Consider the following 243,793-nt stretch of genomic DNA (forward strand, 5'->3'; position numbering starts at 1 on the left):
TCCAGATATCTCTCTTGGTCACCCTGCAGCTTCCTGGTCCCTGGCTCAACCCTGTCTTTGGCCATCACTCCTCCTGTCCGCAAATCAGCCTTAAACAAATAAAGCTCTACTTTTGAAGGATATTGCAGGAAAAATCTACCAAGTTGCTTTATGAGGAAAATGCCAGCAAATAATGATTTAGATAAATTTCTTAAAACGGGATTGTCGACAATTTTGCACTCAAAAATGTTAGGGAAAGAAGGGGAATAGGGGCCAAGGGGAAGATCTCTAGGAAAGGATTTTCACTGACCAACCCCTCCAGGACCTCTGCGATTAAACGAACACCCAACTCAAGCTGTCATGCGGACCTCCTCCCCCAACACTCCTGGGTTCCTCCGAGTACCTTCAGGACATGGTGTGCTACTGCAGAAAGCACATAGCGATGGCTTCATAAAATCACAGACTTTGAAAGTGACTAGGGAATGTAGAGACCATCCATCCAAATCTTTCATGTTATTGGTAAGGAAACAGGTCTAGAGAGGTAAAGAGACTCACCCAAGGCCACAGAAGTAACTGGAAAAGATCATAGATGTGAGTTTCATCTTGACCGTAGGGGCTAGAAGCTCTGCCGAGCCACCTACACACTACCAAACTCAATTCATTGCAATTGCACTTTAGCTCAACTAGAGCTCCCAGCTGCAACTTGGTAGCACCTGGGAGAAACAGAGATAAGCTGGCAGAGATTACCACCCTCTCCCCTGCCGCCACCTGCTAAGGTCAGCCAAACTCTCAGAATAGAGCCCAGAAGATTGCACCTGTTTTTCCTTGTTTTTTTAGACATCCACTGTTTGACCTAATATTTTCTGAAATGGCTGTATTTTACCTCTGTCCTTTCTCATTCTCTACGGCGAAGTCACTGAGGCTGTCAACTGGATCACAGCACCTTTCTGTGAACACTTAGCACACGGTATGGAGGAATGAAGAAGTGCTTGTGACTCTGAGCCACCCTAGCAAATGGGCAGTGCCCTAACTCAGGAGTCCAGAAATGAGTGAAATTTGAAGACCTTAGAAAGTGGCCCAAGGGGAAGGACAAACATAATTGGGAGGAAATGAGCCAGCTGAGAACAATTGGAGAGAATGGGGAGTGCTGTATTCTCTATTGAAATATCAGGGCCTATGAGGACTCCAATAAATGTCTCCAAGTTGTATTGGTGGTAATGAGAAGCTATTTCTCACTCCACTAAGAATGAAGATAGAGATGCGAAAAGAAATGGGAACTGAGATGAAGAGGGAGAGAGGACTGAATGGAGCCATATGTCTGTGTCTGTTAGAGTGGTTTTAAAGTTGGCTGCTACAGTGATTTGGAAACTATTGCCCTGGTTTCAGGAGTGAAGGAGGTCAAGCTCCAGGGCATGCTGTTCTCACTCAGACTCAGAGCCAGCCCTGCCTCAGTAGCTCAGCACCCAAGGCCTTCTGCAATCTGTCAGGTGAATTTGTCCTGCTGCTCCACGCTATGCACTTACTCTCTCTCTCTCTCTCAATCTCTCCCTCTGTCTCAATCTCTCTCTCTCTCTCTCAACCTCTATTTCTCTCTCTCTCTCTCTCTCTCTCTCTGTCCCTCTCTTGCCCCTCACCCCCCAACACACACACACACACACACACACACACACACACACATTCCTTGGAAGCTATTGCATAAAAATAAGAGAATAAATTCTATTTTTCTGAATTGTATTTTTAAAGACACAGGAAAAAATATAAGATTTGGGTACTTTTATACCCAACAAGTGATTGTATAAAGAGTCAAAATAAAAATGAAATTACTTTCAAGAAGAAAGATCTGATGGAATAAATGAATTAGAAGGGAATTGCCCAAGGAAATCCTAGTTAGAAAGATCCCCCAAATCCAGGAGCTGAAATAATTAGCCAAGATATGAGCTGAGGTAGCTCCATTGGGATATTCAGTTCACAGTCACGAGAAACTACACAGGGGTCGAGAGCTCAGTCTCACCACCCAGGTTGGCATATTCTTGGAGAAATGGAAAAAGTGGTGAGGAAACAAGGATAGAAAATCTCAGATTTAGAAACAGAGTGTTGAGGCGGCAGTTGACATTTTCACTTTGATGACTAACTTGAGCCGCATGTCATGAGCAGGGTGGGCTGTCAACACATCTATCTGTAGGTTTGTTTTTAATTTTTTCTTCAATTGTTGCATCAAAGGCTTATCAGAAAGTAGTATTTGATTAATATGTGCCATTTCAGTAAAGATGCATATTTTCCTGGAAAAAACAGGACCCCAGTTGGTCTCAGGCACCGTACTGAATTGAGCCTACTTCGGAGCTCACATATGGCAGGAAGGGCACCGGCACCATGCCCCACATGCAAGCTGGTCACTCGCCACAGCTGGAAGGACAGTGCACCAGACAGCGGTGTTTTCTGGAACACTTTTCTTCCTTCACTCTGCTCAGCTAAATTAGCCTCACCCTTCCAACTCGAAGAAAGTCCCACCTTTCCCAGAAGCGTTTCCACTCTGGCACACATCGAACCTTCTTTCTGTAAACCTCTATACACGTATGAAACTCAGAATGTCCTGGTAATGCTTAGCTGTGAGGAATCTCATCTTCCCCTCAGTAAGCCAGTTCTCTCAAAAGGCAGCGACCAGTCATACCGATTCTTATACCCCTTGAGTATCTCCCATGGAACATGGCCTGGTGCTGAACCTGTGAATTTGCAGTGAACACACACAACACACAAGACTCACCACATCACATACACACCACACACCCCATATATACACACAATACACACACACCACAGACATCGTATATACACACAATACACACACCACATACACAACACACATCACACCAAATATACACAACACACAAGACATATCACACCACATACACACCACACAAGGACAAGACACATCACACACACCATATACACACCACACCAACAACCACAAAAGACACATCATACTACATACACACCGCACATACCATATATATACAAAATACACACACATCATATATATATGAAATACACACACATACCACACAAGAACAAGACACATCACACACACCATATATACACACACACACTATATACAAACCACACAAGACATATCAAACCACATACAATACACACCATATATACACACAATACACACACACCATATACACACCACACAAAACACATTACACTGCATACGCACCACACACACCATATATACACACACCACACAGAAGACATACACACCACACAAGACGTATCACATTACACACACACCACACACACCATATGTACATACAACACATACACACCACACAAGACACATCACACCACACATACACCACACAGACCATATAAACCCACAACACATACACACCACAAAAGACACACCACACCGCATACACACCACACGCCATATATACACACAACACATACAACACATACACATCACACAAGACACACCACACCACACACACACCACATACACCATATATACACACAATACATACATACTACTCAAGACATATCATACCACATACACACCACACACAGCATATATATACACAATACACACACAATGCATACACACAACACAAGACACATCATACCACACACACAATACATACAATACACCACACATACATACACATAACATGCACAACACACCACCTACAAACCCACACAACACATACACATGCTACACAAAACATACATGTCCACACACACCACCCACACACATATACTCACCACACACACAAACACAGCAGTGCCCCACCCACAGTGGCTGCGATGGTTCCTGCATTTCTCTTTAGTCTCTCGCAGCCCTGCAGCCGGTCCTGAGCGTTACCCAGCTGGGGGATCACAGACCTGATGCGTCCGCCTCCAGCCCAGCCCTACCAGCCCCAGGCGAACTCCTCAGGCCCAGATCCTGCTCCAGGAGCCCAGCCCCAGGAGGGCCGTGTAACCCCCAAGGCCCCACTGATGCGGCGCTGAGCCCCACGGCCCTCCCGACAGCCCTGCCCACTTGGCCAGGTGCAGGTGCCCACCCTCCGTGGACCCTGGGGTTGGCATGGAGGGCCCCACCCAGGCAAACTCGTTCCCCACAAGTCCCGTCCCAAGCCTGGTGGGGCCCAGTTCCTTCCCGGCCGGGGGCGCCAGCTCCCGCCTTGCCCTGCAGCTCAGCATCCCAAGGGCGGCATGGCTCAGACGCCCCGGTCCGATGGGCTGGGCTCATCTTAGAGAAGTTGCCCAGCAAGCCCCACCCCATGCGGCCGGGAAATCAGGCACTGCGGGGGGCGCCTCGTGGCTGGTGGATGCCGTGGACGTGAAGGCGACGAGGCATGGGTGACGGGTTCCCTGGTGTCGGGAAGCCACGCCCCGTGGCTGTGCCGCGCCCTTGCAGCCAAGCTTCCCAGCCTTGGGGGTGCGGGTCTGCCTGCGATTGCCTCTGCCCACTTGGATCCTTCTTGAAGGCCAAACTCACCAGCACTGGAAGCATCCTGAGCACGATGGAGTAGTGGATGAGCCCAGTCAGGAAGCTTAGGACTCTCGGTGCAGCTTGGCTGGCGCTCCTCTGCTCAGCCTGCCCTCACTCTGGGCAGAGAGGTCCCCAAAGCTGCGGCCTGCTGCGCACGGCCTATTTGACAGCTCTTCTTGTGCCCTGGAGAGTCACCCCATGCCCAGCATTTCCGGCCATCAGAGAGAGGGCCTGCCCCTCAGGGCAGTGTGCACCAGCCCAAAATCCCCATCCCAGTGCTGCCCACCCCACGCCCCCCTAGTGCAGACCTCCTGAGCTGAATCCCTACCTGAATCAGGCCCCAGCCCCTCAGCTTTCTCAGATGGTTCTACTCGTCCAGTCTCTGGCGGGCCCTGCCTTTCCTCAGTGGCTGTGCTTCTGGGCCCCACCTCAGCTGCACGGACCCAGGAGAGCAATATGGCTAGAGGCTCTGGCTCTGGACTCAGAGGTACAAATCCTGGATCTACTAAATAATTCTCACTGTGTTGATTTGGGCAAACCATATAAACTCTAGATATCAGTATCCTGCAAAATAGAAGTATTAATAGTACCAACTGCGTTAAGTTATTGCATAAATTAAACCATCAAATTCACATAGAGCATCCAGCCCTGGTAACTAGTATTGTTATCACCAGCTACATCTTGACTTGGGGCGTACTAATGTCTGTTTTTATCCCTTTGTCTCCCTTTCTTCAACTGCCTCTATGTCCCCATGGCCGGGCCTCCCTGTTAATGTCCCCATGCCCTGGATCTTTCAAGAAACCCACCCCCACGGTATAAATGACCCGCTCAGGACCTGACCCTCTCACATCCTGTCCTGTGCTGTTTTCTTCTTACCTGATAAGTGGACCTCCAATGAGGACGTTTGTGGCTGACAACATAATGTTCTGACCTGCAGTATTTTCAGCTAAAGAAGTACCCGAATGAGCCATAACATCGTCACCCTGGCTGCATGTTGGCCCCATCTGGAAACTCTTAAAAGCATGGATGACTGGGTTGTAGCTACAGTTTGCAAGTTCGTTGGTATGGACAGCAGCCAAGGTGTCAGTAATTTTAAAAATTCCTCAGGAGCTTCTAATACGCAACCGAAGTTGAGAACCTATACCTTAGCTCAGAGGATGGATCACCTGGAAAAGAATTTTGAGCACAGTGGCAGCTGGGCAGGGTGATATCCCAACCAGGCCACGAGTGTGCTGGGGAAAGGTTTGGTATCGGGAGACCTGGCTTTGAATCTGTTTCTGTTAATTATGAACGAGTTACTTCAGCTATCCAAGCCTCAATGTTCTCATCTAAAAATGGGGTAGTAACACACACTTCTTTAGAGTTTGGGGAGATTGCATTGAGCTGATGCACATGAAGTGCCGTGCATGGTGCGTGGGCCTGAGTAGTCTCTGGAATATAGTAATTTTTTTACTTTTTCCCTTTTCCCACAAGCCACATGATTGCAGCAATCCCATCTCTATGAAGGTTGCAAGAGCCAGTCTACAAGATTTGAGGTCAAGTGTGCTAATCCGTGGGGAAATAGACTTCACCCTTGTTTCTTGCCATTTGGCTCTCACTGCCTGCAGGACCACACTGTGACTTTACTGCTCATGGCCATGCTCTCCCTCCCCATCTGATACTTCTTGCACTAGCTTGTATTCATTTAAAGATGGTCCCCTGTCCACTCATCTACTATTGCACATCAATCATGCTTTTCCTTCCTACAGTCCAAACTTTCCCTCCCATGATTTATGGCACACTTTCTGACAAGTGCACTGTCAATCAATTGTCAAAACTCACAAATACAGACAGTCTGTGTCTTTGTTTATGCTGCTATAACAAAACACTGAAGACTGAGTCATCTATAAATAACAGAAATTTATTTCTCACAGTTTTGGAGGCTGCAAAATCCAAGATCTAGGCACCAGAAGGTCCAGCGTTTTCTGCTTCCAAGAAAGCACCCTGAATGTAGTCTCCTGACAGGGCAGAAAAGCAGAAGAGAGTGAACCCATTCCCTCAAGCTGCCCCCACTGGCTTTTTTTTTTTTTCTGGAGACAGAGTCTCGCTCTGTCATGCAGGCTGGAGTGCAGTGGCATGATCTCAGCTCACTGCAACCTCCGCCTCCCAGGTTCAAGCGATTCTCCTGCCTCAGCCTCCCAAGTAGCTGGGACTACAGGTGCGCACCCACCACGCCCCGCCAATTTTTTGTATGTTAGTGGAGACAGGGTTTCACTGTGTTTCCCGGGGTAGTCTCAAACTCCTGAGCTCAGGCAATCCGCCCACCTCAGCCTCCCAAAGTGCTAGGATTACAGGTGGGAGCCACTGCACCCAGCCCCCTCAAGCCCTTTTATAAGGTCCCTAATCCCATCATGAGGGCTCTGCCTTCATGACTTAATTATTATCTAAAGGCTCCACCTCTTAATATTATCATCTTGATGATAAAATTTCAACATACGAATTTGGAGGACACATTCTGGGAGAGAGGATTTGCGTGGTTCACGGGCAATGTCTACCAAGTGTCCTTTCTCTTGCCTTTCCCTGACTTTGCTTGTTATTTAGAAGAGAAACTATGCACGATTCATCAGGAGCACCCTCACCTAACCAATTCCCTGCTGTAAGTTGGGAGGCTGGCTTCCCCTTCTGGGCATGGGGATCACCTGCTGACCTCCAGAATTCCTGTCCCACTGTCACCTCCAGTCTCTCCTGTCTCTGACTTCTCTCTCCTGCTTTGAAACTTCCATCAAACCTCACGCAAGCTCGGTTACCCACCATCCTCAAAACACTTTTTCTCATCCTCTCTGCTTTCTTCCCTTTGCTTTCAAACACCTTAAGGGCACAGTCTTTCTGCTCCCGCCCTCCTCCTTCTCACTTCCTAGCCACTTCTCTACCCTTAGATTCAGGTATTTGTACCCACAAATGAAACTGTTTTCAAAAAATTCACTAAAAACTTTCTAGCTGCCAAACCTGATGCATAATCCTGCATTTTGGCATTTGAGCTATTGCTCATGCAGATGGGCAGAAACTTCACAGTCGTTTTCTGTTGCATGGAGTAAGCCCTTATGGTAGGAAGAGCCAGAAAGAGGCCACTGAAACTGCCCCCTCCCAGCCAAGATAATAAATCAGAATCAATACTCTGGTTGATGGTCCCCAGCCTATCCCTATTTAACTCACTTGCATGGCCCCTGCAAAACCCAGAAAGAGTAAGGTAAGAATGGCATGTGTCTCAGTCTGTTCATGCTGCTATAACAAAATGCCTGAGACTGGATAATTTCTTTTCTAAAAACAGAAATTTATTTCTCACAGTTCTGGAGGCTGGAAATTCAAGATCACGGCACCAGCAGGGTTGAGGTCTGGTGAGGACTTGGTCTCTACTTGTTGCTGCATCCTCTGGAGGGGATAAACTCTGTGTCCTCACATGGCAGAAAAATGGATGGGCAGAAGGGGCCTAACTGGTTCCCTCCAGCCCTTTTATAAGGTTGTTAATCCCATTCATGAGTGCTCTGCCCTCATGACTTAATCTCCTCCTAAAGGCCCCATGGCTTAAAACCATTGCTTTGGGGATTGAGCTTCAAGTTGAATTTTGGAGGGAACACAAACATTAAAACCATAGCAGCACACTACCATGAACTTAACCAACAGCCCTCATCATTGTTGCTGGGCCAGATATAGCATATTTACTTGAACAAATTGCACAGCCTCTGGCAGTTGGTACAGAGCTATGGTCTGGATGAATATGTTCTTTTCAATCCTCATCACTAAAGGAGACCAAAGGTCATTGACATTCATGGTAATGAGAGAAGTGCACATTCATTCTCTTGCCCCAGGTCTGGGTGAGCTCTCCTGGCCCATCCCAAAATACTTCACAGGGACCTGGATCACCCAACAATCCACATAGCTTCACAAGGTCCACTACATTGGCGAGATCATACTTACTGTACCTGGTGCACAGGAGTGGTAAAAGCTGTAAGTGCAATGATAAGAAACATGCATTCCATAGTGTGAGAGATAAACCTCAAAAAAAACTCAGGGTCCTCCCACATCTATGATGCTTTCAGGGGTCCAATAGCCTGGAGAAAGGTCAAAGGTAAGTCATTGCCTCCCATACCACTAAGAAAGAGGACTAGAACTTGATTTAGATTTTGGAGGAAACATATACTGCACTTGAGCATTCAATTTCAGTCTCTATATTAGGTGCTCCCAGAAGGCGGCCAACCCACAAGGGTTCTGTAGAAGGTCCAGGCTCCAGGACCAGCTTCCAAAGCAAACCATGATCTGACAAATCCAAATGAGCTAGAGGTTTCCAAGGCAGATTAGGAGACCACATGGAATCTCTAGCAAGCCCCAGGAGGAAAATCACAGCAGAGACCCCAGGCATCTGGAATAAGGCCATGCAGAGGACTTCAAAAAGCAGCCCCTGTGCATCACTGGGCCCTACTAAGGAGTGAGCACCTATCCACACAAACAACTGGAGCTGCCCATCATGAGCTAGGTGTTGTTGGTATTTGTTGCATAGCAACAGCCATGTTTCAGTTATCTATTAGTATGTAACAAACTCCCCCAGAAGTAAGTGGCTTAAAACAATTTTACTGCCTCACAATTTTGTTGGTCAGAGTAGTGATTGTCTTATATGAAGGCTCAGGGTTCCCAAAAATACAAAAGTGGAAGCTGCTAAGCCTACTGTAGACCTTAATGACCCATGTCGCAAATCTACTCCCTGCTCTCAATGTACCTAACAGTTTTGTTCCATTATAGAATCAGGCTCAGTCTTGAGGTCCAAGTGTGAGCCATTCCTCAGATCCAGAACCCACTGCCTTCATCTCAATCATCATCAACTCAATCAGGGCTGGAAGCAGCCCTCCAGAAGCAGTTCCTCCTGATCAAAAGATCTGTGAACTCCAAAGACAAAGTATCCACCCCAGATGCACCCAAAATACGGTGTCAAGGCAATGAGGGGAGAACCACAACAGACATTTCCAATCCAAAAGAAAGAAAATGGAAGACACAAAGCAGTCACTCTACGTCTATACCCATTATGAAACCCAGCTGGGCACATGGTCCTCAACAAAAGCCTAGTTGCAGAGATGTGAGGATGGGCCTTTGGGACTTCAGGGCACACACATGTGGGTCTTCCTGTCTCACATTAATGCCTACTGGAGAGCATGTGCCTTAGAGGAGACAACAAGGTAGACAGAGTAGTTTATTCAGGAAATGTCAGCTTCTGTCCTCAGCTGCCTAGTACATGGACAGTGGCCCATGAGTGGAGCAGCCATGGTGGCAGTACAGGAGGAACACTGCTCACTGACCAAACCACATAGCCTCCACTCACTATGGCCTACCCAGTTACCCAGTGAACCAGCAGTAGAGCATTGGAGCAGACAAGCGAGCTACTGGTAATTAACCTGCTGCTAGGTTAACTACCTTGCATATCTCCCACCCTGGAGGGAGCAGCAATTCATTCCTACGGAATTGACTATAGATATTGATTTGCTTTCCCTGCATGCTGTGCTGCTGCCAGCACCATTATTTGAAGACTTAAAGTGCCTTTTTATCACTATGGATCCTGCCATATGGGATAGCATGATCCCTTATCACCTCAGACTAAGGGACCCGGCTTATAGTGAAGGAGGTGTGATAAGGATCACATAATGCATCACTCTTAAGCAAATGTCTGGACCCATTGCTCTACTTCCATTTATTTTCTGTACTACTGTAGTTTTTTCCTAAATAAAAATCTGATACTTGCCATCCCAGACTAAAACCCTCTGATCATTCCCCAAAGTCTGCAGGTTATAGCCTGAGCCCCTCAGTACACTGTATAAGGCCTTTTACAATCTGGCACCAAACCCTTTCTCCACCCACATCTCCTGATGTTCCCCACATTTTTCACAAAAAGCTGCACTAAACTTGCCCTGTTTCCTGACAGTACATACCCCCTAAGGCCATGTCACTTGCATTTGCTACTCCTTTTTCTGGAATATTCTTGCTTTAACTCTCCCCCTATAACATTCCCCAGCCCCTTTAAGATCTGTATTAGCAATCTATAGCTGTGTAACAAATTGTCACAAATGTAACAGCTTGAAGGTGCATCCATTTATAATATTCCAGCACCTGTGGGAGGGATCCACCTATGGCTCAGGTGCATCTTCTGTTCCAGGGTCCTTCACTAGCTGCAATCAAGGTATTGGTTAGGGCTGCAGCCTCATCTCAAGGCTCAACCAGGGAAAGATCTGCTACCAAGCTTCTGTGGTTGTTGGCAGAATTCAGTTCCTTGCAGGCTATTGGAGGAGGACCTAATTTTTTTGCCAGCTGTCCAGCTAGAAGCCACCCTCAGCTCCTGGACACATGGGCCTCTCCATAGGGCAACTCACAACATGGCATCTTACCTCATAAAAGCCAGCAACAGAGAGTCTGCTTGCAAGACACAAATCACACTCTGATGTGACATAATCACAGAAATGCCATCCGATCACCTTTGCCATGTACTATTCACTAGAAACGAGTCACAGGTCCTGCCTACATTCAAGGGGAGGGGACACAGGGGCATGGACACCAAGAGCTAGGGGGCGTTGAGACCCTCTTAGTGTCCCCAACCATAGGACCTGATTGTACCATCGCTGGGGTCTCCCTGAGCCACTCTGTCCTGCATCTTTACAGCACATGCCTCAGATGGAGTCTTATGTATGCACTCTCATGGCATTCCTGGTAAAAATCCCTCAGCAGGCATCCTGCTCACTATAGATATCCTGCACAGTGGCTTTCATGTTGGGGCAGGGAGGACACTGGTACAACCACCCTCTTCCAGGTATGCCTTCACTTTCCAGAGCAGGAGGGGATGGGAGGTTTACAAAGGTGGATTTCTATAAATTTACTCCTTTATAGCTTTCTGCTCCTCCTAAGAAAAATGCTCATACATTAGACAATCCAACCAAAAAATTATTCTGTTTGAAAGTGAAATCAAGGTTTAGGTTTTATCAGTACATGGTATCACTTAAGGTAACTTACATGCCAAAACAATTTTAGCCACTCTTTCCACTAAAATTTTTAGCCAAGGGAAAATAGATGTCATGAATTTCTGTGCACAATACTTCAAATCCCCATGAACTCCCTGTAGAATAAGCATTATTGCCTCTATTTTGCAGATGAGGAAATGGAAGCTCAGTTTGAGTAATCTGTTTTTAATAGAATCAGAACTCAACATTTGAGTCCCAGATGCCTCCATCATTATACCTGCCTTGTACTCAGTGCCTGGTGGAAGCTCAAGGTCAGGGGGTGCATGGCCCCACCCTGCCTCCCCACCAATGCATACTCACCTGCAGCTGTTAACTGCAACACACTCCCATGGCCCCTCCAGCCACCATTGGAGTATTGTTGCCAGCAAACTGGGAACATCTCAGCCCCTCCAGCACAGCAGGTACTTTACCTTGAAGGGCCAGAAAACAAAGCCATGAGCCTGAGTTAGATTGTGCAGCTCAGGAGTGCTGAGCAAAGCCTTGGCCCCCTGAAACCATCCAGAAACAAAGCAAGTCAACTAAAGCCAACTTATACCAGTTAAGCCCTCAAGGGCATCAAAGAATATAAAAGCAAAAAGCCCCATCCAAAAGACAGCAACTTCAAAGATTAGAGAAACATCATCCCACAGAGATGAGAAACAACCAGTACAAGAATTCTGGAAACTCTAAAAGCCAGAGTGCCTGTTTACCTCCAAACAACCACACTAGCTCCCTTGCAATGATTTTTAACCAGATTGAAATGGCTGAAATGACAGACATAGAATTCAGAATCTAAATGACAAGGAAGCTCAACAAGATACAGGAGAAGGTTGAAATCCAATATAAGGAAACCAGTAAAACAATCCAAGAGTTGAAAGACGACATAGCCATTTTAAGGAAGAACAAAACTGAACTTCTGGAAATGAAAAATTAACTATAAGAATTTCATAATGCCATTGGAAGCATTAACAACAGAATAGACCAAGCTGAGGAAATAATACCAGAGCTCAAAGACTACTCTTTCGAATTGAGATAGGTAGACAAAAATATAGAAAAAATCATTTTTTAAAATGAACAAAACCTCAAAGAAATATGGAATTATGTAAAGAGGCCAAACTTATAACTCATTCACATACCTGAAAGAGATGGAGAGAGAGCAAGCAACCTGGAAAACATATTTGAGGATATTATCCACAAAAATTTCCCCAACCTTATTAAGAGAAGTCAACATGTAAATTCAGAAAATTCAGAGAACCCTTTCAAGATACTATACAAGATGCCCATCCCCAAGACACATAGTCATCATATTCTCCACAGTCAATGTGAAAGAAAAAATCTTAAAGGCAGCTAGAAAAAAAGGGGCATGTCACATACAAAGGGAACCACATCACACTAACAGAACTTTCAGCAGAAACCCTAGAAGACAGAAGAGATTGGGGGACTATGTTTAGAATTCCTAAAGAAAAGAAACTGCAACCAATAATTCCATATTCAGCCAAATTAGGCTTCACAAGAGAAGGAGAAATAAGATCCCTTTCAGACAAGCAATGCTAAGGGAATTTGTTACCACCAGACCTACCTTCTAAAAGGTCCTTAAGGGAGTGCTAAACATGGACATGAAAGACCAATACCTGCCACCACAGAAACACACTTAAGTACAGAACCCCCTGACACTAAAGCAACTATACAATCAAGTCTATATAACAACCAACTAACAACATGATGACGGAATCAAATCCTCACATATCAATATTGACCTTGAACGTAATCAGGTTAAATGCCACTTAAAGGCACAGAGTGACAAGTTGGATAGAAAGCAAAACCTAACTGTATGCTGTCTTAAAGAGACCCATCTCACATGAAATGACATCCATAGACTCAAAGTAAAGGGATAGAGAAATATCTATGAAGCAAATGGAAAGCAAAAAAGAGCAGAGGTTGCTATTCTTATTTCAAACAAAACAGACTTTAAACCAACAACAATCGAAAGGGGCAAAGAAGGGCATTACACCATGATAAAGGGTTCAATTCAACAAGAAGACTTAACTATCCTAAATATATATGCACCCAACATTGGAGCACCCAGATTCAGAGAGACCTGTGAAGAGACTTAGATAACCACACAATAATAGTGGGAGACTTCAGCACCCCACTGACAATGTTAGACAGATCATTGAGGCAGAAAACCAATGAAGACATTCAGGACTTAAACTCAACACTTGACCATTTGGATCTAACATATATCTACAGAATAGTCCACCCCACAACAACGGAATATACATTCTTCTCATCTACACACAGCACCTACTTTAAAATCAACCACATGCTCAGCCATAAAGCAATTCTCAACAAACTCAACAAAAATGAAATCACACCAACCCCATTCTTGGACCACAGTGCATTAAAAATATAAATCAATACCATAAAGAATTCTCAAAACCATATAATTACATAGAAATTAAACAACCTTATCCTGAATGACCTTTGGGTATAGAATGAAATTAAGGCAGAAATCAAAAACTTATTTGAAAATAATGAAAACAAAGATATAACATACAAAAATCTCTGGGACACACTAAAGCAGTATTAAGAGGAAAGATTATAACACTAAGTTTCTACATCAAGAAGTTAGAAAGATTTCAAACTGACAACCTAACATCATGCCTAGAGAAACTAGAAAACAAGAGAAAACCAACTCCAAAGCTAGGAGAAGAAAAGAAATGACCAAAACCAGAGCTGCCCTGAGCAAAACTGAAACAAAAAAAATCGACACTAAATATCAGTGAAGCCAAAATCTTGTTATTTGAAAAAATAAACAAGATTAATAGACTGCTAGCTGGATTAATAAACAGAAAAAAATGAGCTCCTAATAAACATAATCAGAAATGACCAAGGTGACATTACCACCAACCCCACAGAAATACAAAAAACCCTCAGAGACTATTATGAACAACTTTATGATTAGAAACTAGAAAACCTAGAAGAAATGGATAAATACCTGAAAACATACAACCTCACAAGATTGAACCAAAAAGAAATTAACACCCTGAACAGATCAATAACAAGTTCTGAAACTGAATCCATGACAAAACACCTACCAACCAGAAAAAGCCCTGGACCAGATGGTTCACAACCGAATTTTACCAGACATTCAAAGAAGAGCTGGTATCAATCCTACTGAAGTTATTCCAAAAAATTAAGAAGAAGGGACTCCTCCCCAACTCATTCTATGAGGCCAACATTATTCTGATACCAAAGCTTGGCAGAGACACAATAGAAAAAGAAAACTTCAGGCCAATATCCCTGATAAACATAGATGCAAAAATCCTCAATAATATACTAGCAAACCAAATCCAGCAGCACAAGAAAAAGCTAATCCACCAGGATCAAGTAGGCTTTATTCCTGGAGTGCAATGTTGTCTCAATATATGCAAACCAACCAATGTGATTCATCACAAAAACAGAACTAAAAACAAAAACCGCATGATCATCTCAATAGATGGAGAAAAAGCTTTCAATAAAATTCAACATCCCTTTATATTAAAATCCCTCAACAAATTCGGAACCAAAAGAACATACATCACAATAATAAGAGCCATCTATAACAAACCAACAGCCAACATCACACTGAACAGCAAAAGCTAGAAGCATTCCCCTTGAGAAACACAGCAAGACAACAATGCACACTCTCACCACTCCTACTCAACATAGTATTGGAAGTCCTGTCCAGGGCAATAAGGCAAGATAAATAAGTAAAAGGCATCCAAATAGGAAGAGATGAAATCAAACTATCTCCCTTTGCAGATGATATTATTTTATACCTACAAAACCCCACAGTCTCTGCCCAAAGCCTCCTAGGAAACCAGTAAAACAATCCAAGAGTTGAAAGATGATATCGCCATTTTAAGAAAGAACCAAACTGAACTTCTGATAAACAACTTCAGTAAAGTTTCAGGATACAAAATCAATATACAAAAATCAGTAGCATTTCTATACATCAATAAAGTCCAAGCTGAGAGCCAAAACAAGAAGGCAATCTCATTTATAATAGTCACAAACAGAATAAAATACGTAGGAATACAGCTAAACAGGGAGATGAAAGATCTCTACAATGAGAATTATAAAACATTACTGAAAGAAAAAATGGAAAAACATTTCATGCTCATGGATAGGAAGAATCAATATTGTTAAAATGGTTCTACTGCCCAAAGCAATTTACAGATTCAGTGCTATTCCTATCAAACTGCTAACCTTATTTTTCAAAGGATTAGAAAAAGCTATCCTAAAATTCATATAGAACCATAAAAGAGCCCAAGTAGCCAAAGGTATCCTAAGCAAAAAGAGCAAAGTTGGTGGCATCACATTATCCAACTTCAAACTATACTATAAGGCTATAGTAACCAAAACAGCATGGTACTGGTACAAAAACAGACCCATAGACCAATGGAACAGGTTAGAGAGCCCAGAAATAAAGCCACACACCTTCAACCATCTGATTGTCAACAAGGTTGACAATAACAAGCAATGGAGAAAGGACTTTACTCAATAAATGGTGCTGGGATAATCGGCTAGCCAAACGCAGAAGAATGAAACATAACCCCTTCTTTTCACCATATAAAAGACTTAAATGTAAGACCTAAAACTATTAAAAACCCTAGAAGAAAACCTAGGAAACACCAATCTGGACATAAGAACTGGCAAAGATTCCATGAGAAGTCTCCAAAAGCAACTGCAACAAAAACAAAAATTGACAAGTGGGACTTAATTAAACTGAAGAGCTTCTCACAGAAAAAAAAAAAATTATTAAGAGAGTAAACAACTTATCATATGGAAGAAAATATTCACAAACTATGCATCCAACAAAGAATCTTTAAAGACTTAAATCAACAAGCAAAAAACAAGCAACCCCATTAGAAAATGCATAAAAGACATGAACAGACACTTCTCAAAAGAAGACATACACGCAGCCAAGAAGTATATGAAAAAATGTTCAGCATCACTAATTATTAGAGAAATGCAAATCAGAACCATAATGAGATACCATCTTGTATCAGTCAGATTGCCTATTATTAAAAAGTCAAAAAATAACAGGTATTGGTAAGATTGTGGAGAAAGAGAATATTTATACACTGCTGGTGGGAATGTAAATTAGTTCAGTCACTGTGGAAAGTAGTTTGGTGATTTCTCAAAGAACTTAAAACAGAACTACCATTTGACCTGGCAATCTCACTACTGGGAATATACCCAAAGGAATATAAATCATTCTACCAAAAAGACATATGCACCCATATGTTTGTCACAGCACTATTCACAATAGCAAGACATGGAATCAACCTAGGTGCCCATTAACAGTGAAATGGATAAAGCAAATGTGGCACATATACACCATGGAATACTGTGCACTGTAAAGAAGAGATCACATTCTTTGCAGCAACATGGATGCACCTGGAGGCCATTATCCTAAGGGAATTAATGTAGGAACAGAAAACCAAATACTGCATGTTCTCACTTATAAGTGGGAGCTGAACGCTGAGTTCACATGGACACAAATATGGGGACTACTTGAGTAGGGAGGGAGGGAGGAGGAGGGTGAGGGTCAAAAAACTACCTATTGAGTATTATGCTCACTACCTGGATGAGGAAATCATTTATACTCCAAACCCCAGCAACACACAATTTACCCAGGTAACAAACATGCACATGTACCCCCTGAATCTAAAGTAAAATTTGGAGAAAGAAAAACAATCAGAAGGTGGCTGCTGGACAAGGAGGGGAGCTCCCAGGCAGCTCTGATTCCACATCCAGGCAAACATGCAGCATGGTGGCTTTCAGCTCCAGAAGCTTCTCCCTGACTGCCCCATCTGGTGGGGTCGAGTGGCCTCAGATGCAGCCACAGTGGCAGTGAGGACCCCGCAAGTGGAAGCCAGGGCAAAACTTGGGGTCTAGAGAACTGTCACTTGATTAGCTTATGAGCTCCTCTAATATCCTAGGTGCTAAAGGTAAAAACTCTTACCAAAAGAAAATTCCCTTGAAAGTCTGCTTTAGTCAACTGCATTCATGACATCTGCGCAGTTTCCCCATTTTGCCTCAAAGACAATCATTTTCCTCAAAAATGCCCAATTACATGCAAAATCCTGGCAACTACCAATTTACTGTATTCACGATCCTCCTTTTGGCAACTCCAAATCTAACAATCAAGTCACATTCCTGTGAGTCCACCAGGAGAAGCAGGAGGCACGCAGCCTCATCTCCTTCAGGGGGATTTCGCAGCCAGTGGATGGTGAGGGCCACTGGGCATGGGGTCTTTCTGGGACAGAAGAAGGCAAGGGAACCCTTAGCAATGACATGATTAACCTGGGCTCTGTCTCTAAGTATTATCCCATAGAACTCGGTTTACCGCTATCAGAAAAATTTTGTTTTGTGTAAAATGCCCCCAAATGTCACTAGTTCATTTGTGAATGATTCATTTTTTTAAAAAATCCTTACTGCATGCCTGCTTTTCCCCAGGGCTCTCTTCTCATCACAGACTTCCATCATCTTCAGATTCCCTCCCTGATGAAGGTGTGTGATGTACTAGAAAGTGCTACAAACCATTCTTCAAAGTCTCCACTAACAAGGTGCACGGCTCTAATTCTAATGTGCTTATTTCAGTCCTCCTGGCCTTAGGACAATGAGAGGAGGGAGAGAGAATAGATAGTCCCAGGGTTTGTTTCCACTCCTGAGGGGAAGTAAATTGAACAATCTTTAATCAGCTTATTTTATCAGCTTTAAATATGACTTTTACTAACTTGCCTTGGATTAAGTCCCTCCAGGGGGCACTTAAAAAACAAAAAGAAGAAGAAGCATAACTGGGCACAGTGGCCTGGGCCTGTAATCGCAGCTACTCAGGAGGCCCAGGAGGGAGGGTTGCTTGAGCCCAGGAGTTCAAGACCAGCCTGGGCAACATAGTGAGGCCCCTGTCTCTAAACAAAATTAAAATATAAAACAACAAAACAAACATAAGAAATAAACAAGCTTAGCCTTTTCTTCAGAAATCCCATGTCATTTCTCCCAGATTGTTTCTGTTTTATGGGTACCAAAACCACCTCTCAGCATGTCCTCTGGGTTGGATGTAAGTATGCTCAGCCAAAGTATTTATAACACAGTATCTTTCAACATTCCTTCCCCTACTCTTCTTCTCTCGTCCCCTAATATTGTCTCTTACCTTACATTTCTAAGCCCCCACAAGGCAGGTAATAAAGTATTTTATCCTAAGAAAAAGAAAGAAATCCCATGTCATTAGGAGTAGCTGAAACTGGTCTCTCTCAAAAATAAATGAAATAGGTTTGTATGAACTCTAAGGATGGACTGGGCTTAGCAAACCCTGCCCCAGCGCCGTGCTGCGCTCACACCAGAGACTTGACGGGGCCCTGGGGCAGCGCCCCAGGAGCGCAGGGCACAGCCCCAGCACACGCTGGGCACTCAGAAGCATTGCTTAGGCAGAGACCCTGCACCAGCGATATGTGTGGGTCGCTGCTTTGCTCTCCAGAGAGAATCCCAGAGGCCTGGGGAGAACCCAAGCCACTCTGCTCAGGCAGGCAAGACCTTGATCCTGTGTCTTTAAACTGCAGCCCTGGAAACGTTCACCTAAAAAGACAAGGCCCCTGGGAGTGAACCCTGCAAAGCCAGGGAGCCTGGCAGTGTCTGCGGGTTCGCGATGTATGAAGAGCCTCTGGCAGGTCAGTGGGTGCGGGCACCGTGCGCCAGCTGAAGCAGGGTGAGGCATTGCCTCACTCGGGAAGCGCAAGGGGTCAGGGAGTTCCCTTTCCTAGTCAAAGGGGTGACGGATGGCACCTGGAAAATCGGGTCACTCCCACCCGAATACTGCGCTTTTCCAACGGGCTTAAAAAACCACGCACCACAAGATTATATCCCGCACCTGGCTCGGAGGGTCCTACGCCCACGGAGTCTCCTGATTGCTAGCACAGCAGTCTGAGATCAAACTGCAAGGCGGCAGCGAGACTGGGGGAGGGGCGCCCGCCATTGCCCAGGCTTGCTTAGGTAAACAAAGCAGCCAGGAAGCTTGAACTGGGTGGAGCCCACCACAGCTCAAGGAGGCCTGCCTGCCTCTGTAGGCTCCACCTCTGGGGGCAGGGCACAGACAAATAAAAAGACAGCAGTAACCTCTGCAGACTTAAATGTCCCTGTCTGACAGCTTTGAAGAGAGCAGTGGTTCTCCCAGTACGCAGCTGGAGATCTGAGAATGGGCAGACTGCCTCCTCAAGTGGGTCCCTGACCCCTGACCCCCAAGCAGCCTAACTGGGAGGCACCCCCCCAGCAGGGGCACACTGACACCTCATATGGCAGGGTACTCCAACAGACCTGCAGCTGAGGGTCCTGTCTGTTAGAAGGAAAACTAACAAACAGAAAGGACATCCACACCAAAAACCCATCTGTACATCACCATCATCAAAGACCAAAAGTAGATAAAACCACAAAGACGGGGAAAAAACAGAACAGAAAAACTGGAAACTCTAAAACGCACAGCGCCTCTCCTCCTCCAAAGGAACGCAGTTCCTCACCAGCAATGGAACAAAGCTGGACAGAGAACGACTTTGACGAGCTGAGAGAAGAAGGCTTCAGACGATCAAATTACTCTGAGCAACGGGAGGACATTCAAACCAAAGGCAAAGAAGTAGAAAACTTTGAAAAAAATTTAGAAGAATGCATAACTAGAATAACCAATACAGAGAAGTTCTTAAAGGAGCTGATGGAGCTGAAAACCAAGGCTCAAGAACTACGTGAAGAATGCAGAAGCCTCAGGAGCCGATGCGATCAACTGGAAGAAAGGGTATCAGTGATGGAAGATGAAATGAATGAAATGAAGCGAGAAGGGAAGTTTAGTGAAAAAAGAATAAAAAGAAATGAGCAAACCCTCCAAGAAATATGGGACTATGTGAAAAGACCAAATCTACGTCTGATTGGTGTACCTGAAAATGACGGGGAGAATGGAACCAAGTTGGAGAACACTCTGCAGGATATTATCCAGGAGAACTTCCCCAATCTAGCAAGGCAGGCCGACGTTCAGATTCAGGAAATACAGAGAACGCCACAAAGATACTCCTCGAGAAGAGCAACTCCAAGACACATAATTGTCAGATTCACCAAAGGTGAAATTAAGGAAAAAATGTTAAGGACAGCCAGAGAGAAAGGTCGGGTTACCCTCAAAGGGAAGCCCATCAGACTAACAGTGGATCTCTCGGCAGAAACCCTACAAGCCAGAAGAGAGTGGGGGCCAATGTTCAACATTCTTAAAGAAAAGAATTTTCAACCCAGAATTTCATATCCAGCCAAACTAAGCTTCAGAAGTTAAGGAGAAATAAAATACTTTACAGACAAGCAAATGCTGAGAGATTTTGTCACCACCAGGCCTGCTCTAAAAGAGCTCCTGAAGGAAGCACTAAACATGGAAAGGAACAACCGGTACCAGCCACTGCAAAATCATGCGAAAATGTAAAGACCATCGAGACTAGGAAGAAACTGCATCAACTAACGAGCAAAATAACCAGCTAACATCATAATGACAGGATCAAATTCACACATAACAATATTAACTTTAAATGTAAATGGACTAAATGCTCCAATTAAAAGACACAGACTGGCAAATTGGATAAACAGTCAAGACCCATCAGTGTGCTGTATTCAGGAAACCCATCTCATGTGCAGAGACACACATAGGCTCAAAATAAAAGGATGGAGGAAGATCTACCAAGCAAATGGAAAACAAAAAAAGGCAGGGGTTGCAATCCTAGTCTCTGATAAAACAGACTTTAAACCAATAAAGATCAAAAGAGACAAAGAAGGCCATTACATAATGGTAAAGGGATCAATTCAACAAGAAGAGCTAACTATCCTAAATATATATGCACCCACTACAGGAGCACCCAGATTCATAAAGCAAGTCCTGAGTGACCTACAAAGAGACTTAGACTCCCACACAATAATAATGGGAGACTTTAACACCCCACTGTCAACATTAGACAGATCAACGAGACAGAAAGTCAACAAGGATACCCAGGAATTGAATGGAGCTCTGCACCAAGTGGACCTAATAGACATCTACAGAACTCTCCACCCCAAATCAACAGAATATACATTTTTTTCAGCACCACACCACACCTATTCCAAAATTGACTACATACTTGGAAGTAAAGCTCTCCTCAGCAAATGTAAAAGAACAGAAATTATAACAAACTGTCTCTCAGACCACAGTGCAATCAAACTAGAACTCAGGATTAAGAATCTCACTCAAAACTGCTCAACTACATGGAAACTGAACAACCTGCTCCTGAATGACTACTGGGGACATAACAAAATGAAGGCAGAAATAAAGATGTTCTTTGAAACCAATGAGAACAAAGACACAACATACCATAATCTCTGGTTTGCATTCAAAGCAGTGTGTAGAGGGAAATTTATACCACTAAATGCCCACAAGAGAAAGCAGGAAAGATCCAAAATTGACACCCTAACATCACAATTAAAAGAACTAGAAAAGCAAGAGCAAACACATTCAAAAGCTAGCAGAAGGCAAGAAATAACTAAAATCAGAGCAGAACTGAAGAAAATAGAGACACAAAAAACCCTTTAAAAAATTAATGAACCCAGGAGCTGGTTTTTTGAAAGGATCAACAAAATAAATAGACCACTAGCGAGACTAATAAAGAAAAAAAGAGAGAAGAATCAAATAGACGCAATAAAAAATGATAAAGGGGATATCACCACCGATCCCACAGAAATACAAACTACCATCAGAGAATACTACAAACACCTCTACGCAAATAAACTAGAAAATCTAGAAGAAATGGATAAATTCCTCGACACATACACTCTCCCAAGACTAAACCAGGAAGAAGTTGAATCTCTGAATAGACCAATAACAGGAGCTGAAATTGTGGCAATAATCAATAGCTTACCAACCAAAAAGAGTCCAGGACCAGATGGATTCACAGCCGAATTCTACCAGAGGTACAAGGAGGAGCTGGTACCATTCCTTCTGAAACTATTCCAATCAATAGAAAAAGAGGGAATCCTCCCTAACTCATTTTATGAGGCCAGCATCATTCTGATACCAAAGCCTGGCAGAGACACAACCAAAAAAGAGAATTTTAGACCAATATCCTTGATGAACATCGATGCAAAAATCCTCAATAAAATACTGGCAAACAGAATCCAGCAGCACATCAAAAAGCTTATCCACCATGATCAAGTGGGCTTCATCCCTGGGATGCAAGGCTTGTTCAATATATGCAAATCAATAAATGTAATCCAGCATATAAACAGAGCCAAAGACAAAAACCACATGATTATCTCAATAGATGCAGAAAAGGCCTTTGACAAAATTCAACAACCCTAAGAACTCTCAATAAATTAGGTATTGATGGGACGTATTTCAAAATAATAAGAGCTATCTATGACAAACCCACAGCCAATATCATACTGAATGGGCAAAAACTGGAAGCATTCCCTTTGAAAACTGGCACAAGACAGGGATGCCCTCTCTCACCACTCCTATTCAACATAGTGTTGGAAGTTCTGGCCAGGGCAATTAGGCAGGCGAAGGAAATAAAGGGTATTCAATTAGGAAAAGAGGAAGTCAAATTGTCCCTGTTTGCAGACGACATGATTGTATATCTAGAGAACCCCATTGTCTCAGCCCAAAATCTCCTTAAGCTGATAAGCAACTTCAGCAAAGTCTCAGGATACAAAATCAATGTACAAAAATCACAAGCATTCTTATACACCAACAACAGACAAACAGAGAGCCAAATCATGAGTGAACTCCCATTCACAATTGCTTCAAAGAGAATAAAATACCTAGGAATCCAATTTACAAGGGATGTGAAGGACCTCTTCAAGGAGAACTACAAACCACTGCTCAATGAAATAAAAGCGGATACAAACAAATGGAAGAACATTCCATGCTCATGGGTAGGAAGACTCAATATCGTGAAAATGGCCATACTGCCCAAGGTAATTTATAGATTCAATACCATGCCCATCAAGCTACCAATGACTTTCTTCACAGAATTGGAAAAAACTACTTTAAAGTTCATATGGAACCAAAAAAGAGCCCACATTGCCAAGTCAATCCTAAGCCAAAAGAACAAAGCTGGAGGCATCACACTACCTGACTTCAAACTATACTACAAGGCTACAGTAACCAAAACAGCATGGTACTGGTACCAAAACAGAGATATAGATCAATGGAACAGAACAGAGCCCTCAGAAATAACGCCGCATATCTACAACTATCTGATCTTTGACAAACCTGACAAAAACAAGCAATGGGGAAAGGATTCCCTATTTAATAAATGGTGCTGGGAAAACTGGCTAGCCATATGTAGAAAGCTGAAACTGGATCCCTTCCTTACATCTTATACAAAAATCAATTCAAGATGGATTAAAGACTTAAATGTTAGACCTAAAACCATAAAAACCCTAGAAGAAAACCTAGGCAATACCATTCAGGACATAGGCATGGTCAAGGACTTCATGTCTAAAACACCAAAAGCAATGGCAACAAAAGCCAAAATTGACAAATGGGATCTAATTAAACTAAAGAGTTTCTGTACAGCAAAAGAAACTACCATCAGAGTGAACAGGCAACCTACAAAATGGGAGAAAATTTTTGCAACCTACTCATCTGACAAAGGGCTAATATCCAGAATCTACAAAGAACTCAAAAAAATTTACAGGAAAAAAACAAACAACCCCATCAAAAAGTGGGCAAAGGACATGAACAGACACTTCTCAAAAGAAGACATTTATGCAGCCAAAAAACACATGAAAAAATGCTCATCATCACTGGCCATCAGAGAAATGCAAATCAAAACCACAATGAGATACCATCTCACACCAGTTAGAATGGCAATCATTAACAAATCAGGAAACAACAGGTGCTGGGGAGGATGTGGAGAAATAGGAACACTTTTACACTGTTGGTGGGACTGTAAACTAGTTCAACCATTGTGGAAGTCAGTGTGGCAATTCCTCAGGGATCTAGAACTAGAAATACCATTTGACTCAGCCATCCCATTACTGGGTATATACCCAAAGGACTATAAATCATGCTGCTATAAAGACACATGCACATGTATGTTTATTGCGGCACTATTCACAATAGCAAAGACTTGGAACCAACCCAAATGTCCAACAATGATAGACTGGATTAAGAAAATGTGGCACATATACACAATGGAATACTATGCAGCCATAAAAAATGATGAGTTCATGTCCTTTGTAGGGACATGGATGAAATTGGAAATCATCATTCTCAGTAAACTATCACAGGAACAAAAAACCAAACACCACATATTCTCACTCATAGGTGGGAATTGAACAATGAGATCTCATGGACACAGGAAGGGGAACATCACACTCTGGGGACTGTTGTGGGGTGGGGGGAGGGGGGAGGGATAGCATCGGGAGATATACCTAATGCTAGATGACGAGTTAGTGGCTGCAGTGCACCAGCGTGGCACATGTATACATATGTAACTAACCTGCACAATGTGCACATGTACCCTAAAACTTAAAGTATACTAATAAAAGAAAAAAAAAAAAAGAAGAGCCTCTGTGCCCCATCCCCCACCCTCAACGCCAGATTCGCAAGCTCATCTGCAGCCCAGGTCATGCACTGCCCTGGAGCATGAAGGGGCCAAGGGGTCAGGTGAGATGGCCCTGGGTCCGTGGTGACCTGACTTTCTGAGACATGGGAGACAGTCCCGATGTCACAGCAAGAAGCCCCTCAGGCCACTCTCCCTGAAGATGGAAACCACTGCTGAGGGAGAAGAAAAGGAAAAATCAGTTAGGTAAACAGTTAAGGCTGGGCCAGGAGAAGCTGCCTGCCTGAAAAGTTGCAGCTGCTGCAGCTGCACAGATAAGCTGGGACAGATAAGGAGCCAGTAAAGCACAGAAGCCTTTTATTCTTTGTATAAATAGTGAGCTCCCAGGAAAAAGTTTCCTACCTTTTTCAGGAATATATATGGTGGGCTCCATGGGAACTTTCACAGGGAGGAGGGGGCTTACCTAAAACAAACCCACAGTTACACAAAAAGCAGCGCTTTATACTTGCCTGGAGACATACCCACAGCAGCATAAGATAAGGGGAGTTGCACAGACAGCTTTACTGGTAAGAGAAATTACTCAAACTGCTACAGAGATGAGAGGAGTTTCTTACAAAAGCTTTTGAATTCAACAGTAACCCAGCAATCCACTCAGACTCCCTTCTCCACTGAGGAGAGCTTTCTTCTTTCACTTATGCAACTTTCGCTCCAGACCCATCCTTGTGTCCATGCTCCTTAATTTTCTTGGACATAGGACAAAGAACTCCAGGTACTAGTTCAGACAACAAGAAACTGCTACATTAAAGTACATTGGTGAGACTCACTGCATCCCCAGCTCTGGCTCAGAGAGCATCCAGGGAGCCGGCCTTGTCAGCTTTGTCCCTTCCCAACTACAGATGTTGAGAACATGCCTCAACTCTGTGCCTCCACTTCTGCATCTACAAATAGGAGTCACAACAGTCTGATTACAGTAAGAGCTACATAATTCAACATGCATGGCATGCTGGGGACAGAGTCTGCAACATAGACTGTGCTCAAAGCCTGTTCGCTGGGGCCTGGCAGCATGGGTCCAGGGAACCTCCAGGAGGGGGGAGTCCGGGCACCACTGAGAAGAGGCAGGAACACAGTATGTCGGTTGGATGCTGTGATTTCATCTTACCCATTTCTATGAAAAATGTTAGCCATTGGGAAAATGCCCCCAATACTCCCTGGGGGAATTAAAATTGCTGTTATTAATCCTGGAGTTCCAAGAAAAGAAACAGAACTGGCATCCATGCACCCAAGCTTAGTGTCAAAACCTTAGATCCCAGGGAATCTGTGATCCAAAGTTCTCTGACCAAGCAACAGTTTTACTGCTTCTGTCTAATCCTAGGTGCAGATATTGTATTTACTGAACAAAATGACTAATCAGTTTATTTCCTTAATAGGCACAGTAAATGGTCAGCAGACATTTATTAATTAAATCAAATAAATGAAATAAATGGATACTTGGTGTTTTTGCAAGGTATTTAGAGGGAATAAAATTTAGAGAGACATAAACAATGTGTAATCTATTTGGAAAATAAAATTTAATATACAACCAGAGATTATATGTGGAAAGACACTTGAGTTTCATAATGTAGTCTCTACCTCTCCCCTCAAATTAGTTTAAGCTATTTTAAAGATTGTTGGGAACAGGCCCCCAAATCTGGCCATAAACTGGCCCCAAAACAGGCCAGAAACAAAATCCCTGCAGCACTGTGATATGTTCTTGATGGCCATGATGCCCATGCTGAAGGTTGTAGGTTTACCAGAATAAGGGCAAGGAACACCTGGCCCACCCAGGATGGAAAACTGCTTAAGGAGTTCCTAAGCCACAAACAATAGCAAGAGTGATCTGTGCCTTCAGAACATATTCCTGCTGCAGATAACTAGCCAGAGCCCATCCCTTTGTTTCAGCCCATCCCTTTGTTTCCTGTAAGGAATGCTTTTAGTTCATCTATAATCTATAGAAACAATGCTTATCACTGGCTTGCTGTCAATAAATATGTGGGTAAAACTGTTCGTGGCTTTCAGCTCGAAGGCTGTCAGGCCCCTGATTTCCCACTCCACACTCAGTATTTCTGTGTGTGTGTCTTTAATCCCTCTAGTGCCGCTGGGTCTAGGGTCTCCCTGACCAGGCTGGTCTTGGCAAGTGGCACTCATATGTGGGGGCTCGAATCCAGGTCAAAGGGTTGCCAGAGCAATGGCTGGAAAATGTGGAACTAAGCTGGAGGACACCCGAGTACTCTTAAGCAATCCCCGTGGTGAGTAAGAAGGGAGCTCGGAAGCATCAGCGTAACAGTGGGACAAGTGTGGGCTCTGGTTCGTTCCACCTCGGAACCTTTCCACACTGATGATGAGGAGGAAGGAGAGTATTACAAAGTAACAGAAGAGGTGACAGAGCAGGTTTGTTTGCCAGCTAAAGCTAAAGTGGCAAAGGAGGAAGAGGTTCATTCCTACTCTTCTGCACCCCCTCATTATTTTGAAGAAAAAGAGTGGCCTGATCCTCCAGATCTTTCTTTTCCAGAGGACACAGGGCAAAAGGTAGTTGCCCCAGTGACTGTTTGAACAGCACCTCGAGCAACCACTCTCAGTTCTATTCATGCAGGAATCCAGCAAGCTAGAAGAGAGCGTGATTTAGAGGCTTGGCAGTTCCCTGTTAGAATACACACACCCGATCAACAGGGAAATATTACAGCTACATTTGAGCCTTTTCCTTTTAAGTTACTTAAAGAATTTAAAGAAGCTATTAATCAATATGGACGAGGTTCTCCTTTTGTAATGGGACTGTTAAAGAATGTTGCTGTTTCCAGTTGGATGATTCCCACTGATTGGGATGCTCTCACTCGAGCTTTTCTGACTCTTGCTCAGTTCTTACAATTTAAAACTTGGTGAGCAGATGAAGCTTCCATTCAGGCTGCTCACAAGGCCCAGGCCCAATCTCAAATTAATATAACTGCAGACCAACTTTTGGGGGTTGGCAGCAGGGCTGGTTTAGATGCACAAGTGGTCATGCAGGATGATGCCATAGAGCAGCTTGGAGGAGTGTGCATTAGAGCTTGGGAAAAAATCACTTCAGGTGGAGAAAAATACCCTTCCTTTAGTGCTGTAAAACAGGGACCAAAAGAACTGTACACAGATTTTATAGCTCGGTTACAGGAGTCTCTTAAAAAGGTGATTGCAGATTCAGCGGTTCAGGATATAGTGTGGTGGTTATTAGCTCTCAACAATGCTAATCCCGAGTGCCAGGCTGCTCTGTGACCTATTAGAGGGAAAGCACATTTAGTTGATTATATCAAGGCCTGTGATGGTATCAGAAGTAATCTGCATAAAGCTACTTTGTTGGCACAAGCCATGGCAGGACTGAAAGTGAGTAAAGGAAACACTCCATTTCCTGGAACTTGTTTTAACTGTGGGAAGCATGGTCATACTAAAAAAGAATGTAGAAAAAAATCAGCTAGTCAGGCTGCCAGTTGAGGGAAAAAAGAAAACTGCTGGGCCTGGAATATGTCCAAAATGTAAAAAAGGAAAACATTGGGCTAATCAGTGTCACTCTAAATTTGATAAAGATGGGAACCTGATTTCAGGAAATGCCATGAGGGGCCCGTCCTGGGCCATGTTCCAAACCTGGGCATTTCCAGCTCAGGCTACTCCCTCACCCCTGTACAATGTCTGTCCCCCACCACAGCTGGTAGTGCTGCAGTAGATTTATGCTGCACAGAAGCTGTGAGTCTTCTTCTGCCTGGGGAACCCCCACAAAAAGTTACAACAGGGATCTGTGGACCCTTGCCAGCAGGGACTGTAGGATTACTTCTAGGTAGGTACAGTTCAAATTTAAAAGGAGTGCAAGTACATACATGAGTCATTGATTCATATTACAATGGGGAAATTCAAATTGTTATATCTGCTCCTGTTCCCTGGAAAGCAGAGCCAGGAGAGCATATTGCACAGCTCCTGATTGTGCCATATGTGGAAATGGGGAAAAGTGAAACTAAATGAACAGGAGGATTTGGAAGCACAAATAAACAAGGCAAAGCAGTTTATTGGGTAAATCAAATTACTGATAAAAGTCCTACCTGTGAAATAACTATTCAGGGAAAGAAATTTAAAGGTTTGGTAGACACAGGAGTGGACATTTCAATCATTTCTCTACAGCACTGGCCATCCATGTGGCCAATTCAACCCACCCAATTTAACATAGTTGGAGTTGGTGAAGCCCCTGAAGTATATCAAAGTAGTTATATTTTGCATTGTGAAGGGCCTGATGGACAACCTGGGACTATTCAACCAATTATAACTTCTCTACCTATAAATTTATGGGGGAGAGATTTATTACAACAATTGGGAGCACAAGTTCTAATTTCAGAGCAATTATACAGCCCCCAGAGTCAACATATGATGCACGAAATGGGATATGTCCCTGGTATGGGACTAGGAAAAAATTTGCAAGGTTTGAAGGAACTGCTTCAAGCGGAAAGACAAAATTCCTGCCAAGGTTTAGGATATCATTTTTGATGGTGGCCATTGTTAAGCCTCCAGGACCTATACCTTTAAAATGCTTAACAGATAAGCCAATTTGGATAGAACAATGGCCACTAAGTAAAGAGAAACTGGAGGCTTTAGAGGACTTAGTTACTGAACAATTAGAAAAAGGACACATAGCTCCAACATTTTCCCCCTAGAATTCTCCAGTTTTTGTTATTAGGAAAAAATCAGGTAAATGGAGAATGTTGACAGATCTTAGAGCCATTAATTCAATTATACAACGTATGGAGACATTGCAGCCAGGACTGCCTTCTCCTGCTATGATTCCAAAAAATTGGCCTTTAATAGTCATAGATTTAAAAGACTGTTTCTTTACTATCCCCTTAGCTGAGCAAGACTGTGAACAGTTTGCATTTACAGTTCCTGTGGTAAACAACCTACAACCTGCTAAATGTTTTCACTGGAAAGTGTTGCCACAAGCCATGTTAAATAGTCCAACAATTTGCCAGACTTATTTAGGGTAAGCAATTGAACCTACTCATAAAAAATTTTCACAGTGTTACACTATTCATTACATAGATAATATTTTTTGCGCTGCCCCCACTCAAGAAATATTACTCCAATGTTATGATCACTTGCAAAATTCGGTTTTTCATGCTGGTTTAATTATAGCTCCTGACAAAATTCAGACTCCTACCCTTTACTCCTACTTGGGGACCTTAGTAAATGACACTACAATTGTGCCACAGAAAGTAACCATACATAGGGATCAATTAAAAACATTAAATGACTTTCAAAAATCACTAGGGGATATTAATTGGATATGACCTGCTCTAGGCATTCCTACCTATGCCATGAGTAATCTATTTTCTATCCTTAGAGGAGACCCTAATCTCACTAGCCCTTGGCAATTAACAAAGGAGGCTGAGGCAGATTTACAGCTGATTGAAAAGCTCAGATAAATAGACTGGGTCCATAGAAGACTCTAGATTTACTAATTTTTTCAACTCAGCATTCACTTATTGTTGTTATTGTTCAAGAGCAAGATCTTGTAGAGTGGCTTTTTCTTCCACATACTAAGTCATGGACTTTGACTCCTTATTTTGATCAAATGACTACTATGAAAGGAAATGGGAGAACTCAGATTATTAAATTACATGGATATGATCCTGGAAAAATTATTGTCCCTCTCACAAGGCACAAATACAGCAAGCTTTTATAAATAGTCTTACTTGGCAAACCCATTTAGCTGATTTCCTGGGTGTTCTTGATAATCACTTTCCAAAAACAAAATAGTTTCAATTTTTGAAATTAACTAATTGGATTCTCCCTAAAATAACGAAATTTAAACCAACTGAATGTGATGAAAATGTCTTCACAGATGGGTCTAGTAATGGTAACGTTTCTTATTTTGGCTTGAAAGGTAAAGTTTTTCAGACGCCCTATACTTCAGCTCAAAAAGCAGAGCTTGTAGCTGTAATTGAGGTATTGACTGCTTTTAATACGCCTATTAATGTGATTTCTGATTCTTCATATGTGGTTCATTCTACACAATTAATTGAAAATGCTCAGCTACGATTTCATACAGATGAACAACTGATGACTTTATTTACCCAATTGCAAATAGCAGTTAGGAGTAGAATGCACCCTTTTTACATCACTCATACTAGGGCTCATACATCTCTTCCAGGACCTTTAACTGCAGGGAATCATATGGCTGATCGCCTAGTTGCTACTGCAATATCTAATGCTAGACACTTTCACAATTTAACCCATGTTAATGCCTCTGGTCTCAAACACAGATACAAGATTACCTGGAAAGAAGCTAAAGCTATTATCCAGCAATGCTCAACTTGCCAAATGGTACATTCTTCATCTTTTACAGGAGGAGTTAATCATTGAGGATTAGAACCTAATTCTTCTTGGCAAATGGGTGTCACACATGTTCCCTCGTTTGGGAGACTAGCTTATGTACATGTATGTGTGGACACCTTTTCTCACTTTGTCTAGGCTACATGCCAATCAGGAGAGTCTTCTGCCTCTGTTAAATGTCACCTTTTGCAGTGTTTTGCAGTGATGGGCATTCCAGCTTCTATTAAAACAGTTAATGCCTCAGGCTATACTAGCCAAGCTCTAGCTACATTTTTCTCTATATGGAATATTAAACACATTACTGGCATGCCATGTAATTCTCAAGGACAAGTGGAAAGAATGAATCTCTCCCTGAAACAGCAGTTACAAAACCAAAAAAGGGGGAGAAATAGGGACTATGGGACACCACACATGCAATTTAACCTAGTATTATTAACTTTAAATTTTTTGAGCCTGCCTGCCTAAAGGCCAGATGCTATCAGCAGCTGAACAGCATCCACAGAAACCAGCTGCAAAGACAGAAGCAGAACAACTGGTTTGGCAGAGAGATTCGATAACAAAAAGTTGGGAAATAGGTAAAATAATAACTTGGGGTAGAGGTTATGCTTGTGTTTCTCCAGGATCGAATCAACAGCCAATTTGGATACCATCAAGACACCTGAAACCTTATCATGAGCCAGATGCTGAGGAAGAGATTCCGGGAGGAACTCGAGGACCCCTCAGTTGCAGCCATGTCGAGACTGACACTGAGGAGGACCCCAACTGTCATGAGCAACACCTGTCAAACACAGCCACCCACCTGGGGACAGATCAAGAAGCTGTCACAGATGATGGAAGAAAACCTGAGGAAAGCGGGACAACCAGTCACAATGAGTAATTTAATGGTAGCTATGATAGCAGTAATCACCATTCCCATGAGTATTCCTTCAACAAGGGCTGACACAGAGAACAATTATACTTATTGGACATATTTATCAATCTTGGCTGGCAATAATGCCTGGATGTAATCACTCTATGACACAGTTACACATGCTTTCTGATCTCAGTATTTTCCATAATAAATCTGCTCCTATAATGGAGGCATACCACCCTCAAAAACCTATTTGTAAGCAGAATTGGACCTAGCCAGAAAAAATGAATGTACTTGTTTAGGAAGATTGCATTGCAGAACAGGCAGAGGTGCTGTGCAATGATTCTTATGGAATCATTATTGATTGGTCCCCTAAGGGGATATTTAGCTTGAATCGCACCTCTCAGTCTGCATTCCATGGCCACACTATGTTCAGCTGGTCTGAACAAAATGGTCAGATGGTAGAAATGGTAAGAAGTATGGCAAGAGTTCCTATTATCTGGAAACATGGTAGCATAGTGGCACCTCAGCCTCAAATGATATGGCCCACTGTAGGAGCTAAACATAAGGATTTGTGGAAACTATTAATAGCTCTTAATAAGATCAAAATTTGGGAAAGAATAAAAAGGCATCTAGAAGGACACTCTACAAACTTGTCTTTGGATATTGCAAAATTAAAAGAACAAATATTTAAAGCATCCCAGGCACACCTGACCTTAATGCCAGGAACTGGAGTGCTTAAAGGAGCTGCAGACAAATTAGCAGCTAGTAACCCATTAAAATGGATAAAAAACACTTGGAGGCTCTGTGATTTCAATGATGATTGTGCTTTTAATCTGTGTTGTTTGTCTTTGTATAGTCTACAGATGTGGATCCTGACTCCTGTGAGAAGTAGCTCACCGTGACAGAGCTGCCTTTGCTTTTATCACTTTGCAAAACAAAGAAGGGGGAAATATTGGGAACAGGCCCCCAAATCTGGCCATAAACTGGCCATAAACAAAATATCTGCAGCACTGTGACATGCTTGTGATGGCCATGACATCCACGCTGAAGGATGTGGGTTTACCTGAATGAGGGCAATGAACACCTGGCCACTCCCGGCAGAAAACTGCTTAAGGCATTCTTAAACCACAAACAATAGCATGAGCAATCTGTGCCTTAAGGACATGCTCCTGCTGCAGATAACTAGCCAGAGCCCATCCCTTTATTTCGGTCCATCCCTTTGCTTCCCATAAGAAATACTTTTAGTTAATCTATAATCTATAGAAACAATGCTTATCACTGGCTTGCTGTCAATAAATATGTGGGTAAATCCCTGTTCAAGGCTCTCAGCTCTGAAGGCTGTGAGACCCCTGATTTCCCACTCCACACCGTATATTTCTGTGTGTGTGTCTTTAATTCCTCTAGTGCCTCTGGGTCAGGGTCTCCACAACTGAGTTGGTCTCGACAAAAGATGTAAGCATGTTCAACACACCATAAATATATTTGTCCTCTGGATTGGGAAGACTGCAAGCTGGTGGGTGGGGACACACAGAGAGGACACTCTGGGCACAGAAGCTATGGGTTTGCTGAACTCCAGAACTGAAAGCAGACAGAAGCAGCCAGGCATTCTATCACTGCAGGATCAGCTAGAATCAAAATAGTTCCCTGCATGGCTATTCCCAGAGCCACGCACCTCATAAGAAACCAGGAGCTGAAATAAGAATTCTACCCCTAAGAAATGACACCAACATATCTGCAGCAATTGCTGCCCATGGCTGTGCCTAAATAGAATCAAACTGGGACCAAACTTCTCATTTCTCAATCCATGATCTCTCCCACATCAGCCCCAGGCAAGAACCCCAAATCTGCCAATACAACAGCTGGTTGCAGACCAGGCTTCCAGGGAGATGAGAGGAAGCAACCACCCAATAGGCTCTTAGAGAGAAGAAAATTTCCCACTCAGGATAAAGCTACAAATGAAACCTCCAAAGCACATAAGAAAAAATTTGTAAGAGACAGCCAACAAATGCAACAATCATGATATAAATTTACTGCTCTCAAAATCCAAGTAGAGCAACCCAAAAATAACTTTAAAGAAGTGTAGGTAATACTCTTAATGGTAACAAAGAAGAATAAAAATATGATTAAAATAGAGAGTTATAATTAAGAACAGATGGATATGAAAAATATGAAAATAGAAATTCTGAAAGTAAAAACCAGAATCATTAAAATAAATGGCCCAAACAATAAAAAAGAAAATAAATAAAAGATAGAAAAAAAACAAAAAAAAATCTTTAAAAGGAAGAAAAAATAACAAAAAAATAAATAAGAAATAAGAAATGGCTAATTAGCCAAGCATGTCTAGACTAGATTCAATAAAATAGAGAATTAAAATTAACATAAAGACAACAAATAATTCAGTAATTAAGTAATATTGACTAGAAAGACTATCAGAGCCCAGAGAAGGGAGAGATCTCTGTGGGTTGAAGTAGCTTCAGGGAGTTTCTGGAAGAGGTTACTTGAACAAGTCCTTAGATGCTCCTAACAGAAAGACGCCTAAAACTGAATGAATTGCAGGTATATGTTCCAGAATGCTGCCCGCCATCCCGACCATGGCTTCACAAATCCTTTGCAAAAAAATCCTCTCAGTTCAAAAAAGGAATAAAACTCTTTAAATTAAAAAAGAAAATGCACCGAAGATGGGGAGAAATTTGAACCCTGTGTATTGCTGGTGAGAATGTAAAAAGGTATAGCTGCTATGGAAAACAATATGGCAGTTCCTGAAAAAAATTAAACATCAATCACCACATGATCCAGCAATTCCACTTCTGGGGCATACATCCAAAAGAATGTTAAGCATCAACATAAACAGATATTTGCATGCCAGTGTTTATAACAGCATTGTTCACAATAGCCAAAAGATGGAAACAACCCAAATGTCCATCAACACATGACTGGGTAAACAGCATGTGGTATACATACAAAGGAATATTTCATAAAAGGAAGGAAATTCTGACACATGATATAACATGAATGAACCTTGAAGACACTATGTTAAGTGAAAGAAAAACAGATACAAAAGAACAAATATTCCACTTATATGAGGTATGTAGAGTAGACAAATTCATAGAGACATAAAGTAGAACGATGGCTGCTGGGGGTGGGGAGTTGGTGTTTCACAGTACAGAGTTTCAGTTTGGAAAAATGAAAAAGTTCTGGAGGTGAATGCTGGTGATGGTTGCACCACAGTGTGAATATACTTAATGCCACTGAAAATGTATATTTAAAAATGTACACTGGGCCAGATGCAGTGGCTCACACCTATAATCTCAACAATTTGTAAGGCCAAGGCAGTAGGATTGCTTGAGGCCAGGAGTTTACAACCAGCCTGGGCAACATAGGAGACCCCCATCTCTACAAAAACAAAATTGTCATAATTAGTCTGGTGTTGTGGTGTGTTCATGTAGTATTAGCTACTCGGGAGGCTGAGGCTGGAGGCTGCAGTGAGGTATGATTATGCCACTGCACTCCAGCCTGGGTGGCAGAGAAAGACACTGCCTCTAAGAAACAAAAAAAGAAAGAAAAAACACATACTTAATATACACTTAAAATGGTTAAAATTGTAAATTTTTTGTTATGTATATTGTACCACAACTGTGCAAAAAAAAAGAAAACAGAAAATGCCCACAAAAAATCACTGGATCACAAATAATTCTAGGTGATGTGTACTGAGCTACCTCCCTTATCTGCCTCAGTGGTCTTCTGTTCATGAAACTGACTTGCATCTCACTTAAGCCAGCATCAGTAAAACATTTATTGTTATGATAAATTTCAAAGGAGGCCATATGTGAAAAAGCCTGCTGCAGTGTGGAATCTTTCTTTTCTTTCTTTTTTTTTTTTGAGATGGAGTCTTGCTCTGGAGCCCAGGCTGGAGTGCAGTGGCTCAATCTTGGCTGGCTGCAAACTCCGCCTCCTGGGTTCACACCATTCTCCCGCCTCAGCCTCCCGAGTAGCTGGGACTACAGGTCCCCACCACCATGCCTGGCTAATTTTTTGTATTTTTTAGTAGAGACGGGGTTTTACCGTGTTAGCCACGATGGTCTCAATCTCCTGACCTCATGATCCACCTGCCTCGGCCTCCCAAAGTGCTGGGATTACAGGCGTGAGCCACGGCGCCCAGCCTACAGTGTGGAATCTTAACACCTAGTTATAAGACAACAGGTAGAGTCTTAAAATTTAATATGATAGTCAACACTTGTATAATTTTTATTACATATAATGTGTACATATTTATACCTCATATCCTGTACATGCACAGTCTAAAATAAAAATGAAAGCATATTTTTGGGCAGAAAAATAAAAATAGGTGTGCTGGATATTATACATAAAAGGCAGATTATTCTTTAAAATTGTAACCAGGGCAATTGTGGCACAGTGAACAGGACTGCCTGGAAGCAGCTCTGAGGGCTTACTCTGAACCACAGCCAGTTGGAACCTGGAACTCTCCCTTCCCCCAAACAGAGGGAGCTGAGGTCAACCTCAGCTTCCCACATGCCGTGAACTGGGTGCTGGTGCCCCTCCAAAATTCCTCTGTTGCCATTCTAACCCCCAAGGCAATGGTATTAGGAGGTGAGTCCTTTGGGAGGGGATTAGGTCATAAAGTGGAACCCTCATGGTTAGAATCGGTGTTCTCATAAGCTGCCAGAGAGCCAGCCAGCCATCTCCCCACTAGGCTAGGATGCAATAAGAAGGCAGCCATCTGTGAACAAGAAACAGGGCTCTCCCCAGGACTCAACCCTGCTGGTACCCTGATCTTGGACGTGCAGCCTCCAGAACTCTAAGAAATAAATGTTGGAATCCAGCTCAGCCCATGGTATTCAGTAACAGCAGCCAAAACAGACCAAGATGCCAGAGAATCGGTGGCTCCTGTCTGCCAGCACATGACCTGCTCATTCCCAAGGACACTGCAGACTCCAGTTTCTGGATAGCTAGTAATCCAGACAACCATCACTGGGGAAATTCACAGACCTCAAGCTTACCCTCTAAAAACGTCAAATAAAAGGGTAAAGCCCCTTCTCTGAAACACAAACCCAGCCTGGAAAACCCACTGGGGGCCCAACTCATTGTGGGATGACAGGACACACAGGTCTCTTCTTTTCTTGCTGGGCCTTGGTCTATTCACAAGTCCCTTTCTCCTAATCTGCACCTCGTGACCGTGGAGTTCCTCCCACCCCCAGTGTGTGATGCTGAGCCGTTTGGACCTTGACTCTCTCCTCTGTCAGTATTACAGGTTGGGTTCAGAGACAAGGAGTGACACTGTGAGAAGAAGTCCTGAGAGACAGCCACGTCCCTGCTTGCAGATTTGTGAAGCTAACACACACTCACTTGGCATTATAATTACACCAGAAATTGATGAGAATACTAATAATCTCAAACTCCAACATAATTATTACTGCCGACTCGTCTCCTACTTTTCCTTTACTTGCAGCAGGCTTAAAATTAAAAATATATTGAAATAAACATACCATGGCTCCTAAGGAGAAGGGAGAAAGACCACAAAAAAGAGAACATTGACTGTTAATTATAAGCCAAAAAGTAAGACATGTTTCCATTATTTCTGTTATTAGTTATAACATATATGTAGAAAGGCACATAACAGAATAACAGTTTAAAGAACAAGTGTTTCTTTAAACTGTAAATACTGTGTACTATATAATATATAAACTGTAACCTGTAAATATCCAGCTTAAATAATAATTATAAAGCAAATCCCTCTGTAAGTAACACCAGGTCAAGCAATCCTGTGCCAGGGCCCAGAGCTGCCCCTCCCTCCTGTGTCCTTCCTAGACAACCACTGCTCTCTTCTTTCCCTTTGGTGGTTGCCCTGCAATTAATTTTTATGGTAATGGCTTTAGTTTTACCACTTCTGTATATATATCTGTAAATAATGTACTCTGATTTTGCCTAGTGTTAAATGTTATATAAATGGAAACATACCATGTGATTTTTGTGTATGTGCTTGTGTTCCTATGTGTCTTGCTAGTTTAATATGATATTATGTTTGTACATTCATCCATGTTGCATTCATTTGGTTTGTTTATTTCATAACTATTTAAGATTTCATTGGAGAAATCTATGAATGAACTTGGATCTTAAGTATGAGTATGTTGAACTTCAGTAACCAATGAAAAATTATTTTTCATAGTAGTTGCATATATGTTGCCTATCATTCAGCAGTGTATGAAGTTGTTGTTTCATAATCTCATCAACACTTGGAATTATCCGTTATTTTAATGTTGCCCATCTGGTGGGTATGTAACGGAATCTTACTGTGGTTTGAATCTGCATTTTCCTGATTCCCAATAAGTTGGATTTACTTTTAGTTTCTACAGGTTATTTGCATATCCTCTTTTATAAAAAATCTATTCAAGTCTTTTGCCCATCTTTCCTTTGGCTTTTCTTTCTTTTTCCTTTTCTTTCCTTTTCTTTTTTTTTTAATTGAAATGGAGTCTTGCTTTGTCGCTCAGCTGGCGAGCAGTGTCATGATCTCGGCTCACTGCAACCTCTGCCTCCTGAGTTCAAGCAATTCAATTCTTCTGCCTCTGCCCCCCAAGTAGCTGTGATTACAGATGCCCACACCATGCCCAGCTAATTTTTGTATTTTTAGTAGAGATGGGGTTTCACCATATTGGCCAGGCTGGTCTTGAACTCCTGACCTCAAGTGATCTGCCTGCCTTGGCCTCCCAAAGTGCTGAGATTACAGGAGAGAGTCACCTCACCTAGCCTCCTTTGGATTTTCTATCTACTGATTTGCAGGAGCTCATTACATGTTCTTGATACAAGAATATATAATGAGAACTTGATACAAGTTCTTTCTCAGATAACATATGTCAAAAATATCTTCTACTGGCTTATCTTTTCAGTCTCTTTAATGGATTCCTTTGATGAAATTTGCACTGAATTTTTGGATATTTATTTTATTTTATTTTTTGAGACAGGGACTTGCTCTGTCACCCAGGCTGGAGTGCAGTGGCACAATCATAGCTCACTGCAGCCTTGAACTCCTGAGCTCAAGGGATACTCCCACCTTGGCCTCCCAAGTAGCTGGGACTGCAAGTGCACACTACTGTGGCTGGCTAATTGTTAAATTTTTTGTAGACACAGGGTATTGCTATGTTGCCCGGGCTGGTCTCAAACTCCTAGCCTCAAGCAATTCTCTTGTCTCAGCCTCCCCAAGTGCTGGGATTACAGATGTGAGCCACCACATCCAGCCTTTTTACCAAGGTAAATTTTATTTACCAATACTTTCCTTTATGGCTAATGAATTTTGTGTCTCTTTATGAAATTATTCCCTGTGTCCTGGGTTATGAAGAGTCTCACTTAAGATTATTTTCAACATGTTTTGTTTGCTTTTTTCATTTTGTTGTTTAACCCACCCAGAATTTATTTTTCGAATATGATGTGAGTTAGAGTCCACTGGGCTATCCAACTGCCCCAGCATCATTCACTAAAAACAATGTTCTTTCCCCACTGCTGTGTAGTACCAACTCTGTCATATATCAAGTGTCCATAGTGCCTTGGTCTCTTTCTGAGCCCCCAAAGTCTAATTTTTACCCCAAGCCTGGCCCTGCACTGACACTTCCCTTACCACTTACCGTGCCTTTATAATGTCCTAACATCTGGTAGGACCAGTTACACCACCTCCTCTGTTTCTCCATGTGTGTCTTAGCTATTCTTGATCTTTGCATTTATTATGAATCTCAGAATCAGCTTGCTGAATTTTAAAAAAAAAATTTGGCTATATTTTTATTACAATTACTCAGACTCTGTATCAATATTGAGTTTTCTGATCCACAACTGTAGCATATCTTCCCTCTGATCTAAGTCACTTTGGACCATATCTCATACTTTTCTGCATGGAGGTCTCCCACATCTGTTGCTAGATTTATTTAAGTGCCTTCACACTCTTAACACTTTGATATATGACACTCTTTGTTATTTAATTTTCCAACTCTTTAATCTGGTAGAGAGAAAATAATTGATCTTTAGAAGTGTATTTACTATGCCAGGAACCTTGAAAACCTTTTTCTAATGATTATTGTTAGATAAAATGTTCTCTCATAAAGAAACACAATAAAAATATATGAATGGCTATATACATAATTTGTTTTTAATATTGATGGAAGGTGATAGTTTTAACTAGTAAGTCTCCTGATGGTCTAATATCAAGGCTAATGTGCTACATTGTTAACCACTTTCACAAAAATGTCAGGTTACATAAACATATCACATCTTACATAATTTAATTGTTCTTTATGTGAATGTGGCCTGCTAATCAGCTTTTTATAATAATGCAGCATTCTTCCCCACCTGGCAACCATATTTCATTTGGAGGATTGGTAGAACAAGCATCGATTGAGAGTCTATGATGAGCCAGGGACGTCGCATGCCTCCTCTCATTTAATTTTAACAACAATCAGACGAGGAAGCAACAATAAGATAAAATACATTTATGGGTAAAGAAATTGAGGTTCAAAGTTAGAATATAACTTGTTTAATGCCTCAAAGCTAGCAAGTGGCTAGGTAGGATTTCAGCTACTAACAGCCCTAATCCTCTTCCACCATCATGAGCCTCAGAGGAGAGGGCATGTATCAACTCCTTGGCAGAGACTTGGCAGAATATCACAGTGCCCAGCTCCCTGCCCCACCTTCTACATGCACTGCTGCATGTCAGTCTTTCTATATGAGGTATTAAGGACATGCTAACTTTGAACGGTATTTCAATGTCCTATCCAGATAGATAGATAGATAGATAGATAGATAGATAGATAGATAGATGATAGATGTTTGACCTTGTTTTAAGTGTAGGTTTCATTATTATTCAGGTATAGTGAGGTCAATAGACCAGGAGATGACTGCCATTGAAAAGATAGTTTATTACTCACAGACCGCAAGAGGAAGGGGAACACCACCATGGGGTGGGAAAGGGCCACAGGAGGAAGCACCAAGGTGGGCCAGGAGGCAGAGGGAGAGGGAAACTGTGGGTAAGAGCCTTTACTGTGGTTTCCAGAGGAAGGAATGAGAGAGGCAGGATAAGCAGGCTCAGGATTGGCTGACTTGAGTAATTTCAGTGGACTTTGGGGCATAGAGGCTGTCCTTAGTTGTCTGTTACCTGGCCCTGGGGTGATTAGGACAGGGGAATAGTGGCCATGAGTATAAGAGCTCAATAAAGATGTGATTGGGGTGTGGGCTCTGGATTGGTTGGTTTGCATATGAAGGGTGAGCTTGCAGGTGAGTCCTTTACTCTTTCTAGGAATTGGCTACCCTAGGAGGAGCAGTCCCTCCTGGGTCAGCAAGACTCCAGATGTGTCAAAGCAATACAGCATCAGCCAGAAACACAGGATTACTGCAGGCTTATATGCAAAAAGGGTTAGCATAGCAGGCCTGACTGCTGTCCTTTGAAAGATCTGATTATGAGGTTGTCCCTCAGCTGGTTTCTGGGAACTTGGATTTTAGGGAGGTCAGGGTTTTCACTGCCCTAATTAATAATGGATCACTGTGGACCACTGTACAATGTGGTGTATGCTGAATACCTGCTTTCCTTTTAGGAGTCTGAGATTTTGACATGTGCTAGGCAGCACACAAAAACCTTGGGCACTGAGTGTCTAGTGAGCTTCCCTGGCAGGCAACAGTTTACATGTGTTGTCATAACGCATCATAAAGGGGAATTAAATGCATCCCCCATGACTCTATCAGGACAGGATTCCTGGAAGCTCATGCCTGCTTTCCCCAAAATGTTGCCCCATATGCCTTTTCCTTTTGATGATTTTACTTTGATCCTTTCACCATAATCCATTATAGTCACAAGTATCACTGTATATGCTGTAAGTCCTCCTAGTGAGTCAGAACCCAGGGATGATCTGGGAAAGCCCCAACACAGCCAGTATTTCTATCCAGGGAATACTGAAGCACAATTGTATTTGTCCATTTTCATACTGCTATGAACAAACACTCAAGACTGGGTAATTTATAAAGAAAAAGAGTTTTAATGGACTCAGTTCCACATGGCTGGGGAGGCCTCACAATCATGACAAAAGGTGAAGGGGGAGAAAGGCACGTCTTTCACGGTGGCAGGCAAGAAAGCATGTGCAGGGGAACTCCTCTTTATAAAACCATCAGACCTGTGAGACTTATTCACCATCAGGAGAACAACATGGAAAAAACTCACCCCCATGATTAAATTACCTCCCACCAAGTACCTCCCACGACACATGGGGATCATGGGCACTACAATGCAAGATGAGATTTGGGTGGAGACACAGCCAAACCACATCACCAATATATTTGTTAGTGTCTTTGTTTCTAAAGAATCAGGGGGGTTTTTTTTTGTCTGTTTGTTTCTGAGACAAGGTCTCTCTCTGTCACCCAGGCTGGAATGCAGTGGTCCTATCATGGCTCACTGCATCTTTGCCTGCCAGGGTCAAGCAATCCTCCTGCCTCAGCCTCCCAAGTAGCTGGGACTACAGGCACACTCCACCATACCCAGCTAATTTTTAATTTTTTTGAGGAGATGAGGTCTCACTATGTTGCCCAGGCTGGTCTTGAACTCCTGAGCTCAAGGGATCCTTCTGCCTTGGCCTCCCAAAGTGCTGGGATTGCAGGGGGTGAGCCACCATTAAACCCATCCTAGAATCAGGGTTTTTTAAACAATAGCCACCATTAAATTTTTGACATACGAAATAAAGGTTACTCTTCTGACAGGATAACCCGTGAGGGGTCATGTGCTTATTCAGTACATGTTGCCCCCACATCTGTTTTGAAGGCAGGTTTAGCTTTCTTGTGTCAGAGGCAGGGCTCAGTCACCCCCAACATAGTTCTCAGCTCTGCACCACCCAAATGGTCTTAGCTGGTGGTCAGAAATAAGAACACAATGGTACGTCTTCCACCTAGTGGACTGGCTCCTAGCTTTCCCCACCACTCTCTTTAAAGGCTCCATTTGAGCATTTGCCCATGAACTTACCATGACCCACACCTTGTTCCCCAGTATACACTGCTAGTTGCCATAGCTTTTTCCTCTGTCTCCCTGCCTGTGCTCCCAGCATGCAGTGTATGTCCCGGGGTCCATAAGTACTGGAAACTCTTAAACTTTCCTATTGCAGTTGTGTCATTCAAGCTATGCCTGCAATCCAATCCCTGCCAGCAAGACCACCCCAAAGGGGCCCATGCAAGTGGATCCCCTCCTGAGGCTCTTAAAGAGTTTCAATCAAAGCCACCGCATAACATGACGAAGCTGTTGTCCAGCTCTCTGAAGCCTTAGCTTTGATCCTTCATTTAGCAACTCAAGGGAGTTCCTTTCATGCCCCTCCTGTCACAGCCTCTTTTGCTCCATCCACACTTTTCTCACATCTCTGGACTTTGTAGAATGTTAGTTGACTTTTAAATGTTTTTCTGGTTCTTTGTCTATTTCTTTTCAGATAACTATATATTCACATGCAGTTCTAAGACATAATACAGAGGCCTCTTTTACCCTTTATCCAGTTTCCCCCACTAGAAACATTCTGCAAAACTGTAATACAATATCACAGCCAGTATCTTGACCCTGATAGAATCCACTGACCTTATTCAGATTTCCCCAGTTTAATTTGGACTCTGTGTGTGTATTAAATCCTACACATTTATATCACCAATATAGGTTTGTATATCCACAATTACCAAACAGTTCAAACTACACAAGGACCCCTTGGGTTGTCCTTTTATAACTACATCAATTTCTCTTCCCTGGCAACCATTAATCTGTTCGCCATTTGTAAACTGTTATACAGCATGCAACCTCGTAGAGTATGTAATCTTTTACATTCCGCATATTTCTCATCCAGGCTGTTTCATGTATCAATACTTTGTGCTTTTCATTGCTAAATAGTATTTCATGGTACAGCTGGACCACACCATTCACCTATAGAAGGACACCAGGTTCATTCCAATTTGGGCACTTACAAAGAAAGCTCCTTTGAACATTTGTGTGCAGACTTTTGTGTGAACACGCATTTTCATATCTCTAGATAACTGCCCAGGAGTACAATTGCTGGGTCAGATCGAAGTTGCAGGTGTCATTTGCTGAGAAGGTGCCAAGCTATTTTTCCAGTGGGAGTGATCCACTTACTTCTCCTATTGATTTTTCATTACCCCAGATTTCCATTTTCACTGCTATGGAGGTAGTTACAAGACACCCAAAACAGTGTTTCTCCTCTTGAAAACTTAATACCTAAGTGCTTCTAAATGGGTCTAACATAAATATAGAACACAAGATACCATGGCCTCTCCCATGCCATTGCAAACACCATCTTCCTATTTCCTCTCTGCCCCCACAAATCCTTGACCATTGCTTCCTACAGGGAACTGTCCAAGACCCCCTAGACCAGGTGAGATGTTTCAACTGTGCCCCACCTGTCCTCACACAGCATTGCCCCTTCTATTGGAATTATTGGATTAATTGTCTTCTTCACCATACTTCAAATTCTCTGAAAGCAAGGACTGGGATATTCTATCTGCTATCTCACCCTCAATGTCTAACTTGGCGCCTACACATAGTAGGTCCTCAATTAATATTTTTGTGGTTGAATGTGCTGTCTCCAATCTGAAAAGGCCATTCAATATAGTATTCCAGGTACCCCTTGCTAATTAAAGTCGAAAGACTAGGTCAATGAGAAGGCAACACTAATTGTTACACAATTGTCACAATCGCTAATTGTGAGTGACATGAATCAATGTCTTTTAAGTATTTCCAACTAATAAATGTTAATGAATTAATCATTTCATCTAGAAGAGGAAATGGGCTTATTGTGTGCCTTGTTTTGCTTGCTGTGAGAAAATCAACCCTTTATTATGATTACAGATGCAGACAGAATCTGAATACATTCACACATTGACCTGCAATGCTTAGATCTCCACACATGCTCTAATAACCTAATTTAACTGCTTGTTAAAAGTCCCTAGAATTAGTAATTTCTAACACAATTGTTGCCTGGATTTTCAAGCCCCGTTTTATGTTATTAAGTTCCTTTTAATGCTAGGAGACATTCTCATATTTCCAAAGGAAATAATTCAATATCGCCCTAGAGATATATATAATTGAATGCACAATCTAATTTCTTCCCAGGGACTTGGACACTTCTAATTAGTCTGAGTGCCTAAACCCCAGGCCAGTAGTTCATCCAAGGCAAGATCGGGCCAGGCGGCTACCTATGCCTTCCAGAGAGGGCTGTGTCCTCTGTCTCTCCACTGATCCCAGAAGGTCTCAGATCCCTGTGAGGGTAAGATGAGTTAATAACCACAAAGTACCTAAAAAATGACTGGAAGATAGTAAGTGTGTGTATTCATCTGGGGTCCCCAGAGAACCAGAACCAATAGAATGTGAATATAAACAGGGAGATTAGTTTTAAATAACTGGCTCATGTAATTGTTGGGCTGAGAAGTCTGAATCTGCAGGATAGACCAGCTGACTGGAGACCTAGGGAAAATTTGATGCTGCAGCTCAAGTGTGGAGGCAGAATTTCCTGTTCCTCCTGGGACCTCAGTCTTTTCTTTTAAGGCCTTCACCTGATTGGATAAGGCCCATCCACACTATGGAGGGTAATCTACTCAAAGTATACTGATTAAGTAAGATGTTATTCACATCTTTAAAAATACCTTCACAGCAACATGTAGGCTGGTGTTTGACCAAACACTGGATACCATGGCCTAGCCAAGTTAGCATCAAATTAATCCACACACCATGGTATAGGTGTAAGCAAGTGATATCTTTCCTGTGGGATTCTCTGGGCATAAAATTTGCTATAGGTCTCAAAGCCCTAAATTTTTTTTTTGCACTAAGATATCTACATTTGTGGTTAACTGTGTAAATATGTACTATTTGATTTATAAACTGAGGTTGGGGTGCATACTTTATTAAACTGTATAGCCATCAAAAGCTTAATTTCTAACACACATCATTGAAATAACTATAGTTCCCTTCTTTTCACTCTTTTTTAAGACTTTTTTTTTTTTAACTTTAAGGTAGGGATACATATGCAGAACATGCAGGTTTGTTACACAGGTATACGTGTGCCATGGTGGTTTGCTGCACCTATCAACCCGTCATCTAGATTTTAAGCCCTGCATGCATTAGCTATTTATCCTAATGCTCTCCCTCCCTTCTGCTTCCCCCCTCCCACCAACTGACAGGCCCCAGTGTGTGTCGTTCACCTCCCTGTGGCCATGTGTTTTCATTGTTCAATTCCCACTTATGAGTGAGAACATGTGGTGTTTGATTTTCTGTTCCTATGTTAGTTTGCTGAGTATGATAGCTTCCAGCTTCATCCATGTCCCTGCAAAGGACATGATCTCATTCCTTTTTGTGGCTGCATAGTATTCCGTGGTGTATATACCACATTTTCTTTATCCACTCTATCACCGATGGGCATTTGAGTTGGTTCCATATCTTTTCTATTGTGAATAGTGCTGCAATAAACATACGTGTACATGCATCTTTATAATAGAATGATTTATATTCCTTTGGGTATATATTCAGTAATGGGATTGCTGGGTCAAATGGTTATTTCTGGCTCTAGATCCTTGAGGAATCACCACACTGTCTTCCACAATGATTGAACTAATTTACATTCCCACCAACAATGTAAAAGCATTCCTATTTCTCCACTGCCTCACCAGCATCTGTTGTTTCTCGACTTTTTAATAATCACCATTCTGACTGATGTGAGATGGTATCTCATTGTGGTTTTAATTTGCATTTCTGTAATCATCAGTGATATTGAGTTTTTTTAATGTTTGTTGGCCACATAAATGTCTTCTTTTGAGAAGTGTTTGTTCATATCCTTTGCCCACTTTTTGATGGGATTGTTTTTTTTTCTTGTAAAGTTGTTTAAGTCCTTGTAAATTCTGAATATTAGACCTTTGTCAGATGGATAGATTGCAAAAATGTTCTCCCATTCTATAGGTTGCTTGTTCATTCTGATGATAGTTTCTTTTTCTGTGCAGAAACTCTTTAGTTTAATTAGATCCCATTTGTCAATTTTAGCTTCTGTTGCAATTGCTTTTAGCGATTTCATCATAAAATCTTTGCCTATGCCTCTGTCTTCAATGGCATTGTCTAGCTTTTCTGCTAGGGTTTTTATGGTTTGGGGCTTTATATTTAAGTCTTTAATCCATCTTGAGTTAATTTTTGTATAAGGTGTAAGGAAGGGGTCCAGTTTCAGTTTTCTGCATATGGCTAGCCAGTTTTCCCAGCACCGTTTGTTAAATAGGGAATCCTTTCCCCATTTTGCTTGTTTTTGTCAGGTTTGTTGAAGATCAGAGGGTTGTAGATATGTGGTCTTATATCTGAGGTCTATATTCTGTTGCACTGGTCTATGTGCCTGTTTTGGTACCAGTACCCTGCTGTTTTGGTTACTGTAGCCTTGTAGCATAGTTTGAAGTTGGGTAGTATGATGACTCCAGCTTTGTTCTTTTTGCTTAGGATTGTCTTGGCTATGTGGGCTCTTTTTTGGTTTTATATGAATTTTAAAGTGGTTTTTTCCAATTCTGTGAAGAATGCCAATAGTAGCTTGATTGGAATAGCATTGAATCTATAAATTACTTTGGGCATTTTCACAATATTGATTCTTTCTATCCACGAGGATGGAATGTTTTTCCATTTGTTTGTGTCCTCTCTTATTTCCTTGAGTATTGGTTTGTAGTTCTCCTTGAAGAGGTCCTTCACATCCCTTGTTAGCTGTATTCCTAGGTATTTTATTCTCTTTGTGCAATTGTGAATGGGAGTTCATTCATGATTTGGCTCTCTGTTTGTCTATTATTGGTGCCTAGGAATGCTTGTAATTTTTGCACATCGATTTTGTATCCCGAGACTTTGCTGAAGTTGCCTATCAGCTTAAGAAACTTTGGGGCTAAGATGATGGAGTTTCTAAATATAGTATCATGTCATCTGCAGACAGAGGCATTTTGACTTAATCTCTTCCTATCTGAATACACTTTATTTCTTTCTCATGCCTGGTTGCCAGAACTTCCAACATGGAGTCATGAGAGAGAGCACCCTTGTCTTGTGCTGGTTTTCAAAGGGGATGCTTCCAGCTTGTGCCCATTCAGTATGATATTGGCTGTGGGTTTGTCATAAATAGCTATTATTATTTTGAGATATGTTCCATCAACATGTAGCTTGAGTGTTTAACGTGAAGGGATGTTGAATTTTGTCAAAGGCCTTTTCTGAATCTATTGAGATAATCAAGTGTTTTTTGTCACTGGTTTTGCTTATGTGATGGATTACATTTATTGATTTGTGAATGCTGAACCAGCCTTGCATCCCAGGGATGAAGCCGACTTGATGGTGGTGGATAAGCTTTTTGATGAGCTGCTGGCATGAGATGGTATCTCATTGTGGTTTTAATTTGCATTTCTCTAATGATGTGCTGAACTGGGTTCAGTTTGCCAGTATTTTATTGAGGATTTTCTCATTGATGGTTATCAGAGATATTGGCCTGAAGTTTTCTTTTTTTGTTGTGTCTCTGCCAGGTTTTGTTATCAAGTTGATGCTAGCCTCATAAAATAAGTTAGGGAGGAGTTCCTCCTTTGCAATTGTTTGGAATCATTTCTGAAGGAATGGCACCAGCTCCTTTTTGGATCTTTGGTAGAATTTGGCTGTGAATTGATCTGGTCCTGGGCTTTTTTTCATTGGTAGGCTATTTATTACGGCCTCAATTTCAGAACTCGTTATTGGTCTATTCAGGGATTCAACTTCTTCCTGGTCTTGGGAGGGTGTATGTGTCCAGGAATTTACCCATTTCTTCCAGATTTTCTAGTTTATTTGTATAGAGGTGTTTATAGTATTCTCTGATGGTAGTTTGTATTTCTATAAGGTCAGTGGTGATATCCCCTTTATCATTTTTTATAGCATCTATTTGATTCTTCTCTCTTTTCTTCTTTATTACTCTAGCAAGTGGTCTATTTTATTAATTTTTTCAAAAAAACTGCTCCTGGATTCATTGATTTTTTTGAAGGATTTTCACGTCTCTATATCCTTCAGTTTCACTCTGATCTTAGTTATTTCTTGTCTTCTGCTAGCTTTTGGATTGGTTTGCTCTTGCTTCTCTGGTTACTTTAATTGGATTTTAGGGTGTCAATTTGAGATCCTTCTAGCTTTCTGATGTAGGCATTTAGTGCTATAAATTTTGCTCTTAACACCACTTTAGCTGCATCCCAGAGATTCTGATATGTTGCCTCTTTGTTCTCATAGGTTTCAGAGAACTTCTTGATTTCCACCTTAATTTCATTATTTACCCAGGAGTCATTCAGGAACAGGTTGCTTAATTTCCATGTAGTCGTGTTGTTCTGAGTGAGTTTCTTAATACTGAATTCTAATTTGATTGCCTGGTGGTCTGAGAGACTGTTTGTTATTATTTCAGTTCTTTTTCATTTGCTGAGGAGTGTTTTACTTCCAATTAGGTGGTCGATTTTAGAGTAAGTGCCATGTGGCACTGAGAAGTATGTATATTCTGTTGTTTTGGGGTGGAGAGTTCTGTAGATATCTATTAGGTCCACTTGATCCAGTGCCGAGTTCAGTCCTGAATATCCTTGTTAATTTTCTGTCTCATTGATCTGTCTAATATTGACAGTGGGGTGTTAATGTCTCCCACTATTATTGTGTGGGAGTCTAAGTCTCTTTGTAGGTCTCTAAGAATTTGTTTTATAAATCTGAATGCTCCTGTATTGGGTGCATATATATTTAGGATAGGTAGCTCTTCCTGTTGCATTGATCCCTTTACCATTATGTAATGCCCTTCTTTGTCTTTTTTTATTTTTGTTGGTTTATAATCCGTTTTGTCAGAGATGAGGATTGCAAACCCTGCTTTTTTCTGCTTTCCATTTGCTTGGTACATTTTTCTCCAACCCTTTATTTTGAGTCTATGTGTGTCTTTGCACATGAGATGGGTCTCTTGAATACAGCACACTGATGGGTCTGGATTCTATCCAATTTGCCAGTCTGTGTCTTTTAATTGGGGAATTTAGCCCATTTACATTTAAGGTTAATATTGTTATGTGTGAATTTGATCCTGTCATCATGATGCTAGCTGGTTATTTTGCACACTAATTGATGCCATTTCTTCATAGTGTCATTGTTCTTTATATTTTCATGTGTTTTGTAGTGGTTGGTACTGGTTTTTCCTTTCCACATTTAGTGCTTCCTTCAGGAGCTCTTGCAAGGCAGGCCTGGTGGTGATGAATTCCCTCAGCATTTGATTGTCTGAAAAGGATTTTATTTCTCCTTGGCTTATGAAGGTTAGTTTGGCCGGATATAAATTCTGGGTTGAAAATTCTTTTCTTTAAGAATGTTGACTATTGGCCCCCACTCTCTTCTGGCTTGTAGGATTTCTGCTGAGAGATCTGCTATTAGTCTGATGCACTTCCATTTGTAGGTGACCTGGCCTTTCTCTCTGGCTGCCCTTAACATTTTTTCCTTCATTTTGACCTTGGAGAATCTGATGATTATGTTTCTTGGGGGAGTATCTTAGTGGTGTTCTCTGGATTTCTTGAATTTGAATATTGGCCTATCTTGCTAGGTTGGGGAAGTTCTCCTGGTAATACCTTGAAGTATGTTTTCCAACTTGCTTCCATTCTCCCCATCTCTTTCAGGTGCTCCTATCAGTCATAGGTTTGGTCTTTTTACACAGTCCCATATTTCTCAGAGGTTTCGTTCGTTCCCTTTCATTCTTTTTTCTCTAATCTTGTCTGCCTGCCTTATTTCAACAAGATGGTTTTCCATCTCTGATATTCTTTCTTATGCTTGATCGATTCAAGCAGCTATTGATACTTGTCTATGATTCATGAAGTTCTCATGCTGCTGCATTTTTTGTCTCCATCAGGTTATTTATGTTCCTCTCTAAACTCATTATTCTAGTTAGCAGCTCCTGTAACCTTTTATCAAGGTTCTTAGCTTGTTTGCATTGGGTTAGAACATGCTCCTTTACCTCAGCGAAGTTTGTTATTACCCGCCTTCTGAAGCCTACTTCTGTCAGTTTGTCCATTTTGTACTTCACCCAGTTCTGCACTCTTGCTGGAGAAGTGTTGTGATCATTTGGAGGAGAAGAGGCATTCTGGCCTTTTGGGTTTTCAGCATTTGTTCGTTGTTTCTTTCTCATCTTCATGACTTTGTCTAGTTTCAATCTTCGAGGCTGCTTGCATGAGGTTTTTATGGCGACTTTTTTTGTTGATGCTGTTGTTGCTTTCTGTTTGTTTGTTCTTCTTTCAATAGGCAGGTCTCTCTTCCGTAGGGCTGCCACGGTTTGCTGGGGATTCACTTCAGGCCCTATTCATCTGGTTCACTCCCACACCTGGAGATGTCACTCAAGAAGGCTGGAGAACAGCAAAATGGGTGCCTGCTTCTTCCTCTGGGATCTCTGACCTTGAGGGGCGCTAAACTGATGCCAGTAAGAATGCTTCTGTATAGGATATCTGACAGCTCCTGTTGGGGGGTCTCACCCAGTTGGGTGGCACGGGAAGCAAGACCCATTTAACAAAGCACTTTGGCTGTCCCCTGGTGGAGTGGGTGTGCTGTGTTGGGGGGAAACCTACACATCTGGGCTGCCCGGATTCCTCAGAGCTAGCAGGAGGAAAGACTAAGTCGGCTGGTCCGCTGAGCCCCTCCCGCTAGGGGCTCAGGCCCAGGGAGATCAGAGTTTTGTCCCTGAGTCCCTGGCTGGAGTTGGAGCTCCTGCAAGGAGGCCCTGCAGCCCCACTGTTGGCTGCCGCCCCTCCCCCAAGGAGTTCGGGATGGCTTAGACCACAGGCAGCGCAGCTGTGGTGTTGGGCGCCCCTCCATTCGGGGAACTAGGCAGGCTGAGGCCAATTCTAGCCCAGAGGCTGATGAGAATCTCTGCGGCTCTGTGGTTGAGACCCAAGGGCCCGATAACATGGGCTCCCACGTGGGATCTTCTGATCCGTGGGTTGCGCAGTTCCATGGAAAAAGCAGGGCTTCCCAGGCTGGGTAGCACGCTCACTCGCGGCCTCCTTTGGCTGAGGGCTCCCTTGCCCTGTGTGGCTCTCAGGTGGGCTGCAGCACCACACTGCTCTTCTTTCCTCTGGGGTCACACCAGCCACCTAGTCAGTCCTGGTGTCAGAAACTGGATACCTCGGTTGCCGGAGCAGGATTCGCATACTGTTTTGGATCTTTTCCATGGGAGCGTCTGACCACAGCTGCTTCTAGTCAGCCATCTTGGCCCTGCCCCTCAGTCCTGAATTTTATACTCCTAACTCAACTTCCTTCTGCTCTCCTCTCCCCAAGACCTTTCCAGTAGCCCCTACTCCAAAGCAAATAAACACCAGTAAATCCATTGTCCAAAGTCTTCCGTCCCCTCCTTTTCTCCACTGAGTCCCAACCCCCCTGATAATTCCCCAAACAGGCCTCTGCGTCATTCCTGTGTGTGCACCAGTGCCCCACAAGCCTGCAGTGGGGGATGCCTGAGCCTTCTCTGTCACTCTCTCTCTCTCAGGCTGAGACTCCTCCACCCTCAGTGAAAAGCCTTTTTTCTTTTGGGTTCCTGCTATTCACCTATACCACCTCCTCCCTCCACCCCAATTTTTTTTTTTTTTTTTTTTAGATTGAAGGGGTGGCATGTGCAGGTTTCTTATGTGGGCATATAGAGGAATGCTGAGGTTTGGCCTTCTAATTATCCCATTGTGCCAGTAGGGAACACAGTACCTGACAGACAGTTTTTCAACCCTTGCCCCACTCCCTGCCTCCTCCTTTTAGAGTCTGCAGTGTCTACTGTTTCCATCTTTGTGTCCATGTATAGCCATTGTTTAGCTTGTAAGTAAGGATATGTGGTATTTGTTTTTCTGTTTCTACGTTAATTTGCTTAGGATAATGGGATCCAGCTGCATCCATGTTGCTGCAAAGGACATGATTTTATTCTTTTCTATGGCTGTGTAGTATTCCATTGAGTATATGTACCACCACATTTTCTTTACAAAGATTGAGACATGAGCTCAGAACCTCTCTACACCTCAGCCCCTCCATCCTGCTGTACCTCATGTTGTGGGTATGCACGAGGCCAGCCGTCAGCAGGCTTCTCAGTACTCTAACTTCCTAATTCCCAGCCCTTCCCTCTTCCTCCACTGCCACCCTCATGCTCATGGAGACTCCTGAGAATTGTCAACACTTGAGACAATCCTCCTTTGAAACTGTAAATTGATTAGAAGTTCTGGCTGTGTGAACTTCATCTCCATTATTTCTACTTCATCTCCATTATTTCCACTGCACCTCCAGGATGCTGACCCCTTTCACTTAATCCAGTCTACGAATCCTCTGCCAGCTTCACCCCCTTGTTTGTCCAGCCACATCCTTATTTCAACCCCTCTGCTGTAGCTCCGCCGTCTCCCTCCTTCCCCATTCTTAGCTGCCTGCCTTCCTTCACCTGCTGAGACAGAGCCACCACAGGGACGTCCCTCGCCTCACCTGGCCCCGCAGCCCTGCCTGGGAGAGCTGTGCGTGTGCCCTATTTGCACAGGATGCAGCCGGTTCATTTTTCTCTTGCCCAGTTATCCATATGCATAGATTCTTTGTTGATGTACTGTTTTTAAGTTACATTTCTCTCATTTTTAGAAGTTTTGCTTATCTGCTTATCACTGTTGATTGTGTATGAAATTTGGTGTCTAATAGAAACAAGCTGAATTCTCTCTAAGTCAATTATCAATTCCAAGTGAGAAATGAAGAACATCTGGCAAGCTCAGGGTCCCAGAGTTTCAATTTAACACATTATCATGTTACAGTGTAGCCTTGGACAGGACAGCCACACTTTCTCCGGTTGACTCCACATGTGGAAAATTTAAGTTGGGGACAGAAATTGGGAGGGAGAGCAAGCAAAATGTGTTGCCAAGTTACATACAAATGTGAAGTTGCCAAGCTATCCAAAGCATTGCAATTATTCTGCTGTTGTCGCCCATGGTCCTCTCTGTAGAATCTGAGGAAATGATTAACCTTGAGAACTCTGATAAACTTGCAAAAGATGAAGAAGCTCACAGGTAGTATATCAAGGCTACATGTATATTTGAAGATAAGTACCACCAGGACTACTGTAATAGAGCAATCAAAAGAAACACTGCATCTGCAAGAAGAAAGAACTATCTGATGTGCTTCAAGGGCATTGAAAATATCCAGCTAAAGTATTTCACAAGAGTTCTCTCTCTCTCTCTCTCTCTCTCTCCCCCCGCCTTTCCCTCTCCCTCTCCCATCTCTCTTTCTCTCTCTCTAGATTTTTCAGCCAGAAATCACATCTGTTTTGGGCAGGAGCCAGCACTACACACAGTTTCTACACGATGGAATGTCCTTTACACTCCTGATGAAATGGGCGCAAAATTTGCTCTCAACGTAGGAGGTTGTGTTTCCTGAATCTAGAGGATGCCAATAGGAGGTATAATTCCCACATGGGTTAGTAAGCAGATTCTTGCATTTTCATGGCCATAGTCCCGGTGATGGGCCGGCCTGCCCATGACCTTGCCCCCTCCAGCAGGGCTTGCTCCAGCTGCACTGCTTTCAGCTCTCAATTCTGTCTCTTTAGACAGTGAGTTCTTCTCACACTGTGGAAATGCCTCCTTTAGCCTATAAGACAGCAGACACCCATGGGTCATATGAATATGACCTCCTGAATCATTTGTAAATTATAGAAATGGACTTTCTCTAATTCAAAAGGAATTCAGCAAATGACATTGAGGTATTCAAAATATCTCTCAGGGCCTAGAAAGCCAGCAGCTGAGGTTACATAGCCAGGCAAAATTATGCCACAAACTTGCCCTAGGGAAACCTCCCCACTACCATCTCCAATTCCAGACTGTGGACACTGCTAGAAGCCCCTCCCTGAACCAGCTGTCCCCCAGAGTTGTCACCGCCCTTGCTGCCATCCTTATCAGTAAGGGGTCCCTGTAGCCCCTGCTTCTTTAGGACACCAGCTCCTAGGCCAAGGCTGCCCAGGTGCTTCTGATGAAGGGAACTGGGTCACTGTGATGGACAAGTTTGGTGTGAACCTGGCCAGGCTATAGTACCCATTTCAGTACCTGCTCAAACACCATCTATAACAGATGTTGCCTTGAAGGTATTTTTACATGTGATTAACATTTACATCAGTAGAGTTTGAGTCAAACAGATCACCCTTAATCATGTGGACAGGCCTCATCCAGCCAGTTGCATGCCTTCAAAGATGAAGGTTCCCCGAACAGGAAAGAATTCTTCCTCCAGACTGCAAAGTAAAAATTCTGCCTGAGTGTCCAGCCTTCATCCTCAAGACGGCAACCTCAGCTCTTACATGAATCTACAGCCAGTGCAATCAGTTGAGCCAATTCCTTAAATTAAATCTCAGTCTCTCTCTCTCTCTCTGTCTATCTTTCTCTTTCTCTCTCTCTCTCTCTGTATAACATGTTGGTTCTGTTTCTCTAAAGAACCTTGACTAATACAATCGCTTACCTGTGCATAGCTGCAAGGAGGGTTGGCTTCCCTTATGTGAGGGAGTCAGCCTCTCACCAAGATTCTGAGGAGAGAAGTGTGCTAGCAGCCAGAGAGAAGAGCAAATTATACTACTTTTATTCTCATATATTTTTATATGAAAAAAGCTCAGTCTTTTACTTTGCAAGGTTTGCAGGTACTGCTTTTAACAAAGTTTCTAGAGTGACCAAAAATGAAGGATTGTCATCTTTCTCGAAGCACAGGTGTGCTTTGAGAAATCCCCATGAGGCTGCAGGACTGACTTGCACGGTGGGGAGCATGCACAGGCCAGTAAGCACATGCCGCGTTGGCCCATTGCTCTTTACCAATCGCCAGACTCAGTGACCCTTGTGAAGGAAAATTTGGTTTCTTTATGAAATGACCTTCAAAAGAAAACCAGCTTTTAGGCTGTTGATGGGAAAGATGAGGTTTGGTAACTAGATAATTCACAGTTTACAGAAAATTGAAGCTTTAAATAAACTAAAAAATAGGATTTTGGCATTGACCATGACTTATGGTTCTCCCCTAAACATAGTCACCACATACTCTAGAAAGACAAGAAAATAGAATTATTGAACTGGATCAAGAAATCCTCAAGCCAAGGAAAAACCTGCTTATCAAATGAAAGATTAAAACATCAGAGAAACTTGAAAAGGTCATCAGTTGGTGATGTAAGGGAACATGTGACTCCCAACCGAAGTGTGATTCTGACAAAAGTCAACCATTTGTTATGAAATGTGGGATGGACAAGTGTTCCAGTGCATTATAATCAGAACTATACAACAGACATAGTGCTATGGGCTTCACTTGGATTTGCCCACATAAGCCTCCCAACAGACATGGGGCAAATATTACTGTCATCATCATCATCATCATCATCATCATCATCATCATCCTCTGATAAGGGATCTGAGGCTCAGAGAAATTAAGTCAATTTCCTAAGATCACTAAGCTAATCAATGGTAGAGCCTAGATTTAAACTCAGCCAGTCTACACTCTGACCACCACACTGTACAATCTCTTAAAGTATCTCTGGAGAATGTCTATTGCAGCCAGCTTTCTGGCTCATTTTGTGTGTTTGTTTGTCTCATTAAATGTAATTGTGTAATGACTACTATCTAAGTCAACTTTGGTGTTTGATCCCAAGTTATCTGAAGTTTATGCAACACTTCTCAAGGTATGCAAAAATGACACTTCACAACTGTGAATGCATCTTGACACTCTGAAATCAAAGATGTCTGCCATCATAGGTATGTCCTTATACAGATATGTGTAGCTACGCCTCCACTACATGGATAGATAGGTAGAAAGGTAGGAAAGTAGGTGTAGGTAGATAAGTAACCTCCCAACATTATTTTTAAAACTCCATCCAGGTTAGAAGGTGACCTTTATCTATGGAAAAACTTTATCTTTGTCCTGAGAGGGACCATTTTTATAAGCAATTTTGCCTATACAGGTATAAGCTTGTCTCTAACTTTGTTTTGTTTTGTTTTTTGGAGAGGGGATCTCACTCTGTCATCCAGACTGGAGCACAGTGGCATGATGACGGCTCACTGCAGCCTCGACTTCCCAAGCCCAAGTGATCCTCTTGTCTCAACCTCCTAGGTAGCTGGGACTACAGGCTCACTCCACCACACCTGGCTACTTTTTAATTTTTTGTAGATATGGGGTCTCATTATGTTACCCAGGCTAGTCTCAAACTCCTAAGCTCCAAAAATCCTCCTGCCTTTACCTCCCAAAATGCTGGGATTACAGGCGTGAGCCACCATGGCTGGCCTTGTCTTGAACTTTGGTGAAATTATCCAAATGCAGATGCTTCTATATTCACTTCATTATGATTAAATACAGGAAAAGTTCCCTCTATTATGGATGGAATGTGTCTCTATAGGGATAATTATGAGGTAAGGGATTTGTGGTTCTCAAATTTGGGGTTCCCACTAACAGGCTTGCAATCATAAAATTTGGGGTCCTAGTGTTCTGTGAAGAGGAAAGACATGAATCAGGAGCCACACAGCCCATCCCTGCCACCCCCTAACTGCCCTGTCCCCCAGGAGATGCAAGTCAGTAACATAACAGGAAGATAGTGAGGAAAAGGGGAACTTGGTAGGCGAAGACTCTGCAGGGTGCAGGCAATGCCTATGAGGCTAGCGAGGTATAAGCTGTTTCCTGTTCTGGATTCTAATTCTGCTCTCACCTCCTGGCCTCCACACCAGCTTTGTGTTCATTTGCTCTGTTTTGTGAGGTATGGGGATAGAGTTGTTTCAACATTTGAGTTGAGGATGAAATTCACAATACCAAGCAAAGTCAGTGACATTGTGCATGGCCAGAGATGGCAAATAGCAGAAGCCACTTGAAGCAAGAGGAAACAAGCAAAAACCAGGGTTGGTGGGGGTAGGGGGGAGGCAGACTAAGAAGAAACCAGGATCTTCAGAGGCACCCTTAGGGTCTCAAACTCTAAGACAAGGTCTCACTCTGTTGCCCAGACTGGAATGCAGTGGCTGTATTGTACCTCACTGCAGCCTTGAACTCCTGGGCTCAAGGGATCCTCCTGCCTCAACCTCTTGAGCAGCTGGGACCACAGGCACCCACCACCATTCCCTGGCTTATTTTTTTATTTTTAATTTTTTGTGGAGACGGAGTCTCCCTATGTCGACCAGGCTGGTCTCAAACTCCCGGCCTCAAGGGATCCTCCCACCTTAACCTCCTGAGTAGCTGGGATTACAGGCATGAGCCACCATGCCTGGCTAATCTTTCTAATTTGTTTTATAGAGACAGGGTCTCATTATGTTGCCCAGGCTGGAGAGACACTCTTTGGTAAAGGGACTGATTTGTCACAAATCATGGAAGATAAAGGCTCATTATTTTGATTAGATATTCAAGAGGAAGGTGACTCCCAAGGGCTGGAGAGTTCAAGGACAGAGACTCTAAGGTACATGTAAAGGATGAGTTTTTAGGGAGAAAGCTAATAATTGTAGTAATTAAAAGTTGACAACCAACTCTTGAGAATAAAAATGGTAAGACAACATATTTTCAGATGTGCAAATGGGAAATGAGCTTTTTAGAATTAAATTTTCTCTAAAGCAATGATACTATACCAAAACTCACTGCAAGAACAAAATTCCCCTAAGTTATTGCTTTATTAAAGTTCAGTGTATACCCCTGAGGAAATCTACAATGGGATTATGGCTAAAATACCCATTTAGCCCTCATTTTCATTTCACATTAATGAGTAAGGCTATGAGATATATACTGTATAACTTGAAAAGATTTTGACTAGTCATTCTCAATTGTTTTAGTACATGTCAAGACACTATATGCAAATAAGAAATTGATTGACTTTTTGTCTAATCTCCTCTTAACCCAGAATCACCCAAGGCCTTTGACTTGGAGAGGATGAGTTAAATAGTGGGTAATTCACCCAATGTCCTTTTAAAGTGGGAAGCACAGTGGTTTCTAAAGCACAAAAAAGAGGGGGGCGGAGGGAGAAAAGAAAAACAGAGGAAACTGCATTTTCAGAGGGCAACATGTATACCGCATTGTTACTATGCAATCTTTAGGAAAGCTTTACATGTGATAGATCTTCATTTGGAAAGGTCTTTCAGATGAGGACATGAAAAGCTATTGAAGAGTCAGTGATTTCAGATTTCAAATTTAAGAAGACAGCTACACAGTTTTTCACATTTTCTGCTGAACACTTCACATTGTCTCCAAGACTCCTGGTCTCCTTGTTTCTCTGGTTTGACCCCTGCCCTGTTTAAGGCACTCGTAGTCAAGAAAGCTTTGCCCAAGCTCTGGCTTAAAATTTCTCTCCAAACTGAGCTCCTCAGAGCACCAAGTCCTCTTCCTCCATGTCAATATTCCCTAATATCCCACTTCCTCAATGTGGCAGCCAAGATTGGAGACAGGAGCAGGGGCTGCCCCCAGACAACATCGTGTAGCAAGGGTGTCTAAATGGCTTCCATTTGCCACCTCCTGCTCTACCCCAGGACATATGCACTGATTGTGAATTAGTATCCATAATGACTTAACTTCAGCTCCTACTTACTTGCTGAGAGCTCTCAGTAGGACTGTCTGCACCCACTGTGAGCTACCAGAGGTCTTTATATGGCTTTTTGCATAAGAGGGCTTAAGGTAGCTTTAACATGATTCCTTTTAACACTTAGATACTGAAAAACAAATAGGGATAGATATCACCTACAAGGTCATCCTCATGAGTGTACTTTGAGGTTTTTAAACCTATTATTCCTTTAATAAACAAATATTTTACGCACACTTCCTCTCACCTCCCCTGGTTAGAAATCACTGTATATTATTGGAATACTATAGTCTTGAAAACTAAAAGGCAACCTAAAAGCATCCAAATGACTTATCCACCACCATTCATGTCTTGGCTGCCTGCCTCCCACCGTCTCTTGGAATGCTGGTTTCCACTCTGCTTCCTGTTAGCCTCTCCAGAGGAATGGGGAAGAAAGCTGCTTACACAGTAAGGTAAAGGCAAAGGGCAGCCCATGTGGAAGACCCCTCTCCTTCACACTGTGCTCTCCGTATCCAGTGTGGAGCAGCTTCACAGACTTAATTGGCAATGTTCACTGTATCTTCTGAGTGGCCACGAAAAACAATGTTATACCATACGTATGAATAAACGCTACCAAAGGAAGCATTTACATTTTATCTATACTGAGCAAGTTAGGGAGAAGGAAAAATATCGACGGATTTGGAATGAGAGAACAGACCCTTTCATCTTAAAAAGAGGTCTTAGTGGCTTATAATATCAAAATATAGAACTAATTTTTACACAAAAAATGTCCATCTGTGAACAAACAATTTAAACCTCTCAAAAAGCTAAGAAAGACTTCCTGTTTCCTTAAACAGGAAGGATTTTTGAATCCATTATAATGGGTGCATTTCAAAACCCAATAAGCAATTAGATGGCACTATTTTCTAGATGAGCATTTTCCAGTACAAACATAGTACAAACCACATGTATAATGAAATTTTCCAGTAGCCACATTTTAAAAAGCAAAAAGAAGCAGGTAAAATTATTTTTAATAATTTAAGTAATCAATATAACCAAAACATCATTTCAATATGTAATCAATATACAAAGTGTTAGTAAGACATTTTGCTTTTCTCATACTAAACCTTGAAATTGGTACATATTTTACATTTGCAGCACATCTCAATGTGAACTTAATGGACCAGCCAAGGTCCCAGTACCCAGTAGCCACATGTAGCCAGAGGCTACCTATTAGACAGTACAATTTTAGGTGATTAAAACAGTAAGATAATATAGACTTCATAAAAATGCCCAATTCTTAGCTACAACTGTTAGCTATCTTAATTACACAAATATGTTGCTTTTGTTTAAAACAGACAGAAATAATGTTTCCTGAAATGGCCATTTTCCAAACTATAACATGCATTTGCATTGAGAATATTCAGCCTATCAGATTAATAAATGTGTAGTTTGTCAAACATAAGCATAACTTTTTAAGATGTTTTAAATGGATAAGAAACTGGAAAGCAAAAATATTGTTGAACATAAACAGAACTCATAAGATGTGTTAAGCACAAGATTAGCAGTTAATCAGTAGACCATGTGTGCTAAACATAGACAGAAGGAAGGATAAAAATATATCTAATAATCATGAGGCACCACTTGGGTACTAAATAGTCATAATGTAAAAAGTGTAGAAGAGACACTAGGTATTTGGGATATGCTAAAGATACACGAGTACTTAATATTCATGAGTCTTCATTTGGCCACCCACGAATGACACCCATTTGGGTCTCAGGTGATCTGACATTGAGTGCCCCAAGATTCAGACAGGAATCTTTCCCTCTTACTGCACCTTAACCAAGTGTGTTAACCGGCCCTTCTCTTCTCCTTTGCTTCTCACTGTGTGATTTCAATTAAGTTAAAAATATGATTCAAGCATTTTAATTGGGTCCATGAGCCCATCTGTTCTGTGTGTAGAACAGAACAACCTGCCTGGTAGTGTACCTGAGCGATTTTCCACACACCACAAGCTATGCTTACTCAGCCACCAAGGGATGGGAACGAACACCACCACTTCTGATGTCTGCTACACACAGACCCCAACTTAAAATGGTCTGACTTTACAGTGGCGCAAAAGCGATACACATTAAGTAGAGTACCCATACAACCATTCTATTTTTCACTTTCAATACAGCATTCGATAAATTACATGAGCTATTTAACACTTTATCATGAAATAGGCTTTGCATTAGATGATTTTGCCTAGTGTGAGCTAATGTAAGTGTTCTGAGCACATAAGGTAGGCTAGGATAAGCTATGATGTTCAGTAGGTTAGGTGTGTTAAGTGTATTTTCGACCTATGATAATGTAGGATGGATTTATTGTGATGTAACTTAACCATAAGTTGAGGAGCATCTGTACTAAGGGAGTAAGAAAACAGCTGAAATGAATTTGAAATTATGGTATCACTGCCACTTTTTCAAGGAATAAATCAGTCTTCTTCCTGAAGTACTCTATAGCAGATAAAATACTGTTGGCATTAAATAAGTCAGAAAGATTTATAACAATTTGAAAGCCTACATAAAAATAAATCCCAGCCAAAATTCCATAAGAAATCAATGACAGCATTTTTTTTTTTTTTGAGACGGAGTTTCCCTCTTTCACCCAGGCTGGAGTGCAACGGCGTGATCTTGCCTCACTGCAACCTCCGCCTCCTGGGTTCAAGCAATTCTCCTGCCTCAGCCTCCCAAGTAGCTAGGATTACAGGTGCCCACCACCAAACCCAGCTAATTTTTGTATTTTTAGTAGAGATGGGGTTTCACCATGTTGTCAGGCTGGTCTCGAACTCCTGACCTCAAGTGATCCATCAGCCTCAGCCTCCCAAAGTGCTGGGATCGCAGGCATAAACCACCATACCTGGCCCAGTGACAGCCTTATATAAAAAATAAATGTTGTGTCTTCTCGTATTTTCCCTTTTTCTTCCTAAACCCCTGCCTGGTTGAATGTGTGTGGTGCCTGAGTCCATGAGGGTGGTGTAGTGTTGGCTTACCTTCCCAGCAAGCTGTGGGACCCTGAATGAGATTCTTACCCCTCCCACGCCTCAGTTCTCAGGTGTGAAACTATAGTAACTACTTCATAAGATTGTTGTAAAGAATAAGTAATAGAAAGTTCTGGTATTTTAGTAAGCTCGTTCATCTATAAGAGCACAATTTAAAAATTAACATGTTATCTCCATTTATTGAGGTTTTTTTAATGTATGTCAATAAGGTTTAAATTTTTATCATAAATAAGCAATTAATGAATCAACACTAAATGTATTCTTCAGTATACCAGTTAGAACAGCACAAATTTAAGAAGAGATATGTGGCCAGGTACGGTGGCTCACACCTGTAATCCCAGCACTTTGGGAGGCCAATGGGGGCAGATCACTTGAGGTCAGGAGTTTGAGATGAGCCTGGCCAACATGGTGAAACCCCGTCTCTACCAAAAATATAAAAAAATTAGCCAGGTGGTGGTATGTGCCTGTAATCCCAGCCACTCGGGAGGCTGAGGCAGGAGAATCACTTGAACTCGGGAGGCAGAAGTTGTAGTGAGCCAAGATTTCGCTATTGTACTCCAGCCTGGGTGACAGAACAAGACTCCGTCTCAAAACAAATAATAATAATGAATTTTTTAAAAAAGAAGAGATATGTGGCTGTACCAAGTTTAGGGAAGACAAAGAAACCAGAATTCATACACTGGTGGTTTAAGTATAAATTGGTACATTCATTTTGGAAAACAATTTGGCAGTATTTTGGAAGTTAAACATAAACACAACCTACAATTCAGCAGTTCCATTTCTAAGTTTGTACCCTAGAGTAATGGTTGTCAAAGTGTGTTCTACAAAACTCTGGGAGTCCCTAGAGATATTTTTTGAGATGTCTACCAGGTCAAAACTATTTTCATGATAATACTAGTACATTATTTGCTTTTTACATTGTGCTGACATTTGCACTGATGGTGCAAAAGCCATGGTGGGTAAAACTGCTGGTGCTTAGCGTGACCCAAGGCCATGGTACCAAACCACACTAGCAGTCATGTGGCCACCACCACCAAGCATTTGCAGCTAAAAAATAAACACCCAGTTTCACTTAACCATTTCACCCCAGTGAAATTGAAACTGAATTGATTTTACAAAATCTAGGGCCTGATTACATGTCTTTTTAATATTCTGTGTGACTAAATAGGAAGTACAGGGCACCTGTGTGTGCACAGTGATTATATTGAGGAAAATTCTCTGAGCAACTCTTTGAGCTGTGAACTGAACTAGGTTTTTTTTTTTTTAAACTAACTGTTTTTTCATTTTTTCATTTTAATCGAAAGAATGACTGGCATCTTTTTAAAAACCACCCAGCGAGCTCATCCCTTTAAAAAAAAAAAAATGGTGGCCAGGCACAGTGGCTCATGCCTGAAATCCCAGCACTTTGGGAGGAGGCCGAGACAGGTGGATCACCTGAGATCAAGAGTTCGAGATCAGCCTGATCAACATGGTGAAACCCCATCTCTGTTAAAAACACAAAAATTAGCTGGGCATGGTGGCGTGCACCTGTAATGCCAGCTACTCAGGAGGCTGAGGCAGAAGAATTGCTTGAACCTGGGAAGCAGAGGTTGCAGTGAGCTGAGATCACGCCATTACACTCCAGCCTGGGCGAGAAGAGCAAAACTCTGTCTAAAAACAAAAACAAGCAAACAAACAAAAAAACCTGTCATATTTGTTGTAAATAATTTAAAAATTTGAGCTTTTTTTTTTTTCTGGTTACCAACATGCAGAATTTGAGCTTTCAAGCAAAAATTAGAATTTTAGAAAACTTGCGACTGCTACTATGAAGGCTTCAAAATTCCCAAAGACTTAAAAGAGTTCTCTAATGAGATTGGAGGTGATGTTAATTAATGTAATATATTTTTGTATTGCTAAGGAAATGTGTCAACATTTAGAAGACTCACATAACTCAGTGAGCTATTATTTTTCAAATGACCAATGCATGAAAATCATGCTTGAGTATGAGATCCACTCAAAGAGCTATGGATTTTAATGTAACAGAATGCAAAACATTTATTGAAATGTTTCAGATTCTTCATTAGAATGAACCTTTAGGAAACTATCTCTTATCTAGTTTTGATGTAGTTTCAAAGAATATCCACAATTCTCTAAAAAGGTTATTAAGATGTTTCTCTCTTTCCAACTATATATCTGCATGAAGCTGGATTTTCTTCATATATGTCAGCCAAAACAACCAATTGCAGCAGACCCAATGCAGAAGTGGATATGAGAATCTGGCCATCTTCTATTAAGACAGACATTCAAAAGATTTGCTAAAATATAAAACAATAGCACTCTTCTCATTTTTTGTTTTGAGAAATATCTCTTCATTAAAATGTTATTTCTGATCACATGCAATTATTGTTTGTAATGAATTAATGAATATTTTAACAATCATTCACTGTTAGTTTTCCATACAGCAAGTGTTGACAGATGTAACCCACATAAACAAAAGTCCTTTTGTCAATAATTTTAAAGAGCATCAAAGAGTCCTGGGAGGCCAGGCGTGGCAGCTCATACCTATAATCTCAGCAGTTTGCTAGGCCTAGGCAGGCAGATCACTTGACCCCCGGAGCTTGAGACAAGCCTGGGCAACATGGTGATAACCTGTCTTTACAAAAAATAAAAAAATTAGCCAGGCATGGTGGCAGCTATACTCCCAGCTACTCAGGAGGCTTAGGTGGGAGAATCCCTTGAGCCACAGAGGTGAAGGTTGCAGAGTGCCAAGATCGAGCCGCTGCACTCCAGCCTGGATGCAGAGCAAGACTCTGTCTCAATAATAATAATAATAATAATAATAATAATAATAATAAGGTCCTGAGAACAAAAAGTTTAAGAACTGCTGCCCTCTGCACAGGAGTTCTGCAAGTTTGGCCAGACCTACACTGGTTGGAGGAACAAGAAAATAGAGCTAAACCCAATAACTACCAATAGGAGAACAGATGAGTAAATGCTGGCATACTCATTCCATAGATGAGGTTAAAAAAAGGAAGGAACTCAGGTATACTCATCAACATGGATAGACTTTTGGAAGATAATATTGATATTTTGGAAAACAGGTTGCAGAAAAATACTTAGTGTGATTCTATTTATATAAAAGTTAAAGGTATGTAAAATTGAATAATATATTAATTAATAACAGACCTGAAGTAAACCATAAAGAAAAGCAAAGCCCAGGCGCAGTGGCTCACGCCTGTAATCCCAACACTTTGGGAGGCCGAGGCGGGTGGATCACGAGGTCAGGAGATCGAGACCATCCTGGCTAACACAGCGAAACCCCATGTCTACTAAAAATACAAAAAATGAGGTGGGCGTGGTGGCACGCTCCTGTAGTCCCAGCTACTCGGGACGCTGACGCAGAAGAATCGCTTGAACCCAAGAGGCAGAGGTTGCAGTGAGCTGAGATGGCGCCACTGCACTCCAGCCTGGCAACAGACAGTGGTTACTGGAAGGATGGGGGAGGGGCAGGGATTACAGAGGGGCCAGGGAGCCTGGGAGGGCCTAACATGAACTTTTCCTTAAACAGGTGGGGATGGAGGGAAGTGTCCAGGTGTTCATTTGGTGATGATGAGGACTACAGTATTATTTATATCTTTATATATGCAAATGTGTTTTAGTAGGTATTAAATATTTGATAAACAAAAATGTTTAAGGTTCAAAAGCAAAGAGAGACACAGAGAGACACAGACCTCATGCTGGTGAAGGGATTGTGTTGGCTCCTAGCACTTGGGCTACATCATTAGCAAGGCAGAAAACACTAGTGTCTTCTGCTTGGCTCCCTTGTCAGCAGACATCCTGGCCTCTTGTTTTGCTGACCAAGTGAGAGGGGTCGGGTCGTGCTCCATGAATGAGGTTGAACCCGCGGAGAGGAAACGCAAACCCATCTGACTGATTACCCCGCACGCTGTGCGCAAGCGCCTGTGGGGGCTCCTGCCCTCGGTCGGCTCTGTGCGTTTGAGAAAACAAATATTAGAACAGTCGTAAACACTATCGGTCTCTTCCGACAGAGAAGGCGATCCCATGGGTGCTGCAGAAGGAGGGGCAGAGCCAAGGTGCGCCCTACAGACCGCCCTGCCGCGTCGGAGACGCGCGCAGTGAGGATAGACTGAGGCAGGCTCAGCCTCGGGGGTCCGCCACGGCTGCGGCAGTTTGTGCAGAATCCGAAATAAAATGGTTGCCTTGCAGCTTTCATCTGTGTTAAGGCCACAACAGTTTCTGGGCTGAAAACCTTTTCCACAAACTCATCAAAGGATCCTTCCCCGCACATCCTACCAGGCAAATTTTCGGGACTTCTGGGCTCGGGGCCACACCAGCAAGGCGCTTGCCGTCCTCCCTCTCTCTCTCATCAAGGCAGGGGGAAGGAAAGGAGACCCTCAGAGAAGACGAGGCCAAAGGCTGATCTGGGAAGGCTAGGGTAGCCCCCAATTGCCTAGGCGGCAGCGCAGCCGCTGGGGACGCAGCTCCCACCCGGCCTCCCCTCCGCAGAGCTGGGACCGTCCCCCCACCCCCCATCCTCGCTCTGTGGGCGCCGCCTGCACTCTCTGCAGCGCGAGGCTCTGCACGGTGTGGGGCTGGGGCCTTTCGCTCCCCTTGGCTGGCTCTCTCCTCCTTTGTCATTTACCTTTGTTTGCTGTGTATGTCTGGTTCAAAGGGCACGCCTACCGAGCTGGATAGAGTAAAGGAAGAATCAGAAAGAGAAAGCGCTCAGCGCGTGTTGCTTAGCAGCACAGACTCAAAACAGGACAAAGCAATTAGAGAAAATTATCACGGGCGGAAGGGGCGGATCGGTCCCCTGAGATCTTCAGATCATCCAGACAGATTACCCATTGGAAATGGGCTAGAGACACACAGAAAGGGGAGGGAATAAAACGGCTGCTGGAAACACAGCACTGGATTCTGGGGCTATATGAAAAAAGAACATAGCTTTATCTCCCGGTGAAACTCAGATTTTCCGCCCAGGACGCTCACATTTCTTCTGCGCTGGAAGTGCCAGCTGGTATTGATGATGTTGTCTGTTTGGTTATACTTCAATCCAAAAACTGGCGGGGACATTAGGCACTAATGGATGGGATGTATTTAAAACATCTACAGCTTATGATGTGCTGAGCTCTATCCTAAGGCCATATCTCACACATTCCTAAAACAGCCTACCAGTTAGGTACTCTTGTTATCACCATTTTACGGAAACAGAAACAGTGGCACAGAGAGGTCAAGTTGCTTGTCTAAGGCCTCAGAGATGGTGAGCGAGGGGCAGAGCCAGGACTTGTGCCCATGCCCTCTGTCTCCCTAGCCCAGCCTCTGACCACACCACAGAGTGTGGTGATGCAGGTGAGGGGGAGGGCGGGAAGATGGTCCTCTCTCGGCAAATGCTGGCCACCTGCAGGGCTGTGAGTCACAGGACTTTAGGGATATTAAGCTGTCTGAAGAGGCCCAGGATCTCAGGGCTCACTTTTGTGCATGCTCCTGAGGGTTTCTGAGTGGGTACAGTGAGGAATCCCTCACACAAAGCAAGTGAAGCACATCTAGCTGAGCCTCCCTCCCTTGGCTACCCAGAAAGACCCTGGTCCTGAGCGTGCAGAATGTTTTGTATTCCAGCTGCTGTGACCTGGGAAGGACTGCTGGCCCCATCCTGGCCTTTTGAGCACAGCCATCCCACTCACCCAGATCCCACAGCAGCCTCCAGGGCCCATGCCCCACCCCAGGTGTCCCCTTTCTCCTCCCTAATTCTCAGTCTCTTGGCCTCAAAAGCTGAATTTCCTGGACATGTTTCCCTAACACTTTAAAGACCCATTTAGATACCATTTCCTGGCTTTATGATTTCTGTTATCCCCTATGCCCACTCCCCTGCAAAGACACACACACCAGCTTTACCTAATCCCTTGATTATTGTGGCACCTTGTCCATATCCCGGCCCTCCCCACCACTGCCCTGGGGTCATCTGTGCTCACTAAAGGAGTGAATGAGACAACCTCAAAGATACCAGAGATGCCCCATAAACACTCTACAGCACTGAGGATGGGTGTGGTGGGCTGTATTTTATTTTGTTGTTAGAAATTATTTCATGTGCTGACTCATAATTTGTCTCTGTGAGTTGTTTGCTTATGAAGTAGAGCATTAGCTAAGAATCTCAAGCCAGAACAAGTGATTCGGCCAAGAACCTGCCATCTTTACCTCTGCCTTCGTCTGTCCTCATGTCTTTCACAGGAAAATCTGACGGGAACAGGAACATGACTCAGCCAGACCATTTCTTACATTGGTTTGCCCCAGTTTTCTATCTGTGCTGCTCACAATTTTTCTTCCTCTACTGTAAAGATTGACTTAACAATTCAAATGATGTTTATCTTCAATGTACCTTTGAAAATTGTAAGAAAGTGCTGCTTTCCACTCAGCTTTCAACTTGTCCGGATGTGCACATAAAAGCAAGAAAGCAAGAGCACAGAGTGTCATGCCATTGTCTCTCTCACTGAAAGGAATTGCAGAGGCTTCACTTGTGGGTCAAAGTTCCAGAACAAAACAAACCTGCTATTGGAAATGACATTTCACAATGTCCACCCACAAATCAGTGACCAAAACAAGGCCACGATATTCACTTCCAGAAACCCATTTGCATTAATGGAAATTTTAAAAAGAATTCTTTTGTGTTTTTTCACCTAAATTAGCATAGCAATGGTAATTGCTGAGGGGTATTCAAAAAGTGGATATTGGCAGGTAACTTGGAAAACAACCACTCCTTTTGAAAATTTAGGGCAAGAGGAAAGTATGGACAATTACAGGCTGGTGAGTGCTTCAAGGCAATGGCTCCCAAACTGGATTCTAACTTGAATTGTACAGCACAATTTTGGAGTGCCTTCTCATCCTGGGAAGCCTCTCTCTTGTAGGGAGATGACCCAACAGAATTTGGTCCTGGTTACTGGAGTAAGTGAGCACTGACTATGCATCAGGACCTGTAATAAGCGCCTAACTAAAATACACGATCTCATTTCATCTTCCTATCAAAGCTGCCAAATAGGCACTATTAACACCATTTTATAGATGGAAAAACTGAACCTCCAAAAAGGGTTTAGCAGTATGAACCACGGCTCCAATGTAAATCACCACCCTTTATCAGGAGGCATCCCACCAGACCCTGGCACTGCCTCCCAGGCCCTCCTTGCGTGCACTCTTGAAGAAATCAAGCAACTCATTCCCTACCTCTTGACTACTTTTTTAAAAGGCTGATTTAACCCCAAAGTGCCTCTTACTTTTCGTCGCTCAACCTCCCTGCTATGCCATAGCTGAATTTGTCCATTCTTCTCCAGAGCCCAAGGGCCTTGGGGCACCGAAAGAGCTCAGCTCAGCCTCCGCTCACTATCACCCAGGAGCCCATGTGCCTGCAAGGGTACTACCTCCATTCGGACCTTTCTGTGGTTCTGCAAGCGACGTGCCCAGAATCCTGGAATCCGTCCTCCCTTCACTGAAACCTCAGGAGGCGGCCGTTCTTTCCTTGGCCTTTCTTTTTTTAAGGCTTTTCTCTGATCTCAAAATTAATTAATTCTCACTGAGAAAAATTGCACAATACAGAAATGTATAGACAGGAAATTAAAATCAGTCCTGATCCAACCTGCCAGAGACCAATGTTGTTGAACACGCTTACCAAGGCCTCGCCAGGGCCTGTTTACTGTCCACTCCACGTGCACATTGTTCACACACACACTGAGCATCTACTGCTTACCAGACACCGCGTGAGGAGCCGGGTGCAGGGAAGTGACTCTGGCCTCCTCTGATTTGCCGTGGGGAGGCCACAAGGCAAGCAAAGAGCCACAATAAAAACCTCATAAACAGTCATCAAGTTACTGAAGGAAGGGCGTGAGACATTGCTGCGAACAAGAAGAACGAGGGAATACCAGTTAGATGCGGGTCAGAGAAGGCCTCTGGGAGGAGGAAGCAGACTCCGAGGAGTCCAGCGCTGAGGCCAGGGTGCCTGGCAGCCGATTCCAGGGGAGACGTGAGAGGCGCGGGCCACAGCGTGGAAGGAAGCTCTTCAGCCTTGAAGAAAGCGCCAGGGCCAGGTCCGCCAGCCCAAAGTCGCTTCTCAGCCGAGGAGGCTTCCTGGGGGAGGACAGGCAGGGAGTGGCCCGCACGGAGCCCAGATTCAGAGGGTTCCTGGCCAGCGTGAGGAACAGGAGAGAAACCCGGCAGGAGAAAGGGGTGGGTGTGGCCACAAAGAGGCCACATCCCAGATATATTTTGCTGGTAAAATTTCACGGAATGTAGATGTGTGGAAAGAGGGAAACGTGAGCTCCAATACTTGTTCAGCCTTGGTTTAAATCAAGCTTGTCCAACTCTCGGCCTGAGGGCCACTTGTGGCCCAGGATGGCTTTGAATGTGGCCCAACACAGATTTGTAAACTTTCTTAAAACATTATGAGATATTTTTGTGATTTTTTTTTTAAAGCTCATCAGCTATCATTAGTGTTAGTGTATTTTATGGGTGGCCCAAGACAATTCTTCTTCCAATGTGATCCAGGAAAGCCAAAAGAGTGGACACCCCTTGTTTAAATCATCATTAAAACCCAACGCCACAAGCTCTGAGAGCAATTACGGTGGAGCTTTATAACTCTGAGAGGGTGCAAAGCGCTGACCTACCCATTAAAGAAAAGAGGTAACCTGGGAGAACATGAGAAGAGCCTTTGAAGACACTAAAAATTGTTCGAAGAGCCAAATCCAGCAAAGATTGTTTGAAGTCATGTGTATTTTGTATTTTCCACCATGAAATGGAGTGATTTATTTACAATCAATACCATTGTGAGTTTATACTGTAGTCAAAATGGTTTTTGTAAAACCCTTGATCTTGAGACTATAATATCTGTTCTACTTGTTTGTGAGAAATTTTATGTATTTATTATATAGGGTTATTACAACTTAAAATTACTATGTAACTGAGTCCAAACTCATTCTGCTCACTGCACCAGCCAAAAATTGAGAGACAAAAGTTAAAGCAAGGAAGGCAACTTTATTTTGACATGCCAGCAAACTGAGAAGATGGTGACCAATGTCCTAAAGTAACATCTGAAGTCAGTACAATTTCAGGGTCTTCTTATGTTATAGGCAGGGGGAAGAGGAGGAAATTGGGATTGCAAGGTAGTCGATGACTGCAGACATCTGGGCTCCAGGGACGGTCCGAGGAGGCTGGGAAGTTTTTTGTCCTTGGTCAGGTCATAGTGCGCCCATAAATCTTCAACAGAACATTGTTAGTCGTTTACATACTTCTCCTTTAATCCCAGAGTTAGCTTCAAAAACTATGTAATTGCTGTTTCTGTATTTTATCTCAGTGCTCTTCAATTATCCTAGCCTACGTGCAGGGATGAGTAAAAGCTCCTTAAACAAAAATGGAATTAGTTATGTTCATTATTTTGCTGTTTCACTGTGACACCTGTGAAACATGCAGTACTTAATTCAACTTTGACTTTACTGGCCTTGTTTTAGTTGACCCAAATCACAGTATGAACATGTATAGATTCTCTTAAAGTTATGAAAACCCATTTGTGAGGTTTCTTTCTTCCTAGCATAGGATTCATAAGTAAAAGTAACTAGTAATCATAGCACATACAAATTTTAAATACAATGTATTATTGTACTTAAGATTTTAAAGTAAATTATGATCTTAGTAGACCCAAATTTTAAATACAATGCAGAAACTTGTTATTTCTACAAATATACAAGCACATATCAATTCACCTAATCAAAATTATAATTTATTTTATGCTTTTTTTACTTAAAATATCTTGAAAAGTTGTCTTGTATCATTAAGAATTCTTAAACAAATTGATTTCCAATGTCAGCATAGTAGCCTTAAATATAAATATGTCTGACTGATGTATTAATTATCTCATTAATCATTTAGAGTTTTTTTCCAATCTATATTGGACTAGCTATTCCCTGAATAGTTACATGAATCTCTGTGAGCATCACTTAGGATTTAATTAAACTAGACTCCTATAAATGGAGTGACAAAATTAGAAGGTTTATTTTTAAAGATCTTGAAACTTATTGCTATATTGCCTTTTAAAACAGGATCATCTTACATATTCTGGATATTACACCTTTGTCAGATGCATTGTTTACAAATTTTTCTCTCATTCTGTGGGTTGTCTCTTCACTCTTGATTATTTTGTTTGCTGTACAGAAGTTTTTAGTGTGATGTAATCCCATTTGTCGATGTTTGCTTTTATTGCTTGTGCTTTTGAGGTCTTATCCAAAGCATCCTTGCCCAGTCCAATGTCATAAAGCATTTTCCCTGTGTTGTTTTCTAGTAGTTTTATAGATTTGGGTCTTACATTTAAGTCTTTAACTCATTTTGAGTTGATTTTTGTATATGGTAAGAGATAGGATCCTAGTTTCATTCTTTTTCATGTGGCTATTCTATTTTCCCAGCACCATTTATTGAAGAGACTATCCTTTCTCAATGTGCATTCTTGGCACCTTTGTCAAAAATCAGTTGGCTATAGATGCATGGGTTTATTTCTGAGTTCTCTATTCTGTTCCCTTGTTCTATGTGTCTAATTTTATGCCAATATCATACTGTTTTGGTAATTATAGCTTTGTAGTATATTTTGAAGTCAGGTAGTGTGATCACTACAGCTTTGTGTCTTTATTTATCAAAAGAAAACATACAAATGGCCAACAGGTATATGGAAAAATGCTCAGCATCACTAATCATCAGGGAAATGCTAAACGAAACCACAAGGCACTATCACCTCACTCCAGTTAGAACGGCCATTATCAAAAAGACAAAAGATAACAAGTGTTGGTGAGGATGTGGAGAAAAGGGAACCTTTGCATACTGTTAGTGGGAATGCAAATTAGCCTTTTTGGGAAACCACATGGAGGTTCCTCAAAAATTAAAAATAGAACTACAATATGATCCAGCAATCCCACTTCTAGGTATATATCCAAAGGAAATAAAATCAGTACTATCTGACTAAGAGTTATCTGCACTCTCATGTTTATTGCAGCACTATTCACAATAGCCAAGATTTGGAATCGACCTAAGTGTCCTTCTACAGATGAATGGATTAAGAAAATGCAGGACATATACACAATGGGATACTATTCAGCCTTAAGAAAGAATGAAATCCTGTCATTTGTGACAGCATGGATAAACCTGGAGAACATTATGTTAAGTGAAATAAACCAGGCACAGAAAGACAAATAGCACATCTTCTCACTCATACGTGGAATCTAAAAAAGTTGATCTTACAGAAGTAGTGAATAGAACAGTTGTTGCCAGACACTGGCTGGAGTGGTGGGGGGTGAGAGGTTGGTCAATGGGTACAAAGTTACAATTAGGAGGAATAAGCTCTGGTGTCCTATTGTACAATAGGGTGAAAATAGTCAAAATAAGGTATTGTATATCTCAAGATATCTAGAAGAAAGGATTTTTTAAGTTCCCACCACAAAGAAATGATGTTTGTGGTGATATGTATGCTAATTATCCTTTGATTATTATGCAATCAAATATACGATGTGATAATTACACAATGTAGACATGTATCAAAACATCACACTGTACCCCTAAATATGTACAATTATGTGTCAATTAAAAATTTAAAAAATTATTTCAAAATAAAATATATATTTAAAAATTTAATTAAAAATTTAAAAATCAGAAAGCATTAAACATTTTTTATACACAGGGTCACCAATTAACCTTACCCTACCCCACCCCACCCCCACAGTCATGAGCATCAGCTCATCTTGCCCTTGCCTTCTCCTCCATCCTCCAAGCTGCTGGTGCTTCCCTTCCATCCCCTTGATGCTGTTCTGGAGACAATGAGTGAGTCTCCCAAGACCTGATCGTTTAAAAGTGTGTAGCACCTACCCCCTATTCCTGCTCCCTCCATGTGATGTGGCTGTTCACCTTCACCTCCCGCCATGATTGGAAGCTCTCTGAGGCCTCTGCAGAGACAGAGCATATGCCAACATCACGCTTCCTGTACAGCCTGAGGTACCCTGGGCCAATAAATCCTCTTTTCTTTATAAATTACCCGGTCTCCATTATTTCTTTATAGCAATGCAAGAGTAAACTAATACATTGACAAATCCCATGAAATAGTACATAAATCTGTGTGTGTGTGTGTATGTGTGTTTGTGGCATTTTGGGAGGAATAGGATTCATGAAATCTATGCTATTTTCAAAGGGGTCTGTGACACCATAAAATGCTGAGAAGCCCTATTTAGATCCATCAATTCTGTGTCTTTACTAAATGGGACGACTTGCCTGAAATAAATGTGGCAGATAAACAACAGATTTAGACAGCAGAGATGAAGAGACAGGCTTCAGAAAGTTTCCACAAGTTGGAAAAGAGGACTAGGAACAGAGGGAAGAGTTCAGATGGCCCTACCTCCTGTGCACCCATGGGAGAAAGGCCCAGCCCCAGGAGGGCGCACAGAAGGTGGAGGCTCAGAAGGGAAGAACTGACCTCGCCATAGGCTTGCAGGATCAGAGAGAAAGTGTTGCCCATGAAGGGCTGCCAGGGGTGGCAGGTTCGCAGGGAAGCTCTCTGCCCTCCTCCATTTGCCTAAAAGCAGGACAGAAATTTACAAAGCTAAAGGCATCCCCTCCTCTCCACCCTCCACCCTCCCACCTCCCCAAGAAGATCAAAGTTTAACCACTGAGCACAGCTTTGGACCTTCCTTGTCTGGAGACAATGTCTGGAGACGATGTCAGAGGACTCTACATTAACTAACCTTTATCTGCCCTGTGTCTGCCTCCCCAGGTGTGGGGCAGCAGGACTGCCATGGCAGGAAAGGGACTGTGCGGCCCAGGCATAGCGCAGAAAGCACCTAAGCGGCTCATTGCCCAGCAATGAAGAAAAAATGAGTACCAAAAATGGGACTCCACCACAGTGACAGGGAGGGCTGGCAGGCTGGGGTAGCCACATCTGAGGACCCAGAGTGAGCAGGACCGCAGCCCTTCTTTGCAGATGCCAGCACAGGGGGAGGAGATGACCACTGCTGCCCAGGGGAGAGCAGCTCCGAAGGGAAGGAGAAAGGGGATCCCTGCACGGACCCAGAAAGCCTGAATGAATGGCCTTGAGCTGAATTTAATTTTCTGCCTCAGTAGAAGAAAGGCTCAAAACAGAACTGAGTTGAGTTATTTTAAGAGTACAGGATTTACACCCTGAGTTTGTGGCTGTGAGTGGCCAGCTTGGTCCAGACCCTCACCACCACCCCTTCCACACCACAGAGTGAAATAATTAGCAATCCACATCTGAATCTGAGATTCTTATTGTACCAGAGAAAGGTGAGTGCTGGGAATGTCAAATGATTTGCCCAAAGTACATTTAATGGCACAGCAAGAACCTTTTACTGGAAAACTAAGAGCATAATGCATGCTATCTGCAGGTGAGTGCACACCAATTATAACCCATCTCTTACTCCAGAGACCTATCCTGTACCAAGCTTCTCTGAATGTCATTAACACAACCCAGAACCTAATGGCCCACTTCAATCTTCAGGCTCAATTCCCATTCGATTGTCTAACCAAAGTGTCTGGCATGTAACAGACATTCAAGAAATGTCTTAAGGAATGAGTGAATGAATTTTATACAGTATTTTTTCTATAATTTTCCTCTTTTCAGACCTTTATTCCATATACAGCATTGATATCTGGGTGTCTGATGACACTGCAAAGAAGTTGGGTTCCAAATGCATGCCTGGAAAAGCATCCACGGACAATGGCCAGGGCGTCGCTGTAGAGAGTGCAATGACGGCCCACTGCCCATGCTGTGCGTTCACTTGAGTCTCACAGTCACCCTCTGAAGTCAGTACAATTATTATCCCCCAAGTTCTAGGAGACAAAATGAACATCTGACAAAGTGAAGTGGCTTGCCTGAGGTCACAGGCTGGGAGTTGCCAAACAGAGACTCGGCCTCAGGCCAGTCTGTTTCTGAAGGCCGCCTCCAGGCTGCCATCCCCGTTGGAGCTCTTGAAATTACATTATGGTCAAGTATGTTCTGACTTCATGCGCAACTGATGCTGTGGACTACCTGCCCTACACTGCAAGGCACCTTCCGTGGCTGGCCTCTGACCATTTCCAGTGGGGAGAAACTGCACCATCATGAAGACAGCAGGGGACCCAGTCTTGTTTGGCGTTTCCTACTTTCAGCAATCTGTGCTGCAGTTCTGCATCCTCGACACAGACAGCCAGGAATCCACTGTATCATACAAGAAGGATTAGCAGCCAGTTTTTTATTGCGTTATAATACACATAACATTTACCCTCTTGACCATTTTTAAGTGCACCATGTAGTTTTTACTTTTAAATGTAGATAAGCTGCTTAAATGCCCCCTACCTTGAGCAGGCTGACTCCTCATAGCAGAGAGAGACTCAACCTCACTTCTAGTTTACAGTTCAGAGGACAAGCCAAAAAAAATAAATCATATCCCATAGAGATGTCAACGTAGCAAAGTCCATTGAGTTCAGGAGAAGCCAGGAACTCCCCTGCATGGTCCAGCGTCAGACTGAGCACAGCACACAGCAGAATGGTCCCCAGAGGTGGGAGAACAGTTACCTGCTGCCTGCAAGGGTCACCTCCCGAGAGTTCATCCAGCAAGCCTCAGAGACCTCACCAACAGATGGGAGGCTGAGGGATGGCGGATTCCCCTCTATGCCATTCTTTCCAAACAGTTCATGGGTTTCTCTGTTTTAAACTTGCAGAGTAACCTAAATTCCAGTTACTTTTTCTGATAAAGTTTGATTCTGGAATTTGTATCATCTCTTTTTGAAGCTACAATAAAGTTAAGAATAAACTCTATGTTATAACTTATAAATTATAAGCTATATAAGTTACAGTTGAGAATAGGGTTTAAACTTTTCTTAATTAAGACTATGCTCTTATCTAGCCTCCTTACTCTTACTGCAAAAAGAGATAAAACTAAGAGGTGTCCCATAATCCCCACAAGATCAAGATGAATCTTATGTGTTGCAAACATGCGGGATGAAATGACTTATGAGGAGTGTAACACTTAGTACCTCCAGACAAAGCTACAACTTACTAAGAGAGAATCCTAACAAGCTATGTTCTTTATTTGGAAGGTTAGGAACCGGAATCTTCACTTTAAAATTCAGGAAAGATCTACACTGCTCACACAATCTGCATATGAATCTAAAACAATCCCTCAAATGCTTCCTTGACTTGGGGATTAATCAAGGAGCAAAAGGATGCATTGAGAAGCTAGAATCCACACTCAGGGTTTTACATGCTTATATTAAAGTAAACAAAGAGCAGTGGTTTGCCAACATTTTTGCTTACACCCCTCCTTCTTCATTTGTTGTGGTGCTGTAACAAAATAACTGAAACTGAGTCATTTATGAAGAACAGAAATTTAAATCTCACAGTTCTGGGGGCTGGAATTCCAAGACAGAGGTGGCAGCAGGTTTGGTGTCTGGTGAGGGCTGCTCTCCACTCCCAGATGGTGCCTTGTGCTACCTCCTCAGGAGTGGGGGGAATGCTGAGTCCTCACATGGCGGAAGGCAGGGGGTGAAAGGGAGAAATTCCCCCTCCAAACCCCTATAAAAGGGTACCTAATCCCATTCACAAGAGAGGAGCCCCCCGGCTTAATCACCTCATAAAGGCCCCAACTCTTAATTAACTGTAATTAGTTTTCTGAAGTTCAAGCCTAGTTCATTATATCCCAGACTGAGTATGGGAGATGTTTTGCATCTAACCACATAAGGAGATCTGTTCTTAAGAGTATAATTTAGGTCGGGCGCGGTGGCTCATGCCTGTAATCCCAGCACTTTGCGAGGCCAAGGCTGGTGGATCACTAGAGGTCAGGAGTTCGAGACCAGCCTGGCCAAGATGGTGAAACCCTCATCTCTACTAAAAATAGAAAAATTAGCCAGGCATGGTGGCGGGCGCCTCTAATACCAGCTACTCAGAAGGCTGAGGCAGGAGATTCGCTTGAACCCGGGAGGTGGATGTTGCAGTGAGCTGAGATCACGCCACTGCACTCCAGCCTGGGCAACAGAGCAAGACTCCATCCCAAAAAAAAAAAAAAAAAAAAAAAAGGAGAGAGAGAGTATAATTTAATCTTCTCTGTGGAAATAAACAGCAAAAAGAAGAGGTACTACTGTGTTACACGTAGCTATGGAACTTATAAAATATGTATTAGTAATTCTCATTAAGTGCAATATACTCTCAGTCTCCAATAATCTGGCAAACATGAATGTAAATATTTTTCCCTTGGGTTTGAATAAAGGTTTGTGAAAATATAAAATAATTATGTGTATGTGCTCTACGTGACTTTTTTTTGCAAATTTATAACGCCAGAAGTAAACATGAATCTTTTCACCTTCTCCTCTTTGAAACCATGCGAAATTGGAACTGAGTCACAGTCCAAGAAATAAGCCCATGAGAGGGGTCTGTCTCATGTCTGAGGGGAGGAATTGCAAAGGGCTCCTTTAGGGGCAAAGAGATGCTTCCTTGTGTGCTTTTTACGAATCTTTTGTACTTGATTCCACGGATACTTCAAAGAAGGCCTGGAGCTTTGCTGTGAGCCTGTATTCAGATGGATAAATGTCTTGCCCTCACGGCCTTCATGCTTTTACTGATACTTGCCAAGCTTTGCTGTCAGGAAACTGTCCCTAAAGATGGGCACACTGCTCAACAACAGTCAGGGCAGAAAAGACGAGATCACAGAATCAAAAGTGGCTTTCTGCACCGCCCCACTGGGCAATATCTCAGAACTCAGAACCTCCCAACAGTGACCAAATGCTGTTTCTAATGTCTTCTTTACTTTGAACAGAAACATGTTTAAGACAGCAGTGCAGATGACAGTACCTCAGATCATTCCTTTGTTTTGTGAAGTGGAAGAAAGGCTGTCCTTAAAGGGGCAGGGAGAATGAAGAAGAGCTGTGACTCTCAAAGCAGGACCCGTGGGAAGGGTGCTGTCCTGAAGGACGCAGGTAGATGCCAAGACACCTGCTGGTTCCTCCTCCCCAGGGAACTATTTGCTCTTTCACCTGTTGCTGTGCTGGCTTAGTCTGAACCCCCTTCTGTGGGTTCCACGGTGGCCCCATCCCAGATGGTCTGGTCTGATCTCCAGAATGCCCATTTCTATTGATGTATTTTTTCTAGGTGCCATTTTTCATAGCTGCAGCTTTGCTAAGTGATCTCGTGAGTGGCTCTGCAAGGCTCCAACAGGATGTCTCTCTCCTGAGTGCAGCCGCCCCTTCTCTCCTGAGTGGGTGGGAAAGTCTCATCCTGGTAGGACCAGAGGCAAAACTGAAAATGGAGCATCCTTCAAAGAAAGCAGGGATAATGAAGTCTGGTGGATAAGGACCAACAAGTACCTGTTGAATTTAGCAGCAAGGTAAAGTATTTGAGAGCAGTTACATCCGAGGAGTGCCACAGGAGGCAGCTGGCAGTGAGCTGAGCACGTGCCAAAAGATCTCTGGAAAGGCTGAGTGGATCTCCAATCTCATCCTTTCCTCTGTGAAACTTTCCCCAGTTTCTCCAAACCACAGCGATGCATCAGTCCTGGCAGCCACATGAAACATTTTTTATTTTTCTTAAAATAGTCATCACATTTTGCCTTAGGTTGAAGCCATGATTTATCTCTCTTCCTATATCATAAACTCTCCGAAGACAGAAAGTAGCATCAATCACATGTTCTCTTATTCACCCATGACACACACACACCATACACCACACCCACACATATATATACACACCACACACCACAAACACACACCATACACTCTACACATATACACATTACACAACACACACATATCACATCACACCACACACATATACACACTACACACTCTCTGCATATACACACCACACACTACATCACACACACTCTACACATACACACACATCACACAACATATACACACCACACACCACAAACACACACATACACATACTCTACATTTGTACACATACACACCATACACATCACACCACACACATATACACACTACACACACTCTTCACCTACACACCACACACCACAACACATCACGCACACTACACACACATACACATCACACACACTCTGCATATATATACACACTCTACAATACACACCACACACGTTACACACACTACACATCTCACACATACACATTGCACACACCACATAGCTCACACACACCACATACACTATACACACACTACACTCATACATACATACACAGCACACACACCATAAACATCATAAATACTTCACATATAGACATACACACCTCACACATACAAACCACACACACACACACACCAAACACACACAGGCATAAGTGCCAACACTCATTCCAACACACGGTAGTTGGTTTAAAATGTTAATTTAAATTGAGTTAAAGTACTCTACATCAAAAAAAGCTTCCTACCACTTTTTAAAATACTCTATTCCACTGGTTTATTGTTGAATTATACAGTGGTGATACAGAAACTCCTTTCTGATCATTTGATTTATTTCCATCTCAGTGTCATGTTTTCACCTCTAAATAAAACTCGATTTGAATAAATTGACACCCAGCATTAATCATGTGCTTACTAAATATTCTTTGGAAGCATGGATACACACAGCATGTCTTTTAGAGCTCAATACTTGAGTTAGTTTTCGCTTGGGATGTCAACTGAATTTTAACATCCTTGGCAAACAGTGACTCCGTGTATAATGTGAAGATTCATCACACACGTCTCAGCTTGGAGCAGAGCTTTGTCAAGGGAGACGGGCCTCTCCTAGGCTGCCCCTCTGTTGGGTACCCATCGGCTCCTCAATTTTCTAGTCCCAGAGCCATGATATTACCAAAAGACTGAAAGCTGATCAGCTTTTCAGACGCTCTGCTGAACAGAGTGTCATATAAGCAAAACACTAATTCACCCATTTAGGAAGTGAGTGTGGCTGTCCAGGATGCCACACCCATGCTGTCTGACCAGCTCACATTGCCCAGCACAGAGGAGCAAAGACACCAGGAAGTGGGGTGTGCCTCAACTGCATCTTCCAGATCTCGTCTAACAGGAAATCCTCATTCTCATCCAGAGCACTGGCAGCAGGTGCTTTAAATATAGTCTATTAATAGAAAATTTGAGGTATAGTAAGGCCAACAGATCAGGAAATGGTTGCAGTTTGGAAGATAGTTTTTTACTCACAGTTCCCAAAAGGATGAAGCATGCCATGCCGTGCAGAGCCAAGAAGAATAACACCGAGGGTCGTCAAGGGTTGGGGAGTGGGAACTGTGGGAAAGAGGCCTTATGGTGGTTTCCACAGGAAGGAATGTGTGAGGCAGGGGGAGCAGGCTTAGGGCTGAATGGGTTGAATAGTTTCAGTAGATTCTGGGGGGATAGGGACTTTCCCTAGCTGTCTGAGTTCATTAGGGTAGGTAGATAGTGGCCCAGATGTGAGATCCCAATAAAGTAGGCCTTTGAGGTGTGAACTCTAGATTGTTGGCTTGTATTTGAAAAGCATTCTCATGGCAAGTGGTTTGCTATCTCTAGGAATTGTCAAGCCTGAGAGGGGCAGTCTCTCCAGGGTCAGCAAGGCTCCAAATGCCAAAGCATCAGAACACAAAAAACAAAAAATATGCTGAATACAGCAGGGAGTCTGGAGAGGGTAGCTTGGGCTTTCCAGCCTCTGACATGAGGGCACCATTGGCAGTCTCAGTGGATACTGAAGGTCAGGGGACCTGTTCGATGCAAGACCCTTTGCAAGGCTCAAGGTAAACACGACTCTCATGCTCAGATACAGCCAAGAAAGAGACAAGAGACAAAACAGCACACAATACTAATACAAGGCAAAGTGAGACAAGGGACACTGAAGTGACAGAGGTACCTACATGAATTACTGAAAGCAGTGAGCACACTCCGCTGGGGGGACCAGGAAGGCCATGGCAATCGCACTGAGCTAGATTTTGACAGATTGGTAAGATTTGAAAGAATGAGGACAACAGGAATTTCAGATGAAAAGAAGAGGTAGTGAGGGGTTAAGAGAGAGTGTGTTTAGGGAATGGGGCTAAGTGTCCTTTGACTCATAAGCTGGCATGAAAGAAGAACATAAACTCTAGGCTAGGTCTAGAGTTTGAAAAAATCTTCTAACAACAACATCTGGAATTGACTGGAGTAGTCAATTCAGACACCTCTCCAATTAACCAATTGACAGGTCATGAGACCCAAACTATAAGAGTGGCAAGTGAAATGGAATTTATAAAGACAGGCTATTTTTTTAAGTTGAAATAACAGATCTTGGTGGCCAGACTAGGAATTCTTCATAGACACGGATTAAGTCCTATGTATCTTATTAATGTCCCTGCTTTGCACAGTGCCTGGAGAAGAAGTGCAAGATATTGTAAAATAGGATCTACATGACTTGGTAAGTTGAAGAAATGTTGACAGTGAGTCAAAAGGTTGTGAACGTTAATGGCAGAATGCTGTGCTCCTGACTGTGGCCACAGAGAAGCCACAGGGATGTCTGAATGAGAAGTGAGCCTGACTTGCTGAGATCAGGGGAGTAGCAACATTCATACTAAATCTGAGAAAGATCACAGGCAACAGTTTGGGAGCCAAATATGAAGCAAGAAACAGAGAGTAGAGGGAAGCTTTACAGTACAGCCTTGAAGTGAAGGAAGAGGAAAAACCAGGAGCAGACAGAGCCAAAAGAGGCCTGGATCAAGCAGCATCCTGGAAACCAGAATCTGAAGGCCAAGAAAGACGTCCTGTACCATGTCACAAAAGGCTTAAGGGACCGTGGGGAAAAGCAATTGATTCTGTGCCTGGGAGGTGATTGGTGATGTCTGAGTGAGCACTTGCAATAAAGCAGTAATCCCCAACCTTGCGTTGCTCACTGTAATCTCCTGGAAATTTAAAAAGTTTCATGCCTCAAGTCCATCCCTAGAGATCCTTGTCTAACAAGCCTGGGCTAAGATCTGGACATCAGGATTTTTAAAGCTTCTCAGGAAATTCTAATGAGCTGCCCAGCTAAGGTTGAGAATCATAGCAGTAGAATATTGACAGAAGAAGCCAAATTACCCGAATTAAGAAGAATGTATCTGGAAGGTGCCGGCCTTGTGCAAAGCAGTGTTCCTCAGACGCGAGGGTGCATCAGAATCACCGCAGAGCTTGTCCACCACAAAGGGCTGGGCTTCAGCCTCACTCGCCCAGAACTTCTGATTGAGTAGGTCTGAGTGGGGACCCAGGAATATGCATTTCTAACAAATTCCTAAGTGATGCTGATGCTTCTGGTCTGGAAATCACACCATGAGACTCACTGGTATAGAGATTACTCTTTCAAAAACTTTAGTGGTGAGAAAATAAGAAAAACATTGTAGCCAGTGGATGAGAAGATTGACTCAAAAAATTTACCTCTGTAAAATAGCCCTAAAATCTGTTACTTACTAGTTCAGCGGGCTGAGGCAAATCATTTCACCCAGTCCCGTTCAATGTTGCCTTACCTCACTATCACCTGGGAAACCTTGAACACATGCCCGTGTTCAGGCTTCACTCACAGAGATTCTGATTTTCTGACCTGAATTGGGATCCAGGGTTTTATTTATTTTTAATTTTTTATTTTTAGAGACACAGTCTTCCTATGTTGCCCAGGCTGGAATGCCATGGCTATTCACAGGTGCTATCATGGTGTACTGCAGCCTCACACTCTTGGGCTCAAGTGATCCTCCTGCCTCAGCCTCCCAAGTAGGTAGGACTTAGAGGCACATGTCACCATGCTTGGCTGTGTTAGACATTTTTTAAAGCTCATAAATTCAACTTACCAGTCTCACTTTTCTTGATGAATAATAAGAATCATATCACTGTGTGGTCAACTTTCTTATTTAAAAACTAATGGTAAATTATACTTAATGGTGAAAGATTGAATACATGCTCCCAAAAGTGGGAACAAGACAAGGAAGTGTGCTGTCACCACTTTTATTAACAGAATGCTTGACATTCTGGTCAGTGAGTAAGGCAAGAAAAGAAACTAAACAGCATATATATCAGAAAGAGAGAAATAAAATTGTTTCTATGTGCAGATGACATGACTGTCTCCATAGAAAATCCCAAGAAGTCTTTCTAAAACTATTAAAACTAATAAGTGAGTTCAGCTGGATTGCAGGACACAAAATCAACATTGAACATTAATTATATTTCTACATACTAGCAATGAACATATGGAAACCAAAAATTAAAAACACAGTACCATCTATATTCACCCAAAGAAAGTGAAATACGTAGGTGGTATAAATCTAACAAAACATGTATAGATTCATATGCTAAAAATTACAAAATGCTAATAAAAAACAAATAAGACCTGAATAAATGAAAATATAAATTATGTTTACAAATTGGAAGACTCAACATCATAGAGATGTCCATTTTCCCCAAATTGATACACAGGTCTAAAGCATTTTCTATGAAAATCTAAGCAAACTTTTGTAGATATTGACAAGATTATCCCACAATTTATATAGAAAAGCAAAAAACAAAAAACCTAGAATCCCTACAAGTTTGAAAATGAAGAATAAAGTAGGGAAAATGAGTTTACCCAATTTCAAGAATTACTGTATAGCACTGATAATCAAGATTGTGTAGTATTTGTGAAAAGACAGACTAAGATCAATAAAACATAATAAAAACAACCAAACGTAGGCCTAAACAAATGTGCCAATTTATTTTTGGAAATGGTACAAAAGTAAATCAGTGGGAGAAAGATTGTCTTTTTAACAAATGGTCCTGGAGGAGTTGGACATTTATAGACAAAAAGAAATAAATAACCTCAATACAAATCTCACACATTATACAGAACTTAACTCAAATTGGATCACGGACTGAAGTGTAAAATGTAAAACTATTATTTTCAGAAAAAAAATAGAAGAGACATCGTAGAAAATGGTGCAGTAGAGAGGACCAAGATTTAGTTTCCTCATTGCAGTGACCATTAAGTTGGCAAAAAAAAAAAAAAAGAGAAAGAAAGAAACAACTTTTTCAGCACTTGGTAAATCTAATTTTAAAGAGCCAGGTGGGGCATGGTGGCTCACGCCTCCCTTTGGGAGGCTGAGGTGGGCAGAATACCTGAGGTCAGGAGTTCAAGACCATCCTAGCCAACATGGCGAAACCCCGTCTGTACTAAAAATACAAAAATTAGCCAGGCATGGTGGGTCTCACCTGTAATCCCAACTTGGGAGGCTGAGGCAGGAGAATTGCTTGAACCTGGCAGGCAGAGGTTGCAGTGAGCCAAGATCACTCCATTGCACTCCAGCCTGGGCGACACAGCAAGACTCCAAAAAAAAAAAAAAAATCCAGAGAAGTCCGAAATAAATAGAAAAAGGTTGCTAAATTTTGGCATTTGGGGAAAACTCTGTTGGGTCACAAACTTGCTGCTAAAATAACCGGAAAGAGACCAGTGACTACAGATGACAAGGAATGCAATTTTTGCCAAAATAGTTTAGAAAGGTCATTAAACAAATGGACTATTGCAGCCCTCGACAAGAACCAACAGCAAATGATGGAGAGGGCAAAATTTTGATTTCCATACTTACCACGTGATAACATTCAAAATGTCCAGTTTTCAGCAATTACAAGACATAAAAAGAAACAGAAAAGTATGACTCGTGCGCAGGAAAAAAATCAAAAAGAAATGGACAGAAACCACTCCTGAGGAAGTCCAGACATTGGACTTATTAGACAAAGACATTAAATCAACTGTCTTAAACATGCTCAAAGTACTAAAGGCAAATAACCACAGGAAACAAAGAGAATGATATGTGAACAAATAGATGGTATTAATAAACATAGAAATTATTAAAGGTAACCAAATAAAAAATGTTGTGCTAAAAAGCACAATAACTGAAATAAAAAATCTATAGAGAGGTTTAACAGCAGATTTGAGCAGATAGAAGATTCAGTAAACTTAAAGATACAACAATTAAAATTATCCAGTCTGAGGAGCAGAAAGAAAAAAGAGTAAGAAAAGTGAACAGAGCCTGAAGTACCTGTGGGAAACCATCAAGTACACCAACATGCACATAATAAGAGTCCAAGGGGAGAAGAGAGAGGAAAACAGACAAAACGAATGTTTGAGGAAATAATGGCCCAAACCTTCCCAAATTTGATGAAAGATGTGAATCTATACAACCAAGGAGCTCAACAAGTTTCAAGTAAGATAAAGTCAAAAAGAAGCACACTGACACAAATTATAATTAAACTGTCTAGAGACAAAGTCAAAGAATGTTGAAAGCAGCAAGAGAAGAGTGATTCATTGCATAAAAGGGATGCTCAATAAGATTAACAGCCAATTTCTCATCAGAAACTATGAAGGCCAGAAGTCTGTATATGACATATTTACAGTGCTGAAAGAAAGGAAAAACAAACCTGTCAAGCAGGAATTCTATCTCAGACAAAACTATTCTTCAAAAATGAAAGACAAATTGAGATTTCCAGATATAACCTGAAGAGGTTTATTATAGGAGAATTGTCTTACAAACAACATTTAAGAGACTCATTCAGGAAGAAATGAAATGACACTAGACACTTACTTGAATTCATATTAAAAAAAAAAACAGTAAAGGTAACTACGTAGGTAAATATAAGGCCAGTATTATTGGATTCTTTGTTTTTAACTTCTCTTTTAGTTTTCTATATGTAAAGATATAATGTATGACCACAAAAACACAAAGAGGGAGTGTATGGAGTTGTATAGAAGCAGTGTTTACTGCTACTGAAAATAAGTTAGTATCAATGCAAACTAGATTGCTGTAAATTTAGAATATTAACTGTAATTCCAAGAGTAACCATTAAAAAAAAAAAACTTAAAATATACAGAACAAGGAATGAGGAGAGAATCAAAATGGTATACTACCAAAAGAATCAATCAAACACTAAATAAGGCCATAATGGAGCAATTGAGGAACATAAAAGATATGACATACAGAAAACAAATAGCAAAATGGCAGAATTAAGTGATTCCTTTTCTGTAATCATTTTAAATATAAATAGTTTAGACTCTGCAATTTAAAGACATTGATGGAATGGACAATAAATATGATCCACCTCTAAGCTGTCACTGTAGATCCAAAGACATAAAGAAGTTGAAAGTAAAAGGATGGGAAAAAGTCTTTTTCTATGCAAATAGTACTATTTCTTTTTACTATGAAAATAGTAACCAAAATGAAGTTTGAATGGCTGTGCTAATATCAGACAAAGTAGACTTTTAGTCAAATATTGTTACAAAAGATAAAGAAGAACATTATATATGGATAATTATAAACTTACATACATCAAACAGCAGAACCCCAAAATATATGAAGCAAACATTAGCAGAATTGCTGGGAGAAGCAAACAGTTTTAAAGTAATAGTTGGAGACTTCAATACCTCACTTTCAATAAATGGATAAAACATTGAACCAGAAGGTCAATAAGGAAACAGAAAACTTGAACAATATTATAAAACAACTAGACCTAACAGACTGCTATAGAGCACCACACACCAAGAGCAGAATAAACATTCTTTTCAAATGCACATGAAACATTCCCCTGAACAGCCCATATGTTAGGCCACAAAACAAGTCTCAGTAAGTTTTAAAAGACTAAAATCATACAAAGCATGTTCTCCAGCCACAATGGAATAATAAGAGAAGGAAGAACTGGAAAAATCAAAAAAGGAAAGAAATTAAACAACACACTCCTAATCAACAAGTCAAAGAAGAATTCACAGGGAAATTAAGAATATACTTAGAGATGAGTGAAAATAAAACACAAAATCCTAAACTTACGGGATGCCGCAAAAGCAGTGCTCAGAGGGAAGTTCATTGCTATAAACACCTACATCAAAAAGAAGAAAGATCTTAGATCAACAACCTAACTTTATTCTGTAAAAGGAGAATAAATCTTGGGGCCCTCCAATCACTAAGCTAAAAGGAAAACTTAAGCTAGGAACAACTAGGGCAAACCTGCCTCCCATTGTATTGAATGTCATCCCTGTGCTCACCAAGATAAATGCATATCTGATTGCCTCCTTTCAAAAGGCTAATCAGAAAGCTAAAAAAATACAACATGTCTCTTATCTACCTGTGACCTAGAAGCTCCCTCCCCACTTTGACCTGTCCCGCCTTTGCTTCAAGTTGTCCCACCTTTCCAGACCAAACCAAAGTTCAACTTACATATATTGATTGCTGTCTCATATCTCCCTAAAATGTGTAAAACCAAGCTGCACTTGGACCACCTACGGCACATGTTATCAAGACTTTTGAGGCTGTGTCACAGGTACACATCCTTAACTTTAGCAAAATAAGTTTCCTAAATTAACTGAGAGCTTTCTCAGATATTTGGGGGTCACGATATCTTAAGAAACTAGAGGGAAAAAGAGTAAATTAAATGTGGAGCCAACAGAAAGAAGGAAATGACAAAGATTAGAGACACAGTAAATGGAATAAGTACAGAAAAACATCTCACATGCAGAGACACAGATAGGCTCAAAATAAAGCGATGGAGGAAGATCTACCAAGCCAATGGAAAACACAAAAAGACAGGGGTTGCAATCCTAGTCTCTGATAAAACAGACTTTAAACCAACAAAGATCAAAAGAGACAAAGAAGGCCATTACATAATGGCAAAGGGATCAATTCAAAAAGAAGAACTAACTATCCTAAATATACAGGCACCCAATACAGGAGCACCTAGATTCATAAAGCAAGTCCTTAGTGACCTACAAAGAGACTTAGACTCCCACACAATAATAATGGGAGACTTTAACACCCCACTGTCAACATTAGACAGATCAACGAGACAGAAAGTTAACAAGGATATCCAGGAATTGAACTCAGCTCTGCACCAAGCAGACCTAATAGACATCTACAGAACTCTCCACCCAAAATCAACAGAATATACATTCTTCTCAGCACCACACCACACCTATTCCAAAATTGACCACATAGTTGGAAGTAAAGCACTCCTCAGAAAATGTAAAAGAAGAGAAATTATAACAAACTGTCTCTCAGACCACAGTGCAATCAAACTAGAATCAGGATTAAGAAACTCACTCAAAACCGCTCAAATACATGGAAACTGAACAACCTGCTCCTGAATGACTACTGGGTACGTAATGAAATGCAGGCAGAAATAAAGATGTTCTTTGAAACCAACAAGAACAAAGACACAACATACCAGAATCTCTGGGACACATTCAAAGCAGTGTGTAGAGGGAAATTTATGGCACTAAATGCCCACAAGAGAAAGCAGGAAAGATCTAAAATTGATACCCTAACATCACAATTAAAAGAACTAGAGAAGCAAGAGCAAACACATTCAAAAGCTAACAGAAGGCAAGAAATAACAAAGATCAGAGCAGAACTGAAGGAATAGAGACACAAAAAACCCTTCAAAAAATCAATGAATCCAGGAGCTGGTTTTTTGAAAGATCAGCAAAATTGATAGACTGCTAGAAAGACTAATAAAGAGAAGAATCAAATAGATGCAATAAAAAATGACAAACGGGATATCACCACCGATCCCACAGAAATACAAACTACCATCAGAGAATACTATAAACACCTCTATGCAAATAAACCAGAAAATCTAGAAGAAATGGATAAATTCCTGGACACATACAGCCTCCCAAGACTAAACCAGGAAGAAGTTGAATCCCTGAATAGACCAATAACAGGTTTCTGAAATTAAGGCAATGATTAATATCCTACCAACCAAAAAAGTCTAGGACCAGACAGATTCACAGCTGAATTCTACCAGAGGTACAAAGAGGAGTGGGTACCATTCCTTCTGAAACTATTCCAGTCAATAGAAAAAGAGGGAATCCTCCCTAACTCATTTTATGAGGCCAGCATCATCCTGATACCAAAGCCTGGCAGAGACACAACAAAATAAGAGAATTTTAGACCAATATCCTTGATGAACATTGATGCAAAAATCCTCAATAAAATACTGGCAAACCGAATCCAGCAACACATCAAAAATCTTATCCACCATGATCAAGTGGGCTTCATCCCTGGGATGCAAGGCTGTTTCAACATATGCAAATCAATAAACGTAATCCAGCATATAAACAGAACCAAAGACAAAAACCACATGATTATCTCAATAGATGCAGGAAAGGCCTTTGACAAAATTCAACAGTCCTTCATGCTAAAAACTCTCAATAAATTAGGTATTGATGGGACATATCTCAAAATAATAAGAGCTATCTATGACAAACCCACAACCAATATCATACTGAATGGACAAAAACTGGAAGCATTCCCTTTGAAAACTGGCACAAGACAGGGATGCCCTCTCTCACCACTCCTATTCAACATGGTGTTGGAAGTTCTGGCCAAGGCAGTCGGGCAGGATAAGAAAATAAAGGGCATTCAATTAGGAAAAGAGGAAGTCAAATTGTCCCTGTTTGCAGATGACATGATTGTATATTTAGAAAACCCCATTATCTCAGCCCAAAACCTCCTTAAGCTGATAACCAAATTCAGCAAAGTCTCCGGATACAAAATCAATGTGCAAAAATCACAAGCATTCTTATACACCAATAACAGAGAAACAGAGAGCCAAATCATGAGTGAACTCCCATTCACAATTGCTTCAAAGAGAATAAAATACCTAGGAATCCAACTTACAAGGGATGTGAAGGACCTCTTCAAGGAGAACTACAAACCACTGCTCAATGAAATAAAAGAAGATACAAACAAATGGAAGAACATTCCATGCTCATGGGTAGGAAGAATCAATATTGTGAAAATGGCCATACTGCCCAAGGTAATTTATAGATTCAATGCCATCCCCATCAAGCTACCAATGACTTTCTTCACAGAATTGGAAAAAACGACTTTAAAGTTCACATGGAACCAAAAAAGAGCCCACATTGCCAAGTCAATCCTAAGCCCAAAGAACAAAGCTGGAGGCATCACGCTACCTGACTTCAAACTATACTACAAGGCTACAGTAACCAAAACAGCATGGTACTGGTACCAAAACAGAGATATAAACCAATGGAACAGAACAGAGCCCTCAGAAATAATGCCACACATCTACAACTATCTGATCTTTGACAAACCTGAGAAAAACAAGCAATGGGGAAAGGATTCCCTATTTAATAAATGCTGCTGGGAAAACTGGCTAGTCATATGTAGAAAGCTGAAACTGGATCCCTTCCTTACACCTTATACAAAAATTAATTCAAGATGGATTAAAGACTTACGTGTTAGACCTAAAACCACAAAAACCCTAGAAGAAAACCTAGGCAATACCATTCAGGACATAGGCATGGGCAAGGACTTCATGTCTAAAACACCAAAAGCAATGGCAACAAAAGACAAAATTGACAAATGGGATGTAATTGAACTAAAGAACTTCTGCACAGCAAAAGAAACCACCATCGGAGTGAACAGGCAACCTACAAAATGGGAGAAAATTTTTGCAACCTACTCATCTGACAAAGGGCTAATATCCAGAATCTACAATGAACTCAAACAAATTTACAAGAAAAAATCAAACAACCCCATCAAAAAGTGGGCGAAGGACATGAACAGACACTTCTGAAAAGAAGACATTTATGCAGCCAAAAAACACATGAAAAAATGCTCATCATCAATCGCCATCAGAGAAATGCAAATCAAAACCACAATGAGATACCATCTCACACTAGTTAGAATGGCGATTATTAAAAAGTCAGGAAACAACAGGTGCTGGAGAGGATGTGGAGAAATAGGAACACTTTTACACTGTTGGTGGGACTGTAAACTAGTTCAACCATTGTGGAGGTCAGTGTGGTGATTCCTCAGGGATCTAGAACTAGAAATACCATTTGACTCAGCCATCCCATTACTGGGTATATAACCAAAGGATTATAAATCATGCTGCTATAAAGACACATGCACACGTATGTTTATTGCGGCACTATTTACAATAGCAAAGACTTGGAACCAACCCAAATGTCCAACAATGATAGACTGGATTAAGAAAATGTGGCACATATACACCATGGAATACTATGCAGCCATATAAAAGGATGAGTTCATGTTCTTTGTAGGGACATGGATGAAGCTGGAAACCATCATTCTCAGCAAACTATCGCAAGGACAAAAAACCAAACACTGCATGTTCTCACTCATAAGTGGGAATTGAACAATGAGAACACATGGACACAGGAAGGGGAACATCACACACTGGGGACTGTTGTGGGGTGTGGGGAGGGGGGAGGGATAGCATTAGGACATATACCTAATGCTAAATGACTAGTTAATGGGTGCAGCACACCAACATGGCACATGTATACATATGTAACAAACCTGCACATTGTGCACATGTACCCTAAAACTTAAAGTATAATAATAAAGAAAAACAACACAAAGAATCAATGAAACCAAAAGTTGGTTCCTAAAGATCAACAAAATTGACAAATTTTAATGAGACTAATTTAAAAAATAAGAAAGAAGACACAGATAATTAAAATCAGAAATGAAAATGGGGACATTACTACAAATATTACAGAAATAAAAAGAATTATAAGAGAATACTGTGAACAATGCTACACCAACAAATTGGATAACCTTGATAAAAGAGCCATATTCCTAGAAACACACAAATTGCCAAAAGTGACTCAAGAAGAAACAGAAGATCTCAGCAAACCAATAACAAGTAAAGATATTGAGTCAGTCAAAAACCCTTCTGACAAAGAAAACTGCAGGACCAGATGGCTTCTTGTGAATTCTACCAAATCTTTCAAGAAGAATTGAAATTAATTCATCTCAAACTCTTCCAGAAAATAGAAGGGAGAACACTTCCTAGCTGACTCTATGGTACCAATATTAACCTTACATCAAAAGCAGGCAAACAGACCACATGAAAAGAAAACTGAGACCTATACCCCTTATGAATATAGATGCAACAATCCACAACAAAATATGAGCAAACTAAATCCAGCAGCGTATTAAAAGGATTATGCAATATGACTAAGTGAGATTTATCCCCAGAAAGCAAACATGGTTCAGCATACTAAAATAAATCAATGTAATACCACCACATTAATAGAATGAAGGGGTTTAAAAAAACACACATGACCATCTCAAATGACACAGAAGAGGCATTTGACAAAGTCAACAGCCTTTCATAGGAAAAGCACTCAGAAAACTGGAAATATAGAAGATCTTTCTCACCATGATAAAGGGCATTTATGAAAACTAACAGTTAACATTCTACTCCAAAAAAATTAATTCCATTTACTTTATACAGTATCAAAAATAAAATAAAATACCTAGGAATGAATTTAACCAAGGAGGTGCAAGGCTTATACACTGAAAACTATAAAACACTGATAAAAGAAATTTTAAAAGACCTAAGTAAATGGAAAGACATTTTGTGTTTATGAATTGAGATAATAAATATTATTAGATTGACAATACTCTTCCACAAAACAATCCCCTACAGAGTTAATGCAATCCTCACCAAAATCCTAATAGTTCATTTTGCAGAAATGGAAAAGCTGATCTTTGAATTTATGTAAGTGTGTAAGAAACCCTAAGTAGCCAAAAGAACCTTGAAAAAATAATGCAGTTGAAGTTTTCACACTTCACATTTTCAAAACTTACTATAAATCTACAGTAATCAAGACAATGTGGTACTAGTATAGACATAGATATATAGAGCAATGGAGTAGAATTGACAGCCCAGAAACCATACACTATGGTCAGTTGATTTTCAATGAAAGTGCCAACACCATTCAATGGAGAAAAAATAGACTTTTCCAACAAATGGTACTAAGACAACTGGATATATCCACATGCAAAAGAATGAAGTTGGACCCTTATGTCACATGATACATACAAAATGACTCAAAAAGTACCAAAGATCTAAATATAAAGTAAAACCATAAAACTCTTAGAAGAAAGCATTAGACAAATCTTCATGACCTTGAATTTGTCAACGGTTTTTTTAGACATGACATCAAAAGCACAAGAAACAAAAGTAAAAACAGATAAATTGGACTTCACTAAAATTAAAAACTGTTTTGCTCCAAAGGACACTTTCAAGAAAGTGAAAAGACAACCCACAGAATGAAAGAAAATATTTGCAAATCACATGTCTGATAAGGACCTAGTATAGAATATATAAAGAACTCTCACAAAAACAAAATAACAAACAATCCAATTTAAAAATGGCAAATACTTGAGTAGTCATTTCTCTGGAAAAGTTATAAAAATGGCCAATAAGTACATGAATTGAAAGCAGGTATTCAAGCAAATACTTGTGCACAAATGTTCATAGCAGCACTCTTCACAATAGCCAAATGCAGAAACAACCCAAATGTCCATCAATTGATAAATGGAGAAAGAAAATGTGGAACACCAACATGGCACATGTATACATATGTAACAAACCTGCACATTGTGCACATGTACCCTAGAACTTAAAGTATAATAATAAAAAGAAGAAAATGTGGTACACCCATACAATAAAATGGTGGTCATAAAAAGGAATTAAGTATGACACATACATCAATATGGATAAACCTTGAAAACATTATGCTAGGTGAAATAAACCAGACACAAAGGCCACATATGATATTGTTCCAATTATAGCATATGGCTATATATAAGTATCCAGAGCTGGCAAATCCATAGAGACAGATAAAAGATTAGTGGTTGCCAGAGGCTGGGGGAAATGGCAGTGGAGAGTGACTGTTTAATGGGCATTGGGTTTCCTTTTGGGGCAATGAAAATGTTTTGGAACTGGATAATGGTGACAGTTGCAAAACATTGTGAATGTACTAAATGTCACTGATTGTAAATTTTATATTATATGTATTTTAATTGCACCCTAACAACCCACCCCCCGCCCCCAATAAAATAAGAGACAGCTTCAGGATCTAGGCCTAGGCAAAGAGTTCCTAGACGTGACACCAATAGCTTAATTTATAAAAGGAAAAAGTCATAAATTGGACTTCATCCCAATGTAAAACATTTGCCCTGTGAAAGACCCTTTTAAGAGGATGAAAAGACATGCAAACCATATACCTGACAAAGGACTAGTATCTAGAATATACAGAGAACTCTTAAAACTCAAATTGTTTTTAAAAATCCAATTAGAAAATCAGTAAAAGACATGAAGACATCTCCTGGAGAGGCTATACAGATGGCAAATAAGCACATGAAAAATGTTCACCACCACTAGCCATTAAGGAAATGCAAATTAAAACCATGATGAGATACCACTTACCCACCTATTATTAAAGTGGCTAAATTCAAAAACAGTGACAATACGAAACGCTGATGAGGATGTGGAGAAACCGGGTCACTCACACATTGCTGATGGGAATGTAAAATGGTGCAGCTACTCTGGGAGCCAGTTTGGAAGTTTCTTTAAAAAACTAAACAGGCAACAACCATTTGATCCAGCTATCAATTGCACTCTCCTAGACAATTATCCCTGAGAAATGAAAACTTATGTTCATACAAAAGTCTTTGCATGAATGTTTATAGCAGTTTTATTCAAAATAGCTCCAAACTGGAAACATTCCAGATATCTTTCAATGAGTAAACAGTTAAAGAAACAAAACTATTGATACACGCAACAACCTTTATGAATCTACAGAGGATGATGCTGAGTTTAAAAAAAAAAAGCCAGTCACGAAAGGCGACTTATTATATGACTCCATGAAATGCAAAATAAAAGGAATGGAGAACAGATTAAAGATTACCACAGGTTAAGGAAGGAGAATGGAAGGAGGTGGGTGTGGCTACCTAAGGAAGGATCCTTCAATGGTGGAAATGTTCTTGACTATATCAACATCAATCTCCTGGTTTTAATATTGTACTAGAATTTTACAAGGTGTTATCCTTGGGGAAAACTGGGTAAATTGTACACATAATCTCTCTGTATTCTTACAATTGCACATGAATCCACAATTGCTTGGGAAAGAAGTTTAATTAAAAAAAAAAAATCCTTCAGCAGCCTGGGCCATTGAATTCTGACCTCCTCGGTTGCTTTCTAGCTTTCTCCACTTGAGTCCTCTTGCACCACTTCTCATGCCCATAAAAACCACACGATTATTAAAAGTCACCTAATTCAGAAGTTTTTCAAACTTTGCACAGTTAAGTCCTAAGGATTTTCAAAGGTGCTTGAGGTTCAGGCAGCATAGGGGGCTGGGGAAGAAGGTGCACTGTTATATTCTGTTAATACAGAGCAAGTCCACTCTTATCTGTGATAAATACTGGGATTCCACTCAGTCAGGCTTTACTGCACTATAACCTTTGAAAGTTGCTCATTCCATAAAATCTGATATTTATTTTGACTTTAGAACATCTTTGACATGTTGCTATCCCTGATTTTCCTGATCCCAACCAAGTAATTGTGAAAGTTAAATTCAAATCCTGTCAGCTTGGGTAAGTCACATCAGCTTGCTAAGACCCATTTCCTAATGTCTAAAAAGAACATCAGAATCATATGCTCACAATACAGCTGCTCTGAGCTTTAAGTGAGATAAGGTATATAAAGCATTTCACACACTGCCTCCCACAAAGTAGGACTCACTGTGTACTAGCTAATTTCAGAAATACTACCTCTCAGCACCACTTTATTCTACACAACTCTAGTAGAAATTTCCTTCTTTACATAGGGCCAAAAATCTATTACCTGACAATACCGACGAGTTCAACCTTCCCTAATTTCTTTCGTCCCCTTTTGTATGACCCAGTTTTAAATGCTGCTCTCGCATCACTCAGTGTTCTCTGGTTTCCAGCGTTTCTCACAAATCACGATGCCCAAGCCTGAGCACAGTGCTCCCAATGTTACCATGCCAGTCTACAGGATGCCAGTTCCCTCTCCTTCTACATCCGCATGCTCTACTGCACTCGTGTAACTCACATGGCACTGTCATTGACAGCCACGCGCCACTTGCTGATTCATGGCAGGAATGCTCTTCTTGAAAGTCCCTGAGCCTGTTTCCCACATCTCACTGTCAAGACACATCAGCCCACGTCTATAATCCTAGCACTTTGGGATGCCAATGGGGGGTCGATTACCTGAGGGCAGGAGCTCAAGACCAGCCTGGCCAAGATGGTGAAACCCCATCTCTACTGAAAATACAAAAAAACTAGCCAGGCGTGGTGGCAGGCAACTGTAATCCCAGCTACTGGGGAGGCTGAGGCAGGAGAATCGCTTGAACCCAGGAGATGGAGGTTGCAAGTGAGCTGAGATCGTGCCATTGCACTCCAGTCTGGGCAACAAGAACAAAACTTTGTCTCAAAAAAAAAGACACATCAGCCCAGTTATTTAAGTTGCTGGGAATTCTTGGACTATGAGTCTCAGGTGAGGGCCACAGTTGAATGTAGAAAACAAAGTCCACTCCACACACTTATCTCTCCAGCCTCATCTTACATGTCCCCCAGTCCACCTCACCTCTTAGGAAGCTTGCATTATTTGTTCCTCACACAAATAGGGCTGTTTCTTGACTCCAGGCCCTTACACAATAATGCTCTCTCAGGCAACAAGAGTCCTCACACCCTCTCTCCTCTCCTCTTGGCTGGTGAATCTCTGCTCATGCATTAAGGTTCAGGTCTGGGATCATGCTTTAAAAAGCCTTCCCTGAGCCCTAGTCTAGGTTAGGGGTCCCATTTCTGTTCTCCCGTTGTAGGTATTCTTACTGTAGGTGTCTTTGAGGGCCCTGATAAATGACATTCCTTTCCCTAACAGATACTGAACCCATTGAAAATAAGGCCAAAAATCATCTTTATTACTAATGAAGCTGTTGTTGGAGGCTTTGAGCAAGAAGTTTCACAATTCCAAATTCCAGAACTTGGCGGGCTCATCCCCAGTCACGGCTGTGATAAGCCAACTCCTCCCAACACGGGCAACTTCCCTGCACCCAGCTTCCTCCAGTTAATTGGAAAGGAAGGACCTGAGATCCACATGGCAAGTTTCTCCTCCCAAATTCACTGTTAGCTAAATCACTCCCTCTCTCCTGGGTGAAGTGAGTGAAGGGCCCAAGAGAGGCCAGGTGAGTTATCACTTGGAAGAAGTACCTTGCTTGTTTTCCTCTTAGAAAAATTAGTGTAAATTTTCATCTAAAGCTGACTCTTCTCAATGGACTGTAAGCTACTGAAAGACAGTGTCCATTGTCTATGCAGGCCACACACAGGGAAGTTGCCCAATAAGGGTTTACCGAGCTAAACAGGGCTGGATTCCCTCCCACTGAGATTTGTCTCCATACCCTCTGCTCACTGATACAGATCAGGGATTCTCCAGGTGAGCCTACCCCATCCTCAAGGAGAGAAGGTTTGCCACCTAAGAGATCCCTTCTTGGAAGGGCTTGTGTCCACTTTGAAAAGGGTAACAAAGTAAATAGATATTTATATGTGATGGTGACAGTTAAATTATCTGGTGATAAATAATGTGAATCATCATTGTAGGGCAGGCAAATAACGTTGAGGTAGGATTCTACATGCATGACAATTCCAATGGTCATTGAGGTACTACTCCCTGCTTAATCCAGTTTGTCAAAAAATAAAGCCACATTGAAATGCAACCTCTGTACATGTGTTCATTGTGTTCTAGATCAATGGCAAAAATGAGATTGCCTTGGCTGGGCGTGGTGACTCAAGCCTGTAATCCCAGCACCTTGGGAGGCCAAGGCAGGCAGATCATTTGAGGTCAGGAGTTCGAGACCAGCCTGGCCAACATGCTGAAACACCATTTCTACTAAAAATACAAAAATTAGTAGGCGTGGTGGCAGGCGCCTGTAATCCCAGCTACTCGGGAGGCTGAGGCAGGAGAATGGCTTAAACCTGGGAGATGGAGGTTGCGGTGAGCCAAGATTGCACCACTACACAACAGCCTGGGTGACAGAGTGAGACTCTGTCTCAAAAGAATAAAAATGAGATTGCCTCTTAAAGTTGGAATATGATCACAAAATATCCACATGAGAGATAGAACAGAGTAGAGAATAAGCTTTAAGTTAAAAATCATATATACTGTAAAAGGAAAGATAAAGTGTTTTCAGAAAGGGGAAATAGTCATTTTCAGCAAATTAGATTGTAAAATTAGTACAGAAACTCAGAAATCACAAACTGATTTCAACATTTAATGACAATTCAAACATTTCCTTTGTAATACTCTGCATTAAAGGATGAAAGTATATTGACGACAACACTATCTTGGGCCAAGACCATATCTGAAGTCCATACATATTAAAGTGTCTAGACCATCTCTCCTTCCAATGCTCAAGATTTCAGATGTCAAGTGTCCCTCTTTTTCATCTGTTTACCATCTTCTAAGTCTCCAGAGGGAAAGTTAGGAGCTGCTGTGGTTTGAATGTATGTGTTTCCTCCAAAATGTATGTGTTAGAACCTAAACTCTAATGTAACAGTATTAAGAGTTGTTAGTATTAAGTAACTAATAGTATCAAGAGGTGGAGATTTTAGGAAGTGATTAAGCATGAAGGTAGCACCCTCACAAATGAGATTAGCACCCTTATGAAAAGGTTGAACTAACGAGGCCCCTTTTGCCCTTCCATCTCTGCTGCTGTGTGAGGACACAGTGTTCCAGCAACAAGGCTCCATCCTGGAAGCAGAGACCAAGCCCTCACCAGACTCCAATGCCAGTGCCTGGTCTTGGACTTCTAGCCTGCAGAGCTGTGAGAAATCAATCTCTCTTCTCCATAAATGACTCCATCTCTGGTATTCTGTAATAGCAGCATTAATGGACTAAGATAGGAACCAATGTAGGAACATAAGCTCCGGGCCTAGCCTTTGAGGTGCTGAGAGGGAAAAAGGCATGCAGAGGAAGGGCCGTGGTGCCTGTGGTCAGAGGAAAATAAGCAGACTTTAAGTACTCACTCAGAAATGTGATGGTTTCAGATTTCACATTCAGGTCAATAATTTAGTTTGAGTTTACTCTTTAAAAAATGAATATCCAATTGCTCCAGCAATATTTGTTAAAAAGATTGTCATGTCTCCACTGAATTGCCTTTGCACTTTGACAAATCAATTGCCATATCTGTGTGGGTCTGTCTCTGGACTCTCCCTAAGAATAGAGATTTTTAAATCTCTATTGCATTGATTTCTATACTTATTCTTAGGCCAATACCTCCCTGATCAATTGCTGTATCTTTAAAATAAGTCCCTACATCAGGTACTGTAAGTCTCCAACTTTGTTCTTCCTTCCCAAAATTGTTTTGGCTGTTCTAGGTCTTTGCATTTCCTTATAAATTTTAGCATCAGGTAGTTATGAGTTCACTCTTTTTCCTAACTTAATATATTTTGTTTCCCAAACCCTGCCTTTCATATAGTATGTGTGTCATTGATTGCTAAGACTTTAACATGAGTTTGTTTCATTGATAGCTAAGGCTTTGGCATGAGTAATATCAAGGAACTTTTGAGTCCATGGTACTATGCAAAAGGCTGTGTAAGTACCATATTAATCTTTTTGATAACATGTATTCAAAATCCAACTAACCTAGCATTTATTATCTCTTCCCTGCCAGGTATTTTGCATGTATGATCTCCTTCAACCCTCAGAACAGTCATAAGCAGCTATCATGGTGGCACTGCTTATCAAAGGTGATGCCACAAACCCACCAGCAGTAAGTCTGTGTCTTGCAAACCTGGACCCAACAACTCAGGCTAGGGGATTCCGAAGGTGGAAATGAACCTGTACAGAGCCAGTGGACGGCTTTCAGCCATCATCCCCCTGCTCTTCTGCCTGTCCTCTGGCTGCTGCAGACAGGTTGGCCTTCATCAGGATGGTGCCCGTGACCCTGGCCACACAGGCAGCATATCTCACCTTGTGTTCCTGAACCTCTCATAATCATAATTATCTAGGAAGCTTCTGGAAAAATAAAATTAAAAAAAAAAAAACAGATTCCTGGGCCTCAGACCAAATCTATTAAGTGTGAATTTCTGAGGATGGAATACCCAATCATAATCTAACTCCGGTACTGAAGGGGAAATATTGCTATAAGGGATATTAAGTCAAACTAAAAAACTTAGATAGGGACAGTAAATCAGATAAAAGTAAATACAGACTTATTTAGTTGATCATTGTACTGTGGTCACGTAAGAGGACAGTTCTATTCTTAGGAAATACACATTGTAATATTTAGGGCTAAAAGGTCACCATTAAATGGTTTAGGAAAAAAAATTTGTGTGGAGGGAAGGAGAGAGAGAAGAGAGAGAATGTGCAAATAATAATTAAGCAAATGGAGTAAAATATTTTTAAAAGGTGAATCTATGTATAAAGGTTCTTTGTACTATTTTTGTTTTTTGCAAACTTGAAATTATTTCCAAACAATTTTTTAAATTAATTTCATGTTAATTTTTAACACCCCTTTGCATCAGTCAAGCTCTTCACTCTGAATAAACTCAGAATCCCTGGGAAATGTTCTCCATCCTAAAGGAATTAAACGGAACCACAAGTTCCTGTGCAATACACTTGTATAAATAGAACAGTGTGAGGTTACTAAGCAACTCAAGGCACCTTGCACTCACTCTATTTAAAGGCTAAGTCAGGTTTTCCTTTTTAAAACCTATTTAAATAGAAACCCAACTGTTTTGTGCACTTCGATTCTTTTTTCTTATTTCCAAATCCTCCAGAATCCTTCCCGAGGGCTGATTTGCAGATACACATCTCATAAAAACCACCAATATTTACTAAGCGACTACTGCGTGTAGGAGATCGTGCGAGGCGCTGGAAATACGAGGCCTCTCAACAGTCCGGCGTGCACACTCTGTGAGGAGACCTGCTCAGAGGGCCTGCCCGCCCGCCTGGACAGTCAGGCCTGGAGGACAGGGACAGGCGTGCAGACACACACACGCACACACACACACCATCGGAGAGTAAACTTGTGCAAGGCTCAGAGGATCAGCACTCTCTTTCATTTACTAGAAAATCCTGGAAGGGCCTTGGCAGCTCAGGAAGGATTCCAGCAGAGAGCACCGCAGGGGGGACCAGAGAAGCGACCAAGGACCAGCGCTCCCTGCGCATGCGCCAGGCTCTGAGCTAACTCCTCCTGCCTGGCGGTCACCAGCCCTGTCTTATTGGAACACGTTGTGGGGACCAGGTCTCAAAGCTGATGGGCGGGGGAGCTGGAATTTCAGCTTCTCTCTATCTGACCTCGACAGTCATGGCTTGGTTTTCTCTTATTTTTATTTTAAGAATTACCCTAAATATGTCACCATGAATATTTAACATAAAACTCAAAGGTTAAGCAACATTTATTTCCTCCTTCCAAGCAAAGCGAGGACCTTAGAACACAAAGTCAGAACACAATTCTCGAAAACTGATCTATGATTGTCTGAATTTTTTTTTTTTTTTTGACAGAATCTTGCTTCCTTGCCAAAGCTGGAGTGCAGTGGTGCAATCTCGGCTCACTGCAACCTCCGCCTCCCAGGTTCAAGAGACTTTCATGCCTCAGCCTCCCAAGTAGCTGGGATTACAGGTGTACACCACCATGCCCAGCTAATCTTTGTATTTTCAGTAGAAATGGGGTTTCACCATGTTGGCCAGGCTGGTCTCGAACTCCTGACTTCAAGTGATCCTCCTGCCGTGGCCTCCCAAAGTGCTGGGATTACAGGCATGAGCCACCACACCTGGCCTCCACATAAATTTTTAAATCAGCTTGTCAGTTTCTTTTAAAAAAATGCATTTCTACCGAGATTGTATTGAATCTATGGATTAATTGGGGAGAATTGACATCTTAAACATACTGCATCTTCCAATCCATGATCATGATATAATATCTCTCTTCATTTATTTCATCTTCTTTAATTTGTCTCAGCAATGTTTTATGGTTTTCAATGTACAGGTTTTGCATCTATTTTGTTGAATTTAGTTGAGTATTTCATCTTTTTACACTCTTACATTTCAATTTCTAATTAGCAGAAATAAATGCATTTGATTTGTTTTTGTTTTATTATACTTTAAGTTCTAGGGTACATGTGCACAACGTGAGGTTTGTTACGTATGTATACATGTGCCATGTTGGTGTGCTGCACCCGTTAACTTGTCATTTACCTTAGGTATATCTCCTAATGCTATCCCTCCCCGCTCCCCCGACCCCACAACAGGCCCCAGTGTGTGATGTTCCCCACCCTGTGTCCAAGTGTTCTCATTGTTCAATTCCCACCTATGAGTGAGAACATGCGGTGTTTGGTTTTCTGACCTTGCGATAGTTTGCCCAGAATGATGGAGTTTGCTCAGAATGATGGTTTCCAGCTTCATCCATGTCCCTACAAAGGACATGAACTCATCATTTTTTATGGCTGCATGGTATTCCATGGTGTATATGTGCCACATTTTCTTAATCCAGTCTATCATTTTTGGACATTTGGGTTGGTTCCAAGTCTTTGCTATGGTGAATAGTGCCACAATAAACATACATGTGCATGTGTCTTTATAGCAGCTTGATTTATAATCCACTGGGTATGTACCCAGTAATGGGATGGCTGGGTCAAATGGTATTTCTAGTTCTAGATCTTTAAGGAATCACCACACTGTCTTCCACAATGGTTGAACTAGTTTACAGTCCCACCAACAGTGTAAAAGTGTTCCTATTTCTCCACATCCTCTCCAGCACCTGTTGTTTCCTGACTTTTTAATGATCGCCATTCTAACTGGTGTGAGATGGTATCTCATTGTGGTTTTGATTTGCATTTCTCTGATGGCCAGTGATGATGAGCATTTTTTCATATGTCTGTTGGCTGCATAAATGTCTTCTTTTCAGAAGTGTCTGTGAAAAGAGCCAGGCACATTCCTCAGCCCTGGGCTCAAAAGAAACAAGCCCAGTACAAACACATCCCATCCTCCCATCCCACCACATATCACCATATATCTCTTAAACTTCCCCCGGGCTCAAAACAAACAAGCCCAGTACAAACACCACCAGGAAAGTCTCCGATAAGGGGACAGATGAGGGGACAGCCGTTCAAAGTTTTACTGAAAGAGCGGGAACCAAAAGAATTCCTTTGTTCCCCTGTAACTTTCAGGCTATAAAAAAGCAAACACTCGCATTGTTCGGGGCCCTCTTGTATGCGGTGGAATGGAGGGACCAGGTTCGAACTTGTAGTAAAGATCCTTGCCGCTTGGCTTTGACTCTGGACTCTGGTGGTCTTCTTTGGGGAACAAACGGTCTGGGCATAACATCTCTTCATATCCTTGGCCTACTTTTTGATGGGGTTCTTTGACTTTTTCTTGTAAATTTGTTTAAATTCTTTTATTTATTATTATTTTTTATTTTTTATTTTTTGGTAACTGTTTAATATATGATTTGACAAATATTCAGAAATTATTAGAAACATTTCTTTTCTTTTTAATTTTGTTTAACTATAATTTAAGTTTTAGGGTACATGTGCACATTGTGCAGGTTAGTTACATATGTATACATGTGCCATGCTGGTGCGCTGCACCCACTAACTCCTCATCTAGCATTAGGTATATCTCCCAATGCTATCCCTCACCCCCCCCCACCCCACAACAGTCACCACAGTGTGGTGTTCCCCTTCCTGTGTCCATGTGATCTCATTGTTCAATTCCCACCTATGAGTGAGAACATGCAGTGTTTGGTTTTTTGTTCTTGTGATAGTTTACTGAGAATGATGGTTTCCAATTTCATCCATGTCCCTACAAAGGACATGAACTCATCCTTTTTTATGGCTGCATAGTATTCCATGGTGTATATGTGCCACATTTTCTTAATCCAGTCTATCATTGTTGGACATTTGGGTTGGTTCCAAGTCTTTGCTATTGTGAATAATGCCGCAATAAACATACATGTGTCTTTATAGCAGCATGATTTATAGTCCTTTGGGTATATACCCAGTAATGGGATGGCTGGGTCAAATGGTATTTCTAGTTCTAGATCCCTGAGGAATCGCCACACTGACCTCCACAATGGTTGAACTAGTTTACAGTCCCACCAACGGTGTAAAAGTGTTCCTATTTCTCCACATCCTCTCCAGCACCTGTTGTGTCCTGACTTTTTAATGATCGCCATTCTAACTGGTGTGAGATGGTATCTCATTGTGGTTTTCATTTGCATTTCTCTGATGGCCAGTGATGATGAGCATTTTTTCATGTGTTTTTTGGCTGCATAAATGTCTTCTTTTAAGAAGTGTCTGTTCATGTCCTTTGCCCACTTTTTGATGGGGTTGTTTGTTTTTTTCTTGTAAATTTGTTTGAGTTCATTGTAGATTCTGGATATTAGCCCTTTGTCAGATGAGTAGGTTGCGAAAATTTTCTCCCATTTTGTAGGTTGCCTGTTCACTCTGATGGTAGTTTCTTTTGCTGTGCAGAAGCTCTTTAGTTTAATTAGATCCCATTTGTCAGTTTTGGCTTTTGTTGCCATTGCTTTTTGTGTTTTAGTCATGAAGTCCTTGCCCATACCTATGTCCTGAATGGTATTGCCTAGGTTTTCTTCTAGGGTTTTTGTGGTTTTAGGTCTAACATTTAAGTCTTTAATCCATCTTGAATTAATTTTTGTATAAGGTGTAAGGAAGGGATCCAGTTTCAGCTTTCTACATTTGGCTGCCAGTTTTCCCAGCAGCATTTATTAAATAGGGAATCCTTTCCCCATTGCTTGTTTTTGTCAGGTTTGTCAAAGATCAGATGGTTGTAGATGCGTGGTGTTATTTCTGAAGGCTCTGTTCTGTTCCATTGGTCTATATCTCTGTTTTGGTACCAGTACCATGCTGTTTTGGTTACTGTAGCCTTGTAGTATAGTTTGAAGTCAGGTAGCATGACACCTCCAGCTTTGTTCTTCTGGCTTAGGATTGTCTTGACAATGCGGGGTCTGTTTTGGTTCCATATGAACTTTAAAGTACTTTTTTCCAATTCTGTGAAGAAAGTCTTGGTAGCTTGATGGGGATAGCACTGAATCTATAAATTACCTTGGGCAGTATGGCCATTTTCATGATGTTAATTCTTCCTATCCATCAGCACGGAATGTTCTTCCATTTGTTTGTGTCCTCTTTTATTTCATTGAGCAGTGGTTTGTAGTTCTTGAAGAGGTCCTTCATATCCCTTGTAAGTTGGATTCCTAGGTATTTTATTCTCTTTGAAGTAATTGTGAATAGGAGTTCACTCATGATTTGGGTTTCTTTTTGTCTGTTATTGGTGTATAAGAATGCTTGTGATTTTTGCACATTGATTTTGTATCCTGAGACTTTGCTGAAGTTGCTTATCAGCTTAAGGAGATTTTGGGCTGAGAAGATGGGGTTTTCTAAATATACAATCATGTCATCTGCAAACAGGGACAATTTGACTTCCTCTTTTCCTAATTGAATACCCTTTATTTCTTTCTCCCGCCTGATTGCCCTGGCCAGAACTTCCAACACTATGTTGAATAGGAGTGGTGAGAGAGGGCATCCCTGTCTTGTGCCAGTTTTCAAAGGGAATGCTTCCAGTTTTTGCCCATTCAGTGTGATATTGGCTGTGGGTTTGTCATAAATAGTTCTTATTATTTTGAGATACGTCCCATCAATACCTAGTTGATTGAGAATTTTTAGCATGAAGGACTGTTGAATTTTGTCAAAGGCCTTTTCTGTATCTACTGAGATAATCATGTGGTTTTTGTCTTTGGTTCTGGTCATATGATGGATTACATTGATTGATTTGCATATGTTGAACCAGCCTTGCATCCCAGGGATGAAGCCCACTTGATCATGGTGGATAAGCTTTTTTATGTGCTGCTGGATTTGGTTTGCCAGTATTTTATTGAGGATTTTTGCATCGATGTTCATCAGGGATATTGGTCTAAAATTCTCTTATTTTGTTGCGTCTCTGCCAGGCTTTGGTAACAGGATGATGCTGGCCTCATAAAATGAGTTAGGGAGGATTCCCTCTTTTCTATTGACTGGAATAGTTTCAGAAGGAATGGTACCAGCTCCTCTTTGTACCTCTGATAGAATTCAGCTGTGAATCTGTCTGGTCCTAGACTTTTTTGGTTGGTAGGATATTAATCATTGCCTCAATTTCAGAGCCTGTTATTGGTCTATTCAGAGATTCAACTTCTTCCTGGTTTAGTCTTGGGAGGGTGTATGTGTCCCAGAATTTATCCATTTCTTCTAGATTTTCTAGTTTATTTGCATAGAGGTGTTTATAGTATTCTCTGATGGTAGTTTGTATTTCTGTGAGATCGGTGGTGATACCCCTTTATCATTTTTTATTGGATCTATTTGATTCTTCTCTCTTTTCTTCTTTATTAGTCTTGCTAGCAGTCTATCAATTTTGTTGATCTTTTCGAAAAACCAGCTCCTGGATTCATTGATTTTTTGAAGGGTTTTTTGTGTTTCTAGTTCCTTCAGTTCTGCTCTGATCTTAGTTATTTCTTCCCTTCTGTTAGCTTTTGAATGTGTTTGCTCTTGCTTCTCTAGTTATTTCAATTGTGATGTTAGGGTATCAATTTTAGATCTTTCCTGCTTTCTCTTGTGGGCATTTAGTGCTATAAATTTCCCTCTACACACTGCTTTGAATCTGTCCCAGAGATTCTGGTATGTTGTGTCTTTTTTCTCGTTGGTTTCAAAGAACATCTTTATTTCTGCCTTCATTTCTTTATGTACGCAGTAATCATTCAGGAGCAGGTTGTTCAGTTTCCATGTAGTTGAGTGGTTTTGATTGAGTTTCTTTATCCTGAGTTCTAGTTTGATTGCATTGTGGTCTGGGAGACAGTTTGTTATAATTTCTGTTCTTTTACATTTGCTGCGGAGTGCTTTACTTCCAACTATGTGGTCAATTTTGGAATAAGTGCGATGTGGTGCTGAGAATAATGTATATTCTGTTGATTTTGGGTGGAGAGTTCTGTAGATGTCTATTAGGTCTGCTTGGTGCAGAACTGAGTTCAATTCCTGAATATCCTTTTTAACTTTCTGTCTCGTGGATCTGTCTAATGTTGACAGTGGGGTGTTAAAGTCTCCCATTATTATTGTGTGGGAGTCTAATTCTCTTAGTAAGTCTCTAAGGACTTGCTTTATGAATCTGGGTGCTCCTGTACTGGGTGCATATATATTTAGGATAGTTAGCTCTTCCTGTTGAATTGATCCCTTTACCATTATGTAATGGCCTTCTTTGTCTCTTTTGATCTTTGTTGGTTTAAAGTCTGTTTTATCAGAGACTAGGATTGCAACTCCTGCCTTTTTTTGTTTTCCATTTGGTTGGTACATCTTCCTCCATCCCTTTATTTTGAGCCTATGCGTGTCTCTGCACGTGAGATGGGTCTCCTGAATACAGCACACTGATGGGTCTTGACTCTTTATCCAATTTGCCAGTCTGTGTCTTTTAATTGGAGCATTTAGCCATTTACATTGAAGGTTAATATTGTTATATGTGAATTCGATCCTGTCATTATGATGTTAGCTGGTTATTTTGCTCGTTAGTTGATGCAGTTTCTTCCTAGCAGTGATGGTCTTTACAATTTGGCATGTTTTTGCAGTGGCTGGTACCACTTGTTCCTTTCCATGTTTAGTGCTTCTTGTAGGGCAGGTCTGGTGGTGACAAAATCTCTCAGCATTTGCTTGTCTGCAAAGGATTTTATTTCTCCTTCAGTTCTGAAGCTTAGTTTGGCTGGATATGAAATTCTGGGTTGAAAATTCTTTTCTTTAAGAATGTTGAATATTGGCCCCCACTCTCTTCTGGCTTGTAGAGTTTCTGCCAAGAGATCTGCTGTTAGTCTGATGGGCTTCCCTTTGTGGGTAACCTGACCTTTCTCTCTGGCTGCCCTTAACATTTTTTCCTTCATTTCAACTTTGGTGAATCTGAAAATTATGTGTCTTGGAATTGCTCTTCCTGAGGAGTATCTTTGTGGCGTTCACTGTATTTCCTGAATTTGAATGTTGGCCTGCCTTGCTAGGTTGGGGAAGGTCTCCCGGATAATATCCTGCAGAGTGTTTTCCAACTTGGTTCCATTCTCCCAGGCACTTTCAGGTACACCAGTCAGATGTAGATTTGGTCTTTTCACATATTACCATATTTCTTGGAGGCTTTGTTCATTTCTTTTTACTCTTTTTTCTCTAATCTTCTCTTCTCCCTTCATTTCATTCATTTGATCTTCAATCACTGATACCCTTTCTTCCAGTTGATCGAATCGGCTACTGAAGCTTGTGCATTTGTCACGTTGTTCTCGTGCCGTGGTTTTCAGCTCCATCAGGTCATTTAAGGACTTCTCTACTCTGGTTATTCTACTTAGCCATTTGTCTAATCTTTTCCCAAGGTTTTTAGCTTCTTTGCGATGGGTTCAAACTTCTTCCTTTAGCTCGGAGAAGTTTGGTCATCTGAAGCCTTCTTCTCTCAACTCTTCAAAGTCATTCTCCGTCCAGCTTTGTTCCATTGCTTGTGAGGAGCTGCATTCCTTTGGAGGGGGAGAGTCGCTCTGATTTTTAGAATTTTCAGCTTTTCTGCTCTTTTTTTTCCCCATCTTTGTGGTTTTATCTACCTTTGGTCTTTGATGATGGTGATATACAGATGGGGTTTTGGTGTGAATGTCCTTTCTGTTTGTTAGTTTTCCTTCTAACAGTCATGACCCTCAGCTGCAGATGTGTTGGAGTTTGCTGGAGGTCCACTCCAGACCCTGTTTGCCTGGGTATCAGCATCAGAGGCTGCAAAATAGCGAATATTGCTGAACAGCAAATGTTCCTGCCTGATTGTTCCTCTGGAAGTTTCATCTCAGAGGGCTACCCAGCCATGTGAGGTGTCAGTCTGCCCCTACTGGGAGGTGCCTCCCATTTAGGCTACTCGGGAATCAGGGACCCATTTGAAGAGGCAGTCTGTCAATTCTCAGATCTCAAACTCCATGCTGGGAGAACCACTACTCTCTTCAAAGCTGTCAGACAGGGACATTTAAGTCTGCAGAGGTTTCTGCACCTTTTGTTCAGCTATGCCCTGCCCCCAGAGGTGGAGTCTAAAGAGGCAGGCAGGCCTCCTTGGGCTGCGGTGGGCTCCACTCAGTTCGAGCTTCCTGGCCACTTTGTTTACCTACTCAAGCCTCAGCAATAGCGGGTGCCCCTCCCCCAGCCTTGCTGCTGCCTTGCAGTTCCATCTCAGACTGCTGTGCTAGCAATGAGCGAGGCTCCCTGGGCGTGGGATCCTCCAATGCCTCGCCCTGCTTCACGCTGGGTGCACTGCACCCACTGTCCTGCACCCACTGTCCGACAAGCCCCAGTGAGATAAACCCAGTACCTGTTGGAAATGCAGAAATCACCCATCTTCTGCGTCACTCATACTGGGAGCTGTAGACTGGAGCTGTTCCTATTCGGCCATCTTGGAACCGCCCCAAGGGTTTTTATAATGAGTTTTATCAAATGCTTTTTCAGCATCAACTGAAATGATCATACAGTTTTTGTCCTTCATTCTGTTAATACAATGTATCACATTGATTGATTTGTGTATGTTGAACCCTTCCTGCATTTCTGGGATAAATCCCACTTGGTCATGATAAATGAACTTATTAATGTGTTCTTGATTCAGTTTGCTGGGATTTTTTTGAGGACTTTTATATCAATTTTCATTAGGGATATTGGCCTGTAATTCCATTTTTTTGTTTTGCTTTTTTGTTTGTTTTTTGTCATTGTTTTTGTTTTTTGATGTGTCTTTGTCTGGTTTTGTTATCAGGGTAATACTGGCCTCCGAGAGTGAGTTTAGAAATATTCTCTCCTCCTCTGTTTTTTGGAATAGTTTGCAGAAAATTGGTATTAGTTCTTCTTTAAATGTTTGGTAAAATTTGGCAGTGAAGCCATCAGGTCCCAGGCCTTTCTTTGCTGAGAGACTTTTTATTATGGCTCCAATCTCATTACTTGTTATTGGTCTGTTCAAGTTTTTAATTTCTTCTTGATTCAATTTTGAAGATTGTATGTGTCTAGGAGTTTATCCATTTTTCCAGGTTTTCCGATGTATTGGCATATAGTTGCTCATAGTAGTCTCTAATGATCCTTTGAATTTCTGTGGCATCCATTGTAATGTCTCATTTTTCATGTCTGATTTCATTTGGGTATTCTCTCTTTTTTTCTTGGTCTGGCTAAAGGTTTGTCCATTTTATCTTTTCAAAAAAACAACTTTTCATTTTATTCATCTTTTGGGTTTATTTCGTTTCAATTTCATTTATTTCTATTCTCATCTTTACTATTTCTTTTTTTCCACTAATTTTGGGTTTAATTTGCTCTTGCTTTTCTAGTTCTTTAAGATGTATTGTTAGGTTGTTTATTTGAAGTTTTTCTGCTTTTTGATGTAGGCACTTATTGCTATAAACTTTCCTCTTATTACTGCTTTTGCTGTATCCCACAGGGTTTGGTATGTTGTGTTTCCATTTTCCTTTGTTTTAAGAAATTTTTAAATTTCCTTCTTAATTTCTTTATGGACCCTTTGGTCATTCAGGAGCATACTGTTTGTGTAGTTTCCCAAGTTTCTTTTTCTCTCTTTTTTTTTTTTTTTTTTTGGACAGAGTCTCACTCTATCACCCAGGTTGGAGTGCAGTGGCATGATCTCAGCTAACTGCAACCTCTGCCTCCCAGGCTTAAGCAATTCTTCTACCTCAGCCTCCCGTGTAGATGGGATTACAGGTGCCCATGATCACACCCGGCTAATTTTTGTATTTTTAGTAGAGACAGGGTTTCACCACATTGGCCAGGCTGGTCTCAAACTCCTGACCTCAAGTGATCCAACCACCTTGGCCTCCCAAACTGCTGGGATTACAGGCATGAGCCACTGCACCTGGCCTTTTTTTATGATTTCTACTTTTATCCCATTGAGGTCAGAGAAGATACTTGATATGAACTTCAGTTTCTCTGAATGTCTTAAGACTTGTTTTGTGGCCTGACATGTGGTCTGTCATTGAGAATGGTCCATATGCTCAGGAGAAGAATGTGTATTCTGCAGTTATTGGATGAAATGTTCTGTAAATATCTATTAGGTCCATCTGGTCTATAGTGCAGAAGAAGAAACAGCATCTGATGTTTTTTCATCTGCACTATAGACCAAAAGGACCTAATATTGCATATTAAGAAGCTGATGCTTCTTTGTCAAATTTCTGTATTTGCAATCTGTCTAATGCTGAAAGTGGGGTGTTGAAGTCTCCAGATATTATTGTACCAGGGTCTATCTCTCTCTTTATCTCTAATAATATTTGCCTCCATCTGGTGTCCCCTCTTTCCCCATGCTGTGCTCACAATGGTGCGAAATGAGCACTCCAGAATGGAATCCAGGCCAGTGATGGGGGGATTGTCCTTGAGAAAGCCACTGGAGTCACACCTGCCAAGGACAGTATGTGTCCTCTTTGCAGAAAAGAATGTTAAGAGCCTAGTCCAGTGAAACGTTTAACATTGATGGGTTATATTCCTCTAGCCTGAAATGTACCACTGAGTTGCTTCCCAGAAACCTGGGAACCGATTTTCCTCATTTAAGTGCACTTTGTAAAAGACTTCAAAAGTTCAGACTAGCATTTTAAAAAACAAAGCCTCCAGCCTGGAGACACGCAGCCCCCGCCCAGCAGGGGCATTCAAGGAGCACCCTTCTTGGGGCCGCCTGTTTGTGACAGGCTTAGGAAAAGCAGGCAGGGCCTATGGAATCTGCTTCTAGGGCACCAGCATCAGCTTCGGACTGTGCTCACAAAGGGACTCAGTCTTCCAAGGCCCAGGGCAGGTGCAGTCATCTTCAGGGTGAGCTGATGTGCTGGACCCATGCCCATTGCAGGGCTCTCCTTCCAGAGCACCTTCCTCCTGGACGCCCACACATCACTCTCCTAACCCCTGGCTCCCCAACAAGCCACCCCAACAGAGAAACCGAGGAGGTACTTTAGGGGAGCCCAACAGAGCCAAACAGGCAGACTCACACTGAAAATCCCATGGGATTTCTTGCCCGAGATGAATACAGCATGTACTGAATGATAATAAGCATCTCTACAGAATAGCGATTTCATCTGACTTGCTGCCAACATAGGCTTGCTGGAGAAGGGCTGGAGAGCACAATGGCATTCCCTTTAAGTAGGGATTGTTTTGGTGCTTTTCTTACACTGGCAATGGTGTACATCCCAATCCAGGCCTCATGCAGAACCCTGACAGAGGCTCCGGTTCCTTCCAGTCCTCCAAGGTCTCTGGGAGGTTGCCCTCTGCGCAACCCCAGAGTCAGAGGGGCTTCTGGATCCAGCTCTGCTGCCTTGGGCTTCTTTGCCAGTGGAACCCTGCTACGTTCAGACACCTCTGCTCCTCCACCTGCTTCAGAGGAAGGTGGTGCTTGACCAGATCCCGACTGATATGGTTTGAATGTGTGTCCCCCTCAAATCTCACGTTGAAATGTGATCCCCAGTGTTAGAGGTGGGCCCAATGGAAGGTGTCTGGGTCGGGGGGGCGATGGGTCCCTCAGGAATGGGATGGTGCTGTCCTCTTGGTAATAAGTGAGTTCTTGCTCTATTAGTTACCACGAGGGCTGATTGTTAAAAGGAGTCTGACACCTCCTCCTCTCTCTCTTGCCATGTGACACACCTGCTCCCTGTTTGCCTTCCACCAAGAGTAAAAGCTTCCTGAGGCCTCACCAAAAGCCAAGATGATGCTGGTGCCTGCAGAATTTGCCTGTACAGACTGCAGAACTCAGAGTCAGACAAAACTCTTCTCTTTATAAATTACCCAGCCTCAGATATTAGTTGATGGTAACACAAAACAGACTAACCCACCAACTGTAAAAGTGTGCAAGGCCTTCCTATTTAACCTCACTGCCCTGCCATTGACTGTGCACTGCTTTCCACCCATGAGAAGCAAGTGGTTTCCTGTAGGGACCTGTACATAAAAGACATGGAGAGAGGCTGAAACCTGGTGTCTGGGCCAGAGGGGAGTTGGCTGCAGCACGCAGTCACAGGGCTGTGGGCCCAGTTGAGAGTCCAGAGACTGACATACCTGGGCTTCTTGTAGGGGACTCAGGTATTGTCTTTAAGTTATTTTCAGTCAAGTTTCCTACTGCTTGCAACCAAAAGTATCTTAAAGGATACACTTTTGTAAGACTTAGAGGACTAGACCTCATCACTCAACACTAAATACTCTGCAGGCCAAAGCTGTTATAACAAACCCAAAATTCCGATTCTGTTTACTATAGCCTTACCAATAATGAATTGTACAATAAAAAGTGAGATGAATCATAGAATTGAAGTTCTAACCTGAATGTTTGTGTTCCCTTCATCTATTTATATGTTCATGGTCTGGTATTTTAATCAACTACTTGGATAAGGACATAAAAGTTATAGTTATTAAGTACAATGCAGATTGGCCAGGTGCAGTGATTCACGCCTGTAACCCCAGTGCTTTGGGAGGCTGTGGAAGGAGGATAGCTTGAGGCCAGGAGTTTGAGACTAGCCTGGGCAATACAGCAAGACCCTATTTCTACAACAAAATTTTTAAAAATTAGCCAGGCATGGTGGTACACACCTGTCATCCTAGCTACTCAGAAAGCTGAGGCAGGAGGATTGCATGAGCCCAGGAGTTTGAAACTGTGGTGAGCTATGATTGTGCCACTGCACTCCAGCCTTGGCAGCAGAGCAAGACCATGTCTCAAAAGAGTAAAACATAAAATAAAATAAATGGGCAAGTGGCCAAAGCTGAGAGGCATTGACAATAAACTAATCATAGATTAAGGATTTGAAAATATGAACAGAATTTATTTGTATATTATAATAATAATTTTCCATGAGCAAATATAATGTATTCAACAATTGTAAAGGTATCTTAGTATTAGGAAACTCATAGATTAATTTGGAGGTCACCTTAGGAGATTACATCAATAAGTCAAATATGAACGTCTACAGAATTATTTCAATAGATGCCACAAGGGCATGGAGATAATTCAACATCTATCACTGATGGGGAGAAAACTCAACTCAAAGTAGACCAGGAGCAGCTGTATCCCTCCTTCACATAAATATCTCAGACCGACAGTTGTATCTTGCATAACAGTGAAACACCATGGGCATCACCTTTAAAATTAAGCCCCACAAAAGATGCCCCACTAAGCAGCAATGTCCTGTGAATTCAGACCAATACGATAACTAATAAGGAACATTTCAAGTGCTTGTTATTTATGTACAGAGTGTTCCTTAACCTTCACAACTCTATGACATAGGTACTGTCATTTTTCTATTTTACAGTCAATGAAGCTGAAGTCTAAACAAATCTGATAATATCGAAATCACAGTATGAGGCAGAGCTTACTGAGCCTAGATCGCTCTGTTACTAACATAAAACAGAAGTGAATTGCATTCCTATTGGAAAGGAAATGAAACTGTCATTACTTATAGAATATGTAATTATATACCCAGAAAAAAAAAGACTAAAAACTGTTAAAGTTAATAATAATATGGAAAAATGACTAGATACAGGATAACTATTTACATATAATTATAAATAATGTTCCTATATGCTAGCAATAGTGGTTAGAAAATATATTGAAAACTCCTTTCACAATGACAAAAAAATTAAAATACAAGTAGAAATCACTTTAACAAGAATTCATGGAATTTATATGTTGAAACTCCAATAACTTCAGACACATTGACTAAATGGAGACACATTCAATTTTTTTGGATGGGAAAAGTTGGTACTATAAAAATCTTCCCAAATTAATGTACAGATTAAAATAAATCACATCAAAATCTCAATGGAATGTTTTAAGACCTGAAAAAATAATTCAAATCTCATCTAGAAAAAGGAACCGACAAAAAATAAAAATTCTAAAAAGTGTTAAGGGGAAAAAAGTTATCAGAGATGGGCCTACCAGATCTTACAAGTTATCATAAAACATCAGCAATAAAGCCAGCATGGGCCCAAGTAGAGGCACACGGGAGCTCTTCTTACTCTTCTTGCTACTTTTCTGCATGTGTGAAATTACATCAAAATAAGGAATGACATTGTATCAAAGTCAATATGGGCACCCACAGCACCTGAGTCTATTACACCAGGGGTCCCCACCCCCGCCCCAACCACGGACCGTGGCCTGTTAGGAACCATGTTGCACCGCAGGAGGTGAGCAGTGAGTGAGCAAAGCTTCATCTGTATTTACAAGCACTTCCCATTGCTCACATTACTGCCTGAGCCTCACCTCCTCTCAGCTCAGTGGCAGCATTAGATTCTCACAGGAGCGCAAACCCTATTGTGAACTGTATGTGAGGGATGCAGGTTGCATGCTCCTTATGAGAATCTAATGCCTGATGATCTGTCAGTGTCTCCCATCACCCCCAGATGAGACCATCTAGTTTCAGGAAAACAAGCTCAGGGCTCCCACTGATTCTACATTATGGTGAGTTGTGTAATTATTTCATTATGTATTACGAGGTAAAAACAATGGAAATAAAGTGTACAAGAAACGTAATGTGCTTGAATCATCCCAAACCATCCCCCTCCTGGCCAGTTCATGGAAAAATTGTCTTCCACAAAACCAGTCCCTGGTGCCAAAAAGGTTGGGGACCACTGTATTACAGCACAGAGACTTATATCTCTGAATAGATCCCAACTGCAAGTCCCTGGAAGAGAGTCCACTGAGGCTCAGTCACCTCTGGGCAGGGTGGCAGGCTCTGGGAGGCCAGGGTTTCTGTCTCAGGTGGGGAGGGCTCCCGGAGAGAGGGACCTGGAAGTCAGTTCAACCAGGCAAGGCTGACTGGACACTCACTGGGATAAAGCACTGTATTCAGGAGTTAGGTCAGAAAGTCCACCTTTTAATCACCCTAAGAAGACTGGAGACCAACAAGTTCATCTTCACAATCACTGAAATGTCTCTGAAGCACTGAGGTCTCAGTAGCAATAAAACAGAACTATGATAAGATGATGCAGGGGAAGGATGAGTGAATGGACAGATGGACGGGCAGATGGGCCTGTAGAAAGAAGGGTGGATTGACAAGGGAATAAACCTACCTGGATGGCCAGAAAGGATTTGGAACTCTTTCTACTCTGACCTTGCATAGTTCACTCTCCTTCATAACTGGCCTGACCCTTCCATTTACAAATACCAAAAATGTTTTTCCCAGACAAGCTTGTCTCTTCTTTCATCATGCAAGCTTCACTGCAGCACCTTCTCCTCTGCCAGTGGGAATTAACTCCATACAAAATGCACTCCGTGTGTATCTTTCAGCAGGCCACCCAAGACGACAGTCAGCATCTCCTGTTTGCTGCCTGTGGGTCAGGCCCTGCCTGTGGGTCATGCCCTGTTTGATCCCTGTGGGTCAGGATCCAGCCAGCAGTGCTGGCACGGAGGGTCACAGAGCAACCTGGGTGACAGCGCCACACAAAGCCCAGCCAAGCCCACTCCTTCAAGGGCAGTGAAGGGCATGGCTGCCCCCCAGAGGGCTGGCCCTCAGAGGGTCAAGTCCAGCACACACAGACGTTGTGTTGTATGATCGTTTTGCAGCAACCAGCCAACTCAAAACCTCACTTGTGTGATCATTTCTCCAAACACTTCAGGAGGCGGGTCACAGCCACACGGTCTGATTGACATCACATGACACACATTTGCCTCACCTCCTTATGCCAAAATAAGGCATATTCAGTTTTATCTCCACTAATGGCTCTTTAGCTATACCTTGTAATTGCAGTTTATTGTTTAATGGTTGCTGTAGATAATTAAATATGCATCCTTAACCTAAAATGTGACCTAAAATATTTAGCATTGAAATAGAAATATTTTACATGACAAAAATAAACAATTATGGTTTTAGAATAAACATTTTTAAAAGTAGACTGTTAAATTTAACCTTGTTCTATATTCCAAAGGTAGGATTTGGCTCAAATATTGAAAATTACCAGAAAGTGATGCTGGTTCAAAATGAGAAACATTCTAACTGGACAGGTTGCCTGTTGCTGGCATCAATCAAGTAGAAGCAGGATATTCACCTGCTACATGAAATTATCATATTAAACTACATATAATGGTTACAAATTGTTTGTAATCCTCAACTCACACTAATTTTAATTCTCACAACTGCAGATGCTAAGCATTGTTGGAATGAATGGCCTTTATAATCTTTTCAACTGCGAGTCCATATACTCTGGTACATCTGCCCCTCTTATTCCCAAATTTAATCTATGCTTATTCTAATATGGACCTTATACATCAACAATGATTAAAAATACCACCTTAGAGGCTGGGCCCGGTGGCTCACGCCTGTAATCCCAGCACTTTGGAAGGCTGAGGTGTGTGGATCACCTGAGGTCAGGAGTTTGAGACCAGCCTAGCCAACATGGCAAAACCCCATCTCTACTAAAAATACAAAAATTAGCTGGGCGTGGTGGCAGGCACTTGTAATCCCAGCTACTCAGAAGGCTGAGGCAGGACAATCACTTGAATCTGGAAGGTGGAGGTTGCAGTGAGCCGAGATCGTGCCACTGCACTCCAGCCTGAGTGGCAAGAGCGAAATTCCATCTCAAAAACAACAAAAACAACAAAAAATCCTTTGGGATTTCAGTTTAATCATGATGAACTAAACACACATACTCATTTCTGCTTCCTCGGCAACCCCACTTGAAAGGCTAGAAGGGATTTTTAAAAAAAGGTTGGGTGGAACAAACAAAAGAAAAACAAAAGGAATAAGCCCGTGAGGACAAAGAAAACAAGATGACAGCAAATGCTCTCAGGAAAATTTTGATAGCAGGAGAGTTGGTGAACAAATGATAACAGGTTTCTGCTTTTTCCACTCTATTAGCAGCCTGTGAAGAGCTGGGTGTTTGGGAGTGGTGACAGAAATAAGCCACGTAGCACGCCAGAAAACGTCCTCTCCACAAATCTGAGACCTAGAAACAATGAGTTTCCTGGAGGTGGCCATGCTGAAACACTTACAATTCTGGATGCCTAAGGGCAGGAGTCCTGGATCCTTGCCAGTTACCAGTTACTGTAGCTATTGTTATTGGTGGGCTTAAAGTCTACTTTGTTGCTACTTACTTTTTGTCTTTTCTTTTTTTTTTTTTTTTTTGAGACTGAGTCTTGTTCTGTTGCCTAGGCTGGAGTGCAGTGGCGCGATCTTGGCTCACTGCAACTTCCACCTCCTGGGTTCAAGCGATTCTCATGCCTTAGCCTCCCAAGTAGCTGGAATTACAGGCACATGCCACCTCGCTCGGCTAATTTTTGTATTTTTAGTAGAGACAGGGTTTCACCACATTGGCCAGGCTGGTCTCGAACTCCTGACCTCAGGTGATCCACCCATCTCAGCCTCCCACAGTGCTGGGATTACAGGCGTGAGCCACCATGCCCAGCCTCCTTGCTACTCATTTTCTGTGTGTCTTCTCTCTCCCATGTTCTTCTCCTGCACTCTTTTGGGTTAATCAAGTATTCTTTGTATTCAATTTTATCTCCATCAATGGCTCTTTAGCTAGCTATACCTTGCAATTTCAGTTTGTTTATCATTTCAGTGATTGCTCTAGGGAATTAAATACATATCCTTATCACAGTCTACTTCATATTCCTGTTATATCACTTCCTATCTAATGTAATCTGCTGTCTTAACAAGAGCAGAAGTTCGTTGCCTCACCATGCAACCTTTGTGCTATTGTTTCAAATATTTTATTTCTACATGTTACAAACATTATTATTTGGTGTTCTTTGTAGATTGGTTCTTTCAACCAACTTCCTGGATATATTTTTTCTTCCTTTGTAAAGGGAAAAAGACACAGGTCTACATAGTACTGAAAGATAAAAGCATCTCAGACTAGTATTCCTTCAATCACGGAAGTGTTTCTTCCACTTTTATCCTATTTTTGGAAGAGTAATCAACACTCTAAGAACTAAAAGAGAAGGGAACTCGTGTCAGATTTGCATACAATGTTGAAGGAATTTAAAATTATTTATAGCTCCTTCTTCTTTCCAACTGACTTTTTCATTGGAAATTTGTTCACAAAGTTAAAGGCACATCTCTTAACCAGAACAGAACATTTTGTACAGCAAAACAAGAGAGAAATTTCAAACCAAAAAGAGATTTCATCACAAGGTTCGTAGTTGGGAAGTAACTTTGCCACCTACCAACTTTGAGTGGTTTCAAAATTTAGTCTAAAATATTCTCATTTTCAAAGGCAAAGAATGAGAACAGAGAACTTTTAATTTGCAGATAAATCAAATGCATCAAAATTTGGATCTGTGCTTTCCAAGATTTAAGAGCTAGAGGTTAGAAATTATTTAAATTTTAATTATATGAAAATTAACACCAATTACTCTGATGCGGCTAAATAGAAAGTAGAAAAAAATTTTAACTGGAGACATTCTGTAAATTTAATATTTGTGCCTGGCTAGGAATGACGTGTGGGAATGAGCTTCACCTGCGAACAGGAGGTGCATCTTTTTAAAACATGCATCTTTTTAAAAATTAGAGTCAACAAGACCCAAAATAAGAATTAAAGTCAACAAGACCCAAAATAAGAGTTTTCTAAGAAAGCAAGATATAATTTTATTCTCCCTTTTATGAGAATGTCTGTATGCTTCTCAAAATCTAAAAATCAAGTTTTCTTTTTAAAAGGTACTATGTATACCTGCTGAGACTGGATATTTTAGCAATTGGTTTATTTAGTTTGGTTTCTGGTAAACTTTGTATAACCTATTATGCCGTCAACAAAAAAAACCCAATAAAACAATACCTCAACTCTACATCGTTTTTTTTCCCAGTGTATTTTTAGTGACATTATTCCTGACAAATTGAGAACAGAGGGTCAATGAGACACAATAGGATTTTAAGACAGAAAGGGGAGAAATCGCCTCCTATTGGAGAAGGCATACAATACTTAACTCAGGGTTTTATATGTCACTGAGATGAGCAATATCCAACAACTTAGAAAGCTCCCTCATATACCGGCTTGCAAAAAAGAGACACGTAGGTGACGGATTCAAACCCAGTCGAAGAGCATGGACTTTTAACTCAACTGACCAAAAAAAAAAAAAAAGCGGGCGCGGGTGGAGACTGACCACAAAAAGAAATGTACCCCACCAGCATCTGCATTGTCACACCCAGGTCCTAAGACTGCCAGTCTCAAGGTTTGTTGTTTAGCCCCTGTGAAAGCCTCACACGGTCGCCACAAAGTGTCACCTCAGTTCTGTGATCCATAGCAGTTTTACTCCATTAACCGTGGCTGGCCTGAAATGCCCGGTCCTGGTCTTGCTTAGATGAGGACTTATGAAACCAAGGAAAATGTCAAAATAAGTACAGAGAAAATGAAACTCAACAATCCTATACTGATCATATTGTGTAAATTGTGTTTACACAGGTGTAATAACACATTTTGTAATAACTGGGCTCTTTGTTTAGGCTGATTTAAAGATGCTTAAAAATGCTTAACAGTATTTTTACCACCTGTATCCCTAGGTCGAGTTACCTGTATTTGACTCATAAGCAATTTCTAAGATTTGGTTTGTCATATTATAAGTCTGCTCCATTAGGTGTCTGCAGTTTAATTGAACATGTAGGTGGTATTATAGTTTAAGGAGGGTTTAAGCATTGAATGTTAATCAAAAACATTGATAAGCAAAGGAAAAATGAAAGTGACTCCTTTCATGATTGTTGTATGCTCTGTAAGTTGGGTGTAAAGGTTTAAGGTGGAAAAAACGTACCTCGAGGGAATTAATTTTAATATACGAGATAATAATTAAAGCATGATTGGCCGGGGCGCAGAGCTGCAGGTCCGCTTTGTCTCCCCGGGGCGCCGCGCGGTGCAGTTGGGGCGGCGCGGCGAGCGGGGCGCCCGGGGCGCGGGTGCGGGGTGTCGGGGCGCGCGCGCCTGTTGGCCGCTCGCCGATTCCTGCCAAGTGTAGAGAGGAGAGAGTGAACAGGGAGCGGGGCTTTTGTCTGTTGGTCTCTCTGGACTGAAAACAGGGAGAATAGAAGCCCAAGACTAAGATTCTCAAAATGGTTTATTACCCAGAACTCTCTGTCTGGGTCAGTCAAGAACCATTTCCAAACAAGGACACGGAGGGAAGGTTTCCTAAGGGAAGACTTCCTGTCCCAAAGGAAGTGAACCGCAAGAAGAACAATGAGACAAACGCTGCCGCCCTGACTCCACTGGGCAGCAGTGAAGTCCGCTCCTCAAGAATCAGTTACCTCTACTTTTTAAAATCCTAACACCTCCATTTGTATTACACATGGTGTATGGGTATTGATGAGGTCATGGTATTATATATGGGATTTTTTTCTGTGTAAATCATCAAGTATAAGAAGAAACTATGTGACTCTGAGCCTTGCTTTAGAGAATTTACAGTGGACAAATAGGTATCATCAAACCAGTTTTTAATCATTCTGACTCAAGTGAAAATGTTCAGAATTTCACACCGTGAATCCACGTTTACAGCCCTTACAGGTGGGCCTTCAGGCCTGGTTCGCTACAACGTCTTCCACAACTCAAACTCCCACCGTGCTCACACAACTGGTCCACTCCTGAGTCCCCCCCTTTTTTTTCATTTAGATGTAACAAACCTAGTTTATGTTCATCAATTGTCTGTATATCTCTATATTTTATCCATGTACTCTTTTGATGTATAGAAGTAGTTTGAAACTCATTGTTTCCTTGTGGTAACTGACCGAGATGCTGCCACAGGACCTGAGACACTGATGAATGGTGCTATTTTGGACTTTCAACATGCTCCTTGGCGAGGTAGCTCTGATGGAGTTATTTTTTATTTCCATGTTCTAAGAAGGTGTTGGTACTCTGTTTCCCTGAATGTTGTTCTCTAGACTGGATTGACTTGTTTTCCTTGTGTCTTCAGTGTGGCTTTCTTCATCAGTGTTGTAGGTTGAGTGAATGCTACCAGTGTGTGAGAGACGATTGTCTCGTTGGCTGGCACCCACTGACATGCAGTCACGGTAGCGGGAGCAATCACAAAACTGTAATTTACTTAGCAAATCTCTTCCTTTCCGTTGCCTCGCCTGCCTGACTTAAGAGAAAGAAAAGCAATAATTTTACAGGCATTTTGAGGTGTCTCTTTGGGTTCTTTCTGTTTGAAAGGGTATTTGTGGAAAAAAAGAGCAAAACCTTTTTAAATAAATTCCCCCTGAAAAAAACCCAAAACACTGGCATCTGAGTAGGAATATGAAAATGACACTTTTTCCAAATATTAAATTGGAAAACAATGTCTACAAAATCATGATACTTTTTTAAAAGGCAGAGCATTCTTTTTTGGCAATTTTGATAAGCAAGGTGTAGATTTACATTTTTGTCCTTGCTCCCAACGAAATGGATAAACAAAAATAAATTACCGTCTACTCATGGAATGTTGTGTTAGCCAGTCTGAAAGCCCACCTTAATTTTTATATAACTGTCTTTTAGCTCTTCTTTTGACAGGGCAGGCCTTCTTCTGAACTGTTTCGCTTCTGTTAAACACCGATGATGCATGCACTGCACTTCTTTGTTTTCTTCTTGCTCCCCCATTGGCCTGAGTTTCTTGTGCATTACTCCTCTCCCTCCTTTGTTAGAATAGGTATATCAGCTGTGTAAATAGAGCAAGAAAACAGTATTCTGCATCTGTGGCATTTATGTAGAGTTGCAGTTGTATACTGCTGAAAATGCAGGCTTTTGTAACAGTGTGATCTTTACTGACGCACTCATGACAAGTACCCAATGTATTTTAGCTATTTTAGTAGTATTTGTTCAATAAATATGCAAGCTGTAAGGTAAAAAAAAAAAAAAAAAAATTAAAGCATGATTACATGGGAGTGTTGCTTCCCATGTACAAAAGCACTTCTTAGGAACTAAAGCACTAATACTTTCTGCAAGAACAATTGTCACTGATTTCTACTTTAGAACTATAGGGCTGTGCAAAATGAAACTAAAATCAGAAACTATGACACCAAACAATCCATGTATTCTTATGAAATTCAGAAGATGGCCGTGTCTCTGGTTACTAGGACTTCTAGAAATTTAGTGCCTTAAAATCCTAAAAATTTTACAGACCATTAATATATTAACATGAAAACTGATCTTCTGCTAATGTAGTATCTGTAATTACTATGAGAAACGTTCTATTTAATGATTTTCCATGTTTCTAAAAGTAAACTACACATAAGCAATTTTTAAACTTTTAGTAAAAGAAACAATTGGTTTGATCACACTACCTCTATTCTGGCAAACATGAACCCCTTTAAGGAAAATCATTCAAGCCATATGAACCCATTGACTAATTTATGCATCATTTTAACTAATTTCTTCCATAGGATTTCTATGTTGAAAATGAAACAATCTTCGATTCTTAAACAGGAGATGGATTCTACGAGTGGCTTTCTATAGGAGAAAAAACTTACTAGAATAAATGTTTTATTAGCTTTAGCATATCTACTCAACATTCATAGAACTGCTAGGAATAAAAAGTGAAAAAACATGAAAATGAATGAAAAATGAGACTCAGAGAGATTAGCTGACGTGGTTCAAAAACAAAAGCCTCAGAGGAGGCCTGCATGCCATGTATGTACTGCTAAAGGGATGTGGTTCTAGAAACAAAAGGGGAGAGAATAAAATATATATTGGCAGTGCTTAAACCAAAATGTATTAAGACAAAACAAACTTAAGGCACTAAAAACCAAGGATAAAAGTACTGAAAATAAATCTAACGCTAAAACTTCTCACTGAACTCCAAAAGCAAATCTTTTGAACCACAGTATCATGTTAAAAACTAAGATTTTAAAGCTGTGCTACTACTAATAGCTGCAGTGTCTGTGTGTGTAGATACACAGATGATATATAGATGAACAGAGAGCTGCATAGAGACATAGATTGATAGAGATCGATAGATTGATAGATTTTAAAACATTTATTTGCCATTCACTACTTTGCAACAATTCTCCCAATTTGGTTTGAAAAGAGACAACAGTTGACTTTTGTTCAAAGTCCAAGTAAAGAGAGAGGCCATGTTTGGAGTGAGAATCCTTTAATAACTATATTTATTTCCAGAGAACAATAAATACAGAGATTGCAAGCAGTATATGTAACAATAATATTTTCTTTAAATACAGAATCACCTACTTTTATACAACTTAACAGGCAAACATGTTATTTTGTTGTTGTTGTTGTTTGGAAATTAGCATTGGGAAAAGCTATATAACAGAGGAAATTCCAAGTAAAATCAAACAGTGTTCACTCTTAACTCTAAACACAGTGCTCCCACTACTGGTTCTGCATTGAGGCGGAGGGGAAGGCCAGAGGCAGGCTTAGCTTCGGGCGGCAGCGGTCTGGGGCTGCTCGGATTGGAGCTGCTTGCCAAGGTATTCCCTAAAAAAAAAAGAATGAAGTAAGGAGAATGAGAATTTCAATAGCAAAGAATCACTTCCAAAATTGAAACACATTATGCACTGTCATATATACTTACTTCAACATCCAAAAATAACTTAAAAGTCCTAGAAAATTAAACTTTTCCAAATTTCAAAAGTACTTGTGCTGTATGAATTCTACTTCATGTATCATACACAGACAAGTTATGACAAAGACAAACTAGTCATTCTCGTATTTTTATGAATAACTTGTAAAGTTATTACGATTACACAAACAGGTGATTACAAGGAAATGTAATTACTTCCTGGGGAAAGACTACTTTCCTGTTCAGATAAAGGTCTTGTTTACTGCTACTGCCACTTCTGCAATCTAAGAAGTTCAACATCACCTCAATTACGATTCTGAATGACCTCATAAACGAAAAACAAATGTCCTGCTATTAGAGAATATGTGTATCTTCACCCTGGGATGACACAAGAGTACGTGAAAATAAATCACCAAAAGTAGCATTGGGAGTCCCCACACCATCAGGAGCTACTGGTCTGGGGCACTCACTCTGCACCAGCACAGTCTAAAGCCCACACAGAGACGGTCAGCCCAGAACCACAGAACAATCCCAGGAGCTGAGTAGCAGCATTCACTCCACAGATGGGGCAATGGGGCTCAGAGCAGTGGTCCCCAATCCTTTTAGAGCACTCTCATTCAGAAAATAAGCATGTGCCCACAGTATGTGCATACTTAGCTCTAAAGTACACACAGACACCACTGTGAATTCCAGGACAGAAAACAATCTTGTCCCTATTTTCCTTTGAGGCACTTGCCCAAACTTTTGTTTTAGAACCAATTAGGAAGAAGAAAAAGAGGCTTTTTAAGAAAAAACTATTTAAAAGTTTTCCTCTTATAAAAAAGCATGAGTTTTGGAATAGAGACGTGGGTTTACATTCCAGCTCCATAACCTCCTGGGTATTCCCATGGGGGCTCTAGGAGGCACTGGGTATGGAGGCCCTGGCTGGGCTGCAAGCATCAGGTACACTGTCAATGCCATCGTCTCTTGCCTATCGCCTATCAACTGTGTGAGCATCGCCAAGAAACCACCTTTGGGGGCCACCGATGTACACAGGTAAATATGACTCCGCCTCTCTCCACAGTGGTCCAGAAGAGGGCAAGCATTTCACCTGAGCTGCTCTCCCCCTGCTACTGCCGCCTAGGCCAAAGCAGCAAAGATTTTAAGACAGGAAAGACAGAAGCACTGGGAATGAGGACGAGAAGGAAATGTCACGCAGTGGCGGAGCAGCAGGCAGGAGGCACTGGTGGCCCAGAGCATGTAAAGTGTCACGCACCACTCCCCCCAATCCAAAGGCTGTTCATTTTTTAATACCATGAGACTGAATGAAGCATCCCAGGACATGAAAATGGGTTATGATCTTTTCCATCCTTCAAGGAAAGTTCTTATAACTGACTCATTAATTTTGGATGTCACATTAAAGTGTTTAATATTCTTGTGCTACCAGGAACTACGCTGACATAATTTAGACAATGGGATCTTATTTCCAACCAGAAGTTAAGTTCACGCAAAGGCTGAAAGGGAAGCCATCCTATCATCTTTGTTAGACAGGAAAAACAAGAGTTTACAGTCACTATCAATGCTGCTCCTCTGGGAATGCCTGCAACTTGGGAGCATTTGTGGTCACACAGATTTGTTTTCTTGGTGGTGGAGGTAATAATATTTATGGCAAATTTCCAGAACTTATAAATATATTTTTCCTACATATATGTGAGAAATCAAGCCTGAAGTTAGATATGCTTCATTTTAAGGAGGTCTTCAAATATTTCAATTTTAGACTCTTTAGTGTGGAGCCTTAGAAAACATTTTAAAAGTGTACTCAAAGACACTGTGCCACTCTCCAATGACAGTAAGACATGGTTCTCTCCCTAAAGCACCGATGTCAAGGACCAACTTCTAAATGTAAGTTTCCAAAAATGACTAGTAAGAATCTATGGGAAAGCCTCCAGGAGCTCAGGCAGGGAACTGGTAAGTTATCACAAAGGGTCCTGTGCGTCTGGTCACAGACAGGCTCCCACCTGCTCCATCCCTTCCAGAGGCCTGAGGGTAGTTCATTCCCCATATCAGACTTCACTAATACTTAGCAGACAACAAGTGGTGAAGATAATTGATTTCTTCACAAAAGAAACACTCTTGAAGTGGGGCCAAAGTAGGACAGTAAAACCCAGCACAGGTGCGCTGTTCCAGCAGAGAACGTAAAGACACATGCAGCCACGGCTTCCACCGCACCATCTTCCATTCATTTTTTTCTTCCTGGTCAAAGATATAAATTACAGGTAACATCCTCTCCTACACAATTTTTTTTTTTTTTTGAGACAGGGTTTTGCTCCATTGCCCAGGCTGGAGTGCAGTGGTGCAGTCACAGCTCACTGCAGCCTTGACCTCCTGGGTTCAAGCCATCCTCCCACCCCAGCCTCTTGAGAAGCTGGAACTACAGGTGCTCACCACCATGCCTGGCTAATTTTTGTATATTTTGTAGAGACAGGGTTTCGTCATGTTATCCAGGCTGGACGCTAACTCCTGGGCTTTAGCGATATGCCTGCCTCAGCCCCTAAAGTGCTGGGGTTACAGGCGTGAGCCACCATACCCGGCCAGGCTCACTCTCGTTTATTCGTACATACAAGGTAGCCCGGAGGCATCTACTTCTTCCTGACCTAAGTACGTGACACATAGAAAAATCAGCACCTCCTTTCTTCTGCCTAGTTGACAGTTCATGTAATTTGGATTTGGGGGAAGAACAAGGACTCATATAGATGAAAAAGGGTCCAACTAAGAACCTGCACATCAGGGGCCCCAGGTGGAACTTTGTGAGCCTGGTTTGAGTATTGTAGGTCAAAATGCCAAAAGCCCAGCAAGAGAAGAGCCCAGACAGGATTCATGGAAAGAAGAATACAATTTCCTCCTCAAGCTTTCTTGAAATTGTTGTTTGTTATGGCATGTGGGGTGTTAGATGGCTTTCTAACATACCAGGAGGAACTGAACTGTGGCTCCACTGAAAAGGGTACTAAAAACACCTAACCTATACGAACTTTGGGGAAAATCCACTCCTTCGAACTTGGCTTTTATGTATTTTATTCTATTTTTATTTTTTTAGAGACTGAGTCTCACTTTATTGCCCAGGCTGGAGTGCAATGGTGTGATCTCAGCTCACTGCAATCTCCACCTCCCAGGTTCAAGTGATTCTCCTGCCTTGGCCCCCCGAGTAGCTGGGATTACAGGCACGCACCACCACGCCCGGCTAATTTTTGTATTTTTAGTAGAGATGGGGTTCTGCCATGTTGGCCAGGCTGGTCTCGAACTCCTGACCTCGTGATCTGCCTGCCTTGGCCTCCCAAAGTGCTAGGATCACTGCACCTGGCCAGCTTATAAAATACTATAGCTTGCTCCCCTGAATGTTGAATGACATTATGTAGTCAATGAAAACATTCCCAAGACTGGGGGACACAAGCCTCCCTCTGAATCCTCTGTGCCAGGCACAGGGGGTCCTGGCATCGAGGGCCTGAAGCTGGGAACTCAGGATGGCTGTTGCCATCTGGACCGCGTCCCGAGCCACCATGGAAGCTTTATCACAGGTATGCCCACACATTCTCCCCTCTCATTTTAGAGCACCCTGTAAGCTGGGTATTATTAATATCTTCTCCCTTTTACAAAAGAGGAAACAGGGCCTCAGAAAACTTCATTAACTTGCCCAAGAGCTAAGTGAGCAAAGCGCCTACTCAGGGCTCCAGTCCTATTCTATTCCAGGGCTGCCTGGCTTCCAGTAAGAGCTCAGAAAGGTGCAGAAGGCAGACACTTCCTTTTTCATAAATTAGAAAACAACAAGTGGGTGTGAAAAATTTCTTCAGGTTAAAATTACACTACTGTCAGGCAAAAGGAAAAACTAGTATAGATTTTACCTCAGGGGATAATAATATATCTAGAACAAAGGATGCAAGGAGATCTTTTGTGAATTAATCTGGGTATTGAGTCATCCTCAATACATGAAGATCAATACAATAAAATTTCAACTTATAATTCAGTCAAAAGGTGCCTGACTTATACAAGCAATCTATAGGAATGTGACATTAAATCTTTGCTTCTGCTACCTAAGATGCAAAATTTGTGAGGTGCAATATTTTTCTTCTCTTTAACTTCATCCACACCTGAAATCTCCTGGGATCTCAACATCTCTGAAACTGAAAAAAGGGCAGTCTGAAAACCTACTCCCCTTTTTAAAAACCCAAGTACATAAACGGCTCACAAAAGAGATCATACTGCTGCAAAAGAGTTTACATCTGATGAAGAAACACTGAAAAACTGACTTCCACTTCCCACAAGGCACAAGGTGCCTGAGGCTTGACAGGGGCATTCTGAAGGTGACTGACTATCTAGCTTCTATTCTGCTAGGAGCTAGGGCACCAGGAAGCACTTACTTAACTATAGTAACTCTTCAAACAACAGGAAGACCATTACCCATTCTAATCAAATGCCTTACCTTCACAGTGTATTTAGTTGCTTAAAGACTCAAACATTACAAATGTTTCTTTAAAACTATAATTGAAGACACTGACTATAATAGTGTTTCAACATGCTAACTTTACCTATATAACTTGACACATGGTAACTTCAGCTGTGTAACTTAGTGATAGGAAAAAAGTGATTTTCTACTGACAAATATATTAATCAATGAAAACTACTAAGTCTCTTTTATTTTCCTTTTTTGGCCTTGCCTGTCCACAAAGCCAAGTAGAAAACCCACTGTTAGCAGCATTTTTGTACTGTTTTCTCTAGTCTTCCTTTAGTGTGCAAATTTTTCATAATTAAAATCATAATGTTCTTGGAATTCTATAGCCTACTTCTGTGGGTTTGTCATAACGATCATTAAAACTACAACAGAGTCATAATTACGTTTCTTAATCTTTACCTATCCTGTTTTGGAAAACAAGCTGGTATAATATAAATCATTAACAAACTATTCTTTTCTAAATATATAAACACAATTTATCTTAGAAAATATAAACTTTATAGTTGTTTATAATACAGATTTATATTTGGTAAAGGGGAAAAATAAATCATCAATAATTTTACATAGCTCTGCTTTCTTTAATGCTAACTCACTATAGTTTAGTTATAAATTTAGCGATTCCTCTGGCTTTTATCATGATTTTGAACTCAAAGCAAACTTTGTTTTTATGAACTGAAAAAAAACAAATTTTGTTTTTCCTACATAACAACTGAACCATATAAAAACCACAGTGCCCTCTCTCATCTGTATCTAATTTACAAAAACATTTAAATTCCAAGAGTAAGTACTATATAGTCCAACTCTTTCTACAGTATTTTTATCTCAGCCTAGGAAAAACAGTATTTAACATCACAATATGTACCATTTTTTAGTGCCTGCTAGTTACTAAGCACTGCACTAGCTGCTTGACATACATTTTCTTATGTACTCTTCACAAGAATACCCATAAAGGTACAGATGAGCCCAATTTATAGATACGTAACTCGAGTTTAGCAATGATAACTGACATGTTGTAAGGTTAGGACAACTAGATTAGTGGGGAGTGTACTGGTACCAAGTCTAATTTCAAAATTCACAGTTTTAACGACTAATAGTACTACCTCATGGTACATTATTCTACCTCTCACTGGCTGGAGACATATTATTGTATAGCTGGGAGAATAAAAAAGATTAAGAACATCACAGTGCAAATCCTCAATTTATTTTCTCAAACATATTTTCATAATCACTAGACACTTCACCTTCTAACAGCATCTGAATTCAAAGACTAATAGATTAGCAGTCTCCCTAAAGAGGTGATCCATGAAATTAAAAAGGAAAAAAAAAGAGATCAGTGATTCTAAACGTCTATTCTAGAGTCTATTTATAGGAGTTGTAGTCCTAAGAAACAAAAATGTACATTTTAAAAGAAATTGCATTAAAGAGTGTATTCTAAAAGCAATTTATGTAAAATTTGCAATAACAAAGTTATTTTTTCCTACAGGAATTCCACTAATCAAATCTTTTTCTTTTTAACAAGCTGTAAAATCTAAATGCCACTAAACAAAGTGTGCGTTTCTTTATCTCTGGCTATGCTCAAGAGTTGTCCTCTTCCCCTGCTACTACCAGCTCTGTCACAGATCGGCAGCATCTTCTGTGCTTCATGGCTTTTCCAACGTGTGGTTATGATGGGCAGGCAACGCACTGAGCCACTCAAAGCATTGGAGTTGGCAGCAAACACTCCTTTACCTTTTAAATGCTGGTTCCTGATCAGCAAGTAGTTATAATCAAAAGCAGCCTGCACAACACAGGGCATGACTCTAGCCAACTGCACTACATACAGATCCAGTTACGCAACGTGCAGTGTGGGAGAAATGCCTGTGCAGTTATGAGGACTTCTAATAAGAACGTTTATTTTCTATTTATTACAAAGATAGCACGTAAGCAAAGTCCACATTTAAGACTTATTGCAGACCTCTTTTTCTTGAATTATATTTAGAAAGACTGAGAGCGTATGACAGTGGAGACGGTGTCCCATTTATATCATCTTCCACTTTTCAGATCAGTTCCTGGTATAAACTAAGAAATCGATGATTGTTGAATAAACGGTAGTTGAAGAGTCCTACAGGAGAGTTAGACCTGGAAAAGGATGCATCTTTCTCCTAAAGGAAAATGTGCTGCAACAGCAGTAGAGACAAAGTCTTCAGCAGTTAAACCTACCAACTACTCCATAATCTAACTGCGGAATTGCCCAAACAAAATTTAAAGTTATTTTTAATTAGAATCTGCGTATAACATAAGAAAGCTCAACTAAATCCACAGTGAAGAAACAATATTTTAGAAGACTAGTTCAATGTTTTAATGATATGTAGTAGAAAGTGAATTAAATCAGCTTTATAATTATACTTGAAGAATCTCCTAGCCTACAAAATTATTCTTTAGAGAATCCATTTTCCCACAAGATATGCAAAAACTAAAACAAACCACAACACGTGGGCCAGATGTTTCTTCAATATGAATTATAATCACCTGAAATGAGTCTCAGAGCTACTTAAAAGAATAAAGCAGATTATACAACTTTGGCACACTACATAGAAGGTGACAGAGGTTTTTAATTTGTGTGTGTGATTTTGTTTGGTAACTAAGAATGTCAAGGATAAACCTGGAAAGTTGTTGGCCTCCTCCCTCTGATTTCTCCTCCACATCCAACTGGTATACAGGTCTCACAGATCCTCTCTCCTCCATATACTGAATCTCTCCCACCCTCCTCACCCCTGATCCCACCTCTCGCCATGGCTGGATTGGATCTGCAGCCTCCTTACTGGTCTTTTCCCTCTAGTCTTTTACAATCCAAAATCCAGTACCCTCCCCACAACCACTGTCTCTAAAATGGCCTTGCTAAAATGACACTGTTATTTTACCCCTCAGTGGTTTTCCACAGCCTTCAGGAAAGAATTCAGAACATCAAGGCAAAGATGGTTTATCGTGATGTGGCCACTATGCATGTCTCCAACTTTATTTTGGCTTCATAACAGACTCCAGCTGTCTGGTAATTCCCCTGCTGGGTGAGGATCTCCCTACCTGGATGTGTTTGCATGCACAACTCTCCCCCACACTTCCTCCTTCTGTTCACAGTCCCCATCTCCTCTCTGCCCAGAACCCTCCTAGGCCTAAGCCTGCTCTCCACGTGGTCATGTGGCCGTGAGTCCTTCCCATGGGGTCACAACGCAGTATGTGCTTGCTGCCTCACCGTGGGATGAACCATCTAGCTCTAGCTTTACTCAAAACAGTAAACAGAAAAGTTAGACTTGTTTAAATTTGTAAATCCAATATAAACTTCACAAGTAGGTGATGAATGGACCTACTATCACCAACCCCCTCTGTCAAAAACCAGTTTTTAAATTAAATTAAATTTCATTTAAATGCAATCTACAATTTACTATTTTCTAAGTAAGCTAACAAAAGTAGTATAACTACTTCAGTTGTTTCACTTTCTTAAACATTTCAAACATTAAAACAAAAATCCTGGGCAATGCCTATGCCATCCGAATTATCAAATATTAACTTTCAAAAACCTACAAACAAGGGATTACAAGACTTTTCTCAAACTCTGAAAGGAGGAAGGGCATTAAAAGGTCCGGAAACCCAAGCACAACCACAGCATTCTGAATTATCTGCCAGTGGGGTAGGTCATATGGCCCCCCAAAACCTAAGAATTAAAATCAAAGCAATTATTTATAATGTAGTACAGATGAGTATAGATTTATAACTCCTGGGGAAGAGATTGCTAATGTTCCCTAATATCCTTTTTCTCTCCTTCTTCCTCAATAACAGAACCCTTTCATCTTAGTAGGCCACATAGCCTATCAGAGGAAAGATTTCATTTCCCAGTTCCTTTGCAGCTACATATGGCCAGAAGACTGAGTAAGGGCCATACGATATAAGATGGAAGTGTTGAGGGGCAACTTCCAGGAGCCTCCCCACGGCCTGGAACACCCCTCCCTCCCCCCCCCTCCCCCCTCCTCCCCCCTCCTCCCCCCCTTCCTCCCCGCCCCACCCCGACAGCCAAGAGGACGAGGCCACGCCTCAGGGACCGCAGTGCGCTGAGCTGAAGAAGCCTGGATCTCTGTGCATGTCTAGTTCTGGTCTGCCCAGCCCACCCCTGGATGTAAGATAAAAACAAATCTCTCTCTCATTTAAGTCATGGTATTTGGGGTTTCTGTTACATCATTAGATGAACCTATCCTTCCGATTACTGTTCTCTTGAACAAAAATAACTATCCTTGAGACATAACCTTGTCTGCAAGAAAAAAAAAAAAATAACAGCACCTATACTAGATATACTTGCATTAAAGCCAGTGTATATGTGACTAGATCAGTCAACCTGGATTTAAAATATATTTAGGTAACAGCTTACCTACAAACTTAAATAAATCTAGACATATGACAATAGAACTAATATATTTTCCCAAATATTGGAATTCTGAAACTTTCTGCTATGGTTTGAGTATCTGTCCCCTTCAAACCTCATGTTGAAATTTAATCCCCAATGTGGGAGTATTGAGAGGAGGGGCCTTAAAGAGGTGACTGGGTCATGAGAGCTCTGCCCTCATGATCGGATTAATCCATTCATGAATTAATAGATTAACGAGTTATCATGAGAGTGGGACTGTGGCTTTATTAGAAGAGGAAGAGAGACCTGAGCTAGCATGAGCGGGCACTCAGCCCCCTGGCCATGTGACGCCTGTGCCACCGTGGGACTCTACAGAGTCCTCGCCAACAAGAAGGCCCTCAACAGATGCAGCCCCTCAACCTTGACTTCTCAAACTCCATAACTGTAAGAAATAAATTCCATTTCTTTAGACATTACCCAGTTTCAGGTATTCTATTACAAGCATCAGAAAATAGACACACTTTGCTCAGTGGTTTGTCTGTGGTTTGTCTGAGCATGCAGCAGTCTTGACTCAATTTCCACCTGACAGCTAATCTGTCATCTAGGATGCCCCATCTAATTCCCTTACACAAAGAAGAGTGGAAAGGCAGATTGTGATATCAGGCCAGAACCAACAAAATAAAGTTTAACAACATATGACAGAGAAAATCTTGAGTGCCCAAAAAGACAGTCAGCAAGGTTAAAACACATTAGGACCACATAATACTATCATCTACCCCAACTGGGAGATTAGCACAATTTAAACAAAGAGAAGGAAGAAAGGAGAGGGAGACAGACAAAAACAGCTGGGAGAAAAATGCCAGAGTATGATGACTTGCTTGTATGTTCTCCTTTATAAAGAGTTCTAAGTTTCAAACTGCATGTTAATGATGTTCCTAAAAGCATAATATATGAACAATTTGGTCTGAAGGGCACTGACCATTGACAAGAAATCATTTAGTGGGAAAAAACTAGGCAAAATTTTTAATTAGCAAAACGTAAAATAAATCAAAACTCTGTTTTAAACATTTTAGACCACAACTTATACTCAAAACCATCCAAAGATTATTCCATTAAAAAACATTAATACAAGCCACTCTAATAGTTGCCTATTCTTTGAAAAAGTTGTTACTCTTTCTAGTGCTATGCCACAAATAAGAACACTTTCGACAACAGTAAACTGCTGTATAGACATCCCTTTACATCTACTTTTATATTTAATAATCAACCTTGATTATATACCCATACTTTATATTTGCTCTCATTTAACATGACATAATGGCAAAATAATTTCTAGCAATTTTTTCCAAATTGGAAGCTTTTTTCCCTTAAAGCTTCAAATTAAAAATTTATTTCGGGAAACTAACTGGTCCTTAGCTGCCACATTATGAAAAGACTATTCTTATACAGTAACAATTTTTTTAAGTATATAATATTTTAAATCTAAGGTACTTAAAATTTTTGATTTTGACAGAGATTTCAACAAGGTTTCAACAAGATTAAAGTAAATCATGACTATCAAGTTCTGAATAGATACTATTCTACCCTGCTACCCAGAGGAACTTCAGAACATTATTTGAAGAACAGAGATTCAAACAACAAATGCATTCTATCACCGCCAAGTTAGTTCTGTATATTTGAAACCCTAAGGCATAAAAAAGAGAAGTATCTCTAAACAGGAGAACATCTACCCATCTACTGTAGAGATGTGTAAAGATTCAAAAGATAACATCCCTTGTTAGTGCCTCAATAATGCTAATTCTCTTCCCTCCATCATCTGAAATAGGACTGTCTCCCTCCGCTCCCTCCTGCTATCTGTGGCACACAAGATCATGGAGAAAGACCAGGGAATACTCTGACCATGTTTAAAGAATGGTTCCGCTTCGTCCCCACTATCTAGCCCCACTTCCACTCCCAAATCACAAGTTTGGACCATAACAAGTCAAATCTTTAGTTATGAGGAAAACACTTATTCGGCATGAATTGGACACCTCACCCCACCCCTGAATTAGCAATTCCTTTCAATAAACATGTATTTGCTAAGTTAGTTGATCTGAGCTAGTCTGGACAGATGTTTTAGTCTCACTAGTAGAAGGAGTATCGGCAGGAAAGTTTTCCATGCTTTTAGTGGTAGACAGTCCCACCTGGTTACTTTCCCTAAGTAACCATCCCATCCTGGCTCTTCAGGGCCTTGCCTCCATCAATTACCTGGCCCAGGTGGCCAATGGCCTTCTCGCTGCTGCACCCACTGCATACTTTTCAGTCCTTCCTTCCTCATCCTCTCGGCTTATTTTACACTGCTCACCACTACTCCATCCTTCCTGAAATATACTTGTTTTCCTTTCCTTCCCTAACAGCACATGTTCCTGGTTTTCACCTAATTTTCCAGCCAGTTCTCCCTAGAGTTAAGCAGTTAAGGTCTTAACTGCTACCACCCCACCCTCCCTGGGTAAAATCTACTCCTCTTCTGTCAGCCCATTCCATGTTTTGTCAGAATCCATGGCAGCAGGTGGTTCTCAGCCTTTCTTGGATCACACAGCTCTTTGAGACTCCTGTGGAAAGCATGCGCTCTTCCCCTACTGCATACAATTGCAGGGAGTTAATCCAAAACCTCCCCAGTGAAGAGCTCCTGTTCTATACACTTTTTCAGGTAATCTCATCCCCTTCCACGACTTCCACTCTCATTCCACTGATTACTTTAAATATCTCGCTCTAGCTTACATCTTACTCCTGAACTCCAAACCTATATTTCTAGCTTTTGAATTTCTCCTTGGCTAGAACGCAGAAACATAAAATTCAATGTGTCTAAAAAATGAACTCCTCAGTGCCACCCCAATCCTGTTCCTCCATCTACATTCCTGTGTGAGTCAATGGAACACATCCAGCTGCAGTTCGGAAGCCAGACTGCCAATCTTGATGTGACTCATTCGCCACCAGCTCCATGCAATCATTAAGTCCTGTCACTTCCATATTTTTAATAACTAAAAAAACTGGTCTTCTTTCCTCTGTCCTTGCTATCACCATTATTACCTAGGGAACAACTGCCTCATCTCTAGAGTGATCTAAGAGTTCCCACCTGGTTTCCTTGCCTTTGAACTTGCCACACAGCAGGCAGGGTGACGTCAAACACAAGCCTTCTCACGGTAGCTGCCTGTTCAGTCCTCTAATTGCTTCCATTATTCCGGGAAAATGTCCTCACTCCTTAATGTGACAAGCTTCCTTGTCACATTCCCCTACCTCAGCAGCCACATCTCTCCCAACTCACCCCTTCAGCCTCCATCCTCAGCCTTACAGGGGCCAAGAGCCACTCGGCATGGGTGGCTACTGAGCCCCAGGAAGGGGGCACATGCAGACTCAGTTGTGCTGAGTGTGAAACACTTGCCAGATTTTTCAGACTCAGTGTGAAAAAAATGGAAAATATCTCATTAGAAAATTTTACACTGATTACTCGAAATAATGTAGAAATATTGGGTGAAATAAAATATTATTAAAATTAACTTCACTTTTTTTAACTTTTCAAAATATGGCTACTTGAAATTTTTACATTTCTCCTGTGTTGCTCGCATTACAATTTCACTGGGCTGTGCTCCTCTAGGCAACAGAATTCCATGCAGATCCCCTGCTTTGTCCCTTCTGGCAACGCCATCCACTCGACGGCATTTGTTAGGTGCTACCTTGAGGTGGGCACCAAATGTGAGCTAACAGAAGGCCAGCAAAGCACAAAGCCCCGCCCTCCTCCTCCTCATCACATGGGTCAGCTCCTGCTTAAGGCCTCAGCACAGGCCGCCTGCCTCCAGGAAGACAGTCCTGATTTCACCACAACCAAGATAAACACTTCACTCATCTTTCCCCAACGGATGCAGAGCTCGGTCCTATCTAAGCATGCAACACACTGTGCTGTCATTTTCTGTACTTGTCGGTCCTCCCACTAACAGATTCTAGCTCCATGAGGGCAGAAACGTACATCACCATAGCCTAGAACAGGACCGGACACAAAACAAATGCTCAATAAACCTTTAATGAACAAATTAATAATTAATACAATTAGTCTTGTTGTTCCAGTTCCGCTCTTGGCTGATGACTGACAGCTGGAGATTTGAGGGCAGACGCTGAAAACCTTTGGACTAGAGCAGCTGCCCTCCTCAAACCTCCCCACACCAAACATAAGAGACCAGCACCACATGTTTTTTTTGGCCAGCCCAGCTTTTGTTGTTTTTTTTTTAAGTTATACTTTTTGTCTTTAAAATTAGGATGACCAGACCAGAAAAAAGTGAAGTTGATATTTTGGAAGAGAGGAAGAAGAAAATATGAAACAGGTTCACTGTGCACTGGTTACCAACTTGGCTGAATTTGGAGAAACAGAACACCCACACACAAGAGGCTATATGAAGCAGATTTATTACTTACAGATAGGAAGCAAGGGACAACAGAGGCCTGGGATCCATGGCAAGCCAGTCCCCCAACGTGCAAGAAAGCAGCCCAGGGCAGATGAAGTCTCATCTGTGCATGCCTCACTTCCAAGGCAGCTGAAGGACCCCAGGAAGTAGCCCACCCTGAGTTTTACACCCTGGGGGCCACATGATGTGCTGGGCTAATGTGCTGAAGCTCACCCTGCTGTGGGGAGGAAGGGAGTGTGGAATGGAGCCCAGGCTATTCCAGGCTGTCCTTCCCTATCTGGGGATATTACATTCCCGGCATATCTACAGTTATTCTTGTAAACTACAAGTGAGAAAGGAGACAGAATTGGGTCTGTCCAAGGCCACCAGGAGAACTGCCCTGCAGACAGGGCAGAAAGTCCAGCTGCAGCTCTGTGGAAGTCCTTCAAAGTCCTCTGAGGAATGGGCCTCAGGTACTGTACTAGCCCAGGTCATCCTCCCACTCTGGCTTCACTCAGCAGGTAAAGGAGAGACAACTGGCCAATGAACAGGCCAGGCAGGAAGCAAGGGAGCTTCCTGCACCCAGGAATTTGGAAGGGCATACCCAAACCATGTCAGCTGATGCGGAAAGCTGAGCTAGAACATCATGATGACATAGCTCAGCCTATGCCTCTAGAGCAATCATGACAGGGTCTTGGGCAGGAAAAGCAGTCTACAGAGAAGAAGTGAACAGCCTGGCTATGAATGTAGAAACCACGCGAGAATGGGAGGTGGAAAACACTACTGCCTGGCTCACTTCCCGCCAGCTTTCTGGTCTCCAGTTTCAGTGGACTGTGTGACTTCACTTAACTTAGATTCTGTGAGCCACCTGATACCCTTGTCACATGTCTCCTTATATTTAAGCTAACTTCGGTAGGTATTTGTTTCTTGTAAACAAAATGTTCTTGGAGAAGAACAAGAAAAACATGTCTAGACTTAGTTCAACTAAGATATTCTCACTAGCAGTATCAATTACATTCCTGTTTTGTTCTGATGGATCTTCTAGTGGCTAACTTGTTTCTATAATACATCATTTACATTATTTCTTAAGGTACAGCTTCTTGAATTTATTAAAATATTGCAAAGTTTTTTTAGATTATCATTTAAGAATCAATTTTACCAAAACCATGAGTCTGAGTACGCACTATATATTGCATCAATGGACCTCAGTTACGTAAGAGAACATCCTACCTCTGAGGAGATCTGTGCCCACGTATTCAGGGCTGCAGGGTCATAATGTCTGCCACTTATTCTCAAGCAGCTCAGAAAGAGAGAGAAAGAGAACACATACAAATGCAGCATAATGTCAAAGCTGGTGACTACAGATGAAAGCAGCTTTTCAGTAGTTAAAATTCTTTCCAATTAAAAAAATCAAAAACAAAGACTCATGAGAACATTTTTTCTTTCCACTCTTCCCTTTTCCACCTCAACCAGGAGGATGAAAGCACCATACTGTGGGAAGGGGAGCAGCAGGATAAAGGGCTCTGGCTCTTTCATGATTTTGTTGGGCTCTGGACTCACCAACATCCACAGTCCACGTGACATGAGAAAGATAAACCCCTTACTTATTAAAATAAAAATCCAAAAAGAAGTAAAATTAACATTCAGGTGACTGTAATCTTATTAAGCCTTCACGCGACTTCAAAGGATGCCTTCTGGTGTTAGTTCCGCTACTGCTAGAATCCCAGTTCCACTTCTGACAACACTGCTGTGACTCCCGACACGCAGCAGGCTCACAGGGTGCCTTTGCCTGAAGTCCTCCTGGTGCCCCAGCCACATCTCCACCAACTCACTCCTTAACCCTTAACACCTCTAGCACTGCCTGATCCTGCCTGTTCCCAAGCTCCTGTGACACCTACATACACTTCTGTCACAGCTCTCACGATAAGGAAGGAGACCACCTCTCTTATTGTCTCATACCTCAGAAAAAGAAAGAGGAAGTAAAAGCTAAAGAAAGGCAAAAATGAAATCAATAGTCAGACAGCCTGGCACCACACCCCAGGCCTGGTCTGGTAGTTAAAAATCAACCCCTGACCGAACCACTGTATTATCTATAGATTCCAGGCATTGTATAAGGAAGCATTGTGAAACTTTCTGTTCTGTTCTGTTCTGTCTTGATTGCTGATGCATGCAGCCCCAGCCACGTACCCCATGCTTGCTCAATTGATCATGACCCTTTCACATGGACCCCCTTAGAGCTGTAAGCCCTTAAAAGGGCAGGCATTTCTCTCTCGGGGAGCTCGGTTTTGGGACGCAAGTCTGCTGAAGCTCCTGGCCAAATAAAGCCACTTCCTTCTTTAACCTGGTGTCAGAGGGGTTATGTCTGCAGCTCGTCCTGCTACATTTCTTGGTTCCCTGACTGGGAAGCAAGGTAATTAACAGATGGTAGAGGTAGCCCCTTAGGTGGCTTAGGCCTGCCCTCTGGAGCATCCCTGGGGGGGGAATCCAGCCAGCTTGAGCGACGCAGATCCTGAAAGCGCTCCGGGGTAGGCATTTGTCCTGGTGGAACACCTCATCAGAGCGGTGCATGGCAGTCCCCCACGGAGGATCAATGCAGTGGCTGAACACTGCGAAGGAACTGACGCTTGGAGTTGGACATCTGGAATATGGTAAGACTGGTCTTAGGAACTTGCCCACTCCATCTGAGTGGAAGCGTGGCCTGATTACCCACAGTGTGCCTTTATTGGCACTTTGGTTTTGGTTTTGATTTTGACTTGGCTTGAATTGCTTGACGAACAGGTGTGCCTTTAACGACACTTTGGCTTTGGTTTTAATTTTGATTTAGTGTGAATTAGACAAGTGAGTGACCTTTTACCCTTTCCTTCTTGTAGTGTGAGTGTTGTTTTGTCTCAAAAAATAAAAATAAAAAATAAGTTAGACAGAAAGTAAGCCCACTCTGCTAGGAACTATGTTAAAAATATACATATATAAAAAATAAGAAAAAAGTCATCAAAACATCCAAAACTTACTCTATTAAAGTGCATGTTACAGAACCTTAAAAAAGGTTGTGCAGGGGATTACAGAGTTAAGCTAACCCCCCACAGGTGAGAACTCTCTGTGAATGTAAATTAGAATTGCCCTCTTTTGGTGTTGGATGGCCAACAGAAAGAACTACAGACAGGGAACAATTGGCCATGTATTTCAGGTGGTGACAGGGGTCGGAGCCAGTGTACCCAGACCAAATTCCTTTAGAGTGACTCATAGTTAAACATAATATAGACAAAACCAGCATAGATCCAGCCCTGCTTAGCAGCTTATTGCAAAAAAAAAAAAAAGAAAAAAAAAAGTAACAGTAAGAGCAGCTTCGCCAGCAGACACAGAATTAAAAGAAGAAATCCCAGAAACAACAAGAGAAACCAGTTTTGCAGGAGCCGCCAGAGGTGACAGAAATTCTCCCTCCATATGTCCCAGCCTACCCCCGCTTTACCGAGGCCAGCAGCTCCCCCAGAAACCAGGTTCAGGAGCTAACATGCCCCAGGTCTCACCTCGAAGGGGAGGATCAGAGCCGCGAGAGGCCAGGGAAGGAAGTCAAGATAGTCAAGCGGGCAGTCTCAAATCTGGCCATGCTCGAGCTATGCAAATGCCCCTGACGGAGCAGCGATATACTGGGGTAGACAAGGACGGGCATATGGTAGAAAGGTGTGCCTTTGTGTATCAACCCTTCACCTCTGCTGATCTCCTCAATTGAAAGAATACCCCAGCTTATACTAAAAAGCCTCAAGCCTTAATTAATTTGCTCTAAACTATTATCCAGACTCATAACCCTACTTAGGCTGACTGCCACCAGCTGCTCATGTACTGAGGACAGCTGGTTCACCCGCCTGGACTTGAAGGACGCTTTCTTTAGCATCAGACTAGCTCCTGAGAGCCAGAAATTGTCTGCTTTCCAGTGGGAAGATCCGGGGTCAGGTGTCACCACTCAGTACACTTGGACCTGGCTTCCCCAAAGGTTCAAGAACTCCCCCACTATCTTCAGGGAGGCCCTGGCTCAAGACCTGAAAAAGTTTCCCGCCAGAGACCTAGGCTGTGTGTTGCTCCAGTGTGTCGACGACCTCCTGCTGGGACACCCCACAGCAGCTGGGTGCGCCAAAGGAACAGATGGCCTGCTCCAGCACCTGGAGGACTGTGGGTATAAGGTGTCCAAAAAGAAAGCTCAGATCTGCAGACAGCAGGTACACTACCTAGGATTTACTATCCGACAGGGGGAGCGCAGCCTAGGATCAGAAAGAAAGCAGGTCATTTGCAACCTACCGGAGCCTAAGACCAGACAGCAGGTGAGAAAATTCTTAGGAGCTGTGGGGTTCTGCAGGTTATGGATCCCAAACTTGGCAGTACTGGCCAAACCTCTGTACCAAGTCACAAAGGGAGGCGACCACGAACATTTTGAATAGTGGTCTCAACAGCAGCAAGCCTTCTGTGAGTTAAAAGAAAAACTCATGTCAGCCCCAGCCCTGGGTCTGCCTGACCTGACAAAGCCATTTACACTATATGCATCAGAGAGAGAAAAAATGGCAGTTGAGGTTTTGACCCAGACTGTGGGACCCTGGCCAAGGCTGGTGGCCTACCTCTCTAAACAACTAGACGGGGTTTCTAAAGGTTGCCCCCCATGTTTGAGGGCCTTAACAGCAACTGCCCTGCTAGAACAAAAAGCAGATAAACTGACTCTTGGGCAAAACCTGAACATAAAAGCCCCCCAATGCTGTGGTGACTTTAATGAATACCAAAGGACATCACTGGCTAACGAATGCTAGACTAACCAAGTACCAAGGTTTGCTCTGTGAAAATCCCCACATAACCATTGAAGTTTGTAACACCCTGAACCCCATCACCTTGCTCTCAGTATCAGAAAGCCCTGTCGAGCATAACTGTGTAGAGGTGCTAGACTCAGTTTACTCTAGCAGACCTGACCTCTGGGACCAGCCTTAGGCATCAGTGGACTGGGAGCTGTATGTGGACAGGAGCAGCTTCATCAACCCACAAGGAGAAAAATGTGCAGGATATTGAGTGGTAACCCTGGATACTGTCATTGAAGCCCAATCATTGCCCCAGGGTACTTCAGCCCAGAAGGATGAACTCATTGCTTTAATTCAGGCTTTAGAACTAAGTGTAGGTAAGACTGTGAACATCTACACTGACTCTTGGTATGCCTTCTTAACCCTCCAAGTAAATGGGGCATTATACAAGGAAAAAGGCTTGTTAAACTCCAGAGGAAAAAACATAAAACATCAGCAAGAAATCTTGCAACTATTAGAAGCAGCGTAGAGGCCCCAAAAGGTGGCAGTCATGCACTGCAGGGAACACCAGCGAGCTCCCACTACAGTTGCTTTAGGGAACTCCTGGGCTGACTCAGAGGCTCGGAAAGCTGCATCCACCCGCTACCGGGTGTCAGTCACAGCCCCCCTTCTCCCTCAAGCACCTGACCTTGTACCTGCTTATTATAATGAAAAAAAAAGGGCTTTTGCCAGACAGAAGGAGGACAAATAATAGAAGAAGGATAGATCCAGTTACCGGATAAAAGGATAGCTGTGCCACAACTGTGAGGAGCCACAGTTGTACTGGCTGTGCATGAGACCACCCACCTAGGCCAAGAGTCACTTAAAAAGTTGTTAGGCCAGTTATTCTACATCTCACATTTATCAGCCCTTGCCAAAACAGTGGCACAGCGATGTATTACCTGCCAGCAGCACAATGCGAGGCAAGGTCCAGCCGTTCTGCCCGGCATACTAGCTTATGGAACAGCCCCCTTTGAAGATCTCCAGGTGGACTTCACAGAAACGCCAAAATGTGGAGGTAACAAGTATTTACTAGTTCTTGTGTGTACCTACTCTGGGTGGGTGGAGGCTTATCCAATACAAACTGAAAAAGCTCGTAAAGTAACCCGTGTGCTTCTCCGAGATCTTATTCCTAGATTTGGACCACCCTTACGAATCCCCTCAGATAACGGGCTGGCGTCTGTAGCTGACTTGGTACAGAAAACAGCAAAGGTATTAAAGATCACATGAAAACTACATGCTGCCTACCAGCCACAAAGTTCAGAAAAAGGTAAAACACATAAACTGGACACTCAAGCAGCTACTGAAGAAATATTGCCAGGAAATTCATTTAAAATAAAATCAAGTTTTTGCCTATGGTCCTCCTCTAAGTCAGGTGCACCCCCACCAAACAAACTAGGTATTTGCCCTGTAAGATTTTGTTCAGTCGGCCACCCCGCAAATCATAAGTCCCCCAAATTAAAAGTAACCTCCAGGAACTAGGGGAATTAACCTTAAAAAAAGCAAATGCAGGCTTTAGGAATAGCCATACAAAGTGTTCATAATTAAGCACACAAAAATGCCTATAAGCCTGACACTCCTTTAAATCTGGTGACTCTGTTTAGGTTAAAAAGTAAAATCTAATCTCTCTAGGATCCATCTAAGATAGGCCCTATACTGTAATCTTGTCCACTCCCACTGCTGCTAAAGTTGCAGGTGTTGTTTCTTGGATCCACCACAGTCGGCTAACACTGGCATCTCAGGACAAGTGAACCAGCCAGTAGGACTCAGATCATCCAACCCAGCTAATCCTAAGATGAGACTGAGCTGCTGAGGAAACAACAAGCCCTGCTCTAGTCACACACCAGAAGCTGACTAGTCTACCCACGGCCGAAGCTTTAGGACTCGTCAAACAAGTAATATAGTTAGAAATTTTAGGCCTAGTAGTATTCTTGTATACTGTTTTACTATTGTTCTGTCACTGTACTCAATCTTTTTCCTAGGTAAGGACCTCTTTTGTCCTTGCTAGCACTTATATAAAAGTGTCCCCACTGTACACATACTACTTAGTCAAAGAACCCAGACCTGTCTGGCCCAGCAGCATTTCCAAGCCTTTAAATCATTCTTTAAGCATATAAACCAAAAGTTACCAGAGCCTCCTCCCTTAGCTGAAAACATTGCCGGCAGCCTAGGCCATGTTATGTTTGTGGAAAGACTAACATAGGAGACCAATGGCCTTAGGAAGCAAAAAAGTTAATGCCTCAAAATAACTTTACTCTGACTAATTCTTTCCCCAAACAGATGCCCACAAGTTCAAGCGTCTAGCTGTTAAAAACTTCCATTATTAAAAACCAAACCCCCATCTACATGCTCAATCAAATCATACAGTTGCAAGCCATCTTAGAAATAATCACTAATAAAACTGGCAGAGCTTTGACCATTTTAGCCTGGCAAGAAACTCAAATGAAAAATGCCATCTATCAGAACAGATTGGCCCTAGACTATTTACTAGCAGCTGAAGGAGAAATTTGTGGAAAATTCAACCTAACCAATTGCTGTCTGCACATAGATGATCAAGGGCAAGTAGTCGAAAATATAGTTAGAGACATGACAAAGTTGGCACATGTGCCTGTACAGCTTTGGCACAAGTTTAATCCTAAGTCTTTATTTAAAAAATAGTTTCCAGCTATAGGAGAATTTAAAATCCTCATTGTAAGTGTATTGCTGGTAATAAGAACTTGCTTGCTGCTGTATTACCCTTGCTCCTTCAAATAATAAAAAGTTTTGTTGCTACCTTAGTTCATCAGAAAACCTCGGCACAAATGTATTACATGAATCATTATCCATCTGTCTTGCAGGAAGACCTAAGTAGTGAAAATGAGAATGAGAACTCCCACTAATAAGTGAGATTCTCACAGGGGGGAATAAGGAAGGAGACCACCTCTCTTATTGTCTCATACCTCAGAAAAAGAAAGAGGAAGTAAAAGTTAAAGAAAGGCAAAAATGAAATCAATAGTCAGACAGCCCAGCGCCACACCCCAGGCCTGGTCTGGTAGTTAAAAATCAACCCCTGACGTAACCGCTTGAATTATCTGTAGATTCCAGGCACTGTATAAGGAAGCATTGTGAAACTTTCTGTTCTGTTCTGTCTTGATTACTGATGCATGCAGCCCCAGCCACATACCCCTTGCTTGCTCAATTGATCACAACCCTTTCACATGGACCCCCTTAGAGCTGTAAGCCCTTAAAAGGGCAGGCATTTCTCTCTCAGGGAGCTTGGTTTTCGGGACACAAGTCTGCCAAAGCTCCCAGCCGAATACAGCCACTTCCTTCTTTAACCTGGTATCTAAGGGGTTTTGTCTGCGGCTCGTCCTGCTATGACAGTGCACTGAAATTGTGTGCTACGCATTTATTTTCTACTTTGTATTTCTCTACTTTAGCACAAATTGAATTTTCTAACAAGTATTCCTGTCTGTAATTAGAGACAATTACAGAGATAAAAGTAAACACTCCCATAACTCTCTTAACTGAGAAAAGAGCTGGATACAAATGGAACAGCATAGTGTTCAAACCAGACACTGAAATGTTTTCTCAGAATACATTTCTGGGATATTTAGCAAGGCAGGAAAAACTGTCATCCAAGAGACTGTTTTCATTTCAGGCTTCTAAATGCCTAGCCCTTAAGGAAAATAAGGCAAGAAGAGCACAGCTCCTACCAGTGTGAGAGGTGCGTCTAGGAGAATGCAGTACAGATCTGATACAGTGTGGTGGGAGAAATCTGGTCTTTTAGGAAAACCTCTGGCCCTGTACTAACACTTTGGCACCTTTATGCTGAATTCCTTTTTTAAAATGTAAGTAAAAACAGATGATAAACTTCATCTAATTCATCTAAGAGGATTTAGATTTAAAAATGTAACTGCTGCACTGCTGCACAATTCTTTTAAAATTTAAATGGAATAAAAATTCAATTAAAGAATATTTACATCAAAAGGTACCTCTCTTAAGACAATAGGCTGATACTCCTCCTCCTCTTTTTGGTCAATTCCTCAGGTTTTTACTAGTGACAAAAACCTGTCAATTCATTTCCAATAGCTATAAAACATTTTTTCCCCCATCAAGACTTAACATCTGGGTGACATACATAAAGGGAAACTGAGAAAATAATTCAAAAACTTAAATATCTTAGAGAGTGAATATAAAGTTTGCTTAATCTTAATTAAATTTTTAGTATACTCTGCCAACCATTCTGTTGAGTTTATTGGATTTAAAAGATGTGCCATCTCTACTAAAAATATAAAAAATTAGCTGGGTGTGGTGGCGGGCACTTGTAATCCCAGCTACTTGGGAGGCTGAGGCAGGAGAATTGCCTGAACCCGGGAGGTGGAAGTTGCAGTGAGCCAAGATCACGCCACTGCACTCCAGCCCAGGTGACAGTGCGAGACTCTGCCTCAAAAAAAAAAAAAATGCGTGCACGTGCACACACACACACAAAGCCCATGAAATGAAATATGCCAAGTGATCACAGATGTAACTGCCCCACCCACAGAAGGAAGAGAAAGCAATGAAAACCAAAGCAAGTTAATTCATTTTTCTCTACCTCTCCTTACTAGACCAGGCTTTTCTTTCGTCTACGCTTTATTGATCCTTTAAATCCCACTTTAGGTACCTGTTTGTCTACAAAGCCAATCGTAAGCAAACAAAACCAAAACATGAACTAGATCCACAGATCCCCACACTTAGTCATGTGCACGTATGTGTGAAACCTGTAATTGATTTTATGTTTAATTATAAAGTCCACAGACTACATTATCCATCAGGGGTTTTCTTTACTGTCAAAATGCTTATTTTCCAACTCTTCTGAATATTTATTTAGGCTGATACTTTGCAACAATCTGAGATTTATGTTATGCCGGCATTTGCAATTCAACTGTAATTCAGTGGTGCATAGTGTCCAGAAAAGTTAATACAGTCTTAGGAAACATTTCTAACTTGCAAAGAAGCAGCAACCTTCGATTGGGAGGCTGAATTACCAGTTGATAGTGAGATAACAGCTGTAAAAAATTCCTCTTTACCTGGAATGGGTTTTCATATTTTTAAAAATCCAGTTATATTTGTTTTTTTCAAATACAGAAAACATATGACATTAAAGACATTTTCAAATGTTCCTCCAATAAAAATGTCATAATAATGTGGAAAATTCCAGGTACCCAGAAAGAGACCAGGTACCCAGAAAATTTCAGGTACCTAGAAAATTCCAGAGACCCAGAAAGAGAATCTAGAAATTAATTTAGAAATTAGAAATTAGTTCTGGAAAACGTTAAATCTAGAAATGTTATGTTTATTAAAAATCATGTGGACTGTTTTGGTAACTTGATTATTATCCTAAAAATTAGCTAAAACACATAAGAGGTTTTTTTTTCTTTAGTTCATAAGTAACTATTTTAATCACTGTATTTATGGCTCTGCACTTACAGAATAACTAAAATATGCAAAGTGATAGAAACACCAGAGAACAAAGTAATATCATCCATACCCTTGGCCTGGTGAGTTTTTCTGTTATATTAATTTACCTAAGCATAAAAAATCTAGATGGTAACACTCTTATAACTTATTATGCTGCTTAAGAAAGGGCTGAACAAGAATCTAGAGACAAAAATAGAAAATTCTACGTGAGATCCTCTACCTACAAAAGTCAGTGTTTCTTTCCTGAAGTCCTGAGCTGTCCATACGCACATATCGTTGCTTCTGCATTAGAGGCTGATTACATTTAAAATCATTCTGTAGGAGAAAAACGATGACATCTTATGATGTGAAACGGATGAATTAGGTGTATATACACAAGTTCTCTAAGTTGTCACTGTTTATATATTCTGCCAAATTTATGAATATAAAAATCCAGCACTGCACAAAAGAACAAAGGGCGCACCAGGAATGCCATGGTGGGCACAAAAAGATAAGAGCTGCAGAGGCCCGCGAGTACGACTGGCCTGCTCAGGCCTCCCAGCTGAGGGCGCCCAGTGGGTGCCACTGTCCCCTCCCTCCCCGGCAACTCTATTCCTCCTCCACCGCTCCTCACCCACTCTCAGTCAGGGTTATTTATAATCCATTGTTCCACAGAAATACAGATGTGATGTGGAAGGGGAGAAACGCTGGTATTCTAACACCTACAATTCAAGGATACAGTTTTGAAATCAATCATAAAATAAATAAGTATTTTCCCATTATATAACTCCATACTCCATATGATATAAACTCAAATGTATCTCTACATTATCAAGAAACTTAATATTTAACTCCTTATAACAGAATCAAAATCAAAATCCATATCTGACCCAGTTCTATGATTTCATAAGTAACATAAATTACACTTAAAATGTAATTTTGAAATTATACTTAAAATTTTTTTAATTCATGGCAGAAAGTAATAAATGTTAATTTTATTGTATCCAAAGTTATAATTTAATCTGATAAACAAAAACTTCAGGAATAATGCAATATCAAAATCTAAAAATCCTTTAGGGCAGAAAAACCCAGGGATGCAGGCAAAACGCCGCTGCTGCTGCCTGTCACGCAGACCTTCATGCTTTCATCTGTGCTTGCATTTTAATTATGTTCAAATAATTATTTCACTATGGAAGGCTAAAATATACCATTTATAATAACTCGTTTCCATTTAAATCGAGCCAATGCTAAAAGAAAAACTCCACTGTATTTTCAAGTTTTCACTTGGTATAAAAGAAAACAATTTAGAGAAATGTATAAGATTCTTTAGAACACCAGTAGCATATTTTAGGTTAAAAAGCCCCTATTTTAGGCAGGTAGAAAGGTAGTCTTTATGAGTTTAGTATAGACAACTAGGTTACCTGAAAAAAGGTATTGATCCAAACCTCTTTTACATTTGGGGATATACTTTGCAAAAGATTACTTTCCAAGTGGTATTCTATTTAGTCTCATATTAAACTGGTATTATAATAAATTGTTATTACTTGAGCAACTTTCATTCTCTGGCACAGGGAGCCACAGAAATTTATAAGTCACAATCAAATACAGAGATCACAGGTGAATTTTAATCTTCCTTCATACAAAAATTTCTCTATGAAGGAAGTGTGGGAAAATACTAAGCTTCTCCATTAAATGCAAAGGAGATAATCATAGTTAAAACATTAAAATTTAAAAAGTCTGCCATATAATTAGAAAGAGAGGAAAAAATACTACTCTCTCATAAAGAGCAAATAAACCAGCATTTCCCTGTAAAGACAGAATACACTTCCTCTTATAATCACACACAGAGAAATGTACTATGAGACTACATCAAGTTCCTAAATTCAAGAAAAAAGTCAAATTTAAAAATTTCATCTTCGATACATGATCTGAACAACAAAAATTCTCAACTAAAAAATTTCCTCCACTGGCAAAGGGAAAAGGTCAACATCCTATTTCACACACATCTTGCCTTTCATATTAGGAATATACATTTTTTAAAACAAGAAAACCACTAACCCAACAAGAAAGACTTCAAGAGAAATAAGCTAATAAAATAATAACTGTATTTCAATAGCCCTAATTTCAACACAATGGGAAAATAAAACTTTGACTTTCACAGAAACTTTAAAAAAAATCTGGCAACTATAAGCTCACTGGTTGCAATGGCCTGAAATTCTATTAAATGCCAACATCCTTTAAATTAAATTCCTGAAAGAGATATAAACAAACCATAAGATATGAAATTACTAAATAATTGATTTATGTTGAAAAATCTAGCTTGGGGTAAAAGTGAAGTAAGGAGAGAAATCCAGTGGTGTATCCTATGTTTTACTGACAGATCTGAAGTTTTTCCTCCTGCTAAACTGATAAAAACCATTCTGGGGTTTTCACCTTCTGTTTTGATCCCACTCTTCTTGCACTGAAGTTATGGAAAAAAGTAAAAACATTTTCAGCCCATCAAGTGCTGTCCACACTAGCTCTGAATCTACCCCAAGTCCATCTACTTATCTCAATGTTTATCGTCTAGGCCAAGCCACCAACTACCTCAGCCCCAGACTACCATGAGAACTAGCTCAAATGCTCTTCATGCTTTCTCACTTACCCTTGCACAATCCGTTCTCCAGGGAGTAGCCAAAGTGACCCTTTCGAAACATAAACCACATCTTGTCATTCCCCTATTTAATATCCTTGCAATGGTTTTCAACTCATCTTACAGGAGTCAAATTACAGCCTACAAGGCCCTACACGATCAGGTCTCTGCCTACCTCTCCTGAACCATGTTTTTCCCCTCGTGCCATCCTTCATGTCAGAGTTTGCCCTTGACCATCCTTCATATCAGAGTTTCCCAACATCGGCACTCACATATACTTCTTTAATTCTAGGGACTGTCTGCATTACAGGATATTACCAGCACTCCAGGTGTCTATCCACTAGGTGCCAGTAGCACCTCCACCCCTGAGTGTCACAACCACATAATTCCCTGTACATTGCTTTAAACAAGCCAAGTTCGTTACTACTTCACGGCCTTTTCACCTCTCATTCCCTCCACCTAAAATGCTTATTCACTCCAGTAATAGAGCTGTATGGCTGGTTCCTTATCATTATTGTCAACTTAGCTATGTAGCCTACTCAGGGAGGCTTTCTCTAATCATCCTATGTAAAGTTGCACCCACTTTCATCATACCTAACATCATTTAACTTATCAGGGTACAGATTTGTACACTTATCAGGGTACAAAGCTAGCACTCAAAAAGCACTTGTAAGAATTTACATAAATGTCATGATTTATGATAAAAGTGTTAAGTGGCAGGAACATAATATTTAAAACATGATACCACAGCAGCACTCCTGGATATTCTCCTACACTGTATGTGCCTGCATCTTCAAACGCACCCATGCTAGTGCATCACTAACCCTCTCCTTTGGAAGTGCTGGTAGCATTACTGTCAGTTACAAGCAATGTATATTTGTTCCTGATGCCTTAACAAAAAAACAGAGCATCCTTCCAGAGGCTGGGGAATGGAGAGGCATTTGAACTGTTTAGGATACTGCTGAAGGCACTGAACACCCAATCTACAGCTAAAAGCAGCTATGCCAAGGGGAATCTTCATTTCTTCTATTATGTACACAAAGGGCTCACCATGTCTAAGTAGTTACTCTTTAATTGATCTTGTTTTAAGTGGGTACAAAAAAGTCACTAATTTTTATTTTAAAAATAAAAACAGGCAATAAAGAAGCATAACTTTAGTTACTTCAAAAGCAAAAACTATAGTGAATGAAATGTGAGAGCTGAATCTAAGTTGATTTATCAGCTTTTAGTGTTTTTATGTGAATTGGTAAAATTCATCCAGTTTACCACATGCTGAATAGGTAAGCCTTGCAAAATTGTGGCGTCTCTAAAGGAATCAGTAGTCCAACTGCATTCAGCTCCAAAAAGGACTGACTGACTTATGTCACAGGGTCCTTTTAGTTACTTCTGGAGTCGTTTTTGAAATTATTATTTTGAATATACACTCCTTGAGACCTTTAGTGCAGTCCGTCTTTATAAAACTAATGTGTCATTGCTCTGAATTACTAAAATATATTTCTAAATTTTGAATCAAAATCACTGATTTTAAAAATGATCATTCAAAGCATTTGCATAAGAACTTTTAGAATGGCAAGTGAGAGTTTGCAGACTAATGTGCAAGTGTCAGCAAAAAGCCGTGGCATACCAGTTGTGCACCATGAGCTTCTGCACAGCCAGCAGAGCATTATAGCGGACCTGCTGGTCTTCATGATGCATGTGGTTCATGACCAGCTGCTTCCCACCGAGCTGCTCGATGACCCTGCAAACGGGAGAGATGTGGTGAGGAAGATGCAATTACTCTCAAATTCACAGTTTGTAAGCAGGCAGCTCAAATACCAACACGCTAAAAAGGAAAGTAACAATGTACGTAAATAAACCAAACGTGTCTTTTTTTACATCATTTTGCCTGAACCATAGATTTACAGTATTCAAATACTTTCTTTTTTGAATTCCTAATGATAAATCCAACAGTTGTTCTCATTTCTCATCTCTAATCCAGAAACATATGATCTGCCTAGATACCACCCAGGCACTAGTATTTTAGATCATGGTTTTCTAAGTGGCTGAGTATTAACGTTTTTATTATCAGTATTTCTTGCTTGTTTAATATCAGTATTGAACACCATCTAATTTTCATAACAACATACAATCAATATCAAGCCCACCAGTGACCGTGCTGTGTGAAGATAGGGGCTTAGATGTAGATAGCAGGGAACAGGGGGTTAAAGAGCACCCATGCTAATTTCCTGGAAAAGACTACTGATTTTAAGATATCCACCCCTTTGTAATAACAATGCGATATGCCATGTGACTTGGGCAGTGAGATGAAGGAGAACATTCATATCTTCGAGACCACCGAGATGACTGACAACCGACACTGCTTTCTATCACCACACTTCCGACATCCTGAAAATCCACTTATTATAAACACAAAGGAAAGTAAAAATGGCTATTTCTTCATGCATAGAAATTGGTCCTCTGTTTCTTTGCAAAGGTGTGGTTACAGACAGAGCTGTGGAGTCTCAGCTTCCACACAACAGTGTGGACTGCCCTGTCCATTCTTCAGCCACCAGTCCTGTCTAGTGGAGGATACCTACGATATAGTCAGTGACAAGCGGCACCTTAATGCAGTACAGTGTTTGGTGGTTTAAGACAATCTCACAGATCAGTAATGTTTCTGGGGTCAGGAAGAAATAAGTAGATGGGGGTCGGAGTGAGAGGGAAGCTTTTATCTGCATACCTTTTCATATTTTATTCTTTAAAGCATGGTTTTAAAAAAAATGCACTGAACTGAGGGGAAAAAAAAGAACATAATGTAACTATCATCAAACATTAACTGAGTGCTTACTGCAGGCCAGGCACTGTACTTTAAAACATTATCTAATATATCAGCTCAGCCATTTATCAAACATGTTAATTAGACAAGTCCTTTACCTGGTAAATTCCTCCCTGACAAATAGGGAAGACAAGGACATCTTCACAGCGTTGCTGTGATGATTAAAGGACATAAAGCCTATGTCCCTGCAGGACACTAAGCCCAGCTGTGCAGCGATGATGATACAGGCTGCTCTCCCGCCTCCCATTCTCACTGTAGTCAAAGGAATCTTGGCAAAACTCTGCATATGATTTTTACTACTTAAAACAATTCAGTGGCTTCTACTTGTCTTAACAAAAGGACCCAGGCCAGGCACAGTGGCTCATGCCTGTAATCCCAGCACTTTGGGAGACCAAGCTGGGACAACTGCTCAAGCCCAGGAGTTCGAGACTAGCCTGGACAACACAATGAGATACTGTCCCCACAAAAAAATTAAAATAAAAAATTAGCCAGGCATGGTGGTGTGTACCTGTAGAACCAGCTACTTGAGAGGCTGAGGTGGGAAGATTGCTTGAGCCCAGTTCAAGGTTACAGTGAGCTATGATTGCACCACTGCACTCCAGCTGGAGCAACAGGGTAAGACCCTGTTTCTTAAAAATAAAAATAAAAATAAAACAAAGGACCCAAATCCTTAAAATAGCTGACAAGGTCCTTTCACAGTCAGCTTTGGAGCCCCACTGAGCTTCACAGAGCACGGTCACAGGCTGCTTGTTCTCTAGACTGCCTCTGAGGCCTGAGCTAGCAGCCAACAGCACCATAGCTCCCGGCTGAAGGAAGCTTCTCTAACACACGAGTTTTCTCCATAGGCACGTAACAGCCCCTTCTTGTGCTTAGGAACATTACACAGCACTCCAGAAGGTTTGGGGGCCATTTTAAACAGGAAAATCACCACACACACACACACAAAAACCCCACAAAAATGCAAAAAAAAAAAATATGGCACTAAACAGACCACATAAAGGACGCTTGTTTCTAGTGTAAGAGACAACACGGGATGGCAGAACGCTGCCTTGTTCCCCCACAGCTGGGGATGTGTCCATTAGCGACTCCAATTATTCACCACTCTACACATGTCCATGGATAACTACAAAAGCGCCTCTAGTATTGACACAGCTGTTGAAAATAAACTTTTTAATAGGTGGGCAAATTCACAATTCTGGAACCTGTGAATAATGACGATCAAAATACAATCTCAGAAAACTGCCATGTTGTGAGCAAAACAGGACTGATTAAAAACATACAGCTCACACACCACTTACAGTAATATCAAATGTGAGCACTTTCCCCCACGTTGGGCACTGTGCTAAATGTTCATATTTTTCATCTCATGTAATTCTCACAACAAATAATACTGCCTAGCAAAAGCAGTGTTTTTGACATTCTAAACCCTTGTTCTTATTATCACCAGCCAATAAAATTTTGAAAAGCTTTTAATGATTGATATTATTATGTTTATTTCTTTTTTTTTTTTTTTGAGACAAGAATCTTGCTTTGTCAGCCAGGCTGGAATGCAGTGGCAGGATTTCGGCTCACTGCAACCTCCACCTTCCAGGTTCAAGCAATTCTCCTGCCTCAGTCTCCCGAGTAGCTGGGATTACAGGTGCTCACCACCACGCCCAGCTCATTTTTGTATTTTTAGTAGAGACGGGGTTTCACCATGTTGGCCAGGCTGGTCTCAAACTCCTGATCTCAGGTAATCCACCCGCCTCAGCCTCCCAAAGTGCTGGGATTACAGGCATGAACCACCGCGCCCATCCTATTATGTTTATTTCTTAAGCATTTAGTAAACTACATTTTATTACTCTCCACCCCAGAGCCCAGTGGGTCTCATACCAAGTGGATGATCTCGCCCCACTGAAACTCACACTGCTATTGAAATAAACAGACATTTCTCATCTTCTCAAGATGCAATTGAAGCACCAATTATTTTCAGATTATACAAATGCCCAATATCATGAATGCTTGAAAAAAAGGTGAGAAAAGAATCTTTCCAGCTGGTGGATTACAAAATATCATTAAAAAGACAAGATATTTGATGATTTTTTAGAACTAGAGTCAAGTACTTCATTTATGAGCTATTGTCTAATAGGGGTAATCTTGCTAACCATATTTCAAAACAAGTTAAGTCAATAGCATGTTAAGCTTTAAGAACTTGGAATATTCTGAAATATGATTAACAAGTTCAGCACTGGTACATACATTTAAAGAATGCAGCAGCTGATGAAACCAAAAAATGTAATTTGAGAGTAAACTTTTAAATATTCTAAAACATACGGAACTATTTTTGTTTGTTCTAAAGGTCTTTTTCTATCTTAATATAAATAATTCAGATGAGTTTACATAAAATATCCTCATAAGAATTCTATTTGTTTAGTATTCTAAACATGGCTGTTTAGAAGCTAATAAAATGATATCACACTATAACATATTATGATTCCACTCATATTGCTAAAAATGGTTAAGTTGCACAATGCTACTTATATGAAAGTCAATATTTTTTAATCTGTAAAGCACTATACCCTCTAGAGTTATAAATTCAATGAGCACAGAAACCATGCCTATTTTCGTTTCCTTAATTAGGAAGGTCATTACCGTTTTTAAAAATAAAAAGATAATTTTGGAGAATATTTATCAGATTTCTAAGTGAGGAAGCTCACTCTTCTCACTCTTTTTTATTTTTTTACTTACCTGACTAAAGGAGGAAGAAAGAGAAAGCTCTTTTTTTTTTTTCCCTTTTTTTTCTTTTTTTGAGATGGAGACTCGCTCCATCGCCCAGGCTGGAGTGCAGTGGCATGATCTCAGCACACTGCAACCTCTGCCTCCTGGGTTCAAGCAATTCTCCTGCCCAAGCCTCCCGAGTAGCTGGGATTACAGGTGCACGCCACCATGCCTGGCTAATTTTTGTATTTTTTTAGTAGAGACAGGGTTCCACCACACTGGCCAGGCTTGTCTCAAACTCCTGACCTCGTGATTCCCCCTGCCTCAGCCTCCCAAAGTGCTGGGATTACAGGTGTGAGCCACTGCATCCGGCCAAGAAAGCTCTAAGCACAGAAGTGGTGGGAGATGCCAGGCTCTGTGGGATTACAGAGCTCACGCCTGTAATCCCAGCACTTTGGGAGGCCAAGGTGGGTGGATCACCTGAAGTCAGGAGTTTGAGACCAGCCTGACCAACACGGTAAAACCCCGTCTCTACTAAAAATTAGCTGGGTGTGGTGGTAGGCGCCTGTAATCCCAGCTACTCAGGAGGCTGAGGCAGGAGAACTGCTTGAACTGAGGAGGTGGAGGTTGCAGTGAGCCGAGATCACGCCATTGCACTCCAGCCTGGGCAACAGAGTGAGACTCCATCTCAAAAAAAAAAAAAAAAGTGGTGGGAGAGACAGCAAAGGTTTCAGTAAAATGTAAGCTCCATGGGGCAAGACTCAACAAATATTCCTACAGATCATGTAAGCGATTAAAATATAAACTAAAAGCACCAGATGCCATAAAGAGGTTAAAGAGAATGATAGTATTCAGTGCTGCTGAAAAGGTGGTGAAAATGGTATTCCTATATACTGCCAGGGGGACTCTGAATTAGTCTATATTCAATAATGTTTATTAAAATCTCAAAAGTACTCATATCATCTCATTAAATCTATTTGAAGGGGCCAGCAAACAACCAGAAATGTTCACACAGATGTTAATTCTGTTTTCTTAATAATGAAAATTTGGAAACTAATTGCATGCCCAGTAGTAAGATTTGAGTGAACTAGAGCATGTGTACCTATACATAGCATTAAACCATATTTTTAAAACTCTGTAGATGGAAAATACCCATGATAAATGAGGAAATGCAGGAGATAAAATAGGAGATGTCACATATCACAGTTTCAGAAGAAAAAATACATACTATATATGCATGGGGAAAAAACTAAAAAATCTTTTTTATCTCATACTTTGTAGTATTAAGGGTGTTGCTTTTTCCTCTTTATTCTTTTCTGTATTTTTCAAGTTTTCTATAATGAGAGTTTGTTACTTTTCATGATGACTATAAGTTAAAATAGAAAAATTAATCCAGTTTGGTCAATAAAAGGTTTGTGCCACTATCAAAACAATTTAATTTGCATTTACACATGCTGTGCTAGGCTTTGAACAAAGGAACACAGAGATATTGACCAGATAAAAAAGTCTGTATTTTAACAGAACAAACATGATTCTTTTGGTAGCTCTTTCCCTCAGCAAGTATTATGCCCTACTGTGTGGTGAACACTATGTCTAGTCAGATACAGGTGGCTCTTTTGAGAAGTTCACAGTCTAGTGAGATAAACAGACATCATCACATTATCACTGTACAAACTGAAAAGTGTTACATAATGGAAGCATTAATATATTCAGAATCCTGTGGGAGCACAGAAAATTGGACATTTGTATTTAGATTCAAAGGCAGTACAGTTTGTCAGATTAAACAGAGAAGAATCTCTTATATCAGTGAATATGTTTAGGTACAAGTAACAAAAACTTTACCCTGCCTGATAATTCTCCAGCAAAATAATTTATTGAAAGGTAACTGCATATGGCTTGGAAGACTGGACAATTGTACTCGAGGGCTGGCCAGGCTGAATCACCATCAAAATCAAGTAGTTCAGTGAGGGTGCTGTTTCAGCTCGGCCCTTGACCCCACAACTTACTTTGTTCACACCCAGCTACCCAGAGCTGCCACCTCTTCTCCTCCTCATGGAGCTGGCTATCCCTGCTTCCCCCCAGTCTCTCGTTCCTGCTGGAGGTCTGGGGTAGCTACATCGGCTTATAACTGAGCTTTTAGGCCACAGGCAGGTGGCTAAATGTAAGGGAGAAGAGCAAAGTGAATTTGTGTCATTTTTAATCTTCTATAATGGGAGGGATTACAAGCCTTGTAAAATGGGGAATTCCTGGAATATAGGAAGGTGGTTTAGATGCCAGACTCCTTTAAAAAAAAAAAAAAAAAGTGTAGCTGTACAAGCCATGTAAGAGAGTCTGACAGAGCTTTGATATTGTCATAATGTTTTAATTATTAGAACAACATTCATTATACCAGACTTGTGCTATTAAGTCATACATGCAGAGGGAGCACATTCCCTAAGGGTGAGTGTCGGGCATTAATCATCAGGGTGTGATTTCTGGACTTCTATCAGGGGCCACAGGTGTTTTGTGCCTCCTGAAGAAAAAGCAATGGAACAGTTTTATTCCTGAACATCATGTATTTTTGAAAAGTAAGATTAATGCTAAATTGTGTTTGATTCTCAGAATCATGTTACCATATTAAAGGTTACAAGTCCGTTAAAAGAACTCAACTGGCCAGTACAGTTGATAAGGTAAATTCGTTTTATTTTTGTGTTATTGCATTTATTGAGGACAAGTATTAAATTTGCAACTGTGGGGCAATTAACTGTCACGTTATGCTCTCCACCCAATCTTATGAAAACAAGTAATTGGATAAAAAGTGTTTCTTAAAACTACAAAAGCAGTCATGAAAATAACACACATGTAAAACAAGAGTGAAAAGGGTTCCACGTTAAAAAGTAGATGTAAACCTGCACACTGAGAAAAACCTGATAGTGATCAAAGAAAAGGATGGATAGGAAATGTGATATTCAGTACATTAAATCCTCACTTAACAGCAATAGGTTCTTGGAAACTGACTTCAAGCAAAACGACATAAAACAAGCAAAGGACATTATTCGAGGACCTGCTGTCACTTAAAGTCTCAGTTTCCAAGAACCTATGGATGATGTTAAGTGAGGGCTTACTGTATCTAAAAATGTATCAGTGGACCAGCAAAACATTTACTTGCATCTCCAGAATATTTCTGTTATAAAATGTTGTCAACCGACAAAGGTTACTGTTTGATGGAGATGGAGATGGGAGAAAAGGACAAAACTGCAAGAGACAACATTCTGACACTTCATTCCTGAGAAACTTGTAAAAACAAAAAAGTCCACCAAGAAGTTAATGACAAACATGTTCTTAGAGAAGCAAAATTTAATGTGAAAAATCCCATGATAACAAAAAGAGTGTAGAAGAACAACTGCTATTGCTTGAAGTAGCAGACACTTTACTTAACAATTGAACAATCTACTGATTTACTTGCTTCAGCAAACACCTAAAGAGTGCTTACTATGTAGCAAGCATGACTCTAAGTGTTTTACATTATTATTATCAATGAGTATTAACTCACTCACTCTTCACATTCACAGAGGAGGAAACCAAGGCACACAGAGGTAAAGGGACTTGCCCAATCTCACAGTTACTAGGTGGCTGAGCTGGGATCTGAAAACCAAGCAGGCAAGTTTAGTCTGGGCACTTACCCACTGCATGACTCTGCATTGGTGTCCGTGTTGCTAAGTAACTATCCATATATGTACTGTGTAAACATGAAAAAAAATATGTCTGATGAAGTGCTGAGGTAGACTTCCATGACAAGTCCACATATAATCTGAATATCTCAAACTCTGGACAAGTTTCTAACTCTTGCATGATCTGGACTGGAAGCAGTTTTTTGAACTTGGCACTGACAAAGGACTAGCTATGTGCAGCAGAGTTATGGCTATGTGGATAAAAAGGCTGTACTAACTGAATTGGAAGTCCATGATGTGCCTATTCACCATGCTACTGTTGAAATAGTCCAAAGTGCAAATATGACATTAGAAGCACATGAGAAGCTGTTTGAAGGAAGGAATAGGGAGTATAAAACTGCTTTTCCAATCAGAAGTGCACGACTTTTTTTAAATAAGAACTTGAAACTCAACTTCTTCACTGGCATTATTTTTACTGAGGTAATAGAAAATGGTCACTGTTAGCTTTACGAGAATATAATGCAGGAGACAGACTTTTACTGATAATGCCAATAAAGATAATTTCTTTTTTTTTTTTTCTTGAGATGGAGTCTCGCTGTGTCACCCAGATTAGAGTACAGTCGCGCAGCCTAGGCTCACTGCAACCTCCGCCTCCTGGGCTCAAGCGATTCTCCTGCCTCAGCCTCCTGAGTAGCTGGGACTACAGGCTCATGCCACCATGCTTGGCTAATTTTTGTATTTTTAGTAGAGACGGGTTTTCACCATATTGGTCAGGCTGTTCTTGAACTCCTGACCTCGTGATCTGCCCACCTTGGCCTCCCAAAGTGCTGGGATTACAGGTGTGAGCCACTGTGCCCGACCAATAAAGATCATTTCTATCACCTTAAGTGACTTTAAGTGGCATATCTTAGCAACAGTTGCTATCTTGAATAGGTTAAACCTATCATTTAAGTTCCAAATATCAACCTCAAATTTGAGATACCACAATTATTTTTTTAAGATGACTGACTTGTGGTGAAAATGGATCTATCACAAAGCATGTGAATTTTTCCAAGTGTTGAAGTTTTATTTTTACTCATAAGGAAAAAAAATTAATGAGGGCTATAGTAAAAAATCATATCCAAAAGCTACAACTTTTGAATATGAAGAAATGCTTTTATATTACTGAATGCGACCAACAAGTAGGCTGGGAATCCTTCTCCTGATATCTCACTAGAGGCAACACTCTATTTTCTTGCTTTTGTTTGAATGGGCTGGTCAACTGAGTGTCTGATGAAGTGCTGAGCTGGGCTTCTGTGAGAAATCCACATGTAACCTGAATATCCCAAACTCTCTGGCCAAGCTTCTAACTCTTGTAGCCATTCCTGCCAAATGATAGTAGTAACTTAGCATTTTCTAATTCAGTAGCAATAAAGGGTAAGAAAAGAAACTGAGTATAGATACTTTCTTTTTTTCTTTTTTTTTGAGATGGAGTCTTGCTCTGTTGCCAGGCTGGAGTGCAGTGGCACAATCTCAGCTCACTGCAACCTCCGCCTCCTGGGTTCAAGCGATTCTCCTGCCTCAGCCTCCCAAGTAGCTGGGACTAGAGGCACATGCCACCACGCCCAGCTGATTTTTCTATTTTTAGTAGAGACGGGGTTTTACCATGTTGGCCAAGGATGGTCTCGATCTCTTGACCTCCTGATCTGCACCCCCTCAGCCTCCCAAAGTGCTGGGATTACAGGCGTGAGCTACCGCACCCAGCGATCCTTTCTTATGACTCAATAAGTCTATTCTAGATAACCTGGTAAAAGATCAAAAATAAAATAATTCCAAAACTTGACATGAAAGAATTATGTAATTTAAAATGTTTGAGTATTATGATTAATCTTTTAGAAAACTTAGTTCAAATTGTTGATCTGCAAATCCACTGAACACCCATAAAGTTTGGGGGGAAAAAAAAAAACAACAACCCTATAACCATGAGAGAAACCATGCCTTTTTTTTTTTTTTCTGAGAAGTTTCAAAAAGCAGAGTCTTAATGAGGAGAAAATAATTCGAAAACATATCTCAAAGCAGAAGGATCCAGAGCTTGCACAGAAAATAAGTTATGCTGGTGAGAGGTTTCAGAATAAAGAATGACTATATTGGTCCATGATGTAAATATAAGCCACTGGAAGGACATAGAAAAGAATTAGCATGGCCACAGTTTTGGGCCAAAAAAGACTATTTTAGGAAAAGCACGGAGGATCGACTGCAGCAGATATTGGTGACAGGAAGTCAAACGAAGGTACAGCATGCTGGGAGAGATCATCCTTCTTAGGCAGAGACAGTAAGGCAGGGAGAAAGAAAGGAACAGGGCAGTAGAGCAGAATTACGTGAAGGCACAGCAGGCTTCTGCCTTGGCAGCAGGTCAGGTGTGCACAACATATCCAAAAGAAACATTTGAAACACCAGCTGAGGCAGTGCTGTGAGAAGATGAATTCTTCAACATGCTTTTCACTTTCAGCGTTTTAAAACTATCATATTTTTATCTTCATTCGCTTTTTAGCAGTTATAAATCTAAGAGGGCTCTATATACCATCTATCCATCTGTTTTTCATATTTAACACATTTTAGATGAGTTATAGACCTTGGCTATTATTAGCTAAATTTATATTTGCCTTATCTAAAGATCTTTAATTTTCCATAGTAAAACCAATTATTTTTTAATGATATTAATTTTGGACAGCTCTTGATATTACAGTGTCAACAACTATGAGGGTCTTAGTTTTTACCCTACTTGCAGCTAACAAGTTAGCCTGCCACAGTTTCATGGATCCCGGTAGAACACATGAGACTCCTGGGTCCGAGACAAAGGATAGTTTATTGCTCACAGCAACAGAAATAGCAAGATACTAGCATTTTAGTGCTAGTCCCCCAAGCCTCAATTTCCACAAGCGAACATAAAGGAAGCCAGATGAGCCCTGCACACTGTGCATAAGAGGAACCCTGAACTTAGAGAAACCCTAATCTCTCATATGGCAGTAAGCACATCTGCCCATTGCTCTTAGGCAGACAAACCTCTCTGTAAAGGGCATTCAGTGCCTTGTCTTGCAAGAAGTTCAGAAAGATGAGAGACAGGAGTGCAAAAGGCTTATTGGGAAACAAAGAAAAAAGGAAGGCATGAGAAATGTCTTCCTACAATATCAACCCCTCATTTCTACACCATCTTGCCTTCCAAAAAATGTATCTATAAACACAACACTTGTGGGTGGTTCTGATGAATCTGGCTGGCACAGGCTGGAACCAAGTCCACTTAATTAGTTTTATATGCCATTTCATTAAGGCTACTACCTACAAGACTCCAAGCACCAGGATAAGGCCAACCTGCAGCACTGACCTCACCACCCATGTCCCCCAGGGCCCTGGACTCAACCACCTAGACAAATGGAATGCATCATCAGAGTCTACAAGGACAGCCTCCTTTTACAGAGCTCTCTACACTTGTCTGAGGACTACATAATCTACTGGTAGCGTTTCCTGAAATACTTGAAGGTTCCTTATGACCACACCCCTAAAGCGCAAGTTATTGTCTCTTTGAGAAGAAGAGTTAATGCCTGGCTTCCATAAAGTACAATACCAGGGTGCTCATTGTGCCCCTGGAAAGTGGTTTATCATTGCTGGGGCCACCCAAGTGGGACCTTCATGGGTTAGTGAAACAGGCTGGGTGGCCTCCTAGCTGGATGATAAACCTTAGGAGTCTGAGTTCAGTTCAAATAATTGAGTCCTTATTTTAAGGCAAGACTGGCCTATTTGTCTATGCCACCAGCCAGAGGACATTTGTCCGTACCATGGAATGGCTGAGGGATAGCTTTGGAATTGGGGAAGTACAGAGCCGTTGACTGGCATTTTGCTTAGGGGGTGCAGGGGCTACCATTATCTCTTCTGTTCCCAATAAATTTTTCAGTAAGGTTAAAGGGAGTGGCCATGGTATAGCAGTGAGAGCTGCCTCGCAGTAGGTGACAGGCCCAGCACTCAATTAAACAGAAGCCACTGGCAACAGCTTGGGAGATCTCTGTGTTTTCCTTTGAGGAAAGCTCTAGAGGCAGTTCACTGGAAACAAAGATCATTGATGTCCCTACCTCCCCTGTATCTCCAGGGTCTGAGGTATTCTTCAGATGCTGAGGTTGCTGTTATCCTTCCACTGCTACAAAATCTATGTGCCCCATTCCAATAGCTAACTTCTCTATTTTTTAACCATCCCTTAATTGTAACGAGGTATTTGGTCTGAAAGGGCCAAGTACAAAAGGGACAAGCGCACTTCCGCAAAACTTAACAGAAATCCATTAAGTTTCCGTCTTTAGTGTGCCTGAGTCACTAAAGAGAGACTTGGCAAGCACTAACCAAGCAGCCCTTTCCCTTATGATTAGGTTACGGGGGGTGGGGGTGGGAGTGGCGATTCTTTTCCTAAGGGCCAGATAAGTAAATATTTTATGCTTCATTCATCTCTGTAAGTACAAATAGTAGACAAAAAATGGCCAGTGCTCGCAAAATGGCTACCAAATCTTTAACATGAAATATCTAATGTGATCTACGCAGTAGTATTATGCCAGCGTACTTATATTTTTATACTATTCTTTTTCTTTTCTTTTTTTTTTTTTTTTTGAGACACAATCTTGCTCTGTCGCCCAGGCTGGAGTGCAGTGGCACGATCTCAGCTCACTGCAACCTCCGCCTCCTGGGTTCAAGCAGTTCTTCTGCCTCAGCCTCCTGAGTAGCTGGGACTACAGGCGCGTGCCACCATGCCCAGTAAATTTTTTTCTTTTTTTTTTTGTATTTTTAGTAGAGAAGGGGTTTCACCATCTTAGCCAGGATGGTCTCCTGACCTTGTGATCTGCCTGCCTCGGCCTCCCAAAGTGGTGGTATTACAGGCGTGAGCCACCGCAACCGGCCTATACTACTCATTTTTAACTGGGTTTATCATAATTCTCACTATTGTGGCAATCTTGATTTCATTTGCTTTGTTAGTTCCTTTGCTAACCTACTCCATTTTAGATAAGTACATTATTTAGGACTCTACACTGAAGGTTTCAAGAAACCAAATGAAATGAATGGCTTTCTCTTACCGTTTGCCTCGTGGATAATGCCGCACATATTCTCCAACATCGTGAGCAGCAACAGCTAAGACTTGGGGATCATCTGACACTTCCAAAAGTTTTGTCAAGATTCTGAAATAAATTTTATCCAAAGAGAGATCAAGTTCTAATTTTTCTATAGACTACAACAGAGCACAGGTATAATGAAGATATCTTCCTGAAAATAGACATTTATTAATATATTCATATTCTTCTAAGGATTTCACTATTAGACATAAGTTTGCAGTTTTCAAACCTTCAAACCTTCATACATATATAACAAGTTTCTTTCAGATTCACAATGTACACCATGCACAATTTCCAAAATATCAGGGACTCCCCCCTCAAGAAAACTAGAATATGAATAAAAGTTATTTTAACACAAAACTACCAATAGATCTTTTCCAATTATATATATTTTCATAAGCCATTTATAAACCCTAGGACCTACTGGTACTACTGGGACAAGTGACTTTCAGTGCTCGATGATGAGGGTGGACTGAGCACTAAGCACACACGTCTTCCCCTCTCTCTTGCCCCAACTCTAACAGAAGAGTGGAACATATACTTTCCAAACAGTGAAGTCCATAACAGCAAGAGAAAAGATGGCAGCCCAAATCCACCATCCTGTCACCTTGCCCTTCTGGTACTTTCTCCAATACAACCACATAAAGTAAATTGTCACTGGAGCCTGACGGGTACTTCTGAGAACAGGAGCCAGGAACCAGTAGCAAAGAAGGTTCCCCCTGCCCTGGCTTCTGCTACCCTCCTCAAGGACCACTGAGGGTGTGTGCAGCTACCCAAGATGTGCATGTGCCCTTGGGAGTGAAAGGGGAGGGAGATGGTGCTGCTCAGAATCCAAGGAGCTTGGAAAGGACTACCTTCCTCATGTGTGCAAGCAGAGATCGTTCAAGGAATAGGTTGCTCCTCTGTTATTTTAATGCTCTAGGGCCTAGAAATAGATGGAAAACTTCTCAATTCATTCTAAAAGCAGAGCATAACTGTGATAACCAGTCAGAATGAATGTTTTTTAAACGGCTTGGTAGAAGACCAAATATAAAAACAACTCTTTCTAATACTCCAGCAACTCAGAAATAGATACACACAAACTTTAACAAATTAGCCAACTGAACCCACTAGTACACTGAGAGACAATATTCAGTTTTCAGCTCAAATGTCATCTCTTGCATAAGAGCCCACGATTACCCTAAGGCAGTACTCTCCCCACCATTCTCCTTTCCTACTCCACTGTTCTTCATAGTACTAATCACCACCTGCCATTGTAATATGTATTAAGACAGTCATGTTAAATGACTTCAAGCCATAGGAAGTAAAAATGACAGGTCACAAATTAATACATTTAGTCTGATAACATGTATAAGTAAAGGTATATAAAGATGTAGGTAAGGTATGTCTAGGCACCGGAAGAGACTATGGCCTGCTGACCCTAGTTCCTCCTCAGGAAGAGTCTGAGATTGAAGAGCAGTGAAGAAACCTTTCCACTTTAGTTCTCTCTGCCTTCAAGATGAAACAAGACATATTCAGTTTTTCATATATCTATTTATATTTTTAACATTTCAAATTATGTGTGTTTTTAAAAGGCTAACTTGCAAATTATTCTAAAATTACATTAAATTTAATTCAACTGAAACATTTTGATAATTTCAAAAAATTACTTCTATGTTTTTATTTCAATAATTTAAATATTAAGAAATTTTATGAAATTATAAGCAAATTGCATTAATGAAAATTATTTAAAATATAACATTTGTTCTCAAGAAAAGAAAAATAGCTCAGAGTCATCAGAGCTAGTGAAATACATAAAATTTTTCACACCCAGAAACAAGAGTGTGGGTCCAAGGGCAATTATTTAAAGGCATTTTGTCCCTAACTATCCCACTCATTACCCTCGTGTTCCTGGAATTTGTGATACAAAGATCAATGTACAGCTAATCAACAGTTTATGTCATTTTAATGTAAATTCTTGGCAAACGACTTAGGAAGTGCCTCTTCTTTTTCCCTCAAAAGCCCACTTGTAACTGCTACTAATTGGAGTGCATATTCAAGGCAAGTTGAATCTATGCTCCCATGTAGCCATCTTCAAGCTTTGAGCTTGAACAATCTCTGTATTTAATCTTATTTTCTGAATTTCGTTATTTAAGACTGACATTCTGAATACATCAAACCAGAAGTCAGGAAATAACAGCTCAAGTCCAAACCCAGATGCCATCTGTTTTTGTAAATGTTTTACTGGAACACAGCCAGGCTCATTAGTTTACTTGGTGTCCATAGCTGGCACTGCAATGGCAGAGTTGAGTAATTTGGGACAGAAACAAAATGGTTCAAAAAGTCTAAAATATTTACTACCTGGGTCTTTCCCAAATCACGTTGCCAATCCCTGCCTTAAACTATTCTCAGTGACTTAAGCCATTCTCCACATGGCTGAGACCCTGATACCCAAAATACAGTGTACACACCAGCAGCATGGGCATCACCTGGTTACTTAGAAATGCTGATCACAGACCCTAATCTAGGACTACTGAATTAGAATCTGCATTTTAACAAGATCTCCATTAACATTTGAGAAGCACAGTCTTAGAGTCAGATAATGTTAGAACTGGAAGGAATCACAGACTTTCTAGTCAAATCTGCAAAATGTGGACATGATTTTAATTGTTACCCTTCAGGACCATTAAGTCCGCTGAATATCTTCAGCAACAATGAAAACATCTTTGTATTATTAGCTGTAAACCTGCTGAGCATGCTATTTCTGTGTCAAATCGTCAATTAAAATGTTCTTCAAAAGAACAGGTTCAAAAAAAGACATTTTATGGTATGCAATGAGAGAACTCCCTCCAAGATGTCTCTGAATACAGTTAAGTCAACAATAGATTCATCAATCACAATCCAAACCTCTATTGCCACGTTAACCACAACCCATGATTCTATCAAATAGTCCAATGGATCCAGGCAGCAACACACCACAGCTCTGTAGTTAGACCAAATGTGAATTCTGCCTCGACATTAGCTAGAAATGTAATCTTGAAAAGCATCTGTTCAAATCAAATTAGAATTTACATTATTATTCTAATTGATCATTCAACAAATATGTTCATTCTCTTTCACAATGTTTTCCCTCAGTTTTAGAAACTTGTTTTCTCTCTCAGCTTTTGTTTTTCTTCTATCTCCATGGCTTCTTATATTTCAGAATATTTTCTTACTCAAAATATATATTTATTTCAAAACTACTAACATACAAGCTACAAGGTATTTTCTGTATACTTCAAAAGTGAGAGGGAAAAATTAACTTTTATACTTGCTAAGTCTGGAATTACCTGACGTAAGTGTGGTTATCCACAGATAAAAGGAAGACCAGTATGCATGATGCTTTTTAAACAGCAGAATCAAATAAAGATTTCATCCAGATCTATCTTATTGGGCAGCACTAGTACCTGTCATTCATCTCATGCAGATAATTTACAAGAATGTAAAGAATGTCAGGTGACCATCAAGTCAGGGGGTTGTTAAGCTGCCGCTCTAAGATAATAATTGGTTGCAGCTGGCACCAGGGAAAGACAGTCTCCCAACAGATAGAAAACACCTGAAGCAGGTGATCAGCAGCTTCCCAATAATATCTCAAGAGTGGGGTGGGCAGGCTCAAGCATGCACAGTAAGGTGCAAAGTGGCAGAGTTTAACCAGTATATGACCTTCCTCTAGGAATGCTCAACTGATAAGGGAAAAATGCCTCAAGTAAGCATGCACACAACTTCAGTAAACATACTGTGCATGTGGCCCCTCCCAAGTGCTGGCAGCACACTGAACATGACAGCCCAGCCCAAGGGAAACATCAAGGGAAGAGAAATGGAAACCCTGGAACCATGCCAATGTATAAAACCCCAAGTCAAGGGCAGAACAGGGCACTTGGATCTCCCAAGTCATCCACTTGGCCCTCTTCCAAGTGTACTTTATTTCCTTACATTTCTGTTCTAAAACTTTTTTAATAAGCCTTCACTTCTGCTCTAAAATTTGCCCTGGTCTCTCACTCTGCCTTAAACCTATTTCTGCCCCTCAGCAGAATTATTTCCTCCAAGGAGGCAAGGATCACGTTGCTGCAGACCCATACAGATTCACAACTGGTAACAACCCTACTGACAGAACAGACTCCCTTCTGGGCCAAGGCGACCCCAGAGAAACCTCAAAAACTGAGTTTCAGGCTATGATGGGAAGAGAGATCAGAAAAAACTCACAATACCCCTTCCCTTTTGGAGTTTAGGCACAACTGGCCACCATTAATGTAAAATAGAAATCAGCTACACTTTCTCAGGGCTCCTTAAGACTGTTTTTCCCAAGATGGTGGTCACTCATATTGGCTCAGAAGAAACCTCTTTAAAATATTTCACAGAGTTTGGTTTCTCCATTAACAAGAATAAAAACTAAAGACAAACAAACAATAATTTCAAATTTCTCATCATCATATAAACATAAAAGAAAAATGACCATATACCAGCCAGGCGCAGTGGCTCACGCCTGTAATCCCAGCACTTTGGGAGGCCAAGGTGGGCAGATCACGAGGTCAGGAGATCGAGACCATCCTGGCTAACATGGTGAAACCCTGTCTCTACAAAAAAAATAGAAAAAATTAGCCGGGTGTGGTGGTGGGCACCTGTAGTCCCAGGTACTCTGGAGGCTGAGGCAGGAGAATAGCGTGAACCCAGGAGGCGGAGCTTGCAGTGAGCTGAGATCACGCCACTGCACTCCAGCCTGGGCAACAGAGCGAGACTCCGTCTCAAAAAAAAAAGAAAAGAAAAATACCATATACCATTGTTCCTGGTTATTCAGAAAAATCACAGTGTCATACAAAGGTAAAGGGAGTAATCTGAAGAAGCCACAAAAATTAAAACCTAACACCAGAAAATAGAAAGTACCCTTTTCAAAAGTCTCTTTAAGTGTATCATAATAAAGATATACATAATGCTTTTGTAATAACTTGTAAACATTCCCCTCCACTATATTCAAGTTTTCTAAACACTAGATTTAAAAAAAACTCCAAGCTCTTTCTGTTGTTAAAACTCAAAGTCATAAGGTAACAGTGAAAAACTAATCCACTCCTTCCCACTTCCTATTCCGTCAGTCTTGCTGACATCAACCACTCACTTTGATTTGCCATTTTGTTTAAATGAGAATAATGTATCATTTTCAGTAATACACAGAAAATGGAGTCTAAACAACAGAGATAGGTGGGCCTAAAAATGCTCCATCTGGATGCCTCGTTTAAAAGACAATAAGAGGATTTCTTAAAAGTATAAATCTATAAGGAAGGACAAAATGGGAAGTGAAACAAAAACAATAAAATATTGAAGCGGAAAGTCAGAAGAACAAATGTTAAACATGAGAAAACCAAATACCAAGCTGGCAGGGACGTAAGCCAAGGAGCAACCTGATTTACAACACACAACTATTTATACCGGTATTTTTAGATACCAGACTCAAACTTTGCTGCCTCATATGACAACCATTAGCCACATGTGGTTTGTTTTAAAGTTAAATTGATAAAAATTTAGTTTCTCAGCTACCAAGAACATTTCCAGTGCTCTTTAGTGACAAACTATTGTACTGAGCAGCACAGATATAAACTACTTCCATCACCACAAAAAGTTCCATTGAAGTTGAGGTAGAAGGTGAAAAACTGTAATACAAGATCTATAGGAACACTAAAAAAAAAATATCACACACAAAGGAATAAATTTAATGAAAGACAACAGTGTAACATTATCCAAAGGAAATTCTACATGAATGAAGGGATATACTACCACGTTCATGGATTGGAGGACCCTCCTTCCAAATTAAAATAATATCAATTCCCCCTAGAATAAACTATGGCTTCAATTCCAATCGAAATACCCGTCAAACCATTTGTTTGACAAGCTGATTCTAAAATGCATACAGAAATGCAGGAGTCCAGAAAGCACCAAGACACCTTGGAAGAACAGGCATGCTCATGCTCATACTATCAGACACCAAGACAGAAAATAATGAACAGCAATTAATATAACATAGTATTGGAGTAAGAATAGACAAATAGATGATGGAATAGAACAAAGAATTCATAAACACATTTGCATAGGAGAGGTTCTAACCAAGGCGACTGGGCAAAAAACAGAAATAAAAGGCACTCAGATTGAAAAAGTGAGAAGTAAAACTCTCTATTCACAGATGACATAATCTTGAACAGTTGACCATTGAACAGCATAAATCTGAACTGCACAGGTCCACTTACACATGGATTTTCTTACACCTTTGCCACCCCTGAAACAGCAACATCAACATCTTCTCTTTCTCAGCTTACTCAACATGATGACAAGGAGGATGAAGACCTTTACAACGATCCACTTCCACTTAATGGACAGTAAATGTATCTTCTCTTTCTTATGATTTTCTTAATAACGTTTTTTCTCTAGTTTACTTTATTGTAAGAATACAGTATATAATACATGTAACATTCAAAATATGTGTTAATCAACTGTTTGTTATCAGTGAGGCTTCTAGTCAACAGGAAGTTATTAGTAGTTAAGTTTTGGGGAAGCTAAAAGTTATACATGGCTTTTTGACTGTGGGGGAGGAGGGTCGGCATCCCTAATTCCTGCATTTTCAAGGGCCAACAGCAGACAGAATATGCAAAGGAATCCAATAAAGACAAAGGTTTTATAAGTTCAATCTACAAAACTCAACTGTTTTTCTATAAACTTGCAATAAATAATTGAAAAAGAAGAAAACAACTTCATTTACAATAGCATCAAAAGGACAAAATATTTAGAAATAAATTTAACAAAAGACATGCAAAACTTATATTCCGAAATCTACAAAACACTGTTGAAAGAAATTAAATATGATCTAAACAAATCAGAAAACATCCCAGGTTCATGGATCTGAATACCAAATACTCCTCAAACTGATTTACAGCTTCAACAGAATCCCTATTAGTCCAAACTGGGTTCTTTGTAGATTTTAACAAGGTGATTCTAAAATTCATATAAAATGTTAAGGGACCCAGATAGCCAAAATCATCTTGGAAACAAAAAAGCAGACTTCCAGTTTCTGGTACAGCATGTAAAGAGCTTGGAAATCATCACTCCAAACCTCACAGCAGGAAAAAAAAAATGCTGAACAAAACAAGTCTTCTTAGATCCATCAGTATCCATCAGAGAACTGAGGTCCCAGGACAAACCATCTCCCTGGAAGCTAGAGAGATGGGTGACAGAGAATCAAAGCTTATTGGCAGCAGAAACTGCTCTTGGATCTATCAACTGGTAGAAACACTTAAAGGGTAACTGACTAATTGCTAAAGATTTAACAAGAACTAGCTAGAGAAATAAAAACCCCATGGAGTCCAGTCTTATGGAAGTTAGGTGGCCTTCACAGTGCTCACCTAAGGAGAAGTGGATAATCTGAATAGGCCTATATCTATTAAAGAAATGAGTAATTAATAACCTTACAAAACAGAAAGCAACAGGCCCACATGTTCTCACTGGTAAATTACGTCAAACATTTAAGAAGGAAACAATACCAATTCTCTACAGTCTCTTCCAGAAAAAGAAGCAGAGGGAACACCTCTTAACTCATTCTATGAGACCAACATTACCATAATCCCAAAATCAGAAAAAGACATCACAAGAAAGGAAATTTACAGAGCACTATCTCTCATGAACATAGATGCAAAAATCCTCAACAAAAATATTGGCAAATCAAATCTAATAACATATAAAACGAATTATAAACTATGACCAAACAGGATTGAGTCCGGGTATGCAAGGCTAGCGTAATATTTGAGAAATCAATTAATGCAGCCCATCACATCAACAGGCTAAAAAAGAAAGATCATATCAATAGAGTCAGGAAAATTATTTGACAAATTTAACATCCATTCATGATAAAAACTCTCAGCAAATTAGGAATAGAGGGAAACATTCTCAACTTTATCAGATAAAGATGATGTGCAAAAAAAAAAATCTATAGTTAATATCATACTGAATAATGAGAAACTAGAAGCTTTCCTCCCTAAGATCAGAAGCAAGGCAAGGATGTACCCTCTCATCACTCTATTCACCATCATATTGGAAGTATCATTAAGTGTAATAAGACAAAAAAGGAAATAAAAGAAATAATTACAGCAAAGTCGCAGGATACAAGGTACATCTATGAGTCAGTTGTTTTCCCATACACTATCTCTGAACAACTGGAATTTCAAATTAAAAACACAGCACTAGGCCAAGCATGGTGGCTCATGCCTACAATCCTAGCATTTTGGAAGGCAGAGATGGGAGGACTGCTGTGAGGCCAGGAGTTCGAAACCAACCTGTGCAACAGAGTGACATCCCATCTCCACAAAAATTTAACAAAAGCAAAATAGCCGGGCATGGTGGTATGTGCCTGTAGTCCTAGCTGCTCAAGAGGCTGAGATGGGAGGATCTCTTGAGCCCAGAAGTTTGATGTTACAGTTAGCTATGATCGCACCACTTCACTCCAATCTGGGTGACAGAGCTACATCCTGCCTCTTAAAAAGGCGGGGGGAAGGCCAGGCACGGTGGCTCCCGCCTGTAATCCCAGGACTTTGGGAGGCTGAGGTGGGCAGATCACGAGGTCAGGAGTTAGAGACCGGCCTGGCCAACATGGTGAAACCCCATCTCTACTAAAAATACAAAAATGAGCTGGGCGTGGTGGTGCGCGCCTGTAATCCCAGCTACTTAGGAGGCTGAGGATGGAGAATCTTGCACCCGGGAGGCGGAGGCTGCAGTAAGCTGAGATTGCGCTATTGCACTCCAGCCTGGACAACAGAGTGAGACTCTGTCTCAAAAAAAAAAAAAAAAAAAGGTGGGGGGGAGGGTGGTGGACAACAACAACAACAACACACACACACACACAAGACCATCAGCATTAGCACCAAAAAAAAAAAAGAAAGAAAGAGAAATACTTAGGTATGAATGTAACAAAATATGTGCAAGATCTATAAGAGGAAAACAAAAGCCAAATGAAAGAAATCAAAGAAAATTGAAACAAATAAACAGATATTCCACGTTCACAAGTAGAAAGACTCTATACTGTCAAGATATCAACTGTTCCCAACTTGATTTACAGATTCAATGCAATCCCAATCAAAATCCTGGCAAGTTATTTTGTAGATACTGACAAACTAATGTTTGTTTCCATATATTCTAAAGTTATGGAAAAGCAAAAGACTCAGAATGGCCAACACAATATTAAAGAACAACAAAGTCAGAGGACTGACACTACCAACTTCAAGATTTACTATAAAGCCACAGTACTCAAAAGAATGTGGTATTGGTAAAAGAATAGACAAATAGATCGCTGAAACAGAACAGAGAGCCCAGAAATAGACCCACACAAATATAGTCAACTGATCTTTTGACAACAGAGCAAGGGCAATTCATTGGAGCAAAGATAGTCTTGTCAAAACCCACAGAGCTATACACAAAGTTGAAAAGTTCATAATGAGGAAACTACACAATACAAAGAGTGAATCCTGTTGCGGGAAGTCAGGGACCCCAAACGGAGGGACCGGCTGAAGCCATGGCAGAAGAACGTGGATTGTGAAGATTTTATGGACATTTATTAGTTCCCCAAATTAATACTTTTGTAATTTCTTATGCTTGTCTTTACTGCAATTTCTAAACATAAATTGTAAAGATTTCATGGACACTTATCACTTCCCCAATCAATACCCTTGTGATTTCCTATGCCTGCCTTTAATCTCTTAATCCTGTCAGTTGAGGAGGATGTATATCGTCTCAGGACCCTGTAATAATTGCGTTAACTACACAAATTGTACAGCATGTGTGTTTGAGCAATATGAAATGTGGGCACCCTGAAAAAAGAACAGGATAATAGCAATTGTTCAGGGAATAAGAGAGATAACCTTAAACTCTGACCACCGGTGAGCCGGGCAGAACAGAGCCATATTTCTCCTCTTTCAAAAGCAAATGGGAGAAATATCACTGAATTCTTTTTCTCAGCATGGGATATCCCTGAGAAAGAGAATGTGCACCTAGGGGTAGGTCTCTGAACTGGCCCCCCCAGGGTGTACCTGTCTCTTATGGTTGAGACTGTAGAGGTGAAATAAACTCCAGTCTCCCATAGCACTCCCAGGCTTATTAGGAAGAGGAAATTCCCGCCTAATAAATTTTGGTCAGACCGGTTGATCTCAAAACCCTGCCTCCTGATGTTATCAATGACAATGGTGCCCGAAACTTCATTAGCAATTTTAATTTCGCCTCAGTCCTGTGGTCCAGTGATCTCGCCCTGCCTCCACTGGCCTTGCGATATTCTATCCCTGTTAAGAACTTGATGTCTGTCACCCACACCTATTCGCACACTCCCTCCCCTTTTGAAACTCCCTAATAAAAACTTGCTGGTTTTTGTGGTTTGTGGGGCATCACGGATCCTACCAACGTGTGATGTCTTCCCCGGACACCCAGCTTGAGAATTTCTCTCTTTTGTACTCTGTCCCTTTATTTCTCAAGCCAGCTGACGCTTAGGAAAATAGAAAAGAACCTACGTGATTTTCGGGGCAGGTTCCCCAAAAGAATCCTAATGCAAACTATGTATGAACTTTAGTTAATAATAACATATCAATATTAGTTCATCAATTGTAACAAATGTACCACACTAATGCTAAAAACAGGATGTTAGAAACAGGAAACTGTGTGTTGGTGGAGGTAGAGGTAGCATATGAAAGCACTCTACTTTTTGCTCAATTTTTCTGTGAATCTAAAATTGTTCTAAAAATTAAAGTCAATTTTAAAAGTTGTAGTATATATTAGTAATTCTCACACTGTGTGTGACAGCAAACTCTAGTAACAATTTAAAATATCTACCAATTAGAGACTCATTAAATAAAGATACACTTTTTTTTTTATAAAAAGAAAAAAGGTAGAAGAGTCATACTTCCTGTTTTCCAAACTGACTATAAAGCAACAGCAATCAAAACAGTGTGGTACTACTATCACAGTAATCTTACTGACCAACAGAGAGTTCAGAAATAAACCCATGTCTATAGTCAACTGATTTTCCACAAGGATGCCAAGATAATTCAATAGGTAAAGAATAATCTTTTCAACAAATAGTACTTAGGACAACTGGATAGCCACATGCAAAAGAAAGAAGTTGGAACCTTACTTCATACCATATACAAAAATTAACTCAAAATGGATCAAGAACCCAAATGTAAGAACCAAATCTATAAAAATATTGTGAAAACATGGGAGTAAATCAGTTTTGGCAACACACCAAAAGCATGAGAAACTAAGGAAACAATAAATTAGACTTGATTGAAATTTTAAAACTTTTGTGCTTCAAAGGACACTATCAAGAAAGTGATAAGATAACCCACAAAATGAGACAAAATATTTGCAAATCACATATCTGATCTTAGACCTGTAACCAGAATATATGAAGAACCCCTACAACTAAGTAATAAAAAGACAATCCAACTAAAAAATGAGCCAAGCATCTGAACAGACATTTCTCCAAAGTAGATATACAAATGGCCAATAAGCACATGAAAAGATGCTTAACATTATCAGCCATCAGGAAATACAAATAGACACCACAATGAGATATCACTGCACACTCACTCAGTGAGTGGCTAGAATCAAAAAGGTCACAATAAATGTTGGCAAAGATGTGGAGATATCAGAACCCTCATTCACTGTTGGTGGGAACAGAAAATTGTGTAGCCACTTTGGAAAACAGTCTGGCAGTTCCTCAAATGGTTAATCACAGAGTTAACATATGACTCAGCAATTTCACACCCAAGTATCTAACAGCAAGACAAATGAAAACATATGCCCACACAACAACTCATACCACAAGTATTATTGGCAATATTTATAATAACCAAAAGGTAGAAACAACCCAAAAGTCCATGAACTGATGAGTGAATAAATAAAATGTGGTCTTATCCACATAATGGAAAATCATTCAACCATAAAAAGGAATGAAGTAGTGATAAATTCCACAACATGGATGAACCCTGAACACATTACAGTACATGAAAGAAGCCAGTCACAAAAAAATATATATTATATGATTCCATTTACATGAAATTTCTGTAACAGGCAAATCGAGGTATTGGTGGTTGCTTAGGGCTAGGTAGATGGGTGGATAGAGAGGTGATGGCCAAAGGATATGGGGTTTCTTTTTGAAGCAATGAAAATGTTCTAAACTGATTTTGTCAATGGGTACAAATATCTGAATATACTAAAAACCACTGAATTCTACGGTTTAAACAGATGAAATGTATGCTATATAAATTATATCTCACTAAAAAAAGAAAGAAACCTACACATATTAGTCATCTTATTATGACAAAGGTAAACCTGGAGAGCACTGGTGGAAGTGTTTTCAATAAATGCAGCTGGTTCAATTAGATATCTATGGAAAGAAAAAAATAAATCCTGTTTCCTACTTTATCCCTTACCCAAAAATCAATTCCAGATGGACTGGGTATCTAAATATAAGAAGTTAAACAATAAAGCTTCTAGGAGATATCATATAAAGACATCTTCATGACCTTAAGTAGGCAAAACCTTCCTAACCAGGACACAGAAAAGCACTAGCCATACAGGGAAAGACTGATGAATTGACCTACATCGAAATTTAGAGCATCTCTTCATCAAGACACCATTAAAAAGCAAAATGGCATGCAACAGAGTGGGGACAAAATGGCTGTGATGAAAATATATATATGAGACAACAACTTCATGTTCAGAATACATATAGAACTCCTGTAGAAGGAAAGAAAATAGACTTGAACAGGCACTTCTCCAAGAAAAGATGTCCAGATGGTCAAAAGGATATGAAAAGGCATTCAACCACATTAGTCAGCAAGAAAATACAAATTAAAACCATAGAATATCTAAAATTTAGAGTGACAAAAACGAGTGTTGGTGAGGATTTGGGATAACAGATATTAAGAGTGTAAAGTAGAACAAAAAACTTACTTCAAGAGTTCATAATTCTTCTCATTTAACCTCACGGCATTCTCTCTCCAAAATTTCTCAGATTTGTGCACAGGACTCCATTCCAACCTTCCAGATTTAAGTTCTGAACTGTATTCATCAAATGAACTATAAAAATGTTCAAAGAATTCAAGGTTTATAAGAATCTGACAGTACTCCAAAATTAAGCAAAATAAAATGTCTTCACTTATTATTTAATTACAAAGACTGCCCATCCTTTGTACATTAACAAACTACCACCAAACGAACTTTAAACAGTTTAAATAATCTTTAATAAATCATGTGAAATTTTATTCAGTGTAGTAAGGTCCAACCCTCCTGTCAAATTTGAATGCTGGGTATGAGACATAAAAATCAGCACTTGCTTTCAAAATCCTTACTCCAATATATACATGAATGTGTATAAGCAAAAAAATTGATAATCTATCAGAATTTCTACCATGACACTTGAAATACTGTGTTTCCCAGACCAACAGGCAAAATAATATGTTATGTAAAAGCATAGTACTTTAACATAATAAACTCATATTATACTATAAATATCATGAACTGTAATAATACATCACAAAAACAAAATCACACTTATTGGCACAATATTTTACAACGTGATTACAAAGAGTGTAGACATAATTAACTGAATTAATCCATTACAGACTAAATGCAAAAGCCTCTGTACATATAACAAACTGCAATTCACCTTAATTTAAAAACCATTCACTGGACAGTAACTTGATTATTCCAAGCTTTACAGTAGGAAAATGTTTAATGTGGTTAGCCAGTAGACAAACACAGTCAGAACATACTTGGACTTTCTCTGAAGTAAAAATTTATAAAAGATGTAACCATTCAAATACTACTAGTAATTCGGTATAACCAGGATGTATTAGATAAGTTGATCAGAGGGTACCATTTGAATAAAGTAGTACAATACTTTAATGTAGGGCCAGTTAGTATAAGAAGTAAATAAGTATTTTTAATATTCATATCCTAATCCTGTAACAGCAAAAACAGAGAAAAGCCTCTTTTAGCTGCACCCATCACCCTATTAGCTTTATGTAAATAGTATTTTTCAAATTACCAAATTCAAGATAAAAAATCAATAATAATTAGCTAAATTTGATTAAATCATTTAGAAAGCTATCATTAATCTTATTTTTTACAAAAACAGGCCCTAAATGATTATTACGGAGAACCAGTCATCAGTTTTTAATAAACATAGGAACAGAATGTATAGCTGTGAAGCCTATTCCTGGCCTGCCTATTATAATCAATGTATCCATATTTGAAATATTTGAAAATCTAGAATAATAAAAATCATTTTTCTTCCTCCACAAAATCCATTACAAACCACTGATACAGATAACACCTCCCATCTCTGGGAAATCTTTGGGCCTTGGGATTATGGCTGTACTGAAGCATCTCATCTGCTAAATACATTTCTGGAGCACATACTATGCTGAAGGCATTTGCAGGGCAGACGGAACCTCACAACAAATCCTGCAAGGTTAGCATTTTTATTACTGTTTTACCAAAAGGAAAACAGACTTGAAAAAGTCAAGACACTTGTGCAAGGCCACACAGGGAAAAAGTAGCCAAACAATTCCAAGAATCAGCCTGGCTCCAAACCCCAATCCACCTAAGAGAAGGATCTATTTCCAGAGAGTAACTCTTTTAAAAACATGCCAGTGGTAATTTAAAAACAAAGAATATGAGTGTTAATGGAAAAGATCATCAAGATATTATGTACGAAACAGAAAAAGAACAAGATCCAAAAGAATATGCAGAGCCCAATTTGTGGGTTGTAGGGGGCAGGCAGAGAGGGGCTAGAAGGCTTTTTGGAAGCAAACACAAGAGACCCGAGGGAGAGTGAGGCGAGGCAGTGAAGATGGTGGGAGTGGCATGGAGTCCCTTCCATAGTGGCTAATTCTTTACTGTATATACATTATTTACATTATTTTTAATATCAAAAAATGAGCCAAAAGGCCTTCAAAAAGCAGGAAAACAAATACTTTCTCCATATACAGGCAAACCTCCTCCACTAATTAACAAACTACCTTTGTGCTTAAAAAGACTCTAAGAGGAGACTCGAGGAGCTCCAGGGTGGAGTCACATCCTGAGGGAGTAAAGCCGGTCAGAGTTTAGACAGCAGAAAACAGTGGGAATCTCCGTAAATAAGAAGAGATAACACACAGTTCTGACCAATTGTTGCCATGTCAGAATGATGTCTTCACAGGAGACATTAACGTATTTTAGTGAACTCTCTTGATTTGTATAGGTGACAACAAATCAGGTTTTCTTAAAATGCTATGCAAGTCAAACAAAGTCCAACAGACGCAGCACATGAGAATTAAAAAGAATAACACACCTAAGGTCCTGGACACTCTCTCCAAGTTTTTCCAAAAGAAATTTGATGTCTTCGCTGATATCTTCATCATCGTACTTCTGCTGTTCCAAGTTCTCCAACTGTTTCAGAACTTTGCACTGAATCATAGCCAGGGCATATTCTTGGCGAGTTTCTCTTTCAGTTGATTTTTCTAAAAAGTTCTGGGTTAGACAAAGTGATAGTGAGAAACTATACAATTTGTCATGTGATGTTCAGAGACCTCTGCACATTCTTTTATAGTCTCTCTCCTCCTCCTATTCTCAAGTTTAACTATCACCTTTAAGTGGATGACTCTATCTCAAATCCTTACTTCGCTCCTGAGTGTCTGTCCCATATCAGAAGCCTACTTCTGATCATTTTTGTATTTCCTGGATTACTAAACATCTTTAATTATTGACCCAGATGAGCCCTACAACACTGAACACGTTTACAATGAAATCCACCACAATCCTTTTTCATGGACTTGCTCTGGCTGTGAGCTCTCATTTGTTGCCCACCTAGAGCACATACAATACTAAGAGAAAGTGTTTCTTCAAGTTTGCAATCAAGCCAAGTTCTCCAGTTCCCAGTCTGTCACCATTTTCCCCCATCTCTAATCAACCTGTAAGCACAAGGGACAACAATTTTTAAAACTCCCTTGTTTGAACAATTATCAGAAAAGTTTTGCGACATTCGGGCAAATTCCCGAGTTCTCTTCTAGGATTTTCTATTTTTAAGAGTACTTAAGAAAACGGCAAAATAATCCACAAATTTATAACAATAAGCTGTCATGGAATTAAGCAATGTTTCTGAGTAAGGACCAGGCTAAACTCTTGGAACAAGAAGCAACAAGACAGACCTCTGTTTTAAAAAAAAGCTACTTTCACCAAGCTAGTTTAAAAAGCCTGTCAAATGCAAAAAACAAAAAACAAAAAACAAAACAGTAACAATTAACTCCAATTGTAAAAAAATTTGAATTTTTTTTCTTTTTACAAGTAAGTTCTATCCCTAATAATAAGGCTGAACAAATGCAAAAAGTGATTTAGCTTAGCATGTGGAAGTCAGTGAAATCAATGCCCACCAATCTTCCCTTTATGTTTCTACCAGATTTTAAGTACCCTGAGAGTAGTTTGCCTTATTTTTCTATCACAAGTGCTTGGCTCAGAGTTGATATTCAATAATAAAATATTTGTGAACCTAATATTCCTACTCAGTGCTTACATCTATAGATATCAGAAATTACTTGCAAGCCTCCTTATTATGAATAGATAATGAGTAGAGTAGCAGCAACAGTATAACTAAATTAATTTGCTTTTAAAATTACTTCAAAACTAAAACATGAATGTCCACTCAGGTATGATGGATTTAAGAACCTACTGAACCAACCTCTCTCTGGCAGAAAACAACTATAAAACCTGAACAGACTGAAAAGGCAACTACTTAAAAAAACAGTAAATAGAAGCAGACAGACTCTGGTATGAAGTTCATACTCACATACAGTAGGGAAGTCAAGGAACAATACAAGTACGTTCCTGTCACTGCAATTTTTATCCTGAAGCTAAGGCACAGTGGCAAAGAAGCCACAGAAAAGCCAAAAATAGTCTTTCTGGCCTGGGGAACCAGAAAAGTGAAGCTGGAAAACCATGAACACTGAGGGGTAAGGCTGGGAGGAGCCCCAGAAAACAAAGAGCAAGAAAGGAGACCCAAATCCTATCTGAATACAGCTCCAGAATGAACCAGATACTAGAACACACAAAGACCTCAAAGCAATTATTATAAAAATCCTCAATGAAATAAAATGCTTTCAATACATGAAAAATTTCAAACAAAAAACTTATAAATTATTTAAAAAGAAACAGAAATCCTAGAAGTAAAACTACAATTTCTGAAATAAAAAAAATCAGCTGATGGACTTAAGAACCAAGTGGAGATAAAACAGAAAAAGAGTAAGTGAACTTGAAAATAGGTTAAAATTATCCAAGGAGAAGAATAAAAAGACGTTGAGGCAGAATTCCTGAAACAGGGGATAAGGGATAGACTCCAGAATAAAATTTCTTCATGGCAATACTTCCATGCCATAGCAGTGGTCAGAACAGCCCCACACACTCAGACTAGAGCTAGCCTCTTTGAAACGGTTATGACTATGAACTGCCTGCATGGAAAAATGCATGTACATGCATGTGCATGTTTATGTCTCGTGAGTATACATGTGTAGATGTGAATTAAACATCATGATTAATCCATCTAATGAGAAGAACAACTCAATTTGGCTGTAATTCCTAAGCCTTTCTGATGAAAAGCATATCACTGTAAAAATACAATTCACTTTATCTGACATATAATGTAGGCTTTTGACTAAGCAGAGCCCAAAAGAGAAATCAAATGCACAACAAACAGATGTAAAACTCTAGGCAACAAAGATGATCTTCAATGTCTTTATCAGTCACAGCCCCAAAACATCCTAATTTATTTTAGGACCTAAAGATTGACAAATCAGTTTAACCAACAGCAGTAATATATGCAGAGACCTGGAGTACACCATGCACTATGAATAAGTGAGATTGACATTTTCAAAAATAAAATTCATCCAGCCAAATGGAAAAATAATAACAATCATTTGCAGCTGCTAGATTTGTTCAGCTCACAGTAGCTCAGCAAGCTTTCTAAAGCCTCCCACAAAAAAAATTTCCCTGAGTTTTAGGATGTGTCTATACTATCTTCAAATAACCTCATCAGTAAAATCTTTTTTAAAGGTTACAGGAATTTGAAAATTACTTTAAAAATCATCATTGTTAAAATCAGTTTGATGGTATAAATCAAATGGCTTTACTATGTCTTTATCAATGGCTCAATTTTAGTTCCACTGTACATATCAAAATTGTGGATGTCTAAAGATGTTCTTCTTTCTGCTCTCAGCATATTCACATAATAATTGCATTACCCCAAATTTAGCGTATGAGAATCTAAAAAAAACTAATATTCCTGCCATTGGACTGGGTCTATTTTAAATATTCTGAAACCCAAAATTAGACAATAGAAGCCCATAAATTATTAAATTCTACGCATTATAAGTAAAAATTTGAAATTATAAATATAGTTTAAATAAGATTTTTAAATCTTGCTAAATATTAGTAACATATTCATGCTGTCTCTTTTAAACCAAACAAAACAGCACTAGATCTTTACCTGGGCTTAATATTAACTTAGCAAGAATCTAACTTACAGAGATAAAGAGGAAAACTGCTATTATTCCATGATTTTATGGAGAAAAAGGGCAGGGAAATAAATACATACTGTATATTTACTATTGCAGACACTTTAACTGTTATTTCATGGATTCCTTACCTAATGTTTAAATGAGTTAAGTACCATCTACCACCTCTCACCATAAAGAACTAGCTCTGGGAGTTCAAGCCACTCTCCCAACACTAAACAATCAAGTGCTGGAATTCACACCTAGGTCTATCCACTCCAGAGAGACTCTTGTCTATCCTTCTACTGCGCCATTATGAAACAGCTACACTACTCTATTTCTCAAATTTCCATAAAGGTACATAATTAATTCAGAAAGCTCCCAAATGAGGTCAAAAGAAAAAACTTAGGAATCTCACTCTGGCTCTACACTTATGGTGACTTTTTGAGCTTTGTATATCGTAAACACAGTGACTTCATCAAGTTACGCTATCAAAACAAAGGTTTAAACAAAATGCAAAGGTTCTGAGAAAAGGTATTCTATCTTACGCATCTTTCCATACACTCAGTAACCAACAAATTGCCTTACATATATTTGGTCTTCAATAAACATCTGATGCACTGATAGATGAACAAATACAAGAGGAAGAATGGGAGAGAAAAGGAGAAGGAAGAACTTAAAGGCAGGATTCAATTAATATCAACTAATATCTCTCTTCTGTGATATTACAGTATTAGATACATGCTTCCAATAACCTTTTTATTTTACCTAATGATTCAGTGAAAAATAATGGAAGAGAGGAGGAACTAAGTGGGGACAAAAAAGTAGGGTATGTGGGAAGCTTGGATAGAATATCATATAATGATTAAAGCAGCTTTTGCTGGGCTTTAGATTAAATCTCAGCCCATTATTAAAAATTAGTACCTGGGCCAGGCACGGTGGCTCACACCTGTAATCCCAGCACTTTGGGAGGCCGAAGCAGGCAGATCACTTGAGGTCAGGAGTTTGAGAGCAGCCTGGCCAACATGACAAAACCCCGTCTCTACCAAAAATACAAAAATTAGGTGGGTGTGGTGGCACATGCCTGTAGTCCCAGCTACTCTGGAGGGGTGAGGCAGGAGAATTGCTTGAACCCGGGAGGCAGAGGTTGCAGTGAGCCAAGATCATGTCACTGCACTCTAGCCTGGGCAATAGAGCAAGACTCTGTCTCAAAAAGAAAAAAAAATTATTAGTACCTGGTTTTTCATAGAAACTTGCAGCACTTAAAATATTATCTAAATAATACCTTTAAAAGCCATGTAGTCTCTTGAAACTGAGAGGAAAAGATATAAGGGAAAGATACATTCTTTGAAACAACAGGACAGCTAAAATAAGACCCTGACTTCTATTACAGCTCTTTCCCACACGTCTATTTCACCTTAAATAGACAAGTTATTAACAAATTATTAAAAGCCTATAACAAGAAATAATTATAAATTTTTACAATCTTTTACAATTTGAAAAATAGATATTTTCATTTCAAAAAATATATAACATACAGAAAAGAACAGGTAGAGGTAAATGGAAAAATAGTACTATTCACTTCCACATTAATTAGGAAACTGCTGACCTTTCCATTGCCCGTAAGAGAAAGTCACACAAAAGATAATAAAAACAATAATAATTCATCTTTCTAGGATAATCTAATAGCAAAGACATTGAGTCAAAGGTAACCATCTTTCCTAACAGTTTAGCAATTACAAAATATATCTCCTTTTCTGAAAAAAGCTTTCGGTACCAAGTTTATTAACAACTTCCAATTTAGACAAAAGTCCACGTACTAACAGAAAACAGGGACCCTCTCTCTCTAGTCTTGCTTTCTGTTATATGTTCATCTAATTAAGTAAACATGTTTTTACTTCTCTCTTAATTTTTAAAATGTGAACATTCAGTAACTGGGCCAGTCTTTACCTCCAGGTTAACTTTTTCATTGGATCGCAATTCCCTTGTAAATAACACACTTGCGTTCCAAAAGGCTTTTCACTATTCTTTCTGTCTAGGTAACATCCAAAGACAAACCCCACAGAGACAACTATATGAACCCAGTGTTCACATAACCTGAAGTAAGTTTACCATGACTGCTGTAGCCCTGGAGCCAACAACCACCCCATGACCAGCCCTTTATACCGTCACAAACATTTATTGAGGGTCCATTAGGCACCAAAGGTTCATTTAGCACATTTTTCGAAGGGTATTATCATGTGAGCATCAACAAAGTAATAGACGTAGGAGAGATGATATTACTCTCATAGGACACATGAAAAAAACTAAAGCACGGAGAGGCTAAGCAACTTGGCCAAAAGCCTGGAGGCCAGCCCAAGAGCCCAGCGAACCTGACTGCCACTGCACATGCCAGCACACTCACTACAGGCCTGAGTGCATACAGACTTTGTAGTGAGGAGGGCCAAGCATGGTCCACCCAAATCATGAAGAGATGAGATTTCAAAGACTCCTTCAGCTATTCAGTGCCTATCGTAATTCATCCAGAGTTGAAGCCTAGTTGTAGTAAAGGAACAGAGATTATAAACTGCAGGTTTTAAAACGTCAAGGGGGCTCCGTATGTGGGAGTGATATTGTGGGTAATTTACAATTTTACTTAATATTTTTCTATTGTATCTTTTTAACCATAAAACCACATTATTTTTATAACAGTAAAAGATCAAACTAGCTCTATTTTTGCAAATGGTAGATGCTTAATTTACACTAAAAGATTTTGGCAAAATAAAGGCTCCTGTGACAATGGTAGAATTAAAAAAAAGGAAAGACAAGGGAGAAACTCAAAACTAAGACAAATGGAACAGAAGGAGCATTAAGCCCTCAGAGAATAAATTTATTGAGTTGAAAAGATGCAATATCTATTTTGCCACAGTGAACAAATTTAAAAGAGGAATCAGTTCTTATTCCATGTTCCCTCAGAGCAGGAGAGCACAGAATAAAGTGCTAAAAGTAGATCTGACAAAGGGTCTTATTAGAAGGTGCCATGCTTCAGTGAGTGATGCCCAAGAGTGTGAGCACAAGTTAGTGTCAGGTGATAACCAGGATGACTGAAATATTCATGTTGGCCCCACTAGTTCTATGCCCAGAGTGGTAGGGGCAAAAGATCCATTCACAGAACAAGTCTGTGCCTTCAGAAAGTAAACAGCCACAAATCCCAGGATTGCATCTTCAAGAGCCAGATTTATGTGCTCCATTTACTCTCTCAGAAGTCACCTGGGTCAGGGAAAGGAATAACAAGTCCTACAAGAACAAATTACTGATGATTCCAGAAGATTCTTTCTTCACTTGTTAACATTCAACCTCTCCCCACCGTTGCACTTCCAAGATAACTATTCCTGGTTCAAAAGGCCCCTTGAGCCCTCTCTTCTCCTCACACCCCCGTTCAAAAGGCCCTCGGGCCCTCTCTCCTCCTCACACCCCTCCTCTGGCTGTCCGCCTCTCTTCTACTGCCTTTCCTCCCTTCGTCACTCATCACTGCATTGCGCTGGCATTGCTTATTCACGTCGACTGTCTTCACCAAACCATAAGACCTTCGATGTCCAGCTCTATGTCGGTCATCTGTGTCCCCGAATAATTAGCACAGCCCCTGGCACATACATGGAACCCACAACTGTTTTGTGATTTAAGAGAGATTGGCAAAAGACTCCACTTCTGAAAATTTTTGCTTTTACTAAATAAATAAGAATATGGATAATGAAGCACTTAAGTAGAAGAAAAAAATACATTCAGTTTACCTACTAAAATACTCCAAAGTAAAGCCTCATTAATACAACCTACTTTGACTTAAGAACTGATTATTATTTTAGCTGGACTGAAATTTACTGTGACAACTCATGTGGACAGAGTGTGCAGGAAACATGAAGAGCAGAGCCACCATGGTGACGGAGAGAAGTAAGGAGGCTCCGCATTTGCCTGTTTCTCAAGAGTGAACTTCAAGGACCACAGAATGATTTTTACATGAAAAAGACTGTTACTTTCATAAATAAACATAATCAAAAGAACATCTAATGCCCAGCCCAACACCTGGTCAATAGCTGGTCGGTGTTTATCACACCCAGCAGGCCACATCTGGATCTCACTGTACACTCTCCCAGAATCCACACTGAACACCACTCCTCCATGCCATCCCTCACTCACTCAGCCCTTGCCAGGTAGCCAGGAAATACACGGGGCTTAACACATCCAGCTGGTATTTTAAGCAAAGAAATCTTCCCCTGATGTTAGCTTTGGTTTTCCTTTTCACGTTTCCCTCTTTTTAATGCCAGTCTTAAGGTTCCTGAGAAAATGCATCGAGACAAGAAAAAAAGGAGATGGCAGGGTGGTTAAGAGGACAGCTTTGGAGCTGGCAGATCTCAGTGAAATTCCAATCTCTTCACTTACTGGGGAATTATCTCCGAGTCTTGGTTTCCTTATCAATAAAAATAGTAATAGAACTTACTGGGTAATCATGAAGCTTAAATAAGGCAATGCATAAAAATTACTTAATAAATTTTAACAATTATTATTCTCGGCATCAAAGACAGATTAGCATGATGGTTAAAAGCATGCATCATATTGCCTGAGTTTAAATCCCTGGTCTGCCACTTCCTAGCTATTTTGGCAAATTACTTAACCTCTCGTGTCCTAGTGACCACTAAATGGAGTTCCTGGGACAATTATATGTGGAATACATTTGAAGTAATTAGGACAGTGCCTGACACAGAATAAGCTCTCAATAGACATTAGCTGTTATTAACTACCGACACCTAGAAAAGAGTTCCTACACATCAAATTTTAAAATTTGGAAGGTGACAAATGCTATGAATAAGCAATTTATAGAAAGAATATAAATAGCCAATAATATTAAAAGATGCTCAGCCTCATTCATTAACGGAATGCAAATTTAAAACAATGATTTAGTTTTTCAACCAAGATTTTGTAAAAATTAAAAGAAGGGTAATATTATAGTGAGCATAAAAATATGCACTCCCAATATATAGGTGATGGAAATGTAAATCTGCACATTTTTGAAAAGTGCATGACATTATCTACCAAAAGTGCAGGCCAGGTGCTGTGGCTAACACCTGTAATCCCACAATTTTGGGGAGGCTGAGGGAGGAGGACTGCTTGAGCCCAGGAGTTCAACATCATCTTGGGCAACAAAACAAGATCCCGTCTCTACAAAAGATTTTATTTTTTAAATTAGCCAGGCTCGGTGGCATGCACCTATAGTCCCAGCTACTTGGGAGGCTGAGGCAGGAGTATCCCTCAAGCTGAGGAGTCCGAGGTTGCAGTAAGCTATGATCACGCCACTCCACTCCAGCCTGGATGACAGAGTAAAAACCCTATCTCAAAAAAAAAAATGGTGGGGTACAGTGGCTCATGCCTGTAATCTCAGCACTTTGGGAGGCCGAGGCAGGTGGATCACTTGAGGTCAGGAGTTCGAGACCAGCCTGGGAAACATGGTAAAACCCCATCTCTACTAAAAACACAAAAATTAGTTGAATGTGGTGGTGCATGCCTGTGATCCCAGCTACTCAGGAGGCTGAGGCACGAGAAACGCTTGAATCCAGGAGGTGGAGGTTACAGTGAGCCGAGATTGCACCACTGCACTCCAGCTTGGGCAACACAGTGAGACTGACTGTCTTTAAAAAAACAAAAAAAAGTGTACAAACACATTCATTTGACTCAGCAGTTCCATCTCCAGAACTAAATCCAAAAGAAATATTCATCAAAGTGGGCAAACATATGTAAAAGAAACTAGAAACACCACCACATGGCCATCAATAGAGCACTGGTTAAATAAATAGCTTTACACCAACACAGCAGAAAATAGCCATTAAAAAAAATACTGAATATCCACATATACAGAAATGAAAACATATTCACTATATATTAAGAATAAAGTTATAGACCAGTATAATATGTCATTTTTATTTTTAAATACAAAACAAAATTATACATCTATTTATTTATCTCTGTGCTTGCAAACATCTGAAAGATGCTAGTAACTATATTTGGCAAATGTGTTATCTACATTAAATTTTGCAATACATCTGTACCACTTTTTATTTTCATTTTACTTCATTTTTTTTGATATGGAGTCTCACTCTGTCGCCCAGGCTGGAGTGCAGTGGCGCGATCTCGGCTCACTGCAACCTCCAACTCCCTGGTTCAAGCGATTCTCCTGTCTCAGCCTCCTGAGCAGCTGGGATTACAGGCACATGACACCACGCCCAGCTAATTTTTGTGTTTTTAGTAGGGACGGGGTTTCACTGTGTTGGCCAGGATGGTCTCGATCTCCTGACCTCAGGTGATCCGCCCACCTCGGCCTCCCAAAGTGCTGGGATTACAGGTGTGAACCACCACACCCAGCCCCACTTTTTATTTTTTACTTGTTTTTTAAAGAAAGTATAAGAACAAAAATGGTTAAAAGCACAGATTCTACAGCCAACATTCTGGATTTGTATGTCTGCTACCTATCAGCAATGTGACCTCTACGCCTCAGTATTCCCAACGTATAGCAAAGATACCTATATACTAACAGTAACAACAATAACATGTTATAGAGCTCTGGTGAGCATTAAATGAATTAAACAGAAAAATCTTCGAACGATGTATAGCAGAGGGTAGGCACTATATGGGACATGTCCACTGTTACTAACCTTGAATAGCATTCTTAGAGAGATTACTTCAACCAAGCCATCCCATAGAAGCCCATCTAAAGTGACCAACAAAATTATCAGTAGACAATTGGCACAGCAAATACACTGGCTCTCGGTAGCCAATTAGCAATGTGAAGTATTAAAACCACCTGGCAACCTAGGATTTCGATTCTAGCTAGGCTTTCTCTTGTCCTCAACTTCCTCATCTGTTCAAAGGAGGAAGATGACTTAGGTAACTGACAAATCTAATATCCTAATAGGATAACTTTACTGTTTAAATAATGATAGATCTTTATAGTTGCCTCAAAAATGTACTCCAGTCAGTAGATCCAGAACCTGAAACACAACTCCATACTAACATACATGCTCCATAAGACAGAAACTCCTTCAAAAACAGTCTCTTGGAATACACTGCAACAGAAAAGGACTTCCTCCATCTGAACATAATCCAATTGCATTTCCCTACAAGCATACTGTAACTCACAGATTTCATTCATAGTTTCCTCTCACCTATCCCACTGCCCACACCATAAATACAAATTAGTGATATTTTACTCTATATTCACCAAGACTCTATGGTTTCATAACCACAAGAAGAACAAGTAATTTTTTCCCGCCTGCTAAAAACTCAAATATACTGCACAGTGAAAAATGCCTCACATACACACAAACCAACATAAAACACTTACACGAAATGCTGCAAGAATGATTCTTGTTACTTTCTCTTTGACAGACTCCTGAAGGATATCAGACAGAACTGGAATGATATTATAGCGCCGCAGGTGTTCACACATTTGAGGACTGAATGCCAGGAGCCATATTGAAAAAATCATTTGATACTGGAGCTGAAAGCCACACTTGTTACTCAACACTCCCATTATGCTGAAAAACAAACAAACAAAAAAAACACATTTACAAAACATTTAGAAAGAAGAAATAAGCAATTATTCTCTTTTTGCACTAATGGAACAGGTCTCTCTGAATTATGTCCTGTTTCTTTTCTGCCAGCAATAACAAGCAGCTAGATTGCTACTCACAGAGAACCATTTCCAGTACAGCTCCACTTAACCCTCTCTCCAAAAGTCACAGGATCTCAGGAAGCAGGAGCTCCTGCTGTGCGGCAAGAAGAAAGGGAACAAAGACTTGTAATATGGCAACGGGAATGGAAAGAGCAATCGGACAGACAATAGAGCCAAATGTTACATGGAGATTTTGAGTCTGGGCAACCAATAAGACCACCGATAGCTTTAAAATAAAGGAAACAGAGAAAAGAAGGGATGCGCTTGGTGAAAACCTGTGATGGGTTCAAACTTGACATAGCCAATTACTGAATTCGGGGGTCAGGAAAAACCTCAGTTTGATCAAGAGATCAAAAACCTGTTTGATCAAATTTCTAGTTTGATCTCTTACTTTACTGATAAGGAAACTAGGAAAATGACATGGACATGAAGGAGGTTACACCAAGAGACAGAATATATACAATAGAAGAAAAGCTAAGGAAATTGCCCTGGGGAATACCTACATTCAAAGAATAGAGTTCAGAAATCATCAAATAAAAAAAAAACAGAAATCATCAAATAAGACCATTAAAAGTGACCTTCATATTGGAGCAGAGCCTACCATTTAAAAAGAAAAAAAGACCAAAGGGGTTAAGAGCTCCAAAACCACAGAATGTACAACACAAAGAGTGAGCCCTAATGTAAGCTATGGAAACTTACTAATAAAAATCTATTAACATTGGATCATCATTTGGAACAAATATACCATACTAATGCAAGATGTTAATGATAATGGAAATTTGAGGCGGGAGAGGAGAGGATGTAATGGGAACTCTCTGCACTTTTGGTTTTTCTGTAAAACTAAAGCTGCTCTAATAATATAACTGTTTAAAATGCTAAGCCTGATTTTACAACCTAAACCTACTGTAACTTACTGAAAGGCTTTTATCTGTGTCATTTCTTCATTTGTATGATTTGTATATAGTTCAGTTCACTAATTGTTTTTAATGTTCTCATGCATGGCTTTTGCCTTGTCTTCTCTATTTTTGGATGTTATGTAAAACTTGCTTTTTAATTAATATTGATATCAGTACATAAACTGCTATAAAATCATGTCACTTTATACTGTAAACACCCTAGTCCCTGGTTTCCTTTGCTCTCTGTTCCAGTTATTAAGCCAAGCCTTCTGTACTTGGCTTTGTGATGCTGTGGCTGAGACCCTGAAAACCACATTTCTGTTCTACCAGTTGGCTCCATGTTAGGCTATGCCAAGAACAGGAGCTAGAGGCTGACTTCAAGGAAGGAAGAACAGACTTCCTCCTGTTGGCTTCCTGATCCTGAGAGCATTACCCCAGTAACACTCCTTCAACCCGGCAGCAGCAGTTCTTTCCTACAGCAGCAGCCAAATTCAGTTTGCAGTTTTTCCAGCTCTAGCAGAACAAGCCTCATCACATTTCCTCAGAGACATCAGCACTAGCCAACTGGCTCCCCTCCCCAGAGTCCTGGGTTCCAAATCCATGAGGCTTTTCCTCGGAGTTCAGAGACACCAATATCAGCTGGGCAAAACCTCCTCCTCAAATGTCTAAATTTCAGCTGTACTCAGCCCCTCCTCCAAGCATGCAAATTTTAATGATTCCAGTCTCTTACCATTGCCCACCTATTTTACATCCCCCACCCCACCTTATGGGTGGTATCTGCACTCGCTACCTTTCCGACACTCAAGAGTCATTTTTTTTTTTTTTCGTTTTAAACAAAATTAGTGGTTGGGCATGGTGGCTCAAGCTGCTAATCCTAGCATTTTGGGAGGCCAGGGTGGGCGGATCTCTTGAGCCAGGAATTTGAGGCTAGCCTGGGCAACATGGCAAAACCCCATCTCTATCAAAAAAACATAACAATACCAAAAAATTTCCCAAAAAAATACAAAAAGGGCAAATGTGTACTTAGTTAATAATTCTTCATATCAAATTATGTTAAAATAAAAAAGAATGCCAATGGTAGTTTAATGGGAATAGCACTGCATCTATAAATTACTTTGGGCAGTAGAGGCAATTACCCCCAGCAAAGGCCCACTTATAGCTCCAATATTTAGGAAGTTAATGTTAACCTTCAGACTTTCTTGTGAGGCTAACAATATATAGCACAATATAATGTAAATTTTTCTATCTTACATAGGTATACAAATAAACGGTGTTGTATTATGTATATAATAGGCTTTTTAACAACAACAAAAAAGTCAGCAAACTATATAGATTAAAATGTGCTGGGTTTTTTTAAGACCTCAGTTATCGGCCAGGCAAGGTGGCTCATGCCTATAATCCCAGCACTTTGGGAGGCCGAGGCAGGTGGATTATGAGGTCAGGAGTTCAAGACCAGCCTGGCCAACATGGTGAAACCCCATCTCTACTAAAAATACAAAAATTAGCTGGGTGTGGTGACGCACACTTGTAATCCTAGCTACTCAGGAGGCTGAGGCAGAATTACTTGAACCCAGGAGGCGGAGGTTGCAGTGAGCTGAGATTGCACCACTGCACTCCAGCCTGAGTGAGACTCTGTCTCAGAAAGGAAAAAAAAAGACCTCAGTTATCTTCCTGTCTTCAAATGGGCTATACTTGAAAATTTTTCTCCTCACATTATTCCTATTTGCAATGTGAGAAACACACACACACACACAAATTCAATGCTAAGCAAAAACTCAAAAAGTAGAAAGTACATATTTCTGAAAAAATGAAAAGATTAAATGACTTTTTGAAATTGCTATACTTTCAGCAAGTTATTATACTTTTATTAATGCCCATTTCTCCACCTAAAGGTTTATCTGATTACTGCTAATCTTATTAGTGGTCATTAGCATATCAAAATATATTGGTTGAACATGAAATAGTCTAGATTATATTTATGCCTGATCTTTTTGCTGCTAAATGGTTAACATTGCTGAATGGTCTCTAAAATACTAAGGTACTAGCCATCAGAACAGCAGAATTTGTTGTACTCAGTATACCATGAGAGTTCAAAGGGACCAAATTTTGGTATTTGAGTTTATTTTATAAGCAATTATAACTATTTGTAGAGATTGCTATTTCATGACTTTGATTCTTTCTTACAGGTCCTCCATAGGGGGAAAAAAATCTAATTTTTGGTTAGTAGAATTAAAATTCATTTTATCTTACAATAACCCTAATTGTAAGATAAAATGAATTTTAATTCTGCCAAACAATTCTACTGGACTCTTTTATAAACCACATATTATTGAATTTTAGTTGTCTTATGCTGTTTTATCATCCTATATATTATTTTATCATTATTCATTGATTATAACCAATTATACTAAGAAATCAAAGACTAAAATAATAAGAAAGTTAGAGATTGATGGAATCACCTAGGAAAATTATATAATAGTGAAACAAATAATTACCCTTTATTGCACTGCCCAAAATACTGCATTATCTTTTATGGAGGTAAAAAGACTGGTAACACCATTTTTGTAGTTCACCTTTAAGTTTCTGTGCAGAAAAGAGTTAACAGCAAAGTCCTAAGGCTGCTAGCCTCAGAAAGAACTGCTTACAAGGTTGGCCTTTGGCTGACTTCTGGGAATTTGGCTGGTAAAGTTTCCTAAATTGATCAAACTAAACCATTTGTACAAACATGTGGCTTATGCTGAATTCCTACTGCTATTGTCTAAATGTCTGTGTCCCTCCAAAATTCACATGTTCAAAGACTAACACCCAAGGTGATGGTATTAGGAGGTGGGGCCTTTGGGAGGTGATTAGGTCATGAGGGCAGAGCACTCATGAATGGGATTAGTACCCTTCTAAAAGGGTCCTGAAAAAGACCCCTGTCCCCTCTCCCATCTGAGTTTACAGTGAAAAGATGGCCATTTATGAATGAGGAAACAGGCCCTCACCAGACACCAAATCTGCTAGTGCCTTCATCTTGGACTTCCTGGCCTCCAGAAATGTGAGAAGTAAGTTTCCATTGTTTATAAGCCACCCAGTATTTTGTTAAAGCAGCCCAAATAGATTAAGACACCTACTTTCTTTCAGGAGTCTGAAATTTTGGTGTGTTTTAGGCACAGTGTGTCTACATAACTAACTTCTAATAAAATCTTCAGAGCTGAGTCTCTGATGGGTTTCCGGGACAGAAACCTCACACAAATGTTGCTGCATTTTCAATGCTGGGAGAAGATACCCTGTGCGACCCCTCTGGGAGGAAGAGAGCATAAGGGAGCCTGCACGTGGATTCCTCCATACTCAGCCTGTGTCTTTGTCCCTTATGATACAGCTGTGCATCCTCACTGTATCTCTGTAATAAATCTTATCTGTGAATAGAACTATATGCTATGTCTGTGAGTCTTTCTAATGAATCTCCTGACAAGTGTGAACACAGCTGAGAATTCAGAATTTTTTATTTTCTGCCCATAATAATGACCAACAGAGGAAAGTGTTTCACAATTATTAGATTATTCAGAAGATGAAAACAAAGAGATAGATTGCACTCTATTCTCTAACAATAATGGTGAAATGGGTCAAATAAGTGAAATCTTAAACTGTGAGTCTCTAGATAGCTATATCATAAATGAATTTACTCAAACTCAGGAACTGATAAATGAGGAATATATTTCTAAGGACAAAAAGGAAATATAGTATTCTCAACTAGTTAGCCACTGAACATGAAAGACTTCCAGACAGTATTCTGCAGCAAGAACCTAGACCATTTCGCTCAAGGACATGTGATGATTTTCTGTAATCTTTTATGATATTTGTGTATCAAAATGTACTTTCTACAAAAAGGTTTGCTATATTTTAATTTTTATTGAAATTTCTAATAGTTGTTTTTCACTCTCTTTATTCTTAGTTCCGTCAATTTTTCACAAAATGACTAAAAATATATTTTTAAAGGGTCTGTTGGACCCAGATGACAAACTGTGATGGCTATTTTTCCTGGCAAACTGAGGATTAAATAAACAAGAATGGACTGAAATTTTATAGATTAATAGAAAAACAATTAGTAACTTACTGAATTGATGGATATTGAATAGTTGTGACAATTCAAATAACAACTCACAAGAACAGCTATTCGCAGAAGTAACCCATTCTAAGACATTGCATACAAATACTGACTGAAAAGACCTAGAATATTTGGGTCCCTTCACAGGTATATCCTACACTGGAGATACAGGGTAAGAGTCCAATGCTTGCTTTAAATCCTCACCCACCAAGCAACTTACTGTTGATAACCTAAACTCCTCTGTAGATTTTCTAACAGAGAAACAATGCCTTGCTAAATGAAAAGAATATTTAGTTTAAAAGCAGTCAGATCTCTCATGAACAAATAAATTGATTTTCTGATGGTAAAACAAGATTTCCATTGTTTTGGAGGTTTTCAGGTGCTTGTCTGTATAAGCCTGAACAGGCAGCTCCTCAAAGTTTCTATACCTGCAAATTAGGATCCCACAAAGATTGGGCTAAATTATATGGCATTAGAAAGAAAGGCTTATATTCACTCTTTCCTGGGTAAGAACTTTTCTTGTTGATTTTTGCCTACATTCATCATTAATTATTTTCTAAAATTTTTTATATTCTGAGTACCTGGAATCTGTCTTGTTAAGCATTAGGTTCTTAAGAGGCCTTAACCTCTTATAAAAGCACAGATCAAGCAAGGAAAGGGGCTCAGTTTGATAGTTACTAACTTCTAAAAAGCTTAGCATAGTCAATTGTTAAACAGGTATGAAAAAAATATTTCTTTTAGATGATTACGTATTTCTTTGAAAATGTCAAGGAGAGATGCTTGTAAATGTTATTTTACATTAAAAGGAAAGGGCACTCACCAATTTACCCCATCTGCTTCCACCCAAGCAAAGCGGTACTCATTGACCCGGAGCATCAGCTGCAAACACCCGGCCACGCACTGCACATACTGCGAACTCTGCACAAGAAGTAGTGTTGAGTTTTTAAATGGGAAGCATTTAAAGTCATGCGATCAGACACACATTTCTAAATGAAAAGTCTGATTACCTACTGGAATTAGCATCTGAGCATCCAAAATTCCCTAATCTCTTTTCAAAAGTTAATCCTCATGTTTGCTTTAATCTCTACCTCTTAGAAATGAACAAGATTTTGTCTCCTGAATTAAATCTACACAAGTCAAGACTACTTAACACACAGGGAAATCCGGAACAAAATAATTTATATTTGATACAGTTTGATAAATAAGCACACTGCCTTGCAATGTTTCACATATCCCTGAATAAAGATACTATGTATAGAGAATACTGTTGCACATAATTACAGAACTATCAAAGAACAATAAAATTAACAAAAAGAAGAGTAAATACTTCAAGATAGGCCTATATGTAAATGACCTTGGACAAGTTCCTGAACTTTTTCAATATGAAATTTCTTCATCCTTATGAGAAAAACACTGCCAAGCACCCTGAATATTGTTAGATTTAAGAAAAATAATTTAGGCTATGCACAGTGGTTCATGCCTGTAATCCTACCACTTTGGGAGGCTGAGGCGGGCGGATTTCCTGAGCTCAGGAGCTCGAGGCTAGCCCGGGCAACCTGGTGAAACCCCATTTCTACTAAAAATACAAAAAATTAGCTGGGCCTGGTGGCGCACACCTGTAATCCCAGCTACTTGGAAGGCTGAGGCATGAGAATTGCTGGAATCCAGGAGGCAGAGGTTGCAGTGAGCTGAGATCACACCACTGCACTCCAGCCTGGACGACAGAGTGAGACTCTGTCTCAAAAAAAGTAAATAAATAAATAAATAATAATTCATTTTACAACACAGCTAGACAAACATAGGAACTCAATAAATAAAAACTTTATTTAAAAACCCATATGGCATATAAAAAGTCTGATTAAACACTTGAAAAAGACTATGATTTTTAAAACCATCAGTTCAATAACACTGTCCCTTAGAAATTGTGCTTAAACCTGAAACTTAAAATAAACAGGAGTAATACTCCCAGAAAGTTGCAAGCCCCTTCATTTTACCAAAGCTAGTGGGAACATCTGACCTGGGCTTTTCCTTAAATATGTACAATAAGCCTTAAGACTTTAAGAAGTAGAGAAAGGAGGCTGGGTGCGGTGGCTCATGCCTGTGATCCCAGCACTTTGGGAGGCCAAGGCGGGTGGATCACTTGAGCTCAGGAGTTCAAAACCAGCCTGGCCAACATGGCGAAACTCCATCTCTACTAAAAATACAAAAATTAGCCAGGTGTGGTGGCGTGCACCTGCAATCCCAGCTACTCAGGAGGCTGAGGCAGAAGAGTCACTTGAACCCAGGAGGCAGAGGTTGCAGTGAGCCAAGATCACGCCACTGCACTCCAGCCTGGTTGACAGAGTGAGACTCTATCTCAAAAAAAAAATAAAAACAGAAGAAGAAGAAGAGAAAGGAAAAGAAATTTCAGACAACAGCCTTCAAAATGAACATGCTAATTTCAAAAAGAATTTTTTAAGGAAAGAATCACAGGTGTTATATAAATTCACAGAACCTAACATACATGATGCTACTAAACTTTGTTCCAATTTAAATACCGTTCATAAAAACCTAACACTTCAGAGAAATTCCAGGCACTTTAATACAAAAACAAAACAATATAAGTACATTTGGTGGAATAGTCAAATGTATCAAGAAAAGGTGATCTTGGGTTGTACCTAAAAAGCAGTTAATTTAGTTCCACAAAAACACAATATATCTAGTAATATAATTAGCCTGAAAACTCGAAACATTAGCAAAAATTAAAGACAGATAAATAGTGCATTTTCAGTTCTAAAACAATATTCCATAATGAAAAAATATTTTTTTTCCAATTAAGTCATCAGGTAGAAACTTTTTCTAAAGAAGAGGAATCCCATCTTTCCTGCTTAGAGAGATAACCAAGCAAGATTTCTAGACAAATGAATAAAAAGGCAACAGAGAGCACCCTCTTCTCTTCCATTTACCATCAGTTTCCTCTCATCACAAAAATTCTTTGTTTCAGGGTAAGTGTTTCTTTTCTGTGGCTACTCACCATGCTATGTTGAAATACATAACACACTACAAGGATGGATTCTTGGTTGTTATTTATAGCTTCAGTATTCCCATTACAAATGAGCATATAAAAAGTGCTGGTCCTAAATCTGACATACTCTCTCCTATTGCACACTATCAGGCAGTAGCCATACCATTCCAGAGATTACTTTCATAGTATAGAGAGAAACAGCACTGGTAAATGATTAAATTATTGCCTTCAATTACGCAAAGTAGAGTGCGTTACTTCCTGGTCTTTCACTTAAATTGAAGTTAAAGATGAAATAAAAATTTCCCCTTTTATGATACCAACAGCGTATTATTATGATACTCATTTTTTCAGAAGAGGAATCCAAGACATAAAAAGGTGATATAATTTGCTGAAATGAAAATACTGAGTTGGCCAGGCACAGTGGCTCACACCTGTAACCCCAACACTTTCGGAGGCCGAGGAGGGTAGATCACTTGAGGTCAGAAGTTTGAGACCAGCCTGGCCAACATGGCAAAGTCCTGTCTCTACTAAACATACAAAAAATAGCTGGGCAGGTGGCATGCACCTGTAGTCTCAGTTACTCAAGAGGGTCAGGCAGGAAAATCGCTTGAACCCAGGAGGTGGAAGTTGCAGTGAGCAGAGACGGCATCACTGAACTCCAGCCTGGGCAACAAAGTGACACCCTGTCTCAAAAAAAAGAAAATAGCGAGTTAATCTTAGATTGGCACTAGAAGTCAACTCTCTTCATGCTTGAGCTAGTATTCTTTGTACTGTGCCAAGCATTCTGGGCTAAGAACTTGCTACAACATGCACTTTCTATACAGCAAACCTCAATGGCAGAGAAAAACACTATTTTCACTTCTCAACACATTTAAGAGAATGTCATTTAAATAAATTCTTCAATGTTGCTGAAAATGCAAGCTCGTACTATATTACAGTGAAAGTCACAACACAAAGATAATAGCAACTACAGTATTCACCTTCCTGGTGAATGTGGTCTCAGAGATCCATATACTACAGAATTACAAATTCAGTAATTGAGGAACTGCAAAATAAGTAAGCAATAAAAGAAACATAAAAACATCAATGATACTGTATGTACAAAGTAAAACTAATGTTATAAAAATGTTTACAAATTTTCAATATTCATCTTCATAATGCTAGGATTTAAGTGCAAACTAAGTGAAAAAGAATAAAGACAGTATTCATCTACATTCTGGAATTGTCCGCACTTGAGAAAACAAGTCTGCTTGGAGTAAAAGGCATCTGTTCCACAGATACATGGTGAAAATGCACAGCACGTTGGTATCAGTGAAGCACAAAGATGAACTTTTCAAACATACAATTGACTAATGTAAGTCCCAGAAAGCAGTTTTAAGTGAAATGAAAAGATGCTGATCAAAGTTCTAAAAGTAATTAATATGTTTCATGACTATTAAACTTTTCTTTTTCTCTTAAAACTAAAAGGTGATTGTATACGTGTGTATGTGTGATTTTTGCTTCAATATAGACACTTAGAAAACACAGGACAATATCAAGTGTCAGTAAAGAACTGAAACAAATGGAATTTTCATGCTTTGTTGAAGGGCACACAAACTGAAAAAACAGGCAAGATCCACTAAAACTAAATTTACATACATCCCATTAATCAGCAATTCTATTCTAAAATTAGGTGCTGCAGACGTAAAGGTATACATCTGCCAAAAGATATGTACAAGAATGTTCACACCAAAATTATTCACAAGAGTCAAAAAACTAGAAGCAACCCAAATATCCATCAATAAGAGAATGAGTAATATTCATATAATGAAATACTACATTGCAATGAAAAAGAATTACTGCTAAATGCAATGAATGAATTTCATAGACACAATATTAAGCAAGAGAGCTCAGACACATAAGAATTTATACTGTATGATTCCATTAAATGGAGTTCAAGATCAGACAACACTACTCTATGGTAATAGATGTCATAATAATGATAACCTTTGTGCGAGTTGAGGTGAAGGCAGTAGGAGGAATTATGAGGTATACATTTATCTCGCTGAACATTTAACATCTGTGCATTTTCCTTTATGTAAGTTATGACATAATTTAAAAAAAGAAATAGAGAAAAGAAAGTAAAAGAGGAATAGAGAGGGAGAAGGACAGAGTGAAAACTGGAACAGGAATCAGAAGTTTTGTCACATAATGTTGGGCAAATCACTTAACTTCTCGAAAATTGTTTTCTTGTTAGCAAAGAAAAAGAAAAATAATATCTCTACCACTGGGAAAAATAAAAAAAAACTGCCATGACACTGAAATCAATTTCTATAAAACACTAAACAATTGTAAAATATACTATTATCATCAATATTCAGGAATTAAAATACATATATACCCCAAGAATTCTCTTGAAGTTGGCTGATTAAAAGAGATCCTCTAGTCAACAGTCATAAAATATCTAAATGAAGATAGTTTCACCAAAAAAAAATAGTTTTACTATTGGTTTACAAATTTATAAATCTTCAAAGTACTGCTTACAATCTAATGTGCTTAATCCAGTAATTCAATTACATGACTAGTGGGAATCTTTATTACAGAAAAAAAATTGTCAGCGTAACTAAAAAAAACGTGATTTTCTTTATAAATTATTGCTTTGTATGCAACTTCCGAGAACATAACTGATAAATACATAGTATTAGGTTAGCTTATTATTGTTATCAGTGCTATACTTTGAAAATGACATGTAAAAGAAAGTCTTATATTTAAATACTTTACCAGTTAATTTTCTTTTGCATTTCAGAATATATCTCCAGGCAATCCTTCCAAAAATCAACACAAAGCCCATTTTATAATCAAGTGTTGAACAGCTCGTGTAATTTACTGAATACTGTGCTGAAAGTGAAAATCATAATGGTCATATGGATACTTCACGTACTATTTCTACCAAATGTATATGCTTTTCACACAACTGTAAAGTTGAAAAATCATAAGTTGGACCATCGTAGGGCAGGGACTGTCTGTAATTGCCTGTGAGTTACTCCAGGTCCCCACAAACTTCACAACTCACCAGCTACAGCAGACTACAATTTAATAACAGGCCTGCAGTACGTGAATAACTGATGTGGCCCACTGATTTCTGCACTTAATCAGCACTTTTGATGGACTTACAATCAAAGCAGTAAAGAACTAAAGCAAAGAAGTCTTCCACCTCTTCTGAAGGGGTGACAAGTATTACATCAGCACAGCATTAAATTAAAAACAAAGCCAAAGCAGTGAAACTAGTCTCCCATTAACAAGAATATTAGAACTGCCACAGAAAACAATTTAAGGAATCTGGTCAAAAGCCAAAAAAAAACTAGGTCCTAGGCCAGGTGTGGTGGCTCACGTCTGTAATCCCAGCACTTTGGGAGGCCAAGGTGGGCAGATTACCTGAGGTCAGGCGTTCAAGACCAGCCTGGCCAACATGGCGAAACCCCCATCTCTACTTAGAAAAAAAAAAAAAACTAAGTCCTTTTTCCTCTCAATCTAAAATACTGTTACTGCACACTAAAACACGGATGAATCTTGAAAACATTATGCTAAGTGAAGGAAGCCAGTCACAGAAGACCATGTATGATTTCATTTATATGGAATGTCCAAAAGAGGCAAATCCCAAGACAGAAAGTAGGTTAGTGGCTGCCAGGGCTTGGAGGCAAGAACAGGAATGGGGAAGACTGTTAATGTGTACAGGGTTGGTTGGTTTGTTTTTCTGAGATGTTGAAATGTTATGAAGTTAGACTGTGGTAATGGTTGCACAATTCTGTAAATTTATTAAAAATCACTGAATGGCAAAATGATGCATTTTATAGCATGTGAAATATATTTCAATAAGGCTCTTTTTAAAACTAAATAAAATTGAAAATTTACTTTCTCACTCACACCGGCAACACTTCCAAGGGCTCCAGAACCACATATGGTTAGGGGCTGCTACAATGGACAGTACAGCTATCGTGAGCATTTCTACCATCACAGAAATTTCTACTGGACATGGATTGCTCCACTAAATCAAGAGGCAAGATGAAACAAGCAAGAAGGACCTGGCAACTTAAGTCACTACTAGTGACACAGCATTCATCTAGCAACTACTCATTCCAGACTGCTTCTGCAACACAAATCACAGAGAACAGGACACGGAAACATGTGGGCTCTCTCATGAATCGTTCTCTTGCCTATGCGTACTGTAAAAATGAAGCTAGGGAGGGGAAAAACGAAAACAGAGAAAGAAACAAATCCCCAGGTTCTTTCTAAATCTTCCAAAGTTTGTGGAGGAGTCACAGTATTCTTTCATCAGGGCATCAGCACAGCAATCCACTTCCACGCTGTCCTGCCTTCCTCAGAAGAAAAGACTTACAATCCATGTTTAAGAATCAGTAAACAACTCAGACAGTCTAAAGTAAGTACATATAATCTGATGTCTATTTTCACAATTAGGAGAAGACAAATAATGCACTTTAAGGAAATTCCACTTATCTAATGTCATTTAAATAAAAATGTTTCACTGGGTACAGTGGCTCACGCCTATAATCCCAACACTTTGGAAGGCCAAGGCGGGTAGATTGCCTGAGCTCAGGAGTTCAAGGCCAGCCTGGACAACATAGCGAGACCTTGTCTCCACCAAAATACAAAAAAAATAAGCGGGGCATGGTGGCTCGTGCTTGTAGTCCCAGCTACTGGTGGGATGGGGGTCGGGGGTTGGTGGTGGTGGTTGGGCTGAGGCTGGAGGATCGCTTCAGCCTGGGAGGCAGAAGTTGCAGTGAGCTGAGATCACGCCACTGCACTCCAACCTGGGTGACAGAGTGAGACTCCATCTCAAAAAAAAAAAAAACAAAATATTTTTAATGATCCACTCATAACTTAAAATGATGCTTCTGAGGCCATTTTAAAAAGGTAAGACTGTTGAATCATGTTTATTTCACATTTTGCAGTGTAAAACTTGTTTTATACTGACATCAAGTGGCAATAATTTGTAATGCAGTTTACCAAGCTGCTTTTCTCCACTCTGAAAAGATATGATTTAAAGATATGATACTGATACCTTTAAAAGTCTGAGTAAGCAATGCAACTTGAGGAATGCCTAAAGATGCAATTCTAACTCAGCTGCCTCACAAGTAATTCTCTAAGCAGTCCATTTCTTCAGAGTCTCTGTGTGACCTCGGGCATGTTGGTATGTTTTTCTGTTTGGTCTCACTACTCATCCATAAAATGTGGCTAATGATATGACCTACATTGAACAGGGAGTGTAAATATTCAAGGAGATGTAAATGTAAAATGAGTAAGCGTCAGGCACATAGTTAAGTGCTCAATGAATATTAGCTGCTATATTAAGATTCCCCTATGGAAATATAAGAATCAAAGGAAGGGCTGACACCCTACTCTCAACACATGGAGGTCTGCTTTTCAAGTAGACAGCCATCTAAAAAAGTAAGAACTTCAGGAAGAGTCCAAAAATATGTTCAGGGTTGAGAGTCACTAAAGGGAAGAAGGTAGGAAACCAAAGGCCATCTTTTCCTAACTCACAATCACTCCTGATGTGAATTCCATTTGGGATGTATATGAATCTACCAGGTAAATCACTTAGACCAACACACCACCAATTCAGTTAATTTTGTTTTTCTAATACATTGCACAGAAAATAGCAAAATAAGGATGTCATGTCAGCAGAGTTTGCATTTCCTTATTTAAGCTTTAATAACTTAAAATACTTTGACAACCACTTAAATAAGTTTGTAAGTCTAAAATAAGCTAAATAATTTTTCAAACCGGTAGAAATTCAAGACACATGAAATGAAGACTCTCAATTTAAGCAAAATAAAGATTCTCAATGTAAACATCTGCTTCTGACTGAGAAACGAGACTTCTTACCTACCATTTCCTCAGCCCACCATGGCCCCAGGATCGCGCATCTAGTTCTATATCTTGTTCTGATTCCACTTCAGAAGGCTAATAGCCATTTTCTGGCCTAACATATGAGTCATCAAACACTTCAACCCATGCTCCAAGAGAAGCCCAGCTTCAAAATGGATTTTGCTGCCATCTATGGTCTTGGAACATACATACCCGTGACATTCATTCAGATTATGGGAGTACCAGTAACCAATATGGATATTAAATGGCTCCTACAGAGCTTCACTTGGGTCTATTGCAGGCAGGTTACAGAAACTACCCTCTAAAGATGCTTCCTAGTTTCCTAGTGATACTTTCAACAAAGGAAGCTTGACCCACTTCTGTTTCTGTCTCCGTTTTCCCTAACTTTCTATCAACTGGCTCTCATTATGAACATCGTTAACTTGTCCAAACTTACTTCCAATTCCTGAGCTATTCCTAGAGCACAGCAAAGTTCAACCATTCCCAAATGGAAAACGTAACTTTAGCCAAGAAAGGAACTTGGGGAGCCATAATTAATCTTAATTATGTAGATTATTTATGTATTATTTATGTATTTATGTAGAGCCTTTTGGCTCTACAAAAATGTGGAAAGAAGGCCTGGCGTGGTGGCTCATGCCTGTAATCTCAGCACTTTGGGAGGCCAAGGCAGGCAGATCACGAGGTCAAGAGATCGACACCATTCTGGCCAACTTGGTGAAACCTCATCTCTACTAAAAATACAAAAATTAGCTGGGTGTGGTGGCGGGCGCTTGTAGTCCCAGCTACTCAGGAGGCTGAGGCAGGAGAATTAATTGAACCTGGGAGGCAGAGGTTGCAGTGAGCTGAGATCACACCACTGCACTCTAGCCTGGTGACAGAGTGACATTCCATCTCAAAAAAAAATAAAAAATAAAAAATGTGGAAAGAGATTAGTCAAAAAAGAAAAAAAGTCGAGCAAGGGGCTGGCTACCATGTAGCCCCACATAAAGCCTTGAGCTTCATAGTACAGCAGTCAGTTTTAGTGCCATCAAGGAACTCAATTTCTTGGCCAGGTGTGGTGGCTCAGACCTATAATCCCAGCACTTTGGGAGACCGAGGCAGGCAGATTACTTGAGGCCAGGAGTTCAAGACCAGCCTGGCCAACATGACGAAACTCCATCTCTACTAAAAATACAAAAATTAGCCAGGTGTGGTGGTGCATGCCTGTAATCCCAGCTACTCAGGAGGCTGAGGCAGGAGAATCACTTGAATCCGGGAGGCAGAGGTTGCAGTGAGCTGAGATTGTGCCACTGCACTCCAGCCTGGGGGATAGAGCTAGACTGTGTCTCAAAAAATAAATAAATAAATAAAAGTAACTGAATTTCTTTCAAATGTTTGACGCTTTTGTTCACCTTTTGATTAGACAGATATTAGACAGTTTAATCAGATAACTGAAGTTCAAAGAGAAAACTTTATGATTATTTGCTCCAGTTGTGCTTCTGAATTCTGATTTTTGCTTTGTTTCTCAGATCTGAAACAAAAGTCACCTGGAAAAAAGAGCAACGGGAAAGAACAAGTCTTATGTCTACCACAGAAAAGATGATCTCCACAGACCATCAATATTTATATATAGTTTATAATACAATTAACCTAACTGGAGGTGACCATGGATTTATAGTTGGGGAACTAGTAAACACCTTCAAAATTTTAAGTGTATATGACTCAAAATAATTTATTTTGGGGATGTTTAGGAGGCCAGTGAAGGAATATACTTACATCACTTGAAGAGACTGTTCCTGTTTCAACAGCAACACCGCTACCACGCAGTTTCTATTATGAAATAAATAACTCATTATTTAGTTTTGTTTTGATTTTATCCTAATGTATCAGCTTACAAAAGGGAGCTAAGCAAACTTTTCCCCTAATTCTATGTAATAATTTTTCCCCTATAATTTTATTCCTAATCCTACTAAATAAAAAGCAAGGGGATGACACAAAATGTTCTAAATATCGTTACATTCTTCCAGATAATATATTAATCAGTAAGTAGCTAAAAATGGAACAATAATAAACTGACTACTAAGCTCCAGGTAAATTTCATGGGTAAAGCTAGTGCAAATTTCCAAGTCTTAAGATTTACTTACTGAATTGTTTTTCCAGTAAAATGACTGCCTTAAATTGAACTATCCACACTATATTCTGTAGCAAAGCTTTCAAAAATAGGTGCCTGATGTCAGGAAGGTACAATATGTGACTTGGTTATCCACAGCAAAGCTAATGAATTATAATGACAATCAAAATCTCAAATGTCATATAGAAATGACCAAAGAAAATTTAAAGAAAGTCAGAGGCTGAAAGTGCAAGAGAAAAGCAATAATGAATTTCTGAAAGGAAATGTTAACTTTGTATCATTCAATAACTACTATCTATGAAGTGCAGGCATGAGTCCCCACAACCCAAGTGCAACACTCCAAACTACCCAAAAAGGCTTCAAAGGCCACTATAAGGTCAAAGAACAAAACATCTAAACTTGCAGCTAACTTGGACTTTTGAAAGTTTATTTCTATTAGAATCATGAAATTGTGGTACTTTTTGTGAGAGAGAAAAACACTTGTGACAGAGAAAAAAGAGACACTCTAGATGTAGCACTATCGCATGACAATTGAGCAAAGTAGCAAGTAATATCACAAATAATTGTTACTTTTTAAAACGAAGAGTCTGGATTTTAATCATGATAGAAGGCTATGAAGAAGTGCCTGCCCACAGCAAGAGGGACAGTGCAATGAGAGCCAAGCAGAAGCAGTAGCCAGACTAAGAAGCAAGGCCAGGCTAAGCCTGGGTACCCTGAAGAGGTCCCCTGCAGCAGAAGGACCCGCAAAGCAGAGGCATTGCACAATTTAAAGTCCACAACTTAAAGCCAAAGACTCTGTGATAAAAAAGAGTGCACTAAAAAGATGCATAAAATACTTGAAGAGCATTTATCTATAAAAAGTTCAATTCTAATGAAAACTATTCTAGACATTGAAATATTTACTTCCACTAGTGATGACAGAAATATTCCTCCCAGTTGTTGGACATCATTACAAGCATAGTCAATCATTCCAGAAGTGACAGTCACCTGAGAGGCACAATGTATCTGTTATTCCTAGGAGGAAAAGTCTAAGGTAGAAGTGCCCAAAAAGCTAGTAGCACGCCACGGCATCCATTCTTCCCTACCAATTTTCATTTTATGAATTCAGCTACAGAGCCTTATTACCACTATACCTGAAAGCTAACATTACCCAGAATGAAGTTTTGTTTTTGTGGGGTTTTTTTTTGTTTTTTTGTTTTTTGTTTTTTGAGACAAGAGTCTAAACTGTCACTCAGGGTGGAGTGCAGTGGTGCGATCACAGCTCACTGCAGCCTCAACCTCCTCAGGCTCAGGTGATCCTTCTGCCTCAGCCTGCTGAGTAGCTGGAACTACAGGTGTGCACCACCACACCCGGCTAATTGTTCTATTTTTCGTAAAGACAGGGTTTTGCTATGTTGCCCAGGCTGGTCTCAAACTCCTGGGCTCAAGTAATTGGCCTGCCTCAGCCTCCCAAAGTGCTAGGATTACAGGCATAAGCCACCAACCAGGCCTGGAATGAAGTTTATTTAAAGGGAGAGATCATTTCAAAGCAGGAAAAAAGGGAGAAGTGTATCCTATTTAACTAACATTCTGATCCCAACCAATATGCTACATTTAGAAATTTTAAATCTCACTTTCACAAGCATGTTTCTTACATGTTTTAAATAGCTTGTTTTTGAAATATCTCACAAACTCAATAAAATGGTGGCTCTTGTAAAAACACTTTTTAAAACCGAGCCCCAAACCAGTTAAAATTGATGCTATTAACATAAAAAAGATTTTGATCAAGAAACTCTAAAATATCACCATCCAAATACAAATGGCAATTAGGCTCCCCTAAAAAAGGCAGGCAACAAGACAAAAAGTAAATGTAAGCAAAATACAGTGTCTTTCTTATGCCTCAAACTAAAATCTATTAAAATAATAAAGTCACCTGAAATCTAAATGGCAACTTTCAAAAAATTTCAAATAGACATTCATTTGTAATCTAACAACCTAATAATATTGTTTCTCCTGGTCCCATTCCTCCTCTAGGTCACCCTCACATCAAAATCTCATTTCCTTCTACCTTTTCATCTCCAGAATCCTCCTCCCCTGTCCACCTTCAGTTCTCTCCTCTTCTGAGTATCAATCCCACCAAACCTCTTCATACCTACACTTCAACCCTGTAAGCCTGAAACTAACACTCCACAGAGCCATCATTCATGTCCTATCTTTTGCCCTGTTCTGAGGAAACATGAAGACAAAACAGAAAACTTGTCATTTTCCAAGGCATTACACCTGCAGGCTATTTTCCTCCACGAAGACATAGAGCTAGAAAGGCCTGCAAGCAACCAACATGACCAGTAGGTTCGTTAGGCCTAACTAATCCCACCCTGAAACTGTGAAACTGTGAGAACGAGCCACTGTGTGGGACAGTGTCCTTTCGCAGCTGGACCAGGTAGCTCCAGGCTCACCCAGAGGCAGCTGGAAGCACGGGAGGGACTCGGCCAGACAAGGACAAGCAGGTTAGCTAATAATGATCTAGAACATGCTGTTTGCAGTTTGAAATGCCCCTGGTGGCACCCAGGACCAGTTTGTTTATTAGTGTAATCGGTTAGACAGCTTAGCCTGGTTATGTAACCAAAAGGGCATAAAAGATCTCACTCGAATCTTTCAGAGAGCTCTCCAAAAACCAAGATTTCTCGCACAAATCTTGGTGGTTCACAATCCTGGGGCAGCCAAGGGAGCTGCGCCTGGAAATCTCTCGGCCCGAGGCATGCTCTCTCCTGCTGTACCGTTTGTTTTCCTTTATCGAAGCCTCACACGCACGTGCTCTTTGGAGCTGTGTGGGTCCTTTAGTTCTCCGGCCTGTATCATCTTGGCAGCCACCTAGAAGAAAGGTACTCCCTGACCCCTGAAAAGCACGAATAAGAAACCCCAAGTGGCAGAAAAGACAGAAAGGATTGAAATGAAGCCAGTCAAAGAAAGAAAAAGCAAAGCACACTACCATATCTGAGAGTAGTTTGGTTTACTTGTCAAGTTCAAAACGGCATTATTTTAATAAAACATTTTTGTAATTTAACATATTTACTATAAATAGCTTAAAATAACACGGATGTTATACTCCTTTCAAAGGTACTTTAAAAAATTTTCTTTTACCTGTGAACTCAGCTGAGTTTTTATCCAATTGAAATAGTAATTTAAGTCACTGCCTTCCATCAATTCTTTTCCCCAAGCTGCTAACTTGGCAATAATTCTTGCTGCCTGAAAACAAATAAGAGATACATTTAACGCAACATTAATTCTAAAAATCACATCATATACCTTAAAAAAAGGATTTGTAACAATTTTGCTACACAATTTCTTAACACTCAACCCCTCTAAAAATAAGTTTATATTTCATTTTTTAAAATATATTTTGAAACAAACATTAAAAATATATTTTTAAATATTTCCATCAAAGTGAACCCAAATTAGCTGGGTCTTAGGAATTTCTTGACACTCCCTGTATTATTTTGAGTTTCAAAAGTAAGATTGGAATTCATTATATGACCAGCAAAAAACAGAACACAAAAATCTTTCTTAGAAGCAGACTGTCACCAAACCACTTGCCAGAATTCTAAGCAATCTCTTCAACAAACTGCCAGCCTCTCCCACACTCATTCCAAGCCACTTGGGAGTTCTAATACTTAAAAATCCATTTCTTAGGATAATATACATCCTAGGTATTAGTCGTCTCTCCCAACATAAACAAATATCCTTTCTCCTGAAAGATTTCTCCATTTTCTTCAAGCTATAAAACTAACCATTTTTAAAATTAAATAGGCAATATAAAGTACTAGTTCTCCACACACAAACCAATTTAATAAATATTCTATCAGTACTGAGAGCAAATCACTGTCTTAAAACTCCAAATCATTCAGCAATAATTCATCCCAGTAGAGAATGAAAGGCTACACTAGCTAACCTCAAAATAATTTCCTGTGCTGGTAGACTCATGTTTGTTCTTACATTTGAATACAGCAAACCAGTCTGACAGGTACACTTCCAAGGTCAGAATGTCAGACACTTAAGTGTTCTGGTGTATTTGGAATTCTACAACATAGGGACTAATGGGGCGCCTTTACTTGCTCATTGAGTTGTGACATGCTGAGGTTTTCACATGCCCAGCTAAATGAATTTATAAATACATTATCTAGTTTAAACTCATCTTACTGTCACAAAATAGACAACTGACTTAAAAAGATTACTGTTAGGAGGCCAAGGATTGAAAATATTATCAGCAGAGCATGCACAAGACAAAGGAACAAGAGCATAAGCTAGCATAAGCTCTTTATCAGCACATGGTAAACCAATGGGAGTCTGCCCCTCAGAATGTGAAAGATTGGCCAAAAGTAAATGAAATTACCAAGAAGTTAACATGGATTTGGCTGCACAGTAATAATGAACCATTTCCTAAGTGTATATTTGTTTAATATATTTGTCAGTTTTGTTGCTATACCATTAGGAGGACATTTAAACCAAACAGTGAAGAAAACAAGCCTCTACAATTTTAAAGAAGGAAATATATTACTGGCTTTTTGAAAAGTATTCTTTAAAATACAGTTTATTTCATCAGTCCTCCTTAATTTCTCTTTTTATAGATATTTCATAATGTCCACAACATATAAATATACTATATGAATACAATATATAACTATACTGTATGAATACATATACATGTGGAAGGAGGGAGGGAGGGAGCAAGATAACATACACGTTCAAAAATGTTTCACTGCCAGTGGCCCTTGATTTGAAAACTTTAAAAACATCTACTGAAACAAGCAGCCTCTGGAGCTACCACATGCCCCCAACAGCTCCTGCCATCCCCAACCCGTAGCCCACTCCCCAGTGGAAATAGAGAAGTCTTGTTTGTACAAAGGTTTATTCTCTCAACCCTGCTTTCAGATTCCATGAAAAATTCTTCAGTACTAGGGCTTCCAAACATAGCCTAAGTTTAAAACAGGAGTGTAGGCCGGGTGCAGTGCCTCACACCTGTAATCCCAGCACTCTGGGAGGCCGAGGCAGGCAGATCACAAAGTCAGGAGTTCAAGACCAGCCTGGCCAACATGGTGAAATCCCGTCTTTACTAAAAATACAAAAATTAGCTGGGCGTGGTGGCGCATGCCTGTAATCCCAGCTACTCAGGAGGCTGAGGCAGGAGAATCGCTTGAACCCAGGAGGCGGAGGTTGCAGCAAGCCGAGATCGCACAACTGCACTTCAGTCTGGCAACAGAGTGAGACCCCGTCTCAAAAAAAAAACCAGAGTGTATTTAAGATATTGAAAAGCAATCAGGTAACTACTTAAAATAAAAACGAAACACAGTAGCTGCTTCAAAGTAAAATTTAATTTCTATATAGTAAAATGTAGTTAACCCCACTACAAACACTGTAGAGCTGTTTACATGTGAGAATTCTCCACAGGCTTTGATGCACTCCTTGTAGTCTACAAAACCTCAACTGCATCAGAGCAACCCTATCTCCTTCCAACTCCCAATGTCCTTTCTCTACTGAACACCAATATGGAAAGCTATGTCATAGTAGTTACTCCTATGGGAACGGACAGGTTACTATGTCATAAAAGGCCCAGGTTTCTTTCTTACCTGAATGAGAATGTAATCACAATTCTATCTGTCAATTTTAAAATAATAATAAAACAAAAATTTTAAAATAAAAACCTTTCTTCTTTGTATTAAAAAAAAAAAATCCAGCTGGGTGCAGTGGCTCACACCTGTAATCCCAGCACTTTGGGAGGCCAAGGCAGGCGGACTGCTTGAGCCCTAAAGTTCAAGACCAGCCTGGGCAACATAGTGAGACCCTCTCTCTTTAAAAAAATTTTAAAAAAAGAATCCAATCAATTCAAAATTTACCATATGAACAGTGAAGGGATCCTGGCGATTCAACATTGGCAGAAAGTAGGGCCACGCAGTGTTCTTGCTACATCTTGCATAGTCAAAGAAAATGCTAACACGCTGATGATTTTCCTAAAAAAGAAAAGAAATGATATCACCAGTCAGAACACATTTTGCTAAAGAATGTAATGACTGTGCACCACTTCTCAACCTCCCATCAGTCTGTGTTCTTTTTTCAGTGTGTGTGTATGTGTGATTTGTCTGTCATTATTACTACGGGGCAGGGGGTAGGGATGGTAGTAGGCACAGATATTTTACTAAAAAAATCACCTTTAATGATTATGATTATTTTAAATCACAAAGTGTAAGACTACAAGTTACACTTCTCGGCCTGCACCTCTGACCTGCTACTCCCAATGTAACAGGTCTACACCCACCACCGATAACCAAGTGTGAACACCTGGCTGCCACACGAGGGAAATCAAAATCAGAAAGGGAGCAGGAAGAGCACAAATTAGGTCTAGATGCACCTCGAACTACTAACAAATAGGCAAGGGAAACAGGGAATTAAATGAATCGCAAATGTTCAAGTTACTTCTTAGCATATCATGGTAGAAAACTTGGGATAAAGACAGCAGAAAACAGCATATACTACCAGTGGACATAGGATCTGAGTAAGAGAAAATTCTTAGTTCCAATCATTACAACTTCACCTCTCATCTAAATTTTCTCTATCACTGGCTGAGATCCACTTTCTGATTCATTATGTGAATATAGTTGTTAAACAGCAATACTTTTTTAAAAAATTTTTTACTACACCACCATATCAGCAGTAGTAATACTTTTTCTGATTAAACTTTTATTAATTAATTTATTTATTTTATTTCCATAGGTTACTCGAGAACAGGTGGTATTTGTTATGTAAGTTCTTTAGTGGTGATTTGTGGGTCATAATACTTTTTAAAAGCACAAATAACCACATAAACAAAAAATTCCTATTTTCAGATTAACATTTAATTATTTTTAAATATAGTGGGGTTTTTTGGTTAATATTGGTCTACACTAATAATTACCCATCGAGGAATAGCCTACTGTCTCCTTAGGTAATGAGTCATTATTGTTTAGAATAACAATTGAAATAGTTGTGATAATGATTTTATCAAGGAATCCAAAATTCAGATGAGCCATCATTGCTTCATTGGTAGAGGTATCCAGGTTACAGACCTTTAAGAGAATAAGGATAAAGAAATCCTTCCGGTCAGGTACACTTAGCAACTGCTGTTGATATCCATGCAAAGAAAACAATTTAAACCTCAAAATCAGGTGCTAAAAACTAAGCATGTGAGGAAACATAAGCAATTCTGTCCAAAAGCATTTTGTTCAGAAGTGATAAGGATGAAATGATAGGATTAAAAACAGAAAAAAAATTATTATAAATAGCACAAGGAATTATGATAAAGGTATATATAAACTTTTCCATGCAACTAAAATTTTACAAATAAAATCAACTGCTAAACTATAATGAGGGCCAGGTGCAGTGCCTCACACTTGTAATCCCAGCACTTTGAGAGGCCAAGTGGGAGGGCTGCTTGAGCCCAGGAGTTCAAGACCAGCCTGGGCAACATAGTGATACCCCATCTCTACAAAAAAATTAAAAATTAGCCAGGTGTGGTGGCACACGCCTATGGTCCCAGCTACTCAAGAGATGGAGGTGGGAGGATCACTTGAGCCCAGGAGTTCGAGGCTGCAGTGAGCTGTGATCACACTACTGCACTTTAGCCTGGGTGACAGAGCAAGACCCTGTCTCAAGAAAACAAAAATAAAATTAAAAAAATAAAAATATATACATTGGGCCAGGCACAGTGGCTCACGCCTGTAGTCCCAGCACTTTGGGAGGCTGAGACAAGCAGATCACTTGAGGTCAGGAGTTCGAGACCAGCCTGGCCAACGTGGTGAAACCCCATCTCTACTGAAAATGCAAAAATTAGCCGGGTGTGGTGGCATGTGCCTGTAGTCTCAGCTACTTCGGAAGCTGAGGCAGGAGAATCGCTTGAACCTGGTGGGTGGAGGTTATAGTGAGCTGAGATCGTGCCACTGCACTCCAGCCTCAGTGAGAGAGCAAGACTCTATCTCAAAAAAAAAAAAGCATATATATATATATATAAAAAATACACACACATACACACATTGTATATACATATATACATATATACATATGTATATACAAATGTATATATGTATATACCTATATACATATATATACTTTGTATATATATAGTATATAGTGTGTGTATATATACACACATTTGTATATACATAGTATATATATATATGCTTTGTATACAAAGTATATGTGTGTGTGTGTGTATATATATATACACACACACACACATACATACATACATTGAACTGGTGGATGAGAATAATACCAGCTACCTAAATCTGAATCTCTCCACTGATCCTTCATAAATAAAGGTCGACAAAAAGATCAACTAAAAACTACACAAAACCCATGCCCTCAGGATAACAAGACAGAGAATACACATTTATAATTAACCATAATAAAAGAAACACCAAATCCCAGCAAAAGCTATCTCTCATACTCCATCACAAGTTTTGTGGATGATAAGGTGCATCTGAAAAATGTGTGTAGAAGGAAGGATATGGGCACAGGAAGGAAGAAGTTCTAAGGTGGATCTACAATCGCCACCATAAAATAAAATAAACTCTAACTATGAAGAAACTGAAAAAGAGTACTGGTAGACCAGAGCACGAGCTACAGGGAGCAGGGAGCAGTCTTGGAAAGGCATCATTTTTGAGAGATAATAAGGTTTAAAAAAAAAAAAAGAAGAAGAAGAAGCATCTTTAGGAGATTGGGTGGCAAAAAGAAAAAGGAACAAAAGAGGAAACTTTAGGGTTCTGCAAGACAAAATGAGACCAAAAAAAAAAAATCCAAGGGCATACAATCTGCCCCCCACCAAAAGAAAGTCATCTATTAAAGAAACTGCCAGTCTTGGCATATAATGAGACCCTAATCTCTACAATTAAAAATTTTTTTTAATTAGCAAGATGTGGTGGTAAGCGCCTGTAGTTCCAGCTACTCAAGATGCTGAGGTGCGAGGATTGTTTGAACCCAAGAGTTCGAGGTTACAGTGAGCTATAATGGCGCCATTGCACTCCAGCCTGGGTGACAGAGTGAGATTTTATCTCCAAAAAAAAAAAAAGAAAAGAAAAGAAAACAAAAGAGGCCAGGTGCAGTGGCTCACACCTGTAATCCCACAACTTTGGGAGGCCAAGGCTGGCAGATCACCTGAGGTCAGGAGTTCTAGACCAGCTTGGCCAATGTGATGAAACCCTGTCTCTACTAAAAAAACAAAAATTAGCCAGGCGTGGTAGCGCACGCTTGTAATCCCACTACTCAGGAGGCTGAGGCAGGAGGATTGCTTGAGCCCAGGAGGCAGAGGTTGCAGTGAGCCAAGATTGTGCCACTGCACTCCAGCCTGGATGACAAGAGCAAAACTCTGTCTCAAAAAAAAAAAAAAGAAAAAGAAAAAAGAAAAGAAAGGAAGGAACAGGAGAGAAAGAGAATAAAACAAACAAACTGCATCTCACCAGAAAAAAAAAAAGAGAGAGAGGCCAGGTGCAGTAGCTCACGCCTGTAATTCCAGCACTTTGGGAGGCCGAGGCAGGTGGATCATTTGAGGTCATGAGTTTGAGACCACCCTGACCAACATGGTAAAACTCCATCTCTACTAAAAATACAACAAAATTAGCTGGGCATGGTGGTGCATGCCTGTAGTCCCAGCTACTCAGGAGGCTGAGGCAGGAGACTCATTTGAACCCAGGAGGTGGAGGTTGCAGTGGGCAGAGATCATGCCACTACACTCCAGCCTGGCCAATGGAGCAAGACTCCATCTCAAAAAAAAAAAAGAGAGAGAGAGAGTCCAGGTGCGATGGCTCACACCTGAATCCCAGAATTCTGGGAGCCAAGGCAGGCAGATTTCTTGAGGCCAGTATTTCGAGACCAGCCTGGGCAACATGGCGAAATCCCATCTCTACTAAAAATACGAAAATTAGCTGGGCACGGCGGCACACGCCTGTAATACCAGCTACTACTCTGGAGGCTGAGGCATGAGAATCACTTGAACTTGGGAGGTGGAGGTTGCAATGAGCTGAGATCGTACCACTGAACTCTAGCCGAGGCAACAAAGTGAGACCATGCATCAAAGAAAAAAAGAAGAAAAAAAAAAAACGGTACTCTTGAGTGAGGAGTATTATAAACCACCCAAATCCATGATATGAATAGATGAAAGAACCCCACAGAGATACAAAACTACCGTAAAAAGAAACCAAAAGATGCAAATCAAAATATCTCAGGTGATGAAATTTCTCTCCCAAGAAAACAACTGCAAAACAAAACTGTAACGTAACAATGCAAACTGAATTAAATATCCTCAAACATCTGGAAAAATAAAATACCACCTTGAATCAGAAATTCAAAACCAAAACTGAGAAATCTGCCCCTAATAAAGGAAAATTTAAAAATAGCTGATTGAGTTCAAGAAAGAAATGAAAGAAAAGAGCAAAATGGTCTCAAAAAGTATAATTTATTATAAGGTGTTCAACAGAGAACAGACTCAAAAGTCAAAGAACTGTGAATCAGAGATCCTCTATCAGCCAAGCTGCTCTTCAAGTATGAAGATTACAGGAAAAAATTTTAATGCAAAAATTTAGAGACTACTGTACACATAAGACATTCCTGAGGAACCTACTAGCAGATAAGCTTCATCTAATTAAGAGATCCCTGGGAAAACTTTGGCAAAAGAACCAGTGGTGAAAATTTAATATAACAAAACAAAGGTGGGAACAAGTGTAGAATAATAATATATAAATGTTATATGTTCTGACAAAGTAAAAATAGCCACTAAAAAATGAGAAGAGAGGAAAAGTAGAATAAGTTCATTGATTGTTGCAAATAAAAAAATACTATTAAAAATGACAAGTGAAATTATAAATGAATAAAACAGAGGATTAACAGCATTAAAGGGATATAAATACAAAGATAACCAACAGAACAGACAGAAAACTTTCTAAATGCCAAAAAAGTTTAATAAAAATGCAAAAAAAACACATAATGAAGAATAAAATAGTAATGCACACAGTAATTATAACACAGTATGACAGTTGAGATCAAATTTCTTAGTAATATTCATAAATGTGGATGGTTTAATTCACCTATTAAAAAAAGGGGTTTCAACTCACAAACAAGACCGGAATCTATACTGTATACAAAAGACTTACCTAAAACAAAATGATTCACCTAAAAAAGGGACAGGCAAAGATATGCAGACAATCAGAAACAACAAGAAGCCATGAGTTGCTATACCAGTATTAAAGTATAATTTAAGCCAAAATGTATTAAGTATGATAAAAGGGACACTTTTAATGATAAATGCCACAATTCACTGTAGATATAACACTAATGTGTATATATGCACCAAATACAGCATCCACCTTTATAAAGTGAAAAGTACAAAAGATATTAGAATAGTAAAAAATGCATTTATAAGGGGGAGACGTTTAACATACCACTGTTAGTACAAAAAAAACCAGACCGAGAAAAAAGTAGACAAAAAGTAAAGGTATAGAAAACCTGTATCCTAAATAATAACATAATCAATAAAGTAGATCTGATAAATATAAATCAAACTTATACCCCTTAAGAAAGAATACATCTTCTCAAGGACACCTGGTATATTTATAAAATTGATCATATACTATAAAAAAAGTATCAGTAAATTCTATAAAGTAGAAATGTTTTTAAAACATGATAGTTTGAAATCTATAACAAAATGTTTTAAGCATTTCTGCCTGAAAATTAAAACATAAATATTAAACAACCTCTGTGAAAGGGAACACAGAAAGTGAATTAAGAAAAACCTAAATCACTACATATCAGAGCTGAAGGATATACTTTAAGCAGTAATCAAAGGAAAATGCATATATTTAAATACTTAATTTTTGGGGGGGCGGGGGGGATAGTTTCACTCTTTCTGCCCAGGCTGCAGTGCAATGGCACAATCTCAGCTCACTGCAACCTCTACCTCTCAGGTTCAAGTGATTCTCCTGCCTCAGCCTCCCAGTAGCTGGGATTATAGGCATGTGCCACCACACCTGGCTACTTTTTCATTTTCAGTTGAGATGGGGTTTCACCATGTTGGCCAGGCTGGTCTCAAACTCTTGACCTCATGAACCACCCACCTCGGACTCCCAAAGTGCTGGGATTACAGGCATGAGCCACCATGCCTGGCCAATATTTATTTCTTGTTAATAGAAGAATGGAAATAAATTAAAATTCCCAGTTCAAAATGCTAGTAAAAGAACAAAGTAAACAACAAAAAAGAGTAAAGGAAGAATATAATAAAGGCAAAAGCAGAAATTAAGGTAGAGAACAGAAAAACTATAGATCAATTAATATGAAAATCCTGACTCTGAAAAAAATTAACAAAATGGGGGAGAAACACTGGTTAATCAAGAAAAAAAAAAGCAGAAAGCACAAATAAACTAAGAAATGACATGGGGGACATAATATGCAAATAGAGAAAAAAACTTGAAGCATAAGATTTAATAAGATTAGTCTTCTATGAAAGTAAATGTAAAAGCTTCAATACAATAATTTCCAGAGAAAATACAGATTACCAAAATTATCACCATTTGAGATAGAAAGCTTCAAATGAACAATTTCTGTAGAAGACATAGAGAAAGCTATCAAATAATTACCCCACCAAAAACAACAGGTTCAGATGTATTCACAAGGGAATTTTACCAAAACTTAGCCCTTGTAGTCCTAATGCTAAATAAATTGTTGCAAAGCATAGCAAATAAAGAAAAACCTCCAAATCCTTTTTATCAAGCAAGTATAATGCTGATACCTAAACCAAATGAAGAAAACAAAAAATAAAATAAAATTGTAAACCAATTACACATATGAACACTGAGGCAAAAATCCTACATAACAGAAAAGAGAATTCAATATCATATCAAGAAAATATGACACATGACCAAGTGGGATTTAACCTCAAATGCAAGGTTGGTTCAGTATTATAAAATCCATTACTATAATTCACTATATTGATATATCTAAGGAGAGGGGAAAAAAAGTCATTCAATTATCTATGTAGATGCCCAGAAAATAACAGCCTTTGACAAAACTCAACACCTATTCTTAATAATAGCACTCAAAAACTAAGAATTGACAAGTTCTTATAAGCCATAAGAATTTAAAAAGTGAAATTATCTGTTTTATAACCCATAAGAATTGAAAAAGAAGTAAAATTATCTGTTTTTGCAAAAATAGAAAATTATAAAATTTTAATTAAAATTAATAATTTACAACTTTTATAAATTAGAGAAAAATTCAATCACAAAATTAATTCAAATAAAAGAATTCACTAAGGTACCAAAACAGAAAATATACAGAGATCAATGACTTTCATATACATTAACAAACAAAAGTTCAGAGATAAAATGGAAGAGAAATGCTGTTTTTAACAGTATAATTAAGATAAAATATGAAGGTATAAACTTAACAAGAAATGTTGCAAAACCATTATGTGAAAATTACAACACTCCTGAAGACACAGACACACCTAACAAACGGAAAGGTATACCTTGTCCTTGGACAGAAAAATTCAGTAATATAATGATGTCATTTCTCCCTAAGTTAACTTATAAATTTATTATTAGTTTTTTAAATAGAGACAGGGTCTCACTATGTTGCCCAGGCTGGTTTCAAACTCCTGGCTTCAAGCGATCCTCCCACCTCAGCCTCCCAAGGTGCTAGGATTACAGGCATGAGCTAGTGCCAGGCCTTGTTTTGATTTTTTTTTTTAAATAGTAACTTACAGATTTAACACAACTTAGTAAAAACACCAACAAACTTTTTCATAGATGAAATAAGCTGACATTCCATTTCATACAAAAAAAACAACATTCAAGAAAACCTAGGTAAATACTGGGGAAAAAAAAAAAACTGCGAAGGGAACTAGCCATAAGATCCTCTATCATTAAACTGGGTGGTGCTGGAGCATGAATACACAGGCATTCCAGAAGCAAAGTATAAAAGGTACAGAAATAAATCTAGTTATATAGGGAGGTTTGATGTTAAAGGCAGCATCTCCAACCACTATGGCAAAGACTGACATTTTAATAAATGGTGCTAGAACAACTGAATGGCCATTTGGAAAACATAAAATTAGACACATACCTTACACTATAGACAAGAACCAACTCTAAGCAGGCCAAATGTCTAACTAAAGATGAAACTATACAAGCACTAGAAAAAAACCTTGGTGAATTCCACTGTAAACTTGGGTATAAGGAAAAGCTTTCTATTACTCAAAATCTAGATTAAAAAAAATTTTTTTGATAAATTAGACTATATAAAAAATAAAAATAAATTGTTTTACCCTGTGAAAAATGTTATAAGCTAAGACAAAAAGGTAAATAACAAACTGGGAGAAAATATTTGCACTTTGTTCAGAGATATATGCCTAATATATAAAGAACTCTTTAAAATGGGCAAAGACATGAGCAAATAATTCAGGGAAAAAAATGTAAAAGCAACCTTTAAGGTCATCTAAAGATGTTCAACCTCGGACACCATTCTGATAGGCAAAAATGTAACAGCTTGACAACGCCCTCTGTTGAGAAGGTTACAGGGAACCAGGCACTCACACCCTGCTGATGAAAATGCAAAATGGAATGTCTGGCAATATCTTAATAAAAAAAACTACATATGGAGTTACCTCTTATCCAGCAATCCCATTTCTAAGAATTTACCATGAAATATACACCCAACAACACAAAAATATATTTGCACAAGGTTATTCTTTGCTTCATGATTTCTAATTCTAAAATTTGGAACCAACCACAATGTCCATCATTACATCAGAGGCTGAGTAAACTATGGTACATCCACTAATGGGGTACCATGTAGCTGTCAAAAACAGAACAGGGAGATGAGATCTCTATGAACTGACATGTAATGATTTCTGGCATATTCTGTTAAGTGAAACAAGCAAAAAATAAGAGATTATATCTAATAAGTGTTTTATAGAAATAAGAGGGGGAAATAAAAAAATATACATGTGTCTGCCTATGTTCACAGAAAAAAAAAAATTAAAAACCAATGATATTGGGCTGAGCGCAGTGGCTCACACTTGTAATCCCAGCACTTTGGGAGGCCGAGGCAGGCAGATCACTTAAGGTCAGGAGTTCAAGACCACCTTCGCCAACATGGTAAAACCCCGTCTCTACTAAAAAAAAAATACAAAAATTAGCCAGGAATGATGCCGGGTGCCTGTATCCCAGTTACTCTGGAGGCAGAGGCAGGAGAATTGCTTGAACCCAGGAGGCAGAGGTTGCGGTGAGCGGGGGTTGCACCACTGCACTCCAGCCTGGAGGACAGAACAGAATTCTGTCTCAAAAAAAAAAAAAACCAAAAACTATGATATTGGTCACCTACGAGAGGGAGGTGGGAATGGGCTAGGATTAGTGACATTTCTCTGAGTACACCTTTCTGCATAGTTTTGACTTTTGGAAACATGTTAATGTTTTACATACTCAAAAATAAAACGCAGGCTGGGCATGGTGGCTCACTCCTGTAATCCCAGCACTTTGGGAGGCAGAGGTGGGCAGATCACCTAAGGTCAGGAGTTTTGAGACCAGCCTGGCCAACATGGTGAAACCTCGTCTCTACTAAAAACACAAAAATTAGCCAGGCATGGTGACAGGCACCTGTAATTCCAGTTTCTCGGGAGGCTGAGGCAGGAGAATCACTTGAACCCAGAGGGCAGAGGTTGCAGCGAGCCGAGATCACGCCACTACACTCCAGCATGGGTAACAGAGCAAGATCCTGTCTCAAAAAAATAAATAAAATAAAAATAATAATAATGAAATGCACAAGGATGAGGAAAAAACTAAAATAGAATACAACAGAAACAAATGACTCTTACAGTATTTCATGAAAAATAATCACTCTGAAACTTGAACACGGTATTCTGACTATATACCCTGAGTTTAAAACAAAAAACTGCAAACAAATACTGAACTCCAGGTAAAAGACTTGTTTTTTGTGTGTATGTGTTTTTTTCAACTCGTATTTTAGGTTCAGGGGTACATGTGCCGGTGTGTTATATTGGTAAACTCATGTCAAGGGGGTATGTTGTACAGATTATTTCATAATCCAGGTACTAAGCCTAGTACCCAATAGTTATTTTCTTCTGATCCTCTCTCTCCCCCCACCCTCCACCCTTGAGTAGACCCCAGCTTCTGCAGTTCCCCTCTTTGTGTCCATGTGTTCTCATCATTTAGCTCCCACTTATAATTGAGAACATGTGGTATTTGGTGTTCAGTTCCTGTGTTAGTTTACTAAGGATAAAGACCTCCAGCTCCATCCATGTTCCTGCAAAGGACATGCTCTCATTCTGTTTTATGGCCGTATAGTATTCCATGGAGTATATGTACGTTTTCTTTATCCAATCTGCCATTGATGGGCACTTAGATTGATTCCATGTCTTTGCTAATGTGAATGGCGCTGCAACGAACAAACACATGCGTGTGGTCTTTACAGTAGGACGATTTCTATTCCTTTGAGTATCTACCCAACAATGGGATTGCTGGGTCAAATGGTAGTTCTGTTTTTAGCTCTTTGAAGAATCACCACACTGCTTTTCTCGATAATTGAGTTGTATGGGTCCACAACTCTGAAACTATTTTCTGTGTATTTTAGGGTAGAACAAACAAGTAAACACACTGAGGATAAGAGGAACTCACAATCTCACTGTTACAGAAGAGGTACACATACGGAAAGGAGAGACAAAGAACCCTGTGGTGCTGCGCTGAAATGTAATGGGAGCTACCAGCATGTCATGGTGTTAATTTATAGATATGAGCATATGGACAGTAATTAAGGATATGAGCAACCACGGTCCACATGCCGACTCACAGCTCCCTCATTCTAGGTACAGTCCCATACAGTAACAAGATAACCATGGCAGATCATAACATTCACATTTTTCTAAACTTTACTGTTTTACATGAAAAAGTGCTCAGAGAGACTGAGGTCATTCTCAAACAGTCCTGATATTGATCCTTCCTCACATTATAAAATCACTAGATTCCTATAAAGGACATGATGACCCCTAGGAAGACAGCACCATTCTGCCCAACCTTTGTATTATCAATAATAGTACAGTGCTTGGTGAAAATTAGGCCATCAATAAATGTTTTTTTCCTTATAAGTTAATAGAACAACCCTCCCTAAACACCCAGACTGACTCTTTCCTTCAAGTCTCCTGAGACACTCAGCAGCTGGAAGGCCGATCTCATAAGAACTGCTCTACATACCAACCATCTAAGCCTAGATTATACTCTAGTGTAAAATACATAAATATGAATAAAGGAGGCCTCTCCTTTATTCATAATTGGGTTCAGGGATGGTAACGCAGTAAACAGAAACTGTATGCAACTGGAAGAGTTTTCGATGATAAGCAAAACTGTTCCCAAAAGGAACAAAAGCACCGAACCTCCAGGGCCTGGCACTGGCTTAGAACATATGAGCACTGAAATGTGTTGACTGATTGAATGAGAAGGAGCCATATCATCCATAAGTACACAGAGCATCCAGAAAGCCTCAGGTGATACAGCAAGCTTTGCTGGCGTTCAACAAAAAACTCTGAGGTATCTCAGAAAAATATACATATTGATTACTTGGTGTTCTGAAAAACAAAAACAGCCTGTGTGTGGGTATCTCTGTCTTTAGCTCTATTAGCAAATTACAACCCACATAAATGAGAAAAATATATTATTATGCTCTAGAAGAGAACAAATGTTCTAAGTGAAATCTCACCAAAAATGCTGCTACTGTGAGGTATGCAAAAAAATGAAGTCACCAAATGTGTTAAGTAAAGAATATACCTACCTGCAGCATATCATCCACCATAGTTAGTATATACTGAACGGTCTGTTCTTTGCAGATATGAGTCATCAGATTTATAAATGTTTTAGCACACTAAAAAAAAAATGAAATTAAAGTTAGTTTTTATTTGCAGACACATTTCAATGGAACTTCAGTAAAACATTGTCTTTCATAAATTAGGATACAAATATTACTAACAAATTTTACTTACAGAAAACATATACCTTTTATAAATATTGTGATGAAGTATGAGAGGACCTTACTATGGCTTGTATCAGCTTGTGAACATTTCTAGTGATAAGTTTCAGAATGTTTACTATTTTCAAATAGATATACTTAGCCACTAATAACTCTTGATTACCGATGACAGCATAAAGTTATATAGGCAATCAAAAATTACAATTGGTTTTGAGTATTTTATTTGTTGTACTTAAAGGGAACAGAAGACAAGAGCAACAAGAGTACCGGAGATTGGAATCAGAAGGCCCTGACTAGTCTCCATTCTACAGTGTATCAACTACATGACAACCTCTCCATAATTCAATAAAAACTGGAGCCAACAATATATTACCTACCAACTTCCCCATGACTGTTGTAAGAATCAGACCAATTTGTATATGGGCTCCTTCAGCCAATGAGGCCCCCCGATAGGCAGCAGAATTGAACCTTATTATGGGGCCAAGTTCTAAACTCAGCATATAAATCAAATAGGGTACAAATCAAAACACTCTATAAAATCCCTTAAATCACCCCCCAAAAAACATAGTTTTAAGTATGCAACAGCATTCAGTAATAGGTTTGGAGTCATACATTGAAAAACTTTCCCACCTTAAGGATGTATAAATTAAAGTGTATTTCACTTGGTATTCACTCATTCAATAAATCCCCAATGTAACAAACAGCATGTGATAAAAACCATGCTATAAAAAAATGGAGACCTTATCAAAATCATACTTATCCTAGAACTTACGCCTATCTATGAATCATGTCTTCCATGGATAGACAGCCCACTCACCATACTGAATGTAAAAAGTTAACAGTAACAAATAGTTGGGTTTTTTAATCAAAACATTAAAGTGGAAACACTTTAACCTATTTAAGCAAAATAAAAAAAAAAAGATATAAGTTGCCCATGGTATTTCTGTCAGAACTCTTTTTCAGATATTGTTTGGATAAAAAGCTTCCTGGCAACTGCCCCATAAAAGGCCCATCACACCAGACACTGCTATTAAGAAAGAACTGTTTTTGCACACTTACTAAGAAACAGGTTTAAAAAAAAAATGAGAAAAAAAGAAAAGAAAGGGCTGTTTTAACTCCTAACTCCTTAAGGGAAAAGTCTTGTCTTATTAACACACATCCCCAGTCTCACCAGGCACATGGCAGGGACTCAGTGTGTATGTGCTGAACAAACAGTGAATCAGCTGCATGTTCCATTGCACATGCGGTTGGGGTGGGGAAGCTTTTTCAAAGGATGACACCAACAGCAGACATCACAAAGGAAAGGAAGAACTAGATTTCATCGCACAACTTAAACTTCAATATGGCAAAGACCCCATAAACCAAGTTAAAAATTCAACAAACAAGCTGAGGAAATATGGCATGCACAAAGCTGGTATACTTAAAACATAAAGGAAACTGACAAATCAATAAGATTATAAACACTTCCATAGAAAAGTAAATAAAAAACATACAGCCATGTGTCGCTTAACAATGGGGAAAGTTCTGAGAAATTCATCATTAGGCAATTTCCTTGTTGTGTGAACATCCTAGAGTGTACTTACACAAACCCAGATGGTAGTGTCTACTACATACCTAGGCTATATGGTAGAACCTATGGCTCCACACCTGTACAGTATGTAACTATACTGAATACTATAGGCAACTGTTACACAATAGTAAGTATGTGTGTGTCTAAACATAAACATGGAAAACGTGCAGTAAAAACATGGTAGTATAATCTTACAAGACCGCTATTACATACACAGTCCAACACTTACCAAAACATCTTTATGTAGTCAGTGCATGACAGTATAGAAGCAATCGATATGGATACAAAAGGTGCCAAAAACCATCTGAAAATGTGTAACACTATTACGTTAAGATACTATCTTTCACCTATCAAAATGACCAAAAGATGAATGGCTAGACCCAGAGGGGGTGCTGGAGCAGGGGCATGGGCCCTCTCATATACTGCTGGCAGGATCTGCAAACTGGTACAATCTATCAAGACAGCATTTTCATCATATCAAAACTCTCACACGCTCAAATAGTTTAATCAATAATTACACTTTTTTTTTTTTTTTTTTTTTTTTTTTGTATTTTTAGTAGAGATGAAGTTTTACCATGTTGGCCAGGCTGGTCTCGAACTCCTGACCTCAAGTGATCTGCCCGCCTCAGTCTCCCAAAGTGCTGGGATTACAAGTGTGAGCCACTGCACCCAGCCAGATAACTGCACTTCTCGAATTAATTATGAGATTACTAACTGTTCGCCTCAAAACAGAAAAAAAAGGAAGTAGCCAAAATATGCAACAGTATAGAATTAGTTTAGATCATTATGGTTCATCCATTAAATGGAAAATTACACAACGGAACTTTCCATAAATGGGAAATAATAATAAATTATTTTAAATACCACAGAAATATCTTTACAGCCATGGTAGGGAAGGGAAGAATATACAGTTAAATGAAAAGAACAAAGATATGTACATATCACCCCTTTTTGTAAAAAGTTCACATTTGTAGAAATAAGTGTATAAGTTATTTTATGCACAGAAAAATATCTAGAGAGGTATACGCTAAGTGTAAACAAGTCACCTTGAACAGAGAAATATTAGGTAGAATAACTTTTTTCTTTTGCTTAATAGTATTTTATTTTTCTACAATAAACTTACCATGAAAGAAGGTAAAACATCAATATATGTAACTAAACATTTTAAACCACTGTATATGAAAAAACTCCACAACCCTTCAAAGATAAATAGTAAAAAAGGAAACTATGTTTGCTATAAATATGGCAAACAGTAATAAATTTTGTATGTAAAAAGACTGTTTATCAAAAAGTAACAAAACCTTATATATTAAAATAAAAAGAATGCCACCGCCAAAAAAATTTCAAAGGACATATAAATACTTAATAAATCAACAGGAAAATAATGTAATCCCATGTCATCAAAGTGATATCCCTTTTAACTTAGCAAATTCAAACATTTTCAATTATATTAGGTATTTCAAACATTACTAGTAAGAATACCAAGTGGAAAAAATTCTCTTAAAAAAAGAAAAGTTAAGCAACTTTTAAAACTTAACATACTCTGAAACAGTAATTTCTTTTCCAGAAATTTGTCTTCCAGGTGTATATTCTAAGAAAATATTCAGAAATACAGAAAAGGATGAAGGTAAACATACTCAATATAACGTTTTTTCCAAATTAGCAAGAAAACTGGAAGTCACTTATAATCACTAAGATTTTTCTAAACTTTTGGATGACACGGGGAAGTGTTCATTATATAATGTTTATTGATCACCTGGCTGCCTTCAGTTTGAAGCATCTCTTGCTTCTCTTCAGGGCTTCGTTTCATTTCAAATCTCTGAATAAACTCACAATCTTCCGCAGAAATCATCTGTCCCCTAGAAAGTAAGAATAAGATGTTTTGTTCAGTAAGAGTTGAATATGTAAGCAAGCAATAGAGGAATTTTCAGTCTTTCTCTTCTCTCCTTGGCAGCAAACCACAAGGGCTGACGCAAGGGCCCTGGCATCAGACAGACCTGGATTCAACGCTTAGTTTCACCACAAATAAGACAGTGTGAACTCCCTGGAACCTGAGTTAATTTATCTGCAAAATGCGAACAATAATCGCATTGCCTCTAAGGGGCTGTACTGAGGATAAAATTAAATTCACATAAGGTGGTTAGTAGCATGTGGCAAATGGTAGGCACTCAGTAAAATGTCACCTCTCAGCATTACCCAGTGTCTCACCCTTATTCCCCCTCTCAAGCCAAACAATTCACATGGCTATCTAATTTATCAAGTCCAAAGCCACTTTATATGAATTTCTACGACCATTTTTCTCTAGTACATTCTTTCCCTCCAGACAGAAAAAAAAAACAAACAAACTGATTTTCCTCCTCTCTGGAAAATAACTCTCCATCCTGACCCCACACTCTCCTATTTTCCTCCATCTCTTCCAGGGGTCGCTTCATCACTGGCTCTTCGCCCTTCAAGGCTCCTCCCCAGCACTCAATCACTGAAATCTTGCTTTTGATTTCCAAACTCCTTCCTGTGAGAGATTCAATCGAGAGTCCCATCTTCCCTCCCTCCCAATCATTTCCACTGTCTTCTACCTCCAGAGATAGTCTTACCATTTTCAAATTCAGCATCATGTTCCTGTCATCTTCCCTGTCATCCCCAAGTGAGGATGATATCCCACTGTCACTTTCCCCGGTGGTGATGCTGCTGAATTTGAAAATGGTAAGACTATCTCTGGAGGTAGAAGAAACACAGCTCAACCTTCCCAACTTCTCCACTCCTCAGGGACTCAATCATACCATATAGCAAACCCCCATCCTAATCTCTAAATACAGACCCTTCCTTGTCTAAAAGATGTGTCAGCAGAACAGGCTTGCTAGCCCCCTGTAAGACTCTGGGCACTTCAGGATTCATTCAAGTCAGCTCCTTTAAGCCACCAGTATGGTAGGAAAAGCAGAGCATTTGAGTCAATATGGGGAAGAGTTCCAGTTCCAGGTGTGAAAGCTTAGCAAGTCACTATTCATCTGACCACTATTCACACCAGTAAAACAGCAACTATGATACTACCTGCTCTAGCCCACTAGGTGGTTACGCAGATTAAATGAAAAAATATAAGAAAAAGCACTTGCTGCATATTAGAACATGGGTAAAAGCAAGTGTAAAATTAAAAATTTTTGTAATCTATTTTCCTGTTCAAACAACATCAATATAGTTTTTTTGGTTTTTTGTTTGTTTTTGAGACAGAGTCTCACTCTGTTGCCAGGCTGGAGTGCAGTGGCACGATCTCAGCTCAATGCAACCTCTGCCTCCTGGGTTCAAGCCATTCTCGTGCCTCAGCCTCCCGAGTAGCTGGGACTACAGGCCCATGCCACCACGCCCAGCTAATTTTTTTATTTTTAGTAGAAACGGGGTTTCACCATATTGGCCGGGCTGCTCTCGAACTCCTGATCTCGTGATCCACCTGCCTCAGCCTCCCAAAGTGCTGGGATTACAGGCATGAGCCACTGCGCCTGGCCCCAATATAGTTTTTAACTCAGTAGTTTAAAAAATTGTCCCTCCTCCCCTGACCCCAAATATGTTGAGGAATTGGTGTTCTCAAAACCCACTCAGAGAAACACTGAATGTAAAGCAGGTTCCCACTATGCACAGTTAGGCTAGGTGCAGTGGCTCATGCCTGTAATCCCAGCACTTTGAGAGGCCAAGATGGGGGGACCCCTTGGGCACAGGAGTTTAAGACAAGCCTGGGCACAGCCACTCCGTCCGGGAGGGAGGTGGGGGTCAGCCCCCCGCCCGGCCAGCCACCCCGTCCGGGAGGGAGGTGGGGGGCTCAGTCCCCCGCCCGGCCAGCCGCCCCATCCAGGAGGTGAGGGGCGCCTCTGCCCGGCCACCCCTACTGGGAAGTGAGGAGCCCCTCTGCCCAGCCAGGAGCCCCTCTGCCCAGCCAGCCGTCCCGTCCGGGAGGGAGGTGGGGGGGTCAGTCCCCCACCCGGCCAGCCGCTCCGTCCGGGAGGGAGGTGGGGGGGGTCAGCCCCCCACCCGGCCAGCCGCCCCGTCCGGGAGGGAGGTGGGGGGCTCAGCCCCCCGCCCGGCCAGCTGCTCCGTCCGGGAAGGAGGTGGGGGGGGTCAGCGCCCCCTCCCGGCCAGCCGCCCCGTCCGGGAGGGAGATGGGGGGGTCAGCCCCCCGCCTGGCCAGCCACCGGGTCTGGGAGCTGAGGGGCGCCTCTGCCCGGCCGCCCCTACTGGGAAGTGAGGAGCCCCTCTGCCCAGCCAGGAGCCCCTCTGCCCAGCCAGCCGCCCCATCCGGGAGGGAAGTGGGGGGGTCAGCCCCCCCGCCCGGCCAGCCGCTCTGTCCGGGAGGGAGGTGGGGGGGGTCAGCACCCCCGCCCGGCCAGCCGCCCCGTCCGGGAGGGAGGTGGGGGGCTCAGCCCCCCGCCTGGCCAGCCGCCCCGTCCGGGAGGGAGGTGGGGGGCTCAGCCCCCCGCCCGGCCAGCCGCCCCGTCCGGGAGGTGAGGGGCGCCTCTGCCCGGCCGCCCCTACTGGGAAGTGAGGAGCCCCTCTGCCTGGCCAGCCGCCCCGTCCGGGAGGGAGGTGGGGGGCTCAGCCCCCCGCCCGGCCAGCCGCTCCATCCGGGAGGGAGGTGGGGGGGGTCAGCGCCCCCTCCCGGCCAGCCGCCCCGTCCGGGAGGGAGGTGGGGGGGTCAGCCCCCCGCCCGGCCAGCCTCCCCATCTGGGAGGGAGGTGGGGGACTCAGCCCCACGCCCAGCCAGCCGCCCCGTCCAGGAGGGAGGTGGGGGCGTCAGCCCCACGCCCGGCCAGCCGCCCCGTCCGGGAGGGAGATGGGGGGGTCAGCCCCCTGCCTGGCCAGCCACCCGGTCCGGGAGCTGAGGGGCGCCTCTGCCCGGCCGCCCCTACTGGGAAGTGAGGAGCCCCTCTGCCCGGCCACCACCCCGTCTGGGAGGTGTACCCAACAGCTCATTGAGAATGGGCCATGATGACGATGGCGGTTTTCTGGAGTAGAAAGGGGGGCAAGGTGGGGAAAAGATTGAGAAATCAGATGGTTGCCGTGTCTGTGTAGAAATAAGTAGACATGGGAGACTTTTCATTTTGTTCTGTACTAAGAAAAATTCTTCTGCCTTGGGATCCTGTTGATCTATGACCTTACCCCCAACCCTGTGCTCTCTGAAACATGTGCTGTGTCCACTCAGGGTTAAATGGATTAAGGACGGTGCAAGATGTGCTTTGTTAAACAGATGCTTGAAGGCAGCATGCTCGTTAAGAGTCATCACCACTCCCTAATCTCAAGTACCCAGGGACACAAACACTCTGCCTAGGAAAACCAGAGACCTTTGTTCACTTGTTTGTCTGCTGACCTTCCCTCCACTAGTGTCCTATGACCCTGCCAAATCCCCCTCTGTGAGAAACACCCAAGAATGATCAATAAAAATAAAATAAAATTTAAAAAAAAAAAAAAAAAAGACAAGCCTGGGCAACACCGTGAGATCCCCATCTCTACAAAAAATAAAACAACAAAATAAGTTGGGTGTGGTGGCACACTCCTGTAGTCCCAGCTACTCGGGAGGCTGAGGCACGAGGATCACTTGAACCCAGGAGGCAGAAGTTGCAGTGAGCTGAAATTGTGTCACTGCACTCCAGTTTGGGTGACAGAGTGAGACCCTGTCTCAAACAAAAAAAAAAGCATAGTTATAGAAGGATGGCCCACTTTCAGAGCTGCCTTGGGTCAGGCTCCCACAGCTGGGCCCTGAGACGAAGATTCATGTACAAGTGACTTATGAAAGAAGAGCTCCCAGGAGAAGCCAGGGATAGCATGGAGGGCTCAGGACACTGAAGCAAAAAAGTCCAGCAGGATTCAAGCAAAGAACCCAGGACAGCTTTCCCTGAGCCCACAGGAGAGCCTGGGAAGGTGAGGCACTCAGAACTGTCCCCTCCCCAAGAGAAGGGACCTGAACTTGCATACGTCCTACTACTTCTACCCTTAACCCCACCCTCTTCCAAAGAAGACCTTGATTATTACATATTCAAAAATCTATCAGTGTCCCTTCTGGGTTTTGTACATACTACTGCTATATGCCAAATTGTTTTGTATAGTTCAAATTTGCTTCTGGACTTTGTAATTCACTATTCTGTCTTCTTACATCAGTTTCACACTGTTTTAAGCACTGTAACTTTGTTTTCACACATGCTCATTTTTTAACATTTTCAAACTATTCTCATGCATTTATTTTTTTCAACAATTTCTTAATTACCAACCCAAAGGAGAATTTTGTCTTTCTAGATCTCTCTTAGGCAGGTGACACTATGACTACATCTTGACACTCTCTTCCTTAGCTTCCAGATTCTTCTCATCCCACTCAAGTCACTCATCTTCACTGCCTCCTGTGCCTCAGCTACTATGAAAGGCTCTCTTCATTTCTCACTACACCCCCTGCGCTGAACTCTGGCATTATCTCCCCCAGTCCCCACTCATATCCTCCCACAGATGGCAGTGGCACTCCACACCCTACAGGCGCAGAACTAAGATTGTTAATCCCAAAGGCTAGAAGTTGGAAGCAAAAACAGACACTTTGCCCACTTTCCATTCTGGCTAAGCACTTCACATACCAGTCAGGAAAAAATGCACTCTGCACCCTGGGGTAGACTAAAATAACAAGGTCATCCAGTCTAGATCTGGCCCCAAAATAAATGAAATGTTGAGCACACCCATAAACCTGAACTTCCCAGATAAAAATAATTTTACCCCTAAATTTTGCTATGCTGATATGTAAAGGGATGTCATAACCTCTGTGAAGAAAATCATGTCAAAAGGTGGTGGTTTTTCTACCATGAAGAAGGTATACCATGAAGGCTACACTTGGTAACCTTATAATTTTGCAGCTTTCTTTTCCATTAAAATAACTGTTTCTTATTTGTCTAGCCACTCCCTAACCTTTTTCTTTCCTTGTTTAAGTTATTTTCTCTCTGGGTCTTCCTTTGACATTTCCATAATCCAGCAGGTTCGGGGCTCTGGTGTCTTCTAGAATGACCCACAGCTAATCAGGCCCCAGACCTAACAATCTTCCCCTTAAAACTACTCTCCTCTCTATTTCCCTGCCTCTGGAGTAGCTCAGCACTAGGACAACCTTCCACCAGTGGATTTCCCCACGTCCAATTCAACCTTCTTCAAAACCATCTTCTTACCTACTACCAGGCGGCCTTCTCAAGTACATATGGGGTCATATTATTCCCTTGGACTGTGAGTTCTACCTAGCACTTACGCAGAGGCATTCAGTAAAAATATTTAAAATCAATTGACTAATTAAAACCTATATAATCATGCACATGTTACTTAACCCATCGGAACAGTTATCTACTCATCTTTAAAAGAGAATAGGATAGAAGCTGGGCATGGTGGCTCATGCCTGTAATCCCAGCACTTTGGGAGACCGAGCCGGGTGGATCACCTGAGGTCAAGAGTTCGAGACCAGCCTGGCCAACATGGTGAAACTCTGTCTCCACTAAAAATACAAAAATTAGCCAGGCGAGGTGGCAGGTGCCTGTAATCCCAGCTACTCGGGAGGCTGAGGCAGGAGAATCACTTGAACACAAGAGGCAGAGGTTGCAGTGAGCCAAGAACGCACCATTGCACTCCAGCCTGGGCGACAAGAGTGAAACTCCATCTCATAAAAAAAAAAAAAGAGAGTGAATAGGATAGAAAAACCTATGTCACTGTATTTCTATGAAAATAATGTTAAATAGGATGTTAGTTACCAAGCATGTTACTTCCTTTTCCAAATACTCATCTCCACCAATTCCTGATAAGCACAATACTCCATTCATAATTTAGTCAACTAATATTAACTGGCAGCCTACTACATGCCAGGCACCTGTAAGAACAGTTGACACATCAATAAATAGGGACCCCTCTTTTCAGCCTGCACTCCAGTGAGGAAAACAGAAAATACGCAAATACAAAAACAAATAATCTTGAAAACACACACACATGTTATAATGCTAAGGCTGTAAATGCTATGGAAAAAAAAAAACCAGTCCGGGTAGGGGGCTTGTGAGATCACCTATACAGCCACACAAATGAAGTGAATGAAGAGGCCAAAGAATCTAAGGGTGGAACTTCCGGAGAGACAGATACACAGGTCCAAGGAGCTGAGGTTTGCTATGTGAGAAAGATCAAGAAGGCGGGAGCTAGAGAGTGAGCGAGGGGGCATGATCAGACTTGTATTTTTTTGAAATCACTCTCACAGTTCTGTGAAGAATTGCTCCTACTGAGGCAGCAAGGATAGCAGAGACAGACAGCAGGCAACAGGCAATAACAACAGAGCACATGCAAGGGGAACACAACATGCACGAGGCAGGAGCCGCAGACACAGGATCGCACTCAGATTCGAGGCATCTTTTGGACGTAGAGCTGGAAGAATGTGTTGATGGGCTGGACATGGACTGTGAGCAAAAGGGAAGCAGCAAGGATGGCCCCAAGGTTTTTGGCCTCCGAAGCTGGTAAATGAAGAAGCCTGGAGAGAGCCACACTGAACTACCTGAAGCTCCCAAGCACTGCATGTCCTCCCAGGCCTCAGCTCCCTGCCTGGACCTCCCTTCCTAAATAACTCCAGGTGTTCCTCGGCCTGGACAACTCCTGTTACTGTCTTTTTTTTTTTTTTCTTTGAGTCAGAGTCTTGCTCTATTGCCCAGGCTGGAGTGCAGTGGTGCAACCTCGGCTCACTGCAACCTCCGCTTCCTAGGTTCAAGCGATTCTCCTGCCTCAGCCTCCCAAGTAGCTGGGATTACAGGCACCTGCCACCACACACGGCTAATTTTTTAGTAGAGATGAGGCTTCACCATGTTGGCCAGGCTGGTCTCAAACTCCTGACCTCAGGTGATCCACCCACCTCGGCCTCGCATAGGGCTGGGATTACAGGCGTGAGCCACCGCGCCTGGCCACCTGTGAGTGTCTTTATGCGTTCTGTGAAAACTCCCCCAATACTCCCAGCATTTATTTGCTCCCACTTTTTGTTGTGTATTTCCTTTTGTTGTAAATATATATACACTTTATATATTTATATATTTCTCTATCTTAACATTTAGCACAATTTGTTATTTAATTTGATAAAAGTCTGTTTCCTCATGAGATTTAAACTCATGAGCAAGGATGGCATTTTATAATTCTTGTATCCTCAAGGTAGTTTTAACAGATTCCAGTTTGACTAGAACACAGCCATACCCATTCATTTATGTATGTCTATTTATTAAGAAAAAGCTTAATCAAATATAAATACATGTTTCAAATACTGTATTTTCATAACATATTAATTTGTGAAGAACAAAAGCATATTGGGCTCTCGACACTGGGGGACGCTTCCACAGGTCTTATTATCTCAGTATAGAATGTGATAGAAGATACACTGATTCTTCATGTGTTGGTTCCAGCCCCCAACAATCTGTAAGCTCTTTTATATGAGACACATTTCACACCCACCAGCGCCCACACATCAACAGGCTCAACAGGCCCACAGTTAACATTTGGTGAACACTTGCCCACAGGCCTACGGAGTGGAGGGGTTTTACAAAAGAAATTTGTGAGATGGACATCAGAACAAAAGACAGATATATAGGAAAACGGGAAAACACAACATGTCATAGACCATGGGTAACGAAGAACAGAAATAAAGCAATTTTAAAAGCTCCACGTAACTACAAACATTCCAAACGCCAATGTTAGGCGGAGCTCCGGCCAGTCCACCAGTGCTTTATGATCAACAATACTATTCTATGTAGGCTATAAACAGATCCAGGCTTTATAAACATAAAACTCCCTGTCCTCTAGTCTAAATGCACTCTGGACTAAAGAAATTAGGAAACAGAGCTCAGAATCCTAATTTCACAGGGAATTTAAACAATTACACAAACACTGATGAACAGAGAAAACATCAGCAAGTCTCCCCTCCTCCTGTCCTTCAGTCAGTGGCCCCACAATAACCCAGTTCCTTAAAGTAGGAATCCAGAAGTCATCCAAGACTTCTCTTTCACCCCCACACACCAAATCAATCACTAAGACTCTCTCAAATCTAACCAATTCTATCTATTCCAATACCTTGGTTACTGCTATAGCTTCTCTCTACCTCTAGACTTATCACCTACAAACTCACCCTTCATGCTGCTGGTAGAACAATTCAATCAAGAGGCAGATATGGTCTTCTAACTCCCAGCTACAAGATTCATTGGTTTCCAACACCTACAGCTCCTTGGAAAATGGTGAATGGTCTCAAAAAGAGGGCTCTGGGACACACACTCCCACCTCCATTCTATCATTTTCATCTGTTTTACATGCTAACTTCACATCAATCATGGGCTTCACAGCTTAAAAATCAGCTTGAAAAGCACTGACTGATAGGATCAAGTCCAAACTCCTTCCAACCACACACCCACACACAGCATCTTCACGATCAGCCCCTGGCTGCCTCTCTAGCCTCAGCTCTCTGCATTGCCTGCCTCCAAAACATGTATGACTCCCACCCGGTGTGCTGTTTTTGCTTCCCTGCCTTTGCTCACATTATCTGTTCTATTCCCAAGGCTGCTCCTACTTGCCACATGGCTAAATACCCGTCATCCTCAAAAACTCAGTTCAGGGACCAGCCCCTTCAGGAAAATTTCCAAGGGGTAGAATTAGTCGTCTTTTTTATGTGCACCTGCCAGACCCTGTGCATCTTTCTATTGCCACAGTTAACATACTGAATTAGAGCCGGGCACGGTGGCTCACGCCTGTAATCCCAGCACTTTGGGAGATCAAGAGGGGCAGATCACGAGGTCAGGAGTTCGAGACCAGCCTGGCCAACATGCTGAAACCCTGTCTCTACTAAAAATACAAAAAAATTAGGCGGGCAAGGTGTCAGGTGCCTGTAATCCCAGCTACTCGGGAGGCTGAGGAAGGAGAATTGCTTGAACCTGGGAGGCAGAGGATGCAGTGAGCCAAGACTGCCCCACTGTACTCCAGCCTGGGCAACAGAGTGAGACTCTGTCACAAAAAAAAAAAAAAAATAGTGAATTAAAATGATCTATTAATACATCTGACTTCCCTACTAGAGTTTTAGTTCCTTCAGGGACAGTACTCTGTATGGAATTTTTGTGGCCTCAAAGCCTGGAAAAATGCCTCAGACTTGGCAGGTAATCAATAAATGTTTGATGAGTGATTAAATTAACAGAAATTAAAGGATCATTTTTGTACATTATAGATCCCTCCTACAACAACACAAACTATTAATACTAATATAAAATTAACACTAATATAAAACTAGATTCCTCAATTTGTTTTTCAAAATGCATATGCAAATCTGAACTGAATTCCTTGGTAACTCAGTTATAAATATACCAAAATAAATATGAAGTCAATAAAATATGGTCAAGAATACATGAATGCTCACTTTACAGATAAATACAAAATACTGAAACATCAGCACATTAAATATTAATACACACAAGAAAGAAGGGGGAACTAAAATTTATTGTATTCAACATACTAATGCTTGTATTCTACTGTGCTAATAAATACATTATTTCAGCAACAAGCCTGTGGGGTATGTCTCCCCATTTCACATTTTACTTTATTGAGCCTCAGAGAAGTTAAGTGATTTGCTTAAGATCATCAAACTAATAGCAAGAACCAAAACTCAAATCCAAGTCTCTCAACTCAAATATCTGTGCTTCTTATTAGTTGTAAGCACCACTCTAAAAAGGCCACCTGCCCCTATGCTGATTGCCAGGGCATATCAGACCAGTCTAGCAGGTTTTGCCCCTCATCCCCTTCCTCCCTCCGTTAGCCCAAGGACATTCCTCCTATGTTTCCCACTTATTCCAAAAGTACTTCCCCAGGCAGCCAGGGAAGGTCAAAAGCACCATGAGCCGCTCTGCTTCCCCACTAGGGCGCCAAGCTGTTTCCACCCCACTACACTTAACTCCCTAAGACAGCTAATTATTCTGAAGAGGAAGTGTTTCTTCCACATTTTTCAGTATTTTCCCCGTATTTCTCTCATAGAAGCATGACCATGAAAAAGTCTGATGCAAAAGCATATGACTGTCCATGATTCACAGCAAATTGGTACTTACTGAAGATAGGATTGCCAGTTCACTTTGTTTGCACGAACTTCTGCAGCCTTGGCAGCAATAATATTGGTGGGGACAGCAGCATCCACAGCACCTCGGATATCCATTTTGGTCATCTAAACTTCGTAATCTTGAATGTCTTTCAACAAATCTTCAATTTTGATGCAAGGTAAAAACAGAATATGAGGTGTTTCTCTTTTTTACAACTATTAATATTATGATTATGAATATCATGATCACTTTAATCTCCCCAGGCATTCAACTCAAATATTAAATGTCCTAAGTCTGAAAGTATCATTATATTTCAAATATTGTCCACTGCTCCATAAAAGAGTTCTTTAGGCTTTTGCTTTTCTAGAAAAATTTTTTTCATTATTGGCACTAACATTGCAGTAAGATTTTTAAAGCAATCACCTAATATACTGAAATCAGAAATCATGATTAAATAGAATAGGTATAAATATGGGAAAAATTGTAAATTTATACAATTGTGGTTAACTTTTCTCATAGAGAAACAATAAGAATATGAATAGTACGGATAAGGCTAGCTTTATAAACATTTACTAAGCATCATCTTGAAGTGGCACATTAAAAATTCTAAGTCCTTTCGAAAATTACTCAAATTAAAATACACAAAGTGGGAACATAATTTCTTAGAAGACAGTGCTTTCCTTTTCAAACAAAATTCATAGTATTTGCAAAATCAAAATTCGGAGAGAAAGTTTTAGAACAAATACATATTACAATTTAGGTAAGACAACAATGGCGGTCTGGCTGGACGACAAGAACCTACAATAATGAAATTCTATGTAATTCTCACTCCTAAACTTCCAGATACAAACGACTGATTTTAACACAAAGCAAAATACAGGTTGCCACTTGCAAAACATAAATTCACGGCCATGGCCACAAAGAAGTTAAAATCCTACCCAAAATTATATTCCGGGTTTCCAACGATCTTAATCAATTTGGAACTTAATCTCTGTATCTGAAGATTTGCTGTATAAACAACCCTGGGCAGCGCGGAACGACAGGGCCCAGGAAAAAACAGGCTTCAACTGGGCCAGGCTGGAACTCTGCAGCCAAGGAGGCTCAGCCTCAGCAGCCCGTCCTGGGGTAGCTCAAGGTGTCTCTAGACAATTACCTAAGTCCCTGAACTACTCGCACCCCCAGCGATCCAGGGCCGTGGCCCAGTCCTGGAGAAGGTATACTTTTTACCCCTCCCCCTCCACTCTCCTGCCCGCCCCTGACGTTTCTTCCCCCTGCGAGAAAGGCTCCAGAATTTCGCTTAATAAACCTGGTTGAGGCCTGGAAGAAAAGCAATCTGGCAACCGGGGCCGAAGAACAGGAGAGGACCAAGCGGCAAGACACCAGCACGCACCAGGCAAGCTGGAGAAACTGCAAGAGTCGCCTGACCTGGTCTGCAGCCTGAGACCAAACAACGCGAGGGCGGCCTTACCTCGCGAATCCTCGGGACCCCACAACGCACCCAAAGCCGGCAGGGAGGGTGGTCCGGGGCGCCGGGGACACAGCCGGGCTGGGGCGCCGCGTCAGAGCCAAGTAGGCGTCTCCTGTCAGGTCCAGAGGTCTGAGCAGTGGAGGGAGACTCCGGGAGCCGAAAGTGAAGCGGGTCCCGCACCAAGGAGACGTTGAGGGCCGCACAGGTAGAAGGAAGCCAGGGCGGCCGCAGTAGAATGACAGAGGCGCCGGTCACGTGATCGGAGGCACGTGACTGCTGCGGAAGGCGGAAGCCGGGAGACTCCAAAGCAGCAAGAGGAGGGGCGGGCGCTGCGGCGGGGCTTGTTCGGTGCGGACAACTGGATTCCCGAGTCCGTAACTTGGGCCCCGGAGCGACGCAAGGGTCGGGCCCCAGCCAGCCAGGGCAGGTGGGAGGCGGCGAGCGTGGCGGGCACGCTAAGACCCGCCGCCCCCAGACCTAGCGCCTCGCCTAGGGGAGGCCGAGGACCTCCGCCCGGAAGCAGCTAGCAGAGGCCAAAACTCTCTTATTGTAACCGTCATTCTTTTGAAAAGTTTGATTTCGCGCTTTCAAATTAATTTCCATTTGGATTTAACAGCTCCATGAAGCAGACGTTCTTATTCTGATTTTAAATAGAAAACTGGGGCTGAGAAGTGGGTCTGAAAAGCTCTCTTAACCTAGGGTTGCACATTTAGCAAATAATAAATTCCATTGCAGTATTTACTTTTATACTAAAAAGTTATTCGTTGTTTATCTAAAATTCACATTTACAGGACGTCTGGTATTTTATCCAACAGTCCCATCTGGAGCCCAAATTTTCCCCTAGTCCAGGCCTCAGCAACTGTCTTTGCCTTAAAGTAAGAATGTACTGCCCTGGAGGTGAGGTATATATGATGGCATGTTTTCCTTAAAAAGCAATGAAAGGGGCCGGGCGCGGTGGCTCACTCCTGTAATCCCAGCACTTTGGGAGGCCGAGGCCGGTGGATCACCTGAGGTCTGGAGTTCGAGACCAGCTGACCAACATGGTGAAACCCCATCTCTACTAAAAATACAAAAAATTAGCTGGGTGTGGTGGCGCATGCCTGTAATCCCAGCTACTTGGGAGGCTGAGGTAGGAGAATCACTTGAACCCGGGAGGCAGAGGTTGCAGTGAGCCAAGATCGCACCATTGTACCCCAGCCTGGGCAGAAAAAGCAAAACTCCGTCTCAAAAAGAAAAAAAAAAAAATTCTTTGAAAGGGATTTATAACCAACCCATTTTTACTAGTAAAATTAAAGTCAGAATAATCAAAATCATGCATTGATTGTGAATAAAGATATATAATAACGGTGTCAAAGATTGTACTAGGTCACTCATTCTGTCTTAGCCAGAAGTGAAAGTCTGTTGTTTTGAAAGCAAATCTAAGGGGAAAAACTTTCATAAAAGAGAAAAACCGATCGTGTACTAATAAACTCCCAAAAGCTGAAACAGCATGTTTTCTGTGTAACTGAGCAAAGCTGGCAGTGAGGCCTGATCTTCGCATTTCCTTTCTGTATCACCTAAGCCACAGACTGGCGTGATACAGCGAGTCTCATCAGATTTCGGGAGGCTCTCCTCTTTTCCGGGAGGCACAAAGATATGGAACAAAATCAGGAACAGTGCAGTGAGCAAAGGGGACTGCTTCACAGGCACCTGGGCTGGCGTTCTCCAAGCATCACAACATTACCAGACAATTTGCCTGGAATAGGGAGAAGAGAAGAGGCAGGTACTCCCGGCATTATCTCTCTTAACATTATTTCTGTAACACTTCTATCGGAGATTTTTCTTGGTCCATTCAGGCTCCTGTAACAA

At 40.6% G+C, this 243,793-nt stretch overlaps 2 protein-coding genes and 1 long non-coding RNA gene across 7 annotated transcripts; 1 reads left to right on the forward strand and 2 right to left on the reverse strand.

The window, feature by feature from the left end:
* Positions 1 to 60,585: 60,585 nt before the first annotated feature.
* Positions 60,586 to 67,623, reverse strand: LOC117981570 (uncharacterized). 2 transcript variants are annotated; one of them, XR_004673158.3, is made up of 3 exons: positions 67,517 to 67,623; positions 66,585 to 66,841; positions 60,586 to 65,506 (listed from the first exon to the last, which is right to left on the reverse strand). It is a non-coding gene; the product is annotated as an uncharacterized LOC117981570 (long non-coding RNA). The 2 variants fall into 2 exon arrangements; XR_008626392.2 differs by having other exon boundaries at positions 60,587 to 65,502.
* Positions 67,624 to 122,592: 54,969 nt separating this feature from the next.
* On the forward strand, positions 122,593 to 123,975 carry LOC117981397 (neuronal regeneration-related protein-like). The gene has a single exon (XM_034966086.3). It carries the CDS (start codon positions 122,703 to 122,705, stop codon positions 122,913 to 122,915), a length of 213 nt encoding a protein of 70 aa, XP_034821977.2. The 5' UTR covers positions 122,593 to 122,702; the 3' UTR covers positions 122,916 to 123,975.
* A 1,718-nt stretch (positions 123,976 to 125,693) lies between these two features.
* Positions 125,694 to 242,083, reverse strand: ATP6V1H (ATPase H+ transporting V1 subunit H). 4 transcript variants are annotated; one of them, XM_003823248.5, is made up of 14 exons: positions 241,946 to 242,083; positions 240,490 to 240,637; positions 230,160 to 230,262; positions 226,639 to 226,728; positions 214,674 to 214,787; positions 211,924 to 212,028; positions 208,449 to 208,502; positions 198,621 to 198,718; positions 192,488 to 192,680; positions 181,929 to 182,107; positions 179,546 to 179,671; positions 166,520 to 166,621; positions 153,895 to 154,008; positions 125,694 to 126,051 (listed from the first exon to the last, which is right to left on the reverse strand). In XM_003823248.5, exons 2-14 carry the CDS (start codon positions 240,600 to 240,602, stop codon positions 125,991 to 125,993), a joined length of 1,452 nt encoding a protein of 483 aa, XP_003823296.1. In that variant the 5' UTR covers positions 240,603 to 240,637; positions 241,946 to 242,083; the 3' UTR covers positions 125,694 to 125,990. The 4 variants fall into 4 exon arrangements, with proteins under 4 accessions (XP_003823296.1, XP_003823298.1, XP_003823297.1 ...); XM_003823250.6 differs by lacking the exon at positions 241,946 to 242,083 and adding an exon at positions 241,784 to 241,913; XM_003823249.6 differs by lacking the exon at positions 208,449 to 208,502.
* Positions 242,084 to 243,793: the final 1,710 nt, after the last annotated feature.

This window comes from Pan paniscus, chromosome 7 (assembly GCF_029289425.2).
Source record: "Pan paniscus chromosome 7, NHGRI_mPanPan1-v2.0_pri, whole genome shotgun sequence".
Taxonomy (NCBI): domain Eukaryota; kingdom Metazoa; phylum Chordata; class Mammalia; order Primates; family Hominidae; genus Pan; species Pan paniscus.

Coding starts and splice junctions, on each gene's coding strand:
- ATP6V1H (XM_003823248.5), bottom strand. CDS start 240,602: ATGACCAAAATGGATATCCGAGGTGCTGTGGATGCTGCTGTCCCCACC. Junction 192,681..198,620: donor GAAGCAGATGGGGTAAATTG/GTGAGTGCCCTT, acceptor TTTGTTTTTCAG/CATAATGGGAGTGTTGAGTA. Junction 182,108..192,487: donor TCATTCTTGCAGCATTTCGT/GTAAGTGTTTTA, acceptor TGTCTAACCCAG/AACTTTTTAGAAAAATCAAC.
- LOC117981397 (XM_034966086.3), top strand. CDS start 122,703: ATGGTTTATTACCCAGAACTCTCTGTCTGGGTCAGTCAAGAACCATTT.